Source organism: Rhinoraja longicauda, chromosome 3, assembly GCF_053455715.1.
Source record: "Rhinoraja longicauda isolate Sanriku21f chromosome 3, sRhiLon1.1, whole genome shotgun sequence".
NCBI classification, from domain to species: Eukaryota; Metazoa; Chordata; class Chondrichthyes; order Rajiformes; family Arhynchobatidae; genus Rhinoraja; species Rhinoraja longicauda.
In genome coordinates, this window is record NC_135955.1 from 7,031,902 (window position 1) to 7,320,259 (window position 288,358).

Genomic DNA, 288,358 nt, shown 5'->3' on the forward strand with positions numbered 1-288,358 from the left:
CCCACCGGGCGATGGAAAGTGCTGCGGCCGAGCCACGCAGGGCGATGAAAGTCCTGAGCCCCCACCGGGCGATGGAAAGTGCTGTGGCCGGGCCACGCAGGGCGATGAAGGGCCTGCGGGCGGGTTGATCCTACCTCGCGCTTCGGGGCGGTCGAAGCTGTTACGGCTGGAGCTCCCAAAAGCCGGTCGCCAGCCAGGGACCTGCGAACTCCCGATGTTGTGGTCTGCAGGGCCACTGCAGGGCCTCTGCAGTTTAGTCTCGGAGGATGGAAAGAATACAGCTCTTTACCACACTCACGTCTGCCACACTCACAACTGCCACACTCACGTCTGCCACACTCACGACTCGCGCCAGCTACACTCACAAGGACCACACGGTAATGACTACATGATTTTTACTGTATTGTTTGAAGAAGAAACGGTTGATAAGAACGAAAGGCGACGAATTACTCTTTGATTTGTGCTACTTTAATATAGACCAATTAATCAAGAAAAGGCGTCTGGAAGAATGGTCTTTGTTATCTCAGGGTGCGTTGTGTGCGTGAGCTCTACTCCATTCCATCACCGAGCAGTAATGGCTATCGAAGTTGGACTTTGAGAAGGTATAGAAACTGCCATTACACTATTCATGTAGTTACAGTCGGTACTTGACTTCTATAAACCAAGCTGCTGAATTAAGTCATTGAAAACATCCATTGAATACTTGCACCTCATTGACCTGTGAGGGATGTGGTCCTGACAAAGCAAGCTGCAAAGAATTATTCGGAGTGATTTTTCTTGATTTTTCCTCTGTGCCGGCTGTAGGTTGCTGCCCTCTGCATTAGGGCAGGGACATGTCCTGGGTTCCCTTCATCAACTACACGGCCGCTCAGACACAACTTTTCACAAGGATCATTGCACTGTGAAAAGTGACCAGAGATTGGTGTCAAGCAGTGTTGGGCCACCGTGATGCTGCTTGTGAATGTCACATAAAGAACAATGGGATAGCGCGTCGAAAAGCCCGAAATAAAGGCGAGGAGCCAGGTATTTCAGGAGGGATTTATTTCGTGGTGTCTCTAGGCCACAGGTGTCGTCTGCCGTAATGCCCCGCAGCTGGAACTGAGCCTCCGCCTGCTGAAACCAAACGCGAGGCCGGGTGGTCCAGAACGTCAGCAGTTTGATGGAGACTGTGTCGATAGACTGGGCCTGGTTGGCCTGTGAGCCGGACGAACGGTCGGTTCTAAATTTCGAGTCCATTATGACAGCAATGGACCGTCGGGGTCACCAATGTGGCGCGTCAGGTATTTCGGGAGGGATTTATTTCATGGTGTCTCTAGACCAGTCGAGTCTGCCAGAGAGAGATCACGCCTAAAATCCCACCCTTTATTCCCGTAGCTAAGGGCTGCCCCCCTGGACTGGTCCATTCCTGTGCCGAGGGGTTAGGTAGTGGTATGGCCCGATCCTAGGGAGCCGCCACATAACGTAGATTTAGTGTGAATGAGTGATCAATGGTTGGCGTTTTCCTGCTGGGGCCGAAGGACCTGTTTCCATGCCTTATCTTTCAATAATTCAATTCAATAAGAAATTTGATTGCAAATGTCACTGATCCGTGTTGTTGGAGTAAAACCAGAAAAATGCTGGAAATATCAGCAGGTCAGGCAGCATCTGTGGAAAGAAAACCAGTTAAGGGCCTGCCCCACTTAGGTGATTTTTTAGGCGACTGCCGGCGACTGTCATAGTCGTAGCAGGTCGCCGGAAAAAACAGCGACTGGACTCACCCCCCCTACGACAATGTGTACAACAAGCTACAACAACCTACCACCTAGTCGACGTCAAGCTACAGCAAGCTACCGACAGCCGGCGACCCGGTCGTCGCGACTTAGGACGTCCACCTACGACCGCGCCTACGACAAGCTACGACAACTGAAGTCAACCGACGTCTACCCGCGACAAGCTACGACCCTGTCGGCGACAACTGAAGACAATTCACGTCATTTTGGCCTCCGGTTTTGACCAACGTCAACCTGTCGCCGGTTGACAGCGCCTACGTCAGGAGACGTCAAGCTACGCTCATTGGCGTCAAACCAACAGCCGCCGAAATTTTTTAAACATCTCAAAATCCAGCGGCGACCAGAAAGACGCTACGACTCTTTGGAGACGACTCACGACCGCACAGGCAACACCCCGGCAACCGTGTGGCAACAGCCTAGTCGCCTATTGTCGCCTAAACAATCGCCTGAGTGGGACAAGGGTTTTAACCTTTCCGTCTGGACCCGACATCAAAATTGTCCTTTGTAAGTTCTGCTGCAGAGACAAAATGTTTGGGGAAGGGAAGAAGAAGGCAGGAACGGGGTACTGATTGAGAATGATCAGCCATGATCGCATTGAATGGTGGTGCTGGCTCGAAGGGCCGAATGGCCTCCTCCTGCACCTATTGTCTATTGTCTATTGTCTATTTCTACATTTGCTGATGCTGCCTAATCTGCTGAGTGTTTCTGTTTTGTTTCAGATTTTTAGCATCTGCAGTTTTAAAATGAGATTGATCCAGTGCTTTTGGAACTCCCTGCATTGAAGCAATGATAATCAATATTACAGATAGCTCTGCGAAGGCTACATCACAGTATAGGCAAAACCCTTCCAGTTCTGGGTGAATGACCGCACAACTGCAGTACAATACAATACAATACAATATATCTTTATTGTCATTGTACAGGGGTACAACGAGATTGGGAATGCGCCTCCCATACGATGCAATAAATTAATTAATTTAAACAACAACAACCCAACGAAACAAATTGTATCAGTTTTAAGACAGAATAAAGTGCAAGTAGATCTGTGCCGGATCACTGTGCGATGTGACCATCCGGCTCAGCAGGACCGGTTCATAGCAGCTATGGCCCTGGGGATGAAGCTGTTCCTGAGTCTGGAGGTGCGGGCGTAGAAGGCCTTGTATCGTCTGCCCGATGGTAGAAGTTCGAACAGACTGTTGCAGGGGTGTGAAGAGTCTTTGTGGATGCTGGTGGCTTTTCTGAGGCATCGTGTGTTGTAGATGCCCTCCAAGTCTGGTAGCTGTGTTCCGATGGTCCTCTGAGCTCTATGGACTACCCGCTGAAGAGCTCTCCTCTCTGCCTCCGTGCAGCTGAGGTACCACACAGGGATGCCATGTGTTAGGATGCTCTCTATGGTGCAGCGGTAGAAGGTCGTCAGCAGCTGTTGGGGTAGACCAGACTTTTTTGGTTGGTTGGAAGAGTAATGGATCTGAATGAAAGGAAGCATTCTGATGGAAATCGTGTGGGAGACTTTTCCCAGGCTTCACAGCCACCTGGTCAGACCAGGGAAGAACAGTACCGATGGGAGGAACGACACAAAATGCTGGAGTAACTCAACGGTTCAGCCGACATCCCTGGACAACATGGATAGGTGACGTTTCAAGTCGGGACACTTCTTCCCAGAGGAGGAGAACACATTCAAGGCTAGACATACATTGAGGAGATTTTGCAGTGAAGCAGACAAACTTGTTACTTACCCTGAAAGTAATTTTTCAAACCAATGAGGTTAGAAAATCACATTGTAAAACATTTTTTCAGGTTGCATCACAATCTAAATACTAAAACTCTCGTTTGTTTGTTTGTTCCTGAACTACAGTCAAAACGGTACACGATAGCATGACAATTTTAGGCCCACCTTACTCACCGTCGTCCCTTTGGTGCTAATGGAAGAAGTTTCATTGAAATCGGTCTTATATTTTTTAAGTTATTCACATTTTAAAGTTTAAATCTATCTCCAAGGGAGGGAGGGGGAGGGAGGGAGGGAGGGAGGGAGGGAGGGAGGGAGGGAGGGAGGGAGGGAGGGAGGGGGATGGAGGGAGGGTGGAGGGAGGGTGGGAGGAGGTTGGGGAGGATGGAGTGGGGGGGAGGGGAAGGGGGAGGGGCAAGGGGGGAAGGAGGGTAGGGGGGAGGAGGGTAGGGGGAGGGGGGAGGAGGGGAAGGAGAGGGTGCTGCACCAATGCAGGAGAGGTTTGGGCCCAACAGGTCCACTTTGTCTAGTTTTTTCTTATATCCAATGTTTACTATCGGAAGAATTCAGAAACATTCCATCTCATCGACAGATTCAGGAACCGATGCACTTGGGGAGGGGACTTCATTAGTTCTCAGTGCAATTCCGGAAATGGGGCCTTTCAGTTCCGTTTGGATACATCTCGTGTCAGTGAGCTCGGTGTCAGCTTTCCATTGGAGCGGGCACCTGGATAGTGCTGCACAGTTCAATGTCTTTTTCAGTCAGAGAGTTGTGAATCTGTGGAACTCTCTGCCTCAGAAGGCAGTGGAGGCCAATTCTCTGAATGCATTCAAGAGAGAGCTAGATAGAGCTCTTAGGGATAGCAGAGTCAGGGGATATGGGGAGAAGGCAGGAACAGGGTACTGATTGAGAATGATCAGCCATGATCATATTGAATGGCGGTGCTGGCTCGAAGGGCCGAATGGCCTCCTCCTGCACCTATTGTCTATTGTCCATTGTCTAATGACCTGTCAGTATCTTGGAGTGGGGCATGTTCTGCATGGTATGTTGGAACTATCTTGCACATAGGCATTGACATTAGCCATTTCTCTTCTTAATGTCGGAGGATGGAAAATGGAGTTAAGTTCACTGATGAAGATGTCGTCGGCTTGTAGGTAAATGAGACACTGTAGGAAGCAAAAAAATAAGCACAAATTGTCCGATCACCTTTAAGTCGGTGCATTTTCCTCTCGAAAAATTGGGTTCACGAATGAGGAAGCTACGAGGAGGATGTACGATTCCACTGGAGAGAATGCTCTAAATATTCCACGAACTCTGAGCGACACTGAGTCACGTTTGTTCCTTCCTCCTGAATAAACAGTTGCAGCTAAAATTTAAGAAACTAAATTCGAGTGTCGTAACTAAATTTAGTTACGTGAGATGCCGGGAAATGGGATGATAGAGAATGGAGGGATATGGATCACATGCAGGCAGACGAGATGAGGTTGTCTTGGCGTCATGTTCGAGTGGACAATGTGGACTGAAAGGCCTGTTCCTGCACTGTACTGTTCTATGATCTACGTATTTGACCACTGGGGAGAGGGGGGGGGGGGGGGGAAACGTTCAATAATTGGAGGAGAATTTAGTTTAATTAAGCGTGATATTCATTGCACGAACGAACACCTGGTATTATAGACACGGAATGCTGAAGTAACTCAGCGGGATAGGCAGCATCTCTGGAGAGAAGGAATGGATGACTGAAGAAGGGTCTCGACCCGAAGCGTCACCCATTCCTTCTCTCCAGAGTTGCTGCTTGGCCCGATGAGATACTCCAGCATTTTGTGTCTATCTTCGATCTAAACCAGCATCTGCGGTTCCTTCCTACACCTGAAGTATTACATCGATCAGCCAAAGTATTATGACCCACCCGCCTAATATGCTGTTGGTCCTCCGTGTGCCGCCAAAACAGCACCAAACCGCCGAGGCATGGAGTCCACCAGACCCCTGAAGGTGTCCTGTGGTGTCTGGCACCAAAACATCAGCAGCAGATCCTTCAAGTCCTGTAAGTTGCGAGGTGGAGCTGCCGTGGATCGGACTTGACGATCCAGCACATCCCACAGATGCTCAATCGGATTGAGATCTGGAGAATTTGGAGGCCAGGGCAACACGGTGAACACTTCATCATGTTCCTCAAACCATTCCCGAACAATGTGTGCAGTGTGGCAGGGCGCATTATCCCGCTGAAAGAGGCCACTGCCATCAGGGAATACCATTGCCATGAAGGGGTGTACCTGGTCTGCAACGATGTTTAGGTAGGTGACACGTGTCAAATTGACGTTCACATGAATGGCCGGACCCAGGGTTTCCCAGCAGAACATTGCCCAGAGCATCACACTCCCTCTACCGGCTTGTCGTCTTCCCACAGTGCATCCTGGTGCCATCACTTCCCCAGGTAAACGGCGCACACGTACACGGCCATCCACGTGATCTAAAAGAAAACGGGACTCATCGGACCAGGCGACCTTCTTCCACTGCTCCAAGGTCCAGTTCCGACGCTCGCGTGCCCAATGTAGGCACTTTCGACGGTGGACAGCGGTCATCATGGGCACTCTGACCGGTCTGCGGCTATGCAGCCCCATACGCAGCAGGGTGCGATGCACTGTGTATTGTGACACATTCCTCCCGTGACCACCATTAACATTTTCTGTGACTTGTGCCACAGTCGACCTTCTGTCGGTTCGGACCAGACGGGATAGCCTTCGTTGCCCTCGCGCATCGATGAGCCTTGGGCGCCCAACACCCTTACTGTCGCCGGTTTGTGGTTTGTCCCTCCTCGGACCACTGTCGGTCGGTACTCACCGCTGCTGACCGGGAGCACCCCACAAGCCTTGCCGTTTCAGAGATGCTCCGACCCAGTCTTCTGGCCAGAACAATTTGGCCCTTGTCAAAGTCTCTCAGGTCTTTACTCCTGCCCATTTCTCCCGCATCCAACACATCAACTTCAAGAACTGACTGTTCACTTGCTGCCCAATATATCCCACCCCTTGACAGCTGCCATTGTAACAAGATAATCAATGTTATTCACTTCGCCTGTCGGTGGTCATAATGTTTTGGCTGATCGGTGTATATCTACCCGTCATTATCTTTGCTTTTATGCTGACAATCCTTGAGATAATTCCGTCACGTTTTCAACCCGAGGCGCGGGTTTAAGAACTGTGATTCTGCATGCTATATCCCTTGGTTTCGTTACAGTGGCAAGCCTAAACAAATTCTGATTTTCGCCACAGGCTTATATTTTCACAGACAAATGATTCTTCTCACATTTACTGGCACTTTGTGTCTGTTCACCCACAATCTCAATATCTTTTTGCAGTTGCCTGACACTTTCTTAAGCCTTTGTAATCCTGAGGTAGACAGGGAGCTGCTTTTTGTTCCATCCAGTTATTCTGACAATGCACCTGGACTTCTTAAAGAGACAGTAAGAGAGCAAGAGCCAGAATCTCACTCTTGTCAGCTCGTTAGGTGAACCATCCTCGTCTGCATGACAAAATGCCCTTCCAGTTCTTCTGGTGCTGCTGGATAAATCCCCACACCCTCGTTTCTTTCAAAATATTCTTCCTAAGTATTGCTGGCATAATTATCAAGATCGCAGAAAATATTTCTAAGGTCATAAGTGATAAGAGCAGAATTAGGCCGTCAAGTCCACACCGCCATTCAATCAAGGGTGATCCATCTCTCCCTCCTAACCCCATTCTCCTGCCTTCTCCCCGTAACCCCTGGCACCCGACTAATTCAGAACAAGAATGACTTAAGTTCATTCTTCCAATGGAAAATGCAACTGTCAACGTTTAACCTGAACATTTCTACCCTGTTTTTCATCATGAATGCAGCAGCAGTCATTGACAGACTCGCACTGTGATTTCATTACATTTTACTATGTTGGCCACAGATTGAGAATTGGGAGCGATGTTTAATTTGGAGACAAACTATAAAGCAAAAAGGCCCTTTTCACAAAGTCCCTCAGAGGGAAGGCTCACAATTACAGCATCCAAACGATGCCATAATTCGCTGCAAGCATTTGCAGAAATATGAAATGAAACCTGCACTGCTTTTATATATACACTAGTACTAACTGAACTGCAAGTTTGCAGAAGGAGCTGACAATCTCAATGTAAACTCTACTTTCACTACTTGTAACTTGTAACATCTCCAGGTTTGCTGATGACACAAAGCTGGGTGGCAGTGTGAGCTGCGAGGGGGATGCTATGAGGCTGCAAGGTGACTTGGATGGATTGGGCGAGTGGGCAGAGGCATGGCAGATGCAGTATAATGTGGATAAATGTGAGGTTAATAACTTTGGTGGCAAGAACATATTGAATGGTGGTGCTGGCTCAAAGGGCCGAATGGCCTCCTCCTGCACCTATTGTCTATTGTCTATTGTCTATAACAAGAAGGCAGATTATCATTTGAATGGTGTCAGATTAGGGGAAGGGGGGGTGCAATGAGACCTGGGTGACCTTGTACATCAGTCACTGAAAGTAAGCATGCAGGTACAGCAGGCAGTGAAGAAAGCTAATGGCATGTTGGCCTTCATAACGAGAGGACTTGAGTTTAGGAGCAAGGAAGTCCTACTGCAGTTGTACAGGGCCCTGGTGAGACCGCACCTGGAGTATTATGTGCAGTTTTGTTCTCCTAATTTGAGGAAGGACATTCTTGCTATTGAGGGAGTGCAGCGTAGGTTCACTAGGTTAATTCCCAGGTTGCGGGGCTGACACATGATGATAGAATGGATCAACTGGGCTTGCATTCACTGGAATTTAGAAGGATGAGAGGGGATCTTTTAGAAACATATAAAATTCTTAAGGGATTGGACAGGCTAGATGCAGGAAAAATGTTCCCAATGTTGGGGGAGTCCAGAACCAGGGGTCACAGTTTAAGAATAAGGGGTAAGGCATTTAGGACTGAGATGAGGAAAACGTTTTCACCCAGAGAGTTGTGAATCTGTGGAATTCTCTGCCACAGAAGGCAGTGGAGGCCGATTCACTGGATGCTTTCAAGGTTTATCTCTGCTGGCTAATGGAATCAGGGGATATGGGGAAAAAGCAGGAATGGGGTACTGATTTTGGATGAATAGCCATGATCACAGTGAATGGCGGTGCTGGCTCGAAGGGCTGAATGTCCTACTCCTGCACCTATTTTTTTTAATGCTTCTATGTTTCTATTCCCATCAACTCTTCCCAATCTCCACCACTCACCCACACACTTGCGGCAATTCACAGCGACCAATTAACCTACCAATCTGTGCATCTTTGGGACGTAAAAGGAAACCTGCATGGTCACAGGGAGTGCGTCCAAACCCGTGCAGACAGCACCCGAGGTCAGTGTTGAACTAGGGTCACTGGTGATGCATGGCAGTGGTGCTCCTAGCTGCCTCGTCGTGCAATCATTTCATGATAGGTGGGGTCAATGAGTATCTCCCCTTTAAGAGTTGCAGACGTGACCTCCATTCACGTTTCTGCTGGTGCTCTGATCCTCTAAGCCCATAAACAACATCGATGGCACTGTGGGAATGCCACAGTGGTGTTATTGAGGTACATGCATGAATCTCAGGAGCACCCTGCACAGGTTCAGATGAATACAATCCCTTGTGCATCACGATTCAGGGGTACATTTTCCAGCATGATAAGTTAGTTCTTTAGTGTAATAGACACAAAATAGCCTGGAGTAACTCAGCGGGATCTCTGGAGAGAAGGAATGGGTGACGTTTCGGGTGAAGACCCTTCTTCAGACTGCATTACTTTAGAGTAATACGTTCCTGTCGTGTAAGAAAATAACTGCAGATGCTGGTACAAATCGAAAGTATTTATTTCACAAAATGCTGGAGTAACTCAGCGGGTCAGGCAGCATCTCAGGAGATAAGGAATGGGTGACGTTTCGGGTCGAGACCCTTCTTCAGACTGATGTCAGGTGGGCGGGACAAAGGAAGGATATAGGTGGAGACAGGAAGACAGTGGGAGAACTGGGAAGGGGGAGGGGAAGAGAGGGACAGAGGAACTCCCTAAAGTTGGAGAAGTCGATGTTCATACCGCTGGACTGCATGCTGCCCAGGTGAAATATGAGGTGCTGTTCCTCCAATTTCCGGTGGGCCTCACTATGGCACTGGAGGAGGCCCATGACAGAAAGGTCAGACTGGGAGTGGGAGGGGGAGTTCTGTCATTGTGAAGTCTGGGCACTGCTGTATAGCTTGGTTCTCTGGAATGTGCTGAGCAGACTAGGACGTACAGATGGAAAAAAAGAAGAGAGGGGAACGGCAAGTACAAATGGCCAGTCCGGATGCAACAGAAAGAAAGAGCAAGTTATCTGAAGTCAGAGAATCCAACATTCTGCCCTATGGGCTGTAATAGTCAATAGTCAATAGTCAATTTATTTGTCACGTACACATAAATGTGCAATGAAATGAAAAATTACCCGCAGTTCAACAATAAGACCAATAAGAATAATCAATAAAAATGCAATAACACATACAATCATAACCAACACCAAACAAAAGAAACATCCCTCACAGTGAGTCTCCTCCAGTCCCTCCTCACTGTGATGGAAGGCCAGAATGTATTTTTCTCTTCCCTGCCGTCTTCTCCCGCAGTCAGGCTGTTGAAGTTGCCACATGGCACTGGAGCCCAGTATCTGGGTAATGTGCCCAGATAAAAAGGTTTATGTTTAGGTTTATTACTGTCACCCTGTACTGAGTACAGTGAAAAGCACTGCTTTGCATGCTATCCAATTAGATCAGAAAACACTGTACAATCAAGTCAGACTCGAGCACAAAAGGTAGAGCAATGGCAAAGCGAAAGATTGCGGTGCTGAACTACAATCTACCTCTTTGCTGACCTTTTGATTGGACTTTGCTGGCTTTACCTTGCACTAAACGTTCATCCCTTATCATGTATCATCTGCACTCTGTCAATGGCTCGAATGTAATCAAGTACTGCCTTTCTGTTGACCGGATGGCACGCGACGAAAGCTTTTCACTGTACCTCGGTACACGTGACGATAATAAACTAAACTATAAACTCAAACAGGCAGCATCAGTGGAGGCGATGCTTTGGGTAGGAACTGCATCAGGACTCGAGCAGGATTGTTACCTAAAATGTCGATCATCCCCTCCGTCTCCCCAGAAGCTGCCTGACGCACTGAGGTCCTCCAGTTGTTTAAGAAGTGTTAGAAAATAACTGCAGATGCTGGTACAAATGGTAGGTATTTATTTCACAAAATGCTGGAGTAACTCAGCAGGTCAGGCGGCATCTCAGGAGAGAAGTCCTCCAGTTGTTTATAGAAACATAGAAAACATAGAAACATAGAAAATAGGTGCAGGAGTAGGCCATTCGGCCCTTTGAGCATGCACCGCCATTCAATATGATCCCCTGATCCCTTTAGCCACAAGGGCCACATCTAACTCCCTCTTAAATAAGCTAAGGTGCTGTCCAATTCACCTCTGACCCAAATTGGACATTGGATTTTGTCCATGGAATTGGACAAATGAACTGGCCTCAACTTCCTTCTGTGGCAGAGAATTCCACAGATTCACCACTCTCTGTGTGAAAAAAAACTTTCTCATCTCGGTCCTAAAAGACTTCCCCCTTATCCTTAAACTGTGACCCCTTATGTTCTTACAGGTTTTTTTTAAACAGTTCCCAGCTTTGTAGCACATCAATTCCATGGATAAAATCCAATGTCCAATTTGGGTCAGAGGTGAATTGGACAGCACCTTAGCTTATGGAAGGACCCTTCGGAAGCCTGAGGACAGAAATGAAGAAGCTTTTCCTGAGTCTGGTGGTGGGCACTTTCCAGCTTCTGTATCTTTTGCCTCTTTATAGGAGGTAAGAGACGAAGGAATGACTGGGGTGGGATGTCTTTGATTAGGTTGGCAGCTTTTCCGAGGCGGCATGGAATGTCGATGGAGTCAACATTGGGGGGTGTGGACTGTGTGATAGACTGGGCAACATCTAGAACCCTGTAATTTCTAGTGGTGCGGCTAGAGCTGTTCCCAAACCAAGCTGTGAAGCAACCCAACAGTATGCTCGCTATGGTGCATCTGCGGAAGTCAGGAAGAGTCATTGAAGACATGTAGAATTTTCTCAGTCTCCTAAGGAAGTAGAGGGGTCGGTGTGTGATATTGGCTGTCGCCTCAATATGGTTGGTCCATGACAGAGTAAGGTCTTGTTCCTCGAGCCTTACGGTGGGTCTTGTTGTAACAGTGCCAGGCAGAGAGCTCAGAGTGGGAGTAGGGTGGTGAACTAAAGTGGCAGACATCAGCAGCACATTCAGGTAGACCGAGCACAGGTGCTCCACAAAGTGATCATGCAAGTTACATTTGGTTTGTCCAGCACAATGCTGGAGCATTGCGAACATTGAAATCAGTGCATTAAGGGAAGACCCCCAGGCTTTTTCTTTATCATTGCAAGCTCGCTGCTGGCCACACCAGTGTTCACCTCTCTTCCAAAAGCTTCTTGCTGTCTTTAAGTGATGTCCAAAGCATGCAAACCCCTGACCTACAAGCGCGCCCAACTTACACCGATCAGCCAAAACATTACGACCTGATGAGCCAAAACGTTGTGACCACCTGCCTAATATGCTGTTGGTCCTCCATGTGCAGCCCCATACGCAGCAGGGTGCGATGCACTGCGTATTGTGACACATTCCTCCAATGACCACCATTTAAATGTTCTGTGACTTGTGCCACAGTAGACCCTCTGTCGGTTCGGACCAGACAGGATAGCCTTCGTTGCCCTCGCGCATCGATGAGCCTTGGGCGCCCAACACCCTGTCACCGGTTTGTGGTTTGTCCCTCCTCGGACCACTGTCGGTAGGTTCTCACCACTGCTGACCGGGAGCACCCCACAAGCCTTGCCGTTTCAGTGATGACCCAGTCGTCTGGCCATAACAATTTGGCTCTTGTGCAGCGTAGGTTCACTAGGTTAATTCCCGGAATGGCGGGACTGTCATCTGTTGAAAGACTGGAGCGACGAGGCTTGTATACACTAGAATTTAGGAGGATGAGAGGAGATCTTATCGAAACGTACAAGATTATTAAGGGGTTGGACACGTTAGAGGCAGGAAACATGTTCCCAATGTTGGGGGAGTCCAGAACAAGGGGCCACAGTTTAAGAATAAGGGGTAGGCCATTTAGAACTGAGATGAGGAAAAACCTTTTCAGTCAGAGAGTTGTAAATCTGTGGAATTCCCTTCCTCAGAAAGCAGTGGAGGCCAATTCTCTGAATGCATTCAAGAGAGAGCTAGATAGAGCTCTTAAGGATAGCGGAGTCAGGGGGCATGGGGAGAAGGCAGGAATGGGGTACTGATTGAGAATAATCAGCCATGATCACATTGAATGGTGGTGCTTGCTCGAAGGGCCGAATGGTCTCCTCCTTACCTATTGTCTATTGTCTATTGTCAAAGTCGCTCAGGTCTTTACTCCTGCCCATTTTTCCTGCATCCAACACAACAACTTCAAGAACTGACTGTTCACTTGCTGCCTAATGCATCCCACCCCTTGACAGGAGCCACTGTAACAAGACAATCAATGTTATTCACTTCGCCTGTCATAATGTTTTGGCTGATCGGTGTATAATAATACTGATTGCTTGTCAGAATCACGAAGATAGTTCATCTTAGCCTCTACTTCATTCAAAGAGTGAGCAAAAAGAGTGAAGAGGAATAATCCATTGTACTTCTACCTTAGGGATCATATCATATCATATCATATACATACAGCCGGAAACAGGCCTTTTCGGCCCTCCAAGTCCGTGCCGCCCAGTGATCCCCGCACATTAACACCATCCTACACCCACTAGGGACAATTTTTACATTTACCCAGCCAATTAACCTACATACCTGTACGTCTTTGGAGTGTGGGAGGAAACCGAAGATCTCGGAGTAAACCCACGCAGGTCACGGGGAGAACGTACAAACTCCTTACAGTGCAGCACCCGTAGTCAGGATCGAACCTGAGTCTCCGGCACTGCATTCGCTGTAAAGCAGCAACTCTACCGCTGCGCTACCGTGCCGCCCTATTAGACCTATTGACCTATTAGAGGATATCACGGCAACTCGAACATCCATCAACTAAGGAGATTACTGAGAGTGGCAGACACTGTCACAGATACTGGCCTCCCCACATTCGAAGGGATGTATAGGAAGAGCTTCTTCAAATAGGCAGGCAGTGTCATCAAAGACCCATACCACACTGGTCATGCTCCCCTTATGCTCCGACCATCAGGAAAAAGGTATATGAGTCTGAAAACGGTGACCGCCAAGTTCGAGATTAGCTTCTTCCCAACAACCGTGAGGCTCTTTCACAATATGGCACAGTGGTAGAGTTACTGCCTTAACAGTGACAGAGGGTCCCGGGTTCGATCATGACCGTGGGCGCTGCCTGTACGGAGGTTGTACATTCTCCATGTGACCGCATGGGTTTTCTGTGGGTGTTCTGGTTTCCTCCCACATTTCAAAAGGCGTGCAGGTTTGTAGGTTGATTGGCTTCTGTAAATTGCCCCTCTCGTGTGTAGGGATGAGAAACTGGGATAACATAGAACCAGTGTACGGGTAGGAACAAAAAACTGCAGATGCTGGTGTAAATGGAAGGTGGACGCAAAATGCTGGAGTTACTCAGCGGGTCAGGCAGCACCTCGGGAGAGAAGGAATGGGTGACGTTTCGGGTCGAGACCCTTCCTCAGACCAGTGTACGGGTGATCAATAGACAATAGACAATAGACAATAGGTGCAGGAGTAGGCCATTCAGCCCTTCGAGCCAGCACCGCCATTCAATGCGATCATGGCTGATCACTCTCAATCAGTACCCCGTTCCTGCCTTCTCCCCATACCCCCTCACTCCGCTATCCTTAAGAGCTCTATCCAGCTCTCTCTTGAAAGCATCCAACGAACTGGCCTCCACTGCCTTCTGAGGCAGAGAATTCCACACCTTCACCACTCTCTGACTAAAAAAGTTCTTCCTCATCTCCGTTCTAAATGTCCTACCCCTTATTCTTAAACTGTGGCCCCTTGTTCTGGACTCCCCCAACATTGGGAACATGTTTCCAGCCTCTAATGTGTCCAATCCCCTAATTATCTTAAATGTTTCAATAAGATCCCCCCTCATCCTTCTAAATTCCAGTGTATACAAGCCCAATCGCTCCAGCCTTTCAACATACGACAGTCCCGCCATTCCGGGAATTAACCTAGTGAACCTATGCTGCACGCCCTCCATAGCAAGAATATCCTTCCTCAAATTTGGAGACCAAAACTGCTCACAGTACTCCAGGTGCGGTCTCACCAGGGCCCGGTACAACTGTAGAAGGACCTCTTTGCTCCTATACTCAACTCCTCTTGTTATGAAGGCCAACATTCCATTGATCATTAGTTGATCATTAGTTGGCACGGACTCAGTGGGCCATGCTGTATCTTTGAACCAAACTAAACTAAATTAAACTACGCTACACTAACCTCAGCACCTGTGAACATCTGTGGATTGTCTTTAGCTGCACTCAAGACGAGCTTTCATCACTAAGGTTATTAATTTATTGATTCTTTGAATTATTACATATTATCTCTGCGTAATCGCATTGATGGGGCTGTTAGGCTGTTGCATGTAAGACGTTCATTGTTCCGTTGTCTGTGCATAGAGCAGTTAAACAATCATCTCTTGCTTCCAGATCAATAAAGAGGGAACTAATTCCACGCATAGTCCGCGATTAGTGATTTTGTAACCGAATCGTTGCTGCTGTGAAAGTCTTGTGAATCAACTTCAAGCTCCTCCTATTCACATACAAAGTCCTAAACGGGCTCCCCCATATCAAAAATCTACTAACCCACCACTCTATCTCCAGGTCCCTCAGGTCGGCCGACTTGGGGCTACTCACTATCCCGCGGTCTAGGCTTAAGCTCAGGGGTGACCGCGCTTTTGCGGTTGCAGCTCCTAGACTGTGGAACAGCATCCCTCTCCCCATCAAAACTTCTCCCTCCATCGACTCCTTTAAGTCCAGGCTCAAAACCTATTTCTACTCCCTAGAGTTTGAGGCCCTCTGAGGGGGCGCTGTGAACTGTTTATGTATGTGCTGTTATGTTTGTGTGCCATTGTATGTTCGTTTTCTTAGTACCTGAACTGATGTACAGCACTTTGGTCAACGTGGGTTGTTTTTAAATGTGCTACGCAAATAAAATTGACTTGACTTGAATTGACTTGCAAATGAATGTATTAATTTAACTTAAAACATAATCGCTCAACAGTATGTTATCAATTACTTTATATAGGCGCGGGGAAATTTAGTTGGTGCCCCATATGGTTTGCAGGCCAACGTATCATGTTTAGCAGTGATTGTCAGTCTCAATTTCTGGTTCAGGTGCACATTTCAATTCATTAACAATAACGTGATTAGGAAAATCTCATTCATGAAGAGACCACTGTTAAACTTCTGTAGGAAAATAACTGCAGCAGGTATGTAGGTTAATTGGCTGGGTAAATGTAAAAAATTGTCCCTAGTGGGTGTAGGATAGTGTTAATGTACGGGGATCGCTGGGTGGCACGGACTTGGAGGGCCGAAAAGGCCTGTTTCCGGCTGTATATATATGATATGATATGATATGATGCTGGTACAAATCGAAGGTATCACAAAATGCTGGAGTAACTCAGCAGGTCAGGCAGCATCTAGGAGAGAGGGAATGGGTGACCGTTTCGGGTCGAGACCCTTCTTCAGTCTGAAACCCGAAACGTCACCCATTTCCTCTCTCCTAGATGCTGCCTGACCTGCTGAGTTACTCCACCATTTTGTGATACAGTTAAACTTCTGGAGGGCTGCAGAAAAGAGAACAAAGCTTGGCGACTTTCTTCATAATGCTGGACTTGTTCCGGCTGCACCCAAAGTCAGCCCTCCTTCATTTATGATTCCCTTTAAAGCAAACCAAAAGTGAATTTAAGAGTTCGCTGGTACACCTTGCTACTTCAGAATGGCCTTTGAAGCAATGATGCGGAACACCACAGAGGAACATGATGTTTATTTCATGATACATCAGAAGATAGAATAAAGTTGGAACATTAGAGTTGGCTACACTCCTTGCTCCCTGCCCCTCTTGCACAGAGCGTTAACATGATCCATGAACCGTGCAACTGTTAGCAAAAATAAGATTAAAGGGAACGGTGGCGCTGCAATGAGAAACTTACCAGAGAAACAGAAAACAGAGAATAATATTTGTCTTCCAGACTGGAAGGAACTATATATTACCATGGTTATAACAGCAGAGCACCCCCTCCTCCCTCCCTCCCCTCCATCCCCCCTCCCCTCCCCTCCCCTTCCCCTCCCCTCACTCCGTCCCCCTCAACCCCCCTTATCCTCCCCCCCCCCCTTCCTCCCTCCAAAAACAGATAATCCACAGATATCCCTCCCTCCCTAGGAGATAGATTTAAAATTTAAAATGTGAATAACTTTAAAAATATAACACCGATTTCAATGAAACTTCTTCCATTAGCACCAAAGGGGACGACGGTGAGTAAGGTGGGCCTAAAATTGTCGTGATATCGTGTACCGTTTTGACTGTGGTTCAGGAACAAACAAACAAACAAACAAACGAGAGTTTTAGTATACAGATGGTATTGGTTTATTACTGTCATGGATGCTGAGAAACAGTGTAAAACTTTGTTAACCAGATTTAAAAAAAACATCCGTACATGAGTACAATCAGGTAGTGAAAAGCGAAATGGAAACAGAGTGTAACATAGTTAGTAGTTATAATAAACATAGACTTGGAGTGGAGTGGAGATGTAAAATGGTGGAACAATCGTAATGGATGACATTGGATTCCTCTTTTACCACAGCAGGTGAAGAGTTGCCTTGCTCTAACGGCACGGTGGCGCAACGGTAGAGTTGCTGCCTTACAGCGAATGCAGCGCCGGAGACTCAGGTTCGATCCTGACTATGGGCGCCGTCTGTACGGAGTTTGTACGTTCTCCCGTGACCTGCGTGGGTTTTCTCCGAGATCATCGGTTTCCTCCCACACTCCAAAGACGTACAGGTATGTAGGTTAATTGACTGGGTAAATGTAAAACTTGTCCCTAGTGTGTGTAGGATAGTGTTAGTGTGCGGGGATCGCTGGGCGGCGCGGACTCGGTGGGCCGAAGGGCCTGTTTCCGCGCTGTATTCTAAATCTAAAATCTAAAATGCTATCTTGAAAGGTGCATGTGGCCTTGTACCTCTACTCTGGCTTAGCCCTTCCTTTGAATACCAAGCTGATATTAGGTAAATACAGTGCATTCAGAAAGTATTCAGACCCCTTCACTTTTTCCACATTTTGTTACGTTACAGCCTTATTTTAAAATGGATTCAATCCATTTTTTTGTAATCATCAATCCACACACAATACCCCACAGTATAAAAGCAAAAACAGGTGTTTAGACATTTTAATCCATTTAAAAATAAGGCTGTAATGTAATAAAATGTGGAACATTGTTATATTAACCACAGCTACCAGCTGTTTGTATTGAACACAGCTACCAACCTTGGAGGGCATCTACAACACACGATGCCTCAGAAAAGCCACCAGCATCCACAAAGACTCTTCACACCCCTGCAACAGTCTGTTCGAACTCCTTCCATCGGGCAGACGCTACAAGGCCTTCTACGCCCGCACCTCCAGACTCAGGAACAGCTTCATCCCCAGGGCCATAGCTCCTATGAACCGGTCCTGCTGAGCCAGATGGTCACATCGCACAGTGATCCGGCACAGATCTACTTGCACTTTATTCTGTCTTAAAACTGTTACAATTTGTTTCGTTGGGTTGTTGTTGTTTAAATTAATTAAATTATTGCATCGTATGGGAGGCGCATTCCCAATCTCGTTGTACCCCTGTACAATGACAATAAAGATATATTGTATTGTATTGTATTGTAAACTAAGATATGTTCATCTACACCAGTGTGCATTAGTTCACACAAAGTTTATTAACCTGATACGCACACATGTCATGTTTGCTCAGCAAGACAATGACATCCTTGGTGCTAAGGAAGTGGTGATCTGCAGTCTAATACCGCTTGACGGGATGATGTTACACTGCCACCTGATGAGCGCCATGGTAATAAAACAACTCTGTTGAGGAATTATTGAACTGCACCAGTTTTTGTCTTGTTTTTGCCTTCCGGAGGCTGACATCAGAAGTCACCAGTGAATGATCGAGAGGACAGATAGAATTTACATTCAAGCAGAATGGTTGAGAGTTAACAACCTCCTAAATCATTGGAAGGTATTTATTCACAAAATGCTGGAGTAACTCAGCAGGTCAGGCAGCATCTCGGGAGAGAAGGAATGGGCGACGTTTCGGGTCGAGACCCTTCTTCAGACTGATGTCAGGGGGGCGGGACAAAGGAAGGATATAGGTGGGATATATAGAAGGATATAGTGGGAGTCATTATCATTAATCATTAGAATCATTAGAGTCATAGAGCCACATAGCACGGAAACAGGCTCTTCGACCCATCCTGACCAAGATGCCCCACCTAAACTAGTTCTATTTGCCCGCGTTTGGCCCATATCCCTCTAAACATTTCAAAGTTTAGTATCTATTTAGTGTTTAGTGTCCAAGTATCTATTAAATGCTTTTATAGTACCTGCCTCAACTACCTCCTCTGGCAGCTCATTCCATATACCCACCACCCTCTGAGTAAAAATGCTGTCCCTCAGGGTCACATCAAACCTTTCTCCTCTCACCTTAAACCCATGTCCTCTGGTTCTTGATTCCCCTACTCTGGGTAAAAGACTGCATTAACCCTATCCATTCCCTTCATAAATTTATACACAGATGTAAGATCCCCCTTCAGCCTTCTGAGCTCCAGGGAATTAGGTTCTAACCTACCCAATCTCCTTCAGTAGCTCAGGCCATCGAGTCCCTCTGGCCCACCGAGTCCATGCCGGCCAGCGATCACGCTGTAAGCTAGCACCATCCTACAAACCAGGGACAATTTAAAGTTTTACTGAAGCCATTTAACCGACAAACCTGCAGCACTTTGGAGCGTGGTGGGAAACGGGGAGCACCCGGAGAAAACCCACGTAGTCACAGGAATAGCGCAAAACTCCGTCCAAAACGACTGCACCCGTGGTCAGGATTGAACCCGGATATCTGGTGCAGTAAGGCAGCAACTATACCGCTGCACCACCGTGCTGCACCCCATCCCTGGCAACATGGTGCTGTGCTGAGCTGTTCCAACAGAGTTGTGAATCTGTGGAATTCTCTGCCTCAGAAGGCAGTGGAGCCCAATTCTCTGAATGCATTCAAGAGACAGCTAGATAGAGCTCTTAAGGATAGCGGAGGTACTGATTGAGGGTACTGATTGAGAATGATCAGCCATGATCACATTGAATGGCGGTGCTGGCTCGAAGGGCCGAATGGCCTCCTCCTGAACCTATTGTCTATTGTCTATTCAAACATCCTCGTAAGTCTTCTTGGCACTCTTTCCGCATTGTTTTTCCATGCGGATCGTGCGGGGCAGGGCAAGTAATTAGGCGGCTAATGGAATGTTGACTTTTACGGCAAAGGAGATGAGGTGTAAATGTAAGGAACGTTACACGGGTGCTGCACGAGATCAGACCCGGAGCGCCGCATTCAGATTTACTCTCCAGATATAATGAAGCATGTAGTTGCATTTTAGACAATGCAGAGAAGGTTCAGTGGATTGATTCCAGTAAAAAGACTGAGCCTGGACTCACGGATGACGATAAACGAGGGGTGTACTCATGGATGCCGATAAATGAGGCTTGAAAAACATACGACATTGATGGGAATTTTCAGCACAAAAGCTTTAGCGTAAGGTGGGGATTTCTGAAACTGCAGGAAAAGTTTCAGAATAAGGTGTAAGTTATGAAGAACCATTTCTTCACACGAATGGTGGTTTTTACTCTGAGAGTGGTGGGTATAGACAATAGACAATAGACAATAAGTGCAGGAGTAGGCCATTCGGCCCTTCGAGCCAGCACCGCCATTCAATGTGATCATGGCTGATCATTCTCAATCAGTACCCCGTTCCTGCCTTCTCCCCATACCCCCTGACTCCGCTATCCTTAAGAGCTCTATCTAGCTCTCTCTTGAATGCATTCAGAAACTAGGCCTCCACTGCCTTCTGAGGCAGTGAATTCCACAGATTTGCAACTCTCAGACTGAAAAAGTTTTTCCTCATCTCCGTTCTAAATGGCCTACCCCTTATTCTTAAACTGTGGCACCTTGTTCTGGACTCCCCCAACATTGGGAACATGTTTCCTACCTCTAACCTGTCCAACCCCTTAATAATCTTATATGTTTCGATAAGATCCCCTCTCATCCTTCTAAATTCCAGTGTATACAAGCCTAGCCGCTCCAATCTTTCAACATACGACAGTCCCGCCATTCCGGGAATTAACCTAGTAAACCTACGCTGCACGCCCTCAATAGCAAGAATATCCTTCCTCAAATTTGGAGACCAAAACTGCACACAGTACTCCAGGTGCGGTCTCACTGGGGCCCTGTACAACTGCAGAAGGACCTCTTTGCTCCTATACTCAACTCCTCTTGTTATGAAGGCCAACATTCCATTGGCTTTCTTCACTGCCTGCTGTACCTGCATGCTACCTTTCAGTGACTGATGCACTAGGACACCCAGATCTCGTTGTACGTCCCCTTTTCCTAACTTGACACCATTCAGATAATACTCTGCCTTCTTATTCTTACCACCAAAGTGGATAACCTCACACTTATCCACATTAAACTGCATCTGCCATGCATCCGCCCACTCACACAACCTGTCCAAGTCACCCTGCAACCTCATAGCATCTTCCTCACAGCTCACACTACCACCCAGCTTTGTATCATCTGTATCATTTATAATCTCCACTGGCTGCATGGGATCCATTAACCCTGCATTCCCTGCATATCCATGTCCCTATCTAAAAGTCTCTTTAAGTGCCACCATCGTACCTGCCTCTATCACATCTCCTCTCAACATTGCTGCTCTCACCTTAAAGCTATGCCCTCTAGTTCTTGACATTTTCAACCCGGGAAGAAGGTTTCTCAGTGCCGACCCTATCTTTGCCACTCGTGGTTTCAGATATTTCACCAACGTTCCAGAGAAAACAATCTTTGACATTCCAGGGAAAACTATCCAAACATTCGTGCGACCTGCCTTGATATTCTGCCTCCCTTTAAATAACTCAATCAACAAATGTGAGCCTACCTCACCAGGGAAGCTTGCCCTGAACTGATTGGGTTGCAAGTTAAGAACTAACCTCATTGCTATGGGTCTACAGTTTCATTTGAACCAGTTGTCCTCTATCCCTGAAGAGTATGAGTCAGCAAGGTTTGTACAAGTGAGTTCTAATGAAAGAATATCAACTTGAAATGTTAACGCCGTTTTTCTGTTTACTGTTTCTCCCTGACCTACCGAGCATTTTCAATAATCTACTTCTATTTCCAGATCTTACAACAATCCAACAGCTTCACTATCTATATACTAAAACTCTGTTTGTTTGTTTGTTTGTTTGTTCCTGACCTACAGCCAAAACGGTACACGATAGCGCGACAATTTTAGGCCCACCTTACTCACCGTCGTTCCTTTGGTGCTAATGGAAGATGTTTCATTGAAATCGGTCTTATGTTTTTTAAGTTATTCACATTTTGAAGTTTAAATCTATCTCCTGGGGAGGGAGGGGGGAGGATAAGGTGGGTTGAGTGGGGATGGAGTGGGTGGATGGGAAGAGGAGGAGGGGGAGGGGAGGGAGGGAGGGGGAGGGGAGGAGGGGAGAGGGGGAGGGAGGAGGGGAGGGGGGTGGGAGGGGGAGGGGAGGGGGGAGGAGAGGATGCACCAATACAGGAGAGGTTTGGGCCCAACGGGTCCACTTGGTCTAGTAATCTTTTTTAATTCCAGATTTATTGAATTGTTGGAATTTAAATTCCTCATCTGCTTCAAATTCTAGCCTCAAGGTCAATAGTCCAGGTCTCTGTTTGCAAGCCCAGTAACCACAATACTGGACATTGTTCACTGTCTAAAGGCAAAAATACAAATTCAAGTAGGCACAACTTAATTTTCGATCGTATCACATAGTTCTCCACACCCACAACTGTCTGTCTGCAAACCTACAACAGCTGCCAATGTTGCAAAAAGAAAGGCCCACTTTGCAGTGGAGTTAGCTTGGTAATCTTGTTTCAGATTCCTTACATGTCCAAACAGCTACTTGATCTGCAGGGTGTTCAAAATTCCCAGCTGTTCACAAAGGGGACCTTGCATCAATTCGTTACTTCTTACCTTTTTCCCTCCGAGGGCTAATTTGCTGCAGCGCGTACAAAATTCCCAGAAGCGCATTTTTTTCCTCTTCTCCTGCACATTCTCATAATTTCCCCTAGATTCTATCACTCGGGCCAATTGACCCACCGGCTCATCCGGGGGATTTGAGAGGAAAAGGGAGCATCCGGAAGAAACATGCCGACAACAGGGAGAATGTACAAACTTGATGCAGGCAGAGGTCAGGATTGAACCTGTGTCGCTGGAGCTGTGAGACAGCCACTCTACCAGCTGCTGCCCTGTTGCAGGAAATTATCCCAATAATCCTCACTGGACGGTGAGGATTAAACCCCAAATTAAACCAGCAAATACCGCGAATACTCGGCAGATCAAGTAGCATCTGGGGAGAGAGAAAAACAGGGTTAATGTTTCAGGTATGTAACGTGTGTCTCGATCCACAGTTGCTGCCTGCCCACTTGCAGTCTGAAGATCACTTTGTGTTTTTATTTCAGAGTTTTGAGCTTTCATAGTATATATCAGCCTTTGCATTAATGAAAACATGAGGGTTTTAGAAGAAACGTTTATTTCCCCGTCATTAATAACAATTTAGCTTAATTTCGTCTGGAGATACAGCATGGGAACAGGCCCTTCGGCCCACTGAGGCCACACCGACCATTGATAGCCCGTTCACACGCTAGTTCGATGTTACTTCTGAGTCCTTCTGCAGTTGTATAGTTTTTTTTTTAGAGATACAGCGCGGAAACAGGCCCTTCGGCCCACCGAGTCCACGCCGCCGAGCGATCCCCGCACACTAACACTATCCTACACACATTAGGAACAATTTTTTTTTTTTTTACATTTACCCAGTCAATTAACCTACATACCTGTAGGTCTTTGGAGTGTGGGAGGAAACCGAAGATCTCGGAGAAAACCCACGCAGGTCACGGGGAGAACGTACAAACTCCGTACAAACGTCGCCCGTAGTCAGGATCGAACCTGAGTCTCCGGTGCAGCCTTTGCTGTAAGGCGGCAACTCTACCGCTGCGCCACCGTGCAGGCTCATAGGGCCCTAGTGAGACCGCACCTGGAGAACTGTGCGCAGTTTTGGTCTCCAAATTTGAGGAAGGATATTCTTGCTATTGAGGGCGTGCAGCATAGGTTTACTAGGTTAATTCCCGGAATGGCGGGACTGTCATATGTTGAAAGACTGGAGCGGCTAGGCTTGTATACACTGGAATTTAGAAGGATGAGAGGGGATCTTATCGAAACATATAAGATTATTAAGGGGTTGGACACGTTAGAGGCAGGAAACATGTTCCCAATGTTGGGGGAGTCCAGAACCAGGGGCCACAGTTTAAGAATAAGGGGTAGGCCATTTAGAACGGAGATGAGGAAAAACATTTTTCAGTCAGAGAGTTGTGAATCTGTGGAATTCTCTGCCTCAGAAGGCAGTGGACGCCAATTCTCTGAATGCATTCAAGAGAGAGCTAGATAGAGCTCTTAAGGATACCGGAGTCAGGGGGTATGGGGAGAAGGCAGGAACGGGGTACTGATTGAGAATGATCAGCCATGATCAATAGACAATAGACAATAGACAATAGGTGCAGGAGGAGGTCATTCGGCCCTTCGAGCCAGCACCTCCATTCAATGTGATCATGACTGATCATTCTCAATCAGTACCCCGTTCCTGCCTCATTGAATGGTGGTGCTGGTCGAAGGGCCGAATGGCTTACTCCTGTGCCTATTGTCTATTGTCTATTGTCTACTCCACTTTCCCACCCACTCCCTGCACTAAGGGCAATTTTACAGAGGCCAACTAACCTCCAAAATGTCTTTGGGATGTGGGAAGAAATCGGAGCACCTGGAGTCAACCCATGTGGTCACAGGGAGAAGGTGCAGACTCCACTGAGATCGGTGTCAATCCGGGTCTCCGACATCGTGAGGCAGCAGCATGACCAGCTGAGCTGCTTGACGTTCAGGCCAAGGGAAAGATAGATCACAAAACCAAAGGTACAAACGAATAGATACTTTGCATCTGTCTGAAGAAGGGGTCCCAAACCTGGAAACATCACCCTATCCATGTTCAGCAAAGATGTCTGCCTGACTTTGCATAGTTACTCCAGCACTTGGTGTTTTTTTATTGCAAACCAGCATCTGCAGTTCCTTGTTTCTCCTTTATACGTTTTGCGGCTCAGTCCGTACCGATAGGTTGCGCTAAACCTAAAATTAATCGTGGACTCGTCTCCTTATAGAAATAAAATCTTGACCTCCCTGACCTCGACATTAACCCTCAACCTCTGCATGCCATCCTCAAGAATGCAGCTGCTGTATTGCACTCGGAACATTTTTGTGCCCAAATCTTGCAACTCGGTGTTTCTTTAAATAGATAGCACTAGATAGAGCTCTTAAGGATAGCGGAGTCAGGGGGTGTATGGGGAGAAGGCAGGAACGGGGTACTGATTGAGAATGATCAGCCATGATCACATTGAATGGCGGTGCTGGCTCGAAGGGCCGAATAGCCTCCTCCTGCACCTATTGTCTATTGTCTATTGTCTATTGACAAAATGCTTTAAATAATTATCGAGTGCAAATCGGCATGGCACCCTGTAGCTGAAAGCACTCCGCTCTGATGTTGTTTGAAGCGTTTTGTGGTTATATATTTAACCTACGTTTAAATCTGACTCTAGATTTTCATGAAAACCTCAGTGAGAAATTGAACCCACCAATCACTCAGCTGAATCTGCATGAACAATCAGTATGATTCGTAAACCAGTTGTAGCATTAGGAGGCTTCAGGGAGAGCCGGTGGGTAACATTTGCTGTACTCGGAAGCAAATGCAGGTGCTGGCTTAAACCGAAGATGGACCACAAAATGCTGGAGTGACTCAGCCGGACAGGCAGCGTCTCTGGAGAGAAGGAACGGGTGACGTTTCGGACCGAAGAAGGGTCGCGACCCGAAACGTCACCCATTCCTTCTCTCTCGGTGATGCCGCCTGCCTGTCCCGCTGAGTTACTCCAGCTTTTTGGAGCGACTAGGCTTGTATACACTGGAATTTAGAAGGATGAGAGGAGATCTTATCGAAATGTATAAGATTATTAAGGGGTTGGACACGTTAGAGGCAGGAAACATGTTCCCAATGTTGGGGGAGTCCAGAACAAGGGGCCACAGTTTAAGAATAAGGGGTAGGCCATTTAGAACTGAGATGAGGAAAAACTTTTTCAGTCAGAGAGTTGTGAATCTGTGGAATTCTCTGCCTCAGAAGGCAGTGGAGGCCAATTCTCTGAATGCATTCAAGGGAGAGCTAGATAGAGCTCTTAAGGATAGCGGGGTCAGGGGGTATGGGGAGAAGGCAGGAACGGGGTACTGATTGAGAATGATCAGCCATGATCACATTGAATGGCGGTGCTGGCTCGAAGGGCCGAATGGCCTCCTCCTGCACCTACTGTCTATTTTCTATTTGTGGTCTATCTTCGCAGTGAAAGCATGGTCTGCTCCACTGGCTCTCATGTACAAGGCGAGTGCTGCCCCTCTCAATCCATTGTCCTCTCACACAGAATGTTGGGGCCCACACAACATCCAGCCCCCTACATGAACTGATGTCCACACGGAGGGGATTGTTGTCTGGGCCTGTCGCTTTGCACAAATCCTGAAGCATAGCAGGCACAGTGGCACAGCACTAAAGTTGCTGCTCACAGAGCCAGAGGCCCGGGTTTGGTTCACGAAATTGATCCCTGGGATGGCGGGACTGTCGCATGAGGAAAGATTGGGAAAGACTGGGCTTGTATTCACTGGAGTTTAGAAGGATGAGAGGGGGGATCTTATAGAAACATATTAAATTACAAAAGGACTGGACAAGCTAGATGCAGGAAAAATGTTCCCAATGTTGGGCGAGTCCAGAACCAGGGGCCACACAGTCTTAGAATAAAGAGGAGGCCATTTAAAACCGAGGTGAGAAGGAACTTTTTCACCCAGAGGGTTGTGAATTTGTGGAATTCTCTGCCACAGAGGGCAGTGGAGGCCAATTCACTGGATGGATTTAAGAGAGAGTTAGATAGAGCTCTGGGGGGCTAGTGGAATCAAGGGATACGGGGAGAAGGCAGGCACGGGCTACTGATTGTGGACGATCAGCCATGATCACAATGAATGGCGGTGCTGGCTCGAAGGGCCGAATGGCCTCCTCCTGCACCTATTTTCTACGTTTCTATGTTTGATCCTGATTATGGGGACTGTCTGTGCGGAGGTTGTACGTTCTCCCTGTGACCACGTGGGCTTTCTCCGGGTGCTCCAGTTGCCTCCCACACTCCAAAGATGTACAAGTTTCTAGGTTAATAGGCTTTGTCCAAATTGTAAATGATCCCGAGTGCGTAGGTTAGTGCTAGTGTTAGGGGTGATCGCTGGTCGGCACGGACTCGGTGGGCCGAAGGGCCTGTTTCCGCGCTGTATCTCAAAAGTCTAAAGATGACCGTAGAGTAAACCTTTCTCACCAGCTGGCAAACAGGGCAGCTTATTATCTCCTATGGGGGGGGGGGGGGGTTTCTGATCCCTCTATTTTGTCCCCTGTGGACTATCGGTTAATTAACACTGCTGGGGGGGGGGGGGGGATCTGAGTGCCTTGATGCCTACAGAGCCCGCCACCATCATTTCCACAGGACCAGTACACATAATTTCCTCCTTTCTGCTCCAAATCCTGATTTCATTGATGTTCTTCCATGTTCTGCTCAGTAGGACGAGTATGGATTTTACTCATGGGGCAGACAGAATTATCTCCTCACCCCCTGCCATGGAACAAGAGAAAATTCTCAGGACTAATCAGCAGGAAACCCGATACAAATTTGCAAAGACGTTTAAACATTTGCTGAGCTTCAAAAAAAACTTTTATTAAAAAGGGGCCACATTTTATGGTGAGGTGAGGTGTGGTGTGGGGGGGGGGTGGGGGGGGGGTCACACACACTGTTTCTTAAGGGAGTGAATTCCTTTTCAATTGTTGGAAGGACAGAGAAGAAATGACTTGCTAAACTGAATGGAAGTTGGTGGAAGTTCACGTGCACAGTGCTCCCCCTGCTGGTCAGCACTGGAAAGATAAAAGAGTGCTGGAGTAACTCAGCGGGTCAGGCAGCATCTCTGGAGAACATGGATAGGTGACGTTTCACAGAGTGCTGGAGTAACTCAGCGGGTCAGGCAGCATCTCCGGAGAACATGGATAGGTGACGTTTCACAGAGTGTCGGAGTAACTCAGCGGGTCAGGCAGCATCTCTGGAGAACATGGATAGGTGACGTTTCACAGAGTGTCGGAGTAACTCAGCGGGTCAGGCAGCATCTCTGGAGAACCGCTGAGTTACTCCGACACTCTGTGAAACGTCACCTATCCATGTTCTCCAGAGATGCTGCCTGACCCGCTGAGTTACTCCAGCACTCTGTGAAACGTCATCTATCCATGTTCTCCAGAGATGCTGCCTGACCCGCTGAGTTACTCCAGCACTCTGTGAAACGTCACCTATCCATGTTCTCCAAAGATGTTGCCTGACATGCTGAGTTGCTCCAGCACCATAAGTCTTTTTTTTGTAAACCAGCATCTGCAGTTCCTAGTTTCTTTAGAAAAGCCATCATATCTTCTGAAATCACCTTAACAGTGCTCTCCAAGGATCGAGAGTGCTTATTTGTCATTTGCACTGGATATGAATTGGAGCAATAACATTTTTACTTGCTCAGGCTTTGCAGGCAAATTAAATGTGACCACAACAACAAGTAACTATAAATTGAGGCAGGTACAATGACAACGTTTAAAAGACACTTGGACCCTGGAATATGGATAGGAAAGGTTCTGGTTCTGGTTCTGGTTCTGGTTGATTAAGGGGTTCTTAAGGGGTTGGACAGGCTAGATGCAGGAAGATTGTTCCCGATGTTGGGGAAGTCTAGAACAAGGGGTCACAGTTTAAGGATAAGGGGGAAGTCTTTTAGGACTGAGATGAGAAAGTTTTTTTTCACACGCAAAAGTTTTTTTAGGTACGTGAAGAGGAAAAAAATAGTCAAGGCAAATGTGGGTCCCTTGAAGGCAGAAGCAGGGGAATTTATTATGGGGAACAAAGAAATGGCAGACGAGTTAAACCGTTACTTTGGATCTGTCTTCACTGAGGAAGATATACACAATCTCCCAAATGTTCTAGGGGCCGGAGAACCTAGGGTGATGGAGGAACTGAAGGAAATCCACATTAGGCAGGAAATGGTTTTGGGTAGACTGATGGGACTGAAGGCTGATAAATCCCCAGGGCCTGATGGTCTGCATCCCAGGGTACTTAAGGAGGTGGCTCTAGAAATAGTGGAAGCATTGGAGATCATTTTTCAATGTTCTATAGATTCAGGATCAGTTCCTGTGGATTGGAGGATAGCAAATGTTATCCCACTTTTTAAGAAAGGAGGGAGAGAGAAAACGGGTAATTATAGACCAGTTAGTCTGACATCAGTGGTGGGGAAGATGCTGGAGTCAATTATAAAAGACAAAATTGCTGAGCATTTGGATAGCAGTAACAGGATCATTCCGAGTCAGCATGGATTTACGAAGGGGAAATCATGCTTGACAAATCTACTGGAATTTTTTGAGGATGTAACTAGGAAAATTGACAAGGGAGAGTCAGTGGATGTGGTGTACCTTGACTTTCAGAAAGCCTTCGACAAGGTCCCACATAGGAGATTAGTGGGCAAAATTAGAGCACATGGTATTGGGGGTAGGGTACTGACATGGATAGAAAGTTGGTTGACAGACAGAAAGCAAAGAGTGGGGATAAATGGGTCCCTTTCGGAATGGCAGGCAGTGACCAGTGGGGTACCGCAAGGTTCGGTGCTGGGACCCCAGCTATTTACGATATACATTAATGACTTAGACGAAGGGATTAAAAGTACCATTAGCAAATTTGCAGATGATACTAAGCTGGGGGGTAGTGTGAATTGTGAGGAAGATGCAATAAGGCTGCAGGGTGACTTGGACAGGTTGTGTGAGTGGGCGGATACATGGCAGATGCAGTTTAATGTAGATATGTGTGAGGTTATTCACTTTGGAAGTAAGAATAGAAAGGCAGATTATTATCTGAATGGTGTCAAGTTAGGAAGAGGGGATGTTCAACGAGATCTGGGTGTCCTAGTGCATCAGTCACTGAAAGGAAGCATGCAAGTACAGCAGGCAGTGAAGAAAGCCAATGGAATGTTGGCCTTCATAACAAGAGGAGTTGAGTATAGGAGCAAAGATGTCCTTCTACAGTTGTACCGGGCCCTGGTGAGACCGCACCTGGAGTATTGTGTGCAGTTTTGGTCTCCAAATTTGAGGAAGGATATTCTTGCTATTGAGAGCGTGCAGCGTAGGTTCACTAGGTTAATTCCCGGAATGGCGGGACTGTCGTATGTTGAAAGGCTGGAGCAATTAGGCTTGTATACACTGGAATTTAGAAGGATGAGGGGGATCTTATTGAAACATATAAGATAATTAGGGGATTGGACACATTAGAGGCAGGAAACATGTTCCCAATGTTGGGGGAGTCCAGAACAAGGGGCCACAGTTTAAGAATAAGGGGTAGGCCATTTAGAACGGAGATGAGGAAGAACATTTTCAGTCAGAGAGTGGTGAAGGTGTGGAATTCTCTGCCTCAGAAGGCAGTGGAGGCCAGTTCGTTGGATGCTTTCAAGAGAGAGCTGGATAGAGCTCTTAAGGATAGCAAAGTGAGGGGGTATGGGGAGAAGGCAGGAACGGGGTACTGATTGAGAGTGATCAGCCATGATCGCATTGAATGGCGGTGCTGGCTCGAAGGGCTGAATGGCCTACTCCTGCACCTATTGTCTATTGTCTATTGTCTATTGTCACAGAGTGGTGAATCTGTGGAATTCTCTGCCACAGAAGGTAGTTGAGGCCAGTTCATTGGCTATATTTAAGAGGGAGTTAGATGTGGCCCTTGTGGCTAAAGGGATCAGGGGGTATGGGGAGAAGGCAGGTACGGGATACTGAGTTGGATGATCAGCCATGATCAAATTGAATGGCGGTGCAGGCTCGAAGGGCCGAATGGCCTGCTCCTGCACCTATTTTCTATGTTTCTATTACTGTGCAAACACCTCATAAGTGGTTATCTCACCGCAGGTCGGAGTGAGTAGAGTAGTGATTCAATTTTGAAGTAGGCCTTTTTGACCAAGTTGAGGAGATCCTGCTGCTCAATCCCCTTTTCAAATGACTTAACATGGGGAGTAGCGCATGTGTTGGCTGGTAACATATTCCATTGCCTTATCATCCTTGGGTAAAGGGAATATTGGTAGCAAAGTTTATTGAAATTTAGCGAGTTGATGATGCCTTGTGATGTATTGTGCCTTCTTTCATGGCAGTTGGTGCTCTGGGATGACGGAAGATTTCGATTTTTTTAGATTTAGAGATACAGCGCAGAAACATGCCCTTCGGCCCACCGGGTCTGCGCCGCCCAGCGACCCCCGCACATTAACACTATCCTACACCCACTAGGGACAATTTTTACATTTGCCCAGCCAATTAACCTGCATACCTGTACGTCTTTGGAGTGTGGGAGGAAACCGAAGATCTCCGAGAAAACCCACGCAGGTCACGGGGAGAACGTACAAACTCCGTACAGACGGCGCCCTTAGTCAGGATCGAACCTGACTCTCCGGCGCTGCATTCGCTGTAAGGCAGCAACTCTACCGCTGCGCCACCGTGCCGCCGTGCTGAGTTTGCTGGCATGATTTTGTGAATCTCTTTGTAAATTGCAATAAGTCTTAGCCTGATTCTGCGGAGCTCCAGGGTATCCCATCCGAGAGAAGTCAGCACATTATTCACGCTTGATTCACGCTTGTGGTCATTACATACAATGCGGGCTGCTCGGTGTTGTACTTTCTCCAGGGTGGTCTTGTTGTTGTTGAAAGGATCCCATACGACTCCACAGTAGTCAGAGGAATATGGACCAAATGCAGACAAATTGGACCAGCTTAGATGGGACATCTTGGTTGCTTGGATGAGTTAGACAATAGACAATAGACAATAGGTGCAGGAGGAGGCCATTCGGCCCTTCTAGCCAGCACCGCCATTCAATGTGATCATGGCTGATCATTCTCAATCAGTACCCCGTTCCTGCCTTCTCCCCATACCCCCTGACTCCGCTATCCTTAAGAGCCCTATCTAGCTCTTTCTTGAATGCATTCAGAGAATTGGCCTCCACTGTCTTCTGAGGCAGAGAATTCCACAGATTCACAACTCTCTGACTGAAAATGTTTTTCCTCATCTCAGTTCTAAATGGCCTACCCCTTATTCTTAAACTGTGGCCCCTGGTTCTGGACTCCCCCAACATTGGGAACATGTTTCCTGCCTCTAACGTGTCCAACCCCTTAATAATCTTATACGTTTCGTTAAGATCCCCTCTCATCCTTCAAAATCCAGTGTATACAAGCCTAGTCGCTCCAGTCTTTCAACAAATGAGTTGGGCCGAAGGGCCTGTTTCCATGCTGTTTGACTCTGACTCTGTGACTCCTATAGATTATTTTTATTATTCAACCATAGTTAACTAGGCCAGTACAAAACCCAAAGTACAGAGAGCAGCCATAGTCGTGCAAAGTCCGTCAGGGTTCGGTGCTGAGATCGGTTTGTCGTTCGGGTTAAAGAACCTAATTTTCTAATTGTGTTTTGCACTAATGGCTTGTTCTCTTGCTCAGTCTTGTTTCACCATCTTGCAGAATTAACGTGTAATGGATGCAGGTCTGCTTCTTTTTGTTTGCAACCGGAGTCTTCGTGCCTGCGATGTTGGTGCAAGCAAGATTCTCATTGTCCCTGTGCCTCCCTGTGCTTGTGCATATGACAATAAACTCAACTTGACTTCCCTATGTTATCACAGTGACTGGACTTCATCGGTTAAGTCCACTGAAACTCAAGTCCAGTCTCTCAACAGTTAAAGCATTATTATGGTTTTCTTTTTTCCCCTACCAAAATGGATTTGCATTTGTCCAAGTTATTTCCCATTTATTACATTCTTCGCCACCTGTAACCTTTACAACTATGCTGCATCCTCTTCACAGCTCACGTTCAAGGTTTCAAGTTTTCAAGGTTTCAAGGTTTGTTTATTGTCACATGGGCCAATTAAGGTACAGTGAAATTCAGATTGCCATGCAGTCATACCAGTAAAGAGCAACAAGACACCCAAATGAGTTTTTAACATGAACATCCACCACAGCCACTCGCCCACATTCCTCACTGTGATGGAAGGCATAAAAGGTTCAAGCTTCTTCCCTTCTTTGTTTTCCCGCGGTCGGGGCACTCAAACCTTCCGTTGTCGGGGTGATCTTGGCTCCCGCAACTGGCGGTCGAGCCCTCCGCGTCGGGGCGATCAAGGTCCCGCATCGGGGGGGAATCTCAGCTCCCCCGCCCCGGGCGATCGAACCCGGGCGAGGGATAGCAGGCTTCGATGGTAAGTCCACAGCCTCGCACTGGGGCTCAATGTCAGTCTCGAGCAAGGCCGCCAGCTCCACGATGTTAGGCCGCAGAGCGACCGGAGATACGATCCGCAAAACAATCGCATCTCCGGCAAGGTAAGAGATTTGAAAAAAAAATTCCCCGACCCCCCACACAAAACAAACCAGAAAACATTAACACATACTTTTGAAAACACATTAAAAATAACAAAAAAGACGAAAAGGCGGACAGACTGCAGGTGAGGCTGCCATCGCTGAAGGTTCCCACCTAACTCTGCGTTGTCTTCAAGTTTGGAATCCATTCACTCCATTCCTCCTTGATATTGGCAAGGGAGAGTGTAAACACAGCCAACAGCATCAGTCATGAGTCCAGATAAATGGTCTCAATTCCAATTCTGCCGATTTCTTCAGAGTCTGAACAAGAGCCTGACCGAACTTATCTGGATGGAACCCGGGTCTCTGGCGCTATAAGGTAGCAACTCTACCGCTGTGCCACCCTGCACCACATTCTCACTCATTTTACTCAAAGAGTAGGGGATATTGATTAGAACCAATAATGTTTCAAGGTTTCACCAGACAGCTCTTGGGCTTGAATTGTGGAGTATTATACAGCTGGGCAGTTGAATTGTGTTGACACAAGAGACTGCAGGTGCTGTAAACCTGAGGGGGAAAAAAAACCGAGGAGGAGTTTTGGAGGAAGTTGGTGGAAGTTCTCTTGCTGAGTGCTCCCCCTGCTGGTCAGCACGGAAAAGTAACTCGGCGGGTCAGGCAGCATCCCAGGAGATCATGGATAGGTGACGTTTCAAGTCAGCCAATCTGCTAACCAAGTTGCCCAAGGAAGCTAGTCCTGTTTGCCTGCCCCTGGCCCGTTGTCCATCCAGATCTTTTCCTTTTCATGTACCTGTCCGAGCGGCTTTTAAATGTGATAACTCTACCCACCTCTACAACTTTCTCTGGCAGCTTGCACCAGATACCCACATTCCTTTAGTGAAAACTAGACCAAGTGGACCCGTTGGGCCCAAACCTCTCCTGCATTGGTGCAGCACCCTCCCCTCCTCTCCCCTTCCTCCTCCCCTCTCCCCCCAACTACCCCCTCCCCTCTCTCCCCCCTTCCTCCTCCCCTCCCCCTCCCCCCACTCCATCCCCCTTAACCCCCCTCCCACCCTAGGAGATAGATATAAACTTAAAAATGTGAATAACTTAAAAAATATAACGCCGATTTCAATGAAACTTCTTCCATTAGTACCAAAAATCTCTAGAGAGAAGGAATCGGTGACATTTTAGGCCAAGAAGGGTGACGAAGGGTCTCGTCCCGAAACGTCACCCATTACTTCTATCCAGAGACGCTGCCTGTCCCTCTGAGTTACTCCAGCATTTTGAGTCTATCTATAGTTGTAACACTGGTGGTTAGTGGATCAAAGGCAATGCACACTCTTCTCCGATGACAAAATGGTTTGAATTTCACTGTAAGAAGATTCGGAGCTTTCACTGACAAAAGTGACGAAGAAGAATTAATGATCAGGTTTGCGAAAAGAAAAGAAAAAAATTCTGGACGAGATTGAGAAATGCAACAGCTGGTTCCACTATCAGTAATGGATGTCCCATGTTCCTACAGATCGAGGCTTGATCATGGATAACTAAAGCTGCATGGAGGCAGAAAGGAAAGCTCTTCAGCGGGTAGTCCATAGAGCTCAGAGGACCATCGGAACACAGCTACCAGCCTTGGAGGGCATCTACAACACACGATGCCTCAGAAAAGCCACCAGCATTCACAAAGACTCTTCACACCCCTGCAACAGTCTGTTCGAACTTCTACCATCGGGCGGACGATACAAGGCCTTCTACGCCCGCACCTCCAGACTCAGGAACAGCTTCATCCCCAGGGCCATAGCTGCTATGAACCGGTCCTGCTGAGCCGGATGGTCACATCGCACAGTGATCCGGCACAGATCTACTTGCTCTTTATTCTGTCTTAAAACTGTTACAATTTGTTTCGTTGGGTTGTTGTTGTTTAAATTAATACTAACTAGCTATGGGAGGCGCATTCCCAATCTCGTTGTACCCCTGTACAGTGCCAATAAAGATATATTGTAAGTAGGTGGTATCGTATATGGTGAAGATGGTTTTCAAAACTCATAGCAGGATGTTAATCAGCTGGGCAAGTGGGTTGAGGTATGGCTGATGGAGTTTAATGCAGATAAGTGCAAGGTGTTACTTTTAGGGAAGTCATACCAAGGCAGGGCTATCACAGTGAATGGTGGGGACCTGGGGATTGCTGTAGAGGAGAGCCATCGAGGTCTACAGGTACCATAGTTTCCTAGAAGTGGTACAATGGGTAGATAGGGTGATCAACATAGAAACATAGAAAATAGGTGCAGGAGGAGGCCATTCGGCCCTTCGAGCCTGTACGCACCGCCATTCAATATGATCATGGCTGATCATCCAACTTAGTATCCCGTACCTGCCTTCTCTCCATACCCTCTGATCCCTTTAGCCACAAGGGCCACATCTAACTCCCTCTTAAATATAGCCAATGAACTGGCCTCAACTACCTTCTGTGGCAGAGAATTCCACAGATTCACCACTCTCTGTGTGAAAAAAAAACTTTCTCATCTCGGTCCTAAAAGACTTCCCCCTTATCCTTAAACTGTGACCCCTTGTTCTGGACTTCCCCAACATCGGGAACAATCTTCCTGCATCTAGCCTGTCCAACCCCTTAAGAATTTTGTAAGTTTCTATATGATCCCCCCTCAATCTTCTAAATTCCAGCGAGTACAAGCCGAGTCTATCCAGTCTTTCTTCATATGAAAGTCCTGCCATCCCAGGAATCAATCTGGTGAACCTTCTCTGTACTCCCTCTATGGCAAGAATGTCTTTCCTCAGATTTGGAGACCAAAACTGTACGCAATACTCCAGGTGTGGTCTCACCAGTGCCCTGTACAACTGCAGCAGAAGGCTTTCGATTAAATTGGCCTTCATCTGTGTGGGGACTGAGAACAAAACATGGGAAGTTATGTTACAGTTGTACATCATGCTGGTCAGGCTGCATCAAGAGAGTAATAGGAAGAAAAAAAACTGCAGATGCTGGTTTAAATCGAAGGTAGACACAAAATGCTGGAGTAACTCAGCGGGTCAGGCAGCATCTCGGGTGAGAAGGAATGGGTGATGTTTCGGGTCGAGACCCTTCTTCAGATCTGAAGAAGGGTCTCGACCTGAAACGTCACCCATTTCTTCTCTCCCAAGATGCTGCCTGACCCGCTGAGTTACTCCAGCATTTTGTGTCTATCTTCATGAGAGTAATAGATGGGGTGAAATACACAGTGTCTTTTACCCAGACTAGGGGGTACCGAGAACCATAGGTCGTAGGCTTAAGGTGAGAGAGTAAAGATATAATAAGAAGCTTACTTTCCGGCACAGAGGGTGGTGGGTGTATGAAACAAGCTTCCAAAGGAGGTAGTTGGGGCGGATATGGTACCACATTGAGATTTTAGATTTTAGATATAGAGATACAGCACGGAAACAGGCCCTTCGGCAGTGGAGGCCAATTCTCTGAATGCATTCACGAGAGAGCTAGATAGAGCTCTTAAGGATAGCGGAGTCAGGGGGTATGGGGAGAAAGCAGGAACGGGGTACTGATTGAGAATGATCAGCCATGATCACATTGAATGGCGGTGCTGGCACGAAGGGCCGAATGGCCTCCTCCTGCACCTATTGTCTATTGTCTAATGTGCCTTGGTGAGGATCATTATGTTTAGCTAAACAAATGCCAGACTGAATAAATTATGTCGTCCCTCCTCCTGAGCACTGATTTGGTGGTTTAATTAAACCCTGTTACTATTGCAGTGCAGAATTGATCGATTATTCCACGAGTGATTGATTACCCCCTTGGGTTCGATGCTCCTTGAGTACAGAGCCACCAAAATACCTTGAGACACCAATGTCTGAGGACTCAGAACACCATGGAGTACATTGAGGCAAAGGATGTTTTGAGAGTCCAGAACATTTGTCAAAGATGTCACTGAAAGTACGCGTGCCTGTACAGCAGGCAGTGATAAAATCTAATGGTGTGTTGGCCATCATAACGAGAGGATTTGAGTATAGGAGCAAAGAGGTCCTTCTGCAGTTGTACCGGGCCCTAGTGAGACCGCATCTGGAGTATTGTGCGCATTTTTGGTCTCCTATTTTGAGGAAGGACGTCCTTGCTATTGAGGCAGTGCAGCGAAGGCTCACGAGGTTAATCCCTGGGATGGAGGGACTGTCATATGAGGAAAGATTGGAAAGTCTGGGCTTGTATTCACTGGAGTTTAGAAGGATGAGAAGGCATCTTGTAGAGACGTATAAAATTATAAAAGGACTGGACAAGCTAGATGCAGGAAAAATGTTCCCAATGTTGGGCGAGTCCAGAACCAGGGGCCACACAGTCTAAGAATAAAGGGGAGGCCATTTAAACCTGAGATGAGAAGAAAAAAAATTCACCCAGAGTTGTGAATTTGTGGAATTCTCTGCCACAGAGGGCAGTGGAGGCTAATTCACTGGATGAATTTAAAAGAGAGTTAGATAGAGCTCTAGGGGCTAGCGGAATCAAGAGATATGGGGAGAAGGCAGACATGGGTTACTGATTGTGGATGACCAGCCATGATCACAATGAATGGCGGTGCTGGCTCGAAGGGCCTAATGGCCTCCTCCTGCACTTATTTTCTGTGTTTCTACGTTTCTAAAAGAGGAGAGTTGGTGACAACTTCAAGAGAGAGGGAAAATAAAATGACTATCAATTAAAAAGCAATGATTACAGATGCAACTCATTTCTATTCTCATGAAAACAACATCAAGCTGATGAACAACATGAAGAAGCTTTAGAAATTAAAATTAAAATTAAAATTAAAAATAAGAAAGCAACAGAACAGGCAGCATCCGAGGAGTGATAAATAGAGTGATTTTTTTTGCTTGATGACCTACCTTTGATTAAAAAGTCATCAATCTGATGGGTGTATTAGTAATAGTAATCACTAGACCAAGTGGACCCGTTGGGTCCAAACCACTCCCTGCATTGGTGCAGCACCCTCTCCTCCTCCCCTCCCACTCCCCTTTCCACCATCCCCCTTCCCCCTCCCCCCTCCTCCCCCTCCCTCCTCCCCGCCCCCCCTCCACCACCCCTCCCCTCCTCCTCTTCCCCTCCCCCCCCACTCCATCCCCTTCAACCCCCCCCTATACTCCCTCCTCCTCCCCCCCTCCCTCCCTCCCTCCCTCCCCCTCCTTCCTTCCCTACCCCCTCCCTCCATAGGAGATAGATTTAAACTTTAAAATGTGATTATTTTAAAAATGTAACACCGATTTCAATGAAACTTCTTCCATTAGCACCAAAGAGACGACGGTGAGTAAGGTGGGCTTAAAATTGTCACGCTATCATGTACCGTTTTGGCTGTAGTTCAGGAACAAACAAACAAACAAACAAAGAGTTTTAGCATATGGATGAGGGAATAGAAAGTGCGGCACGGTGGCGCAGCGGTAGAGTTGCTGCCTTACAGCGAATGCAGCGCCGGAGACTCAGGTTCGATCCTGACTACGGGCGCCGTCTGTACGGAGTTTGTACGTTCTCCCCGTGACCTGCGTGGGTTTTCGGCGAGATCTTCGGTTTCCTCCCACACTCCAAAGACGTACAGGTTTGTAGGTTAATTGGCTGGACAAATGTAAAAATTGTCCCTAGTGGGTGTAGGGCAGTGTTAATATGCGGGGATCGCTGGGCGGCGCGGACCCGGTGGGCCGAAGGGCCTGTTTCCGCGCTGTATCTCTAAATCTAAATCTAAAATCTAAAGTGTGAATGCACAGAGTCCCCAGCATGGGGGAACCAAGAACCATGGGTTTAAGGTGAGAAGGAAGAATAAATAAGTACCTGAGATATAACTGTGTTTCTCTCTGCTTAGATGCTGCTGGCTGCTGAGAATTTCCTGCAATTTTTGACTTTTTTCAGATTTCCAATATGGTTATGATATTGGTTTATTGTCACGTGTACCGAGATACAATGAAAAACGTTGTTTGGTAGGCTAGCCAGGTAAAACAAATATCCACGCATGATCGCAACCAAGGTCTGCAGTGTTCTGCTTTCGGGAACCTCAGACAATGTTTGGCAAACACAGAAATCAGGAACTTTGAGTGAGCATTTACAATCCAGTAGCAAGGCCAGAAAATATATGATTTCAATGAATACCTCAGGCAGATTGAAAGAGGTGCCATTTAACGTTCTGCAGAATGACATTAGCTACCCTTCAATGGATTGTTTCGACAGGCTAGTACTTCAAAAAATTCTGCATTATCATTTGCAATATGAAAAATTAGTATTACATCTGTTATAAACAATTCTCTACAGACAAGTGTACCAGACACCTGTCCTCAATTGACAATAGACAATAGACAATAGACAATAGGTGCAGGAAGAGGCCATTCGGCCCTTCGAGCCAGCACCGCCATTCAATGTGATCATGGCTGATCATTCTCAATCAGTACCCCGTTCCTGCCCTCTCCCCATACCCCCTGACTCCGCTATCCTTAAGAGCTCTATCTAGCTCTCTCTTGAATGCATTCAGAGAACTGGCCTCCACTGCCTTCTGAGAATTCCACAGATTCACAACTCTCTGACTGAAAAAGCAAAAAGTTACTTCGAAGCAAAGATGTCCTTGAAATTGATATTTTAAAAAGGAAATTCTTTAGTCAGAGAGTGGTGAATCTGAGCAATTCTTTGCCAAGTCAATTGGTTTTCCTTAAGGCAGAAATAGATAGATTCTTAATTAGGTCGGGTGTCAGGGGTTATGGAGAAAGACAGGAGAATGGGGTTATGAGGGAGAGATAGATTAGCCATGATTGAATGGCGGAGTAGACTTGATGGGCCAAATGGCCTAATTCTGCTCCTATCACTTATGACATGATGAATTAGGTGGTGAACCTCTGGAATCCTTTACACCGAGGATTTGTGAAGGCCAGATCATGGGGGTGGGGGGGTATTTAAAGTACATTTTTGAAAGTACTCCAAAGACGTACAGGTATGTAGGTTAATTGGCTGGGTAAATGTAAAAATTGTCCCTAGTGGGTGTAGGATAGTGTTAATGTGCGGGGATCGCTGGGCGGCACGGACTTGGAGGGCCGAAAAGGCCTGTTTCCGGCTGTATATATATGATATGATATGATATGATATGATGATATGATAAAGTCTAGGGAGCTGGCACAGAAGAGCGGAGGACTAAGGCAGGCCAGCCATGGTCATATTGAAGGGTGAGGCCAGCCGGGGGGGGGGGGGGGTGGGAGGGGGTGGGAGTGGTCTACCCCATCTCCCATTTTCTCATGTCCTTGAGTAGCCTGAGTGTAAAACTCTATAAATAAATAAATTTCTTCATGCATTGATCAGAATAAAAGCAGAATACTTTCCCAGTTACCTCTTCTGCGGTTGAAATTTCCTTGAGGGTATCTCTTTCTGGAGGACTGGCCCTCTTTCAGGTGGGGAGTTTTAGAGATGGGAGGATTTCTCACGTTTGAAGTGAAAGTGTTTAAATATTGTTAAAAATTAGAACACTTTACAATTAAAGCAAAAACACTGTGCATATCGGAAATCTAAAATGAAAACATTTTGAGATGAACTGAGAAACTGGGGCAGTGAGGGACATTGGTCCAGAGATTAAATTGCATTTAGAGATACAGCGCGGAAACAGGCCCTTCGGCCCACCGGGTCCGCGCCGCCCAGCGATCCTCGCACATTAACACTATCCTACACCCACTAGGGACAATTTTTACATTTTACCCAGCCAATTAACCTACGTACCTGTACGTCTTTGGAGTGTGGGAGGAAACCGAAGATCTCGGAGAAAACCCACGCAGGTCACGGGGAGAACGTGCAAACTCCGTACAGACGGCGCCCGTAGTCAGGATCGAACCCGAGTCTCCGGCGCTGCATTCGCTGTAAGGCAGCAACTCTACCGCTGCGCCACCGTGCCGCAGAATTATATCAGGGCTAAGCAAATGAAAGTTGCCTCTTCACGGAGTTATAAGGCCATAAGGTCATAAAGAATAGGCGTAGAATTAGGCCATTCAATCTTCCTAACCCCATTCTCCTGCCTTCTCCCCATAACCTCTGACACCTGTACTAATCACAAATCTATCTATCTATCTCTGCCTCAAAAATATCCAATCACTTGGCCTCCACAGCCTTCTGTGGCAGGGAATTCCACAGATTCACCACCCCCTGATAAAAAAAAATGGCTCCCCATCTCCTTCCTAAAAGAACGTCCTTTAATTCTGAGGCTGTAGTCCTAGACTCTCCCACTGGTGGAAACATCCTCTCCACATCCACTCTGTCCAAGCCTTTCACTATTCTGTACGTCCTCCCCTCATTCTACTAAATGTCCAGCAAGAACAGGCCCAGTGCCGACAAACGCTCATCCTAGGTTAACCTGCTCATTCCTACTCAATCCTGAGTATATTCACGTTAAGTTTGAAGGAAACAGCATTAGCTGATAATAGAAAAAGCTTCATCTCAGCATAAGAAGTTGCTTTGACAAGCCAATCAGAAATTAACATTAAGTTTTAGAATCAGTCCTTTTGAAGTAGTAATCCATGAAAGGAAAAGCCTTATGTCAATGTTGTTTTGATGAAGTCAATCAGAATTGATATGCTGAATTATAAAAAAAATTAGCTTTGAAGAAAAGGTGGCGTTGAAAGATGGAAAATGTTTATCCTTCAGCACAAAAGGTTGATCAAGTGAATTATTCAGTAAAGGATTTTGAGTTAGTGGGCTTGAAGTAGGAACTATTGATTGACGGAAGAAAAATCTTTATGCAGTAGAAGATTTTGTTTTGACCAAGTCAGTCAGAAATTGACAGGAAGATTTGTTTGCTCATGCCAATCGAAAGGTTACTTTGGATAAAAACAGACGATCTTTGAAGCAAAAAGCTTCACTGCCATGTCTGTTTTTGATCAAGCCAATTGAAAGTTGATTTAAAAGCAGAATAATGTGATTCACTCAGTCAAAAATAACTTGTGCACTGACATGAAAGCCCACTTTCATGAATTACACATGTTTACGCGAAACCAAGTGACTTACAATGCACAGTGCCACTCTTTTGATTCACTCCCCCTGTGCTAACTTTCAGGATGACTTTTCTAATTAAAAAGGAAGTGATTGCCAATGTACCATCATGATCTTCTTAATCAAAGCAGCTTTTTTTTTTCCATTGAACCCCAGTGCTATCATTTACACAAATGACAATCCTTCCCAATCAATCAAATGGCTTTCAATGTTACAGTGCACCGATTCACTTAATCTAAACAACCTCTCACTGCAGTTGGGATTTTTCGACCATGGTTTGCAGCTCTTCTCTTCAAATCACGTTGATCCACCTTGTCAAGGATAGATTCACTCGATGAAAGCAGAGCCACTCAATGAGATAAACCTCTCGTTGAAGAGAACATGCAAATACAGCGCGTGCATGTGAAGTAATAACATAATCTCACTTGTTGCCGGTTGTCAGTCTCGAAGAGATTATTGTTGTTAATACCCACCATCGTATCAGGTCTGGCTCACACGCCATCTCTAACAGCACAAGATGAGTTGTGAATCTGTGGAATTCTCTGCCTCAGAAGGCAGTGGAGGCCAATTCACTGAATGCATTCAAGAGAGAGCTGGATAGAGCTCTTAAGGATAGCGGAGTCAGGGGGTATGGGGAGAAGGCAGGAACGGGGTACTGATTGAGAATGATCAGCCATGATCACATTGAATGGTGGTGCTGGCTCGAAGGGCCGAATGGCCTCCTCCTGCACCTATTGTCTAGTGTCTATTGTCTATGATTCGAGCATATCAGCTTTGGAGAAAAGCAGAGATTTAACAAAAGGGGCTTGATGGGTAAGGCAGATGAGCTTGGGCCATGGATAGGTACGAGCGATTGGGACGTTGTAGCCATGACTGAAACCTGGTTAAGGGAGGGGAGGACTGGCTGCTCAATGTCCCAGGGTACAGGAGCTTCAGGAGAGACAGAGGTGAGGGAAAAAGAGGAGGGGGGGTTGCATTGTTGGTTAAGGAGGATGTCACGACTGTGTTCAGACGTGACATTACGGACGGTTCGTCTAGTGAGGCTATTTGGGTGGAGCTGAGGAACAAGAAAAGGGATGATCACCTTGTTGGGGGTGTACTACAGAACCCCGAATAGTCAACGGGAATTAGGAGAAATGTGCTAAGAGATTGCAGACAGCCGCAGGTCAAATAAGGTTGTTGTGGTAGAGGATATTAGCTTTCCCAATATAGACTGGGAAAATCATAGCGTGAAGAGTTCAGATGGGATGCAATTCCTCAAAGGTGTTCAGGAGAGTTTTCTTAAGCAGTATGTGGAGGCCCACGCATGTGAGAAGGCAATGCTGGATCTAGTATTGGGAAATTGGGAAGGGCAAGTTAATGAAGTGTGTGTGGAGGGGCCTTTTGGGACCAGTGGCCACAGTTCGATTAGGTTTAAGATAGTTACGGATAGGGACGGAGAGGGTCCATTTGTTAAAATGGTCAACTCGGGTAAGGCCAACTTTGAGGGTATGAGAGAAGGTCTCGCTCAAGTTGACTGGAGCAGGTTATTAGAGGGGAAAGGAACATCGGCCAAGTGGGATGTTTTTAAAAGCGTACTGAAGAAAGCTCAGGATGTGGACGTCCCCGTTAGAGTGAAGGGCAAAGCAGGCAAATGTAAGGAAGCTTGGCTGACGAGGGAAATTGAGACGTTAGTCAAAAACAAAGAAGGATGCATGGCACAGGTATAGGCTGCTGGGATCAAGTGCATCCTTGGAGGAGTTTCGGGAACTAAGGAGTAAACTAAGAAAGGAAATCAGAAGGGCAAAAAGGGGCCAGGAGATAGCTCTGGCAGGTAGCATTAAGGACAAATCCCAAAAGATTTTAGAAATACATAAGGGGGAAAAGGGTAACTAGAGAGAGAGAGTGGGACCTCTCAGGAATCAAAGCGGTCACCTCTGTGTGGAGCCACAGGAGATGGGCAAGGTCCTCAATGAGTATTTCTCCTCTGTATTTACCGAGGAGAAAGACAGGAGGACGGAGGAAATTGAATCAGTCACTGGAAGTGTCCTGAGAGCGGTTGGGGTTACTGTCGAAGAAGTACTGAAGGTACTGTCGTGTTTGAAGGTAGACAAATCTCCAGGGCCTGATAAGATATATCTGAGGACATTGTGGCAAACTAGAGAGGAAATTGCGGGAGCCCCGGTTGAAATTTAGGAGTCGTCCTTAAATACAGGAGGGGTGCCGGAAGACTGGAGGGTGGCAAATGTTGTGCCTCTTTTCAAGAAGGGCTGCAGGGAAAATGTGGGGAACTGTAGGCCAGTGAGTTTAACATCTGTAGTTGGCAAGTTACTGGAGAGTATTCCGAGGGATAGGATATGCAGGCATTTGGATGGGCAAGGGCTGATTATGGATAGCCAGCATGGTTTTGTACGTGGGAGGTCGTGTCTCATAAATCTGATTGATTTTTTTGAAGACGTGGCCAAAAAGGCTGACAAGGGCAGAGCTGTAAATTTTGTGCAGATGATCTTCAGGAAGGCGTTCGACAAGGTTCCGCATGGTAGGCTGCTCTGGAAGGTTAGATAGGTGAATGGATAGCAAATTGGCTCCATGGAAGGAAGCAGAGGGTAATGGTGGAAAGTTGGTTCTCAGACTGGGGACTAGTGGTGTGCCTCAGGGTTCGGTGCTTGGCCCATTACTGTTAGTCATCTACATCAATGATTTAGATGAGTACATTCAATACAATACAATACAATACAATACAATATATCTATATTGTCATTGTACAGGGGTACAACGAGATTGGGAATGCGCCTCCCATACGATGCAATAATTTAATTAGCTAGTCAGTATTAATTTAAACAACCCAATGAAACAAATTGTAACAGTTTTAAAACAGAATAAAGTGCAAGTAGATCTGTGCCGGTTCACTGTGCGATGTGACCATCCGGCTCAGCAGGACCGGTTCATAGCAGCTATGGCCCTGGGGATGAAGCTGTTCCCGAGTCTGGAGGTGCGGGCGTAGAAGGCCTTGTATCGTCTGCCCGATGGTAGAAGTTCGAACAGACTGTTGCAGGGGTGTGAAGAGTCTTTGTGGATGCTGGTGGCTTTTCTGAGGCATCGTGTGTTGTAGATTCCCTTGCATCTTGCATCTTGCAAGAAACTTGCAAGATTAGCAAGTTTGCTGATGATACAAAAGTTAGTGGTTTTGCAGATAGTGAAGATGGTTGTGAACGATTGCAGCAGGATCTGGGTCGATTGGCCAGGTGGAGGAATGGTTGACTGAATTTAATAAAGAGAAGTGTGAGGTGTTGCATTTTGGGACGTCAAACAAGGGCAGGACCTACACAGTAAATGGTAGGCCTCTGGGGAGTGTGGTAGAGCAGAGGGATCTAGGAGTACGGGTGCATGGTTCCTTGAAGGTCGAGTCGCAGGTAGATAAGGTGGTCAAAAAGGCTTTTGGCACTTTGGCCTTCATCAGTCAGATTATGGAGTATAGAAGTTGGGAGGTCATGTTGCAGTTGTATAAGACATTGGTGAGACCGCATTTAGAATATTGGATTCAGTTCTGGGCATCATGTTATAGGAAAGATATTGTCAAGCTTGAAAGGGTTCAGAAAAGATTTACGAGGATGTTGCCAGGACTAGAGGGTGTGAGCTATAGGGAGAGGTTGGGTAGGCTGGGTCTCTATTCCATGGAACGCAGGAGGATGAGGGGTGATCTTATAGATGTGTACAAAATCATGAGAGGAATAGATCGGATAGATGCACAGAGTCTCTTGCCCAGAGTGTGGGAATCGAGGATCAGAGGACACAGGTTCAAGGTGAAGGGAAAAGATTTAATAGGAATCTGAGGGATACGTTTTTCACACAACGGGTGGAACAAGCTGCCAGAGGAGGTAGTTGAGGCTGGGACTATCCCATCATTTAAGAAACAGTTAGACAGGTACATGGATAGGACAGGTTTGGAGGGATATGGACCAAGTGCAGGCAAATGGGACTAGGCTAGCTGGGATATTGCTGGCTGGTGTGGGCGAGTTGGGCCGAAGGTCCGGTTTCCACACTGTATCACTCTGTGACTCTATGTGACAATAAAGTATTCATTCATTCATTCATTCATTCATTTATTCAGATGGAAAGCTGCTTTATGTATCAGAAGGATACACATTGGTAATGACATGCAGTTGCAAATGTAGAAACAAGGAGCGGCAGATGCTGGCATTCCTGTTGTAGAGAGGAGGAGAACCTCTTCAAAATTGGCATACCTTGAGGAGATTTTTCAAAGTAAACATACCTGGGAAGGATCCCAAGCCAAAATGTTACCTATCTGTGTTCTCCAGAGATGCTAGCCTGGTCCATTGAATCACCCCAGTACTTGGTGTCTTTACATGCAAGTCCAAGCCTGGTCCTCTTCTTCTTTCATGTCCATCATCCATGTTTCAAATGTTCCATCACTGTCATCGTCCGTCCTGAAAAGGGTGCAGGCTGGTGCTTCAAATGCAATCCCTGCACAGAGGTGAAATTAATCCCAATAGGAAAAAGTAGAGAGTGAATCTGCACAACATCAAAGTCCATTCTGATGGATCAAAATTGGACATATCACATAAATCCACCAAGAAGAGATGTGAAAGGGCAGGTAACAACAAGCATTCAAGGCAAATGTACAAATAAATGTATGGTTTGCAGCGGGGATAAGACACAAAAAGCTGGAGTAACTCAGCGGGACAGGCAGCATCTCTGGAGAGAAGGAATGGGTGACGTTTCGGGTCGAGACCCTTCTTCAGACTGGTTAGGGATAAGGGAAATGAGAGATTAAGGACGATGCTGTGGAAAGATAATAGTCAATAGTCAAGTTTATTTGTCACATACACATAAATGTGCAGTGAAATGAAAGATTACCCACAGTCCAACAATAAGAGCAATAAAAATAAGCAATAACACACACAGTCATAAACCAACACCAAACAAAAAGAAACATCCATCACAGTGAGTCTCCTCCAGTCACCTCCTTGCTGTGATGGAAGGCCAGAATGTATTTTTTCTTCCCCTGCCGTCCTCTCCCGCAGTCAGGCTGTTGAAGTTGCCACGTTCCAGGCCGCGCCGGACGGTGAAAGGTCCGCAGCGGGCCGACCCAAGCCCCGCGATCCGGGGCGGGCGAAGACGCTGCCGCCGCCGCTGCACGTCGAATGAAAGATACGCAAAAAAGTCACCATGATAACGGAAGCAGGCCATTGTTAGCTGTTAGTATGGTGAGAATGAGAAGCTGGCGCGACTTGGGTGGGGGAAGGATAGAGATAGAAAGGGAATGGCGGGGCTACCTGGAGTGAGATAAATCAATATTCACACCACTGGGCTGTAAGCATTGTTGACAGCAATGATTTAAAAATCAACAGTGGATTGTTCCATCATTTCATGGTCCTGGGTGCAGGAGGTTTATCATATCATATCATATATATACAGCCGGAAACAGGCCTTTTCGGCCCACCAAGTCCGTGCCGCCCAGTGATCCCCGCACATTAACACTATCCTACACCCACTAGGGACAATTTTTTTAATTTTTTTTTACCTTTACCCAGCCAATTAACCTACATACCTGTACGTCTTTGGAGGGTGGGAGGAAACCGAAGATCTCGGAGAAAACCCACGCAGGTCACGGGGAGAATTGTCAAGTCATAGTGGGATGAGGTACATCAGGCACCAGATCAAGAGAGTCAATTCAAGAGAGTCAAGAGAGTTTAATTGTCCTACACTGATGAGCCAAAACATCATGACCACCTGCCTAAAATGCTGTTGGTCCTCCATGTGCAGCCCCATACGCAGCAGGGTGCGATGCACTGTGTATTGTGACACATTCCTCCCGTGACCACCATTAACATTTTCTGTGACTTGTGCACAGTAGACCTTCTGTCGGTTCGGACCAGACGGGATAGCCTTCGTTGCCCTCGCGCATCGATGAGCCTTGGGCGCCCAACACCCTGTCGTCGGTTTGTGGTTTGTCCCTCCTCGGACCACTGTCGGTAGGTACTCACCACTGCTGACCGGGAGCACCCCACAAGCCTTGCCATTTCAGAGATGCTCTGACCCAGTCGTCTGGCCATAACAATTTGGCCCTTGTCAAAGTCGCTCAGGTCTTTACTCCTGCCCATTTCTCCTGCATCCTACACATCAACTTCAAGAACTGACTGTTCACTTGCTGCCTAATATATCCCACCCCTTGACAGGTGCCACTGTAACAAGATCATCAATGTTATTCACTTCACCTGTCAGTGGTCATAATGTTTTGGCTGATCGGTGTATGTACTGAATCAGAACAATGGTATTCTTACTTGCAGCAGCCTAACAGGATTGTTAACACAGTACGCAATAGATAGCACAATAAACAAACAAAAACAAATTCAATAAATAAAAAAAACAATATATTGCATAAGTCCAAAAAACATAGAGCAACCATAACTGTTCTTATCGAAGGTATCACAAAGTGCTGGAGTAACTCAGCAGGTCAGGCAGCATCTCAGGAGAGAAGGAATGGGTGACGTTTCGGGTCGAGACCCTTCTTCAGACTGATCATTAACTGTTCCTAGCTCAGTGTTTGTCGTGTTCAATAGGCTGATTGCTCCGGTTTCAACATACTAGGAGCATGGAGAACCAGCTGGGAACAGACATCGCGACGCACCGAACACCACAGCCCCACCCGGCTCGGACACGCCCCGCAAAGAGTGGGTCACCCTGAACCGGCTCCGCACAGGGGTCGGCCTGTTCAACGCCAACATACATCATTGGGGGGTGCGTCCATCAGCAGCCTGCGTGTGTGGAGCAGACCAGCAAACAGCGCAGCATGGCATTTTCGACTGCCGTCCCCCTGGTGGAGGGGTAGACCTCACGGCCCTCGACAACAGCACATTGCACTGGCTACAGCGCCTGGAGGGCCTCACATAACCTCTGCTGCCTCAAACGCAAGAAGAAGACTAATAGGCTGATGGTTGTTGGGAAGAAGCGAAGCTGTTCCTGAACCTGGAGGTCACGGTTTTCAGATTTCTGTACCTTCTCCCCGATAGCAGGAGTGAAATGAGAGCATGGCCTTGATGTGGCTCCTTGATGCTGGCTGCCTTTGTGAGGCAGCACCTCCTATACATGCCGTCAGTGGTGGGAAGTCCAGTATCAATGATGGACCTGGCAGTGTTCATCACCTTTTTAGATTTAGATTTAGATTTAGAGATACAGCGCGGAAACAGGCCCTTCGGCCCACCGAGTCATGCGCCGCCCAGCGATCCCCGCACATTAACACTATCCTACACACACTAGGAACAATTTTTACATTTACCCAGTCAATTAACCTACATACCTGTACGTCTTTGGAGTGTGGGAGGAAACCGAAGATCTCGGAGAAAACCCACGCAGGTCACGGGGAGAACGTATAAACTCCGTACAGACGGTGCCCGTAGTCAGGATCGATCCTGAGTCTCCGGCGTTGCATTCGCTGTAAGGCAGCAACTCTACCGCTGCGCCACCGTGCCGCCCGTCATCTCCTTTGTCATCTCCTTTTATCTTGGGCGTGCAAGGGCGGCACGGTAGCGCAGCGGTAGAGTTGCTGCTTTACAGCGAATGCAGCGCCGGAGACTCAGGTTCGATCCTGACTACGGATGCTGCACTGTAAGGAGTTTGTACGTTCTCCCCGCGACCTGCGTGGGTTTTCTCCGAGATCTTCAGTTTCCTCCCACACTCCAAAGACGTACAGGTATGTAGGTTAATTGGCTGGGTAAATGTAAAAAAAAAAAATTGTCCCTAGTGGGTGTAGGATAGTGTTAATGTGCGGGGATCACTGGGCGGCACGGACTTGGAGGGCCGAAAAGGCCTGTTTCCGGCTGTATGTATATGATATGATATGATAAGTTGCTGAACCAGCTCCTGGTGCAACCATTCAATATGCTCTCCATTAACATAGAAACATAGAAAATAGGTGCAGGAGGAGGTCAGTTGGCCCTTCGAGCCAGCACCGCCATTCATTGTGATCATGGCTGATTATCCACAATCAGTAACCTGTGCCTGCCTTCTCCCCATATCCCATGATTCCACTAGCACACCTGTTGTACACCTGTAGAAGTTCAAGAGGGTATTTGGCAACATACTGAATCTCCTCAATCTTCAATGGAAGTAGAGGCATTGGTGAGCTTGCTTTATAATTGCATCAAATACAATTCACCAGTGTATTAATAGCCACTGATTAGAATTTCCAATAGATACAGTTGACCATATAAAGTAGCTGACATTTCCTGACAAGAATTGGTTAAGATCAGGGATCCATTGGACTGATGTGCATACAGGTCAGGCTAATGCACCATCCAGATCATCGCATGAAGACTCTCATGTATATCATGAGGATATTCACCTTGTAGATCATGGATATTTATTCACAAAATGCTGGAGTAACTCAGCAGGTCAGGCAGCATCTCAGGAGAGAAGGAATGGGCGACGTTTCGGGTCGAGACCCTTCTTCAGATCATGGATGGTGATCACTCATTCACCGCAACCTCTCTGGATCATCAGAGAAGGGGGCTCATCGGAATCGATCAGCGGATTTGCAAAGATTGAACCAATTGAGTTTTAGGCCCGTAATAGACAATAGACAATAGACAATAGGTGCAGGAGTAGGCCATTCAGCCCTTCGAGCCAGCACCGCCATTCAATGCGATCATGGCTGATCACTCTCAATCAGTACCCCGTTCCTGCCTTCTCCCCATACCCCCTCACTCCGCTATCCTTAAGAGCTCTATCCAGCTCTCTCTTGAAAGCATCCAACGAACTGGCCTCCACTGCCTTCTGAGGCAGAGAATTCCACACCTTCACCACCCTCCGACTGAAAAAGTTCTTCCTCATCTCCGTTCTAAATGGCCTACCCCTTATTCTTAAACTGTGGCCCCTTGTTCTGGACTCCCCCAACATTGGGAACATGTTATCTGCCTCTAATGTGTCCAATCCCCTAATTATCTTATATGTTTCAATAAGATCCCCCCTCATCCTTCTAATGTTGATATGTTGTCATCAGATCAACCCAACCACGATCTTGAATGAGTTAATCTCAGAACACACTGATATTGTAAATCTGAGAGCTGTTGTTGAAAGTTTTATCAGGCATTGACAACAAAATGGAAGATTTATTATCAAATGTACAGTCTTACAAGAGTACAGATCAAAATCATCAAAGACCTGATATGGCAGACACAACCACTTCAGAAAGTTAACATTGTTTTTATTGAGACAATAAACAATTTCCTAATCCTTGGCAACATTCTTCTACAGTCACACATGGGGCCATGCACAACAGCGTAATGAACACTGAGCTGAGAAAGATGTTTACAACCCATGGTATACAAGAAAGGGGTGCTAGGTCATGGACCTCAATTGGCATCACATCAATTGGCATCACGAATTTTATTTAATTTAAAACAAAATGACTTTCAATCTGACTACGTCAGTCTTTTATTCTCTGTTCAAAACAACAACTTCTTCCACTGCACCAGGGCTTTGCTGATGTGAATTACGATGTCAATTCATTTTTTTATTAACCAAATGACTTTCAATCTAAATTGCTGCATTCTAATTCTCCTGTTCAATGTAATACATTTTAATAAAGCTATTTCTGTCAATGGAGAACCTCTGTTTAGTTCAAAATCTAGTTTCTTTCAATGGAACTTGTCAGCCGTGTCCATTTCCAAATGCTTTTCCTTGACAGTAATATTTTTTTTAGAGATACAGCGTGGAAACAGGCCCTTCGGCCCACCGAGTCCGCGCCGCCCAGCGATCCCCGCACATTAACACTATCCTACACCCACTAGGGACAATTTTTACATTTACCTAGTCAATTAACTTACATACCTGCACGTCTTTGGAGTGTGGGAGGAAACCGAAGATCTCGGAGAAAACCCACGCAGGTCACGGGGAGAACGCGCAAACTCCGTACAGACGGCGCCCGTAGTCAGGATCGAACCTGAGTCTCCGGCGCTGCATTCGCTGTAAGGCAGCAACTCTACCGCTGCGCCACCGTGCCGCCCCCAGATATTCCGATGGAATATCTGAAAGATCTGCATGGCTTCCTCAGGGACCCTCGAACAGCACAACTCCTCCCCTTTCATGGAGTAGACTGAGACTGAGACTGACTCCTTCCCCCCCCAATCTTTCCACATCCCCCAATCCTTTCCACTCGTCACTTTAAGTTCATGTTTCATGGATTTTGCGTTTTTATGATTGTTGGCAGATCATTTTCACCTCCTGACATACAGCTACAACTTTTGGCTAGAAACTTAAGTTATGACATTTGCCACGTATGATTCACGATGGATGAAATTCACCTCCATCTTCATTTGCTTCCACAATGGTCAATGGAGAAAAATGATATTTGAAGACCTCAGACCTGACATAAAACTCAGCGTTTACTAGAAGGTAATAATCACTTCCCTGCTTTTATGTTTTTTTAGAGCTGGCTTACCTCCAGATTCAGGGACAGTTTCTTCCCAGCTGTTATCAAGCAACTGAACCATCCTGTATTAACTAGAGAGTGGTCGTGACCTACCACCTCCCTCACTGGAGACCCTCAGGCTACCTTTAATTGGACTTTACTGGACTTCATCTTGCACTAAATGTTATTCCACATCCTGTATCTGTACACTGTGGATAGTATGTAATGATTGTAATCATGTATAGACCTTTCTGCTGGCTAGATAGCTCACAACAAAAAAAACATTTCACTGTATCTCTGTACATGTAACAATGAACTAAACTGTAATACCTACTAGACCAAGTGGATCTGTTGGGCCCAAACCTCTCCTGCATTAGTGCAGCACCCTCCTCCCCCTCCCCCTCCCTCCTCCCTCTCCCTCTCCCCTCCCCCTCTCCCCTCCCCCTCCCTCCTCCCTCTCCCTCTCCCCTCCACTCTCCCCCTCTCCCTCTCCTCTCCCCCTCCCTCTCCTCCCCCTGCCTCTCTCCCTCCCCCTCTCCCCTCTCCCCTCCCCCCTCCCCCTCCCCCCTCCCCCTCCCCCTCCCCCTCCCCCTCCCCCTCCCCCTCCCCCTCCCCCTCCCCCTCCCCCTCCCCCTCCCCTCCCCCTCCCCCTCCCCCTCCCCCTCCCCCTCCCCCTCCCCCTCCCCTTCCTCTCCCCCTCCCCCTCCCCCTCCCCCTCCCTCTCCCCCTCACCCTCCCCTACCCTTACCCTCCCCCTCCCCCCTCCCTCCCTAGGAGATAGATTTCAACTTTAAAATGTGAATAACTTTAAAAATATAACATCGATTTCAATGAAACTTCTTCCGTTAGCACCAAAGGGACAACGGTGAGTAGTTGGGCCTAAAATTGTTGCGCTATCGTGTACCGTTTTGGCTGTAGTTCAGGAACAAACAAACAAACAAACAAGAGTTTTAGTAATAGAGATGGAAGTTGTTTCAAGATACCATTAATACTCTCTGCAAATTCATTCAACTTCTCGGGAACAATCAGCAAACCAGTGTCTTCTCCCAGTGCAGTGGCCCCAGTAATGAGGGCCCTTAGGCCCAATGAAGAAGGGTCTCAACACAAAACATCAACTGTTCCTTTTCTCCAGAGATGCTGCCTCCACAGAGAGTGGAGGGGAGAGGGGGAGGGGAGAGGGGAGAGGGAGGAGGGAGGGGGAGGGGGAGAGGGGAGGGGGAGGAGGGTGCTGCACTATTTTGTATCTATCTCCAGCTACACTCAGTCAACTATGTAAGGCATGTTCACATTGTTTACATGCCTGACATTAAACTTCCAAAATAGACTGTCTATTATGGCGAGCAGTGTCTGGGTAGGTAAAGAGAAAAGGACTGAAGGATGTGTCCAAGCTTCCTTGAAGAAATACAGTGTGCCACAGACTCCGAAGAATCTCTGGCCTAGAACCATTCAAAGTGGTAGACCATTCGGTATCGGATGCGAATCTTAAGGCTGTGCATTGAGGTTAATTGTCGGCCAATTGTACGTTTTTGTTTCCAATCAAATCATGAAAGTCATGAATTTTATCTCAACCAATGAAGGCATTTTTATCAGGTGAATCAAACCTTGACGAGGTGGTTTCATGCAAAGTTGGGTTTGATGAGAGAAACAGTCACCAGGATAAGAAGGGGTTTAATCACAGTGAGATCAGTTGTTCTGACTGCATGAAAGAAACAGTGGGAAGGCTCATTGTAAGCCCTCACTTTAAGTAAATAAAGTAATAATCTATGAAAGGTTACACTGGCACTATGGATAGGTGGTAGAAAGGGCGCACGACCTTTTACCTGCTTCATGAGCCACATCCTTTCCGCTGGTGGAGGAGCATGAAGTTCCCACTTTGAACTCAATAGCCACTTCACGACCCACAAAACCAGAGTAGAAGAAAGACATAAAAGCTGGAGTAACTCAGCAGGACAGGCAGCATCTCTGGAGAGAAGGAATGGGTGACGTTTCGGGCTGAGACACTTCTTCAGACTGAATCAGGGGAGAGGGAATAACAGAGATAAGGAGATGTTAGATGTGAAAACGAACGAGACAAAGGGGATGGAGATAGACAATAGACAATAGGTGCAGGAGGAGGCCATTCGGCCCTTTGAGCCAGCACCGCCATTCAATGTGATCATGGCTGGTCATTCTCAATCAGTACCCCGTACCTGCCTTCTCCCCATACCCCCTGACTCCGCTATCCTTAAGAGCTCTATCTAGCTCTCTCTTGAATGCATTCAGAGAATTGGCCTCCACTGCCTTCTGAGGCAGAGAATTCCACAGAATCACAATTCTCTGACTGAAAAAGTTTTTCCTCATCTCAGTTCTAAATGGCCTACCCCTTATTCTTATGTAAGAAAATGTGGACTAGATCATTGTTAGCTAGGAAAAGGTAACAACAAAGCAAACAGAGATAAAATGTAAACGAGGACAGTCAGACTAGTCGGAGAACTGGGAAAGGGAGGAGGAATGGGGAGAGAGGGAAGGCAAAGGTTACTTTAAGTTAGAGAAGTCAATGTTCATACCGCTGGGGTGTAAGCTGACCAAGCGAAATATGAGGTGCTGTTCCTCCGATTTGCACTGGGACTCACTCTGACAATGGAGGAGGCCCAGCTCAGAAAGGTCAGTGTGAGGGGGAGTTAATGTGCTGAGCCACCGGGAGATCAGGTAGGTTCAGGCAGACTGAGCGGAGGTGTTCAGCGAAACGATCGCCGAGCCTGCACTTAGTCGCGCCGATATACATAAGTCCACACATGGAACAGCGGATGAAGTTGGAGGAGGTACAAGTGAACCTAGAAGAAAGACATGCTCAATCCCAAGGGAGTGCCCAAGAAGAGATCAAAACTACAATCACTCCGATAACTTTCATAAATCTTTGCCCTAAATGTTGTACCCTTTATCTTTGCACTGAGAACAGCGTGATTGTAATCATGCATAGTCTTTTCTTTAACTGCTTAGTTTCTTTAACCTCATCTATTGCATCTGCTGCTCTAGATGTCAACTTCTTTACATTGGCAAATTTTCTTTTTAGCAACACCTGTCCCTTTACATCCCCCCTCAACTCCACCCAAGGACCCAAACAGTCTTTCCAGGTGAGACAGAGGTTCACCGGCATCTCCTCCAACCTCATCTATTGCATCCGCTGCTCTAGATGTCAACTTCTTTACATTGGCGAATTTTCTTTTTACCGTCACCTACAACGGGACCCCACCACTGGCCACATCTTCCCATCCCCTCCCCTTTCTGCATTCTGCAGAGACCGTTCCCTCCGTAACTCCCTGGTCCACTCGTCCCTTCCCACCCAAACCACCCCATCCCCGGGCACTTTCCCCTGCAACCGCAGGAGATGCAACACCTGTCCCTTTACCTCCCCCCTCAACTCCATCCAAGGACCCAAACAGTCTTTCCAGGTGAGACAGAGGTTCACCTGCACCTCCTCCAACCTCATCTATTGTATCCGCTGCTCTAGATGTCAACTTCTTTTACATCGGCAAATTTTCTTTTTAACCAAACGCAGGCTCGGCGATCGCTTCGCTGAACACCTGCGCTCAGTCCGCCTTAACCAACCTGATCTCCCGGTAGCTGAGCACTTCAACTCCCCCTCCCACTCCCAGTCTGACCTTTCTGTCATGGGCCTCCTCCAGTGCCATAGTGAGGCCCACCGGAAATTGGTGGAACAGCACCTCATATTTCGCCTGGGCAGCTTGCAGCTCAGCGGTATGAACATTGACTTCTCCAACTTTAGATAGTTCCTCTGTCCCTCTCTTCCCCTCCCCCTTCCCAGATCTCCCACTGTCTTCCTGTCTCCACCTATATCCTTCCTTTGTCCCGCCCCCCTGAGATCAGTCTGAAGAAGGGTCATCTACACTGAACTAAACTAATCAGTAAAAAAAAAAAAAAGAACTTTCTTCATTTTAACAGATAAAACAAGTTTCATTCATTGGGTTGGGCTTCGGCTAACATGGATTAATGTTCTTTCATTCCAACCAAATGATGATCTTGAGTCATTTGCAAAAAACTTCTTGTCCTGTGATAAAGCTCTTCCCATTATGCTCAACTGCATTCTATCATTAAACAAAGTCACTTTCAATGTCACTTGTCATAAATGAATCATAACACTGTGAAGCCGGAATGTACGTCAGTGATGATAAGTTGCACTGAGAGAATAACACTTTACTCATGAAAAATACGTCATTGACCAAAATAAAACTATTTTAAAAAGAATTCTGTGTTACGTAATTTTTATTTCAAATTAAATGACTTTTGATCGCTTTGCCTAAAGTTAATCCATATGCTAAAAAAAAATGCTTTCACTAAGCTAATGTTTTTATTTCCATGAATTGCTCCATTTTACTTCAAATCCAATGACATATATTGCTGCCATTCGCTGTTATGAATCAGTTAATCAAAATGGCTGAAGATCTGAAGAAGGATCTCGACCCAAAACGTCACCTATTCCTTTTCTCCGGAGATGCTGTCTGACCTGCTAAGTTACTCCAACTTTTTGTGTCTATCTTCGGTTCAAACCAGCATCTGTTCCTCCTTACACGACTTGAAATACTGGTTTATTATCAAAGATTGTTATTTTATTTAGTTGCAGTGAAGACTTACAATGGGCCTTTCCACTATTTTAATCATGTAGTCAAAACAACCTATCTCACTGAGATAGACATTTTCCTATCATGGTCATTGACGATTTCATCAAACCGTTCCCACTTCATCATGGTTTAATTCACCTGACAAAAGTTAATTCACCTGACACTTCTTGCAAAAAAATTCAGTTTCAATTTAATCCATGAAATTTAAGTCATTTACAATTCACCTTAACATTGTTCGATTCACCTGGTTAAAATTACCTCACCAACTACAACAATGCTTGTATTTTCACGAATTTTATTTAATTTAAAACAAAATGACTTTCAATCTGACTACGTCAGTCTTTTATTCTCTGTTCAAAACAACAACTTCTTCCACTGCACCAGGGCTTTGCTGATGTGAATTACGATGTCAATTCATTTTTTTATTAACCAAATGACTTTCAATCTAAATTGCTGCATTCTAATTCTCCTGTTCAATGTAACTCATTATAATAAAGCTATTTCTGTCAATGGAGAACCTCTGTTTAGTTCAAAATCTAGTTTCTTTCAATGGAACTTGTCAGCCGTGTCCATTTCCAAATGCTTTTCCTTGACAGTAATATTTTTTTTAGAGATACAGCGTGGAAACAGGCCCTTCGGCCCACCGAGTCCGCGCCGCCCAGCGATCCCCGCACATTAACACTATCCTACACCCACTAGGGACAATTTTTACATTTACCTAGTCAATTAACTTACATACCTGCACGTCTTTGGAGTGTGGGAGGAAACCGAAGATCTCGGAGAAAACCCACGCAGGTCACGGGGAGAACGTACAAACTCCGTACAGATGGCGCCCGTAGTCAGGATCGAACCTGAGTCTCCAGCATTGCATTCGCTGTAAGGCAGCAACTCTACCGTTGCGCCACCGTGCCGCCACTGTGCCACCGTAAAGCAGTCTCCACTCTCATCATCTCACATTTGTTTATTTCTCACAGCTCCCTAAAGAACTATGTATTTCGTTGAAATACAGCCTTTATGAAAGTTGATCGCTGTTGCCAATTTTTTTGATTGATTTTAACCAAGTCAAGTCAAGTCAATGTTATTTGTATAGCACATTTAAAAACAACCCACGTTGACCAAAGTGCTGTACATCAGTTCAGGTACTAAGAAACGAACATACAATGGCACACAAACATAACAGCACATACATAAACAGTTCACAGCGCCCCCTCAGAGGGCCTCAAACGCTAGGGAGTAGAAATGGGTTTTGAGCCTGGACTTAAAGGAGTCGATGGAGGGGGCAGTTCTGATGGGGAGAGGGATGCTGTTCCACAGTCTCGGAACTGCAACCGCAAAAGCGCGGTCACCCCTGAGCTTAAGCCTCGACCAAGTATTCGTACTTTACATCTAAATTGCTTCCTGTTTTTAATCTTCAAACTTTTCATTTTCAGCTATTCTTATTTTAGACAGATGGACATTTCAATAATTTGTCTTATGTGTCCTGCTTGTCTTTCTTTGCACATAATCACTTTGAACAGCTCTGGGTATTTTATAATTATGCCAAGAAAAGTAATTTCTTTCCCCGTGGAAAAATATATCTTTTTTGTTCTGTCATGGATTTATAACTTTATCTTTACGCCCAGACATCTGTATGTTCTTATTTTCTTCAAAGTTGTCATCTAATATGGGTCTTGATATTTTTTGGAAAAAATCCCACCGGACTATTTCATTGTGATGAAGTTTTAGATTTTAGATTTTTTAGATTTAGAGATACAGCGCGGAAACAGGCCCTTCGGCCCACCGGGTCCGCGCCGCCCAGCGATCCCCGCACATTAACACTATCCTACACACACTAGGGTCAATTTTTACATTTACCCAGTCAATTAACCTACAAACCTGTACGTCTTTGGAGTGTGGGAGGAAACCGAAGATCTCGGAGAAAACCCACGCAGGTCACGGGGAGAACGTACAAACTCCGTACAGACGGCGCCCGTAATCAGGATCGAACCTGAGTCTCCGGCGCTGCATTCGCTGTAAGGCAGCAACTCTACCGCTGCGCCACCGTGCCGCAAAATAAGTTTTGCCTATTATAGAATATATTTTTCTTCAAACCTACTCAGTTCATCATTGAAAATTTTAAAAAAATTGCCCCCCCACTGTTGATTGTTAAGGTAGATCAACCCTGATCTAATAGAATGGCAAGGACCTGAGCCATCAAATTATCCCCGACTGTACTATTTCTGGTTAGGCATCCACATTATGTGATTTCTCATTTCGCAATTACTGCCCGATCTGCCGAATATTTATAAATATTGCTGGGAAATATATTGCAGGTCAGGCAGCATCTGTGGAGAGAGAAACTGAATTTAAGTTTCTGGTCAATAACCTTTTGGCAGCATGAGGAAAAATTAGACATCAAATATGTTTTTGGTTGCAGTAAAGTCAAGTCAAGTCAAGTTTATTTGTCACATACACACACACGATGTGCAGTGAAATGAAAGTGGCAATGCCTGCAGATTGTGCAAAAAAAATGAATTACAGTTACAGCATGTAAATTAAAGTTATTACAGAGAAGACAAAATTTAGTCCCTGGAGTTATAAAAGTTAACAGTCCTGATGGCCTGTGGGAAGAAACCGTCTCATCCTCTCTGTTTTCACAGCGTGACAGCGGAGGCGTTTGCCTGACCGTAGCAGCTGGAACAGTCCGTTGCTGGGGTGGCAGGGGTCCCTCATAATCTTGTTTGCTCTGGATCTGCACCTCCTGATGTATAGGTCCTGCAGGGGGGCGAGTGTAGTTCCCATGGTGCGTTCTGCAGGGCCTTCCTGTCCTGGGCAGAGCTGTTCCCAAACAAGACTGTAATGTTGCTGGACAGGATGCTCTCTACAGCCCCAGAGTAGAAGCAATGAAGGATCCTCAGAGACACTCTGAATTTCCTCAGCTGTCTAAGGTGGTAGAGACGCTGCCTTGCCTTACCCACCAGTGCGGCAATGTGCGTTGTCCATGTCAGATCCTCTTTGATGTGGACTCCCAGGTAATTAAAAGTGCTCACCCTATCCACAGTAGACCCATTTATTTCCAGTGGCATGTATGTCCTTGGATGTTGAGCCCTTCTAAAGTCCACAATCAGCTCCTTAGTTTTTTTGACCTGACACCAGAGTGCCAGATCAGCTCGGTAGGCCTTCTCATCGTTGTCGGAGATCCGGCCCACCACCACAGTGTCGTCAGCAAACTTGATGATGGAGTTTGAGCGGAACCTGGCCACACAGTCATGTGTGTACAGGGAGTACAGTAGGGGGCTAAGGACACAACCCTGGGGGGGATCCTATGTTCAGGGTGAGGGAGCTAGATGTGATGGGTTGGAGACCAAAGGAGACTATGGAAGGTTTGAGATAGAATTGCAGCTGGTGGAATCTTGTGGAGGACACAGAGATCTGGAGTAACTCAACGGGTCAGGCAGCATATCTGGAGGACATGAACGGGCAACATTTCATTAGATCTGATGAAGGGTCCTGACCCGAAACATCGATTGTCCAGAGATGCTGCCTGGCCCGCTGAGTGAATCACCTTTGTGTTCTAGACATAGAAGGGGATGATGCTGGCTGAGAGAGGATGGTGAAGATGTATAGTTAACCTGGAGGAGATGCATGTAGAAACAAATGAACGAGTACAGAGGAGAGTTGCACCAAACATTGCTGGGACAGTGGTGACGGTGCTGGCTTAGAGATGTGTGAAGGCCTGTTAATGACAGCTGAGGAACTGAATGCAGAGTGCTTTGTAAAGCAGCTCCATCATGCCTGCAAGGATTGCCCTGAACTTTGAGTTGGCTGTCTTCTTCATCCATCCTGGCTTCTCCATCTTTGTTTTTTTGCACCATTCCAATGGAACCCTACACAAACTCAAGGAACAGCACCACATCTTTTCCGCACGAAAACCTCATGTCCCTCAGGACTCATCACAGAATTTTAGATAACCAGTCCTTCCTAGTTTAGGTAAGAACTGCCTAGTTTTGAACAAAGGTCTCAACACAATTACATTTTCTGCAATTGTATTTTCTTACCAAGTTGGTGAAACCACATCTGGAATATTATTTGGAAGTTTCCTCACCTTAAATGGAAAAAACAAACAAAAAATTGGTATTGAGGGTGTGCAGACAAGCTTCTAGAATGGCAAATATGTCATATCATAAACATAATCATAATCACAATCATACTTTATTAGCCAAGTATGTTTTGCAACATATGAGGAATTTCATCTGCCATACAGTCATAACAGTAAAAAGCAGCAGAACACACAAAATACATTTTAACATGAACGTCCACCACAGTGGCTCCGCCACATTCCTCACTGATGATGGAAGGCGAAAAAAAGTTCAATCTCTTCCTTTCTTTGTCCTCCCGCGGTCGTGGGCTTCTGTTGATGGGACGATCTTGACTCCCGTAGCCGGCGGCGTTTGGGCACTCCGTATCGGGGCGATCAAACTCCTGCATTTGGGGGGGGGAATCTCAGCTCCCCCGTGCCGAGCGATCAGACCAGGTCAGGGCTGGTCGAGACTTTCTGCATTGTTTGGAGCTCCCGACATCGGTCTCTACCCGAGACTGCGAGCTCCTCGATGTTGAAGTCCGCAGGCCGCGGTTGGTGCGTCAATCCCAGGCAAGGGATCGCGGGCTTGGATGGTAAGTCCACGCCCCAGCAGTGGGCCTCAAAGTCAGTTTTGAGCAAGGCCGCAGTGTCAACTCCACGATGTTAGGCCGCAGAGCGACCGGAGATACGATCCGGAAAACAATCGCATCTCCGGCAAGGTGAGATAACTGCAGATGCTGGTACAAATCGAAGGTATTTATTCATAAAATGCTGGAATAACTCAGCAGGTCGGGCAGCATCTCGAGAGAGAAGGAATGGGCGACGTTTCGGGTCGAGACCCTTCTTCAGACTGATGTCAGGGGGGCGGGATAAAGGAAGGATATAGGTGGAGACAGGAAGATAGAGGGAGATCTGGGAAGGAGGAGGGGAAGGGAGGGACAGAGGAACTATCTAAAGTTGGAGAAGTCGATGTTCATACCACTGGGCTGCAAGCTGCCCAAGCGAAATATGAGGTGCTGTTCCTCCAATTTCCGGTGGGCCTCACTATGGCAGTGGAGGAGGCCCATGACAGAAAGGTCAGACTGGGAGTGGGAGGGGGGAGTTGAAGTGCTCGGCCACCGGGAGATCAGATTGGTTAATGCGGACCGAGCGCAGGTGTTCAGCGAAGCGATCGCCGAGCCTGCGCTTGGTTTCGCCGATGTAAATAAGTTGACATCTAGAGCAGCGGATGCAATAGATGAGGTTGGAGGAGGTGCAGGTGAACCTTTGTCTCACCTGGCAAGGTAAGAGATTGAAAAACAGTTTCCCCCGACCCACCCCCACATAATACCAACCAGAGAACATTAACATACACTTTTAAAACACACTAAAAATAACAACAAAAGAAAACAAAAAAGACAGACTCTAGGCGAGGCTTCCATCCGGTGGATATGTTGCATACAAGGAGAGATTGAAAAGAACTGAGAAAAATGAAGGGAATCCTCACTGACGCACATAGAATTCTAGAGAGCTTGACAGAATGGATTTGGGGAGGATGTTTATCCTGGTTCAATAATCTTGAAAAAGTGGTAAAAATAAATGGTAGACCATTCAGAAGTGAAATGAGCAAAAAAAAGTCCACGTCAAAGGTGGGCTAATCCTTGGAATACTTTACCCTTGAATGTTCTGATGACAATCATTAAGTCAAAGCTGAGATTGATGGATTTCTGGATTAACATAGAACAGGCCAGCACAGGAACAGGCCCATCAACCCATAATTTCTGTGCTGAACATAATGCCAAGATAAACTAATCTCATCTGCCTACACATGATCCATACTCTTCCTGGCCCAGCATATCCATTTGCCAATCCAAAAGGAACTTAAACAATGTTGCAGGAGTCAAGGGATATGTGGATGGAGAAGGAAAATGGTGTTGAGGTAGATTGGTCGTGATCTGTGCAAGAAAGAACTGCAGATGCTGGTTTAAATCGAAGGTAGACGCAAGATGCTGGAGTAACTCAGCAGGCCAGGCAGCATCTCTGGAGAGAAGGAATGGGTGACGTTTCGGGTCGAGACCCTTCTTCAGACTGATGTCAGGCACGCAAAATGCTGGAGTAACTCAGCGGGACAGGCAGAGAAGTGGAGAGAAGGAATGGGTGACGTTTCAGGTTGAGACCCTTCTTCAGACTCGAAACATCACCCATTCCTTCTCTCCAGAGATGCTGCCCGTCCTGCTGAGTTACTCCAGCATTTTGCGTCTACCTTTGGTCGTGATCTTGTCGAATGACAGAGCAGATTTGAAGGGTCAGATGGCCACCATCTCCGGTAATTTCCTGTTACATCATCAACATAGGACGTTAGCTCAGTTGTCCTCATTTCCTGTTACATCATCAACATAGGACGTTAGCTCAGTTGTCCTCATTCCACAAATGCTGCTTGACCTGCTCAGTATTTTCAGCATTCGCTTCCATTTGGGATTCCCAGCAATAGCAGTGCTTTGTGCCCCCCACCCCCCCCAGTCTCCCAGCACCATTCCCTCCTCTCATAGAAAATAGAAACATGGCAAATAGGTGCAGGAGGAGGCCATTCGGCTCTTCGAGCCAGCACCGCCATTCATTGTGATCATGGTTGATCGTCCCCAATCAATAACCCATGCCTGCCTTCTCCCAATATCCCTTGATTCCACTAGCCCCTAGAGCTCGATCTAACTCTCTCTTAAATCCATCCAGTAATTTGGCCTCCAGGGCCCTCTGTGGCAGAGAATTCCACAAATTCACAAAAGGTTCCTTCTCACCTCAGTTTTAAATGGCCTCCCCTTTATTCTTAGACTGTGTGGCCCCTGGTTCTGGACTCGCCCAACATTGGGAACATTTTTCCTGCATCTAGCTTGTCCAGTCCTTTAATAATTTTATATGTCTCTATAAGATCCCCTCTCATCCTTCTAAACTCCAGTGAATACAAGCCTAGTCTTTTCGATCTTTCCCCGTACGACAGTCCCGCCATCCCAGGAATCAATCTCGTGAACCTACGCTGCACTGCCTCATCACTCCTCTGTTCTCCTTCATTTCAGTCTTCTTTCTTTTCCTCCCGACAGATCAGATGCCATTAATACCAACAGTGTGCGCTCTCATATCATATCATATATCATATATATACAGCCGGAAACAGGCCTTTTCGGCCCTCCAAGTCCGTGCCGCCCAGTGATCCCCGTACATTAACACTATCCTACACCCACTAGGGACAATTTTTTAAAACATTTTACCCGCCAATTAACCTACATACCTGTACGTCTTTGGAGTGTGGGAGGAAACCGAAGATCTCGGAGAAAACCCACGCAGGTCACGGGGAGAACGTACAAACTCCTTACAGTGCAGCACCCGTAGTCAGGATCGAACCTGAGTCTCCGGCGCTGCATTCGCTGTAAAGCAGCAACTCTACCAGCAACCCTCCACCTGCTGTGTCTCTTATTCTCGTGCTCTTCCATCTCAGACCTTTGTGATCTCTCCGCCTCTCCTCTTTCTCTGCATGTTTGATCTCTATCTTTTCCTGATTCTTTTGAAACATTAACTCTCCACAGATGATGCGTGAACTGTCGATAATTTCTAGCATTTCCGGTTCTTAAGTCAGTTTCAGATATTTACAATAAAAGTATTTTATTGTGCTCAAAATGCTTCATGTTATTATTTCTCTTTCAACATTTCGTGTCCTTTTCTTATTTCCTGTTTACTCAATTGATTTAGTGATCCCCTCTCACCAGTTAATTACTATTAGTCTCTATCACATACGTTGCTCGACTGTTTTATGTCATAAAGTCATAAGTGACAGGAGCAGAATTTGGCCATTTGGCCCATCAAGCCTGCTCCGCCGTTCAATCATGGCTGATCAATCTCTCCCTCCTAACCCCATTCTCCTGCCTTCTCCCCATAACCTCTGAGACCCGTGCAAATCAAGAATCTAACTATCTCTGCCTCAAAATCTGCCTTTTCTCAAAATCTGTTACCTTGACTACTGTTGTCTTTCTTTATATACTGAATATTGAATTGATAATATTATGGTAATTCTTATTTACTAACCTGAGGATTTTATTACATGAATGACTCATTACACATTCTAGTATAGGAAAATAACTGCAGATGCTGGTACAAATCGAAGGTATCACAAAATGCTAGAGTAATCCCGGTGGCTGAGCACTTCAACTCCCCCTCCCACTCCCAGTCTGACCTTTCTGTCATGGGCCTCCTCCAGTGCCATAGTGAGGCCCACCGGAAATTGGAGGAATAGCACCTCATATTTCGCTTGGGCAGCTTGCAGCCCAGTGGTATGAACATTGACTTCTCTAACTTTAGATAGCTCCTCTGTCCCTCTCTTCCCCTCCTCCTTCCCAGTTCTCCCACTGTCTTCCTGTCTCCACCTATATCCTTTCTTTGTCCCGCCCCCTGACATCAGTCTGAAGAAGGGTCTCGACCCGAAACGTCACCCATTCCCTCTCTCCTAGATGCTGCCTGACCTGCTGAGTTACTCCAGCATTTTGTGATTACACATTCTAGTATGGTTTGTTCCCTCTGATGGGTTGTAAAATTAGTTTAGATTGAGAATTATTTCTTTGAAATGGATTGAATTAAGCAGACATTAATTGCAGGATGGAATTCTTTTGCGTTGCAGTTATTTTGCTTTTTGCTGCAAATCATGTTTTTTTTCCCCCAACCTGCTGTGATAAGGTTGGCTAACTAGCCTTGCCTTGCAGAGGTTGATGGGATGCTTGACTAAAGAAACTGTGGCTAGAAAAAATGCGTGTACCGCAGAAGTCAAGCCCAGACAGCTAATTTGGTTGCAGAGATACTTAACTATTGTGTATATGGTCAGTTGCATGGAAGATGTTAATGGCCGAAACGGCCTTCATGTCTGGTTACACCAATGTGATAATTGCCTCTATTGTGTACATGGTCGGATGTCCGAATGTAACGAGGACCTAAACTGCCTTTGTGTCTGGTTACACCAATGTGATAATTGCCTCTATTGCGTACCTCTATTATGTAACTTGAGCACTGGAACTTGTGCAGAAAGTTTAGCCCAGATGGCTAACTTGGAGCAGGTTTATTCCATATATGGTAAAGCCATCTGTTTGTGGATTTTGCATGTCACCTCCATAATAAAAAGAAGCTGTATCCTGCTATTGCTGAAGTGCGTGCTCAGATCTGGCAATACAATACAATACAATACAATACAACATACCTTTATTGTCATTGTACAGGGGCACGAGATTGGGAATGCGCCTCCCATACGATGCAATAAATTAATTAGCTAGTCAGTATTAATTTAAACAACCCAATGAAACAAATTAGAACAGTTTTAAAACAGAATAAAGTACAAGTAGATCTGTGCCGGTTCACTGTGCAATGTGACCATCCGGCTCAGCAGGACCGGTTCATGGCAGCTATAGCCCTGGGGATGAAGATGTTCCTGAGTCTGGAGGTGCGGGCGTAGAAGGCCTTGTATCGTCTGCCCGATGGTAGAAGTTCGAACAGACTGTTGCAGGGGGTGTGAAGAGTCTTTGTGGATGCTGGTGGCTTTTCTGAGGCATCGTGTGTTGTAGAGGCCCTCCAAGGCTGGTAGCTGTGTTCCGACAATTATAGCAATGCCACTTCCCGCCTGGGCGTTAGTGGGTAAGCGTTTTGTGTTTTAAATTGTCATTTTGTTACAAGGCCAAGAACTTTAACAGCTGCACTAATGAAATCTGTTTCAACAATTAGGAAAACCTCATATTTAAAATGCAAAACAGGAACTGGGAAAGTTGTTTCAATAACACCAGCAAAAGTAATCTGCCCAGAGTTTGTGGTTAGTGGTGAACCACTGGAACTTATAGTGACATATGAGAAAGGCTTGTTTTTAATTTATGTGAGAGTTTGCTGCCAAGTTGCGGCCTCAAACTCACTAATCCACTTTGAAGTTGTCAAAATACAATGATGATAGGCACAAAATGCTGGAGTAACTCAGAGTATCTCTCAACAGAAGGAATGGGTGACGTTTCAGGTTGAGACCCTTCTTCTAACATTCAGCAATATTCAAAAAAATATCCCTGAGTTGTGACAATTTAATTGAACTCTTTAACACATTGAACAAAAAATAAAACACTTAAACTTAAATCTAACTTACAACTTACGTCTAATACTTAATGCCTCAAAATGATTGAATTCAATGAAGGAGAATAACCCAGCACCTGTTTTTAAAGTGGATTTACCAACAGTAAAGGTGGGGATGTGTGGTAAAATCCACTGCTGGACTTCATGGATCACATCAGTGCACAGTTGAAAAATATGCAACTCTCTTGCCTGGAGTAGGCAAATCAAGGACAAGAGGACATAGGTTCAAGGTGAAGGGGAAAAGATTTTAATAGGAATCTGAGGGGTAACTTTTTCACACCGAGGGTGGTGGGTGTATGGAACAAGCTGCCAGAGGAGGTAGTTGAGGCAGGGACTATCCCAACGTTTAAGAAACAGGTAGACAAGTACATGGATAGAACAGGTTTAGAGGGATATTAGTAGACCAAGTGGACCTGTTGGACCCAAACCTCTCCTGCATTGGTGCAGCACTCTCTCCTCCCCCACTCCCCTCCCCCCCCCCTCCCTTCCCTCCCTCCACCCCCCCTCCCCTCGCCCTCCTTCCCTCCCCCCCTCTCTCCCCTCCATCCCCCCTTATCCTCCCTCCCTCCCCCCTCCCTCCCTAGGAGATAGATTTAAACTTTAAAATGTGAATAACTTCAAAAATATAACTGATTTCAATGAAACCTCTTCCATTAGCACCAAAGGGACAACGGTGAGTAAGGTGGGCCAGAAATTGTCGCGCTATCGTGTACCGTTTTGGCTGTAGTTCAGGAACAAACAAACAAACAAACAAATGAGAGATTTACTATATAGATATATGAGCAGGTGGGACTAGTGTAGCTGGGTCATGTTGGCCGGTGTGGGCAAATTGGGCTGATGTGCCTGTTTCCACGCTGTATCACTCTATGACTATGTTGTTAAGTTTAGGCGTTCCACAGTTGTGCGCACATGCATTTGAATCCAGATCCTTTGGTACACCCAGGTGGTTCTGCGTGGAAGTAGCAACATTCGCCTTTACTCAAGATCTTACTTATGATTGGGATCTCTACAAAAACCTTATGATGAATTTGGACTTGTTTTCTTTCTGGACATCACTTCTCATTCCATCACACCTGACATGATGAGAGTGTCTTTCAGGGAGAGATGTTTCTGTTGAAATAGGAATAAGACACACATCGTATGTGTCATCGGGTAGTGTAAGAAAATACCTGCAGATGCTGGTACAAATCAAAGGTATTTATTCACAAAATGCTGGAGTAACTCAGCAGGTCAGGCAGCATCTCAGGAGAGAAGGAATGGGTGACGTTTCGGGTCGAGACCCTTCTTCAGACTGACCTGCTGAATTACTCCAGCATTTTGTGAATAAATACCTTCGATTTGTACCAGCATCTGCAGTTATTTTCTTATACACAAATATACAGATGATCTTCTGCACAGGTTTATATTTTTGTTCTCCAACACTTCTCTATTCTCATCATGTACACTTTACGTAAAGCATAACCTCAGCAACTACACAATTCTATAGACTATTTTCAGTTGCACATAGGACTTTAGATTTTCCATTGGTATTTAGGTTGTTCATTTATTATTATTTATTATTTGTGTATATTGCATTTGTCAACAATTGTCATATTGTGTATTAAGCTACTGCAAGAATTTTAATGTTCCGTTGTCATTAAACATGACAATAAAAAAACTGGGCAGCACGGTGGCACAGCGGTAGAGATGCTGCCTTCAGCTTCAGAGATCCGGGTTCGATCCTGAATACGGGTGCTGTCTGTGAGGAGTTTGTACGTTCTCCCCATGACCCGAGTAGGTTTTCTCCAAGATTTTCGGTTTCCTCCCACATTCCAAAGATGTTCAGGTTTGTAGGTTAATTGGTTTGCGAGAAATGTAAATTGTCCCAAGTGTGCGTAAGATAGTGTTAATGTCAATGTGCAGGGATCGCTGGTCGGTGCGGACTTGGTGGCTCGAAGGTCCCTTTTCCACGCTGTATTCTCTAAACTAAACTCTTTTGACTTGATTCTTTTGGCATTGTAGTCTTCAGAAGTATATGTCGTATTGGATGAGTACACATGGCGGGATAAAAATAAGTTTAACATTTTTAAGAGTTGATACATAACCAAGGCTAAATAGTTACCTGAAAACTTACTGCATCACCACCGAGTTTGGAATGAGACAAACTTATCTAAGTCGGACACAAAAGATCTCATAGCTTTATTCAAATATTCCTTGGCATGTAACAAGATCACCAATAAAAAGTATCCGGTTCTTTAGCCTTATTATTATTTATGAAAATTATTTCCTAGGTTGATTTACAATGTGAATGACTGCATGCTGGAAAGCATTAATTGAGTTAAAAACATGCTGGTGCATCTAGGTCACAAGATGCAAAATAAATGCAAGTCTCTCCAATTATGATTGTATTTTGCATCTTTTGTAAATCATCATAAATTCTAATGAAAATATCATTCTCATACAAAGTTAAACTTATTTTTATCTCGCATTAAAATGCATTAAGTGACATTTCACAGGCATCAATACATTGTGCCACAAGATAAAAATATATTTTATATATATATATATTAGGACCAAGTATTTACATATAAATAATCAAAGTCAAATCTCTCTGTATCACTGAAGCAGGTTAGGGAGTACAATGCATCATATTATATCATTTTGACATTCACAGGGAAATATTTAAATATTTCAATGGTTGAACAAAATATTGCTAATAATTTTGAATTATATTAGGTGGGTCTTTGAACAAAATCATATCCATGCAATAGGTCAGTAGTACCACAAAATAAATGGTTTGTTTTCACTCAGGGTCTCAATTTGCGTCTGCATTATTCCATCCGTACAGTTCAAAGTGATTGAGCAATCTCCTATCCATAGGAAGGACACTAAACTGGGGCAACGACTTAAAGTGTTCGAACCGTTACTGGGTAGAGGAGGGACAAGTGTTCTGCTCCTTTAATGGGTAACTTTCTGGTTGTATAGTAGTGTATGACCTCGGGAACACTATCAAATGGAAGGCTGTTCTGTCCCAAGATGTATTTATCCTTGTGTCTGGTTAGCTTCATATGCATGAAACCTTGACTGCTCCTGCAAACAAGCAGAAATTACAATTAAAAAATGATCACAATTTATTGAATTAAATGTCAATATATACTGTTCTTCTGAGTCGGGTTTATAATGAGAATGGCTTTTGACTCAAATTAAATTTCAATGTCACAGCAGTAATGAATAGACAATAGATTTACTAATTTCCAAGTGTGAAAGGTACAATCTTCTTTAGGTGATTGAGCTATACATGTTACCTGTTAAAGAAAAATGTCAAGATTTCACTGTACATCATAATATTTGCACGTCTACTTGCAAGGGAAAATACCATAAATTATCTCCATGACAAAAAACATCAGAATTTCAGGTCATGAACTTCCCCAAATCACCATATGTAATCCACAAAACAATATTTGGAACACCTTGGGGCTGCAGCAGTCTTTACTACATTTATTTTTAGCTTCAATGAAATCCACATTTGATCCGATGAACACACATCTTACTAATTAAAATATTTCAGAAATACTTGCAAAATAGTATATTTTGCAGAAACTAAAGTATTGGGATAAAGCTACAAGTTTTCTTTCAATTTACTTTGGGTTCACAATAATAATATTTTCTGACAAAATTTTGAAGGGATCTGCACTGCAGGACATATCCCGATGCTTGTTGACAGGAATAATTTTATTTTAATCTTCAAAGGAAATAGGACCTAAGAAATAAAAAAATAAAAAATAAGAAAGAAAATTAGAGATAAATAGGGCATAAGACATAAAAAATAAAAAATAAGAAATAAAATAAGAAATATCCCCATGCTTATTGACAGAAATAAAATAAGAAATAAATAGGACCTAAGACATAAAAAATAAGAAATAAAATAAGAAATATCTCCATGCTTATTGACAGAAATAAAATAAGAAATAAATAGGACCCAAGACATAAAAAATGAAAAATAAGAAATAAAATAAGAAATATCCCCATGCTTATTGACAGAAATAAAATAAGAAATAAATAGGACCTAAGACATAAAAAATAAGAAATAAAATAAGAAATATCTCCATGCTTATTGACAGAAATAAAATAAGAAATAAATAGGACCTAAGACATAAAAAATGAAAAATAAGAAATAAAATAAGAAATATCCCCATTACTGACAGAAATAAAATAAGAAATAAATAGAACCCAAGAAAAAAAAAGAAATAAGAAATAAAATAAGAAATAAATAGGACCCAAGTCATAAAAAACAGACTTATGTGTCGCCTATAACTGTTGACCAACTGATCTACAGTGATGATTGGAACATTGGCTGAGTTAAGATCCCTTGGCTCTCCAAAGAAAAACCACAGCAATTATCTCCAGAATTGTCCGAGACAAAATCTGTTTCAGATGACCCCAATGCCTGGTCAGCGGATTTCCAGGAATTGGCAACTAGAGGTGATAGTGAAAACTTGGAGAAGTTGTACTTGAAGTAGATAGACACAAAAAGCTGGAGTAACTCAGCGGGTCAGGCAGCATCTCCGGAAAGAAGGAATGGGTGACGTCTCGGGTCGAGACCCTTCGTCAGACTGGAAGTAGCTGGAATGTGTATTCTGCTAGGTCAATACTGACGTTAGTGCTGGGCAGCAGAGCAAATAACAACTGGCAGACAAACCTCCATGAGGTTCGTCTACAGACAAGGCTGCAAAGAAAAAACACAAATAAATTTAGCGTGTGCATGTGGCGTGCTGTACACGTGTGGGCACGTGCAATCAATAGGTAACTGGGACTGGAAACATAAGCCCACGCTGAAATTTCAATTGAATCCCATGATAGCTCTCAACCATTTGAGATCACCGCTGAGCCCAGAAATTCCTTCATGATTCCAGACATACAACATGACCTGACTCTGAGGTCCATGAACTTGCAACTGAGTTGAACTTTTGCAAGGTTTCATGGTGTCAAATGACAACATCGCGCAAATGCAGAATAAAAAGAGCCTCTTTGGAGCATTGCACTTTGCAGGATCTTTGAAAGAAACGTCCAGTGCTCACATTCCTCTGCTCAACATACATAGCTTGGAAATGCTCCCTTGCAATATTTCTCCAATTCCCTTTTTAATGTTGACCACCTGGATTTTGCAACTAATAACTCTGAAAAACCTGTCAAAGTATTACTACCCCCACCTAACCAAAGTAACTTTGGGATCTGTGCACATGCAGGTGCAAACATGGAGAAAGGCCCGATTTTGAGTTACCAATTGTGGCCACAGAGCAGCTTGTGCTTCAAAGCTGCATTCCTGATAGAACTCAGCATGGGATAGGCGCCTGGTTAAATGGGCCAAGCGTACGTTTCACACTCACCACAGAATTCTGTTTGAGTTCATAGCAAGAAAGGGTTGAGAAAAGATTTACGAGGATGCTGCCAGGACTAGAGGGTGTGAGCTTTCGGGAGAGGTTGAGTAGGCTGAGACTCTATTCCATGGAGCGCAGGCGGATGAGGGGAGATCTTATAGATCTTATAGAGGTGTACAAAATCATGAGAGGAATAGATCAGGAAAATCATGAGAGGAATAGATGCACAGCGTATCTTACCCAGAGTGGGGGAATCGAGGACCAGAGGACATAGGTTCAAGGTGAAGGGGAAAAGATTTATTTGGAATCCGAGAGGTAACTTCTTCCACACAGAGGGTGGTGGGTGTATGGAACGAGCTGCCAGAGGAGGTAGCTGAGGCTGGGACTACCTCATCGTTTAAGAAACAGTTGGACAGGTACATGGATAGGACAGTTTTGGAGGGTTATGGACCAAGCTCAGGCAAGTGGGAATAAGGTAGCTGGGACATTGTTGGCCGGTGTGGGCGAGTTGGGCTGAAGGGCCTGTTTCCACACTGAATCAATCTATGACTCCCCTTGACTTGCATGGACACGAGGATGAGAAGAGTTGGTGAATCTGTGGAGTTTTTTTGCCACAGAAAGCTGTGGAAGTCAAGTCAATGGGATATTTTTAAGGCAGAGATAGACAGATTCTTGATTATTACGGGTGTCAGGGGGTATGGGGAGATGGCCGGAGAATGGGGTTGAGAGGGAAAGATAGATCAGACAATGGGCCAAATGGCCTGGGTCTGCTCCCATCACATGAAAAAGATATTGGTTTAATTTTTTTTAAAAACCCTTCTATATCTTTAATTGGCAATCTCAATGTTTAAAGATGCTATGATGATTTTATAGTTTTTAAAAAAAATTGCAAAATGTTTTACATTTAAGTTTTGAGCTTTTGATTTTTAATGTTTAGATTAAAAAATATATATTTCCCTTAAGTTCTGAAATGTTTCTGAATCTCTCAGGATCTTTCGTGGTTGTTGAAGTTGCTTTGCGTAAAATATTACAAAGTGCAATCAGGGAGACTGGAACACCTGCGCTCGGTCCGCATTAACGTAACTGATCTCCCGGTGGCCCAGCACTTCAACTCCCCCTCCCATTCCCAGTCTGACCTCTCTGTCATGGGCCTCCTCCAGTGCCATAGTGAGGCCCGCCGGAAATTGGAGGAGCAGCACCTCATATTTCGCCTGGGCAGTTTGCGGCCCGGTGGTATGAACGTCGACTTCTCCAACTTCAGATAGCTCCTCTGTCCCTCCCTTCCCCTCCTCCTTCCCAGATCTCCCTCTATCTTCCTGTCTCCACCTATATCCTTCCTTTGTCCCACCCCCGACATCAGTCTGAAGAAGGGTCTCGACCCGAAACGTCACCCATTCCTCCTCTCCCGAGATGCTGCCTGACCTGCTGAGTTACTCCAGCATTTTGTGAATAAATCAATTTGTACCAGCATCTGCAGTTATTTTCTTATAAGACTGGAGACTCCAGTTGCTAGATAGAGGTCAGTTCATCTTCTTTGACGAAAGGAGCGGACAATGTGAATCACGCAAATGTCATGAGCCTACTAACATCATGATTTATAGATTGCTTCCATAAAACTCTGTGCACACAATTAGAATTTTGACATCTTCTATTGGGAGGGTTTCCACTTGATTAATATCCAGCTGTTTGTGACCACTGGGGTCAACTCCAGGTAACTGGGGGGGGGGGGGGACAGCTGCTATTCTTTTCCCTTACCCTCAGGCGAAATGCTGAACCTTGTTCAGCAGATTGACGGAATCTTTACGAAGATGGAGAATATCATTTTCTCCTGCCCGACCCGCTGAGGTACTCCAGCATTTTGTTCTCCATCTTGTTCAGAGTGTTGATTCGTGTTTTACTACCTTTCTCCAAATACCCTGAAAAATTCAACTTATGAAAATAAAATCTAAAAGGGAGCTGAGAAACTACATGTTGATGGAAGATGGAAGGGTTGAGATAGTGGTGGTTTTGCCCAATATGTTACGCGCAGAAGCGCTGCCAGAGGACTAAAGAATTGCAAAGGTTACATAGAAAATAGGTGCAGGAGGAGGCCATTCGGCCCTTCGAGCCTGCACTGCCATTCAATATGATCATGGCTGATCATCCAGCTCAGTAACCTTTACCTGCTTTCTCTCCATACCCCCTGATCCCTTTAGCCACAAGGGCCACATCTAACTCCCTCTTAAATATAGCCAATGAACTGGCCTCAACTACCTTCTGTGGCAGAGAATTCCACAGACTCGCCACTCTCTGTGTGAAGAAATGTTTTCTCATCTCGGTCCTAAAAGACTTCCCCCTTATCCTTAAGCTGTGACCCCTGGTTCTGGACATCCCCAACATCGGGAACAATCTTCCCGCATCTAGCCCCTCCAACCCCTTAAGAATTTTATATGTTTCTATAAGATCCCCCCTCAGTCTTCTAAATTCCAGCGAGAACAAGCCTATACTAGATTCCAACTCAAGCGTGGCCAGGCAATTTCATCAGAATCAGAATCAGAATTACCTTTATTGTCATTAAAAAACCCCAAGTCTTTTGGACCATGTCGGTGCTGGGAACACCTTAAGACAATAATCCTTGACAAAATTAATTGTCAGTTTGAAAAATATACATCACTGAAAAGTTTGTATGATTTGTTTTAAAGAGACAAAAACACGCTTGAATCGTTTGATTTTCTGCCTGTAATAACAGAAAGGTTAGTTGAAAAAGTGCAGCTGATGTGCATATCAATATTCAAAAGACATTTTATTAAAGTATCAATTAATAAACTTGTTAGGAAAATGGAAATCTATTCAATTAAAAGGGCCTGTCACAGTGTTGATAAAGAATTGTTCGCAAAGACTGTGTCAAGAGTAATGGTGTTGCTTTATTTTTTAAAGATTGGCCAAATGTGTACATGTATAATGACTATAAAACCAATGGTCTTTGGTTGATGAATATAATTAATCTGCACTAGAAAATACCGAGCATAATTACAAAGTATGGAGATGATCCCATAAGGTGCAATGTGGAGAAAAGCAAATTTGAGAATATAAGCAGATTGGTTACATTGGTACTAAAGTGGCAGTTGTCATTTAAAATGAAAATGCGGGAAGTGGTACACTTCAGTTGGTAGAATAAGGGGAAGGTCATACTTAACCCTGCCTATCTCTCTCATTTGGCTTCTGTGAGATCCCCATACCAGCATTAATAGTGTGTGAGAATCTGCCCCATTGTTTCCTCATTCTACCTATCAAAGTGCTTTACCTCTTGTATTTCGACGTTAAGGAACTTCTGTCACATCTAATTATATTCATTAACAAAAGCCACGTCTTAATACTTAGTTTAGTGATACAGGCCGTTTTGCCCACCGAGTTTACGTCCACCATCAATTGCCCGTTCACACTCGTTCTACGTTTTCCCACTAATATTTATACATGTTTGTGTGATGTTTGGTGGGCCGTGTGGGGTGGGAGGACCCGTTGCTCCTCCCGTGCAGCAGGTGGCGCTGCACAGGACAAAGGGAGATGTTTTGTACATGGTTATCTGTCTGTACACAGTGAGTGTACAGTCAGATCGTGTGGTTGCAGCCATTTTTAGTTGTCTTGCTGCCAGCATTGAGTTAATGTAATAAAGACTTTCTGTTGTACCTTGAAGACCCTCAAGTTTCATACAGACATAGAACAAGAACACGAAAGTTTGTCCGATCTAAAAATGCAACTACTATTTTCTCTCTGAGCAGATTCTTTATATATCAACGCTGTCAATCATGCTGTCAGAAAGAATTTCACCGACCTTATAAAGGACATTGAAGCCTAGAAGAAGTGTGCAGAAGATTTATCAGAATGTTGGCAGTATTTAGGTCATCAGATACGACAAAGGATTACAAAAAAAAATTGGATTATTTTCTTTACAGCAGAGAAAATTAAATCTCAGATTTAATGCAATAGAACTTAGGATGGAGGTTTAAAAAAAGCCATCTGAAATGTATGTTTCAACAAACATAATTGCGAATTGTGAAGGAAGAAAAATAACAGAGCAAAGCTGTCAAGTTGATTATGTAGTGGCTGAAGGAGAATAGTTGGCAAGTGGTCATCAACCAGAAGCAAAGTAACGTCTTGCAGTCTGAAGAAAGTCTTGCTTTCTTTGGTTTCAATAGAGATTAACAACAACATGTCTATCAGTTTGAAGTCATATGTAAGCTGTCAGTTTTTGTTAGTTTAAGAGGAAAAATGATGACAGCTTACTTTACTCATTGTCCCACCTAAAAAGAGCACTTTAAACTTCTTTGAGGCTCTTAGGTTGTTAAGGTCTATGGAATTTAAGGATGAGCAGTTACAGTGCCCTCCATAATGTTTGGGACAAAGACCCATCATTTATTTATTTGCCTCTATACTCCACAATTTGAGATTTATAATAGAGAAAAAATCACATGCGGTTTAAGTGCACATTGTCAGATTTTATTAAAGGATATTTTTATACATTTTGGTTTCACCATGTAGAAATTACAGCTGCATTGATACATAGTCCCCCCCATTTCAGGGCACCATAATGTTTGGGACACATGGCTTCACGGGTGTTTGTAATTGCTTAGGTGTGTTTAATTGCCTCCTTAATGCAGATCTCAGCACCTAGTCTTTCCTCCAGTCTTTCCATCATCTTTGGAAACTTTTATTGCTGTTTATCAACATGAGGACCAAAGTTGCGCCAATGGAAGTCAAAGAAGCCATTGTGAGACTGACAAACAAGAATAAAACTGTTAGACATCAGCCAAACCTCACGCTTACCAAAATCAACTGTTTGGAACATCATTAAGAAGAAAGAGAGCACTGGTGAGCTTACTAATCGCAAAGGGACTGGCAGGCCAAGGACGACCTCCACAGCTGATGATAGAAGAATTCTCTCTATCACAAAGAAAAATCCCCAAACATCTGTCCAACAGATCAGAAACACTCTTCAGGAGTCAGGTGTGGATTTGTCAATGACCACTGTCTGCAGAAGACTTCATGAACTGAAATACAGAGGCTACACAGCAAGATGCAAACCACTGGCTAGCTGCAAAATTAGGATGGCCAGGTTACAGTTTGCCAAGAAGTACTTAAAAGAACAACCACAGTTCTGGAAAAAAGGGTCTTGTGGAGATGAAGATTAACTTATATCAGAGTAATGGCAAGAGCAAAGTATAGAGGAGAGAAGGAACTGCCCAAGATCTAAAGCATACCACCTCATCTGTGAAACACGGTGGTGGGGGTGTCATGGCCTGGGCAAGTATGGCTGCTGAAGGTACTGGCTCACTTATCTTCATTGATGATACAACTGCTGATGGTAGTAGCATAATGAATTCTGAAGTGTATAGACACATCCTATCTGTTCAAGTTCAAACAAATGCCTCAAAACTCATTGGCCGGCGGTTCGTTCTACAGCAAGACAATGATCCCAAACATACTGCTAAAGCAACAAAGTTTTTCAAAGCTAAGAAATGGTCAGTTCTTGTGTGGCGCAGCGGTAGAGTTGCTGCCTTACAGCGAATGCAGCGCCGGAGACTCAGGTTCGATCCTGACTACGGGCGCCGTCTGCACGGAGTTTGTACGTTCTCCCCGTGACCTGCGTGGGTTTTCTCCGAGATCTTCGGTTTCCTCCCACACTCCAAAGACGTACAGGTGAGTAGGTTAATTGACTGGGTAAATGTAAAAATTGTCCTGAGTGTGTAGGATAGTGTTAATGTGCGGGGATCGTTGGGCGGCGCGGCCTCGGTGGGCCAAAGAGCCTGTTTCCGCGCTGTATCTCTAAAGTGGGCGGCACAGTGGCGCAGCGGTAGAGTTGCTGCCTTACAGCGAATGCAGTGCTGGAGACTCAGGTTCGATCCTGACTAAGGGGGCTGTACTGTACAGAGTTTGTACGTTCTCCCCATGACCTGCGTAGGTTTTCTCCGAGATCTTCGGTTTCCTCCCACACTCCAAAGACGTACAGGTTTGTAGGTTAATTGGCTGGGCAAATGTAAAAAATAAAATTGTTCCTAGTGGGTGTAGGATAGTGTTAATGTGCAGGGATCGCTGGGCGGCGCGGACCCGGAGGGCCGAAGGGCCTGTTTCTGCGCTGTATCTCTAAATCTAAATCTAAATCTAAAAGAGAGAAAGTACTTGCCTGCCTTTTGCATATGTGGGTTAGTAATCACTTTGCATGTCTTGTCAGATTTCTGCTTGCTTTTGTTCCTAAACGTCACAAATGGCTTACTGTGAATCACGTAGAAACCAACATGCATTAGAAGATGTTATAAATAAATAGCCTGAAGTTTAACGAGAAAATGAATCAGACTTGAGACTTTTTTCCAGGGAAAAGAAACTTATAGATTCCCCTGGTAAGACAATTGCCAGAGGTCACAGATTTAATGTAGTTTGCAAAATAGATAGAAAGTAAATAATTATTTTTGGAATGGGGATATACTTAAAGGAGCAATGTTTGTAAAAATATCAATGAAAGGTAGCATGGATAAAGGGAAATGGCAGGAGTGAGATTAACTGCATGACTCCTTAAAAGAACAGAGGTAGTCACGATGGATTGAATCCATAGCCTCAGAATAAAAGGACGTTCATAGCCTCAGAATTAAAGGACGTTCTTTTAGGAAGGAGACGAGGAGAAATTTCTTAAGTCAGAGGGTGGTGAATCTGTGGAATTATTTGCCACCGAAGGCTGTGGAGGCCAAGTCAGTGGATATTTTTTATGTCAGAGATAGATTCTTGATTAGGTGCAGGTGTCAGAGGTTATGGGCAGATAGCAGGAAAATTGGGTTAAGAGGGAGAGATAGATCAGCTATGAATGAATGGCAGTGTTGACTTGATGGGCCGAATGGCCTAATTCTACTCCCATTCCCTATGACCTTATGACTGTCCTTCAGTGCTTTGGAATGTATAAGAACTCTCAGTAAGATTATATTTATTATCTTAGAAAAAGAAATAACTTTTACATTTAAAAATGTCACTTCGTACCAGTAGCTATATTAATGCAATGGATGAAGATATTATTAAGCTGAATTGCAGGAAACTGAATGGTTTCAAAGAATGGGCGGCACGGTGGCGCAGCGGTAGAGTTGCTGCCTTACAGCGAATGCAGCGCCCGAGACTCAGGTTCGATCCTGACTACGGGCGCCGTCTGTACGGAGTTTGTACGCTCTCCCCGTGACCTGCGTGGGTTTTCTCCGGAATCTTCGGTTTCCTCCCACACTCCAAAAGACGTACAGGTTTGTAGGTTAATTGACTGGGTAAAATGTTTTTAAAAAATGTCCCTAGTGTGTGTAGGATAGTGTTAATGTGCGGGGATCGCTGAGCGGCGCGAACTCGGTGGGCCGAAGGGCCTGTTTCCGCGCTGTATCTCTAAATCTCTAAAATAGGAAACTTCACAATATTGCAATTAAATTTTGAAAACAAATTGTAATCACGAGAATGCTGAATAAGAATTTTACTCAGAGTTCATTAAAACTGGCAACTGAACTTCAAGACAAGTTCCCAAGGTTAAACCTGTTATGAGGTTAAACATCAGTCACACTGAAATTGGGCGAGTCGCAAACCATCCGCAGTAATTGATGTTGAGCCTGAAGTCATAACCTACAGAGGCACAAAGCGAATGAGTTGCTAATTTCTAATCAGAGTGAAGGTGATGTCAGCTATCAATTCATCGTTGTTTGTCGATAACCCACAAGTTAATTTTATAATGAATATGATGCCATGGCATTTACTAAAGAAACTGGCTTCAAACAGATTAATTATTTGAAAGTCAGACCAGTCTATCCTTCTAACTTGCCCAGGTATGTGCTGGACAGAGAGCAAGCCCCAACAAGTATTGGAATATTCAGTGGAACTCAACTCTAAAAACATACTATTATAAAACAGAAATACTCAGCACATTAGGTGGCATCCATAAATAATACAGATGCCAAATCTAGATTTCCTCTCAAAGATCTTCGAACCAGTGTATAAAAATAATTCTGTCCTTTTAAAAAGCTCCTTAGTAGGCCGAGCTTACTATTCATAGTAGGATTTCTTTACTTGCCTTCCAAAATGATTCTGGGGATTTACAAAGCATTCATGGATATTAATAAATATGGCTGGAAATATGACATTATTTATTTGGTCCAGACATTGAAACATCAGCTGCAAAAACTAGATGCAGCTTTTTTTGGACAACACAATTCCTAATCTGGTCACAATTTCAATTACATTGCACAAGCATGCCAAAAATGTGAAAATTTGGCTGATGGCAATGTTGATACTCGTGCAATGTTAGAAACATAGAAAATAGGTGCAGGAGGAGGCCATTTGGCCCTTCAAGCCAGCACCGCCATTCATTGTGATCAAGGCTGATCGTCCACAATCAATAACCCGTGCCTGCCTTCTCCCCATATCCCTTGATTCCATTAGCCTCGAGAGGTCTATCTAACTCCCTCTTAAATTGATTTATTGCTTGGCAAACAGCATGTAAACATACTTGATGTAGCGGCGAAGACCATGTAAAACAAGTTTGCATATCTGGAAGACTGTCCACTAACGCTGTTAAAAAGGAAATTCAAATACTTGCAGGTTTATAGGGCTCAGGACTACAGAGAAGGACTGAGAACGAGTATTCTGAGTTCTGAACGAGACCCCAGAGGTGGGCTGAACCTATTTTCAAGGTTTGAAGTGAAAGCAGAGTTGCAGTGTGGCATGCTCACCAACTTTGGAGGCTTTAGTCATGTTATTTCTGAGCTGCCTGCACAACTATGAACAGGACCCGCTCTTTGTGGCGCTCAGACGCAGTGGACCTGTCCAACCCCTGCTCTCCACACCTGGCAAATCTAGCAGCGAAGTGATGCCCCTTCTGTCTCACGAGGGAATTCACCTCCATCATCATGAACGTCTTCTACAAACAGCCCCAGGCAGACATGTATCTAGCACTGGAAGAGCTGCACACCATGGTCAACAAACACTAGATGTAATACCTGACACATTTTTCCCACAATAACTGGGAACTTCAACAAGAAGTCACGTACTAACTACCACCAGCACGTGTTCTGCCGCACCAGATTATCAAACATCTCAACCGCTGATATTCCATCAAAGACGCCCATCACTGATATTCCACCAAAGATGCCCACCGCTGATATTCCACCAAAGATGCCCATCGCTCCATCTCTCACTCTCACTTTGGGGACCACCTGGTTGTGCTTCTACCTCCAGGATACAGGTAGCGATTGAAAAGCATAGGTCTAGTGGCAAGGACCATACAGAGCTGGCCAGGAGAGGCAGAGGAACGACTCCACGACTGCTTAGAGTCGTGGACTAGGCAATCTTCAAGGACTTGGCAACAGATTTGAACAAATCTGCCATGTTTGTTTACCGACTTCATAACTGAAATGTGTGGAGCAGCGTGCTTCCACCAAAATTCATCCCAGTGCTTCCATCTGGACACCTTGGATGAACCAGGAGGTCCACCATCTATTGAGTACCAGAGTTTGGGCATTCAAGTCTGAAGACACAGGTTTTTTAGATTTAGATTTTTTAGATTTAGAGATACAGTGCAGAAACAGGCCCTTCGGCCCACCGGGTCTGCGCCGCCCAGCGATCCCCGCACACTAACACTATCCTACACCCACTAGGGACAACTTTTACATTTGCCCAGCCAATTAACCTACATACCTGTACGTCTTTGAAGTGTGGGAGGAAACCGAAGATCTCGGAGAAAACCCACGCAGGTCACGGAAAGAACGTACAAACTCCGTACAGACGGCACCCGTAGTCAGGATCGAACCCGCGTCTCCGGCGCTGCATTCGCTGTAAGGCAGCAACTCTACCGCTGCGCCACCGTTCACATAGGAAATCCAGGTACGATCTCAAAAAGGCCTTCAGAGAGACAAGGAGAAACTTTTGCTTGAAATTGGAGGGCGAGACACTTCGAAAGGAAGAACATCGATGTGCCTTCTCCAGACCTCATATCTGAATAGCATGGTAATCTCTCACTGTGGCTGATATCAGAAGATCTTTTATGAGGATGAACCCTCAGAGTGCGTGTGGACCTAATGGTGCACCTGGCTGCATTGTTAAAACTCTTTGCCCGACTGAAATAGCCAGAGGCAGTTCCGGCGCCATCTATAAATTCGCCGATGAGACCACCGGAGTTTGACTGAATGGTGCCAGAACAACCACCTTACTCACAATGTCAGCAAGACCGTTGACTCAGGAAGGGCAAAGCTGAGGATCTACAAAGCCATCTTGATCGACAGGTTAGCCGTGGAAAGGGGCAACGATTTCATGTCCCCGGGCACGCAAATCACTGAAGATCTGTCCTGGACCCAACACATTGATACAACCATAAAGAAAGCCCATCATGACTCTACTGCCTGAGAGAGATTACATAAAGGGCCGCACGGTGGGGCAGCGGTAGAGTTACTGCCTTACAGCACTTGCAGCGCCGGAGACCCGGGTTTGATGCCAACGACGGGTGCCGTCTGTACGAAGTTTATACGTTCTCCCCATGACTGCGTGAGGGGGAAGGGTGCAGAGGGGGAGGGGTGCAGGGGTGTTGGGGGGGAGGGGTGCACGGGGGAAGGGGTGCAGGGGGGGAGGGGTGCAGGGGGGAGGGGTGCAGGGGGGGAGGGGTGCAGGGGGGGAGGGGTGCAGGGGGGGAGGGGTGCAGGGGGGGAGGGGTGCAGGGGGGGAGGGGTGCAGGGGGAGGGGTGCAGGGGGGGAGGGGTGCAGGGGGGGGAGGGGTGCAGGGGGGGGAGGGGTGCGGGGGGGGGAGGGGTGCGGGGGGGAGGGGTGCAGGGGGGAGGGGTGCAGGGGGAGGGGTGCAGGGGGAGGGGTGCAGGGGGGGAGGGGTGCAGGGGGGGAGGGGTGCAGGGGGGGAGGGGTGCAGGGGGGAAGGGGTGCAGGGGGGAAGGGGTGCAGTGGGGGAGGGAGGAGAGGGTGCTGGACCAATGCAGGAGAGGTTTGGGCCCAAGGGTCTACTTGGTCTAGTAAGTCAATAAACCCCGAATTTCCATTTGAAACCGAGATTAGTCCAAAAACGCACACATACAAATAATTCAGCTGCATGCCTCTTTGCCAGGCTTCGGCCTGCCTTTGCTCGATATTCAGTACAGGAGGCCAATGGATGTAAAAATTCAAAAGGCAGCAGGCCTGGATGAAGCATTTCCCCGAGTTCATAAAGACATCAGGACTGTGGGGCTCAAAAGACTGGCAGAAGCCTTTGTCAGCATACAAGCTACTGGCAAAGAACCAAAACACAGAACAGAATTCCAGGCCGCAGTCAATGTCACAGTTAAGCGGTAAGTAGGCAGATAACTCAGAAGGTTGCTGGCCAATATCATTCCTCAGCTCCCATTCCAAGCTCCTCCTGCAAAGCATCATACTTCAGCTCGACCCCAAAGGGGAGAGTTGGCTTTAGAACTGTTGTGAACAGATGCTGACAAGTCTTGCTGATGCCAGATTCTCTACACAAATTTTAAACAGCTGCAGCATCCATTGACCTTTCCTCTGGCTTTGATACTGTTTGATTAGAAAGGATGTAAACTATCCGAGTCTCTTGGCCGTCAAGCTTTCATCAAACTCATTACCAACCTGCTGAATGACCAAAGAGTTCTGGCAGGCAAAACAAGTTGCAGAATGCAATTTGAAAAACAGACTGCCATGGGATACTGTCCTGGCACTTCACTTTTAATCTTCACAACAGTCATGTTCCAGTAATCAGAAGATACAAATTTAACTTTGATAATAAAACACTTAGTGCTGAAGCACTCAGTGGGTCAGGCAAAATCTCTGGAAGGAATGGGTAGGTGACATTTTAAGGTCATAAGGCTATAACGGATAAGAGTAGAATTAGGCCATTCGGCCCATCAAGTCTACGCCGCCATTCAACCATGGCTGATCCATCACTCCCTCCTAACCCCATTCTCCTGTCCAGAACAAGGAGTCACAGTTTAAGGATTCCAGAACAAGGGGTCACAGTTTAAGGATAAGGGGGAAGTCTTTTAGGACCGAGATGAGAAGGGTTTTTTTTCACACAGAGAGTGGTGAATCTGTGGAATACTCTGCCACAGAAGGTAGTTGAGGCCAGTTCATTGGCTATATTTAAGAGGGAGTTAGATGTGGCCCTTGTGGCTAAAGGGATCAGGGGGTATGGAGAGAAGGCAGGTACGGGATACTGAGTTGGATGATCAGCCATGATCATATTGAATGGCGGTGCAGGCTCGAAGGGCCGAATGGCCTACTCCTGCACCTATTTTCTATGTTTCTATCCATAACCTCTAACACCCGTACTAATCAAGAATCTATCTATCTCTGCCTTAAAAATATCCACTGACTTGGCCTCCACAACCTTCTGTGGCAAAGAATTCCACCGATTCACCAGCCTCTGACTAAAGAAATTTCTCATCTCCTTCCTAAAAGAACATCCTTTAATTCTGAGGCTGTGACCTCTAGTCCTAGACTCTCCCACTAGTGGAAACATCCTCTCCACATCCGCTCTATCCAAGCTTTTCACTATTCTGTATGTTTCAATGACCTCCTAAACTCTAGCGAGTACAGGCCAAGTGCCGACAAACAGCCATCATAGGTTAAACTACTCATTCCTGGGATCATTCTTGTAAACCTCCTCTGGATCCTCTCCAGAGCCAGCACATCCTTCCTCAGATATGGTGCCCAAAATTGCTCACAATATTCCAAATACGGCCTTACCAGCGCCTTCTCGAGCCTCAAGATTACATCCCTGGTTTTGTATACAAGCTCTCTTGAAATAAATGCTAGCATCGAGTTTGCTTTCTTTGCTACTGATTCGAGGAGGCAGATACTATGGCAAATTCAAAAATCATTTGGACAGGTACATGGACAGGTAAAGTTTAGAAGGATAAGTGCCAGTTATGGGCAGGTGTAGATGGGGCTGCTTGGTCGGCATGGGCAAGTTGGGCCATTGGGCCTGTTTCTATGCTGTATGATAGTAGATCTCCCTCTGGGATGAGCAGGGAAAGAGCCACCTTGTCTGGCGCCATCTTGCTTTGCTCCTCTGCCTACACATAATCCATATCCCTCTATTCTGTGCCTATCCATGTGCAAGTATTCAGTTTATAATCATCTTGCTATAAAAAGGATGTTGTTAAATTGGAAGAATTTAGAGGGATATGGGCCAAAGATGGACTGGTGCGGATTGGGTATACTGGGAGGATGGGAAGGCATACTGCGATGAGGAAATTTGGACACCGCAACAGGATCAAGTTAGGTTGCGCGACTGGGCGAAGACTTAGCAAAAGGGAGTTGATTGTGGCAAAAAATGAAGCAATGCATTTCAGTAGGAGGAATGCAAATCAAGATAATTATGAAATTGTAAACCTATTATCTAAAAGGAGAGAGATTGCAAATGTTAAATGAGGAGCTATTTACCAGACGAAATGGTGGCAATTTAAAAATGAGATAGATGGGAATTTCTTTCTGTGGTGGAAAATGAATTTCTGGAATTCTCTACCTCGAGTGTTGTGGTTAGTTTACTGGAAGTACTTAAGGCAGATACATTTTTGAATTTGAGGTCTTTGGTAAGTCGGAAGAGGCACGAAGGCTTGGGGCATAACAGCCATGATCATATTAAATGACAGGGCTGGTTTTAGTGGGGCCAAGTGACCTCTTGATAACCCTCCTTGATTAGTACAGGTGTCAGAGGTTATGGGGAGGAGGCAGGAGAATGGGGTTAGGAAGGGGAGATAGATCAGCCATGATTGAATGGCGGGGTAGACTTGATGAGCCAGATGGCCTAATTCGATGCCTATCCCTTTTGACCTACTTCATGTGACCTACTCCAGTTCCTGGTTTCTTGCGTTCTACTATATTACATATCTGTATGAAAAGGTTTCAGTGCTGAACATCAAATGATTTCTGATGTTATTGGACATTCATAGGTGGCGTCACTGGGCAAGGAAATGGACTATTCGGCTCATCACATCTATGCCGACTAGTGGCACCCACTTTATTCATTCCGTTTAACTTTCATCTGGACATATCTTAAAATATTGTCAACATCTCTGCTTACACCACTCTCTGGGTCATTACAGGTCATTACTTCTCTCTGGGGGGGGGGGGGGGGGGGGGGAAGATACTCGTCAGATTCCCCTTAAATCTTTTACCCTTACCTTAAATCTATGTCCTTTACTTGTATCTACCTCTGATAAGGGCAGAACGCCACAGGAGATCCTTCTTCCCTGAGGCTATCAAACTGTACAACTCCTCCCCCTTCTGTCGTGAGACTGACTAACTCCCCTTCCCTTCACACTCTCCCAAATCTTTGCACATCCCCTATCCTGGTCTTTCCACTAATTTCATGTATCTTGTGTTTTATGACTGTTGGCAGACCAATTTCCCTCCTGGGATTCTATCGTATCTCACTGCGTCCCTCGAGAATGTGGATAGGTGACCTTTCGGGTCGAGACCCTTCTTCAGGTCTTTAAATCTTTATTAGAGCAGCAGCAACAACTTGCATGTCTAATGTCTGAAGATGGGTCCCGACCACAACGAGTGTTGGTTAATATGTGTTGCTTGATTGGACTTTAGTCGATTGCTTTGCTCTCAGTTGAAAATAGATGATCATTCAAATTGTGTAGGAAGGAACTGCAAATGCTGGTTTAAAGCGAAGATAGACGGCACGGTAGCGCAGCGGTAGAGTTGCTGCTTTACAGCGAATGCAGCGCTGGAGACTCAGGTTCGATCCTGACTACGGGTGCTGCACTGTAAGGAGTTTGTACGTTCTCCCTGTGACCTGCGTGGGTTTTCTCCGAGATCTTCGGTTTCCTCCCACACTCCAAAGACGTACAGGTATGTAGGTTAATTGGCTGGGTAAATGTAAAAATTGTCCCTAGTGGGTGTAGGAAAGTGTTAATGTACGGGGATCACTGGGCGGCACGGACTTGGTGGGCTGAAAAGGCCTGTTTCCGGCTGTATATATATGATATGATATGATAGACACAAAACCTGGAGGAACCCAGCAGGCTGTTGGATCCACTGAGTTACTCCCGCTCTTTGTGTCTATCATTCAAATTGTGTTTGTCTCACTATGTGGGCTTGTCCCACATTCTGGTACATTTTGTAAACTGTCCAATGTAGCTTCTTCTACAATCTTGGAATACAGCCTGCCAGGGTGAAGGGATTTCACAGATTTGTGTCACCTTAATTATCCAGTACTTTCCCTTTCCTAGTCTAATTTATGGTATGTTTCTCACTTGCATTGAAGCCTTGATTCTCCGCTGTGACTGGACTGTGTTGTTCATAAGGTCATAAGTGATAGGAGCAGAATTAGGCCATTTGGCCCATCAAGTCTACTCCGCCATTCTATCATGGCTGATCTATCCCTCCCTCCAAACCCCATTCTCCTGCCTTCTCCGCATAACCCCTGACACCTGTACTAATCAAGAATCTATCTGTCTTTGCCTTAAAAATATGCATTGTCCAGTGAGCATTCTACGGTGAAGAGATATATAACATATCTCGGAGACACAGGAGTCCATAGATGCTGGAGTCTGGACAAAACAAATGCTGCAGGAAGAACTCAGCGGGTTGAGCAGCATCGGTGGAGGAAAATGGATAGAAATATTTACTCAATATCTCGGCCATTTGTTTATTCCCCATAGTAGTTTTTTCCCCCTGAGATTTACCTGCAAGGAATAGGCGTTTACTGCACCTGCTCACTTCCTTTTTACCTTTTAATATCAGCAGGGCCAACCTCACTAATGTTTAGACATCCACTGGTTTCTAATCCTTGGGATTACTACTAATCCTGGCAACTTTACTCACCTCCTTTGGTTAACTACCACAGATCGCTTTTTCCATGAAGCTTGCCTTTCTTTGTGGAACCTATTTGTTGTGAATTGTTAAGTGTTTCTTCAAATTGCCTCCTATTATTTCCCCGAAGGTAAAACCTTTAATTGTGTTTCCCAATCTGCCATGGCCAATTCTCCCTTCATAACTGCAGAGCAAGTTCAAGGCACCCACTTCCATCAAATTATGCAGTGACTGCACAGTGGCACAGCAGTCGAGTTGCTGCCTTACAGCGCCAGACACCCGGGTCCGCTGAGTTACTCCAGCACTTTGTGTCCTTTTGTGTAGTAACCAGCGTCTGCAGTTCTTTGCTTCTACTTGTTGTGGCTTTTACGGTACAATATAAAATATCCCGGGTGTGGTGATGATACAAAGCTAGGTGGAAAATTGAGCTGGAAAGATGGTGCGGGTTCTGGGTAAGAAAGTGGCAGGTGGAGTGTAATGTGAGAAAGTAGAATTCTGCATTTTGGCAGGAAAAACACAAACATTTCAAATGTTATTAATCTAGATAATAATAGGCGTTGTCCTACACTATCAAAGTGAACAGACTTCAACAGTCCTGCAGGGGGACGAGCGTAGTTCCCATGGTGCGTTCTGCCGAACGCACTACTCTCTGCAGGGCCTTCCTGTCCTGGGCAGAGCTGTTCCCAAACCAGACTGTAATGTTGCCGGACAGGATGCTCTCTACAGCCTCAGAGTAGAAGCAATGAAGGATCCCCAGAGACACTCTGAATTTCCCCAGCTGTCTAAGGTGGTAAAGGCGCTGCTTTGCCTTACCCACCAGTGCGGTCTGGATGCACATCAACTCCGGCCTCTGAGGCAGCTTAGATCCATTGAAATTTGCGTACTGCTGCAACAGGCAATCTGCCTGGCCCGGCATTCAAGTCTGGAACATCTACTTAACAAGCACATTCATGTAAGTCTCCTATTTATTGACCACAGTTCCACCTTAAACATCCTAATTCCGACCAAACTCTTCTCCAAACTGCTGGACCTATGTCTTAGCAATTCCCTCTGCAAAAAGATCCTCGATTGCCCGAACCACAAAACACAATCTGCAAGAGGCACCAAAACATCTTCCGTGACATTTCTGAACACCAGTGCTTGTCAAAGGTATTTATTCACAAAATGCTGGAGTAACTCAGCAGGTCAGGCAGCATCTCAGGAGAGAAGGAATGGGTGACGTTTCGGGTCGAGACCCTTGTTCAGACTGATGTCAGGGGGGCGGAACAAAGGAAGGATATAGGTGGAGACAGGAAGATAGAGGGAGATCTGGGAAGGGGGAGGGGAAGAGAGGGACAGAGGAACTATCTAAAGTTGGAGAAGTCAATGTTCAAGCTGCCCAGGCGAAATATGAGTTGCTGTTCCTCGAATTTCCGGTGGGACTCACTAATGGCACTGGAGGATTTTTCCCCCCCTTCCTACCCAAACCACCCCATCCCCGGGCACTTTCCCCTGCAACCACATGAGATGCAACACCTGTCCCTTTACCTCCTCCCTCAACTCCATCCAAGGACCCAAACAGTCTTTCCAGGTGAGACAAAGGTTCACCTGCACCTCCTCCAACCTCATCTATTGCATCCGCTGCTCCAGATGTCAACTTATTTACATCGACGAAACCAACGCAGGCTCGGCGATCGCTTCGCTCAACGCCTGCGCTCGGTCCGCGTTAACCAATCTGATCTCCCGGTGCCATTCCCAGTCTGACACGTTTCCAGACCAGTGCTTGTCAAGACTGCGTTCTCAGTCCCATGCTATATATTCTCTATAAACTCACGACCGTGTTGTTAAATTCTGCTCTTACGCAAATTTACAAGTATTCAAACTGGCAACATTTAGAACAAAAAACAGTCGTGGAAAAATAAAATACTGGAACACACTTGAATACAAAGACAATTGAAAATGTCATCGTGAGCAAAATTAAAAATGTAATTGAAATAAAACATACTCTTTGCACAATACACTTACTCCTCTCCAATCTAAATAATGGAAATTGATCCATTTCCAGTTGGGCAATTACACCAACTTTGCATTCTATCATCGTACCCCGATCCAAAGTTTGACACTATTCCTGAAAATTTGTGCTAGTGGTTGACAGCAATTTGTGGACTTTTGTGGTCGTATGAATTCCTCATATTACTGTCAGTTACACAAGGAAGTGTTAATAATTACGCTGATATCCCTCTGCAGAATCTGAGGTCATTAATTCAGAAGATACCATTTTAATTGTGAATTGCCTCTGGCAATCCATTGTCGATGAGCCATGTCTTCACTTTGTCCTTAACCACTGACATATTCACCATGTACTGCTGCTCAACTGCCTGCTGTGAATACATTAAAATAATAGGCAGTCTACTATGAAATAAAACCCCTGACAAGTGAACTCTTCAAAACACTGGAGATCGCAAAGATATCATTAAATCTCTATAACAAGACAATACACTTCAATCACTTCTGATGAGCACTGTGCCTGATGGAAAATTCTTCAAGTTGCATATGGTCAGAATGCACTGATGTGGTTGAAATCTTTTTACTAACATTTGCAAAGGTATCCTGACAGTCAGGCAACTAAAATATATATATATTTTTTAAATGATTAAAATTGGTATTTTTATTAAAAGCCACACGAAAGATTTCTTAAATTAAATATTGTTATCGTGAAAGAAAATAACTGCAGATGCTGGTACAAATCAAAGGTATTTATTCACAAAATGCAGGAGTAACTCAGCGGGTCAGGCAGCATCTCAGGAGAGAAGGAATGGGTGACGTTTCGGGTCGAGACCCTTCTTCAGACTGATAAGCAGCGGATGCAATAGATGAGGATGGAGGAGGTGCAGGTGAACCTCTGTCTCACCTTGGATGGAGTTGAGAGGGGAGGTAAAGGGACAGGTGTTGCATCTCCTGCGGTTGCAGGGGAAAGTGCACGGGGATGGGGTGGTTTGGGCCGGAAGGGACGAATGGACCAGGGAGTTACGGAGGGAACGGTCTCTGCGGAACGCAGAAAGGGGAGGGGATGGGAAGATGTGGCCAGTGGTGGGGTCCCGTTGTAGGTGACGGAAATGTTGGCGGATGATTTGTTGGATATGCTGGCTGGTGGGGTGGAAGGTGAGAACGAGGGGGATTCTGTCCTTGGTATGAATGGGGGGGGGGGGGGGGGAGGGGGAGCAAGAGCGGAGCTGCGGGATGTAGAAGAGACCCTAGTGAGAGCCTCAACTATAATGGAAGAGGGGAAGCCCCGTTTCCTAAAGAATGAGGACATCTCATGAGAATGAGGAATGTTATTGTGAAGACATATATACACAATAAAAATATTACGGATAAAAATAACAGGTCCACCTAGTTCTTTCTATGATGGATGTCCACGTTATTCTAATCAGTTTTGGCTGAATTGGTCCAGCACCCTGAAATTTCCTTTTGTTGTGGCAAAGAGAACCAGGAAGAGGGGGAGAGAATCAAAATCTGGGGCTCATTTTCATGCCGGGTCTTCAGTCAAGAGATCAGGGTCAAGTATCAGGTCTTTGGCAATTCACCCAACACCAGAATGGTCAAACTGGTTTAGTGACAAACTCCAAGGATTGATGGAGAACAAAATGTAGACCAGTAATCTACTCACTGTTCATTTTTTCTCCACTCTCCTCTTTCTGTACAGTATTTCGCCAGATACAATTAATGCGCAGAGGAGTCACCAATAGTATTGACTGCCTTAATGTAAATGTTTAAAAGTTTCAGATAAATAATACAAGGAGAATCCAGCGATGGGGGGGGGGGGGGGGGGAGAACAATGGAGGGAATTGCCAGGAGGGGGAGGGGAATAAAGGAGGACCTGGCATGGGAGGGGAGAACAGAGGACTTGGCGCAGGACACTTTGGAACTTTGTCAATGCCCTTTATGTGACGACTAGGTAGACTGGGAAAATCAGGTTGGTAATGGACCCCAGGAAAGAGAGTTTGTGGAGTGTCTCCGAGATGGATTCTTAGAACAGCTTGTACTGGAGCCTACCAGGGAGAAGGCAATTCTGGATTTAGTGTTATGTAATGAACCCGACCTGATAAGGGGACTCGAGGTAAATGAACCATTAGGAGGCAGTGACCACAATATGATAAGTTTTACTCTACAAATGGAGTGGGAGAAGGGAAAATCGGAAGTGTCAGTATTACAGTATAGCAAAGGGGATTACAGAGGCATGAGGCAGGAGTTGGCCAAAATTGACTGGAAGGAGGCCCTAGCAGGGAAGACTGTGGAACAGCAATGGCAGGTATTCCTGGGAATAATGCAGAAGTTGCAGGATCAATTTATCCCAAAGAGGAGGAAAGATTCTAAGGGGAGTAAGAGGCACCTGTGGCTGACAAGGGAAGTTAAGGACAACATAAAAATAAAAGGGAAGAAGTATAACATAGCAAAGAAGAGTGGGAAGCCAGAGGATTGGGACTCTTTTAAAGAGCAACAGAAGATAACTAAAAAGGCAATACGGGGAGAAAAGATGAGGTACGAGGGTAAACTAGCCAATAGTATAAAGGAGGATAGTAAAAGCTTTTTTAGGTATGTGAAGAGGAAAAAAATAGTCAAGGCAAATGTGGGTCCCTTGAAGACAGAAGCAGGGGAATTTATTATGGGGAACAAGGAAATGGCGGAAGAGTTGAACCGGTACTTTGGATCTGTCTTCACTGAGGAGGATACAAACAATCTCCCAGATGTTCTAGTGGCCAGAGATCCTAGGGTGACAGAGGAACTGGAGGAAATCCACATTAGGCAGGAAAAAGTTTTGGGTAGACTAATGGGACTCAAGGCTGATAAATCCCCAGGGCCTGATGGTCTGCATCCCAGGGTGCTTAAGGAGGTGGCTCTAGAAATTGAGGACGCATTAGTAATTATTTTCCAATGTTCTATAGATTCCGGGTCAGTTCCTGTGGATTGGAGGGTAGCTAATGTTATCCCACTTTTCAAGAAAGGAGGGAGAGAGAAAACGGGAAATTATAGACCAGTTAGTCTGACATCAGTGGTGGGGAAGATGCTGGAGTCAATTATAAAAGACGAAATTGCAGAGCATTTGGATCGCAGTAACAGGATCGTTCCGAGTCAGCATGGATTTACGAAGGGGAAATCGTGCTTGACTAATCTACTGGAATTTTTTGAGGATGTAACTAGGAAAATTGACTGGGGAGAGCCGGTGGATATGGTGTACCTCGACTTTCAGAAAGCCTTCAACAAGGTCCCACATAGGAGATTGGTGGGCAAAATTAGAGCACATGGTATTGGAGGTAGGGTACTGACATGGATAGAAAGTTGGTTGACAGACAGAAAGCAAAGAGTGGGGATAAATGGGTCCCTTTCAGAATGGCAGGCAGTGACTAGTGGGGTACCGCAAGGCTCGGTGTTGGGACCGCAGCTATTTACAATATACATCAATGACTTGGATGAAGGGATTAAAAGTACCATTAGCAAATTTGCCGATGATACAAAGCTAGGTGGCAGTGTGAACTGTGAGGAAGATGCTATGAGGTTGCAGGGTGACTTGGACAGGTTGTGTGAGTGGGCGGATGCATGGCAGATGCAGTTTAATGTGGATAAGTGTGAGGTTATCCACTTTGGTGGTAAGAATAGGAAGGCAGATTATTATTTGAATGGTGTCAAGTTAGGAAAAGGGGACGTACAACGTGATCTGGGTGTCTTAGTGCATCAGTCACTGAAAGGAAGCATGCAGGTACAGCAGGCAGTGAAGAAAGCCAATGGAATGTTGGCATTCATAACAAGAGGAGTTGAGTATAGGAGCAAAGAGGTCCTTCTGCAGTTGTACAGGGCCCCAGTGAGACCGTACCTGGAGTACTGTGTGCAGCTTTGGTCTCCAGATTTGAGGAAGGATATTCTTGCTATTGAGGGCGTGCAGCGTAGGTTTACTAGGTTAATTCCCGGAATGGCGGGCTGTCATATGTTGAAAGACTGGAGCGACTAGGTTTGTATACACTGGAATTTAGAAGGATGAGAGGGGATGTGCCAATAAAATATTCATTCATTCACATTTCAATTGTTGAGAAATTCTGTTTTCATTAAAACCACAGTCTGCCAACAATCAACAGCAGGCAAAAAAAAAAAGGACAAAGTGCTGGAGTAACTCAGCAGGTCAGGCAGTAGTTGGAATAACTCAGGCAGTTGTTTATAAATGGTAATTTTAACAATGACGGCTACCAGATGTTGACAAACTGTTGCAACCGAATGCGAGTGTATAGCAGGCACACATTTGGTAATGTATGAATGCTATACAGATGCCTACAAATCAAAAGCAAGCTTGTACACCAAGTCTGAAGAAGGGTCTCGACCCAAAACGTCACCCATTCCTTCTCTCCTGAGATGCTGCCTGACCTGCTGAGTTACTCCAGCATTTTGAGTCTACCTTCGATTTGAACCAGCATCTGGAGTTATTTTCCTACACACCAAGTAAGTTGTTGCAGAGTTATATGTGCAATAAGAAAGACCCGTGCAAAGTATTTGAACTATTCACAATGCTCAGATGTCTTGGCTCAGTAAATCATGAACCAACGGCTGCATGTATTTGCACCAGTGTTTAACTTCAATAGTAAATTATAGCCAATTATTAATGGAGAAGTCACTTACTTCAGCGAAAGCGAATAATCATTTCTGCTGCTTTGACTATTTCGGATGAGATAACTGCACTCTTTACACAATCGTAAAAGGTTTTCTGCATCTGTTCGGCTAATGGCTCCGTGATACCAACTGCAAATGAAAAGGGATGAGAAACAAAGACATCGAATTCAGACAAACCTTTCAGAATAGATCTCAGTGAATGTCCAAAATTATAGTTCATTATAGATTAAGAAAAGTTTAGCATTCCCCACCCCCCATTTCAGAGAATAATTCAGGTGAACATTAATATCACTTTCTGATTATTATTTTTTTTTAAAGTTAGAGCAGACAGTCTGCACCTTGGGTGGTGAAATATCATATTAAGCACATTCTCAATGTGTGCACATAATCATAGACAAAACTGATCTGTAATATCTGTTCTTTATTTTTTCCCCAATAAAGTCCATTGCTTAAGAGCAGTTTCACATTCGCCTTATTATTAATAACTTGTTTATTTAGCATTATAACAAAAACATTTCAAAGTACTTTACTTGGATAGAAAATATAGAGCTATCTGGAGACATTAGGACCAAAAAAAAAACTAGATCGGAGGCAGGCTTTAACGATCGACAAAGTGGAGCACTGTGCAGACCTATATGGCGAAGATTTCAGCGTTTAGGGCGGAGGAAGACTAGCCAAATAAGAAATGGACAGGAGTGCAGTGCCACAAAAATGCTGGGCCGAATCCCTGCCCTACAATGTCATTTGTCCACTCCCACCGCAGATGTTGGCTGACTCGCCAAGTTTCCCAGCTCTTTATTCTTTGCTGAAGATTTCAGCATCTGCAGTGCCTTGCCTGTCAGGTTTAACGACGAACCGTGCCAACTTCCATTGTTTTCATATCATATCATATCATATCATATCATATATATACAGCCGGAAACAGGCCTTTTCGGCCCACCAAGTCCATGCCGCCCAGCGATCCCCGCACATTAACACTATCCTACACCCACTAGGGACAATTTTTACATTTACCCAGCCAATTAACCTACATACCTGTACGTCTTTGGAGTGTGGGAGGAAACCGAAGATCTCGGAGAAAACCCACGCAGGTCATGGGGAGAACGTACAAACTCCTTACAGTGCAGCACCCGTAGTCAGGATCGAACCTGAGTCTCCGGCGCTGCATTCGCTGTAAAGCAGCAACTCTACCGCTGCGCTACCGTGCCGCCCTTTCATCCATTCATGAAATGGGTGTCACTGGCAAGGCAACATTTAATTCCTGTCTTTACCTGTTTATGAATGGCTTGTAAATACTATTTTAGAGACGAGTCAAATATTTCAATCACAACAATATGGGCCTAATCAAATGCCCAGAAAAGGGTAGAGGAGACAGATTTTCTTCCCTGAAGAACAGTGGTAAAATGGGTAGAATTCCACTGGCAGCATTACAAATAATTATCCAATCTGAAATAAATTAAGAATTTACATTCCTCATTGATTCAGTATTCCAGGTCTCTTGATTACTAATTTGGCAATTTAGCTACTATGGAATTGAACAAAGCATTGAAGGGCGTACAGCGTAGGTTTACTAGGTTAATTCCCGGAATGGCGGGACTATCATATGTTGAAAGACTGGAGCGACTAGGCTTGTATACACTGGAATTTAGAAGGATGAGAGGAGATCTTATCGAAACGTATAAGATTATTAAGGGGTTGGACACGTTAGAGACAGGAAACATGTTCCCAATGTTGGGGGAGTCCAGAACAAGGGGCCACAGTTTAAAAATAAGGGGTAGGCCATTTAGAACTGAGATGAGGAAAAACTTTTTCAGCCAGAGAGTTGTAAATCTGTGGAATTCTCTGCCTCAGAAGGCAGTGGAGGCCAATTCTCTGAATGCATTCAAGAGAGAGCTGGATAGAGCTCTTAAGGATAGCGGAGTCAGGGGGTACGGGGAGAAGGCAGGAACGGGGTACTGATTGAGAATGATCAGCCATGATCACATTGAATGGCGGTGCTGGCTCGAAGGGCCGAATGACCTCCTCCTGCACTGATTGTCTATTGTCTATTCGAGAGAGAGAGAAGAGGGAGCATTGCAAAGGTTCGAAACATGCTGACAAGCTAAGTTTGGAGCGATGAGGCAAACAATACTTACAATTGACTAGGTAGAAGTACAGAGAGCTAAATGGTGACACAAGAGACTGCAGGTGTGAGAATCTTGAGCAAGAAATAAAGTGCCAGAGAAACTCAGCAGGTACAAATAGCTAAAGGAATGGGCAAAGTGATGATCAAGCAACTGGCAAGTTAGCACAGGTCTTGTCTTCTGCCAAATATTTGATCTTGGCAAAAAAAAGGCTTTACTTGCGTAATCAAAGCCAGAGAGAAATATATATATTTTTTTTTAAAGAAAGGCTTCATGTCAAAAAAGGGATGAATAGAGGGATAAGGAACTGCAGATGCAGGAATCTTGTACAAAACACGGTGCTGGAGGAACCCAGCCTGTCAGGCAGCATCTGTGGAGGGTTAGTTTAGTATATTGTCATGTGTACTGAGGTACAGTGAAAACCTTTTGTTGTGTTCTATCCAGTCAGCAGAAAGGCGATCAATACATGATTAATGAATCATGAGGGAATCAATAGGCAATGTTTCAGGTTGGGAAACTTCTTCAGACTGGCCTGTGAAATGAGATGTGAAAGGTTTAGGACTACAAAGTGATAGGAGCAGGATATTCAAGGGGTGCTTCTCCTCACTCATCCTGGTTCACCTCAGGTTGAGTGCAATCAAAATGTCCTCCAGGCACTGCTCGTACTTTCTCCCATTACGCGTCCAAATCTTTTCCCTAATCATTACTCTTCATGGCCTTCTTCCCACCCTTTGATCATCTTCCTAACACAATGATTACACGCGGTGAATGTCTTCTACTCACCACTCTAATCTCCTTATTATTATATCTTCTCTACTTTGGTGGGAGATTGCTGATCCAGAATATGCATCAAAAAGGTTTGTGCCCAAACGTTTGCACATGGCTCAGACTGGCTAGTGCTATCTATATACTAAAACTTTGTTCCCGAACTACAGCCGAAACGGTACACGATAGCGCGACAATTTTAGGCCCGCCTTACTCATCGTCGCCCCTTTGGTGCTAATGGAGGAAGTATCATTGAAATGGGTGTTATATTTTAAAAATTATTCACATTTTAAAGTTTAAATCTATCTCTTAGGGAGGGAGGAAGGGGGGTGGAGGGAGGGGTTGAGGGGGAAGGATGGGGGAAGGATGGGGGAAGAGGGGGAAGGATGGGGAAGAGGGGGAAGGATGGGGGAAGAGGGGATAAGAGGGGAAAGAGGGGGAAGAGGGGGTTGAGGGGGATGGAGTGGGGGGAGGGGGAGGAGGGAAGGGAAGGAGGGGGAAGGATGGGGGAAAGAGGGGGAAGGATGGGGGAAAGAGGGGGAAGGAGGGGAGGGGGAAGGAGGGGAGGGGGAAGGAGGGGAGGGGGAAGGAAGGGAGGGGGAAGGAGGGGAGGGGGAAGGAGAGGAGGGGGAAGGAGGTGGTGCTGCACTAATGCAGGAGAGGTTTGGGCCCAACGGGTCCACTTGGTCTAGTTGCAAATAATACTTTTAGAATTGCTTGCATTAAGTAACGAATCCTTGTGACTTTACACCAAACTGACACACCACTTACAGAAATTAGATCAGGCTCTGATGAGATTGCACTTGGGAGTTTTTGTAGCGGTCTGCTGCTGTAATCAAACGAAGGATGTACCTTGGTACAGGGAGTGAAACAAAGGTTTGCCACTGAAGGGAAGATTGTTGTGCAAGAAGAGATTAAGCAAAGTTGGCCTTAATTCTCTGAATTTAGCAGCATGATACATTTCTTCCTAAAATAAATAATATTCTTTCAGGGTTTGGTACGGTAGATGCAATGAGGTTTCCTCTGGCTGCACCATGAGGAACCAAGGTTCAGTCTCAAAAGGGGTCAGCTATTTGGACTGAGAATATTTTTTTCACACCGAAAGGATAGTAATCTTTGAAATCCTCTACTCATGTGGGCTGTGGAGGCAGAGTTACATTCAAAACACAGATTGATAGGATTTTGGATATTAAGGGAATTAAAGGATACTAGACCAAGTGGACCTGTTGGGCCCAAACCTCTCCTGCATTGGTGCAGCACCCTCTCCTCCCCCCCCCTCTCCTCTCCTCTCCTCTCCTCCCCTCCCCCCTCCCTCCCCCCTCCCTCCCTCCTCTCCCCATCCCTCGCCCCTCCCCCCTCGCTCCTCCACCTCCCTTCCCCTCCTCCCCTCTTCCCCTTGCCCCCATTCCTTCCCCCTCAACCCCCCGTTATCCTCACTCCTCCCCCCGAAGAGATAGATTGAAACTTTAAAATGTGAATACATTAAAAAATATAATACCGATTTCAATGAAACTTCTTCAATTAGCACCAAAGGGACGACGGTGAGCAAGGTGGGCCTAAAATTGGCGCGCTATCGTGTACCGTTTTGGCTGTAGCTCAGGAACAATCAAACAAACAAGAGTTTTAGTATATAGAAGATGGGGCTGGTCGAAAATAATGTCAGAGACGAATGGGCTGCTTTTGTTTCTTAAGCTTTTATTTGCTTAATGGTAAACGACTAGGGAGTGTTGATGTTCAAAGGAACCTGGATGTGCTTGTACACGCAGGCAAAGCAAGCAGTCACCTCTTCTGATCGTTCACCGAGTCGTGGCGAAGAGGCTTGCATACCCCCATGATTCCGAGAGCGATGCCGTCGGTAGCACTGGCTTCTGGCCGGGCCACCCATGGCGGTAAGGTCAAGGATGAGGGTCTATACTAAGAACGATCCAACGTACAAGACCTCAATGGCGGACCAGGCAGACAAAGTTATCTTGAACTCACGGGCGGCACGGTGGTGCAGCGGTAGAGTTGCTGCCTTACAGCGAATGCAGCGCCGGAGACTCAGGTTCGATCCTGACTACGGGCTCCGTCTGTACGGAGTTTGTACGTTCTCCCCGTGACCTGCGTGGGTTTTCTCCAAGATCTTCGGTTTCCTCCCACACTCCAAAGACGTACAGGTATGTAGGTTAATTGGCTGGGCAAATGTAAAAATTGTCTCTAGTGGGTGTAGGATAGTGTTAGTGTGCGAGGATTGCTGGGCGGCGCGGACTCGGTGGGCCGAAGGGCCTGTTTCTGCACTGTATCTCTAAATCTAAAATAAACTCAACGGCTGTGAAGGCGGATGAAGGCCGCAACAGATCTATCAGCTCCAATCGTCTTGGTTCCCTTGCCATTGGAATGAGTTGATTGATTTGTGAAGGACCGCGTGCTTCTTGGAGTGCAACATCAAGTGCACGTTACACAAACACACGCACAGGCGGCTTCGTTCTGTGAAGGAACGTCGACCATCATCCTCGACCTCGAGGGCTAGCCACGACGATGATGACAGTAAGCAATCAGGAGGGCAAATGGTATGTTATCCTTTATTGGATGAGGATTTGATGAGCCTATACCTGGTGCATGGCATACATGGCTTTGATGAGCCTATACCTGGTGCATGGCATACAATGTTGTCGTCCTTACTGGAGAAAGGACGTACTTGGCAGGTGGGAGTGCAGTGAAGATTCATCCGATGGGTTCCAGGAATTTGTAGGAAGGAACTGCAGATCCTGGTTTACAGCAAAGGTAAACACAGAATGCTGGAGTAACAGCAGAACAGGCAGCATCTCCGGAGAGAAGGAACAGGTGACGTTTCGTGTCGTGAGCCTCCTTCAGACTGAGACTCGGGGGAGAGGGAGACACAGAGATAAGGAGGTGTAAGTTGTGTAAACAAGACATCAAAGGGGATGGAGGAACGTGGTTGTAGAGCTGGAGAGCAGGAGGAGTCTCAGAGGGGGAGCAGCGAGAGAGGACGTTGCAGAACTCTCGTTGGATAGAGGAGGAGAACTTCTTCAAAGTGGGCATACCCCTGAGGAGATTTCTAGGAATGGCAGGTTTGCTGCATGAAAAGAGATTGTGTATGCTGGGACTGTATTTTTTTTTAGTTTAGAAAGACTAGGGGAAATCTCATCAGAATTTACAAAATTCTTAAGGGATTGACAGACGGCACGGTGGCGCAGCGGTAGAGTTGCTGCTTTACAGCGAATGCAGCGCCGGAGAATCAGGTTCGATCCTGACTACGGGTGCTGCACTGTAAGGAGTTTGTACGTTCTCCCCGTGACCTGCGTGGGTTTTCTCCGAGATCTTCGGTTTCCTCCCACACTCCAAAGACGTACAGGTATGTAGGTTAATTGGCTGGGTAAATGTTAAAAAAAAATTGTCCCTAGTGGGTGTAGGATAGTGTTAATGTACGGGGATCGCTGGGCGGCACGGACTTGTTGGGCCGAAAAGGCCTGTTTCCGGCTGTATATATATGATATGATATGATATGTACGTTAATTGGCTGAGCAAATGTAAAAAAAAAAAATTGTCCCTAGTGTGTGTAGGATAGTGTTAATGTGTGGGGATCGCTGGGCGGCGCGGACCCGGTGGGCCGAAGGGCCTATTTCCGCATTGTATCTCTAAATCTAAAACTCGATGAAGGGATGATGTTCCTCTCGAAGAAAATAGTACCAGGGATCACAGTTTGCAAATAAGAAGCAGTTTGTTCAACACGAGGAGAAAGTCCTTCACCGAGTAGGTGGTGAAAACTTGAGTTCTGTACCCAGGAAAGCTTTGAAAGCTTAGTCATATTAATTCAAAACAGAGATTGATAGATGTCTGGGTGTTAGAGGAAATCAAGGAATTTGGCAATAGTACTGGAAAATGGCAATGAGTTGGATGATAAGCCACCGCCTTGATTGATGGCAGCTGGCTCAAGTGTCACATTCTTATCAAAACACCCGTTGATCTATTTTTAGTTTGTTGAGTATAAATTAATATTGACAGGTTTTTATAAGCAGAGACTCTAATGATTACAGGATGCGTAGAAGGGGCTGAGAGACTTAAAATAGACTTGAAAGCAGAAAATATCCTTGTTAATTTATACAACTATGCTTACTTACAGATATGGATATATGAAAATCAGAACAACACTGATAGTATTAAATGTACTTCGAAATAATTTGTAATTGTTAATAACAATAATATTGTTGATTCAAATATCAGTACGATTTCTAACATCCTTCCAAAGTCAATGAATAGATTAATCCTCGGCAACATAATACAGAAGAGTATGGAAGGGAGCATTGGACTGTTCAGAACACGAAAGAACAAAACAAAGACTTACAATTGCTTCTCCAGTGGAGTGTGTGGGTCTATTCTCTCTCCTACAATCTCACTGAACTCTGGAACGCCATGTTTGAGTAGATCTGGGGGTCTCAGCTGCCTGCGTCTGTTGTTCATGGGAGAGGGCAGTCTCTTCTCAATGCCATTGAGCTGGACTACAAGGAGACAAGAAGATAGAATGATAATACTTTTTAAAAAAAATCTTCTCAAAGAAAACATTTCAAGAAAAGGAAAGCATTGGATCGGCCCAGTCTTCGCATTTTACTTGACTTAACTGCATTACTTTCTCAGCCAATTTATTCACAAAATGCTGGAGTAACTCAGCAGGTCGGGCAGCATCTCGGGAGAGAAGGAATGGGTGACGTTTCGGGTCGAGACCCTTCTTCAGTCTGAAGAAGGGTCTCGACCCGAAACGTCACCCATTCCTTCTCTCCCGAGATGCTGCCTGACCTGCTGAGTTACTCCAGCATTTTGTGAATAAATCGATTTGTACCAGCATCTGCAGTTATTTTCTTATACTTTCTCAGCCAAGTTGGTATTCTCTTCACAAAACATTGTGCAATAATTACAGAAATGACAAAAGTTCTAAATGAGTGATTAATGCAAAAGCAAGGTGCCAAGGACACTAAACATCTTGGGTAAAATGGTGTTAAAATGACATCAACCTAAAGCATTAACTGTATTTTCATGTAAAATATTACGGGCAAAACTAAAACCACAGAAGTTAATTAATGACGAAAATCTCCATAATCTTGCTATGCTTTATCTCAGCTCACAGATCGGTGGCAGTGTCACAACTATTCAAGCTTTAGATTTCCCAATTCCTCAAGTCACACAGCATAGAGACAGGGCCTTTGAGCCTGCATCATGTTGACCAAGATGCCTCATCTAAGTTCGCCCCATTTCCAGTTTTTGGCCCATATATCCCTTTAAATCTCTCCCATCCATGCATCTGTTCAAATGTTACTAGACAAAGTGGGGCCCAAAGCTCTCCTGCATTGGTGCAGCACCCTGTCCTCCCCCCGTCCTCCCCTCTCTCCTCAACCCCCCCCCCTCCCCCCTCCCACACCTCCCCCCTCCCACACCTCCCCCCTCCCACACCTCCCCCCTCCCTCCTCCCCCTCCCCTCCTTTTACTTTAAAATGTGAATAACTGAAAGAATATAACACCGATTTCAATAAAACTACTTGCATTATCACTAAAGTGACAATGGTGAGTAAGGTGGGGCTGAAATTGTCGCCCTGTCGTGTACCGTTTTGGCTGAAGTTCAGTCACAAACAAGATAACAAACTAGAGTTTTAGTATATAGATTGTACCTTCCTGAACTCCTGAAATGTGGAGCACAAACACACCACGTAACTGAAAACATGGAATGAAAATGTTCAACACAAAATAAATTCCTTCACTGATAATTTATTGTGTATCTACAACCCACAGTCCCAATCTGATTGCAAACCCGACCCTTCCCACAGAACTCCCTTCAGCTAATTCAAACCTCTGACACTGTTCCAAATAACATCACAAATGTTCTTCCACCCAACCCACTCTAGATTTCATTCTTCTAACCCACAAACTGTAACATGGAGTTCCAGAGTTCAGTGAGATTGTAGGAGAGAGAATAGACCCACACACTCCACTGGAGAAGTAACATTTAACCTATTTTCTCCGAAGGTATTTATTTCACAAAATGCTGGAGTAACTCAGCAGGTCAGGCAGCATCCCAGAAGAGAAGAAATGGGCGACGTTTCGGGTCGAGATCCTTCTTCAGACTGATGTCAGGGAGATCTGGGAAGGAGGAGGGGAAGAGAGGTCCTCTGAGGAACAACTTTAGACAGTTCCTCTGCCCCTCTCTTCCCCTCCTCCTTCCCAGATCTCCCTCTATCTTCCTGTCTCCACCTATATCCTTCCCTTGTCCCGCTCCCCTGACATCAGTCTGAAGAAGGATCTCGACCCGAAACATCACCCATTCCTTCTCTCCTGTGATGCTGCCTGACCCGCTGCGTTACTCCAGCATTTTGTGAATAAATACCTTTGATTTTTACCAGCATCTGCAGTTATTTTCTTATACAACCTATTTTCTTCAATTATCTATCACAGGTGTGAGGCTTATGCCAACGTACATGAAGCTTTAGGTTTCATACAGCAGTATCCCCCCTCCCCCGGTGAATGTATTGGTGGCGTGAGCCACAGGGTGTTGCATGTGTCCAGTGCCCTGGTATAAATCCAGATGCCGCCGGCTAGCAATTTCTGCGAAAAAGGTGAGCCGAGTGCGTGAGCCTCCCCCTGCCAGTACATCACCTCTGCATCATCAAGACTCTCGCAGTGCCTCCTCGTGGCAACGCATGGTAACTGCGGCCACCTTCAGTCCCAAGCTAAACTGCGCGGGATCTCGGAGGAACTCTGGCCCCCAGAGATGCGACGTGCAGGCCCACCGGCGTGTGGACACGTCCTGACGTCCATCAACCAGGGGCGGCACGGTGGCGCAGCGGTAGAGTTGCTGCCTTACAGCGAATGCAGCGCCGGAGACTCAGGTTCGATCCTGACTACGGGCGCCGACTGTATGGAGTTTGTACGTTCTCCCCGTGACCTGCGTGGGTTTTCTCCGAGATCTTCGGTTTCCTCCCACACTCCAAAGACGTACAGGTTTGTAGGTTAATTGGCTGGGCAAATGTAAAAAACAATTGTCCCTGGTGTGTGTAGGATAGTGTTAATGTGCGGGGATCGCTGGGCTGCACGGACCCAGTGGGCCGAAGGGCCTGTTTCCGCACTGTATCTCTAAAAAAAAATCTAAACCAGGTCCCAACTATGGGTTAAATAGCACCCCGCTGCCTTGTGGGCAAGGCTCAGGACAGCCAAAGGCACTGGAGCTGGAGTCCCTAGAGACGGTCAGCTGATCCCCTTGTGTCCGCCTTCCGGCAACTCCTGCAACCGAGTAGGCCCCAGACGTAGCAGCCACACCGCTCCTCTGGAATCAGCCTGTCAGGTCGAGAGGGGAATGCAGATGCTGGGCAAGTTTGTATTCCCATTTACCTGCCCAGGCCCAGTGGCCAAATCAAATGGAGAGGGCACTTCATCCTTGCTGGGCACAGTGAGATGTAAGCACAGATGAAAAATCCCCCTCTCCAAGCAGGACAGCGCCAAGCCGCACCATCGTCTCACGCAGATGGACGGATGCCAGAACAAGCCCCTGGTGAGGGCAAGAGGCATGCTGGGAATGTCAGCCCACCACACACACAACCCATTCAATGCAACTTTCCACATAGAGTTTCTATTGCACCTGCACATCCCAGTCCTAGTATCCCTCAGCCCCGCCATTACTATCTCCTCCATAATCTACACTTGGCACTGACCTGCAATCATATGTGAAAATAAACATTTATGTCAACCCTGACTGAATTCCTTTGGGTTAAGTGCACCTTAAAAGCTGCTAGCTACACACAGTAACATAATCAACATGTTTTGACAAGTTTAATTTCCAAGTTACTCACTTCATACTTGGAACTTGGCTCTGTTCTACTCCAGTGGTAATGCGCATTGCTGTAAAAATGTGCACTTACAAAAATTGACTCCTGACTACGTTATTATGTTTCCTACCAGTTACTGAAAGAAAGTGCGCTTTTAGGACACAGTGTGGAGGGTTCCCACAGCGTAGACCATTTTATGAAACGTACTATGTTAGTAGAATGTCTAAACCTGCTTCGCGAAAAATCATAGCAGAAGGTGCAAAAGATAAGTCTCCTGAACCACAGAACCATCAGACAGGGCATAAACAGTCTGAAAATAAAACCATCTATCAGGCTAAGCTACCATGCCTTGCATAGACATTGACATCTGTTTAAGTGGTTTGCAGGCAACACAAGAAGCATCATGTCCATGAATACACACAACTTGCACTAATGTGGTTGGCTTTCGTCCAAGCTCATAAGAGGGTTGAACAAACCCGCACCGTACCACAAGCGTCCCTTCCACTCGCAGTTCCCCAAGTCCCTTTCAGAAGAGAGCCATGCATAATGAAGACATATGGCTTGCTGAAACCACAAGGAGTGTTTGTGAACATGATTTTATGCAACAATACAGATGAATGGGATTTCAATCCTTTGTGGTGTTGCTTAGAAAGAAGAGCATGAATATTCAAACATTCAGATGTCACACTTAAACTGCCTTACAATTGGCAATCAGAAACGACAGAAAGAGCTGGGAAAAAAGCAAAAGCACGCAATTTTCAAAAAGAAAACTCGTTCTGCACTTAAACAACACTGTTTATTTTTATCCTTTCGAACATTCACATTTATCCGTACTCGAGAGATTTCTCCATGTAACCTGCTTAAAAAAATGCAACGGGTCAGGTATGTAATTTGTGAACTCATTAGAACATCTGCCACACCGAGATGTGTTCATGATGCTGCAAATTGGAAGTGGCAGCTAATTAGGATGGAATAATTTGGCCTTGCGGGATATTAACTTCCAGGTTAAAGAGAATTCATGCCAACTTTAAAAGGAATATTCAAAGGCCTAAAAATATTATATTAGAAACGTCACATAGGTGGAATGGCTACAAGGAAAAGAGACCCTCATTAGGTCCAGTTCCACCTACGTTGGTGACAGCTCTCCAAACTGAAATTCAATGAGCTACAATTGGATATTTGAACTCTTGCAAGGAGTCTTTTAATGAAATTTGCTAGCCGCTGCAGCAGCACGTGCAAATTCATAACTGGTGCTGACCATGATGAACTTTCAATGGTTGTGAAACATAGAAACATGGAAAATAGGTGCAGGAGTAGGCCATTCGGCCCTTCGAGCCAGCATCGCCATTCAATATGATCATGCCTGATCATCCAACTCATTATCCCGTACCTGCCTTCTCTCCATACCCACTGATCCCTTTAGCCACAAGGGCCACATCTAACTCTCTCTTAAATATAGCCAATGAACTGACCTCAACTACCTTCTGTGGCAGAGAATTCCACAGATTCACCACTCTCTGTGTGAATAAAAACTTTCTCATCTCGGTCCTAAAAGACTTCTCCCTTATCCTTAAACTGTGACCTTGTTCTGGACTTCTCCAACATCGGGAACAATCTTCCTGCATCTAGCCTGTCCAACCCCTTAAGAATTTTGTAAGTTTCTATAAGATCCCCCCTCAATCTTCTAAATTCCAGCGAGTACAAGCCGAGACTATCCAGTCTTTCTTCATACGAAAGTCCTGCCATCCCAGGAATCAATCTGGTGAACCTTCTCTGTGCTCCCTCTATGGCAAGAATGTCTTTCCTCAGATTAGGAGACCAAAACTGTACGCAATACTCCGGGTGTGGTCTCACCAATGCCCTGTACAACTGCAGGAATGAAACTGGATTCCTTCCAGACTGGGGCTTGAGATATTTGCATTCTTGCAGCATGCACAAGAAACGTACAAAGACGCGAGTTTGGCATTTCATCCTGTTGTTGGACAGCAGCAGACCGACAGGCTTTCCTGTGGACAGAAAACCTCCCCGCAGCATATGAATGTTGCTTTGTTGTCAAAAGCAGATTTATCCCGACTGGAAAGGGATTACACTCTCTGGCCATCCAGCTGTACGTCAGCAAATGCAACATCACTACACCAGTCATAGTCTCTATAGCTTGTGGCAGTCCACTTATTCCACCCCTCTATTTGCCGACGTCTTCTGCTTGGCCCCAGTGTCAGTCTGCAGGTTGATCAGCATCTGCAATCAGCTGGAGTTATCATCAGCTGCCATAGTAAGCTGTAAGAGGAGCGAGACGATGCCTTTCGGCAACTGGCCCAACTGGTCCTCCATCCAGGGCTGTTTTTACAGCATTATGGGCCCCCGGGCAAAGCAGTGTACTGGGGACCCCTACCGTTATTCTCCCCCACCCCCCTTTCCCTACCAGCCACCCCCTGTCGTGCCGGCGAAAAGCACTTACCGAAAAGCACTTAGCGATGGACTTAGGCTGCTACATTGTTGCGAAAAGCACTTACAGATCGCTGTGAGAAGCACTTAGGGTTGGAAAATGTTGCGAAAAAAGCACTTATTGAACCTACATTTTTAAAGTAGTATTTATTTATTGCAAATCACTTAACATACACAGATCAGCATGGGGCCCCTATGCTCTTGGGGTCCCGGGCAAGTGCCCATCAGGCCCATGCGTTAAGACGGCCCTGCCTCCATCCCCTTCACCATCAGATCTCACTACATGGTGCGGGAATCTTGTCTGGAGATGTCAAAGCATGCAACAAAAAAATTAGCTGGAGTGGGATGACAAAATTAAACAACAATTGGGACTGTTCCCTCAATGATTTGGTCACAGATGCAAAGTTCGCTCGTTGCTGTTGTATTTGACGGGAGGTGACCTATTCTTGCACCTTTGTCCCTGCAGTCCCCGAGAGTCATCTTCTGGTTCATCTAGAAATCCAAGATGAAACTGATCCGATCCTCATTCTTCAGGAAACGGGGCTTTCCCTCTTCCATTATAGATGAGGCTCTCACTAGGGTCTCTTCTACATCCCGCAGCTCCACTCTTGCTCCCCCTCCCCCCACTCGTAATAGGGACAGAATCCCCTTCGTTCTCACCTTCCACCCCACCAGCCAGCGGATCCAACAAATCATCCGCCAACATTTCCGTCACCTACAAAGGGACCCCACCACTGGCCATATCTTCCCATCCCCTCCCCTTTCTGTGTTCCGCAGAGACCGTTCCCTCCGTAACTCCTTGGTCCACTCGTCCCGTCCTACCCAAACCACCCCATCCCCGGGCATTTTCCCCTGCAACCGCACGAGATGCAACACCTGTCCCTTTACCCCACCCCCCTCAACTCCATCCAAGGACCCAAACAGTCTTTCCAGGTGAGACAAAGGTTGACCTGCACCTCCTCCAACCTCATCTATTGCATCCGCTGCTCCAGATGTCAACTTATTTACATCGGCGAAACCAAACGCAGGCTCGGCGATCGCTTTGCTCAACACCTGCGCTCAGCCCGCATTAACCAATCTGATCTCCCGGTGGCCGAGCACTTCAACTCCCCCTCCCATTCCCAGTCTGACCTTTCTGTCATGGGCCTTCTCCAGTGCCATAGTGAGTCCCACCGGAAATTGGAGTAACAGCACCTCATTCTTCGCTTGGGCAGCTTGCAGCCCAGCGGTATAAACATTGACTTCTCCAACTTTAGATAGTTCCTCTGTCCCTCTCTTCCCCTCCCTCTTCCCAGATCTCCCACTGTCTTCCTGTCTCTAACTATATCCTTCCTTTGTCCCGCCCCCCTGACATCAGTCTGAAGAAGGGTCTCGACCCGAAACGTCGCCCATTCCTTCTCTCCTGGGATGATGCCTGACCTGCTGAGATACTCCAGCATTTTGTGAATAAATACCTTTGATTTGTACCAGCATCTGCAGTTATTTTCTTACACCAAGTCCCAAGACAATCAGGACAGAAATGTACCCATCGTCACCTTCATCCCAATGACCAACTTCGCGCGTGGCTACATCAGGCTTTATTGGGAACTAAAGTACGGGGCAGCAGTTGCTGAGGTGCTACCCGCTCCCTGTTTTGCAAAGCATGGGCCTGGCCAAGTTATGCACAACGACCCATTCAGCTGGATTTTGCTGTCCTACTTTATCACTGTGCAGATAGGTTCTTCTTGAAAAATCACCATGGGTGATTTGCACTTTTTTTTTACGATGAGTAAAAACGATTTTATGAAATATAGAGGCGAGGCAAGTTCCACTGAAGACAAAAGAGATTGCAGATGCTGGAATCTGCAGCAAAATGAAGAGCTGCTGGAGGAACTCTGCAGGTCAGGAGAGCATCTTCCGAGGGGAACGAAGGAGGAAGGAACTGCAGATGCTGGTTTACATCGAAGATAGACACAAAAAGCTGGAGTAACTCAGCGGGACAGGCAGCATCTCTGGAGAGAAGGAATGGGTGACGTTTCGGGTCGGGACCCTTCTTCAGACTGGTTAAAGATAAGGGAAGCGAGAGATTATAGATGACGATGTAGAGAGATAAAGAACAACGAATGAAAGATATGCAAAAAAGTGACGATGATAAAGGAAACAGGCCATTGTAAACTGTTTGTTGGGTGAAAATGAGAAGCTAATGCGACTTGGGTGGGGGAGGGATAGAGAGAGAGAGAGAGAGAGAGAGAGAGAGAGAGAGAGAGAGAAGGAATGCTGGGGCTACCTGAAGTGAGAGAAATCAATATTCATACCATTGGGCTGTAAGCTGCCCAAGCGAAATACGAGATCTGAAACATTTAACCTTACTTTCTGAGGCCCTTCATTTGCACTGATAGAGGGGGAAAAGCCAGATGGGGGGAAGGACTTGGGCAAGAGCAAGCTAGTGATAGGTGGAGACAGGCAAGGAGAAGTTGATTGGCTGATCGTAGTGAGCTGGGGGAGGGAAGGGCGAACCTAAAATATAGCTGGGGAAATAAGTGGAAAATAAAAGGGTGTAGATAATCCGATAGGAAAAGAATGTGAAGAATGGAACTGAATCAGGAGGGATCGTGGCAGATGGGAGCAACAGGGGGAGAGGGTGGGAAACATGTGGGGGGGGGGGGGAGAAGGGCTAAAGAAACAGTATGATAGGGCATTGGGGGGTAAGGCAGGCAGAGAAGTGGTAAAAATAATTCGATCTAGAGAAGCGCAATTCAGGCAACAAGGCAAAATATATACAATTAACAGGAAGATATGACAAGGTGTGGAAGGGCAGAGGAATGTTGGAACGTATGCCAACAGATGGTTGCAATAGAGTGCTTAAAAGGGATGGTGTATTCTTTAACCCTGATTAGCCAAGGCACAGTGCACCGCAGCATTAAAGGTACATGCTAGAGTTGTGGACAGTTCTAGTCAGCCCACAGTTTGACAACTGCCCACAGTTCCAGTTGCCACATTACAGGAAATAAGCTACTGCATTACAAGCGATGCAGCGATTTGTGTACGTTGCCAGGGCTGACATTTTTTTAAACTACAGTGGAAGGTTGGAGGCCAAGGGTTATATTCTCTGGAAGGGGTTGAGGAGAGAAGCAAACGAGGTATACAAGGAGCGAGTAGATACAGTAAATTAGGCAGATCCATTTCCTTCAGCAGAGGGGTGCAAAAAGCAGGGACCCTAGATTTAGAATTATTGGTGGAAGAACTAGAAGGGAGATGAGAGAAACAATTTCACCCAGAATGAAGAAGGGGTCTTGCACTCAATTCACAAAAGAACATTAGAAGGAGATACTTACTCCATTTTAAAAGTACTGGTGTGTGTGTGTATATATATATATATATATATATATACATCGTGTGTGTGTGTGTGTGTGTGTGTGTGTGTGTGTGTGTGTGTGTGTGTGTGTGTGTGTGTGTGTGTGTATGTGTGTATGTCAAGTCAATTTTATTTGTATAGCACATTTAAAAACAACCCACGTTGACCAAAGTGCTGCACATCTGATTAGGAAAAAAAAAAGAACATACATGTGTGTATGTGTGTATGTGTGTGTGTGTGTATGTGTGTATGTGTGTGTGTATGTGTGTGTGTATGTGTGTGTGTATGTACATATGTGTGTGTGCGTGTGTACGTACACATACACACCAGGGGGCCCAAGGAAATGGAAATAGGCTGAATAGTTCTTGCATAGTCACCATGGGATGAATGGCCTCCATTTCCATCACAAATTATTTACCTCAAAACGTAGAATAGTACAGCACAGGAATGGGCCCTTCGGCCAACAATGTTTGTACCGAATGTAATGCTGAGCTTAACTGATCCCATCATGCCTGCAAATTATCCATATCTCTCCATCCCTGCAAATTCCATATGCCTATCATATCTATCACTATCATATCTGCCTCCACCACCATCACCAATGCGTACTGTGTTTTGTCCAACATGGATAGGACAGGTTGGGAGGGATATGGACCAAATGCTGACTGACAGGTGAGACTAATGTAGCTGGGACAAGTTGGCCGGTGTGGGCAAGTTGGGCTGAAGTGCCTGTTTCAACACTGTATCACTATGACTCTATTCCAACATTGGTAGTTCCTGTGTCTCTCCAAGCTTATACCATGTGCAGCTTGGAAATCCAGAAAGATTGCGGAAAGAGGAAGATTTGAACATAAAGATTATATATACACAGCGTGCCTTTTTGTTTTTAGCATTTCTGCCCGGCTATTATTTAGGTACCTTGTCTTGCGAAACGGAAGGAAGTGTCTCAGTTAGTGTTGAGAAAGATTCGACACGATGTACTTGTTACGGTGAATTAAATGCAGTGCAAAAGCTGCAAAATGTTTGTGTGAACGGAGATGAGGAAGAACTTTTTCAGTCAGAGGGTGGTGAAGGTGTGGAATTCTCTGCCTCAGAAGGCAGTGGAGGCCAGTTCGTTGGATGCTTTCAAGAGAGAGCTGGATAGAGCTCTTAAGGATAGCGGAGTTAGGGGGTATGGGGAGAAGGCAGGAACGGGGTACTGATTGAGAGTGATCAGCCATGATCGCATTGAATGGCGGTGCTGGCTCGAAGGGCTGAATGGCCTACTCCTGCACCTATTGTCTATTGTCTATTGTCTAAAGCAAACTTAAGAATGTTAAGCATTAATCCCGACAGAGAGGTTGCTGGTGGGTACATGCCTGAAGGTAGCAAAGTATTTGGTGGTATACCGCACATTGAGAAAATCTTGGAAAATGCTCGTCCCTAAGTTCTGTCATTATCGTTGAAGCCAGAATAACTTCTACAAACTTCCACCAGCTGCTGCAGAAAGAATGCATGTGTGTTATCTTCCAGCGGTGGTTGCTGCTCGTGATCAGTCCCATTGAGAGGATTTGAGTATAGGAGCAGGGAGGTTCTGCTGCAGTTGTACAGGGCCTTGGTGAGACCGCATCTGGAGTATTGTGTACAGTTTTGGTCTCCTAATCTGAGGAAAGACATTCTAGCCTTAGAGGGAGTACAGAGAAGGTTCACCAGATTGATCCCTGGGATGGCAGGACTTTCATATGAAGAAAGACTGGATAGACTCGGCTTATACTCGCTGGAATTTAGAAGACTGAGGGGGGATCTTATTGAAACATATAAAATTCTTAAGGGGTTGGAGAGGCTAGATGCGGGAAGATTGTTCCCGATGTTGGGGAAGTCCAGAACCAGGGGTCACAGCTTAAGGATAAGGGGAAAGTCTTTTAGGACCGAGATGAGAAAACATTTCTTCACACAGAGAGTGGTGAGTCTGTGGAATTCTCTGCCACAGAAGGTAGTTGAGGCCAGTTCATTGGCTATATTTAGATGTGGCCCTTGTGGCTAAAGGGATCAGGGGGTATGGAGAGAAGGCAGGTACAGGTTACTGAGCTGGATGATCAGCCATGATCATATTGAATGGCGGTGCAGGCTCGAAGGGCCGAATGGCCTACTCCTGCACCTATTTTCTATGTTTCTATTCTGAGTAACGCAAGCACATAACAACCAAATTAACGATGGCCGCAAATGTGTGAATTAGCGGCCTGCTCAAAGTTGGCTTGCTGCCTGCGTGAGAAACAGCAAACACCAGTTAATCGCATTGCAGAACTTTCGGAAACTCTCAAATTTAACTTGCATTCTCTCGGCTTTTTAATTCTGTTCCTCTGGAATTTAAGCCAAATCCCTCCATTCGGCTCGAAGGGCTGAATGGCCTGCTTCTGCACCTATTGTCTATTGTCTGAGACAAAGTTTGAATGTTTAGCAAACTGTGCGGAGGATCGGAACAAAATTCAACGAGGCAGGTTGGTGGAACGGTGAGATAAAACTTAATGAAAATTTAAAGTAGATACATAGAAAATATGTGCAGGAGTAGGCGATTCGGCCCTTCCTGCCAGCACCGCCATTCAATATGATCATGGCCGATCATCCGGAGTCAGTACCCCCGTTCCTGCTTTCTCCCTTATCTCTGATTCGGTTAGCCCTAAGAGCGGTTTCTCTCTTTAATACATCCACTGCCTTCTGGGGCAGAGAATTGCACAGATTCACAACTCTCTGGGTGAAAAAGTTTTTCTTTATCTCAGTTTTAAAAGGCCGACCCCATATTCTTAAACTGTGACCCCTGGTTCTGGACTCCCCCAACATTGGGAACATTGCTCCTGCACCTAGCCTGTTCAATCCATTAATAATTTGTATGCGTTTCTATAAGATCATCCTCTCGTCTTTCTACTTCTCTTTGGCAGGAAATATGAGAAGAGGCATTCTCAACTAGAAAGGACAATTCTCCAAAAAAAGATAAAGGAAAAGATCTCAGAGAGCATGTACATAATTTGTCAAAAGTAGCGGGACAAGTTGTGAAACTGGTTAGAAGCAGACTGAATCATGGGTTCTATAAATAGAGGAACAAGGCACAAGAGAAAATAATTCATGATAAGCTTTTCTTATACACTGGATTGCCACTGATTGAAATATTGTTTTAGTTTAGAGATACAGTATGGAAACAGGCCCTTCGGCCCACCGAATCCACGTCGACCAACAACCACCCATACACAACACACTAGGGGCAATTTTACAGTGGCCAATTCATTTAGAAACCTGCACGTCTTCGGATTGTGGGAGGAAACAAGAGCACCCAGAGAAAACCCAGCCAGTCGCAGGGAGAACGTGCAAACTCCATACAGATAGCATAGTCAGGATGAAACTCGGGTCCCCGGTGCTGTAAGGCAGCAACTCTACCGCTGGGCATCAGATTATGGCAAAGATGGATAGGTATTAGGTAATACTTAAGAAATTATCCAAATTGACTTCATGGGTTAGACACATGGTCAGACCGGGGAAGCCTAGAAAAGAGGTGCTGTTAGATGTGATGAAATCTTGAAGGATGTAGACAGGAGTTGAGAGAGAACTTGTTTCAATTGGCAGGGATAATCAAGAAATGGGGAACATGGAAATAAGGCGAAGGGAACTAAACTGAAGATGATTACAAAAAAGAATCAAAAGTAACAAAATGATTTTTTTTTTTTTAAAAGACAGTTAGTTGGTTAGAGTCTGGAATGTACTGTCAAGGGTTGTAATTGTCAGGAGCTGATCAAGTACCTGCAAGGCACAGGAAGGAACTGTAGACCTGGTTTATACCGAAGATAGACACAAAAAGCTGGAGTAACTCAGTGGGTCAGGCAGCATCTCTGGAGGGAAGGAATGGGTGACGTTTCGGGTCGAGACCCTTCTTCAGACAGGGTCAAGTCTGAAGAAACGTCACCCAAGTAAGTACCTGCAAGGATTTGAAAGAGCACGATGAGCATCTGTGGAATTCTCTGCCTCAGAAGGCAGTGGAGGCCAATTCTCTGAATGCATTCAAGAGAGAGCTAGATAGAGCTCTTAAGGATAGCGGAGTCAGGGGGTATGGGGAGAAGGCAGGAAAGGGGTACTGATTGAGAATGATCAGCCATGATCACATTGAATGGCGGTGCTGGCTCGAAGGACTGAATGGCCTCCTCCTGCACCTATTGTCTATTGTCTACGACAAGGTGCCAGGGGAGTGGAAGGAACTGGATTGCTGTTACATGAGCCAGAATAGACACAAATAGTAAATCCCTCTCCTTCAATACTAACGTTCGTAGCTTATTTTTAGGTCTTGTTAACCTACTTTAACAATATGCAAATTTGTCCCTTGAAAGCTTTATTTCTCCAAGGAGGGAAATGTAGCCTCTTTATTCTTTTGATCTCCATTGAAATTGATCTTTCATGATTCCCATTCTGCAAGTGTGTCAATGTCTTCAATTACAATCAAAATATTCTTTGTACATCCGATAAAAGGTCACCTATAAAAATATGTTCACATTTTAATTACGAAACTGGGGGCTTTTATCTTAGCGCCCTAAATTCTGCTCCAGAGCTATGCATGTTTCGAATCACCACTGACGATCACTTTCTCCCGAAGTTCATTAAAAAGGTTAATATTTATATAAATGAATCGTTGCTCTTCTCATTTCAGTCAATCCACTGTGCACCGTTTGTCTCCAATTTCCTTTATGGAACCTAATAACCCTGCACAAATAGAGTCGTGATCTAAATACAAGAAACTGCTACACTTGCTGAAATGGGATTTTGAACTAAACCAACAAAGGCCCCAGTCTAGTTAATAACATTTGTATGCAGGATAAATGGTGGCTAACAAAATAAAACATCGTATTATCTTTATAGGGTTTGACCCATACTCAATCGCGTGGGCTAAAACAAAGAAGAGGAATTTTATTCTGAAGCCATGTTATCGCATCTGTCTCGCTTTTTAAGACCTACTATGAACTGTTATGCCACCGTTAAATACGAGTGCTACAAAATTGCTTTAGTTCAAAAGGTCATTTGTGTCTCATTTTTACTTGGAAAATAATTCAATGCAATTACTAACTGAGTGCACTATGAAAATCAGATTACGTGGTAAATGAAGTCAGCATTATCCAGCAATTTACTATCTATGAAACTGTAAGCTCAAGGTTGGCCATGGATTACTGGTAATGTTGCCAAATATTGTGCATTTCTTTCTTGAGATGCCTGGCAAATTCCGTTTGCCATGAAATAGATGCATTTGATGCCTCATGCTGGCAGGTTGCAAATTTGAGTTTGGAGACACCAGGGTCTTGAACAATAAAAGTTAAAAGTGGGTCAGATCGTGGGTTTGAATGGGCAACCCAGACGCAGGATTCAGGGAGGACAGAAACAAAAAGCTGGAGTAACTCAGCGGGTCAGGCAGCATCTCTGGAGAACATGGATAGGTGACGTTTCACAGAGTGCTGGAGTAACTCAGCGGTCAGGCAGCATCTCTGGAAAACATGGATAGATGATGTTTCACAGAGTGCTGGAGTAACTTAGCGGGTCAGGCAGCATCTCTGGAGAACGTGGATAGGTGACGTTTCACAGAGTGCTGGAGTAACTTAGCGGGTCAGGCAGCATCTCTGGAGAACATGGATAGGTGACGTTTCACAGAGTGCTGGAGTAACTCAGCGGTCAGGCACATCTCTGGAGAACATGGATAGGTGACGTTTCACAGAGCACTGGGTAACTCAGCGGGTCAGGCAGCATCTCTGGAGAAAAGGAGTGACGTTTTGGTCGAGACCCTTCTTCAGACTGAGAGTCAGGGGAAAGGGAAACAACAGATAAAGGACAAATGAATGGAAGATATGCAAAAAGCAACAATAATCAAGGAAAGGTGGAGCCCACAATGGTCCATTGTTGGCCGTGGGAGAGGTAATAGTGAGTTATAGGACACTGAAATTCAACAGGACGACAGTGAAACTAATATGAAGACTGGGGGGGGGGGGGGAGGGACAGAGAGAGGGGATGCAAGGGTTATTTGGAGTTAGAGAATTCAATATTCATACCACTGGGTTGTAAAGCTGCCCAGGCAAAATATGAGGTGCTGTTCCTCCCATTTACGTTTGGCCTCACGATGACAATGGAGAAGGCCCAGGACGGAAAGATCAGTATGGGAATGGGAAGTTAAAGTGTTTGGCAACAGGAAGATCACGTAGGGCGAGGCGGACTGAACAACCAGCGAATCTGTGCTTGGACTCGCCGATATATAGCAGTGGGAGCAAGGAGGAATGACTGTGCTGGGACAAGTCTTTGAAAGGTACGATGTTTTGACAATGTCATAAAGCCAGCCCTCGTGAATCTGGGGTTTCTAGCCCTTTATCTTCAGTGTTTTTTCAAACCCGAGAAATGTTATCTTCAAGATGAAAAAAATATATTGCATTCAATAAAAGCTAAGAAGCCTCCTTAAAAGGAGAGTTGAAGGGGTAAAGATAATATATTGTATGGTGAGATTGGGATTGCTATGGTGATACGTCACTGATGAAGCCATTTGACCAACATATTAATAAAGGCAGAGAGAAAGAGAGAATAAAGGCAGAGAGAAAGAGAGAAAAAAAGAGAGAGAAAAGAGAGAGAGAGAGAGAGAGGGAGAGAGAGAAAGAGAGAGAAAAAGAGAGAGAGAGAGAAAAAGAGAGAGAGAGAAAAAGAGAGAGAGAGAGAAAAAGAGAGAGAAAAAGAGAGAGAGAGAAAAAGAGAGAGAGAGAGAGAGAGAGAGAGAGAGAGAGAGAGAGAGAGAAAGAGAGAGAGAAAAAAAAGAGAGAGAGAGAGAGAGAGAGAGAGAGAGAGAGAGAGAGAGAGAGAGAGAGAGAGAGAGAGAGAGAGAGAGAGAGAGAGAGAGAGAGAGAGTGTGAGAGAGAAATAAAGAGGCATTTAAAAACTGCGAAATATAGATCAGAAGGTAGACACAAAATGCTGGAGTAACTCAGCGGGACAGGCAGCATCTCGGGAGAGATGGAATGGGTGACGTTTCGGGTCGAGATCCTTCTTCAGTCTGAAGAAGGGTCTAGACCCGAAATGTCACCCAATCATACTCTCCCGAGATGCTGCCTGTCCCGCTGAGTTACTCCAGCATTTTGTGTCTACCTTTGAATTAAACCAGCATCTGCAGTTTTTTTTCCTACAAAAATATCGATCAAAATTATTGGAAAGGTTCAGCAGATTGGACTGTGTCAGTAGGGAAAAATATCCAAAATTATTGAATTTGACATGGGGGCGAATGAGGTTGTTTCTCAAAATTGTGATGGAACAGTGCTGGAAGCCACAGACAATAGGTGCAGGAGGAGGCCATTCGGCTCTTCGAGCCAGCACCGCCATTCAATGTGATCATGGCTGATCATTCTCAATCAGTACCCCGTTCCTGCCTTCTCCCACAGACAAAGATTAGACTAGGAGCAGGATGAAGAATTGATAGGAACTTGGAAACTCAGGTATTCCGTAAAACAGTTACCTAATCTGCATTTAGTTTCCTTAAAAAAAAAGGAAACCACATTGGGAGCCTCCTTAAAAGGATTGAGTAGTTTTTCTTATCGAGTCAACGTCGCAAGATTAGACATTGTTCAGCCAGAAGTGAACACACTTCTCAGCATCTTCAAGCAAGTAGTCGACTTGCCTTGTAAGTCATTGCCACTCTGCTCTGGATTTATCTTCAAAAGGTAAAGCCGTAGAGTTGCTGCCTTACAGCGAATGCAGCGCCGGTGACTCAGGTTTGATCCTGACTCCGTCTGTACGGAGTTTGTACGTTCTCCCCGTGACCTGCGTGGGTTTTCTCCGAGATCTTCGGTTTCCTCCCACACTCCAAAGACGTGCAGGTATGTAGGTTAATTGGCTGGGTAAATGTAAAAATTGTCCCTAGTGTGTGTAGGATAGTGTTAGTGTGCGGAGATCGCTGGGCGGCGCAGACCCGGTGGGCCGATGGGCCTGTTTCTGCGCTGTATCTCTAAATCTAAAAATCTAAAAGGAGCAGAGATTGGATTTGAATTATTTAAAATATTCTGTTAAAGTTTCACCCATGCCATCTACAAAGTAGAAGGGATACCTTGTGACACATTCAGCTGAATTTTGCCACAGAGTTATACACCACTGAAACAGGCCCTTTGGTCCAACTTGTCCATACCTTATCTAAGCTGGTCACATTTGTCTCTAAACCTGTCCAATGTACCTGTCCAAACATCCTTTATATATTGTGAATGTAAAATGAAGTCACTGAACATGACTGGTCTGAAAGTGCATCCCCCATCGACTTAGCTGAAACCTGGAAATATCTAAATCCAGTGAGTTATTTTATCAGAGGGGATATAACCAAAGCAGTCATCGGTGCACGACAAAAGGAAAATCAATCATGAAGTCACTGAACATGACTGATCTGAAAATGCATTCCTGATTAAATCCCACTGTGTCTCAACTACTTCCTCTGGCATTCTGAATACCCACCACCCTGTGTGAAAAAGTTGCCACAGTCTTCTATTAAACTCTTCTCACCTCAAACCTCAAACCTCCATTTGTTGATTCCCCTTCCCAGGGATAATTTATGGCATTTTTTGTTGTTGTTGCATTCACCCTGGGAAAAATACTTTGTGCATTTACCGTATTGATTCGCGATTTTACACACTACTACAAGATCACCTCAACTTCCCGCATCCCAAGGAATAAAGTTCTAGCCTGTGAAACTCTCCCTCTAGCTCAGGCCCTCGAATCGTTGTAACATCTTCCAGCTTAATGGCACCTTTCCTGTAGTAGGGTAGCCAAATTCTAAAATATCAAAGTGCGGTCCCATAAACTCTTTGTACAACTGTCGCACAACACCCCAACTTCTACACTCAGTTCCCTGACTGATAGACAGCCAGCATGCCAAAAGCCTGCATTGAACCCTCGAAAATACAGACATCTTGCATTAGATACTGACTGGTGTCAAACTGTAGGTAGGCACAAAAAGCTGGAGTAACTCAGCGGGACAGGCAGCATCCCTGGAGAGAAGGAATGGGTGACGTTTCAGGTCAAGACCCTTCTTCTGACCCGAAACGTCACCCATTCCTTCTCTCCAGACATGCTGCCTGTCCCGCCGAGTTACTCCAGCTTTTTGCGTCTATCTTCAGTCTAAACCAGCATCTGCAGTTCCTTCCTACACATGGTGTCAAACTGTAATTCTGTGTGACTTAGAAAGTGGCGATGCCACTGACTAGTTACGGTTGAAAAAGGCTGTGGGTGAGGCCAAAGCTTTGTAGTGCAGTGTAGAGTTTTGGATCCCTTTATTAAAAAGTAACTTAAACAATTAGCTTTATATTCAAAAGTAAAAGGGATGCTCAGAGTAAGCATCACGAAAGGCATTACACTTCAGAACGACATACGACTGGGTTTAGCTTTTCATCTTTAGTCTTAACAATCTGCCTTTGTCATTGATGGGGATTGCGAGCACATGCACCATGTGTCGTGAAGCATTATACGTGTGTGGTGTACTTAACATAATAGACATTCTCAGGAGCATCATCAAACAAGATTGATTATCAACTCGCATCAGGAGTCATTACTACAAATGGCATTCCAGGTGAGACAAAGGTTCACCTGCACCTCCTCCAACCTCATCTATTGCATCCGCTGCTCTAGATGTCAACTTATTTACATCGGCGAAACCAAGGGCAGGCTCGGCGATCGCTTCGCTGAACACCTGCGCTCGGTCCGCATTAACCAAACTGATCTCCCGGTGGCCGAGCACTTCAACTCCCCCTCCCATTCCCAGTCTGACCTTTCTGTCATGGGCCTCCTCCAGTGCCATAGTGAGGCCCACCGGAAATTGGAGGAACAGCACCTCATATTTCGCCTGGGCAGTTTGCAGCCCAGTGGTATGAACGTCGACTTCTCCAACTTTAGATATTTCCTCTGTCCCTCCCTTCCCCTCCTCCTTCCCAGATCTCCCTCTATCTTCCTGTCTCCACCTATATCCTTCCTTTGTCCCGCCCCCCCTGACATCAGTCTGAAGAAGGGTCTCGACCCGAAACGTCACCCATTAATTCTCTCTCGAGATGCTGCCTGACCTGCTGAGTTACTCCAGCATTTTGTGAATAAATCGATTTGTACCAGCATCTGCAGTTATTTTCTTATACTACAAATGGCCAAGTGGTTGGTCAAAGTTTTTTTTTTAAACATCTTCACAAACGAGGAGGAGGGAGAACTGAAAACGCAGAGCAGAACCTGGCCAGGTGATTTTCTTACGTGCAGATTCAACCAAGATACGAGGAACAGCAGAAATCACAATAATGAAATACCAATTCAAAAGGAGCAATTAAAATGATCACAAATCTTTCAACATTTATTCATGATACATCAGCAAGAAAAGGCACTAAATGCTTGATGTACTGTAAAGGTTGAGAGATCGCTTTAATGCAGATTAATGAGCCGTGCCTACAAAGAAAGGCAATAAAAGCAATACCTTGAAGCTGTATTTTAGGTGATGCTTGACAACTCTAATCAAACAATCCCTACTGGTCAACCTCCAAAGGTTAACCCTCACCTAAACTATTCATAATTGGTCTCCTTCTGCAACCTCCATCCCTCCACCATCATGCCCTGGGTGGAGGCCCCAGACTTACCCAATTTCCCTTGTGTGTTCCATACAGGTAGAATGCACAAAACAAACGCTTCACCTTGCACAAAGCATGCATTACTGAATTACCAACTGAAGAAGGAACTCGACCCAATTCTCTGAAGGTATTCAAGAGAGAGCTAGATAGAGCTCTTAAGGATAGCGGAGTCAGTGGGTATGGGGAGAAGGCAGGAACGGGGTACTGATTGAGAATGATCAGCCATGATCACATACATCTCTCGGTGGCCGAGCACTTCAACTCCCCCTCCCATTCCCAGTCTGACCTTTCTGTCATGGGCCTCCTCCAGTGCCAGTGAGGCCCACCGGAAATTGGAGGAACAGCACCTCATATTTCACTTGGGCAGCTTGCAGCCCAGTGGTATGAACATTGACTTCTCCAACTTTAAATAGTTCCTCTGTCCCTCTCTTCCCCTCCCCTTCCCAGATCTCCCTCTATCTTCCTGTCTCCACCTATATCCTTCCCTTGTCCCGCCCCCCCTGACATCAGTCTGAAGAAGAGACTCGACCCGAAACGTCGCCCATTCCTTCTCTCCCGAGATGCTGCCCGACCTGCTGAGTTACTCCAGCATTTTGTGAATAAATACCTTCGATATTGTACCAGCATCTGTAGTTATTTTCTTATATAAGCCATGATCACATTGAATGGTGGTGCTGGCTCGAAGGGCCGAATGACTTACTCCTGCACCTATTGTCTGTTGTCTATTGACCCGTAATCTCACCCATTCCTTCTCTCCAGAGATGCTGCCTGTCCCGCTGAGTTACTCCAGCATTTTGTATCCAGCTTCGATTTAAACCAGCATCTGCAGTTCTTTCCTACACAGAATTACCAACAGCAGGCCAATTTGAATGCTAAACTCTGGCAGTTTAGGGTCTTTTGTGGGGCCCCAACAAAATTCTAAAATCACGCACATTGAATAGATTACCAAGTACAGGGTGACTTTATTTCACTTTGCAGCTGGCATTCTGTTATGATTTGCAGCTTGTGCAAAATATCATCAGTGCTCAGAATGTTATAATAAGCAAGTGTCTTTCAACAGCTGAAGAATAAGACTCCTGGCCAAGTGTGATTGCAGTGCTTCCCACTCTGTGATCCATTTTCATCTACAAAAGCAGAATGTCTTCAGAACTAGAGGTGACATTGTTTCTCTATGCATTCTAGACACATAGAAAACACCAGAACTGTTTAAAACCCAAAAAACTAAACTCAGTGGGGTCAGGCAAAATCAATGGGTAGAGTTAATGAACGATCATTGACCTTCGTAGTTAGAAATATATATAGTATAGGAAAATAACTGCAGATGCTGGTACAAATCGAAGGTATTTATTCACAAAATGCTGGAGTAACTCAGCAGGTCAGGCAGCATCTCGGGAGAGAAGGAATGGGTGACGTTTCCGGTCGAGACCCTTCTTCAGACTGATTCATAGAAATATTTGTCTGAAGAAGGGTCTCGACCCGAAACGTCACCCATTCCTTCTCTCCCGAGATGCTGCCTGACCCGCTGAGTTACCCCAGCATTTTGTGAATAAATACCTTCGTAGTTAGAAAGGTAGACACAAAATGCTGGAGTAACTCAGCGGGACAGGCAGCATCTCTGGAGAGTAGGAATGGGTGACGCTTCGGGTCGAGACCCTTCTTCGGACTGATTCATAGAAATATTTGTCGAACAACAGAACACACCAACTTTTTTCGAAAAGGCTTCCTCTGCCATGTACCCAACAAGATTGGATATCTTTTAAATAAACGAGGAATGCATTTGGCAGAAATTTGATCCAGGTCCCTTGTGTATTTGATGGTTCCAGGCACAAAGGCAGGCGGACGTGTGCATAACAGCAGTTGGCATGCACCACACAATCAAAATCATTTGTATGAAATTCATACTCCATTCACAAAAGACATGGGCTTTAAAACTGAAGGCAGTTCCTGCTGGGGTATTATTCCTCAGTTAACGTGCTACTGCTGGGGTATTGATATTTCCTTGAGACAGCCCCCTGTTTAAGTTTATCGTCTTTGAGTGTGGACCCCAGCCCATCTGTGATCATCTTCCATTGCCAATGCCTTCCGTGGCCAATTGGACCTCTCACCTCGCTGGAGATCTTGCACAAAACTGGCTGGCAGAATCTTTTCAATGTGCGAAAACAGGAATATTTTGCACTCCCAAAATGTTTAACATTTTTGCTTAATAACTTCATCAACCAGTTTTCTAATTAATCTCACCATCTTACTTTTGTCTCCCACCCCTAATGTACGAGTTAAAGTTGAGAACAAGTTTAATAAAAAGCATTTACTACTTACTGCATGGATATATAAAATAAGCTCAAGGCAGCTCCCTTATTAAAAAGTAACTTAAATAATTGGCTTTATATTCAAAAATAAAAGGGATGCTCAGAGTAAGGTCACGTGTGGCTGCGCCTAACGGCTGCGGCTCGCTGGCAGTCTGTTTGTCTTTTTTCCTTTTTTGTTTGTGCGTCGGTGTTGGGATGGTTTTTGTTTTTGGCTGTGTATGTGTGGGGGGGGTGGGGTGGGGGGTGGTGGGGTGGGGTGGGGGAAACCTTTCTTTTTTTAGGTCTCTTCCCCGGGGCGCAGCTCGGCCGCGGGGTCTTCCATCGCCCGGTACAGCCGCGGGACGTTTCAGCGCTCGGTGCGACTCGGCCGCGGGGCCTTCCATCGCCCGGCGCGGCTCGGCCGCGGAACGGTTTAGCGCCCGGCGCGGCCGCGGGGCCTTCCATCGCTTGGTGCGGCTCGGCCGCGGGACGGTTCAGCGCTCGGTGCGGCTCAGCCGCGGGGCCTTCCATCGCCCACGGGGCCTTACATCGCCCGGCGTGGCTCGGCCGCTGGACTTAACATCACCGGCGCGGCTCGGCCGCTGACCTAACAGTGCCCGGTGCGGCGCGGCCGCGGGGCCTTCCATCGCTCGGTGCGGCTCGGCCGCTGGACTTAACATCGCCTGCGCGGCTCGGCCGCGGGACTTAGCAGCGCCCGGTGCGGCTCGGCCGCGGGGCCTTCCATCGCCCGGCACGGCTCGGCCGCTGGACTTAACATCGCCCGGTATGGCAAGGCCGCGGGACGTTTCAGTGCCCGGTGCGGCTCGGCCGCGGGGCCTTTCATCGCCCGGCGCGGCTTGGCCGCAGGACTTAACATCGCCGGCGCAGCTCGGCCGCGGGACTTTTCAGTGCCCAGAGCGGCTCGGCCGTGGGGCCTTCCATCCCCTTGCGGGGGCTGTGCGTGTCGGTCGCCTCGGTAAGGGTCGAGCTGCCTGTCCGTGGGCGTGGGGGGAAGAGAGTGGAAGTTTTGTTGCCTTCCATCACAGTGAGGGGGTGTTTATCATATCATCATATCATATATATACAGCCGGAAACAGGCCTTTTCGGCCCTCCAAGTCCGTGCCGCCCAGCGATCCCCGTACATTAACACTATCCTACACCCACTAGGGACAATTTTTACATTTACCCAGCCAATTAACCTACATACCTGTACGTCTTTGGAGTGTGGGAGGAAACCGAAGATCTCGGAGAAAACCCACGCAGGTCACGGGGAGAACGTACAAACTCCTTACAGTGCAGCACCCGTAGTCAGGATCGAACCTGAGTCTCCGGCGCTGCATTCGCTGTAAAGCAGCAACTCTACCGCTGCGCCACCGTGCCGCCCCTATGTTGGAGTCACTGTGATGGATGTTTGTGTTGGGGTCGTGTGTCTTGTGTTCTTTTGTTGTGTTCTGTGACTGCTGTAATTTTGTTCGGTACCTCGGTACCGAATGACAATAAAGTTCTGAATCTATGTATCTGAAAAGGACTCTGTTGCTATCGCACCAACTGAAGTAGGGACAGTAACATTATAGTCTATTTTTTCAATTCTCTAGCCCACAACTGTGATGGTCGGTGTCAGTAGAAAGCAGACCCAAATCACCCTTTACATAATCCCACTCACTCACACGTGTGCACAATCTAAATCCCTGTTATGTCCATGTTCAGGTTATGTGCACTGGCATGTTCATCTCCTAACACTGGCTTAGTCAATGTCAGGAATCTATGCCTAAGGAAAGATGCTCACTGCTATGAGTTACAAAGGTCTGCAATGAAAAAAAAAAAATGCCGCTCAGTTTGAACTGTGTGACTCAAGCCCCAAAGTGTCAATAAAGCAGGGTCTGATGATAGTTCTGCTGCTCAAAAGGTGGTAAGCGAGAGGAGCAGAATTAGGCCATTCGGCCCATCAATTCTACTTCCCCCATTCAATCGTGGCAGATTTATCTCTCCCTCCTAATTCCATTCTCCTGCCTTCTCCCTATAACCCCTATCACCGTTACTAATCAAGAATCTATCTATCTCTGCCGTAAAAATATCCATTAACTTGGCCTTCACAGCCTTCAGTGGCAAAGAATTCCACAGGTTCACCACTCTGACAAAATAAATTCCTCCTCATCTCCTTCCTAAAGGGACATCCTTTAATTCTGAGGCTGTGACCTCTAGTCCTAGACTCTCCCACTAGTGGAAACATTCTCTCCATATCCACTCTATCCAAGCCTTTAATTATTCTGTATGTTTCAATGATAATCCCCTCTTATTCTTCTAAACTCCAGCGAGTACAGGCCCAGTGCTGTCAAACGCTCATCACAGGTTAATCGCTCATTTCTGGGATCATTCTTGTAAACCTCCTCTGGACCCACGGTGGCGCAGCGGTAGAGTTGCTGCCTTACAACGAATGCAGTGCCGGAGACACAGGTTCAATCCTGACTATGGGTGCTGTCTGTACGGAGTTTGTACGTTCTCCCCGTGACCTGCGTGGGTTTTCTCCGAGATCTTCGGTTTCCTCCCATACTCCAAAGACGTACAGATATGTAGGTTAATTGGCTGGGCAAATGTAAAAAAAATTGTCCCTAGTGTGTGTAGGATAGTGTTAATGTGCGGGGATCGCTGGGCGGTGCGGACCCGGTGGGCCGAAGGGCCTGTTTCTGCGCTGTATCTCTAAATCTAAATCTCTCCAGAGCCAGCACATCCTTCCTCAGATACGGTGCCCAAAATTGCTCACAATACTCCAAATGCGGCTTGACCAGCGTCTTATAGAGCCTCAGCATTCCATCCCTGTTTTTGCATTCTAGCCCTCTTGAAATACATTGTGTTTGCTTTCTTTACTACCGATTCTCATTAAAATTGAACTTGCTGTATGCTCCCGATATTAGGGCCCACAATGCATTGTGCAATAATGCCGCATTGTGCAATAATGCCACATTATTTGCCATTATCAGAGAATTAAAACTCTACACTTTCCCACAGCTGATATGCATAAATAAAATTAAACTCGAACACTGACCTGTAAAGGCTGGCACTGTAATCTTATTCCATTCCCATGGTTGGTCGTATTCATCTGCAGGCCTGGCGTCATCCTGTGGCAACCTGCTTTCTCTCAGGCAGCTATCAACACTCTCCGTGTCTGAAGCTACACCATTCTCTTCAGGTTCGTAGGGCGTGTCGTACAATTGAATTCCTTTCTTCTGACTCTCTTGCCTGTGAATCTCTGGAACATAAACGTGTCTCATGAGTGTAAGGGAAGAAGCATAGCAAAGAAGAAAAAAAAAATCTGGATCAATCACACAGTTGAAAGTCAATGGATTTTTTTTTTTTTTAATGCAAGCACCTGTAAACACACATCATCATAACGGGAAGTAAAAGCAGAATACTTTCTATGGTCTTCCCCTGTATGATATTTCAATTAAAGGCTGTACAAATTTCCTCAGCCGTGAGATGATTTCCTCACTTGCCTCAGCCGTGAGATGATTTCCAAGATAAAATAAGCGGTTCACGTTTTCTGGATTCTGATTGTTCAACATATATAGGGCAGAGGTAGAGCTACTGCCTGACAGCGCCAGAGGCCCGGGGAAACACGTTGGGGGTAATGACTGACTTGTTTAACTCTAGTTTTCACCTGGCTATATTGGAAAAACACTGGTCAGTATCATGTACATGAGCTGCAGACGATGCTCACGTGCACACATTCAGAGACTGAGCTCTGAGGCTGAGGCTGCCCAGGCAAAATATGGGATGCTGGGCCGCAGTATGAATTATGGCAGTATGAATACTGATTTCTCCAACTTCGAGTAACCCTTGGTTTCCCCGCTCTCCCTTCCCCATCCTAGTTTTCCGACTAGTTCAACTCCCCTGCTGATTAAATAGTGTGCCTCGTTGTAGGTTCACTAGGTTGATTCCCGGAATGGCGGGACTGTCGTATGTTGAAAGGCTGGAGCAATTAGGCTTGTATACACTGGAATTTAGAAGGATGAGGGGGGATCTTATTGAAACATACAAGATAATTAGGGGATTGGACACATTAGAGGCAGGAAACATGTTCCCAATGTTGGGGGAGTCCAGAACAAGGGGCCACAGTTTAAGAATAAGGGGTAGGCCATTTAGAACGGAGATGAGGAAGAACTTTTTCAGTCAGAGAGTGGTGAAGGTGTGGAATTCTCTGCCTCAGAAGGCAGTGGAGGCCAGTTCGTTGGATGCTTTCAAGAGAGAGCTGGATAGAGCTCTTAAGGATAGCGGAGTGAGGGGGTATGGGGAGAAGGCAGGAACGGGGTACTGATTGAGAGTGATCAGCCATGATCGTATTGAGTGGCGGTGCTGGCTCGAAGGGCTGAATGGCCTCCTCCTGCACCTATTGTCACCTTCCCCTCAGCTAACACTGACCCATTCTACATTTCCTTATCACCTGCTTTGATCTGTCATTTTCACACCTTACCCTTCCATATATCCAGACTCCATCTCCCCTGATTCTCAGTCTGAAGAAGGGTCTCCACCTGAAATTTCACCCATTCCTTCACTCCAGGGATGCTGCCTGTCCCACTGAGTTACTCCAGCATTTTGTGTCAAACCTCCACTGTGTCAGGTTTGGGAAGGGGCGGTACTCCCAAACACAAAAACAACATTTATAAAAGAATAACTATCTGTGCAATCGATCAGATTCCAGTCAAAAGCTAAATATATGTAACTAAACAACTACTGAGAGAACACTTAGCTACTTTTTGTTTCCCCCCCCCCCACAACTTTGTGTTCTCAGGAACAAGAGTCTAAGTGAGTCAGTGCTGAAATGAGTCATAATATGCCATTGACATTATCATTGTGCCAGGAACCAATTGCAAATCCATACCAGGTGCTCAGCAAAGCATGTAATTGTAGCACAGAAAAATAAATTATTGATCATTTGAGAACATCTTTCTCAAACTCGACACCTCCACTTCCTTGAAGAATAGCAGGAATTGCAAAACACAACAGTCCAATTTGCTCTCATGTCATATACTATCCTGACTTGGGCAATATTTGCAGTGTTTCAAGGCTCCTGCAGCAATTAAATCGTCCCACGGTTCCTGCCTGAAAGGGATGGTATTTATTCACAAAATGCTGGAGTAACTCAGCAGGTCAGGCAGCATCTCAGGAGAGAAGGAATGGGTGACGTTTCGGGTCGAGACCCTTCTTCAGACTGATGTCATGTTTGCTGGGCACACTAGGGCAAGCAATATGGCTGCTTGCAGCCGGAATATGAGGCTCAGTCCTATCCATGTACCAAACCCGTTATCTCCACGGATGGCCAAAATGATGGCCAACTAGTTGGTCGTTTTTTTTCAGAACCATCTTAAAAAGCAAAAATGAGAGGTAGAATCTAGAGCTTTGGACCAAGACTTTCAAACTATTTACAGCCAACTGTGGGAATAATAAAATTCCGAGACAATCCCGTGTCTGCACAGTAAATGAAGAACTAACTTTCGTGCACAAAATGCTGGAGTAACCCTTTTTCAGACTGATGTCAGGGGGGCTGGACTATCTAAAGTTTAGATAGTTCCTATGAGGAACAACTTTAGATAGTTCCTCTGTCCCTCTCTTCCCCTCCCCCTTCCCAGATCTCCCTCTATCTTCCTGTCTCCACCTATATCCTTCCTTTGTCCCGCCCCCCTGACATCAGTCTGAAGAAGGGTCTCGACCCGAAACGTCACCCATTCCTTCTCTCCTGAGATGCTGCCTGACCTGCTGAGTTACTCCAGCATTTTGTGAATAAATACCTTTGATTTGTACCAGCATCTGCAGTTATTTTCTTAAACTAACTTTCCTGCTGTCGTCTAGTGTCACGTCAGAAGCTTCACCTTGAAAATCTATCCTTATCATATTTAATCTTTTCATTCTGTCATGGAAGTAGCAGCTATGGCTAAATACTATCCAGTGAATTTGCTGTTTGGGGACAGATGGGGGAGAAGGAAGTTGCCAAAATTATCATCTGAGTGGTATCACAATATACAATTAGCAGTGCTAAAGCTCATGGGGATATGAGTGGCACGGTAAGTTATTGCCCAACGATAGTTGTGCTTTGGAAGGTAGTGTTTAGTTATAGTTTGGTTGAGAGATACAGTGTGGAAGTAGGCCCTTCCACCACACCAACCATCAATCACCTGTACACTACTTCTATGTCCTACTCGGGGCAATTTACAAAAGCCAATTAAACCTACCAACCTGCACGTCTTGTGAATGTAGTAGTAAAACAAAGCGCCTGGATGAAACCGATGTGATCACAGGGAGAACGGACAAATTCAATACCGATGGCACCCATAATCAGGATCGAACATAGAAACATAGAAAATAGGTGCAGGAGTAGGCCATTTGGCCCTTCGAGCCTGCACCGCCATTCAATATGATCATGGCTGATCATCCAGCTCAGTAGCCTGTACCTGCCTTCTCTCCATACCCCCTGATCCCTTTAGCAAAAAGGGCCACATCTAACTCCCTCTTAAATATAGCCAATGAACTGGCCTCAACTACCTTCTGTGGCAGAGAATTCCACAGACTCGCCACTCTCTGTGTGAAGAAATGTTTTCTCATCTCGGTCCTAAAAGACTTCCCCCTTATCCTTAAGCTGTGACCCCTGGTTCTGGACTCCCCCAACATCGGGAACAATCTTCCCGCATCTAGCCTCTCCAACCCCTTAAGAATTTTATATGTTTCTATAAGATCCCCCCTCAGTCTTCTAAATTCCAGCGAGTACAAGCCCAGTCTATCCAGTCTTTCCTCATATGAAAGTGCCGCCATCCCAGGGATCAATCTGGTGAACCTTCTCTGTACTCCCTCTAAGGCAAGAACGTCTTTCCTCAGGTTAGGAACATGGGTCTCTGGCAATGTTAGGCAGCAGCTCCACTGCTGTGTCACTCCACCACCCTTCGCTGCTGCCTTGAGCTAAGTCAGTTCATGTAAGAAAGATGCACCAGAAGGGGTGATTGATGGACAGTTCCAAAAACTGGTAGCCCTAAATCTCTGCGAATATGTCCAAATCAGTATAGTAAGCGACGGGAGAGGGACTTCCAGGTGACGTCTCTTGCAGTTCCTGCGATTCCTCAAGGAAGTGGAGATTGAGTTTGAGAAAAAACATTCTCAAATGATCAAGAGTTTATTTTTCTCTGCTGTAACCACGTGAGTTACTGTATTGTTAACTTGCACATTGCTCTTTAAAAATCTGTAACCATAATACAACAAATCCGAAATGCTACTATTCTTCGAAATCTAAAAGGGTAGCAATGGTAGAACATTTTGATGAAGAAATGTCATTATTTTTTTTAACCGCAGCCACCTGCATAGGTGACGTGCTTAACATGCAGAGCTGGTTCTAACATGAATGAGATAAGTTGCACTTTTCTGAAGGGAACCTGTTTTGCAATTCTGTCTGCAGGTTAAAAAATTGGGCTATGCGTTGATATGCTGAATGGCATTTGCATATATCAATCTTGCTAATATCCAAAAGATCAAAAACACGAGTGACATTGAATGGCCAATTTGCTGTGAACAACAAAATATACCAGCAGATAACACAGAAATTCATCTGTGCTGTGGGAAGTGGACTATCGGGTGGCTGTGCTGTGCTATAACCACTCTCTTCCATGAGCCCCTTGCAGCTTACACACTTAGCTGTACTACTGTGGAGCATGAAAGCTGTCAAGTCAACCCACTGCAAGAAAAAAAAGCAGAATGTACAAAGCAGCAGAGGTTGCAGAAAAAGCTATACAAGAGAGTGTCCCCAGCACTAGCCTAATAGTGGTTCAGGATAACGGGCAACTTCTTGGTTCACTCATCCCTTCCCACATAAACTGCCCCCTCTCTATGAGATTTAACACTGCAGGTAATGTAATACCTGTCCCTACACTCTTCCCCCCCCCCCCCCCCCCCACCTGCCCCTCTCCCTCCCTCATCTCCATCTAGCGAATCCCACGTGAGAGAGATTAGCACGCACCTCTTCAAATCTCCTATAATAATAATAAGCATTTATTTTATATAGCGCCTTTCCAGAAGCTCAAAGCGCTTTACAAAAACAATCATAACATAAAAACAAACAGACAAACTATCCTAACGGAGAAGCGGCGTATAAACAGCGCCAGCGTCCTCTCACGTCAGGGTCCGGCAGTAGACAACAAAAAGCACAGGACACACAGATACAATTTTTACACAAACAGCCATCACAGTGATTGCTCTAGGCACACCCTCACTGTGATGGAAGGCAAAGAAAAGTCTTATCTCTATACTGGACTCAGTGCTCCCTTTACATCGGCGACACCAAGCGCAGACTAAGCGATCGTATTGCCGAACACTTGCACTTAGTCTGCCACGGTCTGCTGGATCTCCCAATTGCAAACCATTTTAATTCCCCTTGACATTCCCATATCTATGCAGCCCATTCTGTCCCGGGCCTCCTCCATTGCCAGTGATGCCCCATGCAGACTGGGCGAACAATCACATTCCGCTCGAGTAGCTGACAACCCACAAGGCATGAACCCTGAATTTTCCAATTTAAAGCAATGCCTCCCGACCCAACCTCTCTTCCCTGTACCCCTCACATTTCTCCCATCATCTCGTCACTCCTTGCACCTCGCTCCACCATCCACTTCCACCTACATCCTTCCCTCTGGCTTTATGGTTCATTCCATTTCTCTCCTTATCTGACACCATTTTGTCTCCATTTCATCTTTAGCCTTTGACACTTACTCCACCCATCTGCCTCCACTGTATCCACCCATCACTCAGCAAGCAGGCTTTTCCTCCACGGAAGTCCACGATTTTGATTTGATTTAGAGATACAGCGCGGAAACAGGCCCTTCGGCCCACTGAGTCCGCGCCGCCCAGCGATCCCCGCACACTAACACTATCCCACACACACTAGGGACAATTTTTTTTACATTTACCCAGTCAATTAAACTACAAACCTGTACGTCTTTGGAGTGTGGGAGGAAACCGAAGATCTCGGAGAAAACCCACGCAGGTCACGGGGAGAACGTACAAACTCCGTACAGGCGGCGCCCGTAGTCAGGATCGAACCCGAGTCTCCGGCGCTGCATTCGCTGTAAGGCAGCAACTCTACCGCTGCGCCACCATGCCACCGAGAGCACAGCTGCACTCTCACACCATCCCCTCCCCTCCCCCCCCCCCCAACCCCCACACCTCTTTTCCAGCTTTATCCCTCCTACTACAGTCAGTTTCAAGGGACCGAGCCCAAAACGTCACCTAACCATTCGCTTCACAGACATTGCCTGACCGTGAGTTCTTGGTTCTCCAAAATATTCCAAATGGAATTTAAACTGGAGGTGGCAGAGTATGGACTTAAGCAAGAAGGGCTTCTTGGAAAAGAAGAGCTGCCTTAAATTTAGTTGCGTCTGATTGAGTAACTACAGTAGGGTGGAGACCATTCCATGCTTTAATTGAGCGAGGGACGAATGAATTGCTAAACACATCTGTCTTGGTAGCTGGTATCTCAAATTGAATCGAATGTCCTCGTCTACTCCTGATAGGTTTGGGTTTGGTGTAGATGTGGTAATCTATGTCGAGCTGACCATTTAACATTTTGTAAAAACAGGTCAAACGGTGGGGCTTACGTCTGTCTTGGAGAGTGTTCCGCCCCAATGAATTTAGAAGTTCGGTAACACTCGCTTCTCTCTCATAGGTATTTGTAACAAAACGAGCTGCCTGTCTTTGGACACGATCGATGGAAGAAATATTTTTATTTGTGTATGGATCCCATGCTGTAACTGCGTAGTCCAAGTGCGGTCTAACAAGGGTGAAGTGTAACTTCTATAAGTTACTCCCACGAAGTGCTTTGCTCAAGATCCCAGCATCTGCAGTCTACTATTGTAAACCCTTTCGTTAAACAATAAACTTAATTCAGGTACATCAGGCATAATGTCTTTATAAATGAACGCATACTCTCATTGATCAATTGCAAATTCTTAAAGTACTTTGTGATTTTATCCTGTTCGATTCTGAAAATTTCCATAAAGAATATTTAAACTGCATTGTAAACAATTTCCAGATTTCCTCCTCTCACCTAAACAGCAGAAGGCATTTGCATGCAATTTCAAATCTGCCATAGAGGTTGAATATAGATTGATCTATCAATGTATCAACAAACAAGACCACTCAGGCCTTCTACTCAATGCTGATTATTGGAGAATTCCCCACGAGTCCCATTCCATTGCCCTTAATTTAATGTCATCTATTCACTCTCACTTGCCTATTAGCTCCTCCTGATATTTCTGCTGCTGAGCTGCAGGAGAGGCAATTTACAGGAAGGAGTCAACTGACCAGTCAAGTCTTTGAGATGCAGAATTGCAGCAGAAACAAAATCGGATCCCACACCACCTCTGTGGTTGGATTAGCCCCAGTACCCCTGATCAACAGGAGTAAAATATACAAGTCGACAAGGTTTCTACTTAAGGGCCTGTCCCACTTAGGCGATTTTAAGGTGACTAGGCTGTCGCCGACAGTTCGCCGGGTGTCGTGGGTATGATCGTGAGGAGTCTTCAAAGAATCGCTGAGAAATCAACCGGTATGAAATTTCTCGGCGACAGCTGGCTTGTCGCCAGGTATCGTTGCTTATTGCGGGCGCTGTCGCATGCTGTCCCCAGGTTTGCTAGGTTCTCTTAGATGCATTTAGAAGCACGTAATATTAAAATAAGTAAGGTCATTTGAAGATACCATAAAATACTTGTGTTTAACCAATTTATTTACCGTCAGGACATTTGACAGGTAGATTGGAGGCGACAGTTTGACGGTCAGGTAAGCGTGGGAATTTTTGCGACCTTTATGGCCATCAGCCATTACATTTAAAGTAGGCTCCCAACCCAGATATGCAACCCAGAAACCAGATATGCATCTCCCGTACATTTTCAAAGAATGCCCACACTCTGCACAAAAATCCATTTAACCACTTTTAAAATTAAATTTCTTAATACTGCTATTAGTAAACTGGAAGTCAATCCAGTTTATGCCTTGTTACCGTGAAGCTTGGTTTTCAAGTAACCCGGGCATGATGTTATTTTTCAAAACTCTCAAGTACTTACCGACTTGTCCGTGATTTCAGCGAAAATGAGGACGCCGGAGAAGCATTGACAGCGTGGGAATTTCGCGATGTTTCCGAAGACGGTGTAACCTCGACCTGACTCGGCATTGTCGTGGTCATTGTCGTCTGGGCAAAAGAAAATTTCGGCGACCTGCTACGACTTTGACAGTCGCCGGCAGTCGCCTAAGTGAGACAGGCCCTTTACTATATTTATATGAAGTCTGAGGTAAGAGCCCACCTGCAATCCTTTCCCATACAGAGGTGTCTAATAAAATGTTATTAATGTTTATACAAGATAATTCAGTAGGAGTGCAAGCAAAGAGAACGTTAAAGAAACAAATAAAGTCTTTAAAAAATGTCTGCTCAAATATGTACCAGGGGTAAAACAAAATCCAATCTCATCAAAGTTACATGTTCATTTGCATACGCATTGCACAATTTCTATGCAGCTAGTTATTTTGCAACAAAGTTCCTTCCATTTAAATAATTCTGGTATTTTAGCCTCTGCAGTTGGTGACAATAGTTTTTGGATGCAACACTGAACTCATGGGAAGCACAATTATTTAGCTGAACTTCTGTTCGAGGAACTACGGCCAAAAAACACTGGCAACTGATTTTGTTTCCTCGCCATCCTGCATTTCATTAACGTCCTCACCCTAACCCACATTAAAGGTCATTCTTTAATCATGACTGTGTGTGCTTTCCTTTCTGCAGAACAACATTGTGCAATATCTCAGCGTGATCTTTCAATCCTGATTAAAAAAAAGCCACCAAACTTGTTTAAGCATTTGTATTGAATTCTATGATCTGCACAAGCAATTCATCTCCAATGCAATTTAGAATAAGCGTATCTTCGTGTCTAATCAGATATTTTATTTTCCAATCTTACCCACTGCGTCACCAGCTAAACTCTGAAATCCATGTGAATTGGATGACACTCAAATTGAGAGCCAATTGTCTGCCGAAGGGCTATAAAATGTGAAACTGGATTAAAACTGTGCAAAAACAGCCAGGAGAGATCGGAGTCAAACCCAGTAGCGAAAGAACAGTGCATTACAAAAAATTGATAATGACAAGCAGCTTCTGTTGTGACAGTAACATGTCAGGCCATTAGAAGTGGTTTTGATGAACCTGCCCTGAGCATTTAAAGCAGTTTTTGTTTTACAGAGAACATGGAACATAGCGCAGTACTGCAACAGAAACAGGCACCTTTGGCCCAGCATGTCTGAGCTGACCATGATGCCAATCCAACTCATCCCATCTGACTGCTCATTGTCTACATCCATCTACTCTCTGCCTGTCCATGTGTCCAAACACCTCTTAAATATTACTGTTGTATCTGCTTCTAACGCCTCCCCCAGCAGCATGTTCCGGGCACCCATCACTCTCTATAAGAAAAAAAATCTCCTTTAAGCATTCTCCCTCTCGCCTTGAAGTTATGACCGCTAATATTTGACATTTCCAGCCTAGAAAAAGATATCATCAACTCTATCCGTCCCTCTCATAATTTTATTACACTTCTATCAGATTGCACCTCACCCACTAAACGGTCTAATCCAAGCAATATCCTGATGAACTATTTCTGTACCCTCTCTAAAGCCTCCACATCCTCCCGGGTATATCCATCCAGCGGAAGGACCCCATGCCTTCACATGTTTGAGGGAAACAACTGGAAAGTTGTTTCAGCTGCTTAAAACGTTGGTTAGCCCACATTTGGAATATTGTGTGCAACACTGATTACCATATAACCATATAACAACTACAGCACGGAAACAGGCACGTTCGGCCCTACCAGTCCACGCCGACCACTCTCTCTCACCTAGTCTCATCTACCTGCTCTCAGACCATAACCCTCTAATCCCCTCTTATCCATATACCTATCCAATTTACTCTTAAATAATAAAATCGAGCCTGCCTCCACCACTTCCACCGGAAGCCCATTCCATACAGCCACCACCCTCTGAGTAAAGAAGTTACCCCTCATGTTACCCCTAAACTTTTGTCCCTCAATTCTGAAGCTATGTCCCCTTGTTGGAATCTTCCCCACTCTCAAAGGGAAAAGCCTACCCACGTCAACTCTGTCTGTCCCTCTTAAAATTTAAAAAACCTCTATCAAGTCCCCCCTCAACCTTCTACGCTCCAAAGAATAAAGACCCAACCTGTTCAACCCCTCTCTGTAGCTTAAGTGCTGAAACCCAGGCAACATTCTAGTAAATCTCCTCTGTACCCTCTCCATTTTGTCGACATCCTTCCTATAATTTGGCGACCAGAACTGCACACCATACTCCAGATTCGGCCTCACCAATGCCCTGTACAATTTTAACATTACATCCCAACTTCTATATTCGATGCTCTGATTTATAAAGGCAAGCATACCAAACGCCTTCTTCACCACCCTATCCACATGAGATTCCACCTTCAGGGAACAATGCACAGTTATTCCCAGATCCCTCTGTTCCACTACATTCCTCAATTCCCTACCATTTACCCTGTACGTCCTATTTTGATTTGTCCTACCAAAATGCAGCACCTCACACTTATCAGCATTAAACTCCATCTGCCATCTTTCAGCCCACCCTTCCAAAAGGCCCAAGTCTCTCTGTAGACTTTGAAACTCTACTTCATTATTAACTACACCACCTATCTTAGTATCATCTGGCATATTTACTAATCCAATTTGCCACACCATCACCCAGATCATTAATGTAAATGACAAACAACAGTGTCTATTGTCTATTGTAATCAGTATTGCACACAATATTCCAAATGTGGGCTAACCAACGTTTTAAGCAGCTGAAACAACTTTCCAGTTGTTTCCCTCAGAAACATGTGAAGGCATGGGGTCCTTCCGCTGCTGGACATGGGGGGGGGGGGGGGGGGGGGGGGGGGGGCAGGGTGTGGTGGAGACGCCCCTCAAAATAAGGGAAGGGATTCCACGCCAGTGGGCCACATGAGTGGCAAGGGTGGGGGGGGGGGCAATTTAGATATTTTTTTAGATTTAGAGATACAGCGCGGAAACAGGCCCTTCGGCCCACCGGGTCCGCGCCGCCCAGCGATCCCCGCACATTAACACTATCCTACACACACTAGGGACAACTTTTACATTTAATTAACTCAGCCAATTAACCTACATACCTGTACGTCTTTGGAGCGTGGGAGGAAACCGAAGATCTCGGAGAAAACCCACGCAGGTCACGGGGAGAACGTACAAACTCTGTACAGACGGTAGTCAGGATCGATCCTGAGTCTCCGGCGCTGCATTCGCTGTAAGGCAGCAACTCTACTACTGCGCCACCGGGGTCCAGAGGAGGAATTTTATATAATTGGTGTATTGAACGCATGTGTATGTATTGAATGCATGTATAGCCTCCGAGAATGTCGGCTGGAGTTTAGGAAGGAACATGTTTTGTATATATTTATTTCTCGAATTAAGTATTTTTTATTTTTTAAGAAATGTCTTCATGCTTTTCTCTTGTGTTGCCACTTTCAGCGAGCTACCGACCATCACCCGAAGATGCCAATGTACAATGTTCCCAAGGTTCCTACCATTTACTGTACACTTTTCTCGTGTATTTTACATCCCAAAATGCAGTATCTCACATTTCTCTGGATTAATTGCCATTTCTCTGCCCACATTTCTAATTTTTTTTCTTCACTCCACTTCTAAGTGCTCGACAGTGTGAACAAATTTGCACGGGGACATTGCAACCTTCCAAATTGATCAAATCTTCATTATGATTTTTTTTCTTTTGGCCTCTCATTATCTGTGATTTTGGTTCGGTTTTGCTCACTGTTCTCGCCTGGCTTGCTTCACAATACAATTGTTAGCAATGCCTATACAGTCTCTAACCGTCACAATTACTCAATCGATTTACCCTGCCAAGTATATTCTCTTTCTTCCACCTATCACTAACACACCATTTTTGCTACTTATAGCTGCCTTGGTTTTTTTTTTTTTCCTTTCCAGTTCTGATGGATTTTTGAACTTGAAACACTAATTTGGTGCATCTTTCCACATATGCTTTGGTACCCGATTGTTTCCAGCATTTAGACACAAAATGCTGGAGGAACTCAGCGGGACAGGCAATTTCTCCGGAGAGAAGGAATGGGTCGAGACCCTTTTTCAGACTAGTCTGACTCGACCCGAAATGTCACCCACACCTTCTCTCCAGAGATGCTGCCTGTCCTGCTGAGTTACTCCAGCATTTTGAGCCAATCTTCGGTTTAAACCAGCATTTGCAGTTCCTTCCTGCTTGTTTCCAGCATTTTTCTGTTTTTGCATCACATTTCTAGCACGGACAGTTTTTTTTCCTCCAACATTCGATGATGTGGCTGGTCCTGTTACATTTTTGGGTTATTGATGTCGCTCAGGACATTTTCCATGAATGGTCCAGCATAAAGAATTTACAATTGACTGAGTTCTGCAAAAATGAGAGTCTTGAGGATCAATAGACAATAGGTGCAGGAGTAGGCCATTCAGCCCTTCGAGCCAGCACTGCCATTCAATGCGATCATGGCTGATCACTCTCAATCAGTACCCCGTTCCTGCCTTCTCCCCACCTGCCAGTTTGGGTGCACTATGACTGCATGCATTTCAGCCGTGTTTCTTACATTCTTATGTTAGCTTTGTTAATCAGAGGAGGAATCTGTTCTTAAAACCTGATCGTCCTTTTACCCAATTAATTGTTCATCATTATTCATGGCTGAATGTGTCACTGCTGCAGTACTTAAATCTGATTTATTGGTTGTGTCAAGGCCTCAGGCAGCACAATGACGCAGCTACCTCACAGCGTCAGAGACTCAGGTTCCATCTTGACTACAGGTACTGTCTGCACAGAATTTGCACATTCTCCCTGTGACCAAGTGGGTTTTCGCCAGGTGCTCCGGTTTCCTCCCACATGCGGCACGGTAGCGCAGCGGTAGAGTTGCTGCTTTACAGCGAATGCAGCGCCGGAGACTCAGGTTCGATCCTGACTACGGGTGCTGCACTGTAAGGAGTTTGTACGTTCTCCCCGTGACCTGCGTGGGTTTTCTCCGAGATCTTCGGTTTCCTCCCACACTCCAAAGACGTACAGGTATGTAGGTTAATTGGCTGGGTAAATGTAAAAATTGTCCCTAGTGGGTGTAGGATAGTGTTAATGTACGGGGATCACTGGGCGGCACGGACTTGGAGGGCCGAAAAGGCCTGTTTCCGGCTGTATATATATATGATATATGATATATATGATGCCAAAGAAGTGCAGGTTTATCGGTTAAATGGCTTCTGCAAATGTTCCCTCACATGTAGGATAGAACTAATGTATGGGTGATCGATGATTGGTGTGGACTCAGTGGGCCGAATGGCATGTTTCCATGCTGTATCTCCAAAACTAGAAACTAAAACTAAAACCATTACTAAAATTAAAAGCCTGCTCTTTCAGAGAGAAAAAATAATAATCCCAGTTCTTTTATTACAATAGACAATAGGTGCAGGAGGTGGCCATTTGGCCCTTCGAGCCAGCACCGCCATTCAATATGATCATGGCTGATCATTCTCAATCAGTACCCCGTTCCTGCCTTCTCCCCATACCCCCCGACTCCGCTATCCTTAAGAGCTCTATCTAGCTCTCTCTTGAATGCATTCAGAGAATTGGCCCCCACTGCCTTCTGAGGCAGAGAATTCCACAGATTCACAATTCTGACTGAAAAAGTTTTTCCTCATCTCAGTTCTAAATGGCCTACCCCTTATTCTTAAAGTGTGGCCCCTTGTTCTGGACTCCCCCAACATTGGGAACATGTTTCCTGCCTCTAACGTGTCCAACCCCTTAATAATCTTATACGTTTTGATAAGATCTCCTCTCATCCTTCTAAATTCCAGTGTATACAAGCCTGGTCGCTCCAATCTTTCAACATGTGATAGTCCTGCCATTCCGGGAATTAACCTAGTAAACCTACGCTGCACGCCCTCAATAGCAAGAATATCCTTCCTCAAATTTGGAGACCAAAACAGCACACAGTACTCCAGGTGCGGTCTAACTAGGGCCCTGTACAACTGCAGAAGGACCTCTTTGCTCCTATATTCAACTCCTCTTGCTATGAAGGCCAACATTCCATTGGCTTTCTTCACTGCCTGCTGTACCTGCATGCTTCCTTTCAGTGACTGATGCACTAGGACACCCAGATATCATTGTACGTCCCCTGTTCCTAACTTGACACCATTCAGACAATAGTCTGCCTTCCTATTCTTACCACCAAAGTGGATAACCTCACACTTATCCACATTAAACTGCATCTGCCATGCATCCGCCCACTCACACAACCTGTCCAAGTCACCCTGCAACCTCATAGCATCTTCCTCACAGTTCACACTATCACCCAGCTTTGTATCATCTGCAAATTTGCTAATGGTACTATTAATCTCTTCATCGAAGTGCTTTTGTCATCTGCAGTATTGTTTATTGTTTCAGATAAAGGTTCTGCTTTACCTCAAACACCTCATCTAAACCCATTTTAAGGTAGTCTTTAAAATTAACCCCATTGCCACCTTCATTTTCCTTTGTAGAATCATTCTTTTGTTTAGTTTTGCCTGAGATCTTTCCTTCATTTCCAATCTCTCAGATCTATCCCTTTCTCATGACCCTCCCTCCCTCCCTCCCACTTTTCCAGTGCCAATGCAAGTCAATGCACTGAAATTGTAACCTTGGCTTAATCTCCACACATGCTATCTGGTCTGGTAAGCATTATCAGGATTATGCAGCAAAAATGTACACAATTCGAAATATTTTGCTTTTGTACCATTGTAGTTCGACATCTGCCATTATCCACGCAATCATCTGGCTCGTGGTGGTGTTCGCTTGAGAGCATGGAGTTGTTTGTCCAGCAATTTAATTGATCCTATAACACGCTTCAATGACATCAATCTGGACAATGTGGCCTTCAGGCAAAGCTCAATCATGGGTAAATACAAAAATTACCTTCCTCTAACTTGAAATAAATTGAAACTGGCAATAAGCTTTCACCATTAACTTGAAATTCTCCTATTATTAAACGCGCACTAAAATTTAAATAGTAATGTCACAGAAAAACTAATTAGGTGGTTTTAAAAAAATGTTTGTTGCTCGTGCTTCAATTTTCAGTATCAGAACAACACCAGCAATAAATTTACTGTTGGTTAAAAATAAATGCTTTGCTCATAGAAAATATCAATGAGCAGACCTTCCAGGTTCTCTACTGATCTGTAAACAAAGCAAGCTGACTGTGAGCTAATATCATAATGCTTTGTGACTGCACTCTGCATCAGGTAATTTGCATTGACATGTATTACAGACAGAATTTAAACAGAGGCTACTCCACCTGTAATGACATCTGACATTTCTGAAGTTTTATCTTAGGTTCATAGAGTTATACTAGACCAAGTGGACCCGTTGGGCCCAAACCTCTCCTGCATTGGTGCAGCACCCTCTCCTCCCCGACCCAAAATATCACCATTTTGTATTCTTTAGAGATGCTGCCTGACCTGCTGCCTCAGAAAAGCCACCAGCATCCACAAAGACTCTTCACACCCCTGCAACAGTCTGTTCGAACTTGTACCATCGGGCAGATGATACAAGGTCTTCTATGCCCGCACCTCCAGACTCAGGAACAGCTTCATCCCCAGGGCCATAGCTGCAATGAACCAGTCCTGCTGAGCCGGATGGTCACATCGCACAGTGAACCGGCACAGATCTACTTGCACTTTATTCTGTTTTAAAACTGTTCCAATTTGTTTCATTGGGTTGTTTAAATTAATACTGACTAGCTAATTAATTTATTGCATCGTATGGGAGGCGCATTCCCAATCTCGTTGTACCCCTGTACAATGACAATAAAGATATATTGTATTGTATTGTATTGAGTTACTCCAGCACTTTTGTTTTTAAATCAGCACCCGCATATTTAATAACTGATGCTGGGCTCTTCAATCAGCAGTTCATCAGATTTTTCCTTGCAGCTTTTCTTAAATAAAGGCACATCTTTAGCTATCCTCCAGTCTTCCGGCACCTCGCCCATGGTAATAGACAATAGACCATAGGTGCAGGAGTAGGCCATTCGGCCCTTCACGCCAGCACTGCCATTCAATGTGATCATGGCTGATCATTCACAATCAGTACAATACAATACAATATATCTTTATTGTCATTGTACAGGGGTACAACGAGATTGGGAATGCACCTCCCATATGATGCAATAATTTAATTAGCTAGTCAGTATTCATTTAAACAACCCAATGAAACAAATTAGAACAGTTTTAAAACAGAATAAAGTGCAAGTAGATCTGTGCCAGATCACTGTACGATGTGACCATCCGGCTCAGCAGGACCGGTTCATAGCAGCTATGGCCCTGGGGACGAAGCTGTTCCTGAGTCTGGAGGTGCAGACGTAGAAGGCCTTCTCCCCATATCCCTTGGCTCAGCTATCTTTAAAAGCTATCTAACCCTCTCTTGAAAGCATTCAGAGAATTGGCCTCCACTGCCTTCTGAGGCAGAGAATTCCACAGATTCACAACTCTCTGGGTGAAAAAGTTCTTCCTCATCTCCATTCTAAATGGCCTATCTCTTATTCTTAAAATGTGGCCCATGGTTCATGATTTATATCCATGATATAAATATCTCCAAGATACACACAAAATGCTGGAGTAACTCAGCGGGACAGGCAGCGTTTCTGGAGAGAAGGAATGGGTGACGTTTTGGATAGAGACCATTCTTCAGACTCCGAAGCATCCAAACAGCACCATTCTTTTTCTCCAGAGATGCTGCCTGTTCCTCTGAAGACAGACACACATGCAGGAATAACTCAGTGTAAACCAGTATCTGCAGTTCCTTCCATCATACAAATATATCTGCCAGGAGCTCCACAATTCCTACCCAATCTTCCCACAACATCTTAGAATACACTCACAGGTCCAGGCATACATCTATCTTTATGCATGTTAAATCAGCAGCTCCAATTTTGTAATCTCTTTAGATTCTCATTTACCATATCCACTAAAAACTCTCTTGACCCATTTCTGTTCTCATGACTTCCATCCGAAATATACTTGAGAATATTTAATGTGGTATTCAAACCAGAATTATTGGAGACCTGCAAAGAAACCTCAATAAATGGGTGGCTAAGTGCTCCACACTGCCTTATACAAGTGATACAAATGTATATAAAAGAACCTCGCCTAAGTCTGAAGAAGGGTCTCGACCCGAAACGTCGCCCATTCCTTCTCTCCTGAGATGCTGCCTGACCTGCTGAGTTACTCCAGCATTTTGTGAATAAATACCTTCGATACTCTTTATCACCTCGTTAAAACAAACTCAAATCAAATTTGTAAGACACAATTTCCCATGCACAAAAGCATGCCCCAATGAGCCATTGGCTTTCCCAATGCAAGTGGATTGGATCATGATTCTCAGAATCTCCTCCAGTAAAGTTCTGACCATTGATGTTGACTTCACAGACCCGCAGTTTCCTGGCTTCTCCTTATTGAATGCGCAATATTAGACACTCTTCAATCTTCTGACACCTCAATTAAGCCACAGTATTTATCTACCTTAATGTGTATTAAGATTGCCGGCACCGGTTCTTTTGTAATGTAGATCTATTCGAATACATTATTTATCTTCCTTGATTCCAGTTGTGTCATTCCGATGTTAAGCCCGTAACTAGCGATGGGGGGGGGGGGGGGGGGGGGGGAGAATCAGTGCTAAATCCACTTGTGTATGCCACCTATATTGACAATCTGGATGATGTTGTGAACGTCATTAATCAGTTTGCAGATGCTACAAAATGACTTCTGCAGTGGAGAGTGGACAGTGTTTACCCAAGATTACAGGAAGATCTTGAACTAGGCAAGTGGGCCAAGAAATGGTAGATGGAACTTCACTTGGACAAGTGTGAAGTATTATATTTTAGTAAATTGAACCAGGGCAGGATTTATAACGTATATAGCAGGGCCCTAGAGAGTGTGGTAGGATAGAGATACACAATGTACAAGTACATTGTTCCTTTAAAGTGGCAAAAAAAAGGTAGACAGGGTAGTGAAGGCAGTGCTTGCAAACTTGCCTTTGTTGGTTACGGCATCCAGTACAGGAGTTGGGATGCAATGTTGTTGTTGGTTTAATTGCATGGAAATCTGGTCACCCTGCTGCAGGAAAGATGTCATTATGTTAGAAAGAGTGCAGAAAAAAATCATTAGGATGTTACCAGGACTGGAGGGCTTGGGTTATACAGAGCAACATTGTCCACACAGAAGCTGGTGGGTATATAGGAGCTGTACAGGCAGATCATATTACAATGTTTAAAATATATTTTGATAATAGACAATAGACAATAGGTGCAGGAGGAGGCCATTCGGCCCTTCGAGCCAGCACCACCATTCAATGTGATCATGGCTGATCATTCTCAATCAGTACCCCGTTCCTGCCTTCTCCTCATACCCCCTGACTCCGCTATCCTTAAGAGCTCTATCTAGCTCTCCCATGAATGCAGCCAAAGAATTGGCCTCCACTGCCTTCTGAGGCGAGAATTCCACAGATTTACAACTCTCTGACTGAAAAAGTTTTTCCTCATCTCCGTTTTAAATGGCCTACCCCTTATTCTTAAACTGTGGCCCCTGGTTCTGGACTCCCCCAACATTGGGAACATGTTTCCTGCCACTAACGTGTCCAACCCCTTAATAAGTACATGGATAGAAAAGCTGAGGGATATGGGACAAATGCAGGCAGATGGGACTAGATCAGATAGACATCTTGGTTGGCATGGATGAGTTTGGTTGAAAGATCAATTTCGATGTGATGTAACTTAATAACAGCAACTAGTTTTAAAGAGATTACTATTTGGTATGTTCCACCATTTGGTTTGCACAACATGTTTTAAACAACAGGTTTTGATATTTTGGTTGATTTTTAGAGTAAAGGAGTTGTGACAACATTTATATCAAGGTCTCTGGTAATAAAATATGAATGGCCGTTGGCTCCTTGGTTTTTCAAGTGTAAGATCCAAGGTACTATGGCATTTGTGACATTTCTATTTAGTGACATCCATCAGTTCTGATATTGTTCTGTTCACATTGATCAAAATCCTGTTAGTGACAGGCCAGTCACGAAGCCCACTTTCAATATCAGTTATATTTAACCAAACAAGAACTGTAACAAAGGAGGAATAAAGAGCTATATATTCAAGGCTGTTTATTCACCAGGTTTGATGAGATTGCATACAGTGAAGGAAAGAACTGCAGATGCTGGTTTAAAACGAAGATAGACACAAAATGCTGGGGTAACTCAGCGGGACAGGCAGCATCTTTGGAGAGAAGGAATGGGCGACGTTTTGGGGTTGTGACCCTTCTTCAGTCTCGACTCAAAACATCACCCATTCCTTCTCTCCAGAGATGTTGCCTGTCCCGCTGAGTTACTCAAGCAATTCGTGCATACAGTGAAGATGGGGAGTAAAGTTCAAAAGGGATAATTAAAGATAGTGAACAAAATTGTGGCACATAGTGTTAAATATAAAGAGGTCAACAGTTATCCACTCTGAACCCAAGGACAATGGATCAGAATTTAAAAAGTCATAAAGTCTTACAGCATGCAAACGGGCCCTTCGGCCCAACTTGCCCACATCGGCCAACATGTCCCAGCTGCACTGCTCCCACCTGCCTGCATTTGGCCCATATATCCCTCGAAACCTGTCTCAACATGTACATGTCTAAATGTTTTTTAAACGTTGCGACAGTCCCCGCCTCAACTACCGCCTCCAGAAGCTCGCTCCATTCATCCACCACCCTTTGCGTGAAAAAGTTACCCCTCAGGCTCCTCCCAAATCTTTCCCTCCTCACCTTAAACCCATGTCCTCTGGTTCTCGTTTCCCCTACTCTGGGCAAGAAACTCTGTGTGTCTACTCAACCTATTCCTCTCATGATTTTGTACACTTCTAAGATCACCCCTCATCCTCCTGTGCTCCAAGGAATAGAGTCCTAGCCTGCACAACCTCTTCCTGTAGTTCAGGCCCGCATCCTGCCAACATCCTTGTAAATCTTTCCTATAACATGGTGCCCAAAACTGAACACAATATTCCAAATGCGGCTAAACGTCTTATACAACTGCACCATGACCTCCCAATTTCTATACTCTAACTGATGAAGACCAATGTGCTAAAAGCCTTTTTGACCACCCTTTCTACCCGTGATGCCACTTTCAACGAACTATGTCACTGAAGGAGCTACTCAGTGCCATCATCCTCCTCACTCCCACCACCTGCACTGAGTCGGGGGGGGGGGGGGGCAACCCAGGACAGAGCTGGCCTTCCTGACCAGCTTGTAGAGTCTCTTCCCTTCAGCCGGGATTATTCTTAATGCTAAAAGCCCGAGCCACCTCTTATCCCCTTTCTGCCCTTCTGATTTCCTTTTTTAGCTTGCCGCTTAGTTCCCGAAACTAGCCCAGGGATATACCTTATCCCTGCTGGCTATACCTGTCCCATGCCTCCTCCTTACTCTTGGCCAAAGCCACAATTTCCCTCGTCAGCATGGCTACCGTACGTTTGTCTGCTTTGCCCTTCACTCTAACATGGACTTGCATGTCCCGAACTCTTGACAGCACGCTTTTAAAAACATCCCACTTTCCTGACGTTCCCTTTCCTTCAAACAACCAACTCTAATCAACTTGAGCGAGTCCTTCTCTCTTACCCTCAAAGTCGGCCTTGCCCCAATTCAGCATTTTAACTCTCTTGGGCCAACTCTGTCCCGTTCATAATGATTTTAGACCTAATAGAACAGTGGTCGCTGGTCCCAAAAGGCTCGTCCAATGAACACTTCATCCACTTGCCCTTTCCAGTTTCCCAAGACTAGACCAACCATTGCCCACTGCCATGTAGGACATGCCCTGCAATATCTACATGCATTAATAGATACAATTTCTTTTTTTTAAAATTTGCTTTTACCTGTATCAAAAGCTCAAACTCTTCAATGCTCCTCATAAATTAGATGGTTCAAAATCATTTTGTTGACACTGAAAAATAATACAGCCTAGAAATTCTACTGCAGGACACGACACTTAAATACACTCTGCAATTCTGTTTAATCTGATAACCAAAATGCATCACATACTCCTAAGGCCTGGGAAATGCTCTACTTCTTTGCACCTTATGTGCAAGTGTGTAGATATTGCGGGGCATGTACAGTGCTGTTAGTATGCAATACATGATTCACAAAGGTGGCATATACCTTAACCACGACAGGGACCTTAATCAGAGGAGTTAATCCTGCCCCCCTTCTTTCAATAGGCCTAGCCTTCCTAGGCCACAGCTGAGGAATATAACGATCCATCGGTTGTCAAAAATCACCAGTCTTACTTTTTCTAAATCCTGTTTTCTAAATCTATGCCTTTAACCTCATTCGTCACAAATCCCCCCCCCCCCCCCCCCCCCACACCCACTCCAACCACTTTACATGAATTTGACTCCACAAGCATCCAAACCCTTGATGACCATTTAATTGGCCTTCCACCATGAACCCACCATAAATAATCTTCAACTAAATCTATCTTACGTCGGAGTCAAAGTACAGAAACAGGCCCTTTGGCCCGTGAAGGTTACGCTAACCATCAAGTATCTACCCAAGTTCATCCCACTTTGAAGCATTTTATCCACAGCTTACTAAGTCTTGGTGATCCAAGGGTGCTTCCAGATTTTTGAACATTGAGTACCTGCCTTCAGAACCATTTCAAGCAGTGGAAAAATTCCTCAGATCCCCTCTCGTCCTTTTGCTTTTCACCTTAAACATGACCTCTTAAGGCAACTCCGTCATGAGGAAAACCTCGTACTATCTTTGCCTTGTTTTGATAATATTTCTCAGGCCAGCTCTCAGCCTCTGTCTCTTCAATCCCTCCCTTTGCCCAGTATCTCTAATCTCCTTCTCCCCCTTCCTATTTATTGTCCCACCCAAATCCTTTCCAAAGTACGGGCGGCACGGTGGCACAGCGGTAGAGTTGCTGCCTTACAGCGAATGCAGCGCCGGAGACTCAGGTTCGATCCTGACTACGGGCGCCGTTTGTATGGAGTTTGTACGTTCTCCCCGTGACCTGCGTGGGTTTTCTCTGAGATCTTCGGTTTCCTCCCACACTCCAAAGACGTACAGGTATGTAGGTTAATTGACTGGGTAAATGTAAAAATTGTCCCTAGTGGGTGTAGGATAGTGTTAATGTGCGGGGATCGCTGGGCGGCGCGGACTCAGTGGGCCGAAGGGCCTGTTTCCACGCTGTATCTCTAAAAATAAATCTACAATGGTTTTTTTTCCCAGCAATCTTCCCAATCTCGCCTTTTCACTCTCAACACCAACCTAACCCCAATCCAATCTTTATCCCTGCACCACCCCACCTAACTCCAACCAAAACCGTCTCTGAAGTAAGTAAGCCAAACTAATTACATGAAAATCACATTGTAAAAGAACCATGCCCACTTGTAAATCCGGTCTTGTATCTTCCTCACAATGACTTAATCAAATGTGACATCGAAACAATCTTTATCTAAACAATCTCCCCAATTGGTTATGCTCCAACTAAAACAGCAAAATGACAAGTGTAGAATAAAAGCTTGTATTAAAATCTGACATGTTACTGGAAAAACCCATCGGTTTTTAATCCATCGGTTGATAAAAAGAGATGCGCTGTTCAATAAAAACAATGTCTTACAGCTGAAAGGCGAGACAGGTTGCTCACGTGGAAGCCTTCATCAACATTTTAGACAGGATAGACGTCTGAATTTAGATGCCATGTCACAACAAATTACAGAACACCATTTCAGTCCGGTCCAGGCAGATAATCTGGCACTGAATTGTAATCTTTGTGGATGTGGGAACTGTTTTGTGATAGAGGTCTATTTGCCTTTAAGAGTCAAGGAAGATTATTGCAATTGAATATTACACAGATTATTCTGTTCCACATATTTAATACAAGTAGAATAGAACAAGGAACCATTTCTTAGCACTAAAAAGTACAAAACTTGTAAAAATATATATTCCAAGAAATGAGTCCACGTTTCACCATTTCCTGAAACTACTGCGACAATAGCAAATAATTGATTCACAAAGATTTATTTACATTCTTAAACTCAACTCTTTTTTTTCCCCGAAGAGTCAGCTGGATTGTGCAATGACCCAGTTGGGCAGGCAGCCTTGCAAGTTAAATGTTCCTGTGTCCACACGCACTGATTGCATTGCCTTCATGTTTACACAAGCCTAAATATTGAACCTGTCTGCCCTGACTGCAGAGTGCAACTTCTACAAAGTGCCCGAGCTGCAGATACTTAACCAGGCTTCTTCCACAGCACCACTCAATACCGCAATCCCTGCCACCACGAAAGACAAGGGCTTCAAACATATGGGAAGACCACCTCCATTTGTCACTTTCCTTTCAAATTACCCCCAATTTGGAAATATATGGTCAGTCCTTTTTTTTGTATTGCTAGGTCTAAAACCCAAAACTCTTTAATCAACGGCACCAGAACAAATGCAGTCATTCAAGGTCATTGTTCACCTCCACCTTTGCAAAGGCAATCAATGATGGCCTTTCCAGCAACAGAAATATCCGAAACATAGAGGAAAATTGTATTAGACTGTGAATAATGATGCCAATCATGACTACCTTTAAACAGTTCTGTACTCCAAATTAAAATCCACAGATGGAAACATCCCAGAGCATCACCCACCTAACCGAGTCCGTAACAACCGTTTTATTTGTTGTAGTTTCTCAATCCACAACTAGCATTACATTTTTATTTGTTTACTAGACCAAGTGGACCCGTTGGGCCCAAACCTCTCCTGCATTGGTGCAGCACCCTCTCCTCCTCCCTCCCCTCCCTCATCCCCCCTCCCTCATCCCCCCTCCCCCTCCCCTTTCTGTCACCCCTTCCCCGCTCCCTCCCCCCCTCTCCTCTCCCCTCCCCCACCTCCCCCCTCCATCTTTTCTCCCCACTCCCTCCCTTCCCCCTGACCTACGTAGAGTTTGCACCTTCTCCCTGTGATCATATGGGTTTCTTCTGTGTGCTCCAATTTCATTAGTGATAAGAGCAGAATTAGACCATTCGGCCCATCAAGTCTACCCTGACATTCAATCATGCCTGATCTTTCTCTCTCTCCTAACCCCATTCTCCTCTTCATAACCCCTGACTCCCGTACCAATTAAGAATCTTACAGCAGAGTGTTATTGGAAGATTCAGTAAGTATTTAAAATCATGGATAACAATTTAACTAACTGTTAAAACGAAATTGAGACAAAACTCGTCCGAAAAAATATATACTCAAAATTATTGTGATCTGGAATGCACTGATTGAAAGTTGGAGGAACTAGAATATTCAGTAAAGATAAAAAAAATTGCTGGATAACTACTTGTAAGGGGGTTTGGAGCAAAATTGTGGGTATATTTATTTGTAGAAAACTTGTACCATGGCTCAATTGATCTGTAATACAATTCAAGAGGGTTCATATAGATCAAGTCATTTAATTGAAGTCATTTATCCAATTATTTATCTTACCCGCCATCATCTTTTGTGCCTCATAAGGTTCCATGTATCCATTTTCCATTTCCCGCTTTTTGAAAACTTTATTCCTCAATTCGTTTTTGGCATCAAATGGATCGGAGTAGTCATCCTGAATAGAAACCTGAAACGGTCAAAAAGCAATTTGATTAGCAACATCCCCTGCAAATTCAACAAGGCAATAGCATTGACAGGGACAGGCGTGACCACTTTCTTCGGGCCAGCACAGCAGATACCAACATTCTTAAAACTCCCATCAACAGAGAGAGAACTAAGAAAAGGGGCATTGATGATGGAGATATCCAAGAATAATATAAGAAACTTACAAGGAAATGACAAATGCTTTGGCCATAAATTTTCGGAAGGTCCCACAACAGAATAATTTAAATTGAAAAATTACAAATCACTTTGCTCTTTAAGAAAATGAAGATAAGACGGGAAATTATAGACCTGTACATCTAACATGTTATGTGAAAATTAATAAAATATGTGAACGGTGACATAATTACTTACATTTTTTGACGTGTTAGAGAACCAAGAAGAATTTGTAAAAGGTCAATCTTGTCCAATTAAAAATAAACAAATTTGACAGGGCAAAACCAATAACAGATAAGAAAACAGTTTTTGTGATATGGCAGAAGCTATTCACCAAGATGTAAAGCCCACCGTTTGACCTGTTTTTACAAAATGCTAAATGGTCAGCTCGACATAGATGACCACATCTACACCAAACCCAAACCTATCAGGGGTAGACGAGGGCATGCGATTCAATTTGAGATACCACCTATCAAGACAGATGTCTACAGCAATTCATTCTACCCTCGCACAATTAACGCATGGAATAGTCTTCACCCTACTATAGTTACTCAACCAGACGCAACTACATTTAAGGCAGCTCTTCTTCTCCAAGAAGCCCTTCTTGCTTAAGTCCATACACCGCCACCTCCAGTTTAAATTCCATTTGGAATATTTTGGAGGACCAAGAACCAAGGTTCCACACAAGAGATCATTAGCTTGTGCAACAGAAAGCAAAGCATTGATCTGTTTGGGAGACTGGCAATGCAAAATCTTACCAACATGTGAATACACTAATTAGAAGGAAATGACTGGTGCTGTCCCACTGGAATCTTTCCTAGCATCTTAATAAGTGAAATGCTTATTAATTGATACAAATGATACATGGCTATTATGCAAAGAAATGCAGATTAAATAAACTCTGCCATTTAACCATTCCAGTTAGATAATTATTCGCAAATTATTCATTTGTAGGCAAAATAATATACAGTTGTGTAGGAAGGAAGTGCAGATGCTGGTTTACACCAAATATAGATACAATGCTGGAGTAACTCAGTGAGACTGGCAGCATCTCTAAAGAGAAGGAATAGGTGACGTTTCGGGTCGAGACCCTTCTTCAGACATAGTTATTAGGGATAAGGGGCCAAAGCACACGCGTTATCATTTAAATCAACCAAGAACATATTAAATTGTGGAACATAAATGTTTGTCTAATTCTTCTCCAAATTTTGGTCTCCAAATTTGAGGAAGGATATTCTTGCTATTGAGGGCGTGCAGCATAGGTTTACTAGGTTAATTCCCGGAATGGCGGAACTGTCATATGTTGAAAGACTGGCGCGACTAGGCTTGTATACACTGGAATTTAGGATGAGAGGGGACCTTATCGAAACGTATAAGATTATTAAGGGGTTGGACACGTTAGAGGCAGGAAACATGTTCCCAATGTTGGGGGAGTCCAGAACAAGGGGCCACAGCTTAAGAATAAGGGGTAGGCCATTTAGAACTGAGATGAGGAAAAACTTTTTCAGTCAGAGTTGTGAATCTGTGGAATTCTCTGCCTCAGAAGGGGGTGGAGGCCAATTCTCTGAATGCATTCAAGAGAGAGTTAGATAGAGCTCTTAAGGATAGCGGAGTCAGGGGGTATGGGGAGAAGGCAGGAACGGGATACTGATTGAGAATGATCAGCCATGATCACATTGAATGGTGGTGCTGGCTCCAAGGGCCGAATGGCCTCCTCCTGCACCTATTGTCTATTGTCCATTGAGGTTCTTAGAAGCAGAGTAGCTGCCAAAGTTCACAAATTTCTTCAGTGCATTGGTGAGTGCTTTCTGGAACAAAAGATTCTTAAAATAACAAAAGCGCAAGGCATGAAAGAACATGTGATGGGCAAAGACCCAACATTAATCAACAGCTAACAGAAGAAGACCAAGCGAATACCAACCATAACATGACATAAGCGAGAAGACAGAATCACAAACTAACACTCCGATTTCAGTAAGGCTGGATTTTAAGGGATGAAGCAGAAAAATAATAAGAGTAGACGGGATACAAGTGCCAACAGAAAACTTCACAAGTGAACAGTGGCAGATAGTTCAAAGCATGATTTAATACATGACCCATGCACACACTTAAAAGGCAATTGCTTCGGTGGTCATGTACGTAAACGCCTTTATTCACAAAATGCTGTAGTAACTCAGCAGGTCAGGCAGCATCTCAGGAGAGAAGGAATGGGTGACATTGGCATGGACATCAGAAGACAAGGAGGTATTTTTGACAAACCTAAGAGGTTCGATGGTATTGTTGGGTTTAGGAAAATAACTGCAGATGCTGGTACAAATCGAAGGTATCACAAAATGCCGGAGTAACTCAGCAGGTCAGGCAGCATCTACAGCACCTCATATTTCACTTGGGCAGCTTGCAGCCCAGCGGTATGAACGTCGACTTCTCCAACTTTAGATAGTTCCTCTGTCCCTCTCTTCCCCTCCCCCTACCCAGTTCTCTCTCTATCTTCCTGTCTCCACCTATATCCTTTCTTTGTCCCGCCCCCCTGACATCAGTCTGAAGAAGGGTCTCGACCCAAAACGTCACCCATTCCTTCTCTCCTGAGATGCTGCCTGACCTGCTGAGTTACTCCAGCATTTTGTGAATAAATACCTTCGATTTGTACCAGCATCTGCAGTTATTTTCTTACACTAAGTAAACGCCTTGGTCAATGTTAGTGAAAGTATAAACCAAAATGGACGTGACAGAAATAAGAGAAAAAAAAATCCTGCAAGAGAGATGAAGGACAAGAATCTTTAATTGACATATGCACCAGGTCCAGAACAATGGACTTGATCCAGCTTTGCAGGTGCATTAAATGCAACAATACAACAAACCAATATACAATAAATAATCAGATATTTGAGGTAAATCTGACCGTGACAGTGCAAACTGAAGCACTGAAGCTTCCTCCCGGTTGTAGCATTGCCATGAGACTATGTCTAGAGTGGGGTGTGGCTCTTTCATATTAGGCACCTTCTTAAGGCAGTGCTTCCTGCAGTTATCTTCAATGGCAGGGAGAACAATAACAACGATTGGGCAATATCCACCAATTTCTGCAGCCTCCTTCATTCGTGGGAATTCTAATTACCGAACCAGACATGCAACTCATCAGTATGCAGCAACATGGGTTGACACGGCGGGGCAGCGATAGTTACTGCCTTACAGTGCCGGCGAACTGGGTTCGATTCTGGCCACGGGTGCTGTCGGTATGGAGTTTGTGTAAGACGCTGGTTTAAACCGAAGATAGACACAAAAAGCTGGAGCAACTCAGCAGGACCGGCAGCATCTCTGGAGAGAAGGAATGGGTGACAGAATCACAAACACTCCAATTTCAGTAAGGCTGGATTTGAAGGGATGAAGCAGGAAAATAATAATAGTAGACTGGATACAAGTGTCATCAGAACTGCCCCAACCTGTGTCATTCCATCAGTACTATCCCACGGTACGTCACTCCATTAATGCGACAGCACATTGTGTCATTCCATCAGTGCTACCCAACAGCGTGACACTCCATTAGTACTACCCCACAGTTTGTCATAACAACAGTACTACCGCACAAAGTGTCACTCCATCAGAACTACCCCAGAATGTGTCACTTCATCAGTACTGCACCACACTATGTCACTCCAACATTGTTCTCCCTCTCAAGTGTTTTTAATGATCACTTAAGAGAAAAATTGGGGTTGGACAATGGATATTTGCGTTACTACAAACAAAAATATAGAAGAGACAAACATAACTAAGTTGCTTTGCATCAGCACAAGAGGTTCGTAAATCAGTTACATGAGGAAATCCAATCTCAAGGACTTATTGAATCTAATGCAAAATTTAAAAATAATAGTGCTGGAGAAAATATACCAATTGGACAAAATCCTGGTGCTTCAAAGTTTCTGCTCCACAAATTAAATGGAGCAAATAAGGGGACAGGAGGTGCTTTAGTCCAGACATTTTCAAGCTGTCTCAAATTTAGAAATTGGAAGTGGAAAATTCACAATGACATTCCATTACTTAAGAAGGGTGTAAGATAGAAACATAGAACATCTGCTATGGTGAGTATAAGACAATAACTGCAGATGCTGGTACAAATCGAAGTCTGAAGAAGGGTCTCGACCCGAAACGTCGACCATTCCATCTCTCCTGAGATGCTGCCTGACCTGCTGAGTTGCTCCAGCATTTTATGAATAAATACCTTCGATCTGCTATGGTGAAGTTACTTGAATCTATTACCAGGGATAAAGTGGTTGCGTGTTTAGAATAATGGATCAGTCAGCTGATGAGACTAGCTAATCTAATTAAGATTGCTCCCCAGTTCTCCTGCTCATTCATCCCATAAATTCCCACGCCCATCTGCTGTCATTATTATTGCTGCTCACTCTCCTCCTCTGCTACTTTCCAGATGCTCAGAATGTCAGTGTGGAGGGCAGTCTGCTTAAAGCAGCACACCAGCTACTAACCGAGGATGTCCCTTTTAGCTTTGAGAGTCAGCAAGAACAGAGAAAAGACAAGGGAACACCAGCAGTTGTCATGAAATTACCAAAGATGTGGTTTAATATGGAGACTTCCCAGGTGGGAGACTTTAAAAAATAGCTGCACAGGCTCCATCATGTGCTTCACATAGTTTTGCATTCACCTGATGGGTCCTGAAGTATTTGCATTGGCTGTATTTCCAGATTTTAATTGATCTTGGGTATGAACATAGCGAGCAGCAGATTAGCTTGGTGAGAAATGACCAAGTTCAGGAGTCGTAACCAAGCAAACAGTATGTATTTCATACATTTCATGCACAAACGACACAAAATAAATACCAATATTTATTCTAAGGGGTCCAAATAAAATCTGGCAAATGTGTTTCATGCCAGCTACCAGTCCAAGAATGCAAGAAGAATGGGTCATTTAGCCCCACAAGTCAGTGTTGTTGTTAAATTAGACCATGACTGCCCCATACCTCTATTCACATCAATGTGTCTTGGTTCTATGTCATTCAATATATTTGTCTAATAAACCTTGGCCAATTGAAATATTCAAAAAATGCACAGCCAAGGTTCAAATGCTCTTTGAAATCAACACTCACATATTCACTATGCTCTCTGTAAAGAAGAACAGAAGGGTTTTAATTTTCGGATTATTCCACCTTCTTCTGAACTTCTTCAAAGAAAACAATTTATCTGCATCACATCCAAGTCCTTTAATTATCTTAAACAATGGAATTAAGCAATTCTTGGTCTTTCATTGGTAAGGGAATGCAAATGTAGCCCTCATCATTCAATTAATTTAGGCTGGTGGACCCTGTGCAGTTGTAACAGTTAATTTTGCCCTATTTAGAAACAATTTTGCCCCATTTAGAAACAGCGGTAGAGTTGCTGCTTTACAGCGAATGCAGCACCGGAGACTCAGGTTCGATCCTGACTACGGGTGCTGCACTGTAAGGAGTTTGTACGTTCTCCCCGTGACCTGCGTGGGTTTTCTCCGAGATCTTCGGTTTCCTCCCACACTCCAAAGACGTACAGGTATGTAGGTTAATTGGCTGGGTAAATGTAAAAAATTGTCCCTAGTGGGTGTAGGATAGTGTTAATGTGTGGGGATCGCTGGGCGGCGCGGACTTGGAGGGCCGAAAAGGCCTGTTTCCGGCTGTATATATATGATATGATATATGATATTAGGAGCCAGCACCGCCATTCAATGTGATCATGGCTGATCATCTAAAAATCAGTACCCCGTTCCTGCTTTCCTCCCCCATATCCCTCGATTCCTTTAGCCCCAAGAGCCAAATCTAACTCTCTCTTGAAAACATCCAGTGAATTGGCCTCCATTGCCTTCTGTGGTAGCGAATTCCAGATTCACAACTCTCTGGGTGAAGAGGATTTTCCTCATTTCAGTCCCAAGGAGTGCAATGCCAAAAGGGGGGAAAAAAATTGTTGACAATGGTTGTATTTCAGCTACATTGTATGTCAAGCAACATCTGTGGGTGGAAAGGAATGATCGGTGTTTTGGGTCAAAACGCTGTATCAGGACTGAGGGGGGGATTGGAGAGAGAAGCAATGGGTAAGCCGAAAGTGGAGAGATGAAAAAGCAGTGAAGGACATATGCAGGCAGGGAGGGGAGGGAGAAGAAGTGGATTTGGGAGGCAGATAGATGGCCGGCAGAAATAAAAAGGAGTGAGACAGAGTCCGGGGAGGGGAGGTTGAAGGCAAATATTAAGTTTAACAGTTTGTTAAAAAAAATTCCCATGCAATGGTTTAAAAAAGAAAGAGCCACTGAAGGCATGTGCGCAAATTTGAACTCAATGAACCACTGATTTCATCTCAGTTTGTGTTTCGGTCCAGGTTTTACATGGGTTGGAACCCAGTCTATTTGTACACACCTTTATTTGCGGGAACATCAGACAGCAATGTTAGACAACCACACAGACAATGTGGCAATATGCATCGTGCATGTCTTGTTTTAAACCAAACAAATTCTGAACAGAGGCACAGAATGATATAAACTGGTTTATTCACAAAATGCTGGAGTAACTCAGCAGGTCAGGCAGCATCTCGGGAGAAAAGGAATGGGTGACGTTTCCCCCACTCAAGCTCAGTGAATTTTTTAAACCACCTTGGATATTGGATAATAACTTCCAAACAGAAAAATGATCCGATCTTAAATTTAATTTCACAAGCGTAATCTCTCACACCAACACACGCGCCATCTCTTTCCTGAATTGCGAAAAATCAAATTTATGTTTTCCAGTTTATATATTTCGGGCACTAAAGTCCTCTGTTTTGGTACTATTGCCGTTGGGGACCAAAATTGTATCTGCTCTGCACACATGCACTTGAAGCATGGTACTGACATTCAAGGGTGACTGGCACTTGTGCAATGTTTTCCAACAATACCACTAGCCTGAAGATTCTTTCCAGGTATGGCCTCCTTTTGAGAACCATTCCTCTCTCCCCCTCCTTATTCCTCCTCCCATTTTGCAGCTTGTCCATTCTTTGCTTTGCTCATTCTTCCAATCAAGTTAAAATCCATGGGGGGGGGGAGATCCAAAAACGGTTATTATTTTTGAAGATATCTAACAAATATGACTGGGTTTTTTCTGCACATGGGGAAAAATGCAATCTGCATACACTTCAGAGTGAAGATGCCAGCAAGAGATTTCCAGCAATATATTTTTTCTCATGTCATATGCAATGCCATTCAATAGAAACTGGATGGAAAGGATTCTTCAGGATGTATCATACATACAAACCCACATTTGCAGAGTTACAGATGAGGAACAAACAAGTACATACTTGCAGAAAAGAATGAGGTGTGGACACCACTTAAACAAGCACAGAGGAGAGGGCAGTTTTCAAAAGGTTAGAAATTGGCTGCTGATAAAAGCTTATGTGCTGCCACACAAACCATTTCTCTTGCAAAAAAAACAAGGATTTCAAAGAAATGACTGTAGTTGCACCTCTTCTTGAAAGAACTATCACATACCTGCCTCTTCAAAAGCCAGTGAAAATTTCAACCTCAAAATCTAACACACCCAAAATATCTAGCCATATAAAAGCAGCCACAAGTGAGTGCATTAAAAACTAGGGATTGCACAAAGTGTGGTGGAATATAATCTCATTATCACTTAAATTGCAACACAATGAATACTCAGTATTTCTGCGTAAGAAAGAACTAGAGATGTTGGATTAAATCGAAGGTAGACACAAAATGCTGGAGTAACTCAGCGGGACAGGCAGCATCTCTGGAGAGAAGGAATGGGTGACGTTTCGGGTCTGAAGAAGGGTCTCGACCCAAAACGTCACCAATTCCTTCTCTCCGGAGATGCTGCCTGCCCCTCCAGCATTTTGTGTCTACCCTCAGTACTTCTGTTTTGACTCGATGATATCATTTACTGGTACACACACCCATGTTCACCTCCAGAATGGACGGGTCTGGTGCATATATCAAGACACACACCAACGCAAAGATTGATGGAATGGTGGAGTTTTGTAAATAACAAAATCTGCAAGATACAGTAATGCAAATTGCAATCAGCATTCTGGCCACAATGCTCCAATATGGTTGCTCTGTGCAAGGAGTTACAAAAGGTGCAGAAATGTCCAAAATTCACCTTGGAATATCCTTGTGAAAGAACATCTTAAAATCCAACTCAACACTTTAATGGCCGAGCTATACTCCAAAAGATCAGTCACAAAAATACACTTGGTTGTAGCAACATGGTCCCTTTGCAGTACATTCTCAAACACATCAAATACTCTTTGAAGTTACTGGACTTAATTTCAACAAACTTCTTTGCTGAAAGCTTCCCCACGAAATGCCACATCTACGACATATTCTGTACCACTGAAGTACTCTCCAACTGATTCATCATCCAGAGGTGGACTATAGATAGGAGTAGTAGATTTCTTCATCGGTGCCTGATCTGAAACATAGAAAATAGGAGCAGGAGTAGGCCATTCGGCCCTTCGAGCCTGCACCGCCATTCAATATGATCATGGTTGATCATCCAACTCAGTATCCCGTACCTGCCTTCTCTCCATACCCCCTGATCCCTTTAGCCACAAGGGCCACATCTAACTCCCTCTTAAATATAGCCAATGGACTGGCCTCAACTACCTTCTGTGGCAGAGAATTCCACAGATTCACCACTCTCTGTGTGAAAAAAACCTTTCTCATCTCGGTCCTAAAAGACTTCCCCCTTATCCTTAAACTGTGACCCCTTGTTCTGGACTTCCCCAACATCGGGAACAATCTTCCTCCATCTAGCCTGTCCAATCCATTAAGAATTTTGCAAGTTTCTGTAAGATCCCCCCTCAATCTTCTAAATTCCAGCGAGTACAAGCCGAGTCTATCCAGTCTTTCTTCATATGAAAGTCCTGCCATCCGAGGAATCAATCTGGTGAACCTTCTCTGTACTCCCTCTATGGCAAGAATGTCTTTCCTCAGATTAGGAGACCAAAACTGTACGCAATACTCCAGGTGTGGTCTCACCAATGCCCTGTACAACTGCAGCAGAACCTCCCTGCTCCTATATTCTTGAAGCTGGGGTTCCCAAGTTAACGTTGAGAATTCAAGTGGTTGCACTCTAGATTTTAATCGGAGTGGAGCATGATATTCCTGGAGGAAACAAAAGACTCTGGATGTTGATGGAACACTAGGCTAACATGTGACTAAGTGGGACAGCTTTATCTTTGACAGCCCATCATCCAGGTAGACTTAACAGCCAGACTTTCAACAGCCAGACTTTCAACAGCCAGACTTTCAACAGCCAGACTTTCAACAGCCAGACTTTCAACAGCCAGACTTTCAACAGCCAGCCTTTGTATGATCAGTGACGATATCAAAAGCACATGGTCTGTGGTGTTTCAATATTCTTATTTACTTCTGAATCCAGCATTCGCACTCCATCCCTCCTCAAGATGGCAAACTGAGCATTCTTCAAGGCCAAGCGTGCAACCTGGAGGCATTTTGTCAGATTAATAGCCACTTTGTTGTATCTTAAAGGGGCAGGCACTAGGGTGGTCCAATTTAAAGCCATACAATCTAATATAAGATATGCAAGAGCTGTGAAGGCAGACACAAAATGCTGGAGTAACTCAGCGGGCCAGACAGCATCTCTAGAGAGAAGGAATGGTGACGTTTCGGGTTGAGACCCTTCTTCAGACAGATGTCAGGGGAGGGGGCGGGACAAAGATAGGATGTAGTTAGAGACAGGAAGACAGTGGGAGAACTGGGAAGGGGAAAGCGAGGGACGGAGGAACTATCTGAAGTTGGAGAAGTCAATGTTCATACCGCTGGGCTGTAAGCTGCCCAAGCGAAATATGAGGTGCTGTTCCTCCAATTTCCGGTGGGCCTCACTATGGCACTGGAGGAGGCCCATGACAGAAAGGTCAGACTGGAAATGGGAGGGGGAGTTGAAGTGCTCGGCCACCGGGAGATCGATCAGGTTGGTTAAGGCGGACTGAGCGAAGTTGTTGAGCGAAACGATCGCTGAGCCTGCGTTTGGTTTCGCCGATGTAGAGAAGTTGACATCTGGAACAGCGGATACAATAGATGAGGTTGGAGAAGGTGCAGGTGAACCTCTGCCTCACCTGGAAAGACTGTTTGGGTCCTTGGATGGAATCGAGGGGGGAGGTAAAGGGCCAGGTGTTGCATCTCCTGCAGTTGCAGTGCTGTGATGTCAATTAGCTTTTTATGTCCTCTGTTGTCTTAGCATTCTTTTTATGAAAAGTGTCTACTATTGATAATGCCTGCATTGACTGCCATTTTACAGCCCATGCCTAGGTTTGCCCAGGGTAGAGCTGCTTGTTGGTGTGCACTACTTCATTCTCGGTGGCACTGTGAATGGAAATGTCATCAATAATCATCTCCACTTTTTGTTTCTTAATGAAAGGAAGGTCATTCTCAAAATATCTGGCACACTAACTGGGTACCTGGGGGGGGCGAGGAGAAAACACTTCTGATGCGTAGGCACTGCCAAAGATAAGAGAGCAGAGCAAGATGGACCACTCGACCCTAAAAACCGTAGGATGTCATGGCGCCATTTTAGTAGGCAGAAACTTGCAAACATTTTAAAAGAAAAATAACAAAAATCTGTGAATTGATAGATGAGATATATTCTGCATTTTAATGGTATCATCACACATACAGTTCCCCCAAAACACTGATTACATTGCGAGAGGCAGAGCGATCGATGGGCTTTGCTTACTAAAATGGCGGACGTCACGCTATTTTGCGTACTACACTTCAGTATTGGTGATTTCGACAGAGTGGTTCATCTTGCTCCTCTAGTATCTTTGGGCACTGCCACAGGGGCACTTATTTCACGCATACCTCCCAGCGGGATAAGATTCAACCAAAAACTCCATGTCTTGGTCCATCCCAAATGAAGCAATCCATTGGTGACATAAAATGTAGGCCAGACGACTGTTTCTCCAAACATTTGCACAATGCTTACAAGGGCCTGGTTTCCGCTTGCTTGCCATTTTAATTCAGTTCCTATTCCAACATCAACCTTTCGGTTGCTCCATCTCATCCACTGCCAGAGTGAGGCCACACTCAAACGCAAATACAATCTAATATTCTGCTGAGATAGCCATTAGTATGAGCCGAAGGTATTTATTCACAAAATGCTGGAGTAACTCAGCAGGTCAGGCAGCATGTCAGGAGAGATGGGATGGGCGACGTTTCGGGTCAAGACCCTTCTTCAGATTGAAGAAGGGTCTCGACCTGAAACGTCGCGACCCTTCTTCAGACTGAAGAAGGGTCTCGACCTGAAACGTCACCCATTCCTTCTCTCCCGAGATGCTGCCTGACCTGCTGAGTTACTCCAGCATTTTGTGAATAAATACCTTCGATTTGTACCAGCATCTGCAGTTATTTTCTTACATTAGTATGAGCCCATCAGTATGAACATTGAATTTTCCAATTTCAGCCTACTTCAATGCTTACTTTGCTTGCCTGTTGAAATGCTGTTCTTTTCTGGAGCGTACAAAGCAGAATTCTACAATCCATATTTTATGGCACTGTCAACTATTATTATCCCCCACGACACAGCACATGAAATTATTTTCTCGCTCCACAAACCCATTCCTCAAACTTTCTTTCTCAGCTATGTAAAAAAAATGATTGAGTTGTATAAATCTTCAAAAGATTTGAGAATGCTAAAATAATTCTTTTAAAAAAACCCACTCCATATTGTCATGTCTCTTCCACACCTTTGATCACCTTGCACAGCACTTTTTAACCAGCAACGTAGTAGACATACAGCACAAAAATAAGAGTTTCAGCCTGCCAAGCCTATGCTGACCATCTGGTGAATGTGCATTTTCATCCTTCACTTTCAAACAACACTGCTGGTGCCAATAGCATTGAGTAGAACAGACTCCTATCAAGAAAACAATAATGGAAGAACTCTGCAGGTGGGGCAGCAACCGTGGGGGCAGGTGGATGGTGGTTCTATTATGTGGATGAATGAATGAATGGATGAATAAGTTTATTGGCCAAGTATGTGCATATACAAGGAATGTATATGCACACATTGCTGCCGAGAACATACAGACCACAGCTGCCGGCAAAATTTAGACAGGAGCAACCAGGAAAAGAGGAGGAAAACTTCTTCACTGTGCGCACACCTTGAAAAGACATCATGGTGGAGCAGTAAAATGGAGAGTAGAGATCGCAGAAGCTGAGAAGGGAGGAGGAAAAGGTCTTCACATTGAGCATATAGACGTCCAGATGCAACCCTTGATACCAACTGAAGATGGACACAAAATGCTGGAGTAACTCAGCGGGACAGGCAGCATCTCTGGAGAGAAGGAATGGGTGACGTTTCGGGTTGAGACCCTTCTTCAGACTGAAGTCAGAGGAAAGGGAGATATATAAGGAAGTGCAAGATGTGAAAATAGGACAAAGGGAATGCAGATCAAGGAAAATGTAGACTAGATCATGGTTAGCTTGGAGAAGGTAACAATAAAGCAATATCAAAAATATAGTCAGAGACAGTAAAACTGGTCGGAGAACTGGATGGAGAGAGAGGGAAAGCATGGGTTACTTGAAGTTAGAGAAGTCAATGTTCATACCGCTGGGGTGTAAGCTACCCAAACGAAATTTGAGGTGCTGTTCCTCCAATTTGCACTGGGCCTCACTCTGACAGTGGAGGAGGCCCAGGACAGTGTGGAAATGGGGGGGGGGGGGGGGAGTTGAAGTGTTTAGCAACCGGTATCCACCTTGACATCAACTGCCCATTTCCCTCCACAGTTGCAGAGATCCTCCAGCAGTTTGCTTTGTTTCGCGGCAGTTCCAAGAGTGCGACCAAACTCCCGCAGCTTCAGTCTGAGGTAGCCCGTTTCTGGGTTAGGAAATGGACCTCTCCAGGCAAAAGTTACGATCTAGAAGACAGCAGGGCTGGGGCACGGCGGGGGTGGGCGACAATCGCCAGCTACAAGATGTCGCTCGCTGTTGACGTGTTTACAGGCCGTCACATCGCTCTCAACCTTGATAGACAATAGGTGCAGGACGAGGCCATTCGGCCCTTCGAGCCAGCACCGCCATTCAATGTGATCATGGCTGATCATTCTCAATCAGTACCCCGTTCCTGCCTTCTCCCCATACCCCCTGACTCCGCTATCCTTAAGAGCTCTATCCAGCTCTCTCTTGAATGCATTCAGAGAATTGGCCTCCACTGCCTTCTGAGGCAGAGAATTCCACAGATTCACAACTCTCTGACTGAAAACGTTTTTCCTCACCTCCGTTCTAAATGGCCTACCCCTTATTCTTAAACTGTGGCACCTTGTTCTGGACTCCCCCAACATTGGGAACATGTTTCCTGCCTCTAACGTGTCCAACCCCTTAATAATCTTATACATTTCGATAAGATCTCCTCTCATCCTTCTAAATTCCAGTGTATACAAGCCTAGCCGCTCCAGTCTTTCAACATATGACAGTCCCGCCATTCTGAGAATTAACCTAGTAAACCTACGCTGCACGCCCTCAATAGCAAGAATATCCTTCCTCAAATTTGGAGACCAAAACTGCACACAGTACTCCAGGTGCGGTCTCACTAGGGCCCTGTACAACTGCAGAAGAACCTCTTTGCATGATGGCGTTGGCTTACGATTGTCACGTACAACAGGACAAGTGGGAAAGACTTGGCTTGTGTACTATTCTGGGAAATCACACATCGCACCATGCACCCAGTCACACATATATATAATGGGGAGCGCAAAGAGGAAAATGAACGTGTGAAGAGAAAAAATACAGAATGCAGAATAGAGTGTTTATAGTATTGTAGCTGCAGGAAAAAAAATCTACAGAAGAAAGTCGAAACAGGAAGGTTGGGATATTGGGCCAACGTGCTTCGTTAATGAGAGATCGGTCTGTTTAAAAGTATGAAGAAGAAACGCCACCCATTCCTTCTCTCCAGAGATGCAGCCCGAGTTACTCCAACATTTTGTGTCCATCTTCGATTTAAACCAGCAACTGCAGTTCCTTCCGACACTGTTGAAAAGTGTCACTGCCCTTTCTGGAGGGTACCTGCTTTCAAGCCAGTGTAGCTTCTGCCCAACAAGAGAGGGGAGAAGGAATAACCAGGCTATGAACGGTCTCGACCCCGAAATGCCACCCATTCCTTCTTTCCAGAGATGCTGCCTGTCCCGCTGAGTTACTCTAGCATCTTGGGTCCATCAACAGTCCTTGATTACACTGGCTTCGTTGCTGGGGCAACGTGAAGTGTAGATGGGGCCAACAGTAGAGGAGGGAGATAAGACACAAAATGCTGGAGTAACTCAACAGAGACGGGCAGCGTCTCTGGAGAGAAGGAATGGGCGAGGATTCGGGTCGTGGCCCTACATCGGACCAGGAGGGAGGCTGGTTCAGTGTATACACTGGAATTTAGTGCTTGTATACACTGGAATTTAGTGCTTGTATACACTGGAATTTAGAAGGATGAGAGGAGATCTTACCGAAGCGTATAAGATTATTAAGGGGTTGGACACGTTAGAGGCAGGAAACATGTTCCCAATGTTGGGGGAGTCCAGAACAAGGGGCCACAGTTTACGAATAAGGGGTAGGCCATTTAGAACTGAGATGAGGAAAAACTTTTTCAGTCAGAGAGTTGTGAATCTGTGGAATTCTCTGCCTCAGAAGGCAGTGGAGGCCAATTCTCTGAATGCATTCAAGAGAGAGCTAGATAGAGCTCTTAAGGATAGCGGAGTCAGGGGGTATGGGGAGAAGGCAGGAACGGGGTACTGATTGAGAATGATCAGCCATGATCACATTGAATGGCGGTGCTGGCTTGAAGGGCCGAATGGCCTCCTCCTGCACCTATTGTCTACAGATGCTGGTTTACACTTGAAGATAGACATTAAAAAATGCTGGAGTACCTCAGCAAGGACAGGCGGCATCTCTGGAGAGAAAGAATGGGTGAAATTTCGGGCAGAGACCATTCTTCAGACCGTTCATGGCCTGGTTATTCCTTCTCCCCTCTCCTGCGGGCAGAAGCTACACAAGTTTGAAAGCAAGTACCCTCCAGAGAATCGGGGGAGAGGGAGTGGAGAGACAAGAGAAGGGCAGGGTGTGAAAACGACAGATCAAAGCGGGTGACAAGGACATGTAGAATGAGCAGGAAAATAACTGCAGACGCTGCTGATCTGAAGAAGGGTCTCGACCCGAAATGTCACCCATTCCTTCTCTCCAGAGATGCTGCCTGACCCGCTGAGTTACTCCAGCACTCTGTGAAACGTTACCTATCCATGTTCTCCAGAGATGCTGCCTGACCCGCTGAGTTACTCTGTGATACCCAGGACATGTAGAAAGGGTAATTGCTAGCATGCAATCAGTATTGGGGGGGGGGGAGGACTCGGGTCTAGACCCCCTTCTTGTGAGCAGAGGGAGGTGAGTTTGTGTGAGACGGGAGGAGATGAAAAAAAAGTTAAGAGAAACATAGAAAATAGGTGCAGGAGTAGGCTATTCGGCCCTTCGAGCCTGCACCGCCATTCAATATGATCATGGCTGATCATCCAACTCAGTATCCTGTACCTGCCTTCTCTCCATACCCCCTGATCCCTTTAGCCACAAGGGCCACATCTAACTCCCTCTTAAATATAGCCAATGAACTGGCCTCAACTACCTTCTGTGGCAGAGAATTCCACAGATTCACCACTCTGTGTGAAAAAAAACGTTCTCATCTCGGTCCTGAAAGACTTCCCCCTTATCCTTAAACTGTGACCCCTTGTTCTGGACTTCCCCAACATCGGGAACAATCTTCCTGCATCTAGCCTGTCCAACCCCTTAAGAATTTTGTAAGTTTCTGTCAGATCCCCCCTCAATCTTCTAAATTCCAGCGAGTACAAGCCGAGTCTATCCAGTCTTTCTTCATATGAAAGTCCTGCCATCCCAGGATGGCCCTTGTGGCTAAAGGGATCAGGGGGGTATGGCGAGAAGGCAGGTACGGGATACTGAGCTGGATGATCAGCCATGATCACATTGAATGGCGGTGCAGGCTCGAAGGGCCGAATGGCCTACTCCTGCACCTATTTTCTATGTTTCTATGTTTTCCATGTTTCTATGAATCAATCTGGTGAACCTTCTCTGTAGTCCCTCTATGGCAAGAATGTCTTTCCTCAGATTATGAGACCAAAACTGTACGCAATACTCCAGGTGTGGTCTCACCAATGCCCTGTACAGCTTGAGAATTTTATAGACAATAGACAATAGGTGCAGGAGGAGGCCATTCGGCCCTTCGAGCCAGCACCGCCATTCAATGTGATCAATGGCTGATCATTCTCAATCAGTACCCCGTTCCTGCCTTCTCCCCATATCCCCTGACTCCTCTATCCTTAAGAACTCTCTCTAGCTCTCTCTTGAATGCATTCAGAGAATTGGCCTCCACTGCCTTCTGAGGCAGAGAATTCCACAGATTCACAACTCTCTGACTGAAAAAGTTTTTCCTCATCTCCGTTCTAAATGGCCAACCCCTTATTCTTAAACTGTGACCCCTTGTTCTGGACTCCCCCAACATCTGGAAACAATCTTCCTGCATCTAGCCTGTCCAACCCCTTAAGAATTTTGTAAGTTTCTATAAGATCCCCCCCCTCAATCTTCTAAATTCCAGCGAGTACAAGCCTAGTCTATCCAATCTTTCTTCATATGAAAGTCCTGCCATCCCAGGGATCAATCTGGTGAACCTTCTCTGTACTCCCTCTGTGGCAAGAATGCCTTTCCTCAGATTAGGAGACCAAAACTGTAGGCAACACTCCAGGTGTGGTCTCACCAGTGCCCTGTACAACTTGAGAATTTTGTAAGTTTCTAATAAGATCAATCTTCTAAACTTCTAAAAAACTATAAATCTTCTAAAATGTAGTAAAAACTGTAGGCAACACTCCAGGCGTGGCCTCACCAGTGCCCCTGTACAACTTGAGAATTTTGTGAGTTTCTAATAAGATTTAATCTTTTAAAAGTCGAGGCGTGGGAACTTACTTTGTCGTCTGGTGGTGGTGGAGGTGGTGGAGGTATCACGGTGGCAGGGGCAGGGGCAGGGGCCGGGTCGTGGATCTTGATCAGCCGGTGTCTGGGTGGGGTGATGTATTTGGGACGGGCGGCCGTGGCTCGCCGCTCACTCTGGCTGCGTTGGAGCAGGAGAGGGGAACCTCCACCGTCCTCCCCCACCACCACCACCTCCTCTTCCTTCTTCTTCTTCTCCTCCTCCTTCTTCTTCTTCTCCTCCTCCCCCTCCCCCTCCTGCTGCTGCCACATAGCCTTGAGCCGGAGTAGCGACGAGCCGGGACCACCACCACTGTAGGGGTCCTCGAAGTCCCGCTCTTTCTGCAGCCGGTAAGCCCTCACCAGGTCACTCTCCCGCAGCGACGACGACGGCGCCCGGCGCTGCTGCTGCTGTAGTTGGACCTGCTGCTGTTGTTGCTGTTGTTGTTGTAGTTGCTGTTGCTGTTGTAGTTGCTGCTGTACCTGCTGCTGCTGTTGTTGTTGTTGCTGCTGTTTCTTCTTCTTGGCCACCGCCTCCACCTTGGCCGGGCCTTTCGCCTTGAAGCTGAAATACTCCCGCAGCCACTTCGCCATCTTCACTGGGGTTGAAATCAGGGGAGAGTGGGGGACAGCAGCAGCAGCCGCTCCGGCCACCCTCCGACCCGACCCGACCTGTCTGACTCTAGCTGCGTCCCTCGTCCCGCCCCACACGCTCGCTCCTTCCCTCTACCTCTCTCTCTCTCTCTTTCTACCCCCTCTCTCCCTCCCTCTCTCTACCCTCACCCCCTCTCCGTGTCTCTCTACTCCTCCTCTCTCTCCCCCTCCCTCAGTGTTTCTCTCTACTCCCTCTCCCCCTCTCTACTCTATCCCCCTCTCTCTACTCCCTCTCCCGACTCTCTCTCCCTCGACTCTACTCTCTCTTCTCCTCCTCCTCTTTCCCTCTACTCTCTCTCCCTCTCTCTACTCTCCCCCTCTCTCCTCACTCTACTCGTCCCCTCCCCCCTCTCTCACTCCCCCTCTCTACCCGTTCCCTCCCCTCTCTCACTCCCTCTCTCACTCCCTCTCTCTCGCTCTCTCTACCCCCTCTCTACTCGCTCTCTACCCCCTCTCTACTCGCTCTCTCTACCCCCTCTCTACTCTCTCTCTCTCGCTCTCTACCCCCTCTCTACTCTCTCTCTCTCTCTCTCTCACACACACTCCCTCCCCCCTCTCTCACTCCCCCTCTCTACCCGTTCCCTCCCCTCTCTCACTCCCTCACTCTCTCTCTCTCTCTCTCTCTCTCTCTCTCTCTCACACACACACACTCTCTCTCTCTCTCTCTCTCTCTCTCACACACACACACACACTCCCTCCCCACCACTCCTGCAACCCTCTCTCCCTGCACGTTACCACTGCATGGTTTCCCCTCACAAACTCCCACAGCACAGGTGCTGGCGTCGGGCTTTCAGGCACGAAATTATTTTCCACTTTCTGAACTTCCTGAACTCGCTGCCTGGGGAACTTCCACCCTCCCTCCTTCCCTGTCGTCGATGCTAAAGGCTGAAGCCAATCGTTCAGCGCTAACCCGCCTTCTCCACTGATAATGTGGCCAATCTCTCAACGCTAACCCGCCTTCGCCGCTCCCCACACTGTGGCCAATTAACACACTGTGGCCACTCATTCCAGCTCACCCGCCTTCGCCGCTCCCCACACTGGGCACAGTCAAGTCTATTTGTCACTTACACATGCAAGATGTGCAGTGGAATGAAAGTGGGAAGGAGGGTGAGGGGAGGGGGAGAGAGTAGAGAGGGGAGGGAAAGAGGGAGAGAGTAGAGAGGGGAGGGAAAGAGAGGAGAGGAGATGAGGGAGGGGAGAAGGGAATGAGAGAGGGGAGGAGAGGGGAGAGTGGAGATAGAGAGGGGAGGGAGAGAGGTACAGAGTGGAGAGAGAGGGGAGAGAATAGAGAGGGAGGGTGGGAGAGGGAGGAGAGATGGAGAGAGTAGAGAGGGGAGAGGGTAGAGAGGGAAGGAGAGGAAAGGGGGAGGGAGAGAGAGGGGAGAGAGGAGAGGAGGAGGGGGGGAGGGAATGAGAGAGGGGAGAGAGTAGAGAGGGGAGGGAGAGAGGAAGAGATCAGAGTGGGAAGGAGGGTGAGAGAGGGAGGGGAGAGAGAGAGAGAAGAGGGTGAGAGAGGGAGGGAGAGAGTGGAGAGAGAGAGAGAGAGAGAGAGAGAGAGAGAGAGAGAGAGAATAGGGAGAGTGGGAAGGAGGGTGAGGGAGGGTGGAGAGAGAGTAGAGAGGGGAGGGAGAGAGTAGAGAAGGAGGGAAGGAGGGTGAGAGAGGGAGGGTGGAGAGAGAGAAGAGAGTAGAGAGGGAGAGAGTAGAGGGGGAGGGAGGGTGGAGAGAGAGTAGAGAGGGGAGGGAGAGGGTAGAGAGGGGAGGGGAGGAGAGGAGGGGGGAGAGAGTGCAGAGAGAGAGAGGGGAGAGAATAGAGAGGGAGAGTGGGAAGGAGGGAGAGGGAGGGTAGAGAGAGAGTAGAGAGGAGAGGGGGAGGGAATGAGAGAGAGGGGAGGAGAGAGAGAGAGTAGAGAGGGGAGAGAATAGAGAGGGAGAGAGACGGAGAAAATCCACAACGCCTGCTGATTGTGCTAAAACTACAAAACAGAATAGAAAAATAATTTTTTTAACACAAAATATAAATTAATACAGTAAATTAAATGAGTCCCTGGTGATTTGAGAGTTAACAGTCCTGATGGCCTGTGGGAAGAAACTCCGTCTCATCCTCTCTGTTTTCACCGCGTGACAGCGGAGGCGTTTGCCTGACCGTGGCAGCTGGAACAGTCCGTTGCTGGGGTGGTAGGGGTCCCCCATAATGTTGCTGGCTCTGGATCTGCACCTCCTGATGTATAGGTCCTGCAGGGGGGGCGAGTGTAGTTCCCATGGGGCGTTCAGCCGAACGCACTACTCTCCGCAGGGCCTTCCTGTCCTGGGCAGAGCTGTTCCCAAACCAGACTGTAAAGTTGCCGGACAGGATGCTCTCTACAGCCCCTTTCTACAGTCGCTCTACACCCCCCCCCCTCCCCCCCCGCACTGTGGCCCGTCACTCTGCACAGCCCCCCCCCCCCGCACTGTGTCCAGTCACTCTGCACAACCCCCCCCCCCGTACTCTGGGCAGTCACTCTACACTAACCACCCCCCCGCATTGTGGCCCGTCACTCTGAAACCCCCCCCCCCCCCTGCACTGTCCAGTCACTCTGCACCCCCCCGCCCCCCGCACTGTGTCCAGTCACTCTGCACAACCCCCCGCTGCACTGTGTCCAGTCACTCTGCACAACCCCCAGCCCCCCCGCACTGTCCAGTCACTCTGCACCCCCCCCCCCCCCGCACTGTGGCCCGTCACTCTGCACTAACCCTCCCCCACACTGCAGCCCAGTCACTCTGCACCGACGCCAGCTACCCGCACTGCGGCCCAGTCACTCTGCACAACCCCCCCCCACTGTGGCCAGTCACTCTGCATCCCCCCCCCCACACTGCGGCCAGTCACTCTGCAACCCCCCCCCCGCACTGTGGCCCGTCACTCTGCACTAACCCCCCGCCACACTGCGGCCAGTCACTCTGCAGCCCCCCCCCCGCACTGTGTCCAGTAACTCTACACCCCCCCCCCCCCCACACTGTGTCCAGTAACTCTACACCCCCCCCCCCCCCGCACCGTGGCCCGTCACTTTGCACTAACCCCCCGTCGCACTGTGTCCAGTCATTCTGCTCAACCCCTCCCCCTTCCCGCACTGTGTCCAGTCACTCTGAACAACCCCCCCCCCCCCCGCACTGTCCAGTCACTCTGCACCCCCCCCCCCCCCGCACTGTGGCCCGTCACTCTGCACTAACCCTCCCCCACACTGCGCCCAATCACTCTGCACCGACGCCAGCTACCCGCACTGCGGCCAGTCACTCTGCAACCCCCCCCCCGCACTGTGGCCCGTCACTCTGCACTAACCCCCCGCCACACTGCGGCCAGTCACTCTGCAGCCCCCCCCCCGCACTGTGTCCAGTAACTCTACACCCCCCCCCCCCCCGCACTGTGTCCAGTCACTCTGCACTAACCCCCCCGCACTGTGTCCAGTCACTCTGCACTAACCCCCCCGCACTGTGTCCAGTCACTCTGCACTAACCCCCCCCCCCCCCCACACTGTGGCCCGTTACTCTGCACAGCCCCCCCCCCCCCCGCACTGTGTCCAGTCACTCTACACTAACCCCCCCGCACTGTGTCCAGTCACTCTGCACTAACCCCCCCCCACACTGTGGCCCGTTACTCTGCACAGCCCCCCCCCCCGCTCTGTGCCCAGTCACTAAGCACCCCCCCCCCCCCGCTCTGTGCCCAGTCACTCTGCACTAACCCCCCCCCCCCCCCCCACACTGTGGCCCATTACTCTGCACAGCCCCCCCCCCGCTCTGTGCCCAGTCACTAAGCACCCCCCCCCCCCCGCACTGTGTCCAGTCAATCTGCACCCTCTCCCGCATTGTGGCCCGTCCCTCTGCACCCCCCCTGCACTGTGTCCAGTCACTCTACACTAATGCCCCCCCCCCCCGCACTGTGTCCAGTCACTCTATACACCCCCCCCTCCGCACTGTGGCCAGTCACTCTACAACCCCCTGCACTGTGTCCAGTCACTCTACACTAATGCCCCCCCCCGCACTGTGTCCAGTCACTCTACACACACCCCCTGCACTGTGTCCAGTCACTCTACACACACCCCCTGCACTGTGTCCAGTCACTCTACAACCCCCTGCACTGTGTCCAGTCACTCTACACTAATGCCCCCCCCCCCCGCACTGTGGCCAGTCACTCTACAACCCCCTGCACTGTGTCCAGTCACTCTACACTAATGCCCCCCCCCCCCCCCGCACTGTGTCCAGTCACTCTGCACAGCCCCCCCCCCCCCCCCCCCCGCACTGTGTCCAGTCACTCTGCACAGCCCCCCCCCCCCCCGCACTGTGGCCAGTCACTCTACAACCCCCTGCACTGTGTCCAGTCACTCTACACTAATGCCCCCCCCGCAATGTGTCCAGTCACTCTGCACAGCCCCCCCCCCCCCCGCACTGTGGCCAGTCACTCTACAACCCCCTGCACTGTGTCCAGTCACTCTGCACAGCCCCCCCCCCCCCCCCCCCGCAATGTGTCCAGTCACTCTACACACCGCTCCCCGCACTCTGGCCAGTCACTCTACACTAACTCCACCCCCCCGCAATGTGTCCAGTCACTCTACACCCCCCCCCCGTACTGTGGCCCGTCACTCTGCACTAACCCCCCCCGCACTGTGGCCCGTCACTCTGCACTAACCCCCCCCGCACTGTGTCCAGTCACTCTACACCCCCCCCCCGTACTGTGGCCCGTCACTCTACACCCCCCCCCCCCGTACTGTGGCCCGTCACTCTGCACTAACCCCCCCGCACTGTGGCCAGTCACTCTGCACCCCCCCCCCCGAACTGTGGCCCGTCACTCTGCACCCCCCCCCCCCCCCCACACTGTGCCCAGTCACTCTGCACTAACCCCCCCTCCACATTGCGGCCCAATCACTCTGCACTTACACACCGCTCCCCGCACTCTGGCCATTTATTCTACACACCCCCTGCTCCCCGCACTCTGGCCATTCACTCTGCACTGACCCGTTGCTCCTCGCTTCCTCACGCCTGCACCTTCAATCACGGACATTGACTGCGTCCCCACCTTCGCTTAGTTACAACTAAACAATTCCACGCTCCCCCCGCCGCTCCCCACAGCTACTGTGGCTGCTATCCATGTACTTCACGGTGGGAACATATTTCAAAGGCACTTTCATTTGCCGCATGTGCAAACACACAGTGGAATTATACCCGATCCCCTGAGTTACACCTGCACTTTGTGTCTTTTTTTCTTGTAAACCAGCACCTGCAGTTCCCTGTGTCAACTCTGCTAACTTTTGTTCCCTCCTTTCGCCACTCCTATTGAAAAGCTCTTCACCAATCAAGCACTGCACTCCCCTTCATTTTGCCTTGGTCTGCACTGGCTCACCATCAGCACATTAGCTGCATCTGGGGAAAAAAAATCACAAATTGCCGGAGTAACTCAGAAGGTCGGACAACATCCTTGGAGAAGGTAGACACAAAAAGCTGGAGTAACCCAGCAGGCCAGGCAGCATCTCTGGAGAGAAGGAATGGGTGACGTTTCAGGTCGAGACCCTTCTTCAGACTGGTTAGGGATGAGGGAAATGAGAGATATAGACGGTGATGAGGAGAGCTATAGAACAATGAATGAAAGATATGCAAAAAGTAACCACAATAAAGGAAGCAGGCCATTGTTAGCTGTCTGTAGAGTGAAAGTGAGAAGCTAATGCGACTTGGGTGGGGGAGGGAAAGAGAGAGAGGGAATGCCGGGGCTACTTGGAGTGAGAGAATTCAATATTCATACCACAGTTACTCCAGCTTTTTGTGTCTATCTTCGGTTCAAACCAGCATCTGTAGTTCCTTCTTACACATCCCTGGAGAAGGTGTTGTTTCTGGCCAGGACCCTTCTTCAGACTGAGGTTTCTCTCACTCTATCTGGAGTACAGCTGAGTGGACTAGTTTCAGGGAATGCGTTGTGTGTTCTACCCATGTACCTTCAAAAGTGTCATTTTGGCTTTTGTCACGTACACTGTCCAAGCAAATCCTACCTCATTTTTATCTTATTTATCCTTGGAATATTACTGCTGAGGTGACCCATTGTCATGTCAAATACATTTCATTGTATCGTTGACCCTGTGCCAATCTACATATGACAAATAAAATTATTATTATTATTATTATAATTAGCGAGAAACCTCCCAGTCACTCCTGCCAAGCAGGAACCACCTCTAACAAGGGAGTTCAACCACCATTTTTTTGACATTCAACTCAGCAGCTTCCCAGGCGTACCTGTGACTAGAGATTTAAGTGATCATTCACTTTAACACTATTGATAAGAGAGCAAGTTACAAGCCGGGAAATCTTCCCTGAAGGCTCATCCCCCTAAATTCAAAGCCATTCTGGAAGAATAAGAATGAATCAATCGTTTATACAGTAAATGAAGAAAGACTGCAGGACTTTAGAAGGGCTAAACATCCAAGGACGTACACGCCACTGGAGATAAATGGGTCTACTGTGGATAGGGTGAGCAGTTTTAAATACTTGGGAGTCCGCATCACAGAGGATCTGACATGGGCTACGCACATTGCCGCACTGGTGGGTAAGGCAAAGCAGCGCCTTTACCACCTTAGACAGCTGAGGAAATTCAGAGTGTGTCTGAGGATCCTTCATTGCTTCTACTCTGGGGCTGTAGAGAGCATCCTGCCCGGCAACATTACAGTCTGGTTTGGGAACAGCTCTGCCCAGGACAGGAAGGCCCTGCAGAGAGTAGTGCGTTTGGCAGAACGCCCCATGGGAACTACACTCGCCCCCCCTGCAGGACCTATACATCAGGAGGTGTAGATCCAGAGCAAGTAAGATCATGAGGGACCCCTGCTACCCCAGTAACGGACTGTTCCAGCTGCTACGGTCAGGCAAACGCCTCCGCTGTCACGCAGTGAAAACGGAGAGGATGAGACGGAGTTTCTTCCCACAGGCCATCAGGACTGTCAACTTTTATAACTCCAGAGACTAAATTTTTTCGTCTACAGTATAGTAACTTATTAACTTTATTTATATGCTGTAACTGTAATTCTTTTTTGTGCACAATCCGCAGGCATTGCCACTTTCATTTCACTGCACATCGTGTATGTGTATGTGACAAATAAACTTGACTTGACTTGACTTGAGATGCTGTAAACCAAACTAAAAAAAAAAGGAAATACTGGAAATCCTAACATATCAGGCAGCACTTGTGTTAGTTTAGTTTATGGCTGCAGCACAGAATCAGGCCCTTCGGCCCGCTGAGTCTGTACCGACCAGCGATCCCCCGCGCGTTAACACCATCCTACACACACTAAGGACAATTTACATTTATACCACGCCAATTAACCTACAAACCTGTACGTCTTTGGAGTGTAGGAGGAAAGCGAAGAGCTCGGAGAAAACCCACGCAGGTCACTGGGAGAATCTACAAACTCCATACAGACAGCCCCCGTAGTCAGGATCGAACCAGGGACCCGGGGCTCTAGCACTGTAATGCAGCAACTCTACCGCTGCGCCACCATGCCACCCTCCTTGACTTGGTGTCAGCACTCATCTCTGCAACTGGATCCTCGACCTCCTGAAAGCTTTTCACTGTACTTTGGTACACATGACAATAGACTAAAACTCGTTCCTGTCTCCACCTATATCCTTCCTGTGACTGACATTTTTTAAAGGTGTGAGAATTGTTAATTACTGCCAGTTAATCTCTTGCTTCGAATAAATGATTCAGGATTTTGAGTTTCACTGCTCTAATGTGAATTGGAGGTTTGAAAAATATAAAACATTATCCTGGTTTCCTTTTCCCTCCAGATTGTACTCTGTTTTTATTCTATTTGTGACATGGTTTGAGACTTTTGAATTAATCTGTCTAATTAGCACTCCTCAATTTTTACCTCTGTTAATTTATCAATCATTTTATCCCACCGGCGAATGAGATAACATGTCTGTCCTGCTGTTCATCAAGGTCCTTGTCGTGCCATTATACATTAATTGCCAGCAAACGTTAATGGAAATGATTGAAAGCCTGCACCTGCAGAAACAAGTTTAAAATAATGAGCATGAAGGTTCTGGTAATTAGGACTTGTAGGTTCTTCAGTCTGTCCTGTCCACTCCACCGTTCAATAAGATGGTGGCCAAGCATTTACCTCAGCACCAGTTTCCTACATTAACCCCATGCATATAGATTCTCTTAATATTTGTTGATCTCGGCCTTGAATTGACCCTCTGTAACTTTCCTGGGGCTGAAATTCCATACATTCATCATCCCTGTGTGAGGAAGTTATACGTCACTGTTATGAATGAATGGCCCCTTATTTAAAGAGACGATGACCACACATCTTAGACAGCATTGGAAATATAAACCCCACATCTACAATGTCAAATCCAATCAAAATCTTTGTGCACCTTATGAGATCACCATTCATTCTTCTAAGCTCGAGGGTATATTTGCTTAATCTTTCCTTGTGTTACAAACTCTGTTTTTTCCTCCTCTCAATCTTCCCCACCTAAATCGCAGGTATAAATATAACATGTCCTTCCTGAACTCTCTCTATCACAAATATATCCTTGAGACCAGACAGGTACACAGTATTCCAAGTGCTGTAGCATAGTGATAAAACTTGTGTCTGCATCATTGATACAGTAAATCGTATTTAAACCAAACTATGGCAACATATGAATTTAACCTCAAGAATGTATGGTCAGTGTGGTCTTACTTCACTCAGTTTAAGCCAACATCTTGTGAATGAATAAAGAAAGGATGGTATCGTTAGTCGAGATGAATGAATGAATGAATGAATGAATGAATGAACGAATGAATGAATAAGTTTATTGGTCAAGTATGTGCATGTACAAGGAATGTGCCTTGGTGCTCCGCTCACAAATGACAACACACACATGCAGTTAACAATTAAGCATAAAGCATATTTCTCGTGCCTCGCAGCACGAGAGCCCTGGGTTCCCTCCTGACATCCGGCACTGCCAGTGTAGAGTTTGCACGTTCTCCCAGTGACCATGTGGGTTTTTCATTGGGCTCACTGGTTTCCTCCTACATCCTAAACTTTTGCAGGCAGGTCGTTTGTTTGGCCCCTGGAGACATTGGGAAGACTTTGTGGAGAGTTAATGAGAAGGTGGGGAGACAAAAATGTGGGACTATTGTAGGATTAGTGTAAATGTGTGGTTGATATGAACTCAATGGCAGAATAGTTTCCGCATTATTTCTCCTTGTGATGAATAGGATCACCTCCTCAATCAAAATTTGGGTCAGAGTAAAATTAGAGAGAAAGAGGCAAGCATTGAAATGGGCCCTTCAGCCCACCGAGTCCACACTGACCATCAACTGCCCATTTCCCCCAAATGCTACACTAATCTAATCCAAATTTTATTTTCTCCACATTGTCATCAATTCCATCCAGATTCTACCACTCAGCAACATACCAGAGGCAATATACCGTGGCCAAACCACATGTCTTTGAGATGTGAGTGGGAAAACCAGAGCTCACCTAAAAACACAAGGAGTACAGGCAAACTCCACACTGACAGCAGCTGAGGTTAGGATTGAACCCAGATCTTTCGCATTGTGAGGTGGTGTAGTTGCATTTGTACAACTGTGCTGTCCATTGATTGTAATCATCTGTAATTTTTTTAATACATAACTCAACCCAATATGTGAACTTGTCATTGTTCCCATGGTGTACGTGACCATTGGCCTGGGCATCAGAAGACAAGGAGGTATTTTTGACAAACCTAAGAGGTTCGATGGTATAGTTGGGTTTAGGAAAATAACTGCAGATGCTGGTACAAATCGAAGGTATCACAAAATGCCGAAGTAACTCAGCAAGTCAGGCAGTATCTACAGCACCTCATATTTCACTTGGGCAGCTTGCAGCCCAGCAGTATGAACATTGACTTCTCCAACTTTAGATAGTTCCTCTGTCCCTCTCTTCCCCTCCCCCTTCCCAGTTCTCCCTCTGTCTTCCTGTCTCCACCTATATCCTTCCTTTGTCCCGCCCCCCCCTGACATCAGTCTGAAGGGTCTCGACCCGAAACGTCGCCCATTCCTTCTCTCCTGAGATGCTGCCTGACCTGCTGAGTTACTCCAGCATTTTGTGATACCTTCGTATTGTTGGGGTTGGTCACTTGTAATGGCAGTGATGCTGGGGAGAATGATACAATTCCAAATTCGGTACTGGAACTTCAGACATAAAGTTATTTTTGAAGACTTAAACCTTGTATGATTGGATGGGAATTAAGTTCATCGTACTTCAGGGTGGTAGTTTATCCCCAAAGTACAGTGCTTGCTTTCATAACAGTCACAATGGAATCTGCCACTCAACAGTACTACTAAATCAGACCTGTGCCATAAACATTCAAAGATTCTATCTGCACAATTCCAGTGAGGATCTATTTACGAATTCTTTGCACTGCCAGAACAGATTTCTATATAAAGGCAGCAAAATAATCAATGTTGTGATTCATTGAACCAAAATGTTAAATAAAAAAGAATGCCTCAGCTTTATCCAGGGAATGTTTTGATTTAAATGAATGTTGACGTTTGATGTCAAAATTACATTAACATTTGAAATTGTCACTGCTCTGTTTACAGAAAATGCTCTTGATCTATATTTGGTTCATATTCAACCTCCAGCAGGTCTTTAAAATAACAAAGCACCAGCATGAATCACATTTTTCTTACATATTCAATAAAACACTTACTAAATGTCTGCTGAAGAATCTTATTAAATTATTTCACAAATTTGAGATTTAATGCTACTAAATCTGAGTACATTCAACAGCGATGCTAATACAACAAAGCGGATCACAATAAACAATGACAAAGCGGATAATTGTGAAGTAATTTATTCACAAAATGCTGGAGTAACTCAGCAGGTCAGGCAGCATCTCGGGAGAGAAGGAATGGGTGACGTTTCGGGTCGAGACCCTTCTTCAGACTGACCTGCTGACCTGCTGAGTTACTCCAGCATTTTGTGAATAAAAACCTTCGATTTGTTCCAGCATCTGCAGTTAGCTTCTTATACTAATTGTGAAGTAATGTGCAGTGTATTAAATAGATGTGATTTCCGACGTTAGGCAGATGGTTTCAAACATTGGATTGTATAAGTGGAGTTTGGGATAATAAGTACTATGGAAAAGGTTTTGGAAAATCTAATTAAATTACAAGAAAACAAACGTTTTTATCCAAGTAAAATTCTTTGCAAGACAAAGATTTGTTCCAACTAAACAAACAATTAAAGTAATAAAAATGAACTGTAGATTTATCTCAAAGATGGTATAAGAAAATAACTGCAGATGCTGGTGCAAATCGAAGGTATTTATCCACAAAATCCTGGAGTAACTCAGCAGGTCAGGCAGCATCTCAGGAGAGAAGGAATGGGTGACGTTTCGGGTCGAGACCCTTAACTCAGCAGGTCAGGCAGCATCTCAGGAGAGAAGGAATGGGTGACGTTTCGGGTCGAGACCCTTCTTCAGTCTGAAGAAGGGTCTCGACCCGAAACGTCACCCATTCCTTCTCTCCTGAGATGCTGCCTGACCTGCTGAGTTACTCCAGCATTTTGTGAATAAATATCTCTAAGATGGAGTCATTTAGCGGGTCAGTAATTGTCTCTGGAGAAATTAGAAAGGTGACGTTTCGGGTCGGGACCCTTCTTCAGACTTCCTCAGTCCGAAGAAGGGTCCCAACCCGAAACGTCAGCTATTCATTTTCTCCAGAGATGCTGCCTGACCCACTGATTTACTCCAGCATTTTATATCTATATTTAAGTGGACCTTTGTCAGAAAGATGTGGGGAAATCCGAGGCACCTGAGAACTCGATACAGATTGTAGAAAACTTCCACCAAAAGATTCACCGGATTCTTCAGCTAACCCATATTCTCTGCTTAATCATAAGTTCATGTGATAGTCGAATAAGACCACGTGGCCCATCAAGTCTACTCCACTATTCAATCATGGCTGATCTATCTCTCCCTCCTAATCCCATTCTCCTGCCTATCTGTTAGTCTTGTGTCATGTTCTGTGTTTAGATTCTCATTTCAGGTCCCTTGACTTCCTGCCATTGTAATTGTCAGCCCCGCCTTGATTGTTTCCACCTGTGTGCCCTTACCTCATGTATATATAGTCCACGCCTCCCTTTGTCCTGTGCCGTTCGTATTGTGATTCATGTGCTCTCGGTCGTAGTATAGCTAGTAAGTAATTTTTGTAACTAATGTTTTTGTAGCTGAGTAAGTTTAGAGTTTTTGGTTCGAATCGCAGTGTTCTTTAATGTGAAAATTAAAGAACGCCTTTATTTTCTCCAAATTGACTCTTGTGTGTGAGTCGTGCGTTTGAGTCCAGTTCCTGTGTGCCCCAGAGCATAACACTGCCTTCTTCCCATAATCTCTGACACCTGTACTAATCAAAAATATATCCATCTCTGCCTTGAAAAATATCCACTGACTTAACCTCCACAACCTTCTGTGGCAAAGAATTCTACAGATTCACCACCCTCTGACTAAAGAAATTTCTCCACATCTCCTTCCTAAAAGAATGTCCTTTAATTCTGAGGCTATGACCTCTAGTCCTAGACTCTCCAACCAGTGGAAACATCCTCTCCACATCCACTCTATCCAAGCCTTTCACTATTCTGTATGTTTCAATGAGGTCCCTCCTCAGTCTTCTAAACTCCAGCGAGTATAGGCCCAGTGCTGACAAACGCTTATCACAGGTTAACCCACTCATTCCTGGGATCATTCTTGTAAACCTCTGGACTCTCTCCAGAGCCAGACTTGGTGAACAAAATTGCTCGCAATATTCCAAATACGGTCTTCCCAGGGCCTTACAGAGCCTTAGCATTCCATCCCTGTTTTTGTATACATGCCCTCACAGATAGATGTTTTGGGAATTCTGCACTAGCACTCCCAAGTCCCTTTGCGCCTCCGATTTCTGGATTCTTCCCCTCTAGAAAACAGTCTATGCCTTTATTCCTATCACCAAAATGCATGACTCCACGCTTTGCTACACTAAATTCCATCTGCCCACTCTCCCAAACTGTCCAAGTCCTTCTGCAGAGTCCCTGCTTTCTCTACATGACCTGCCTGGGTTTGATCCTGACTACAGGTGCTATCTGAATGGAGTTTTTACCTTCTCCCTGTGACTGCATGCGTTTTCACTGTCGGCTCCAGTTTCCTCTCACGTTCCAAAGGCACCCAAGTTTGTAGGTTAATTGGGTTCTGCAAATTGTCCTTCGTGCGTAGGATAGAACTAGTAGTGGGTCAGACAGTTCCTTTGGAGAAAAATAATAGATTCCAAATTTCGGGTCGAGACCCATCTTCAGAGTGAAGAAGTGAAGTCAAGTCAAGTTTATTTGTCACATGCACATACACGATGTGCAGTGAAATGAAAGTGGCAATGCCTGCGGATTGTGCAAAAAAAAAAATTACAGTTACAGCATATAAATTAAAGTTAATATAGAGAAGACAACATTTAGTCCCTGGAGTTATAATAGTTAACAGTCCTATCATATCATATATATACAGCCGGAAACAGGCCTTTTCGGCCCACCAAGTCCGTGCCGCCCAGCGATCCCCGTACATTAACACTATCCTACACCCACTAGGGACAATTTTTACATTTACCCAGCCAATTAACCTACATACCTGTACGTCTTTGGAGTGTGGGAGGAAACCGAAGATCTCGGAGAAAACCCACGCAGGTCACGGGGAGAACGTACAAAGTCCTTGCAGTGCAGCACCCGTAGTCAGGATCGAACCTGAGTCTCCGGCGCTGCATTCGCTGTAAAGCAGCAACTCTACCATTGCGCTACCGTGCCGCCCGCCCGTACCGCTGCGCTACCGTACAGTCCTGATGGCCTGTGGGAAGAAACTCCGTCTCATCCTCTCCATTTTCACAGCGTGACAGTGGAGGCATTTGCCTGACTGTAGCAGCTGGAACAGTCCGTTGCTGGGGTGGCAGGGGTCCCTCAGAATCTTGCTTGCTCTCGATCTACACCTCCTGATGTATAGGTCCTGCAGTGGGGGCGAATGTATTTCCCATGGTGCATTCTACCGAACGCACTACTCTCTGCAGGGCCATCCTGTCCTGGGCAGAGCAGTTCCCAAACCAGACTGTAATGTTGCCGGACAGGATGCTCTCTACAGCCCCAGAGTAGAAGCATTGAAGGACCCTCAGAGACACTCTGAATTTCCTCAGCTGTCTGAGGTGGTAAAGGCGCTGCCTTGCCTTACCCACCAGTGCGGCAATGTGCGTTGTCCATGTCAGATCCTCTTTGATGTGGACTCCCAGGTATTGGTAGATGATTGATGACACTTGGTGTCTGAAGAAGGGTCTCAACCTGAAACGTCACCTAGTCCTTTTCTCCACAGATGCTGCGTGACCCACTGAGTTACTCCAGCTTTTTGTGTCTCTCTTTGTTTTAAACCAGCATCTGCAGTTCCTTCCTGCACATTGGAAACGCCATACCGACCTTGGAAGGATGAACAGCATAAAATTGCCGGAATCGTGCTGTCACATGAAGTTACAAGGAGAAATACGCATATTAGTGTTGCGTTCCTGAAATGCGGAAGATCAAGAGAGACATGTGCTAAAAATTAGATGCAGATCCCTCAGGAGTAACGTGAGGAAAAACTTTTACACTCAGAGGGTGACAGATGTTTTCAAAATGCTTCCGCGAGTTGCTGGGATGCAGTGCTGTCTTGAAGAGTTTATGCTGATACTATTGTGCCAAACATTGTTGCTATTGATAAGACTGGAAAAATGGAGTTGCTCCCCTCAGCAGATAAAGTTGAAGGCAGGGTGGGGAATGGATGGAATGACAGTAAACGCCATGAAAGGCTCGATGGCGCAACATTGGAAAAGCCATTTTCCCTACCAAGTGAGTTCATAACCAAAGATCAAAGTTATAAATAATTAGCAGATGAAGAAGAGGAGATGTGAGAAGCGTTTCGCTCAAAGGATTAGATGTGGCCACGGTGGCGCAGCGGTAGAGTTGCTGCCTTACAGCGCTTGCAGCACCAGAGACCCGGGTTCGATCCCGCCTACGGGTGCTGTCTGTACGGAGTTTGTACGTTCTCCCCGTGACCTGCGTGGGTTTTCTCCGAGATCTTCGGTTTCCTCCCACACTCCAAAGACGTACAGGTATGTAGGTTAATTGGCTTGGTGTATGTGTAAATAGTCCATAGTGTGTGTAGGACAGTATTGATGTGTGGGGACCGCTGGTTGGTGCGGACTCGGGGGGCTAAGGGCCTGTTTCTGCGCTGTATCTCTAAATCTAAACTAAAAGATCTGGAACAACCACAGAAACAATGGTGGAAGCAGAATCCGTAGGGACTTTTAGTAATTCTACATTCACATTGCATTTGATAAGAGTCATTTAATTCCAGCAACATCACTGAGGAATTATATGTGGTTTACATTGTGTAATTAGAGCTAGGAAATTGTATGCACACTTCACTCAGGGAAATGTGTTACCCGCCAAAAAACGTCTGCACTCGTTCTCAAAACAATAGTTAGTTTTAAACTGACAATTTTTTTGCACAAGCCATAAGGTATAAATAATTATGCTTAGTGTAGGAAGGAACTGCAGGCGCTGGTTTAAACTGAAGATAGACAGAAAGGATGGAGTAACTCCGCGGCACAGGCAGCATCTCTGGAGAGAAGGAATGGGTGACGTTTCGGGTTGAGACCCTTCTTCAGACTGAACGTCAGGGGAGAGGGAGTTTCAGAGATGAGGAAGTGTAAGAGATCAAAAGAGATGGAGGTGAAGGATAGTGTAGAATAGACCATTGTTAGCTTGGGGAAGGTGACAATAAAGCAAACAGAGAGATACAATGTGTATAAGAAAATAACTGCAGATGCTGGTACAATTCTTTCTCCTGAGATGCTGCCTGACCTGCTGAGTTACTCCAGCATTTTGTGAATAAATACCATCGAGAGATACAATGTAATCAGGGGGACAGTCAGACTGGTCGTGGAACTGGGAAGGGGGAATGATGGAGAGAGAGGGAAAGAATCAGAATCTGAATCAGAATTACCTTTATTTGTCATCTAAAAAACAAAGAAGTCTTTTGGACGAGATTCCGTCACCCACAGTCCAACAATAAGAGCAATAAAATAAGCAATTACACACACAATCACAAACCAACACAAAACAAAAAAAAGAAACATCCATCACAGTGAGTCTCCTCCAGTCACCTCCTCACTGTGATGGAAGGCTAGAATGTCTTTTCCCTTCCTCTGCCATCTGCCGCCTTCTCCCGCGGTCAGGCTGTTGAAGTTGCCACGTTCCAGGCCGTGCCGGACGGTGAAAGGGTTACTTGAAATTAGCGAAGTCAATATTCATCCTGCTGGGCTGGAAGCTGCCCACACAAAATATGAGGTGCTGTTTCTTCCTTTTCCAACAGATAGAAGCAACTGAGGCATGTGTTGGGACGTGAATTTATTCTGCTGGTTGGATCATTTGTTTCCTTAGGCAATGAATCTCCTGCACCTGGTCTCCCATCCAAACACCAACCAGGCCCAAGATTGCTTAGCAGGGTAGTTACAGGGGGAATTTAAAAAAAGGCTCCTTTGATCCCCATTCTAAACACGATGTTGATTTAATATTTTGCTGCACATCAGCTTCAATAAGGGTAACAGTAAGGGCGTCATAGGTTACGGGGAGAAGGTAGGAGAATGAGGTTGAGAGGGAAAGATAGATCAGCCATGATCAAATGGAAGAGATGACTCGATGGGCCGAACGGCCTAATTCTGTCCTTATGTCTTATGATCTTACCAATCCATACAAATGTGTTCAGGTTTGGTCATCGTTTTATAGGAAAGATGTTGTCAAACTGGAAACGATGCAGAGAAGGTTTACAAGAATGTTGCCGGGGCCTAAGGGCCTGAGGGCTGAGCTATCGGGGGAGGCTGAGCTGGCTAGGACTTTATTCTTTGGAGGATGAGGGGTGATCTTACAGAGGTGGACAAGATGATGAGGGGAATAGATCGGTAAATACACTGAGTCTTTTGCCCAGAGTAGGGGAATTGACCGCCAGAGGACATAGGTTTAAGGTTAGGAGGGAAAGATTTAATGGGAACCTGAGGGGTGACGTTTTTATACAGAGGGTGGTGGGTGTATGGAATGAGCTTCCTGGAGGAAGCAGTTGAGGCAGATACCATCATAACATTTAAGAGACATTTGGACAGGTTCATGGGTAGGATAGGTTTAGAGGGCTATGGCACGTGGGAATAGTCTGGATGGGACATGTTGGTCGGCGTGGACAAGCTGGGCCCCAGGGCCTGGTTCCACGCTGTATGATTAACTGTGAATTGGCAAATCCTGAGGACACACTGAATCGGACGTGCTCTTGGCCTCCGTATTTGCAATGAACCACCAACAATGTCCTCCTTACAGGTCAACTGGTCCCTGATGTCCACCACACAATGGCACTGATGTATGGAAGTCAGGATCAGTCCACAGGATAGGGTTTGGAGTATCTGACTTGGTGCTCCCCCACAGGATGCAATGAGGCCAGGCCAGACCATTAATGCATTGAGTTTTACTAGTCCCGATGGTTCAATAGACAATAGACAATAGACAATAGGTGCAGGAGGAGGCCATTCGACACTTTGAGCCAGCACCACCATTCAATGTGATCATGGCTGATCATTCTCAATCAGTACCCCGTTCCTGCCTTCTCCCCATACCCACTGACACCGCTATCCTTAAGAGCTCTATCTAGCTCTCCCTTGAAAGCATTCAGAGAACTGGCCTCCACTGCCTTCTGAGGCAGAGAATTCCACAGATTTACAACTCTCTGACTGAAAAAGTTTTTCCTCATGTCTCTTCAAAAGTTTGCAACAGAATCTCCTTCCACTGAGATAGTACACCCCGCACCTTTGCATAATTAAATGTTTCCTCTTGCACCATTGTATGCAGAATTTTTCTGACACCAAATTCAGACCTGTGTGCTTTGGCGCTTGACACACCTGAACAGTGTTTCTCCTCTCTAAAACTGACAAGGTTTTGACTGCCTCAATTAAATCTCCCAAATCAACCTTTCCTGGAAAGGGTGCAGACAAGATTACTGAGTGTGTTGCTGGGACTCGAGGGTCTGAACATCAGGGAAACGTTGGGCAGAATCGGACTTTATTCCTGGGAGTGCAGGAGGCTGGAGGAAGATTTTATAGAAGTGTATAAAATCATTTGGGGAATAAATATGGTTAATCCCAAGAGAAGGGGAATCACAATAGACAATAGACAATAGACAATAGGTACAGGAGGAGGCCATTCGGCCCTTCGAGCCAGCACCGCCATTCAATGTGATCATGGCTGATCATTCTCAATCAGTACCCCGTTCCTGCCTTCTCCCCATACCCCCTGACTCCGCTATCCTTAAGAGCTCTATCTAGCTCTCTCTTGAATGCATTCAGAGAATTGGCCTCCACTGCCTTCTGAGGCAGAGAATTCCACAGATTCACAACTCTCTGACTGAAAAAGTTTTTCCTCATCTCAGTTCTAAATGGCCTACCCCTTATTCTTAAACTGTGGCCCCTTGTTCTGGACTCCCCCAATATTAGGAACATGTTTCCTGCCTCTAACTTGTCCAACCCCTTAATAATCTTATACGTTTCGATAAGATCTCCTCTCATCCTTCTAAATTCCAGTGAATACAAGCCTAATCGCTTCAGTCTTTCAACATACGACAGTCCCGCCATTCCGGGAATTAACCTAGTAAACCTACGCTGCACGCCCTCAATAGCAAGAATATCCTTCCTCAAATTTGGAGACCAAAACTGCACACAGTACTCCAGGTGCAGTCTCACTAGGGCCCTGTACAACTGCAGAAGGACCTCTTTGCTTGCTTTAAGTCACGCTTTAACTCAAATGTGAAGCAGGTAATGGTGTATGGATCAGAGACGTGGAAAACAACAAGACACACAACCAACAGGCTGCAAACATTCATTAACACCTGCCTCAGGAGAATACCAAACATCTGGAGGGGAGACAAAGTAAGCAATGCGGACCTGTGGGAAAGAACAAGTCAGGATCCCATTGACTTACAAATTCGAAGGAGAAAATGGAGTTGGATTGGACACACCCTCTGAAAACCTGCCACAAACATCACCCGGCAAGCCCTGAAATGGAACCCCCAAGGAAAAAGGAAAAGAGGTCGCCCCAGGAACAGCTGGAGAAGAGGTGTCCAGGCAGAAATGTCTGGGAGTGGGCTCAACTGGGGAGATCTGGAAAGAACCGCCAACAACCGAGTGAGGTGGAGGACATTTGTCAATTGCCCATGCTCCCTAGAGGAGCCGAGGGCTTCAGAAGAAGAAGGGGAATCACAAACCGAAAGTCATAGGTTTTTTTGGTCAGAAGGGAAAAATGTAATAGGAACCTGAAGAGCAACTTTTTCATTCAGTGCATGGAACGCGTTTCATGTGAAGGGAGTTGAGGTGTGGAAGCTGCCGTATGACAAAGGTTAAGGTAGCTGTACAGCACAATAGCCTTTAGGAATTCATTGACGCACACTGATGATCCTGATAGGTATTCCTTGACGCATACTACAAGGTTCTTGATAGTCACCCTTACTGAAAATTAAATAAAGGATTAAATAGCATGTAGCTTTACTTGCATTAGTGTTATTGCATTTGTATTAGTGTTTTGAGACCGTATCGTTACTGATGATAAGAAATTAGAAATTGTGCACAGCTTCAAGGGTCAAAAATCTGTATAAAAACTGACCAAAAAACTGACCATTCCGAGTGGAACTTTAGAGTGGTACGGTAAGGGGCCTGTTCCACTTAGGCATTTTTTTAGGCGACTGCCGACGACTGGACCTCTCCTACGACAATGCCTACGACAAGCTACAACAACCTACCATCTAGTCGACGTCAAGCTACGGCAAGCTACCGACAACCGGCGACCCAATCGTCGCGACTTAGGACGTCCACCTACGACCGCACCTACGACAACCTACGACCACACAGGCAACAACCTACAACAACCGAGGTCAACCTACGTCCACCCCGACAAAACTACGACAAGCTACGACCCTGTCGGCGACAACTGAAGACAGCTGAAGACAATTCACGTCATTTTGGCCTCCGGTTTTGTCGCCGGTTGACGTAGGTAGTCGCCAATGGAATTCACCGAAGTCAGCACCGGCGACAACCTACGTCACCTGGCGACAACCTACGACAGCGCCCACGTCAGGAGACGTCAAGCTATCATCATTGGCGTCAATCCAACAGTCGCCTGCAGTCGCCTAAAAAAAATCGCCTAAGTGGGACAGGGGTTTAACTGGGACTGCGCTGCTCTTCTTGTGCACAAGTAAGTAACGTGTGTGGGACAAATGAATGCAAGTTGTCAGAGTCCAGTTGATCGGCGACAACAGAGGCAGGTACTATAACAGCATTTTGAAGACATTTGGACAGATACACGGATAGGAAAGAATTAGATGGGATATGAAGGGCAGACAAACGGGGGTGATCTACATGGGATGATTTCAATCGGCATGGACGACTTGGGCCGTGGGGCCTGTTTCCATGCTGTGTTTCCAATTCCAGATTTAAAAATTTCCTCGCATGCAAACTCTTTTATCCCTTAGAAGCAGGACCTGGATAATCTATTCTGCATCTTGCTGGGGATTACTGATCAGAAATGATTGAAATACTCTAATTTGGGATCGAACCAGAATTTTATAAATATTCAACATAATCTCCTTGCTTTTATACTACCTGAGGATGTGTTGTTAATCGGATTTCAAACAGTCCTGCTACATTCCAAGATTTATATATGTGTCAAAACATCCGAATCTTCAATGTGGTTGTTCTATTTTCCCCCGGTTTTTCATCTATTAATGATTATGTTTGCGAAGTAGTAATTTCCCAGTTTCAAAACACCAAATGCAGAATTCTTAGTTAAAGATTGCAGAATCGTGCACTGGGTTAGTGATGAAAAACATATGACTTCAATGAGAATAAAACAAAAACTATTAGTATCTCGAAATCTCACATACAGTTACACTGTGCTTACGGAACGGAAATAAGCCTTTTGGTCTAAGTTGTCCACTGAACATATTTACGCTTCACAGATTCTGTCTGTCATTCCAGTCATTGTCCTGACGTATTGCACTGAGAACTCAGCTGACAATTGAAAGCTTGATGCTAAATTAGTTCCAGCATGGACAATGGAATAAAAAAGCTTAGAAAGACACATTGAAAATATCACACAGTTAAAGGTGGATCACCATAGTAACAAGAACAAGTCTAGACTTGATCTAGGTTATTCTGAATACCTGCCTAAGGAAGAGGCATCGAGAGAGAACAAGTTAAATGTCAATTAATTGTGGGCTGTATTTGTAAAAACCAAGAGTTGACAAGTTACTGCCTCAAAGGCATGGGTCGGTGTTATTAAAGGCAGAATCCAGAATGCAAAGAGGCGCAGCTGTACCACACCAATGGCAGCTTCGCATTTTGCCTTGCTATCGATGGTTTTCATGTCGTGAGTTCTGACTCGATACACTCACTTGTTGCACCCTTATCCAAACCAAAGATGCTAGAGGAACAAGATGGACCACTCCGCTTAAATCGCCCAAACTGAAGTGTAGTACGCAAATGAGCAATTTTAGTAGGCAAAATCCGCCGTTCGTTTTGCCTCTCTCAGTGTAATCAGTGTTTTGGGGGAACAGTATGTGTGATGATACCATTAAAATGCTGAATATATCTCATCTATCATTTCACAGATTTTTGTTATTTTCTTTTTAAATGTCTCTGCAAGTTTCTGCCCACTAAAATGGCGCCGTGACGTACTACGGTTTTTAGGGTCGAGTGGTCTATCTTGTTCCTCTCGTATCTTTTATCCAAACTTACAGAATGCTTGTTGAGGTGAAATGATGACTTCAAGAGAAAGCCATTTTGTGCCCAGTTATATCATCCCAAACACCAAGAATCTTGCCCAACTAGCTTTGCCTCATCATCAAATTTAGAAATGTCAGTTTCTGTCTTTTCAGGTAAAGATCTCCCATCCCTGTCACCCCTGAATCACCTGGAAAGCAAGGACACCAGAGTCAATCTCCTATTTATTGACTACTAGACCAAGTGGACCCGTTGGGCCCAAACCTGCATTGGCACAGCACCCTCCCCTCCCTCCCTCCCTCCCTCCCTCCCTCCCTCCCTCCCTCCCTCCCTCCCTCCCTCCCTCCCTCCCTCCCTCCCTCCCTCCCTCCCTCCCTCCCTCCCTCCCTCCCTCCCTCCCTCCCTCCCTCCCTCCCTCCCTCCCTCCCTCCCTCCCTCCCTCCCTCCCTCCCTCCCTCCCTCCCTCCCTCCCTCCCTCCCTCCCTCCCTCCCTCCCTCCCTCCCTCCCTCCCTCCCTCCCTCCCTCCCTCCCTCCCTCCCTCCCTCCCTCCCTCCCTCCCTCCCTCCCTCCCTCCCTCCCTCCCTCCCTCCCTCCCTCCCTCCCTCCCTCCCTCCCTCCCTCCCTCCCTCCCTCCCTCCCTCCCTCCCTCCCTCCCTCCCTCCCTCCCTCCCTCCCTCCCTCCCTCCCTCCCTCCCTCCCTCCCTCCCTCCCTCCCTCCCTCCCTCCCTCCCTCCCTCCCTCCCTCCCTCCCTCCCTCCCTCCCTCCCTCCCTCCCTCCCTCCCTCCCTCCCTCCCTCCCTCCCTCCCTCCCTCCCTCCCTCCCTCCCTCCCTCCCTCCCTCCCTCCCTCCCTCTCTCCCTCTCTCCCTCTTCCCCTCCCCTTCCCCTCCCCTCCCCCTTCCTTCACTCCCCTCCAACCCTCACCCTCCCCCACTCCATCTCCCTCAACCCTCCTTGCCTGACAAACCTGTTGGAATTCTTTGAGGAAGCAAATAGCAGGATAGACAAGGGAGAGTCAGTGGATGTTAGACACAAAATGCAGGATTAAATCAGCGGGACAGGCAGCATCTCTGGAGAGAAGGGGTGGGTGACGTTTCGGGTCGTCGTCAGTGGATGTTGTTTACCTGGATTTTCAGAAGGCCTTTGATAAGGTGCCACATGTGAAGCTGCTAAAGAAGATGAGAGCCCATGGGATGAGAGGCAATATACTGGCATGGATAGCAGGTTGGCTGGATGGCAGAAGGCAAAGATTGGCAATGAAAGGGGCTTTTTCTGGTTGGCTGTCTGTGAATGGTGGAGTTCCGCAGGGGTCGGTGCTGGGGCCGCTACTCTTCTCGTTGTATATTAATGACTTGGATGAGGGGATTGAAGGCTTTGCGGCAAAGTTTGCAGATGATACAAAGGTAGATGGAGGAGCAGGTAGTGTAGAGAAAGCAGGGAATCTGCAGAAGGACTTGGGCAGGTTGGGAGAGTGGGTCGAGAAGTGGCAGTTGGAATAGAGTGTAGGAAAGTGTGAGGTTATGCATTTTGGTAGTAGGAATAAAGGTGTAAACTATTTTCTAAATAGGGAGAGAATTCAGTAATCGAAGGTGCAAAAGGACTTGGGAGTGCTGGTGCAGGATTCCCATAAAGTAAATTTGCAAGTCAGGAAGGCAAATGCAATGCTGTCAATTTGGGTGGAGCAAAGAGATGGCAAGGGACAGGAAGCATTAATGGTAGTTCATAAGTCATAGGAGCAGAATTGGACCATTGGCTCATTGTTGTACAGTATGTAGATCGGCAAACAGCAGTGGTAGTGCAAGGCACATTTATTAATCAACACATGTACCTAAGAAAATACAAAAATCACGCATCACTTTAAGCTACATTGACTGGGCAAAACCAAATGAAGGGTAATAACATGGAAGACAATTCATGGTGCTTATAAAAGATAGTTTTCATAGTTCTGTTTGTTGATGATTCTCGAGCTAGTATTAATGAAAATGGATAATTGCGGACCTGGGCTCTAAGAATCAGTCATCATGAAGTGATGGAGGCTCTATAAAAATTTGAAAGGGATTAAGTTTTATCTGAAATTTAGGACTTTAAATCTTAATAGAGCAAACTACGAGGGTGTGAATGTTGGCCCTTACTACAAGATTAGAGATGTCTTCCTTGATTTTTAAAGGGACCAGCTGAGTACATCTTAATATTGGGTATTGGTCTCTCTACTAATAAGGAAGGATTAACACAATAGCGGCTGTGCAGCAAAATTTCCTCAGCTTGATTCCTAGTTTAGGAATTTGTTATATCAAATAGACTGGACCTATAATCAAGATAGAGACACAAAACGCTAGATTAACTCAGCGGGACCGGCAGCATCTGTGCAGAGAAGGAATGGGTGACGTTTCAGGTCGAGACCCTTCTTCAAACTCTGTTGAGTTGAGCAAAATGAGAAGTACAGATTCTTAAGAGGCTTAACAGGATGGAGTTGATTTGTTCCCCCAGATAGGACACCCACCTGTTGGGGTTTCAAACTGAGGAGTCGAACACCCAAAATGAGGCGAAATGTTTTCACCCAGAGGAGAGTGAACCCAAGGATCCCATTACCCAAGAGAGCTGTAGAGATTCTGTTGCTGAATATTTTCGAGACTGAGATTAGTAGAGGTTTGGACTGTATGGGAATCAAAGGTTCCAGAGTTAGTACAGGTAAGTGAAGCTGAAATAAAGGATGGCCCTTTATCTCATGGGTGGCAAGTAGGCATGAAAGGCTGAGTGGCCTCCTTCTTTAGCTCCTGTTCGTGACTAGATGTTCTAGTTACATGTGACTGTAATTTAATTTAGTTTAGTTTAGAGACACAGCATGGAAACAGGCCCTTCGGCCCAGCAGGTCTGCGCCGACTATCAGTCACCTGAACACTAGTTCTACACACTGAGGGTAGTATACATAGAAACATAGAAAATAGGTGCAGGAGTAGGCCATTCGGCCCTTCGAGCCTGCACCGCCATTCAATATGATCATGGCTGATCATCCAACTTAGTATCCCGTACCTGCCTTCTCTCCATACCCCCTGATCCCTTTAGCCACAAGGCCCACATCTAACTCCCTCTTAAATATAGCTAATGAACTGGCCTCAACTACCTTCTGTGGCAGAGAATTCCACAGATTCTCCATTGTCTGTGTGAAAAAAAACTTTCTCATCTTGGTCCTAAAAGACTTCCCCCTTATCCTTAAACTGTGACCCCTTGTTCTGGACTTCCCCAACATCGGGAACAATCTTCCTGCATCTAGCCTGTCCAACCCCTTAAGAATTTTGTAAGTTTCTATAAGATCCCCCCTCAATCTTCTAAATTCCAGCGAGTACAAGCCGAGTCTATCCAGTCTTTCTTCATATGAAAGTCCTGCCATCCCAGGAATCAATCTGGTGAACCTTCTCTGTACTCCCTCTATGGCAAGAATGTCTTTCCTCAGATTAGGAGACCAAAACTGTACTCAATACTCCAGGTGTGGTCTCACCAATGCCCTGTACAACTGCAGCAGAACCTCCCTGCTCCTATACTCAAATCCCCTCGCTATGAATGCCAACATACCATTCACTTTCTTCACTGCCTGCTGCACCTGCATGCCTACTTTCAATGACTGGTGTACCACAACACCCAGGTCTCGTTGCATCTCCCCTTCTCCTAATCGGCCACCATTCAGGACTATAAGTTGGGAAGATGTGACCAGCGGTGGGATCCCATTGGAGGTGGCGGAAATGTTGGAGGAGAATTTGTTGTATGCGACGGCTGATGGGGTGGAAGGTGAAGACAAGGGGGATATTATCCTTGTTATGAATAGGGGGAGCAAGAGCAGAGCTGCGGGATATCGAGGAGACCCTAGTGAGAGCCTCATCTATAATGGAAGGGGGGAACCCTCCTAAAGAATGAGGACTTTCTCCGATGCCCTAGTATGGAACACCTCATCCTGGGCACAGATGCGGCATAGACGGAGGAATTGGGAGTAGGGGATAAAGTTTTTACAGGACAAAATGTGGGAAGAAGTGTAGTCTGGATAGCTATGGGAGTCAGTGGGTTTGTAGTAGATGTCGGTCACTAGTCTGTCTCCTGTGATGGAGATGGTGAGATCCAGAAATGGTAGGGAGATGTCGGAGATAGTCCAAGTATATATTAAAGAGCAGGATGGAAATTAGTGGTGAAATTGATGAAGTCAGTGAGTTCTGCATGGGTACAAGAGGTAGCACCAATGCAGTCGTCAATGTAGTGGAGGTAGAGCTCGGGGATGGGGCCAGTGTACGCCCGGAACAGGGATTGTTCGACATACCCCACAAAGGGGCAGGCGTAGCTAGGGCCCAGGCGAGTGCCCATAGCTACGCCTTGGATTTGGAGGAAGTGGGAGGAGTCAAATGAGAAGTTGTTGAGGGTAAGGACCAGCTCTGTAGGCGGAGGAGAGTATTGGTAGATGGGGATTGGCTGGTTCTGCGGTCGAGGAAGAAACGGAGGGCTCTAAGACCCACTAGGTGGGGGATGGAGGTGTAGGGTGACTGGACATCGATATTAAAGATGAGGGAGTGGGGGCCTGGAAAACGGAAGTCATTGAGGAGACGGAGAGCGTGTGAGGCGTCTTGGACGTAGGTGGGGAGGGATCGGACCTGGGGGGATAGGATGGAGTCGAGGTAGGTGGTAATGGGCCTAATTGTGCCATCTCCCGGGAATCAACAAGCTTGAGCCTGTACTCCACGCAGTCACGCATATTACCCATTGAATAAATAGTGAGGAAAACCTTTTGAAATATTTAACACTTTTAACTTTGAATTTGAAGGGCATTGCTGTTGGAGAAGAATGAATTAAAAGAAAATCATTTGCTGTGAATTATCTAATGGAGTTCATTTTAATCCAGATTTAATATAAATTCCAAGAATACAGACAAGGAAGAAAAACTAAATTTAGTAAAGGTGTAAAAAGGCGTTTTGCAAAAATAAGTGGATAATTGAATTGGTTGGGCAGAGGAGAGAAGCATGAAACTGATTGGCTATTCACTAAATTCATATAGTGCCTAAACTGCACAATTTCTGGATGTGAATGAAGTTTCTGAAGAACAGATGCCTGTGTTTATTTTTGTGCTCATGATGCATGTTGTCACAATGAGAAGCCCATTAGTTCCCTTTGCTTATTATAAATTTGTGTTTGTTTAAAATAATTATTCTCCATTTCCCTGGGGGTAATTTGGTTTACATATGTGCAGGGTATTTATCCAAAGACGTCCTTTGCTGGCACTACAATAAAGTTGGAGGAGGGCCAGAAGATTAATCGTCTCATTGTTCTCCTCTCCAGTTAATAATTCGGTTCTTCCATCTGCGATTTCCCATTTGCCTCTATCACAGAGTTTTGTTCCTTTTGTTCTCTTCCCTCTTTCCCCTTTCCCTACCCCGTATCATTGCATTTTTAAACCTCTTTATCTCTGCTAATCTGAAATCAAGAGAAAGGTCACCAATCTTTAACATCGTGGAGCTCGCGGTCCCTGGTTAGGGACCGGCTTCGGGAGCTCCAAGCCGCGGGAGCTTCGACCGCCCCGATCGCGGGAGCTTCGATCGCCCCGATGTGGGAGCTTCGATCGCCGGCTGAGGGAGCTTCAATCGCCCCGAATGCGGATGGTTCGACTCCCGCGACCGCAGGAGAAAAGGAGGAAAGAAGATAAGACTTTCATATCATCATATCATATACATACAGCCGGAAACAGGCCTTTTCGGCCCTCCAAGTCCGTGCCGCCCAGAGATCCCCGTACATTAACACTATCCTACACCCACTAGGGACAATTTTTACATTTACCCAGCCAATTAACCTACATACCTGTACGTCTTTGGAGTGTGGGAGGAAACCGAAGATCTCGGAGAAAACCCACGCAGGTCACGGGGAGAACGTACAAACTCCTTACAGTGCAGCACCCGTAGTCAGGATCGAACCTGAGTCTCCGGCGCTGCATTCGCTGTAAAGCAGCAACTCTACCGCTGTGCTACCGTGCCGCCCAAACTTTATTGCCTTCCGTCACAGTGGGGAATGTGGAGGAGCCGCTGCGGTGGATGTTTATGTCAAATGTTTATGTAGTTGTGTGTCTTGTTGCTTTTTTGGTGTGACTGTATGGCAAACCAAATTCCTTGTATGTTGCAAAACATTCTTGGCTAATAAATTACGATTATGATTATGATGATGATGATTATGAATCTGAAGCATTAACTATATTACACTCTCCACAGATGCAGCCTGACCCCTCAGAATATTATAATAATTTTCTGTTTATTTTGAGGATTTTCTAAATAGGCTGGAAATACATGAGGGGATTTACCATCTGTTTGCCATGATGGTGTGTTTCTTGCAGTTGCACTCTTCTGCCACTGGGGCATTAGCTGAGGCTTCTGTCAAACTCTGTAAGCTCGGCATTGTGAACTAATGAAACATTGTGAACGCAGCTTAAAGGAGGTTGTGCTAGGAGCTTCAATATAATTGTTTAGGTGGCATGTTAAACCATTGATTTGTCCTCACAGGGCAAATCTAGCAAGGGGTTAGTTGTCTATGTACTGTGCATAGACAAGTCGAGCATTATCTTATTCTTTCATTTACAATAATAATTATTGAATAAGTGACAGACAAGAGGCTATGTTCCTTACGATGTAAAAGCAATCATTGCTTGCCCTTAATCACAGACTTAAGTGGAGGTTGCAACTACGTCCACCATGATTGAAGCTTATAGGAGATTTTGCAGCAGGAGTGTGTAAATGAACATTTTAGGAACATTTCTTAAAAAAAATAATAGCCATCACATAATCATTCCTGTCATGGATTTGCAGCAGACGCCAGATTTCTGGGATATATTCTTGTCTGCAATTTTAAATTGATATTCTCAGCATGTTTTACAATCACAATCGGCAGAGAATGGGATAATTGGCTGTTGCTCGGTCTGAACGAGATGTGAAATATGATTTCCAGGCAGAGTCGTGTACGCCCCAAACTCGACAATGATCTGAAGTTTGTATTTGAAATCTGATATTGAGGGTACATTTTCACTTTTGCTTTGTTTCCATCACATTATTGATGATCACGGCAAGTAATGGAAACATTTGTCATTCTGTTGGCAGATAGGACCTACCTGAGTTATTTTCCAAATTGTGTCAGCTAGATAATGGTCTTGCAGCTGTTTTGAAACAGATTGGCTATTTCTGGTTCGTGTGTTTGTTAGCTGATACCCATCAATGTTTATTGATATTCTGGAGCGAGCTATTTGGTTGAAGGCTTATTTCTGTGAAGGTGGTGAACTCTCCACCTTCTCCCCGTGACCTGCGCGGGTTTTCTCCGAGATCTTCGGTTTCCTCCCACACTCCAAAGACGTACAGGTATGTAGGTTAATTGACTGGGTAAATGTAAAAATTGTCCCTAGTGCGTGTAGGATAGTGTTAATGTGCGGGGATTGCTGGGCGGCGCGGACCCGGTGGGCCGAAGGGCCTGTTTCCACGCTGTATCTCTAAATTAATTTTTTTAATTAAATCTGAAAGTATGCGTTTTTGAACTTCTGCACCTCATGTCTGTTGGGAGAGGCAAGAGGAGGGAGTGACTGGGGTGAGACGGGTACTTGATTATTGCTGACAGCCTTGCTGCGCTACTGCACAGAGCTCATGGGGATCTTCAGACTAAATATTCTCAGGTACGTACCCACCTATCGTCAGCTCTGGCTTGCAGGTGCCAGGAAGCTGGTTCAATCTCTGCTCTTCCCACTGCCATGTGCTGGGGATAACATGGTCGCCAGGAACCTGACACTTGTACCTGCCATCCCCCACCTGCCACATTCAGCACAGCTTGCAACGTGGGTGCTGAGTGAGCCTCGGTTGTTCATTGGAAACATGGAACTGCAGATGCTGGTTTACCCAACCGACGCAGAGTGCTGGAATAACTCATGGGCCAGGCAGCATCTCTGGAGAATTGTTCATTGTTGAGCTTGTTACTGTAGAGAGGGGGGGCACAGTGGCGCAGCGGCAGAGTTGCTGCCTTGCAGCTCTGCAGAAAAGGAATAGGTGACGTTTCAGGTCAAGAACCTTCTTCCAGAGATGCTGCCTGTCCCGCTGAGTTACTCCAGCTCTTTGTGTCTATGTTTGGTTTAAACCGGCATCTGCAGTTCCTTCCTACACATGCAGTACATCCCTTATAATTCAATTTGGTTTTGGAAATACATAATTAACGTTCAACCTGCTGAATTAAACTCTTTACCTAACAACACCGCGGGCTCAAAACACCACATAACTGGAGGAGCTCCAGTGTTCTTGTACAAACAGTTGGGGATGGTCTTGCCTGTCATATCCACAATTGTGACTGAGAATAAAACGTTTGCCATGGGCTATAAGCCACAGCAGTGCCTCATTTGCAACCAGAATAAACGAAACTGGAATGAATAGTACAACAATGACAGTAACAGCATGGGTCAATACGGTGTCTTTAATAATACAAAACGTTCCACAGGTTCTGTCAATCAAAATTTTGATACCGAGGAATTATCAGGCCTGGGAATCAAATGCTTGCGTACAAAACTATTTTTAGGGAGCCGTGTAAAGGAGAAGAGAGAATTGGAAGGAGCAGAAGTTTGGGAAAGGGAATCCGGAGATCAGACCATCAGCAAACCAAGACATATCTCAGAAACATACAAACATTGAAAATAGGTGCAGGAGGAGGCCATTCGGCCTTTCGAGCCAGCACCGCCATTCAATATGATCATGGCTGATCTTCCAGAATCAGTACCCCGTTCCGGCGTTCTCCTCATATCCCTTGATTCCGTTAGCCCAAAGAGCTAAATCTAATTCTCTCTTGAGCGACTAGGCTTGTATACACTGGAATTTAGAAGGATGAGAGGAGATCTTATCGAAACGTATAAGATTATTAATGGGGTTGGACACGTTAGAGGCAGGAAACATGTTCCCAATGTTGGGGAAGTCCAGAACAAGGGGCCACAGTTTAAGAATAAGGGGTAAGCCATTTAGAACTGAGATGAGGAAGAACTTTTTCAGTCAGAGAGTTGTGAATCTGTGGAATTCTGTCTCAGAAGGCAGTGGAGGCCAATTCTCTGAATGCATTCAAGAGAGAGCTGGATAGAGCTCTTAAGGATAGCGGAGTCAGGGGGTATGGGGAGAAGGCAGGAATGGGGTACTGATTGAGAATGATCAGCCATGATCACATTGAATGGCGGTGCTGGCTCGAAGGGCCGAATGGCCTCCTCCTGCACCTATTGTCTATTGTCTATTGTCTATTGAACACATCCAATGAATTGCCCTGCACTGCCTTCTGTGGCAGAGACTGGGCCTTTGACAACACTCGGCCTCTACTCACTGAAGTTTAGGTTTACATTCACAAATCTCTGGCTGAAAACGTTTTTCCTCATCACAGTCCTAAATGGCCTACCCCTTATTCGTAAACTGTGACCCCTGGTGGAAGAGCAATTAGACTTGGGATATCCAAGAGGCCAGATTTGAAGAGATGCAAACATTACAAGGGTTGGCGATTTGAAGGAAATGTACCAGAGAATGAGCAGCAAGGCTGCAGAGGGATTTCAAAACACAACAACAGATTTCTAAGTTGAGGTGTTTCTCACGAGTTGAAGGTAAATGAAAGTTAGTGTGAACGAGGATCAGGAACCAGAGGGAGAGAGGAAGTTTGATCTGAAATGCACTGGGATAGTTAGGATTAGATGTAGCAAAGGTAGATGAGCTGGGATGAGCAAAAATGGAACTGTGGTCCACTTCAGGGATGGTGAATCTGATTGCATCTTCACGGGGCTCTACATCGCTGGTGCGGCTCGGCCGCGGGACTTAGCTGCGCAAGGCTCGGCCGCGGGGCTTTACATCGCTGGTGCGGCTCGGCAGCGGGACTTTTCATCGCTGGTGCGGCTTGGCCACGGGACTTAACATCGCCCGGTGCGGCTCGGCCGCGGGACTTAGCTGCGCAAGGCTCGGTCGCGGGGCCTTCCATCGCCCGGCTCGGCCGCGAGACGTTTCAGCGCCCGGTGCGGCTCGGCCAGGGGGACTTCCACCCCCTTGCGGGGACTGTGCGGGTCGGTCGGGGACGAGCTGTCTGTCCGTGGGCGTGGGGAAGAGAGTGGAAGTTTTGTTGCCTCCATCACAGTGAGGGGGTGTTTGGAGTCACTGTGATGGACGTTTGTGTTGGGGTCATGTGTCTTGTGTTCTTTTTTGTGTGTGACTGCTATGTAGTTTCGTTTGGTACCTTGGTACCGAATGACAAATAAAGCTCTGTTGAACTGTTGAACTGTTGAACTTAAGTTCATAAGTGATAGGAGCAGAATTAGGCCATTCGGCCCATCGAGTCTACTCCACCATTCAATGTGTAGGAAGGAATCGCAGAAGGAGGGTCTCGACCCGAAACGTCACCCGTTCCTTCTCTCCACAGATGCTGCCCTTCCCGCTGAGTTACTCCAGCATTTTGTGCCTACCTTCGATTTAAACCAGCACCTGCAGTTCTTTCCTACACAAGGAACCGCAGGTGCTGGTTTAAGCCAAAGATAGACACAAAAAGCTGGAGTAACTCAGGCAGAATCTCATGAGAGAAGGAGGATATTTCACCGTCCGCGCGGCCTGAAATAGGCCGCGGGATTTTTCTCTGCTCGGCGGAGGCTTCAATGTCGGGAGCCACGACCGCCCCGACATGCAGCAGCAGCGACAGCGTCTTCGCCCGCACCGGATCGCGGGGCTGGGGTCGGCCCGCTGCGGACCTTTCATCGTCCGGCGCGGCCTGGAACGTGGCAACTTCAACAGCCTGACCGCGGGAGAAGACGGCAGGGGAAGAGAAAAGACATTCTGGCCTTCCATCACAGTGAGGAGGTGACTCACTGTGATGGATGTTTCTTTTTTTTTGTGTGTTTTGTGTTGGTTGGGGTTGTGTAATTTGCTTATTTTATTGCTCTTATTGTTGGACTGTGGGTGACGAAATCTCGTCCAAAAGACTTGTTTTTTGGATGACAAATAAAGATATCCTATCCTGAATCCTGAGATCGACCAAAAACGTCACCCATTCCTTCTCTCCAGAGATGCTGCCTGTCCCACTGAGTTACACCAGTTTTTTGTCTATCTTCCGCCATTTAATCGTGGCTGATCTATCTTTCCCTCTCAACTCCATTCTCCTACCATCTCCCATAAGGCCCTGTCACCCCTGTATCTTGCCTCATTGGTCAAATATTATCACCAAGAGTGCGAGCGGACTGATTTCCGTTTTGGATAGCTGCGTTGGAGAAGGAGGAAGTGCATACGGTATATTAGTCATATTAACTGACAATCTTTCCACCATGGCAGCTGTCCAGCTCAGTTTGCTGGCCTTCCTGTTTTTGCTTAAAGTTCCCATCTTGCTGCAATCAGGCGGGTGGAATGTTGCTGTTGTTTTGTGGTGACTAGATGGGAATGAGTGGGTAAGCATGCGATGTTTAGAATCAAAGAACACAGAAAAATAGGTGCAGGAGGAGGCCATTCGGCCCTTCGAGCCAACACCGCCATTCAATGTGATCATGGCTGATCATCTAAAATCAGTATTTATTCACAAAATGTTGGAGTAACTCAGCGGGTCGGGCAGCATCTCAGGAGAGAAGGAATGGGCGACGTTTCGGGTCGAGACCCTTCTTCAGACTGATGTCAAGGGGGGCGGGACAAAGGAAGGATATAGGTGGAGACAGGAAGATAGAGGGAGATCTGGGAAGGGGGAGGGGAAGAGAGGGACAGAGGGACTATCTAAAGTTGTTCTTCCTTTGTCCCGCCCCCCTAAATATCCTTCCTTTGTCCCGCCCCCCCTGACAACTTTAGATAGTTAGATAGTCGACCATTTAGAACGGAGATGAGGAAGAACTTTTTCAGTCAGAGAGTGGTGAAGGTGTGGAATTCTCTGCCTCAGAACGCAGTGGAGGCCAGTTCGTTGGATGCTTTCAAGAGAGAGCTGGATAGAGCTCTTAAGGATAGCGGAGTGAGGGTGTATGGGGAGAAGGCAGGAACGGGGTACTGATTGAGAGTGATCAGCCATGATCGCATTGAATGGCGGTGCTGGCTCGAAGGGCTGAATGGCCTACTCCTGCACCTATTGTCTATTGACTATTGACCACAACCCGATTCTTTACGGCAAAGCCCATTGTCCTTCCACTCGTCGAACCCAACCCTTCCCTGCAGGACAGCAGCAGAAGCAGGACGCTGGCCTCGGCACTGTTTGCTTTTCATGTCCCTGCCTGCGGGTCACTGGGTGGACTGTTGTGCTCACAGTTGTCAGCTTCCTGAAAAGCAACCATCTGCTCTCCCATGCCAGCGAGAGATGCTCTAATTGGAGCTGTCTATCGATGCCCTCCCCCCCCTCCTGTGCCACAGTGGAAGCAGAGCATTGCTCCATCTGCCATGGCACAGTTGGGAGCATTGACACCATCTGGCATTCTGTTGCCCTGCACGTCCACAGTGGAAAGGATTCATGTCAGGCTCCACGTAACGTCCAGCGAGAGGTTAAAAAGGGGACCTGCGCGTGTCCCATGGCCTCCCTCGCGCGCCATCAGCTCGGCCCGGCCATGTGTTCTACCCCGGCATCTCCAGCAGTCTTGTTATTTGTGATCCACCATTACAGCCCCTATCTGAGTACGCCAGAGCAGAGCTGGCACCATCGCCCCCCTGTGGTTTGAAAGCAGCCGAGTAATGCCAATATTATTTCCGGGCATCTGTAATCGAGATTTGGTGCCAGTATCTGCGTTGGAGCTTGTGAGCGTTGAGCGTAAAGATGCAACGTCTTTCATTTATGGACAATAGTTAATAGACAATAGACAATAGGTGCAGGAGGAGGCCATTCGGCCCTTCGAGCCAGCACCGCCATTCAATGTGATCATGGCTGATCATCCACAATCAGTACCCCGTTCCTGCCTTCTCCCCATACCCCCTGACTCCGCTATCATTAAGAGCCCTATCTAACTCTCTCTTGAAAGCATCCAGAGAATCGGCCTCCACTGCCTTCTGAGGCAGAGAATTCCACAGATTCACAACTCTCTGACTGAAAAAGTTTTTCCTCATCTCCGTTCTAAATGGCCTACCACCTATTCTTAAACTGTGGCCCCTGGTTCTGGACTCCCCCAACATTGGGAACATGTTTACTCTTCCTCTCCCCTTCCCTGAGGTGATCAAAGTTCAATTGGATTATGAAATGGAGATTTCAGTTCCCACATTAAAAGCATTAAGTCCTGGCCTGATTTTTGCATTGTATCTCAATCGAATTTCATTTAACCGGCAAAACCAGTGGCAATTTCAAAAACAGAGCTTGGAGTAGAAGAATTGTTTTGCGACATAGCCCGAGGATCTGTGAGGTGCCCAGTTAGGACACAAAGGTCTTTCGAGGACAGGAGGGTACATTTATACACATTGACATAAGGTGGTGTTGATGCAAATGTTCTATTTTGTTGGAAATGGGACGATGGCTTCATTGTGCCACCCTGTGGACAGATCTTGTAACTGCAACCAGGGTTAAACTGAATCAGGACAAAACGTAACTCAGTGGGTCGGGCAGCATCACTGGAGAACATGGATGGGTGGTGTTTCAGTTGGGACCCTTCTTCAGACGTTTCGGGATGAGAGGAGATCTTATCGAAACGTATAAGATTATTAAGGGGTTGGACACGTTAGAGGCAGGAAACATGTTCCCAATGTTGGGGGAGTCCAGAACAAGGGGCCACAGATTAAGAATAAGGGGTAGGCCATTTAGAACGTAGATGAGGACAACCTTTTTCAGTCAGAGAGTTGTGAATCTGTGGAATTCTCTGCCTCAGAAGGCAGTGGAGGCCAATTCTCTGAATGCATTCAAGAGAGAGCTGGATAGAGCTCTTAAGGATAGCGGAGTCAGGGGGTATGGGGAGAAGGCAAGAACGGGGTACTGATTGAGAATGATCAGCCATGATCACATTGAATGGCAGTGCTGGCTCGAAGGGCCGAATGGCCTCCTCCTGCACCTATTGTCTATTGTCTATTGTCTATGACGCTGAGTTACTCCAGAACTTTGTGTCCTTTTGTGTAAACCAGCATCTGCAGTTCCTTGTTTCAACATCTTAATGTGAATGGGATTCAGTAAATATTGACAGTCTATCAGAAGTCGTGATGACATGAAATCAAGTTGTGAACCAAGGAAGTGTTTTTCTTCGACAAGTAGTTAAAAAAAATATTGTGGTAATGCTTTTAGTTTAGTTTAGTTTAGAGATACAGCGTGGAAACAGATCCTTTAGCCCATTGGGACCATGGCAACCATCAATCACCCGTTCACACTCGTTCTATGTTATCCCACTTTCCCACTCCTTACAAAAGTAGGGGCAATTTACAGAAGGCCAATTAACCTCAGAAGGCAGTGGAGGCCAATTCTCTGAATGCATTCAAGAGAGAGCTGGATAGAGCTCTTAAGGATAGCGGAGTCAGGGTGTATGGGGAGAAGGCAGGAACGGGGTACTGATTGAGAATGATCAGCCATGATGACATTGAATGGCGGTGCTGGCTCAAAGGGCCGAATGGCCTCCTCCTGCACCTATTGTCTATTGCCTATTGTCTAAACCCGCACATCTTTGGGATATGCGAGGAAACCGGAGCGCCCGGAGGAAACCCACATGGTCACAGGGAGAACGTGCAAACTCCGTACAGACAGCTCCCGAGGTCAGGATTGGACCGGGGTCTCTGGCGCTTTGAAGCAGCGGCTCTACCGGCTGTGCCACTGCGGCTCCCGGTTACCAGATCTGTCCACCATCGGGACAGGACTTATTTGAATCTAATTCTCACGCAGAGCCACAAGCGAAAACAGGTGCAATAATTAACACGACACAATCCTAACTAGTATGTCGATTTATTACGAAAATATCTACATGATAGGTTTTTGAGAGTGGTTACTAGGCTGCCAAATTTTTCTTTCAATATTCATAAAGAGAAATGTTTGTCACAAGTAGAGCATAGAAGGTGGGGTGTTTCCATAAGATGGGGTGATCTTATTGAGGTGAACAAAACGATGAGAGGAATAGATCAGATGGACACACAGAGTCTCTAGGCCGGAGTAAGGGAATCAAGAACCAGAGGACATAGGTTTAAGGTGAGCTGAGAAAGATTTAATGGGAACCTGAGGGGTAACTTCTTCTCACGAAGAGTGGCGGGCATATGAAATGAGCTGCCGGGGGAGGTAGTTGAGTAGGTACTATCACAATGTTTGAGAAACATTCAGACAGGTACATGCATTGGACAGGTTTAGAGGGATATGGGCCAAACACAGGCAGGTGGGACTAGTGTAGATGGGACATGTTGGGTGGTGTGGGCATGTTGGGCCGATGAGCCTGTTTCCACACTATATCACTCTATGCCTCTATAACATGTAACACAGAACAGTGCAGGACAGGACAAGGTGCTTTGGTTCATAATGCCTGTGCCGAATTTGAAGTTAGGTAAAACTAATCTATACTGCCTGCACGTGATCAATATCCCTCCATTCCCTGCATATCCATGTGTCTATCCAAAAGCCTCTTAAATGCCACCAAGGTTTCAGATTCCGCCCTCACCCTTGGCTGCATGTTCCAGGCACCCACCACCTTCTGTGTAACAAACTAGCACATCTCCTCCAAACTTCCCCTCACTGTCGGGGTACTGATTGAGAGTGATCAGCCATGATCGCATTGAATGGCGGTGCTGGCTCGAAGGGCTGAATGGCCTACTCCTGCACCTATTGTCTATTGTCTATTGTCTATTGTCCTTATAACTATGCCCCCCTGGTCTTTGACATTTCCACCCTGGATTAAAGTCTGTCGACTCTATCTATGCCTCATAATTTTATTCACTTCCATCGGGTCACCTCACCTCACCATGCACTTCACCTCAGCCTCCGACGTTCTGGACAAAACAATCCAAGTTTGTCCAATTTCTCCTTATAGCTAATCCTCTCTAATCCAGGGAGCATTCTGTCTCTGCACCCTCTCCAAAGCCTCCTTCCTGTAATGGGATGACCGGAACTGCGCACAATACTCCAAATGGGGCAGAGCCAAGGTTTTGTGAAGCTTCAGCATGAATTCCTAACCCTTATACTCAATGCCTTGACCGATGAAGGCAAGCCCACCAGCATATGCCTAGCAAAGTCGACAAGTATACGTTGAAAGTCGTATGTGGAATGAGTTTAAGTGCTGAACATTATGGTACCAAGGGTAGTTGGCTTAGAACCGTAAATGTGAGGTAATGATGAACAAATTTTATCAAGATTTTTCTAAATGGACCGGAAATTGTTCCTTACAAGTTCTTAGGAAATAACAAAGTACTCATTCAAGGATACGTTTAGGCCAAGATGTTAAAAAGAACTTCATTTCTTTTCTTCGGATGCAGTGCTGGGATTTTTTCATAACTCTCAGATGCAAAGGGGTTGGTGAAGAAAATGGAGTTTATGTGGATGTTCACTGTGATAGTAGCCTGCTGCTATGCCTGATACAGTCACAGATTCACAGAGTCATGGAGTCACACAGTGTGGAAACAGGCCCTTCAGCCCAACTTGCCCACACCGGCCAACATGTCCAATCTACAATAGACCCACTTGCCTGCGTTTGGCCCACATCCCTCCAAACCCGCCCTAGGCATGAACCTTTCTTAATTGCTTCATAAACATTGTGATAGTCCCTGCCTCAACTACCTCCTCTGGCAGTTTGTTCCATGCATCCTCTTTGTGTGAAAAAGTTACCCTTCAGATTCCCATAAAAGCTTTCCCTTCCATTCACTTCACCTTAAACCCTCTGGTGCTGGCAATCCACAGGTGAGCTTATATTTAGTTTACACTTCATTGTTCCATCTCAAAACTCATAGATATAACAAAACAGTCCTGTCCACACATTACCCTGAAACGTAATTGGTAATGTCGCAAAAGGGTTCTGATCTCGAACAGGTATGTGATTGCTGAGGCAGGCAAACCTTGTGACGTGTTCATTTTCAGTCACAAGAAAGCTTCACAGGCTTCACTTACATGATCTGCCAATTGTTCACAGAGGAGTTAGCAGGCGCCAGTTAATTTTAATCATCATTGGCAAGTAATTTCCATGTAATCATGAGACGGAGGTTTCAAACTTAGATCCTTCCTAGCTCAGCTGAAACTATCGCACAGAGACAAATCAAACAAATGTCCCAAATAAATTCCTACACGTGTTGATATAAGTAAATAAATGAAGACAAAGGTACATGTTCAGATCTGAAGAAGGGTCTCGACCTGAAAAGTCACCCATTCCTTCTATCCAGAGATGCTGCCTGTCCCACTGAGTTACTCCAGCATTTTGTGTCTTATCTTCGGCTAAAACCAGCATCTGCAGTTCCTTCCTACACATGTTTAATTAACTTTCAGGTTCGTGCATTCTTCTGAATTTGTGCATGCAGACAATCAATTTCGACTGATGCAGTTGTATTATCAATTGAAGGACAAATATAGCAGGTAAAAATAAGTATTTCCACCCAAATTTCTTTAAAACAAGTCCACATGGATGGTTTTCACCAATTCTGGATGGGCCACATTTTGACATAGTGTGTCTTGAAATGAACCAGATGACCAGTTCCCTTCTAACTCCTTCAATGGAACAAATTTCATCGGGTTAATTGCCATTTACAATACAAATGATTCTTTAATGAGTTTTTAATCATTCCATTTTATTCTAGTTTCAAGCCCAAGTTTTAAAAGTTACAACAGCCAAGCCACTCGAGTGACGCGCAGATGGGGTGAAGAACTCTCGGAGGCATTTTATCTGGTAAACTTGGGAATGGTATAAAGTTTCATCTGATGTGAAGCCATTGTCACTGACCTTAGTTTTATTTTAGAGATACAGTGCAGAAACAGGCCCTTCAACCCACAGGCCCTTCAACTCAATCTGCACTGACTTGTGATCCCGTACGCTAACACTATCCTACACACACAAGAGTCAAATTACAATTTTTGCCAAAGCCAATTAATCTACAAACCTGTAAATCTTTGGAGTGTGGGAGGAAACCGGAGCACTTGGAGAACAGACACTAGACAACAGACAATAGACAATAGTTGTAGGAATAGGCCATTCGGCCCTTCGAGCCTGCACCGCCATTCAATGTGATCGTGGCTGATCATCCACGCGGTCACGCGGTCACGGGGAGAACGTACTAACTCCATCCAGGCAGCACCCACTGTCATGATCGAACCCCAGTCTCTGGTGCTGTAAGGCAGCAACCCTGCCTCTGCTCCACTGTGCCGCACGAAACAACTAAGTGCTGGAGTAACTCAGCGGGTCAGGCAGCATCTCTGGGGAACATGGATAGGTGACGTTTCACAGAGTGCTGGAGTAACTCAGCGGGTCAGGCAGCATCTCTGGAGAACATGGATAGGTGACGTTTCACAGAGTGCTGGAGTAACTCAGCGGGTCAGGCAGCATCTCTGGAGAACATGGATAGGTGACGTTTCACAGAGTGCTGGGGTAACTCAGCGGGTCAGGCGGCCTCTGGAGAACGTGGATAGTGACGTTTCAGGTCGGGGCTCTTCTTCACCTGGATTGTGGTGGATGGGAAAGAAAACTGGAAGTGAGGAGAGGCAGGACAATAGGGCATGTTGGCCTAAGCAGCAGGGCCATTCTCAATGCGCCAACTGCACACCTAATGAAAGGAATAGTGTTAATTTGTATGTTAAATCACAATGAACTAAATTGGCCCTCTGAATATTAAATTATGCATCGAGATTATGGAATCAGACTGAGGGCAAGTGGAGGAAATAGCTGGCTAGACCTTTACATTTATATCAGACATGGAGTACAAAATTTCTCCTTGGAACATCTCCAGTGTGTAGCAGGTGCCTGATGTTGTAACAACATCTACACTGGTAACACTGGGAGATTTCCTGCACACATGTCAGCAGAAGGTAGCCACTGAAGCTGCTTATGCTCTTAGATTGCTTTTTAATGTTTCAGTTTATTTAAAAATGTGGAAACATTTTAATAGAGTCATAGAGTGATACAGTGTGGAAACAGGCCCTTTGGCCCAACTTGCCCACACCGGCCAACATGCCCCATCTGCACCAGTCCCACCTGCTAGCATTTGGCCCATATCCCTCTAAGGCAAGGGGTCCCAACCTGGGGCAAATTTACCCCCAGGAGGTAAATATCGCCTACCCAGGGGGTAAATTTGAACAAAATAATAATGTTAAGAACAGTATTTTAAAATTTCCCCTTTGTCTGTTGCTTTATTATGGTAGAAGTATAAATTCGGATTACGGAACAAAACAGGGTGGGGGTAAATTTACTTTCGAAAAGTTGCCAGGGGCAAACGGGACGATGGGCGGCACCGTGGCGCAGCGGTAGAGTTGCTGCCTTACAGCGAATGCAGCGCCAGAGACTCAGGTTCGATCCTGACTACGGGCGCCGTCTGTACGGAGTTTGTACGTTCTCCCCGTGACCTGCGTGGGTTTTCTCCAAGATCTTCGGTTTCCTCCCACGCTCCAAAGACGTGCAGGTATGTAGGTTAATTGACTGGGTAATATGTAAAAAATTGTCCCTAGTGTGTGTAGAATAGTGTTAATGTGCGGGGATCGCTGGGCGGCGCAGACTCGGTGGGCCGAAGGACCTGTTTCCACGCTGTATCTCTAAATCTAAATCTAAAAAAAAAGGTTGGGACCCTCTGCTCTAAAGTTACCCTATCCAAGTAATAGTTTTATTCCAATTTATTATTGGAAACATTTTTGAGCTTGACTATGTTTTGATAGCTGAGGGCTCATTTTGAATATTGGCCCCAGCGATTCTGAAATAGATGTGGAAGTAGAATAATATAGACCAGTGTGAGCTACTGTGAACAGGTGAGCGATGGTCGGCGTGGACTCGAGGGGCCAAACGGCCGCTTTCCATGCTCTGTCTTTCAATCAGTTGTCTATATACTAAAACTCTCGTTTGTTTGTTTGTTTGTTCCTGAACTACAGCCAAAGCGGTACACGATAGCGTGATAATTTTAGGCCCACCTTAGTCACCATCATCCATTTGGTGCTAATGGAAGAAGTTTCATTGTAATCGGTGTTATATTTTTAAAGTTACTCACATTTTAAAGTTTAAATCTATCTTCTAGGGAGGGAGGGGGTGGAGGGGGAGGAGGGAGGGGGTAGAAGGGGGGTTGAGGGGGATGGAGTGAGGGGGGGGGAGGGGGGGAGAGGGGGAGGGGAGGAATGAGGGGGAGGGAGGGGAGGAGGGAGGGAGGTTGAGGGGATGGAGTTAGTGGGAGGGGAAGGAGGGGATGGGGAAGCGGGAGGGGGAGGGAGGAGGGGAGGAGGGAGGGGGGAGAGAGGGAGGTTGAGGGGGATGGAGTTAGTGGGAGGGGAAGGGGGGGATGGGGAAGCGGGAGGGGGAGGGAGGAGGGGAGGAGGGAGGGGGAGGGAGGGAGGTTGAGGGGGATGGAGTGAGTGGGAGGGGAAGGGGGGATGGGGAAGCGCGAGGGGGAGGGAGGAGGGGAGGAGGGAGGGGGAGGGAGGTTGAGGGGGATGGAGTAAGTGGGAGGGGAAGGGGGGATGGGGAAGCTGGAGGGGAAGGGGAGGGAGGGGGAGGGGGGAGGGAGGGGGGTGGGGGGAGGAGGGGAGGGGGGTATGGGGGAGGGGGTGAGGGGGGGGAGGAGAGGGTGCTGCACCAATGCAGTAGAGGTTTGGGCCCAACGGGACCACTTGGTCTAGTCTGCTTTTAAATTTGTGTATGCCGAAAGTGGGAGCGACTAAATTTGGCAATGATCGGCGGACCACAATTAGTGGAGTGGTGTGTGAAATGGCCACAGATGTCTCAGAAGAATATAGATCAAAAGAGATGACAGAGGTGAGGGGTAGTGCAAGACTCTGCACGCTTGTCAGCGTTTAGACTGGAAAGCCGGCCTGCCGTAACTTGGCTCAAAATACAACATTCCCAATTTAAATGAGTGGGAATATGGTCTGTCAGGAGAAAGGTAAATTGTCCGTTTTGACTGATTATTTGTTGATTTTAATATGATTGGAATGAACTTCAATTGACTCTTCATGTTAGCAATTCCTTCAAATAAGGCCCGAAAGCTGTCAATTGTTAGAGTGATGCGATGAGAAAAAAAAACGGGGTGGAATTTGAGGACCTTGGGAGGAACTGGGTGCAACTAAATCCAGACTGGGGCAAAATAAACTGACAGGCAGTGTCGGAGAGAGGGAGGGAGTAAACACGGGCGTCACGGTGTCGCAGCGGTAGAGTTGCTGTCTTACAGCGAATGCAGCGCCAGAGACTCAGGTTCGATCCCGACTACGGGTGCTGTACTGTACGGAGTTTATACGTTCTCCCCGTGACCTGCGTGGGTTTTCTCCGAGATCTTCGGTTTCCTCCCACACTCCAAAGACGTACAGGTTTGTAGGTTAATTGGCTGGGCAAATGTAAAAGTTGTCCCTAGTGGGTGTAGGATGGTGTTAGTGTGCGGGGATCGCTGGGCGGCGCGGACCCGGTGGGCCGAAGGGCCTGTTTCCGCGCTGTATCTCTAAATCTAAATCTAAATCTAAAAATGTGCGGGAGTGAGAAAGTGAATGGGGAAAATTTAAAAAAGAGGAAGAGTTGCAAACAGGGAGAGGAGTGGACTAAAAATATGAGAGCAAATGAGAGAAACGAGTTAGAGAGGAGTAAAAGAGAGGTAACGAGTAAGAGAACAAATTTTGAACGGGAAAGGAGGAAAATGAAAGGATAGTGGAATACACTGTGAAAGGTGGGGATTGGAAAACTGTTGAGGGATCAGGAAAAATGAAATACGGAGTGGGTAAGAGAGAAAGAAAAAAGTTAGGAGAAAAGAAAGGAAAACTCTTCAGCGGGTAGTCCATAGAGCTCAGAGGACCATCGGAACACAGCTACCAGCCTTGGAGGGCATCTACAACACACGATGCCTCAGAAAAGCCACCAGCATCCACAAAGACTCTTCACACCCCTGCAACAGTCTGTTCGAACTCCTTCCATCGGGCAGACGATACAAGGCCTTCTACGCCCGCATCTCCAGACTCAGGAACAGCTTCATCCCCAGGGCCATAGCTGCTATGAACCGGTCCTGCTGAGCCGGATGGTCACATCGCACAATGATCCGGCACAGATCTACTTGCACTTTATTCTGTCTTAAAACTGTTACAATTTGTTTCGTTGGGTTGTTGTTGTTTAAATTAATTAAATTATTGCATCGTATGGGAGGTGCATTCCCAATCTCGTTGTACCCCTGTACAATGACAATAAAGATATATTGTATTGTATTGTATTGTATTGTATTGAGTTCGGGAGCAAAATAAACTGAGGATGAGGTGGTGAGAATTAAACTGGGGAAATAATGGTTAGATTTTTAATGCAATGTTGTACAATGGGTTATATCATATCATATATCTACAGCCGGAAACAGGCCTTTTCGGCCCTCCAAGTCCGTGCCGCCCAGTGATCCCCATACATTAACACTATCCTACACCCACTAGGGACAATTTTTACATTTACCCAGCCAATTAGCCTACATACCTGTACGTCTTTGGAGTGTGGGAGGAAACCGAAGATCTCGGAGAAAACCCACGCAGGTCACGGGGAGAACGTACAAACTCCTTACAGTGCAGCACCCGTAGTCAGGATCGAACCTGTGTCTCCGGCGCTGCATTCGCTGTAAAGCAGCAACTCTACCGCTGCGCTATCGTGCCTGACCATGGGAGGCAGGCAGATTTGCTTCTTTTATAAAACTAATTCTAACTCTTCTGCAGATATTTCTCAATGGACTTGGAGAGTTAGGGAACTAAATTAAGGTTGGTTTCATTTAGTGTTCTTATAGCTGTGTGCTATAAAACCATTCATATAAGAACAATTAGAAATCCCTCATCCCAAAGACTTGTGGATTTGCAGGTTAATTGACCACTGTAAATTGGCCCCAGCGATACTGGAATAGATGTGGAAATGGGAATAATATAGACCAGTGTGAGCTACTGTGAACAGGTGATCGATGGTCAGCGTGGACTCGACGGGCCAAAAGGCCGCTTTCCATGCTCTGTCTTTCAATCAATTGTCTATATACTAAAACTCTCGTTTGTTTGTTTGTTTGTTTGTTCCTGAACTACAGCCAAAACGGTACACGATAGCGTGATAATTTTAGGCCCACCTTACTCACCGTCGTCCCTTTGGTGCTAATGGAAGACGTTTCATTGAAATCGGAGTTATATTTTTTAAGTTACTCACATTTTAAAGTTTAAATCTATCTTCTAGGGAGGGAGGGAGGGAGGGGGTGGAGGGGGGTGGAGGGAGGAGGAGGGAGGGGGAGAAGGGGGGTTGAGGGGGATGGAGTGAGGGGGAAGGGGGGGAGGGGGTGGGAAGGGGAGGGGAGGAGGGAGGGGAAGGAGGGGAGGAGGGAGGGGGGAGGGAGGTTGAGGGGGATGGAGTGAGTGGGAGGGGAAGGGGGGATGGGGAAGCTGGAGGTGAGGGGGAGGGAGGGGGGAAGGGAGAAGGGGGGGAGAAGGGGGGTTGAGGGGGATGGAGTGAGTGGGAGGGGAAGGGGGGTTGGGAAGGGGGTGAGGGGGGAGGAGAGGGTGCTGCACCACCCTCTGGAGGGAGGGAGGGAGGGGGAGAAGGGGGGGTTGAGGGGGGATGGGGAAGCGGCAGGGGTGGGGAGGGGGTGGGAGGGGGAGGGGAGGAGGGAGGGGGGATGGAGGGGGTGGGAGGGGGAGGAGGAGAGAGGGAGGGGAGGGGGCTGAGGGGGAGGGGGCGGGTGGGAGGGGAGGAGGGGGGAGGGAGGGGGGTGTGAGGGGGGGGAGGAGGGGAGGGGGTGAGGGGGGGAGGAGAGGGTGTTGCACCAATGCAGAAGAGGTTTGGGCCCAACGGGTCCACTTGGTCTAGTCTACTTTTAAATTTGTGTATGCTGAAAGTGGGAGCGACTAAATTTGGCAATGATCGCCGGTCCACAATTAGTGGAGTGGTGTGTGAAATGGCCACAGATGTCTCAGAAGAATATAGATCAAAAGAGATGACAGAGATGAGGGGTAGTGCAAGACTCTGCACGCTTGTCAGCGTTTAGACTGGAAAGCCGGCCTGCCGTAACTTGGCTCAAAAACAACATTCCCAATTTAAATGAGTGGGAAAATGGTCTGTCAGGAGAAAGGTAAATTGTCCGTTCTGACTGATTATTTGTTGATTTTAATACGATTGGAATGAACTTCAATTGACTCTTCATCTTAGCAATTCCTTCAAATAAGGCCCGAAACTAAAAGCCATGCAGCATCCTTAAAGGAATATTCTAACTTTTCTGTGGGTCCAAGTGCAAATTTTGAAATTAAAACCCTGACTTTATTGGCAGGATTCTTTTCTGCACGAGCTCCTTTTATTTGGCATTACATTTCTCCAAATGGACTTCAGCAATTGTGCAGCTGGCAAAATTCAACCCAGCGTGATTTTCAACCTCACTGGACTGAAAAATAGCAATTCCTATTTGCTCACGGAACATCTGTGCTTTACTGTGTTTCTCCTGATGCAGTAATATCATATCATATCATATATATACAGCCGGAAACAGGCCTTTTCGGCCCTCCAAGTCCGTGCCGCCCAGTGATCCCTGTACATTAACACTATCCTACACCCACTAGGGACAATTTTTACATTTTACCCAGCCAATTAACCTACATACCTGTACGTCTTTGGAATATGGGAGGAAACCGAAGATCTCGGAGTAAACCCACGCAGGTCACGGGGAGAACGTACAAACTCCTTACAGTGCAGCACCCGTAGTCAGGATCGTATTACAGAGTGGACCGTTGAGTGCTTGTACGCTCCGAGTACAATAATATCTGCAGTCTCACTTGACTGCTTAGCTCGTGGAGGTCAAGGTTACGATTACATTCAGCTCCTTAACTTCAAAATCTCTCCAGGCTGCTGATTTATGCCGCGGCTCACAGTTTACTATTCACAGTGCTTTAGGAATGCCGCCCAAGCCCTTTGCTCAGGTTAAACCACATCTCAGCCCATTTCACCACATAGGGCGGGCAGCACTGTGGTGCAGCAGTAGAGTTGCCGCCTTACAGCGCCAGAGACCCAGGTTCGATCCTGGCTATTTCTGTCTGTGTGTATGGAGTTTGCACGTTCTCCCTTTGACTGCACGGGTTTTCTCCGGGTGCTCCGGTCTCCTCCCATACTCCAAAGGCGTACATGCCTGTAGGTTAATTGGCTCCTGTAAATTGTAAATTGGCCCTATGGTGCAGGATTTAGGTTTAGATTTAGATTTAGAGATACAGCGCGGAAACAGGCCCTTCGGCCCACCGAGTCCGCGCCGCCCAGCGATCCCCGCACATTAACACTATCCTACACACACTAGGGACAATTTTTACATTTGCCCAGTCAATTAACCTACATACCTGTACGTCTTTGGAGTGTTGGGGGAAACCGAAGATCTCGGAGAAAACCCACGCAGGTCACGGGGAGAACGTACAAACTCCGTACAGACGGCGCCCGTAGTCAGGATCAAACCTGAGTCTCGGGCGCTGCATTCGCTGTAAGGCAGCAAATCTACCGCTGCGCCACCGTGCCGCCCAATCTCATTTTCTGCCACCTAATCCCTTTTTCCCACCGTGCAGGATAGTGCGGGGATCGCTGGTTGGCAAGGGCTCGATGGGCTGAAGGGCCTGTTTCCACTCTGTATCTCTGAAGTCTAAAGTCTGAACTTGAGCAGACCAATTAAAATGTTGCATGCTGAAACTGGTAAAGCCTGAGCGTGACAGCGAAAACACAATGCTCATCTGTGAACCTTGCACTTGAAGATCAAGGTTAATGGAACCCTCACAAGGTGTTTCTGAGTTAGTAGCGTGTCAAATCTGTTTTTGTTTTTTGTGTAATAAAATGAAGTAAAAAAAAAAACGATTTCATTTTAAATCGTTGCTACTGTACATGATGTTTTGCGAATGTCTTTGACATTCACAAACGTTCAGTACCTTTGATCATTTTCACTACCTTTGGTGGGAGTGGGGCTCATGAGCTGTCTGAAGCATTGAGGGCGGCACGGTGGCGCAGCGGTAGAGTTTCTGCCTTACAGCGAATGCAGCGCCGGAGACCCGGGTTCGATCCCGACTGCGGGTGCTGTCTGTACGGAGTTTGTACGTTCTCCCCGTGACCCCGTGGGTTTTCTCCGAGACCTTCGGCTTCCTTTCACACTCCAAAGACGTGCAGGTCTGTAGGTTAATTGGCTTGGTATAAGTGTAAATTGTCCCCAGTGTGTGTGTAGGATAGTGTTAACATGCGTGGATCGCTGGTCGGTGCGGACTCGGGGGGACGAAGAGCACTGTATCTCTAAAACTGAAACATACAGAGGGGACAGCAGGTTCAAGCGCTGTCACAGCCCCCCACCCACCCTTGTGCACGGAGGCAGCCACTCTCCATGCACTGAGACACCCCCCCTTTGTTTGTAGAGACACTCCCTCCCCCCTTATTCCACTGAGCCAGCCCTCCTCATTGCACTAAAACACCCTCCCTCTTCTTCTTCTGTCGTATGTCTTTTACACCTGCGAGCCAGGCCAACGTGTCATCGTCCAGGTCAATCAGACCTCATTCACCATTCGGTGGTCGGTATTTGGGGCAACCAGTGACAATGTGCTCCACTGTCTGTGTTGGGTGGCCTCCTGCAGTAGAACCATAGTCACCTTGTTGTTGATGGCAATCTGTTCGATGACGTTGAGCTTGGCGGTGGTGAGGCCTTCAACGTTGAGCTGCACTAGCGCTAAGCCTTGACAGTTGGTGGGCATTTAACGGTGCCGCCTGGCCTGGGGAGGCGCGGCGTTTTGCAGTCTGCAGACGTGGCAAAGACATTAGTTTCGCTTTAAGGACTTATGAGCCCGTAAGCTACTCGTGGGGGAGGCCGCGTAGAGGCTGCCTTTGTCTTCCCCACCATCTCTCAATGCTCTGAGATCGTGTCAGGTCAAGAGTGTCTAATTGTCATTTGTACCATAAACAGAACGGTTAAATTCTCACTGACAGCAGACAGAACAGGTCTGTTAAACACAGTACTCATAGATAACACAATAAACCAAAGAGTGTTCATAAGTTATAGGAGCAGAATTAGGCCATTCGGCCCATCAAGTCTACTCCGCCATTCAATCATGGCTGATCTATCTACCCCTCTCAACCCCATTCCCCTGCCTTCTCCCCACAACCCCTGACACCCGCACTAATCATGAATCTATCAAACTCCTCTGTGACAATGAATTCGATAAAGAAAGTTCAGTAAATTTTAAAAAAACAATGTTAGTGTAAAACAAAAGTCTGAACACCCTTGTGCAATCAAGACAAACTGCAGACCCACCCATGCTCCTGATCTCCGGTGTACCTGACTTCAGTTCTGACAGTTCTCCAGACCTTGGTTTTAACTGCACAATCTACAGCGCAGCGGTAGAGTTGCTGCTTTACAGCGAATGCAGCGCCGGAGACTCAGGTTCGATCCTGACTATGGGTGCTGCACTGTAAGGAGTTTGTACGTTCTCCCCGTGACCTGCGTGGGTTTTCTCCGAGATCTTCGGTTTCCTCCCACCTTCCAAAGACGTACAGGTATGTAGGTTAATTGGCTGGGTAAATGTAAAAATTGTCCCTAGTGGGTGTAGGATAGTGTTAATGTACGGGGATCGCTGGGCGGCACGGACTTGGTGGGCCGAAAAGGCCTGTTTCCGGCTGTATATATACGATATGATATGATATGATAACCTACTTGTACTCTGGACAAGAGCCAGATACCAAACTATCCGCATTTCCAAAAAATCAGATGCTGGTTTATCGACGTTTTATTTTAGACCTTAGACTTTAGGGATACAGTACAGAAACGGGCCCTTCGGCCCAACAAGTCCCTGCTGACCAGCGATTACCCTCTACACAAACACTATCCTACACACTGGGGATAAAATTTACAATTTTTATGGATGCCATTTAACCTACAAACCTGTACATCTTTGGAGTGTGGGAGGAAGCCGGAGCACTTGGAGAAATCCAACACGGTCACAGAGAGAATGAACAATCTCCATCCAGACAGCATCTGTAGTCAGGATCGAACCTGGGTCTCTTGCACTGTAAGGCAGTAGCTCTGCCGCTGCGCCACTGTGCCGCCCAATACTTTTCCGTTATCTCTGCGCAAAATGTCACATCCATCAACAGACGCCTGCCGTTACAGTTGTACTGAACAGCCTGGTAGAGAAACAGGTAGATCTTCAGCACTGCAGTTAAAATGTCATTGGGGTCGATGGGGTTTGACCGTATTAACTTTGGAACAAATCTGAATCTCTGTTTAAAGTCTAAAGGGCCTGTCCCACTTAGGCGATTTTTTTGGCAACTGCCGGCGACTGTCATAGTCATAGCAGGTCGCTGAAAAAACGGCGACTGGACTCGCCCCCCCTACGACAATGTCTACGACAAGCTACGACAACCTACCACCTAGTCGACGTCAAGCTACGGCAAGCTACCGACAACCGGTGACCCAATCGTCGCGGGCAGGACGTTCGCCTACGACCGCACCTACGGCAACCTACGACCATGCAGGCGGCAACCTACAACAACCGAAGTCAACCTACGTCCACCCGCGACAAGCTGCGACAAGCAACGACCCTGTCGGCAACAGCTGAAGACAATTCACTTCACTTTCGCATCCGTTTTTGATGCCGGTTGACGTAGGTTGACGTAGGTAGTCGCCAATGGAATTCACCGAATTCAGCACCGGCGACAACCTACGTCACCTGGCGACAACCTACAACAACACCTACATCAGGAGACGTCAAGCTGCGCTCATTGGCGTCAAACCCACTGTCGCTGAAATTGTTTCGACATTCTGAAAATCCAGCGGCGACCAGAAAGATGCTACGACTCTTTGGAGATGACTCACGACCGTACAGGCGACACCCCGGCGACCGTGTGGTGACGGCCTAGTCGTCTGTAGTCGCCTAAAAAATCGCCTAAGTCGCTTAATAAACAATAGACAATAGGTGCGGGAGGAGGCCATTCGGCCCTTCGAGCCAGCACTGCCATTCAATGTGATCATGGCTGATCATTCTCAATCAGTACCCCGTTCTTGCCTTCTCCCCATACTCCCTGACTCCGCTATCCTTAAGAGCTCTATCCAGCTCTCTCTTGAATGCATTCAGAGAATTGGCCTCCACTGCCTTCTGAGGCAGAGAATTCCACAGATTCACAACTCTCTGACTGAAAAAGTTTTTCCTCATCTCCGTTCTAAATGGCCTACCCCTTATTCTTAAACTGTGGCCCCTTGTTCTGGACTCCCCCAACATTGGGAACATGTTTCCTGCCTCTAACATGTCCAACCCCTTAATAATCTTATACGTTTCGATAAGATCTCCTCTCATCCTTCTAAATTCCAGTGTATACAAGCCTAGTCGCTCCAGTGCTTAAGAAATGCACATTACCAGTAGAAAGAAACTCTTGCCAAAGCGTGCATGATTAAAATAGCTAAACCATCAAAAGTGCAATTAATTGAACAGGGATGCAACATAAATCATTAGAGCTCTGATAAAGAATCGTGATGGCGTTTTTAATTGCCCGTGAAGACCAGTGAGGTTAAATGCCTGTTAATTTAAGGTGGTAGAACTGTGCAGCGTAGATATTGGCCCTTTGGCCGAACAATCCTCGCCAACCATTTTGCCCACCAAATTAACTTTAAATTTGATAGTTCAATTAGTCTGCTGAAGAGCAAAGGCTGCTCAAGGATACACAGAGCATGGAACAATGTCACCAATTTACTGATGGCAGTAATTTCCACCTTGGAAATGGCTTGTCAGTGCTTGCGTGCAGTAACCTTGCAACAATAAATTAACATGACTGCAGGTATTATTCATTGACTGGCACTCGGCTTAGGCAGCCTACCGACCAGCCAGCCCTGTCACATATCATCTAAAGCATATAATGAAAACACGTTTCTCTGTTCCAACATTTTAATCTAATCATTTCCATGTGCCTGGGTGAATGCAGCTAGAACGACTCACAAGCAAGCCAATTCCTCCCAAAAACAGAGTGGTGCACTGGATTTGCCCCCCATTCCCCACCCTGTATTTGCCCATCATTAACACACGGTATTTAGCCTCTGCAAAATGCATTGGAATAAATACAACACACCACTCCAAAAGCATCTCCCGAGTGCAGGACTCCTAGTACCAAGGAAGGCAAAGGCAGCATTTGAACGAGGGTGTCATGTTTGCTACTTTCCAGACAATAGACAATAGACAATAGGTGCAGGAGGAGGCCATTCGGCCCTTCGAGCCAGCACCGCCACTCAATGTGATCATGGCTGATCATTCTCAATCAGTACCCCGTTCCTGCCTTCTCCCCATACCCCCTGACTCCGCTATCCTTAAGAGCTCTATCTAGCTCTCTCTCGAATGCATTCAGAGAATTGGCCTCCACTGCCCTCTGAGACCCCATCTCCTTCTGGAGAACATTTAAAGATAATGCCAAACCCTTCTTTGATAACCAGTGAATCAAGTTTCCCACCCAGAGAGTTGTGAATTTGTGGAATTCTCTGCCACAGAGGGCAGTGGAGGCCAAATCACCGGATGAATTTAAGAGAGAGTTAGATAGAGCTCTGGGGGCTAGTGGAATCCCATTGCTCTGGTTTATTTTCACCCACACGTTTAGACCGTAATGTTGTATGCTTATTGTTTTGATGTGGTTATGCTTTATTCTTAATTGTTAACTGTAGGTTTGTGTTGTCATTTGTGAGCGGAGCACCAAGGCACATTCCTTGTATATGCACATACTTGGCCAATAAACTTATTCATTCATTCATTCATTCATTCATTCATTCACAGGTTACTGATTGAGAATGATCAGCCATGATCACAATGAATGGCGGTGCTGGCTCGAAGGGCTGAATGGCCTCCTCCTGCACCTATTTTCTATGTTTCTATGTTAATTCTTCCTCTGATCTGGACTGGGTGACCTGTTTACTTTGGGCTATCTAGCACCAAGCCATCCCACTGTTTTCTCCCATTCGTTATTCTGTCTGCGTTATCATCCAGCAAGGTTTTCATGGATTCTCTTCCATGTAGTTTCCCAGACATGCTCTCAGTCTCTACACCAAGAGGTCCCTCATAGGATCCACCCTTCCTATTTGTGACTGCTTACCATTAACTGGGCTGATCCCTTGCCAAGGGTCATCAAGAAAAAGGAGAGGGTAGAGGGAGAGTAAGAGGAAGAGGAAAAGTACAAGGAAGAAGGAAAAGAATAGGAAGAGGAAGAGAAGGAAGAAAAGGAGGAAGAAAAGAATAAAGGACGGAGAAGATTGTTCCCTGACACAGTAGGATGACAGGAGGCCCTTTCTGAACATGGTGCCGAATAATATCTAATTGCCCAAAGATAATCTTGAACACATTCCTTTGGGAGTGTTATGGCTACTGATTTATACTCAGCCATTTGAGAAAAAGGGGTAGCATATCCCACACCATTTATCACCAGTTGACATTGGGGTTTAGCATAGGTCCAGTTTGTACGGGCACTCTTGACTTCATCGGTGGCGCAGTGGTAGAGTTGCTGCCTTAAGGCGCTTGCAGCGCCGGACATCCGGTTCAATCCCAACCACGGGCGCTGTCTGTACGGAGTTTGTACGTTCTCCCCGTGACCGCGTGGGTTTTCTCCGAGATCTTTGGTTTCCTCCCACACTCCAAAGACGCACAGGTATGTAGGTTAATTGGCTTGGTGTATGTGCAAATTGTCCCTAGTGTGTGTGGGATAGCGTTAATGTGCAGGGATCGCTGGTGGGTGCGGACTCGGTGGGCCGAAGAGCCTGTTTCCGCGCTGTATCACCAAACTAAACTAAACTCTAATCGATTTACGTGCAGAAGTTATTGGAAAGTTACGTTTCTTCCCTGCAGAAAAGTGTTCAGGAAGTGGCTACAAGATTGGATATGACAAGCGGACAGCTTCTACTCATGGACTGAGCAAAGCGGACCCAGAAATGTGGAACATTATTTATTGCTTCAAAGGCTTAATCTGTGAGGTTTCATCATTCCGATTGAGTACTCTGTGGCCTTCAGCAAAGAGGGACCATCACCTCATTATTCCGTTAGCTCCACGAGGGATTTCTTAATACTTTGATCAATTGCATGTATTAAATATCTGTGAGGACACTGCCCTTGATAGATGTGCTTTAACATGCAGTTTCCAGAACAATGTGATGGCCAATAAGTCAGATCATTGAATTTCTTTTATAGCTGCTTGAATCCCACATAACTTTTATCACAATGATTAACTGTTTGGTTAATTGGCAAACATCTGCTGTGACAACAGTTGATGTACCAACCGATCAGATAAATTGTGAGCTGGGAAAAGGGCAAACATCTTGCATATCTGAAATAGTTTTTGCATTGCTGGAACCAATTTTGAGAACTGTATGGAACTACTGAAATCAGTACCAAACAACAACAAAAAACCAACAAAAAAATGAACTTTGTTATTCATCGGAGTTCAAAAACAACCATCTCTGCCAGTCCGGTTCCATCACATTAATTGGAGCCAATCTGCATAATCACATAACAAAGCTGGAAGACTAGACAGCGTTGGAAGAAAAGCAATTACAGTGGACCATCGGGCATTGAACTTATGGTATCATTATCATTCCGCGATGGCATGTTGTAAAATGGATGTGACCGACAGAGAGCCAGAGAAACTGTGTGATTAAGGGATTTCCTGTTGAGTGCATCAACAGTTTATCATCCAAGATATAGTCTGCGTTGCTACTTGGGATGACTATGGAGTCTGCATTGACTGTTGCTTCACCTCTCAATATCTGTTATGTTCAGCACGGCATAAAGATAAAGTACACTCACACGTTCGTTGCCTGAATCGCGCCAACCTTTATTTACCCAGTGTTCTCGGCTAATAAGGAACACCCACTCATTAACATGGCACATGAATATGCATGAACACATTACACTATCCACACTGTGATTGACCACCATTGACTTTGATGATTACTCAGCAACGCTTCAGGACCTGGGCTGGGACCTATGTCTCTTGAGTGCAGTTAGAAATAAGTGTACATCTTCCTATCACCAAGCACATTGGAGACATCTCCGACATTATTCTCTTCAAAGCCACACCTATTCTTTATTCTTGGAGCTCAGGAGGATGAAGGGTGATCTTATAGTGGTGTATAAAATCATGAGATGAATAGTATACGAAAATAACTGCAGATGCTGGTACAAATCGATTTATTCACAAAATGCTGGAGTAACTCAGCAGGTCAGGCAGCATCTCGGGAGAGAAGGAATGGGTGACGTTTCGGGTCGAGACCCTTCTTCAGACTGATGTCAGGGGGGCGGGACAAGGGAAGGATATAGGTGGAGACAGGAAGATAGAGGGAGATCTGGGAAGGAGATGAGGAAGGGAGGGACAGAGGAGCTATCTAAAGTTGGATAAGTCGACATTCATACCACCGGGCTGCAAACTGCCCAGGCGAAATATGAGGTGCTGTTCCTCCAATTTCCGGTGGGCCTCACTATGGCACTGGAGGAGGCCCATGACAGAAAGGTCAGACTGGGAATGGGAGAGGGAGTTAAAGTGCTCAGCCACCGGGAGATCAGTTTTGTTAATGCGGACCGAGCGCAGGTGTTCAGCGAAGCGATCGGCGAGCCTGCGCTTGGTTTCGCCGATGTAAATAAGTTGGCATCTAGAGCAGCGGATGCAATAGATGAGGTTGGAGGAGGTGCAGGTGAACCTTTGTCTCACCTGGAAAGACTGTTTGGGACCTTGCATGGATTTGAGGGGGGAGGTAAAGGGACAGGTGTTGCATGAGATGAATAGATTGGATAAGCTAAGGCCCCCCTCGGTCATGGCTGACCATGGGTGATGCATCCTGGTTGTTGGCTGCTTGCTCCAAACCTCGGCCAGAGCAGCGTGGATGTGTGGGTCGGATGCAAGCCTGGGCGATGTCATATGAAGGACGGGCTGTTGCCCATGCAGCACGTCCCCCTCCTCTCCACGTTGCTGATCGATCCAAAGAAACAGCAGAGCCGTTACAGTTTGGCACCAGCGCCGTCGCAGGAGCTGCCAGGACGAGGTTGTGGACAACGACGAACTGCCTTAGGGACTCCGACTCCGGATTTTTCTTGAGGTTTACTCCTGGAGCCTTTTCCATGACTGGAGATGGCCACAAGGCAGTGGAGGTTTTAGATCAGAGTTTTCCCTCTCCTAGATGGACTGCCTTCCCAGGCTAACGAGCCTCATCTGCCCGAGACTCGTGGGGGCGGGAGCGTCGACCTTCCCGTCTATAGCACCCGCCCACTGCAGCCTTCATCCATCCGCCTTCCCAGCCGTTGTGACGCTCCACTAAAGTCAGCCATCGTCCTCCGCCTGTTCCACCGATGAGGTCTTGGTTGGATTGGTCTTTGTCAGGGACCTCCTCCTCGACCTTAGATTGGACCTTAGATGCACAGAATCTCTTGCCCAGAGTAGGTGAAAGGAGGATCAGAGGACACGGGTTTAAGGTGAGAGAGAGGTAAGGTGAGAGAGAGGTAAAAAGGGATAATTGATTTAAACTAAGGACCATGAGAAATAGCTGACCCGACTGTGCTCGGCTAGATAAGAACCGCAAGAACAAATGGTGACATTCCAAGGATAAGGGCAAGATATCCAAAGAACTAGCAGAGAGAGCACAAGATAACCAGAGAACTAGGAGAGAGGGCATGAACTACTCTGTACTGCGCCTGCCTAATAAGATAAATGAATATTGCAAAAACGCCCCGCATGACAAGATGCCTCATTTAAATGCACATGCGATGTATGATGTGGGAGGCAACAGGGGCGGTGTCGTTAGATTGTGCACCTCAGTGCTCCGATTGGAAGGAGTCCAGAGGGGAGGAATTAAAGGTGTGACAATTGTAAATTGAAGGGATTTTCCCGACCTCGGTGTGTCTCGAGAGGGGAGGCACCCAACTCTGCAGACTTGCAAATAAACTATACTTGTTTCTCTAGATTGTCTCGAGCATCGTGATTGTGAGCACTCACATTTGCATCTCACACCTTCATTCGTCTTCCCAGCCGTTGTGACGCTCCACTAAAGTCAGCCATCATCCTCCGCCTGTTCCACCGATGAGGTCTTGGTTGGATTGGTCTTTGTCAGGGACCTCCTCCTCGACCTTAGATTGGACCTTAGATGCACAGAATCTCTTGCCCAGAGTAGGTGAAAGGAGGATCAGAGGACACGGGTTTAAGGTGAAGGCAAAAAGATTTAATAGGAATCTGAAGGGTAACTTTTTCCACAAAAAAGGGTGGTGGGTGTATAGAACAAGTTGCCAGAGGAGGTAGTTGAGGCTGGGACTATCGCAACATTTAAGAAACAGTTAGACAGGTACATGGATAGGACAGGTTTGGAGGAATATGGACCAAGCGCAGGCAGGTGGGACAAGTGTTGCTGGGACATGTTGGCTGGTGTGGGTAAGTAGTGGTCAAAGGGCCTGTTTCCACGCTGTATCACACTCTATGAAAAATCAGTTTATGTTTTATGAAGGAGAAAGGAAAGTGCCTTGGCAACGATCTTTCAGTGATTTCTGATGTTCCTCGAGGATGTGTGTGCTTTTATTGACTGAAGGAAGGATAAAAGCTCCATATTTGCCAGTTCTATACAATGCAGTCATCCATTGACACCTGATACACCAAATATTGTCTTTTTTAATGTTAAGGGGAAAAAAAACCTCACTTCATAATCAATACTTTTACGGATGTTGAGTTTATTGTCAGTTTACCAAGGTACAGTGAAAAGCTTTTGTTGCATGCTAACTTGTCAGCAGAAAGACAACACGTGATTACAATTGAACCATCCAAAGTGTACAAATAAATGTGGTCATGTGGTCATAAGGAATTGGATTAGGCCATTCGGCCCATCAAGTCTACTCCGCCATTCAATCATGGCTCATCTACCTCCTAACCCCATTCTCCTGCCTTCTCCCCATAACCTCGGACACCCGTACTAATCAAGAACCTGTCTGCCTTAAAAATATCCACTGACTTGGCCTCCACAGCCTTCTGTGAAAAATGATTCCACAGATTCACCACCCTCTGACTAAAGAAATTTCTCCTCATCTCCTTCCTAAAAGAATGTCCTTTAATTCTGAGGCTATGACCTCTAGTCCTAGACTCTCCCACTAGTAGAAACATTCTCTCCACATCCACTCTATCCAAGCCTTTCACTATTCCAGATGATAATTCCCTCTGATAAAGGGAATGACGTGAATAACGTTTGCTGTAAGGTTAAGTCCAATAAAGTCCGATTAAAGATAGTCCGAGGGTCTCCAATGAGGTAGACAGTAGCTCAGGACTATGTAGTTGTCGGTAGGATTGTTCTGTTGCTGGTTGATGCATCCTAATAGTTAAATTAAATGAGAAAAAGTCAATAGACAATAGACAATAGGTGCAGGAGGAGGCCATTCGGCCCTTCGAGCCAGCACTGCCATTCAATATGATCATGGCTGATCACTCTCAATCAGTACCCCGTTCCTGCCTTCTCCCCATACCCCCTGACTCCGCTATCCTTAAGAGCCCTATCTAGCTCTTTCTTGAATGCATTCAGAGAATTGGCCTCCACTGCCTTCTGAGGCAGAGAATTCCACAGATTCACAACTCTCTGACTGAAAATGTTTTTCTTCATCTCAGTTCTAAACGGCCTACCCCTTATTCTTAAACTGTGGCCCCTTGTTCTGGACTCCCCCAACATTGGGAACATGTTTCCTGCCTCTAACGTGTCCAACCCCTTAATAATCTTATACGTTTCGATAAGATCTCCTCTCATCCTTCTAAATTCCAGTGTATACAAGCCTAGTCGCTCCAGTCTTTCAACAAACGATAGTCCCGCCATTCCGAGAATTAACCTAATAAACCTACGCTGCACGCCCTCAATAGCAAGAATATCCTTCCTCAAATTTGGAGACCAAAACTGCACACAGTACTCCAGGTGCGGTCTCACTAGGGCCCTGTACAACTGCAGAAGGACCTCTTTGCTCCTATACTCAACTCCTCTTGATTCTGATTCTCACATTCTGATTTCCGCCTGGCTACTAACCAATTTTCATGATGTCTCTTTACTTCTCTCTTTCTGTCTTAAGGGCCAGTCCCACTTTGGCGATTTGTACAGCTGGCGACTAGGCTGTTTCCGCATGGTCGCCGGTGTGTCGCGGGGTGTCACGGGCATGGTCGTGAGAAGTCTCCAATGAGACGTAGCTTTTCACGGGTCACCGCCGAAACTCCTCCCTGCTCGAAAATTTTCGGCGACAGCTGGCTTGACGCCAATGATCGTAGCTTGTCGTATCCTGTCGTAGGCGCTGTCGTAGGTGGTCGCCAGGTGACTTTGGTTGTCGCCGGTGCTGATCCACTTATTATATGATAATTCTTATTCCAATAAGAATTTCGTTTGCTTGAATAAAGTAAATTCTGGACGTTTTGACCACAGATTGACGTTTGAAGTTATTGTATTTCAGAGTGGTTTCTCATGGCATCTCTTTCAAATATTTTAATTTCATTTATTTTGGCCAATAAAACAAACACAAACACAAGCATTGCACTGCATTGAAAAGCGAACTCTTTTCATTAATTTTGACATTGCACTGCGTTGGGTCTCTTCAGGGACAAGGGCTTCAACCACACAGACCTCTTCTTGGGCTTCTTCTTCCCCATTCTTCTTGTCCTTCCGTCTTGCAGAATTTTAAGCACGAGGGCCGCTGCAAGCAGCAGGGCTTGCATTTGAGGTAAGAGCAAGGCCATCATATGCTGCTTCCTGGCAGTCATGACACTGAATGATCAGAGACCCTACCCAAACCCATTTTTGCACCACAATTACGTGAAATGGCTACCCCCGTTGTCATCAGTTGTGACCTGACAGGGTCGTAGCTTGTCGAGGGTGGAGGTAGGTTGGACTTCGGTTGCCGTCGCTCGTCGTAGTCGCTGTCGTAGGTGGACGTCCTAGGTCGACTGGGTCGCCGGTTGTCGGCAGCTCGCCTAGGAGGTGGGTTGTCGTAGGCATTGTCGTAGGGTTAAAAAAATCGAAGGTTTTTCGGCAATCTGCTACGACTTTGACAGTCGCCGGCAGTCGCCTTAAAAATCGCCGGAGACGGACAGGCCCTTAACATTGACGGAGACATGTTTGTTCAACACCTTTAATCTCGAAGCACAATGGGCAACAATGGACGAGGAGGCAAAGCAGTGACTGAAAGCTTCATCAGGGGTGGGTTATAAGAAATGTTCTAGAACTGGAGAGGAAGGAGGTGAGATTTGGGAAGGAAATTCCGGGAGAGACGGGTGTGGACAGCATGTGCTGGAGTCAGAGTTGGAGGAAAATGCAACATATTTTAACGATATGAATCGGGGGGGAGAAAAAAAATCCGAAATTGAGTGAATGAGACCATAACAAATTTGATCAAAAGAAGAAGAAAAATTAAATTTGTAGCACCAGGGAACCAGGGACAAGTAGGTCATCAAATGGAGTGGGGTGATGGATGTGGTAATTGATAGCTTTTAGTCAAACTCATTACCCGACAACCGAAGAATAGGAACTAAGCACAAGGAATCCCGCTGAGTTCAAATGAATCGACTTGACATTGTAACAATGAGCATGAATAATCACTGGATTATTAAACCATATTTCACTGATCTCCAGTGCGATGGGCCTCCTCCATCTCTCATCCCTCGTGCTCCGTGAATTTAATTTCTTGAGAACTATGCTCAGCTCAATGATGGTTTTTTAATGCCAGCCGCAAAGTTCATCGTATCATATCATATATATACAGCTGGAAACAGGCCTTTTCGGCCCACCAAGTCCGTGCCGCCCAGCGATCCCCGCACATTAACACTATCCTACACCCACTAGGGACAATTTTTACATTTACCCAGCCAATTAACCTACATACCGGTACGTCTTTGGAGTGTGGGAGGAAACCGAAGATCTCGGAGAAAACCCACGCAGGTCACGGGGAGAACGTACAAACTCCTTACAGTGCAGCACCCATAGTCAGGATCGAACCTGAGTCTCCGGCGCTGCATTCGCTGTAAAGCAGCAACTCTACCGCTGCGCCACCGTGCCGCCCCATCATGTGACAGCGTGGCCTGAAATTCTGAAATGCCGCCTAATGCAGTCTCCCGGCGCACACAAGCCAGGGGAAAATGATAGTACCTCACTGCAGGATTAGAATGGCCTGCCAATACTGGCACAGTCCAGAAGCTCATGGCTTGCAGAGGCACTTGCCTGTCACAGTGACAAACGAATAATCCACTGTCTGACTTATTCAGAAATCGTGATAGTTTGGCCCCAGGTAATGTTTCCTGCGCTTCCCCAGGACTCACTGCGGCCCCAGCTCCCCTTGCACCCATTACACTGAGTTCAACTGAAGAATTTATTACAACGCTGTTTGACATCTAAAACAACACAATTAAATGCGTGCATCGGGTTATTAACTGGAATAACAAGCCCTTTGCTCCATTATGTCTTGGCGAACATGAGGCCAAGTTAAATTAATCTCCTGTGCAGGAAAGAACTGCAGATGCTGGTTTAAATCGAAGATAGGCACAAAATGCTGGAGTAACTCAGCGGGACAGGCAGCATCTCTGGAGGGAAGGAATGGGTGACGTTTTCGGTCGAACACTGAGTTCAACTGAAGAATTTATTACAATGCTGTTTGACATCTAAAACAACACAATTAAATGCGTGCATCGGGTTATTAACTGGAATAACAGGGCCTTTGCTCCATTATGTCGTGGCGAACATGAGGTCAAGTTAAATTAATCTCCTGTGCAGGAAAGAACTGCAGATGCTGGTTTAAATCGAAGATAGACACAAAATGCTGGAGTAACTCAGCGGGGCACGCAGCATCTCTGGAGGGAAGGAATGGGTGGCATTTCGGGTTGAGACCCTTCTTCGGACTGAACGTCAGGGGAGAGGGAGTTTCAGAGATAAGGAAGTTTCGGTCGACCCATTCCTTCTCTCCTTAAATTAATCTCCTCTTTTTGCTTGTGATCCATATCCCTCCATTCTGTGCCTATCCATGTAACTTTCTAAAAGCCTATTAAATGCTTCCACCACCACCCCCTGGCAGTGCCTTCCAGGCACCCACTACTTTCTGCGAAAGAAACTTGCCTCACACATCCCCTTTATATTTTGCCCCTCTCACCTTAAAGCTACGCCCTCTATTCTTTGACATTTTCACCGGTCGGGAAAAGGTTCTGACTGTCCACCCTCTCTTATGATTTTATTTACTTCTATATATATATATTGAGATCTCCCCTCAATCTCTGGTTGTTCCAGAGTAAACAATTCGAGCTTGTCCAACCTTTCACAAAGGCTGATACCCTCTAATCCAGGCAGCATTCCGGTAAACCTCTTCAGCACCTTCTCCAAAGCCTTCCCATTCTTCCTGCATGGAGATGACCAGAACTGCAAACAGGTTTCCCGATGTAATTCAAAACTTTTTTGTTGCACACGTTGTGAATTTAAATCTTGAGAAGTATGAACTATTTATTTCTCTTTTTATTCACAAAATGCTGGAGTAACTCAGCAGGTCAGGCAGCATCTCCAGCATTTTGTGAATCTCCCGAGATGCTGCCTGACCTGCTGAGTTACTCCAGCATTTTGTGAATAAATACTTTCGATTTGTACCAGCATCTGCAGTTATTTTCTTATACTATTTATTTCCCTGTTCATTTCACACAAAGGGTGGTGGGTGTATGGAACGAGCTGCCAGAGGAGGTAGTTGAGGCTGGGACTATCCTAACGTTTAAGAAACAGTTAGGCAGGTACATTGACAGGACAGGTTTGGAGGGATATGGACCAAACGCGGGCAGGTGGGACAAGTGTAGCTGGGACATGTTGGCCGGTGTGGGCAAGTTGGGCCGAAGGGCCTGTTTCCACGCTGTATCACTCTATGACTCCAAGTTCATTGAAATGAATACAGTAAATTCCCACTGATTTGTTTTGATTTCAAATTCATAACTAAGCAGACAGAAACTTGAATCAACCCCAAAATTACGATGGTGAATATTAATCATACATAAAACTGATCTCTGAACGGCATTTATTCTTATTCATTAACTGTTGATACTTTACTGGAAGTGTTGGCTTGGACAAAGTATCCTTCTCCTTTTTGTTAAAAAAAAGGGCACAATGTATTATATCTGCAAGATTAGATGGACATAAAATGCTGAAATAACTCAGCAGGACAGGCATCATCTCTGGATAAAAGGAATGGATGACGTTTTGGGTGGAGACCAGACTCGACCCGAAACACACCCATTCCTTCTATCCAGAGATGCTTCCTATCCCGCTGAGTTACTCCAGCATTTTGTGTCTATCTTCAGTGTAAACAAGTGTCTTCCAACATAGGTTTAGATGTATAGTCTCCTATTTTCTGTGATCCTGCTGTGATTTTGTTGCACAGAAGTGTCATATATACTATAAGAAAATAACTGCAGATGCTGGTACAAATCGATTTATTCACAAAATGCTGGAGTAACTCAGCAGGTCAGGCAGCATCTCGGGAGAGAAGGAATGGGTGACGTTTCGGGTCGAGACCCTTCTTCAGACTGATGTCGGGGGTGGGACAAAGGAAGGATATAGGTGGAGACAGGAAGATAGAGGGAGATCTGGGAAGGAGGAGGGGAAGGGAGGGACAGAGGAGCTATCTGAAGTTGGAGAAGTCGACGTTCATACCACCGGGCCGCAAACTGCCCAGGCGAAATATGAGGTGCTGCGCCTCCAATTTCCGGCGGGCCTCACTATGGCACTGGAGGAGGCCCATGACAGAGAGGTCATACTGGGAATGGGAGGGGGAGTTAAAGTGCTGGGCCACCGGGAGATCAGTTGCGTTAATGCGGACCGAGCGCAGGTGTTCAGCGAAGCGATCGCCGAGCCTGCGCCTGGTTTCGCCGATATAAATAAGTTGACATCTAGAGCAGCGGATGCAATAGATGAGGTTGGAGGGGGTGCAGGTGAACCTCTGTCTCACCTGGAAAGACTGTTTGGGTCCTTTGATGGAGTTGAGGGGGGAGGTAAAGGGCCAGGTGTTGCATCTCGTGCGGTTGCAAGGGAAAGTGCCCGGGGTTAGGGTGGTTTGGGTAGGAAGGGACGAGTGGACCAGGGAGTTGCGGAGGGAACGGTCTCTGCGGAACGCAGAGAGGGGAGGGGATGGGAAGATATGGCCAGTGGTGGGGTCCTGTTGTAGGTGACGGAAATGTTGGTGGATGATATGTAGTGTCATATATACTGTCTGCTTTGGAAACCAGACCACAGACTGAGGCGCACAGACCACAGTGTTAGCTACTGCATGAGGTTCAACATGCAAGTAGGATAAGTGTTCTGCCTTGTAAAAAAATGATTATTCTATGCTATGCCTTTATGCACAAAACATGTTTGTTCAAGTGTCAAGAGTGTTGTATGTCGTATGTACCGAAACGGAACGGAATAAACAAAATTAATTCTCTTTCCTAACAAAGATTTCTGTCTAGAATATCTCAATTGACCTGGCATTCATAACATTTGAGCGAATAAATTCGAGATTTCCGCTAACCTCTGAGTGAAAAATCGTTTTTTTTGTGTGATTTCAATCACAAATGCTCAGCCTGAATTTTAACATAATACCATCTTGATCTACGTTCCCTCTCCAGAGATAGCAGTATTTCATTAGCTAGGCTAGCAAGTCACTTGATCATTTAAAAAAATACCATCACTTTAACACGTGGAAGGTAAAAAATGTCCATGCAGGCAGTCTTCATAATGTTACCCTGTTAGTCCTTGAATGATTCCAGCAAAGTTTCAGTGACCTTCTCCAAGGGATTGACATTCCCAGCAACCTGCAATGTTTCAGTCGATTCAACGTTCCATAGAATTTCAGCATCACCCTCTCACTTCTGTGTTTCACCCTATTTAAGGTGAAGGTCTCAATTTTATAGGCCTTATTTTGATTAATGTCTTGTACTTTATACTTAACTTTTAGTAATCTGCGTACCTGGACACCTGATTCTTTCCACTCCACTATAGCACACCTGGCTCACAGCCAAGATATTTATTTTCTGAATAACTTTCACAGATCCAAAGTGAGTAACCTCACATTCCTCAATATTAAGCAACAACTTTTGCAGTCTTGCCCGCTCACTTCATCCTCCAGTGCCTCATTACAACGGGGTGTAGCGACCATAGAGAATGGTCCAGGTCGTCGAACCCTCGGATTGGCCAGCGAGGTCACGTGGGAACGCGACCATGGGGATTGGTCCAGGGAACGACATCGCTGATTGGCCAGCGATGTCATGTGCGCGTTTGGCGCCCGTTTTAGTCAGTTCGGCGAAGTCTTCAAGGAAGACAGTAAGTTTGTATTGGTTGTCCTGTACCTTGTTGTTTAACTCTGTATTCGTGTATTGCGGCTGCAATAAACTTCGTCTACAACCAACAAGTTTCGGACTCGCCATATTGGTGACCCCGACGTGATCTGGACGATCACCGACTGAGCAGGAACCCGACGCCTCGTTGACGATGGCTGAGCAGGGCACACCGGAGTCAAGCGCGGCAGGCGTTCATCTTCCGTTATTTTGGACGTACGCACCGCAAGCTTGGTTTATCCACGCCGAGGCTCAATTCCATATAAAGAAGGTGTCGGACGAGTCCACGAAGTACTTCTACCTCGTCAGCGCGCTATCGCCGGACACAACCAAGCGCGTGATGCGGTTCATCGTAAATTCACCTGCGGAAGACAAATACGAGGCCATGAAGAAGGTATTACTACGAACCTTCGGGTTGAATAAGCATGGTGGTGCGGCAAAACTTCTGCACCTACCGGATCTTGGAGACCAACTACCTTCCGTCCTCATGGCCGAAATGATGATGCTAGCCGGTGAGCATACGGATTGCCCGATGTTTGAACAGGCATTCCGCGAGAAACTTCCCGAGGATGTCCGACTGCTGCTTACGGATTGTTCTTTTAAGGACCCCGAAGCATATGCAGCGAAAGCGGACGCGCTCATAGCGGCAAAAAACAAGGCAAGTGGTTCAATCAACAAAGTCTCGACATCGGTGGCCACGCCACAGCGACGGCAAGATGGCGCCACGTCTCCCGCCAATTCTCCGAAAGCCCGCCAAAAAGATCCGCACAAGCGCGGCTGGTGCTATTATCACCTATGATGGGGTAACGAATCCCGCAACTGTCGTTTGCCTTGTACCTTCGCGGGAAATGCCTCGGCCGATCGTACATAGGGGCAGTTACGATTGGCCAGAACCGGCGCCTCTATGTCCATGATCGATTCACGGACACAGAATTTTTGGTAGACACGGGAGCCATCGTCAGCATAGTGCCGCCGACCGACCTCGAAACCAGATCGGGTAAGACAGGTCCCACCCTCATCGCGGTTAATGGCAGCCCAATTCGCACTTTCGGTACACGGAAGATGTCCCTTGTGTTAGGCCTCCGCACGTACGAATGGCCATTCATCATAGCCGACGTCAAACAAGCGATCCTGGGCGCAGATTTTCTCTGGGCTTTTTCACTGGTTCCTGATGTCCTCGGTAACGACCTCCGACCCTCTGCCGAAGATGAGCACGTCGCTCCGACAATCGCCTCCTCGCCCAGCCCTACTGTCCAGGCCGTCGTCGCGGCCCCCGACTCGTATGCTGCGATTCTGGCAGAGTTCCCAGAGCTGCTCATCCAACGTTTTGACGCACCTTCGGCTAAGCACGGTGTGGTCCATCACATCCGCACCGAAGGCCCTCCCGTTTTCGCTCGGGCCAGGAGACTACCGCCAGACAAACTGGTGGTGGCAAGGGCGGAGTTCAGGAAGATGGAGGAAATGGGAATTGTCCGTCAGTCTGACAGCCCGTGGGCCTCGCCGTTACACATGGTCTCCAAGGCATCTGGGGGGTGGAGGCCATGTGGCGATTATCGGCGTCTCAATGCTGTCACCACGGCTGATCGCTACCCCATACCGCACCTACAGGACTTTTCATCTGGGCTGGAAGGAGCGGTGGTGTTTTCCAAAATCGATTTGGTGCGAGGATACCATCAGATTCCGGTGCGACCGGAGGACATACAAAAAACTGCAACTATTACTCCGTTCGGGTTGTTTGAATGGTTGCGTATGCCTTTCGGTTTAAAGAACGCGGCACAGGCTTTCCAGCGACTGATGGACCGCGTGGGCCGGGGTTTACCCTTTTTGTTTATTTATTTAGACGACATCCTGGTAGCCAGCCCCTCAGTGCAGGAACACCAGGCCCATTTGCGGACCGTGTTCCAGCGGCTCCAAGACCACGGGCTCATTATCCAACCCTCCAAATGTCAATTCGGCCTGCCTGCCCTCGATTTTCTAGGGCACAGAATTACTCCTGCCGGCGCCGCCCCTTTGCCCGAGAAGGTGGAAGCTATCCGGGCTTTTCCCAGGCCCACCACAGTAAAAGGGCTGCAGGAGTTCGTAGGCATGGTTAATTTCTACCATAGATTCGTTCCGGCAGCGGCGCGAGTCCTGCGCCCACTTTTCCAATGCCTTGCAGGGAATCCGGTAGAGTTGTTGTGGTCCCCGGCCGCATAGTCGGCTTTTACGGCAGCTAAGGCAGCCTTGGCAGACGCCACCATGTTGGTCCATCCGAGCCCCTCCGCCCCCACGGCCCTGACGGTTGACGCCTCTGACGTGGCGGTGGGTGGGGTTCTGGAGCAGCAGGTCGGTGGCCGTTGGCAGCCTTTAGCGTTTTTCAGCCGGCAACTAAATTCGGCCGAGCTGAAATATAGCGCATTTGACCGAGAGCTTCTGGCTCTCTATTTAGCTGTCCGTCATTTCAGGTATTTCCTCGAGGGCCGCCCATTTGTGGCATTTACGGACCACAAGCCATTAACATTTGCTTTTTTGAAATTGTCTGACCCATGGTCGGCCCGCCAGCAGCGGCACCTGACTGCTATCTCAGAATTTACCACAGATGTCCGTCATATCGCGGGTAAGCTTAATGCCGTTGCTGACGCCCTGTCTAGACCTGCTTTTCCCCCTATTTCGGCGGTGGACTGCGAAGTGGATCTCCAGGAGCTCGCGGAGGCACAGCTCCTAGCGGATACCGTTTCGGCTTACCAGTCCACCACTTCGGGATTGAAGTTGGCCCAGGTAGCTTGTGGGTCGGAGGGCACGAAAGTCTGGTGCGATGTTTCTCTTCCTCGTCCCAGGCCGGTAGTACCGCCCTCCCTTCAGCGCCGGGTTTTCGATGCCATTCATGGGCTGGCGCACCCGTCCATCCGCTCCACCTCTGCCTTGGTAGCAGCGAGGTTTGTCTGGCATGGCCTGCAGAAACAGGTAGCGGGGTGGGCACGTTCCTGCGTGCCCTGTCAGACCGCTAAAGTCCAGTGCCACGTCCAGCCCCCCGTACAGGATTTCGGGGTCCCGGCTTTTCGTTTTATCCACATCCACGTGGATTTGGTCGGGCCTTTGCCTTCCTCCCGGGGCTACACCCACCTCCTCACGGTGGTGGATCGGTTCACCCGGTGGCCAGAGGCTTTCCCATTGTTTGATATCTCGTCAGCGTCTTGTGCTAGGACTTTGGCCCTTCATTGGGTAGCTCGTTTTGGGGTCCCGGCAGTTATTACAACTGATAGAGGGCCACAGTTCACTTCGTCCCTCTGGGCCGCGCTGGCGGAACTGTACGGGTCCAAGTTACAACCCACAACTGCATATCACCCCCAGGCAAATGGACTCGTAGAAAGGTTCCACCGCCAACTTAAGGCGTCCCTCAGTGCAAGGCTTGAAGGCCCGGACTGGGTAGACCAACTCCCTTGGGTTCTTTTGGGCATCCGGACTGCTCCTAAGCCAGATCTCGGTGCGTCGTCCGCAGAGCTAGTATATGGCTCGACACTTCGAGTACCCGGAGATCTGTTTCCGGACCCTTCAGCCCTGCTCCCTACAGTCCCATCAGCGTTAGCATCCCTCCGGGAACGGGTGGGCTCCCTGGCTCCAGTGCCGACTTCACGTCATGGGTGTCCCATGGTACATGAACCGTCTTCCCTGAAGGACTGTGAGTTTGTTTTTCTGCGTAAAGATGCCCATCGCGCCCCGTTGCAGAGGGTCTATCAAGGGCCGTTCCTGGTTTTACGTAAGGGAACGGCTACTTTCACCTTAGACATGGGCGGCAAGAGTGAACTCGTCTCGGTGTACCGGCTCAAACCTGCCCATTTGGACCCGGATCAACCAGTCCTGGTCGGTCAAACCCCTAGGAGAGGCTGACCTCCGTTAGTTCCGCCCAGTCCAGGAACCCCCGTTCCGACAGTTCCTCCAGGACCCCCCGTTTCGGCAGTTCCTCCAGGACCCCCCGTGCCGGTAGTTCCTCCAGAACCTCTCGTTCCGGCTGTTCCACCAAGTCCGGAACCTCCGGCTCCTGTGGTTCAGGCTGTCCCTCTCCGTACTCGTTATGGTCGCGAAATCCGGCTCCCAGCTAGGTTCCGCACCTCGGGTTCTGTGGGGGGTCATGTAGCGACCATAGAGAATGGTCCAGGTCGTCGAACCCTCGGATTGGCCAGCGAGGTCACGTGGGAACGCGACCATGGGGATTGGTCCAGGGAACGACATCACTGATTGGCCAGCGATGTCATGTGCGCGTTTGGCGCCCGTTTTAGTCAGTTCGGCGAAGTCTTCAAGGAAGACAGTAAGTTTGTATTGGTTGTCCTGTACCTCTGTCATATGTCCTGCCCCCAGTACCAGCTTAGTTGGGTCCCCTGCTAAGTGCGAAGAATTCGCTAAATTTTTCACCAACAAAGTTGAGAATATTAGAATGAACATTTCCCCTCCCACCCGTGACCTAGCTGTCTCACTAGTCTGTTCATCTAAATTGGACTGCTTCCAACCCGTCACTCTATCCTCCCTTGCAAAGCTTGTCTCCACTATGAAACCTGCAACCTGCCCCCTTGATCCTGCCCCCACTGCCCTTCTGAAGGATGTCATTGCAATAGCTGGTCCCAGCATCCTCTCTATTATCAACAGTTCTCTGGCCACTGGCACTGTTCCAACCAGTTTCAAGCACGCGGTGGTCCAGCCCCTACTGAAAAAACCTAACCTAGACTCCACCTTGCCTAGCAACTACAGACCCATTTCCAAACTGCCATTCCTGTCAAAAGTCCTTGAAAAGGCAATCCTTAACCAATTAGTGCCCTACCTGCACCAAAACACCATCCTGGAAAGTTTCCAGTCAGGTTTCAGAGCCCACCACAGCACAGAGTCTGCCTTGTTGAAGGTACACAACGACCTGCTTCTCGCCATCGACACCGGCGACTATGCAATCCTGCTCCTTCTCGACCTCAGCGCAGCATTCGATACAGTGGACCACACCATCCTTATTGACCGTCTCCGGTACGCGGTTGGCATTGATGGCACTGCCCTGAGCTGGTTCGCTTCGTACCTCAAAGATAGGAGTTTCGCCATCAACATAGGCAGTTATTCCTCTGCTCCAGCTAGCCTCTCCTGCGGAGTTCCACAAGGCTCCATCCTAGGCCCCATTCTCTTCTCTCTATACATGCTCCCCCTTGGCCAAATCATTCAAAGGCACGGCATTTCTTTCCACTGCTATGCCGATGACACTCAGCTTTACCTCCCCCTGAAACCCAACAACCAGTCAAATTTAAACAGCCTCTCACACTGCCTTGAGGACATAAAATGTTGGATGGCACAGAACTTCCTCCAATTAAATGAGAGCAAGTCTGAGGTCATCCTATTCGGCCCCCCCGACTCCATCAAATTGATAACAGGCAGTCTTGGAAGCCTATCCTGCCCAGTCAAACCGCATGTCAAAAACCTCGGCATGATATTTGACTCTGCATTAAAATTTGATAAGCAAGTCAACGCTGTGGTAAAAGCCAGCTTCTTCCAACTTCGAACCATAGCTAAAATCAAACCTTTCCTCAAATTCGACGACACAGAAAAAATCATTCACGCTTTCATTTCCTCCCGCCTAGACTACTGCAACTCCCTATACACTGGGATCAGCCAATCTTCCCTGTCCCGCCTGCAACTGGTCCAAAACGCCGCAGCGAGACTCCTGACGGGTACCCGTAAAAGGGACCACATCACCCCGATTCTGGCCTCTCTCCACTGGCTCCCTTTACGGTACAGAATCAACTTCAAGCTCCTCCTATTCACGTATAAAGCCCTAAATGGACACTCCCCCCCCTACATCAAAAATCTTCTAACCCCCCTCTCTAACTCCAGGTCCCTCAGATCGGCCGACTTGGGGCTATTCACTATCCCGCGGTCTAGGCTTAAACTCAGGGGTGACCGCGCTTTTGCGGTTGCAGCTCCTAGACTGTGGAACAGCATCCCTCTCCCGATCAGAACTGCCCCCTCCATCGACTCCTTTAAGTCCAGGCTCAAAACATATTTCTACTCCCTAGCGTTTGAGGCTCATTGAGGAGGCGCTGTGAACTGTTTGCGTACTACTGTATGTTTTCATTTTTTTTTCTATTGGAACCTAATCAAATGTACAGCACTTTGGTCAACGTGGGTTGTTTTTAAATGTGCTATACAAATAAAATTGACTTGACTTGACTTGACTTGACTTGTTGTTTAACTCTGTATTCGTGTATTGCGGCTGCAATAAACTTCGTCTACAACCAACAAGTTTCGGACTCGCCATAGGGGTACTGATTGAGAATGATCAGCCATGATCACGGTGAATGGCGGTGCTGGCTCGAAGGGCCGAATGGCCTACTCCTGCACCTATTGTCTATTGTCTATTGTAGCGACCATAGGGATTGGTCCTGAGAGTCGAACCCTCGGATTGGCCAGCTAGGTCAGGTGGTGGTTTTGGCGTCCAAAACCAGTCAGTGGGAAGAGAACTTCGAAGCGAACAGTTTGATTTAATGGTTGTCTGTAATTTTGTTTGTTATACTTTGTAATCGAATATTGCTGCCGCAATAAACTTCTTTAACAAAGAACAAGCTTCCAGACTCGCCATACTATTGTCTATAACATCCAGCTCCTGTCTACGCAGTTCCTTGCGTCTTCTACCTCAAAGACATCTGGAAATGAACGTATAAAAGAAAATTCTTAATCCATCACTTTTATATCATTAATAAATACGGTTGGTGAAGGCATTGAATGCTGTCTGCGTGTGGAATGAGTGTACAAGCTTGCTTGTGGCTGTGTGAGAGAAGTGTTTGCTGATGGGAGTAATGGTTGTGGGCGGAACGCAAGATTTTCTGCCGAGTGGCACTCAGATGCAGCTGGTGGAGGTGCAGTCTCACAGCTCCAACGGCCTTGGCTTAACCTTGTCCTCCGGCGCTTAGCTGTGGAGATTGCAATTTTTTCTCTGTGAACCTGGTGGGGTTTTCACCCGGGCGCTCCAATTTCCTCCCACATCTCAAACACGTCGCGGGTTGTTTGGCTAATAGGTTGCTCTAAATGACGGATAGGTGGTGAGGGAATCGGGGTGGAGTTGATGGGAAGGTGAGTGAGAATATAGTGAGAAAATTAAATGGGATGCAGAACTGCTCTGCCTCAGAAGGCAGTGGAGGCCAATTCTCTGAATGCATTCAAGAGAGAGCTAGATAGAGCTCTTAAGGATAGCGGAGTCAGAGGATATGGGGAGAAGGCAGGAACGGGGTACGGATTGAGAATGATCAGCCATGATCACATTGAATGACGGTGCTGGCTCGAAGGGCCGAATGACCTACTCCTGCACCTATTGTCTATTGTCTATTGTCTATTGTCTATTGTGTGCCAATATAGACTCGATTGAATGAATGGCCTCCTTCAAGATGGCAGCGACGGTGGCAGATTGATGAAAAGAATGGGTGCCAGTGAGTGAGCTGGGGGGCTTATTTGCAGCGCCCTCGTGGGCACTCTGGTTCAGCTGCCGGAGGCGCCCCAGGGCATGGAGGATGAGCTGTGGCGTTCAGAGGTGAGAGCACACCAATGCGTTCACAGACCGACGTTGAGGAGGTGTTGGAGCGGCCGAGTCAGTGGAGTGGGCCGCCAGAGGCCTCGAAGAAGCCTGGGCCTCAATTTGATCAGGTACTGCTCCAAGTGGCCGGGCGTACGGAATGGATTGTCATGGAGCGGCGCAGCAGCAGTGGAGGGCATCGACACATCGCCTGGTCAGGACAACCCCTGCAACTCCGACGCAATGCTGGGTGTCTGGACAACAGGCCTTTATGGCCAAGTTAAGACATAGAAAACATAGAAAACATAGAAAATAGGTGCAGCACGTTTGCAATCTCTGGCCCAAGGTATTAGCAATCGTTGCCTGATTGAGATGGGTAATAGCATAGATTCTCAGAGTAGGCCATTCGGCCCTTCGAGCCTGCACCGCCATTCAATATGATCATGGCTGATCATCCAGCTCAGTATCCTGTACCTGCCTTCTCCCCATACCCCCTGATCCCTTTAGCCACAAGGGCCACATCTAACTCCCTCTTAAATATAGCCAATGAACTGGCCTCAACTACTTTCTGTGACAGAGAATTCCACAGATTCTCCACTCTCTGTGTGAAAAAAAACGTTCTCATCTCGGTCCTAAAAGACTTCCCCCTTATCCTTAAACTGTGACCCCTTGTTCTGGACTTCCCCAACATCGGGAACAATCTTCCTGCATCTAGCCTGTCCAACCCCTAAAGAATTTTGTACGTTTCTATAAGATGCCCCCTCAATCTTCTAAATTCCAGCGAGTACAAGCCAAGTCTATCCAGTCTTTCTTCATATGAAAGTCCTGCCATCCCAGGAATCAATCTGGTGAACCTTCTCTGTACTCCCTCTATGGCAAGAATGTCTTTCCTCAGATTAGGAGACCAAAACTGCACACAATATTCCAGGTGTGGTCTCACCAATGCCCTGTACAACTGCAGCAGAACCTCCCTGCTCCTATACTCAAATCCCCTCGCTATGAATGCCAACATACCATTCGCTTTCTTCACTGCCTGCTGCACCTGCATGCCTACTTTCAATGACTGGTGTAACACGACACCCAGGTCTCGTTGCATCTCCCCTTTTCCTAATCGGCCACCATTCAGATAATAGACTTTAACACCTTTACAAATATCAGACTTAAAGGGTACAAGATGGAGCCTAAAACATGGCAGCTCTTGTGTATGAACTCAGTGCAGGCTACACTCTTATACTTAATATGATTGTGCCTAATGTATAGTCGGATTGTCACTGAACTGGCTGGAAATAAAGAATTTCGCTGTACAAAGGGAAACATGACAATAAAGGAGCATTGATCCATTCAGCCATTGGAAAAATACAATATTGAAGACACGATAAAAGGCATGTCTATGCAAGTGGTTATCACAAGCCCTGATATCATATCATATCATATCATATATATACAGCCGGAAACAGGCCTTTTCGGCCCTCCAAGTCCGTGCTGCCCAGCGATCCCCGCACATTAACACTATCCTACACCCACTAGGGACAATTTTTACATTTTACCCAGCCAATTAACCTACATACCTGTACATCTTTGGAGTGTGGGAGGAAACCGAAGATCTCGGAGAAAACCCACGCAGGTCACGGGGAGAACGTACAAACTCCTTACAGTGCAGCACCCGTAGTCAGGATCGAACCTGAGTCTCCGGCGCTGCATTCGCTGTAAAGCAGCAACTCTACCGCTGCGCCACCGTGTCGCCCATATCGACAGAAGGCCGATAGATATCTGATACAATTGGACAAGAACAGATTGCATATGGGCTGTAAGATATTTGCCTCCTTGGGAGATTCATGGATACCTCTGAAGTCCCAGTGGCAGAAGCTCAGAGCACCCCAATGCACCCCCCAAGGTGGACCCCATCTTTCAGAAAATAACTGCAGATGCTGGTACAAATCAAAGGTATTTATTCACAAAATGCTGGAGTAACTCAGCAGGTCAGGCAGCATCTCAGGAGAGAGGGAATGGGTGACGTTTCGGGTCAAGACCCTTCTTCAGACTGATGCCAGGGGGGCGGGACAAAGGAAGGATATAGGTGGAGACAGGAAGACAGTGGGAGATCTGGGAAGGGGGAGGGGAAGAGAGGGACAGAAGAACTATCTAAAGTTGGAGAAGTCAATGTTCATACCTATTCCCTCTCTCCTGAGATGCTGCCTGACCTGTTGAGTTACTCCAGCATTTTGTGAATAAATACCTTTGATTTGTACCAGCATCTGCAGTTATTTTCTTACATTAGACAGCACACTTGGACTCATTCACACAAGCAACGAGTCATAAAGAATTAAGCCAGACATCACATCAGTGCTGCACTTTGAATTTATGTTTGCTCTTTACAAAGAATAGGCGACTGCCTAAGCAGTCCTGAGGAACAGGCTTCTGGATGCAGGGCCTCACTCGGCTGAAGGATGGGGTCCACCTTGGGGGGGGTGCATTGGGGTGCTCTGCTGTCTGACAGGTTCAGGTGTTGCGCCTTAATACGGCACTTGTGTTTTCTTTTTCTCGATTGTGCGCTGCACTCATATCTTTTTTGTGCAATCTTCTTTCTTTTAGAAACGTTGTGAATAATTGGTGTGTATTTTTTGTCCTTCTGGGGTCTGTTTTAAATCTATGTGCCTGGGATGCAGCGGCAAGCAAGATATCCGTGGTATCTGTATCTCACTCTACTTGTGCGTGCGACAAAAACTCAACTCGGCTGGACTTGATTTGAGGTGCAATATTAGGTTTTAGAGCTTTCATTTGGACGCATCTCGTGGGGGTCATTGTATTTTTTAAGGCACTGTGCCATATCATATCATATCATATATCATATATATACAGCCGGAAACAGGCCTTTTCGGCCCACCGAGTCCATGCCGCCCAGCGATCCCCGTACATTAACACTATCCTACACCCACTAGGGACAATTTTTAATTTATTTTTACATTTACCCAGCCAATTAACCTACATACCTGTACGTCTTTGGATTCTGTACGTCATGTACGTCATGGTACCTGTTCGTCATGGTTCGAGGGAAATGTATCTGGGAGTGCAACATTTTATGGCCACCATCTGCCAGCTTCAATGTGGTCCTGGGTGGCATCCTGGTTCTCTGGGACAAGGTGCATCTCTCCTATTCTCCACTAACTTATCAAAAAGGCTGAGATCGTTGTCTACACGATAGGAAGCACACTCCCCTGCCATTCCCTGCCATTTAGATTTAGATTTAGAGATACAGCGCGGAAACAGGCCCTTCAGACAACCGAGTCCGCGCCGCCCAGCGATCCCCGCACATTAACACTATCCTACACACACTAGTGACAATTTTTACATTTACCCAGTCAATTGACCTACATACCTGCAGGTCTTTGGAGCGTGGGAGGAAACCGAAAATCTCGGAGAAAACCCACGCAGGTCACGGGGAGAACGTACAAACTCCGTACTGACGGCGCCCGTAGTCAGGATCGAACCTGAGTCTCCGGCGCTGCATTCGCTGTAAGGCAGCAACTCTACCGCTGCGCCACCGTGCCGCCCATATGATGATGATGATGAAGTGTAATGGAGGTGTCTGGATCTGGGGGGTAACCGGGGCATCCAAAGGAAACCCACGCGGTCACGGGGAGAACATGCAAACCCCACAAAGGCAGCACCCGAGGTCGGGATCGAACCCGGGTCTTAGGGCGCTGTGAGTGGCGCACATTTTACTATTGCTTAGTGCAGAATGATTTACTGGAGTTGGAGTCCCAAGGTATGTTAACACCACAAAGTGCTAGCAGCTGTGTTAGACTCCGGTTGCAACAATTAAGCAATGAATCAGGGAACCACAACGTTAAACGGTGATTCTAAAGTAGGTGAAGCGAGCAGTGTTGGGCTGGTGCTCCACGCTGAAGCACTTTGCACACAAGTCCCCATTGTGTGGGAAGTGTGAGTATCACAAACCCTGGGCGTCAGCTTTTCCAGGTTTCCTGAAGCAAACCGTTGATACTTCATGTGGAAAAGAGTGGCGTCAGCAGTCGGCGTTCCTCAAGGGCGGTCTAATCTCCAGCAACGTTGCTGCCCACTTGCAGTCTCAAGCAAATGACCATATTTTCAGAGTCCAACTGGCTAAGCGGTCCTTTTTTGTTGTTCACAGAAATCAGGACTTCCTTGCCATCATATCAGATTGCCGGACTGTATTACAATAGACAATAGACAATAGACAATAGACAATAGGTGCAGGAGGAGGCCATTCGGCCCTTCGGCCCTTCGAGTCAGCACCGCCATTCAATGTGATCATGGCTGATCATTCTCAATCAGTACCCCGTTCCTGCCTTCTCCGTATACCCCCTGACTCCGCTATCCTTAAGTGCTCTATCCAGCTCTCTCTTGAATGCATTCAGAGAATTGGCCTCCACTGCCTTCTGAGGCAGAGAATTCCACAGATTCACAACTCTCTGACTGAAAAAGTTTTTCCTCATCTCAGTTCTAAATGGCCTACCCCTTATTCTTAAACTGTGGCCCCTGGTTCTGGACTCCCCCAACATTGGGAACATGTTTCCTGCCTCTAACGTGTCCAACCCCTTAATAATCTTATACGTTTCGATAAGATCTCCTCTCATCCTTCTAAATTCCAGTGTATACAAGCCTAGTCGCTCCAGTCTTTCAACATATGATAGTCCCGCCATTCCGGGAATTAACCTAGTAAACCTACGCTGCATGCCCTCATTATATGCCAGCAGTATTATACTGCTGTTAAACCAAACAAGGCATCAGCAGTCACTGATGATTGCAATGATAGGACAGATGGAGTGTCAAAGGAGCTGGTGAAACTATAATCAATGGTCTGGCAGTCAGCTGTTTAATTTCAGTTTATCCTCTCTGTTTCATTACTTTTGCTATTGAGAGAGGCCTTGGGAGGGGGGGGGGAAAGCTCATTAAAAACTGGCGGTTAATGAAAGGCCAAGGTAGAGTGGACGTGGAAAGAATGTTTCCAGTAATAGGAGAATCTAGAACCAGAGGGCACAGCCTCTGAATAAAAGGACGTACATTGAGAATGGAGGTGAGGAGGGATTTCCTTGGCCAGAGGGTGGTGAATCTGTGGAATTCATTGCCACAAATGGCTGTGGATGCCAAGACGTTGCATATTTTTAAAGCAGAGATTGATAGGTTCTTGATTAGGAAGGGCGTCAAAGGTTACATAGAAACATAGAAAACATAGAAAATAGGTGCAGGAATAGGCCATTCGGCCCTTTGAGCCTGCACCGCCATTCAATATGATCATGGCTGATCATCCAACTCAGTATCCCGTACCTGCCTTCTCTCCATACCCCCTGATCCCTTTAGCCACAAGGGCCACATCTAACTCCCTCTTAAGTATAGCCAATGAACTGGCCTCAACTACCTTCTGTGGCAGAGAATTCCACAGATTCACCACTCTCTGTGTGAAAAAAAACATTCTCATCTCGGTCCTAAAAGACTTCCCCCTTATCCTTAAACTGTGACCCCTTGTTCTGGACTTCCCCAACATCGGGAACAATCTTCCCGCATCTAGCCTGTCCAACCCCTTAAGAATTTTGTAAGTTTCTATAAGATCCCCCCTCAATCTTCTAAATTCCAGCGAGTACAAGCCGAGTCTATCCAGTCTTTCTTCATATGAAAGCCCTGCCATTACGAGGAGTATGTGGGAGAATGGGGGTTGAGGGAGAAAAATAGATCAGCCCTGGTTGAATGGCAGAATAGACTCGATAGGCTGAATGGCCTAATTCTACTCCTATGTCGTATGGTCTTCTACACGAGGCCAACTGTTTTGCTAAAGTCTGTTTCCTTCTCTGCCGTAAGGAACTTTGAAGCACGACTAACATGTGCGTTTTTCATGGGGGTACTGGTTGCACTTCTAACAATTCTTCGGCATGGTTTACTGAGAGTTATGAATGCCGTTTCCAAGTCAGACAAACGTAGGAACCAGGATTCTACGTTATTATATATTGTTTCATATTTGTCAAGCTTTAAAATTAATAATAATGTGAAATGAACAGGCTCAAGGTGCAGGAAACACTCAGCTGGGCAGACAACATCCAGGGAACGAGAAGCAGAATTAATGTTCCAGCTCTCAGTTCCTTCATCCCTGCTTCTATTTCAGTTTTTGAACGTCAGCACGGTTTGATTTTCAGACCTAGATTCAAGATGTGCCTGAGGAGTTGAGCACGTGATAGACTGAAGTAGGGTTTTGCCTGAGTTTAACATTGATGAAGATGCTGTCATCGGGCTCGACGTGTTCATTCAGTCCCACGGGTTTTCCAGAGGAATTGATGAGTGCACTTAATGTCCTGGTTAGAAATTATGCCTTAATAAAGTTCACCAAAACTGAATAAATGTTTTTAAAAAAAGTTTTAGAGATACAGCACGTAAACAGGCCCTTCAGCCCACCGGGTCCACACATACCAGCGATTCCCGTACACTAACATTGTCCTACACACACTCAGGACAATTTACAATGTTACCAAGCCAATTAGTCTACAAACCTTTATGTCTTTGGAGTGCGGGAGGAAACTGAGTGTAGGAGCCATTTACGTTTAAATTACTTACTGTTATTATATTATGGCCATGTTTAATATTTCTAGTTTCTATCATGGCGAGGGGATTTGAGTATAGGAGCAGGGAGGTTCTGCTGCAGTTGTACAGGGTATTGGTGAGACCACACCTGGAGTATTTCCGTACAGTTTTAGTCTCGTAATCTGAGGAAAGACATTCTTGCCATAGAGGGAGTACAGAGAAGGTTCACCAGATTGATTCCTGGGATGGCAGGACTTTCATATGAAGAAAGACTGGATAGACTCGGCTTGTACTCGCTGGAATTTAGAAGATTGAGGGGGGATCTTATAGAAACTTGCAAAATTCTTAATGGGTTGGACAGGCTAGATGCAGGAAGATTGTTCCCGATGTTGGGGAAGTCCAGAACAAGGGGTCACAGTTTAAGGATAAGGGGGAAGTCTTTTAGGACTGAGATGAGAACGTTTTTTTTCACACAGGGAGTGGTGAATCTGTGGAATTCTCTGCCACAGAAGGTAGTTGAGGCCAGTTCATTGGCTATATTTAAGAGGGAGTTAGATGTGGCCCTTGTGGCTAAAGGGATCAGGGGGTGTGGAGAGAAGGCAGGTACGGGATACTGAGTTGGATGATCAGCCAAGATCATATTGAATGGCGGTGCAGGCTCGAAGGGCCGAATGGCCTACTCCTGCACCTATTTTCTATGTTTCTATGTTTCTATCTGTCGGTACTTTGGAAGGTGGGATTTGATACGTAGAGGGGCATATCTACATCTGAGGAGGCGAGCGTAGCCACAGAGATTGGTGGTCAGTTTAGTCTCGGAGGATGGAGAGAAAACAGTTTTTCGACCACACGTTAATGACCACGACTGTGTTGTTTGAAGAGGAAACAGCTGATAAGAACGATAAGCTATGAATTATTCTTTTGATTTGCGCTACTTTTAATAAAGACCAATTAATCAAGAAACAGCGTTTGGACGATTCGTTTTTGCTATCTCAGAGTATATCATCCGAACCATGTTCCAGGCTGGCAAGGCTGCCACTGTTGCCAACGAAATGGTGCGCTACAATCTCTCAGTCCTGGGCTTGGCAGAAACAAGATGGACGCAGTCTGGGGAGATCAAATTGGCCAGCGGGCAGTCCATTATCTACTCCGTAAAGGAGGATGAGAGAGCGAAACATACAGAGGGAGTGGTCATCATGATGACGAAGGACACTAGAAAGGCTCTAAAGGCATGGAAACCCATCAGCTCTCGCCTCATCCCCAAAACCTTCAAAACCAACAACAAGAGAGTGAAAGCCCACATAATCCAATGTTATGCACCCACCAACGATGCGGAGGAGGAGATCAAAGACAGGTTCTATGACAGCTTGAACCACCTACTTGGTCGTATTGGAGCCAGGGATCTCATTATCCTGATGGGTGACTTCAACGCCAAGATTGGAGACCAAAACGAGGGATATGAGGCAGCATTGAGAAAACATGGAGTGGGGAAAATGAATGAAAATGGCGAGATGTTTGACAATAGACAATAGACATTAGACAATAGGTGCAGGAGGAGGCCATTCGGCCCTTAGAGCCAGCACCGCCATTCAATGTGATCATGGCTGATCATTCTCAATCAGTACCCCGTTCCTGCCTTCTCGCCATACCCCCTGACTCCGCTATCCTTAAGAGCTCTATCTAGCTCTCTCTTGAATGCATTCAGAGAATTGGCCTCCATTGCCTTCTGAGGCAGAGAATTCCACTGATTCACAACTCTCCGACTGAAAAAGTTTTTCCTCATCTCAGTTCTAAATGGCCTACCCCTTATTCTTAAACTGTGGCCCCTTGTTCTGGACTCCCCCAACATTGGGAACATGTTTCCTGCCTCTAACGTGTCCAACCCCTTAATAATCCTATACGTTTCGATAAGATCTCCTCTCATCCTTCTAAATTCCAGTGTATACAAGCCTGGTCGCTCCAGTCTTTCAACATATGATAGTCCCGCCATTCCGGGAATTAACCTAGTAAACCTACGCTGCACGCCCTTAATAGCAAGAATATCCTTCCTCAAATTTGGAGACCAAAACTGCACTTAGTACTCCAGGTGCAGTCTCACTAGGGCCTTGTACAACTGCAGAAGGACCTCTTTGCTCCTATACTCAACTCCTCTTGTTATGAAGGCCAACATTCCATTGGCTTTCTTCACTGCCTGCTGTACCTGCATGCTTCCTTTCAGTGACTGATGCACTAGGACACCCAGATCTGAGACCTGTGTTAACAATAATCTAGTGATTGGGGGAAGTATATACCCCCATAAAACAATCCACAAAACAACTTGGGTGTCACCAGATCATGTCACAGAAAATCAAATTGACCATATTTGTATCTGTAAAAAGTTCAGAAGGTCCAGGGAAGATGTGAGAACAAGAAGAGGGGCAGATGCAACTTCAGACCACCACTTCCCGGTAGGGAAATTCAAGCTGAGGCTGAGGAGACACCACTGGGCCAAAAGCCAAAGAGCGAAATACAACACTGAATACCTCAGCAGTGCTCAAGTGGAGAAAAAGTTCAAGGATATCCTCTCAAGGGAAAATACAGAGCTACAGCTGAGGAGGAAGGAAGGGTGGACAATAAATGTGGAGTGGGAACACCTAAAAACTGCTTGGAGCTCAACCTGTGAGGAGGCCCTAGGGAGAAGGACCCAAAAGCACAAGGAGTGGATAACATCAGAAACCCTCAACACAATCCAACACAAGAGAAAGTTCAAAGAGAAGGTGAACGGCTCAAGAACAAGAGCTGTAAAGGTTTTGGCCCAAAAGGAGTACAACAGATGCCACAAAGAAAGAACATCAGGAGGGACAAGAGAACACTGGTGGAGGAGAGGCTAGCCAAGGAGGCAGAAATGGCGGCGACTCAAAGGAACATGAGGGAGTTGTGTACCATCACAAGGAAATTGTCCGGGACATACCTGCACAGTAATAAACCAATTACAGACAAGAAGGGCCAACTGCTTTCAACCCAGGAGGCACAGCTCGACAGATGGGTAGAGCATTTCGAAGAAGTCCTAAACAGGCCACCACCAGCAGTGCAGCCACATATTCCCAAAACCAGGATACCACTACATATTAAGTGCGATAGACCAACAAAATCAGAAATAAAGGCTGCAATCAAGCAACTGAAAACTGGCAAGGCAGCTGGCCCTGACAATATTCCACCTGAAGCCCTTAAAGTAGACATGGACTCATCAACAGACATGCTCTACGGCTTCTTTGGGAAAATTTGGGAGGAGGAAGAGACACCCAGAGAATGGGCAGAGGGACACATTGTGAAACTGCCCAAAAAAAGGTGACCTGAGAAAATGTAACAACTATCGAGGGATCACCCTAGTTTCTGCACCCAGTAAAATTCTCAACCCAGTCATCCTCAACCGTCTTTAGGAAGCTGCAGACGAGAGGCTACAGGACCAGCAAGCAGGATTCAGGAAGGATCGCTCATGCACAGACCACATAGCAACACTACGCATCATCATTGAACAGTCTATTGAATGGAACACGTCCCTGTACATCAACGTTATCGACTTTGAGAAAGCGTTTGACAGCTTAGACAGGACAACACTATGGCGCCTAATGGACCACTATGGAATTCCCACCAAGATCTTAAACTTAATCAAGAACTCGTATGACGGAACCTCGTGCAAAGTTATGCATGCAGGCCAGCTCTCCCAGAGCTTTAGTGTCAAGACGGGCGACAAGCAGGGATGTCTACTGTCACCATTCCTGCTCCTCCTGGCAATTGACTGGATCATGATGGAAGCAACCGAATGGAAAATAAATGGAATTCAGTGGACAATGTGGGAGCTGCTAGATGACCTTGACATTGCAGACGACATGGCTCTCCTTTCACACGTACAGGTACAAATGCAGGAGAAGACGGACAGACTCTTACAAGCTGCAACAAAACGTGGTCTTACACCCAATACAGCAAAGACACAGGTGATGAAGATCCACTCCAAAACCAGCAACCCTATCCTCATGCACAGCACTGCCCTGGAGGAGGTGGAAACATTTGCATACCTAGGCAGTGTTGTGGACACGACAGATGCAGACATAAAAAGCAGAATCAATAAGGCTAGGGTGGTGTTTAACATGCTCAGGAAGATCTGGAGCTCAAAACCTGAAGGTCTGGATGAAGATCTGGACATCAGTGGTGGGGAAGATGCTGGAGTCAATTATAAAAGACGAAATTGCTGAGCATTTGGATAGCAGTAACAGGATCATTCCGAGTCAGCATGGATTTACGAAGGGGAAATCATGCTTGACAAATCTACTGGAATTTTTTGAGGATGTAACTAGGAAAATTGACAGGGGAGAGTCAGTGGATGTGGTGTACCTCGACTTTCAGAAAGCCTTCGACAAGGTCCCACATTGGAGATTAGTGGGCAAAATTAGAGCACATGGTATTGGGGGTAGGGTACTGACATGGATAGAAAATTGGTTGACAGACAGAAAGCAAAGAGTGGGGATAAATGGGTCCCTTTCGGAATGGCAGGCAGTGACCAGTGGGGTACCGCAAGGTTCGGTGCTGGGACCCCAGCTATTTACGATATACATTAATGACTTAGATGAAGGGATTAAAAGTACCATTAGCAAATTTGCAGATGATACTAAGCTGGGGGGTAGTGTGAATTGTGAGGAAGATGCAATAAGGCTGCAGGGTGACTTGGACAGGTTGTGTGAGTGAGCGGATACATGGCAGATGCAGTTTAATGTAGATAAGTGTGAGGTTATTCACTTTGGAAGTAAGAATAGAAAGGCAGATTATTATCTGAATGGTGTCAAGTTAGGAAGAGGGGATGTTCAACGAGATCGGGGGTCCTAGTGCATCAGTCACTGAAAGGAAGCATGCAGGTACAGCAGGCAGTGAAGAAAGCCAATGGAATGTTGGCCTTCATAACAAGAAGAGTTGAGTATAGGAGCAAAGAGGTCCTTCTACAGTTGTACCGGGCCCTGGTGAGACCGCACCTGGAGTACTGTGTGCAGTTTTGGTCTCCAAATTTGAGGAAGGATATTCTTGCTATTGAGGGCGTGCAGCATAGGTTCACTAGGTTAATTCCCGGAATGGCGGGACTGTCGTATGTTGAAAGGCTGGAGCAATTAGGCTTGTATACACTGGAATTTAGAAGGATGAGGGGGGATCTTATTGAAACATATAAGATAATTAGGGGATTGGACACATTAGAGGCAGGAAACATGTTCCCAATGTTGGGGGAGTCCAGAACAAGGGGCCACAGTTTAAGAATAAGGGGTAGGCCATTTAGAACGGAGATGAGGAAGAACTTTTTCAGTCAGAGAGTGGTGAAGGTGTGGAATTCTCTGCCTCAGAAGGCAGTGGAGGCCAGTTCGTTGGATGCTTTCAAGAGAGAGCTGGATAGAGCTCTTAAGGATAGCGGAGTGAGGGGGTATGGGGAGAAGGCAGGAATGGGGTACTGATTGAGAGTGATCAGCCATGATCGCATTGAATGGCGGTGCTGGCTCGAAGGGCTGAATGGCCTACTCCTGCACCTATTGTCTATTGTCTATTGTCTAAAATACATCTCAATCAACACCAAAATACGCATCTTTAATTCAAATGTGAAGCAGGTAATGCTGTATGGATCAGAGACATGGAAAACAACAAAACACACAACAAACAGGCTGCAAACATTCATTAACACCTGCCTCAGGAGAACACTAAACATCTGGAGGAGAGACAAAGTAAGCAATGTGGACCTGTGGGAAAGAACAAGCCAGGATCCTATTGACTTACAAATTCGAAAGAGAAAATGGAGTTGGATTGGACACACCCTCAGAAAACCTGCTACAAACGTCACCCGGCAAGCCCTGAAATGGAACCCCCAAGGAAAAATGAAAAGAGGTGGCACCAGGAACAGCTGGAGAAGAGGTGTCCAGGCAGAGGTGTCCGGGAGTGGCTCAACTGGGGAGATTTGGAAAGAACTGCCAACAACCGAGTGAGGTGGAGGACATTTGTCAATGGCCTATGCTCCCTAGAGGAGCCAAGGGCCTAAGATGAAGAAGAGGAAGATCTCAGAGTGCGGTGTGTGCGTAAGCTATACCTCTATTCCATCCCCTAGCAGTAATGGCTATCGAAGTTGGACTTTGAGAAGGTATAGAAACGGCAATTACACTGAGGTTCCTGGAGAAAACCCACGCAGGTCACGGGGAGAACGTACAAACTCCATACGGACAGCACCCGTGGTGAGTATCGAACCTGGGTCTCTGGTGCTGCCAGGCAGCAGCTCTACCCACTGTTCCACCGTGCCCTCCAAATGTTCCTTTGCAACGTTGCTTTTGTCGTGTAGCTTTGCACTTTATTGTTTGTCTGCTGTGTTTATTTACATAGCCACAGACACTGCGCTTTAAAATGTAATAAGTATGGATCGACTGGGCTTGTATTCACTGGAATTTAGAAGGATGAGAGGGGATCTTATAGAAACATGTAAGATTCTTAAAGGACTGGACAGGCTAGATGCAGGAAAAATGTTCCCGTTGTTGGGGGGAGTCCAGAACCTGGGGTCAGAGTTTAAGAATAAGGTGTAGGCCATTTAGGACTGAGATGAGGGAAACGTTTTCATTCAGAGAGTTGTGAATCTGTGGAATTCTCTGCCACAGAAGGAAGTGGAGGCCAATTCACTGGATGTTTTCAAGAGAGAATTAGATTTAGCTCTAAGGGATAACGGAATCAAGGAATATTGGGAAAAAGCATGAACGGGGTACTGATTTTTGATGATCGGCCATGATCATATTAAATGGCGGTGCTGGCACGAAGGGCCGAATGGCCTACTCCTGCACCTATTTTCTATGTCTATGTCTATGTCTAATACTTTGGTAGGAAATAAAATTTGGACATCCTTTCAGCATTTCCTCAATCTCACTGGTAAGTTTGGAGATCGCTTTCTGGGCAGATTTGGAAACCTGGCCGAAAAGTTGGCTCTGAAAAGCTCTTTCCAGTCTTCCTATCTTCCTGTGGGATCTGCAACGAGATTCCCATTGAGTTCTATTGTATCCGCTGCTCTAGATGTCAACTTCTTTACATCGGTGAAACAAAACGCAGGCTCGGCGATCGTTTCGCTCAACACCTTTGCTCAGTCCGCCTTAACCAACCTGATCTCCCGGTGGCTAAGCACTTCAACTCCCCCTCCCACTCCCAGTCCGACCTTTCTGTCATGGGCTTATCAGAAATAGTGAGGCCCACCAGAAATTGGAGGAACAGCACCTCATATTTCGCCTGGGAAGCTTGCAGCCCAGCGGTGTGAACATTGACTTCTCCAACTTTAGATAGTTCCTCTGTCCCTCTCTTCCTCTCCCCCTTCCCAGTTCTTTTATTTATTTATTTATTTATTTAGAGATACAGCGCGGAAACAGGCCCTTCGGCCCACCGAGTCCGCGCCGCCCAGCGATCCCCGCACACTAACACTATCATACACACACTAGGGACAATGTTTACATTTACCCAGTCAATTAACCTACAAACCTGTATGTCTTTGGAGTGTGGGAGGAAACTGGAGATCTCGGAGAAAACCCACGCAGGTCACGGGGAGAACGTACAAACTCCGTACAGACGGTGCCCGTAGTCAGGATCGATCCTGAGTCTCCGGCGCTGCATTCGCTGTAAGGCAGCAACTCTACCGCTGCGCCACTGTGACCGTTCTCCCTCTATCTTCCTGTCTCCACCTATATCCTTCCTTTGTCCCGCCCCCCTTGACATCAGTCTGAAGAAGGGTCTCGACCCAAAACGTCACCCATTCCTTCTCTCCTGAGATGCTGCCTGACCCGCTGAGTTACTCCAGCATTTTGTGAAATAAATACCTTCGATTTGTACCAGCATCTGCAGTTATTTTCTTACACTTCCCATCGAGCTCCTTCAACAAGTGATTTTCTTGGACCCATTCCATTCTTCTGCTGCTTGCTTTGCTCTGTAACTCTTTGTTCTGTGAGCTTCAATCTTCCTCCCTTCACTGAGGAAAACATGCTACGTTCTTTGAAGAGCCCTTCCACGAGGACTGGTGAAACGAGAAAATGCATTCATACCAGGGAACGTAGATTATGAACTCCAACTCAGTGTTGGAATGAAAACATGTTGAAGCAATCTGCCTTCACAGTTCATTCATCTTTCAGCCAGTGGTCTATCAAATCTAACAAGTTTAATTTGGAACTCAAAAGGAAAATACTGTAGATAGTTGATGTCTAAAAATAATGAACAATATTAGACAATAGACAATAGACAATAGGTGCAGGAGGAGGCCATTCAGCCCTTCCAGAGGTTGTCATCAAGTCATCATGTCTGAGTGAACATTTCCAGTCAATTACGTTTCATGAGAATTGTGATAACAAGCAACATTGTTTACGCTCCAAATTTAGACACAAAATGCCGGAGTAACTCAGTGGGTCAGGCAGCATCTCTGGAGGGAAGGAATGGGTGACGTTTCGGGTCGAGACCCTTCTTCAGACCCTGAAGATTCTGTGATTTTGCTCACCTTTCCAATAACTCTCCCTGTTCCACTGAATATTCTTGGTTTTTAACTTAAACCCATATCGCTTTCCGGACGCATGTTAAACAAAAACTCCTCGGGGAAAAAAAAACTAATAGAGGATTCCAGTGTTGTAAATTCCACATGAAATTATGTATTTTTATAGTGTTTGAGTTTATTTGTATTGTTCCGATTAATGTTAACATTAGAAAAGGCTGTTATGTGCAATGTGCTCCTTCATCATAGTTCCGCATGACAGGAAACCGTGCAGGAAACAGTTGTAGAGATTTACGCCGACTAGATTGAGCTCTACTTTAGTACATAACCGTACATTGCTCAATCATTCATGAGAATAAGGACCCCGAGGCAATAAAGTGGAGAAAAGCCAGGGATGAGAATTCAACACCCATCAGGGATAGAAGTAGGAACAACAAGAAATGTGGAAACAAGATCTATTTTTGATGAATTTGTACAACCCACAAACTGATCCTTAATATATTTTGCAAAAGAAATGGAAAATGGATGTTTGAAGATTACAGCCAAAAAGATTTGTTTTCTCTGTTTAACTTCATTTTATCAGCTGAAGTTAAAATTGTCAAATCTAGCTGCAGGAGCTGAATGTGCAATGAACACACACCAGCAAACTAAGAACCTACAACCTCGAGCCACTTAGCATATCTGTTGGAAAGTGCTAATGAAAACATAGAGCACAGCGAGCTGTTTGCCAAGAGGAAACAGACTGTATCCTGGTTTTCTGGTGTTAACTTATGAGTTCCACATGAGCCACCTTTCGAGACTCTGTGCTGCATGCAGACTGCAGGTGACTTTACATACAGCATATTATGCAGTATGTTATATTATTTATGTGGTACATTAAAAAAAAAATGCAGACTTTCCCCAGGTAATCATTTTACAGGAACCCTGCAGGATGCAGCACTGAAACATTGAAAGATTTACTGCATGAAGCTGGCAGAGAGAAAGAGGATTCACTCGATCAGTATCCAGGAGGAAACGTAACTGAGCATGATGCGAGTTTGCTGACACAGAGATAGTGTGTAGGAAGGAACCACAGATGTTGGCTTAAACCGAAGATAGACACAAAAAGCTGGAGTAACTCAGCCGGACAGGCAGCGCCTCTGGAGAGAAGGAATGGGTGACGTTTCGAGTCATAGAGTGATACAGTGTGGAAACGGGCCCTTTGGCCCAACTTGCCCACGCCAACCAAGGTGTCCCATCTACACGAGCCTCAACTTCCAGCAATTGGCCCATATCCTTCCAAACCTCTACCACCATGTACCTGTCCAATGTCTTTTAAATGTGGTTATGGTACCTACCTCAATGACCTCATCTGGCAGCTCATTCCATATACCTACCACCCTCAGGTTCCTATTAAATCTTTTCCCCCCTCACCATCATCATGTCCTCTGGTTCTTGATTCTCCTACTCTGGGTAAAAGACATTGCATTCACCTGATCTATTCCCATTAAGTTGTTGTACACCTCCGTAAAATCACCCCTCAGGCCCTATCCTGGTTTGACTTTCCAAAATGCAACACCTCACACAAATCTGCATTAAACTCCATTAGCCATTGTTCAGCCCACTTGCCCAGCTGATCAAGATTTAGATTTAGATTTAGATTTTTTTAGATTTAGAGATGCAGCGCGGAAACAGGCCCTTCGGCCCACCGAGTCCGCGCCGCCCACCGATCCCCGCACATTAACACTATCCTACACACACTAGGGACAATTTTTACATTTTACCCAGTCAATTAACCTACAAACCTGCACGTCTTTGGAGTGTGGGAGGAAACCGAAGATCTCGGAGAAAACCCACGCAGGTCACGGGGAGAACGTACAAACTCCGTACAGACGGCGCCCGTAGTCAGGATCGAACCTGAGTCTCCGGCGCTGCATTCGCTGTAAGGCAGCAACTCTACCGCTGCGCCACTGTGCCGCCCTGGTATAATTTTTGATAACCATCTTCACTGTCTATGTTACCAACTACCTTAGTGTCATTATGCAAACTTACTAATCATGCCTTGCGCATTCTCATCTAAATCATTGATGTAAACGACAAGCAGCACCGATCCCCGAGGCATTTCACAAGTCACAGGCCTCCAGTCTGGAAAACAACCTTCCACTACCATCCTCTGCATCCTTTCATGAAGCCAATTCCATATCCAATTTCTTAAAACACAGCAAGAATGCAGTGCAAGGGTTTGGTAAGCAAAAAAACCCCAGTGTGCTGGGGAAACTCAGCTGATCCACTGTGAAGACTAATGTAGGGTCCTGACCCGAAACGTTGTCTGTTCATTTCCCTCCACAGGTGCTGCCTGGTCTGCTGAGTTGTTCACGATTCCAGCACCTGCAGTCACTTGTGTCTCCAAAGGTTCGATAAGGTTGGCGGACGTTTTGAAAGAGCAGACGTGCCGATGGGGCTCTGGTTGGCCATGTGGATGAGATGAAGAGGAAGAGGAAGAAAGGGCTCTATTTGCATGGAGCAGAGGAAGTCATCGACTGAAATGACACATCAGATGGACACGTTGCAACGACGAGGCAACTTGCTCTTGTGTGAGAAAAGAAGTAGCAATCAATGATGCTTGCATCGGGAAAGAATATGTCTGTCAAGTGCAATTTTTTTTTAAAGTGCCAGGTCCACAATGGGTAGGCTGGGAGATCATGACTATACCCTAGCTTATGGGAGGTCTGTTTCACAGTTTAAATGTCCATTTACCAAAGTATATATTGCTACAAAATGGAAAGTGATGTCAACCAATTATTTTTATGTGAGTGAGCACGACAAGATCTTGGAATTTAAGCAATGTGTAAAATGTCACTCGGCCACTATGATTATTTCCTCTTTCAATAACTCCTCTGTGTGCAATCCCTGTGGTTTCACAAGAGATCGAGGAAGGAGCTCAAATATAAGCTGACGGCTGTTAGTTGGTATTTTCATCTCACAATCAGCATGTTCTTTGACTGATTTTGAACCAGTGTTTGGTTACAGTTTTCAGGCAAGGGAGAAGTTCAAATATCTACATTAAAAGTAAATGCAATGATTTTGTCTTAGATGCAGAATATCCTGATTAGCAGCAGTATCAGAAAGCACCATGTGACTGATTGAAGCAAAGTGCCAGGGAGAGAGGTGTTGATTTATCTGCATGGTTACATCTATGCATTCATTTTAAAATTGTTACTCAGTTAAGGGCCCTGTCCCACTTAGGCGATTTTAAGGCGACTGCCGGCGACTAGGCTGTCGCCGACAGTTTGCCGGGGTGTCGCGGGCATGATCGTGAGGAGTCTTCCAAAAATCGTAGTCAACCGGAGTGAAATTTCTCGGCGACAGCTGGCTTGTCGCCAGGTATCGTTGCTTATTGCGGGCGCTGTCGCATGCTGTCCCCAGGTTTGCTAGGTTATCTTAGATACATTTAGAAGCACATAATATTAAAATAAGTAAAGTCATTTGAAGATACCATAAAATACTTGTGTTTAACCAATTTATTTACCGTCAGGACATTTGACAGGTAGATTGGAGGCGACAGTTTGACGGTCAGGTAAGCGTGGGAATTTTAGCGATGTTTATGGCCATCAGCGATTACATTTAAAGTAGGCTCCCAACCCAGATATGCAACCCAGAAACCAGATATGCATCTCCCGTACATTTTCAAAGAATGCCCACACACTTTTCACAAAAATCCATTTAACCACTTTAAAAATTAAATTTCTTAATACTGCTATTAGTAAACTGGAAGTCAATCCAGTTTATGCCTTGTTACCGTGAAGCTTGGTTTTCAAGTAACCCGGGCAAGATGTTATATTTCAAAACTCTCAAGTATTTACCGACTTGTCAGTGATATCAGCGAAAATTAGGACGCCGGAGGAGCATTGACAGCGTGGGAATTTTGTGATGTTTCCGAAGACGGTGGAATCTCGACCTGACTCGGCATTGTCGTGGTCATTGTCGTCGGGTAAAAGAAAATTTCGGCGATCTGCTACGACTTTGACAGTCGCCGGCAGTCGCCTAAAAAATCGCCTAAGTGGGACAGGCCCTTTAGGCATGAGCTAAATATTGAATTGGCATATTAGACCACACATTTGCTTGGGTTATATTAGAGTTTTTTTTTTCAAAAGAGCGACTATGCAATAATTTACGGTAATTAACCTTACTGAGGTTGAGCAGACTTTACTGTTGAAGGTTGGAGGTCTGTTCCAAAGTAGACCACCGTGGGGCGTAAGAGATTAATATTGGAATGTAAAATAATAGAATACTGCTTCAACTTAAACCAGCCAAAATCCATCGAATATTCATTTCTTTTAGGGCTGTGGAAACAATCTGTGTGGTCTTTCCGTATTTGAAAATAATTAAAAGAAATCGCATTCTGGTCGGACATATGTAAAGGATTTGTTTGTGAACAGTTCACATGGTCATAGGTGATAGGGGCCATTCGACCCATCGTCTACTCCGCCATTCAATCACGGCAAATCTATCTCTCCCTCCTCACCCCATTCTCCTGCCTTCTCCCCATAACCTCTGGCACCTGTACTAATCAAGAATCTACCTATCTCTTGATGTATATTCACTCTCTCTTGCCGTATCCAGCAGGGGTATCTGAAGGGCTTACTGTAGGAGTGTGATCCATCTCACAAAAGAGAAGGGGATGCAAAAATGTGGGATCAATTTCATGTCGACTCAGGTGGAAATGTGAACATTATTTCTGCTTGCTCCGTGAGGTGCTGAACTTCTTCAGCAGCTCCTGGGGATCGAGGTTGAATTTCCACCTTGGTCTTATGGGATCCTGGGTGGCTGATGAGACCAACGGCGGAACAAGAGATTCTCCGCACGGCAGGGGTGGGGGCTGGGCAGATGAGTGGTTTGTGAGATGGTCTACTTCTTCTGTTGCCTTCTGTGTGCATGTAATCAATGCCCTGGACACCATCCCAAATGCTCCGTCTCCATTTTCTGCGGTCAGAAGGCCACAGCTTTCCAAGAGTCAGTTTGGACATTACAGTCCTTCAAGGAAACATTGTGCGCATCCTTGAATCTTTTCCTCCATCCGCCTGGGACATTTTCTTACATGTATATAGTCAGGTCTCAGAAGCATGCAGGAGGCCAGGAACAATAGACAATAGGTGCAGGAGTAGGCCATTCGGCCCTTCGAGCCAGCACCACCATTCAATGTGATCACGGCTGATCATTCTCAATCAGTACCCCGTTCCTGCCTTCTCGCCATACCCCCTGACTCCACTATCCTTAAGAGGTCTATCTAGCTCTCTCTTGAAAGCATTCAGAGAATTGGCCTCCACTGCCTTCTGAGGCAGAGAATTCCACAGATTTACAACTCTCTGACTGAAAAGGTTTTTCCTCATCTCCGTTCGAAAATGGCCTACCCCTTATTCTTAAACTGTGGCCCCTGGTTCTGGACTCCCCCAACATTGGGAACATGTTTCCTGCCTCTAACGTGTCCAACCCCTTAATAATCTAATACGTTTCGATAAGATGCCCTCTCATCCTTCTAAATTCCAGTGTATACAAGCCTGGTCTCTCCAGTCTTTCAACATACGACAGTCCCGCCATTCCGGGAATTAACCTAGTAAACCTACGCTGCACGCCCTCAATAGCAGGAATATCCTTCCTCAAATTTGGAGACCAAAACTGCACACAGTACTCCAGGTGCGGTCTCACCAGGGCCCTGTACAACTGCAGAAGGACCTCTTTGCTCCTATACTCAACTCCTCTTGTTATGAAGGCCAACATTCCATTGGCTCTGCCATCCAGTAGACCATGAGTTTTGTGTCAGGTCCAGGGGCTTACATTTTTTTTAATTCCTTCGCTGTAATCATCCTTTGCAGGTGCTGGTGGATTTCAGTAATTGATCTGCAGACTTTGCTGAGAAATTGCTGCTGAGATCTATATTTTCCAGGGTCTCACCTGGAACCTTTATTTTCGGGGGGGGGGGGAGGGAGGGGGGGGGGAGGGGGGGGAATGTGATGCTGCAAGAATAGGTTGTTAATGGATCTTTGTTTTGTGGCAAGACAAAAGGAACCGCAGATGCTGCTTAACAGAAAAAGACACAAAGGCCTGGAGTAACTCAGCGGGTCAGGCAGCATCTCTGAAAGACATGGATGGGCAACGTTTTGGGTCGGGACCCTTCTTCAGACTAATTATGATGTGGGTGGGTGGGGGGGGGGGGGTGGAGAAAGCTGCAAGAAGCTTTAACCCATCTTACTTTACCCCTCCTCCCTTCCCCATTTGTCTTTATCTCACATGTTTTTCTCTTTTCATCTCTGGCCTTAGTCCAACCATCTGCCTGTTGAAATCCTTCCTCTGTCGTGTCCACCTATCACTTACCAAACTTTATCCCACCCCTACTTTTCTTCCAGCTTTCTTGCCAAGCCGCCACACTAATAAGTCCGCAGAAGGGTCCCGACCCAAAACATCACTTGTGCCATGTTCTCCAGATATGCTGCCTGACCCGTTGAGTTACTCCAACACTTAGTGCCTTTTTTTTGTAAACCAGCATCTGCAGTTCCTCGTGTCTATATGGTAACTTAGGGAGCAGCCCTGCAGCCACTAGGAGGAGGTGGTTGAGAAGCACGCCAGCATTGATTTTACTTGAGTAAAATCAGTTGAACTTATCTCCTTGCTTGAAGATGGTCATGAATACATCAGGCCACCTGGAATATTGAACTCTTCCCACATACGGACATTTTGGAGCCCCATATCTGAGGAAGGATCAGCTGATATTGGAAAGGATCCAGAGGAGGTTTACGGGAATGATTGGGTTAACAGGCTCTCGGCCTGTATCTGCTGGAGTTTAGAATGGCGAGTGGGGACCTCATTGTAACTTACTGAATAGTGAAAGGGTTGGACAGAGTGGAAGTGGAGAGGATGTTTCCACGAGTGGGAGAGTCTCAGACCAGAGGTCACAGCCTCAGAACAAAAGGACGCTCCTTTAGAAAGCAGATAAGGAGGAATTTCTTTAGCCAGAGGGTGGCGGATCTGTGTGATTCATTGCCATGGATGACTGTGGAGGCCAAGTCACTAGGTATTTTTAAAGCGGAGATTGACAGATTCTTGATTAGTACGGTTGTCAAACGTTGTGTGCAGAAGGCATGAGAATGGAGTTGGGACGGAAAGATAGATCAGCCATGATTGAATGGCGGAGTAGACTCGATGGGCCAAATGGCCTAATTCTGCTCCTATGACTTATGAAATGATGACAAGGAAGATTTTTGACTGGAATTTTTCAAGACCTTATTTGAAGATTTCAGGGGGATATCAAATGGTCTCAAATCTAGAATACGACCCACTCTACATCAATGGGGTCTGTGTGGAAAGGGTACCCGCTTTCAGGTTCCTGGGTACGCACATCGCAGAGGATCTTACCTGGTCTACCAACACCATCACCACAGTGAAGAAGGCACAGCAGAGACTCCACTTCCTGAGGATCCTCAGGAAGACCAACCTGCAGGAGAAGCTCATGATGTCCTTCTATCGCTGCTCCATCGAGAGTGTGCTGGCATACTGTATAACCACATGGTATGTCAGCTGCTCAGAAAAGGACAGGAAGGCCCTTCAGAGGGTCATCACGACGGCCCAGAAGATCATCGGCTGCTCACTGCCCTCCCTGGAGCACCTGTTCAGCCTACGCTGCCTCAGTAGAGCAGGCAAAATAATAAAAGATCCATCCCACCCCGGCCACCGTCTGTTTGTTCATCTGCCCTCTGGTCGACGTTTCAGGTCGATCAAATCCCGAACAAACAGACTTAAGAACAGTTTTTACCCCAGGGCCATACGAGAACTGAACACTACCTTCTGCACTAGGCAACACTGTTAAAAAATCTTTTGTACTTAATATAATTGTACTTATTTGTTTTTGCATTTATTGCATATATGTTTTTACGCACCGTCAGCATTGGCTATTTTTTAATTTCGTTGTACTCGTTGCAATGACAATAAATGAATATTATTATCTTTGGTATTTTAGAGTTGAAACGCGGTTTCTTATTGACCAGATGCCGTGACAAAGCTGGCCCACAAAGTCTGGTGTGGAATGGAGTTAAGTGCACTGAGGTCAAGGACAGAGTTATTGTTGAGGAAGTCTTGACTGAAGTGTTCCCTTCCGTAAGTATTGGCTGTTTGTCCCTGATGAGCACGCAACAACAAAAAGCTTTTCACTGTATCTCTGCACACATGACAATAAACTAAAGTGAACTAAATTCAACAATTACCATCTTGATTTCAAGATTGTAATTTAATATTTGCTGACAATAGACAATAGACAATAGACAATAGGTGCAGGAGGAGGCCATTCGGCCCTTCGAGCCAGCACCGCCATTCAATGTGATCATGGCTGATCATTCTCAATCAGTACCCCGTTCCTGCCTTCTCCCCATACCCCCTGACTCCGCTATCCTTAAGAGCTCTATCCAGCTCTCTCTTGAATGCATTCAGAGAATTGGCCTTCACTGCCTTCTGAGGTAGAGAATTCCACAGATTCACAACTCTCTGACTGATTTTTTTTTTCCTCATCTCAGTTCTAAATGGCCTACCCCTTATTCTTAAACTGTGGCCCCTTGTTTTGGACTCTCCCAACATTGGGAACATGTTTCCTGCTTCTAACGTGTCCAACCCCTTAATAATCTTATACGTTTTGATAAGATCTCCTCTCATCCTTCGAAATTCCAGTGTATACAAGCCTAGTCGCTCCAGTCTTTCAACATATGACAGTCCCGCCATTCCGGGAATTAACCTAGTAAACCTACGCTGCACGCCCTCAATAGCAAGAATATCCTTCCTCAAATTTGGAGACCAAAACTGCACACAGTTCTCCAGGTGAGGTTTCACTAGGGCCCTGTACAACTGCAGAAGGACCTCTTTGCTCCTATACTCATCTCCTCTCGTTATGAAGGCCAACATTCCATTGGCTTTCTTCACTGCCTGCTGTACCTGCATGCTTCCTTTCAGTGACTGATGCACTAGGACACCCAGATTTTGTTATACGTCCCCTTTTCCTAACTTGAGACCATTCAGATAATACTCTGCCTTCCTATTCTTACCACCAAATTCGATAACCTCACACTTATCCACATTAAACTGCATCTGCCATGCATCCGCCCACTCACACAATGCAGCTGTGAACTATGATTTGGATCATTCAGCAGGTCCAAATTCCTGGACATTAAAATCAAGAGTTAACATATGATGAGTGTTTGTCGGCATTGGGCCTGTACTGACAGGAGTTTAGAGGAATGAGACGAGCTCTCATTGAATCTTACCGAATAGTGAAAGGCTTGGATAGAGTGGACGTGAAGAGGATATTTTTACAAGTGGGAGAGTCTAGGACCAGAGGTTAGGCCACAGAATTAAAGGACATTCATTTAGGAAAATGAGGAGGAATTTCTTCAGTCAGTGGGTGGTGAATCTGTGGAATTCTTTGCCACAGAAGTCTGTGGAGGCCAAGTCAGTGGATATTTTTACGGCAGAGACAGATAGATAGATTCTTGATTAGTACAGGTGTCAGGGGTTATGGGGAGAAGGCAGGAGAATGGGGTTGGGAGGGGGAGAGAGATCAGCCATGATTGAATGGAGAAGTAGACTTAATTGGGCGGTTTGGCCTAATTCTGCTCCTATCACTTTGACCGTATGACCTTAAGGAAGACTTGTCCTGGTGCCAGCATAGAGATTTTTTTTAGATTTTAGAGATACAGCGCAGAAACAGGCCCTTTGTCCCACCGGGTCCGCGCTGCCCAGTGATCCCCGCTCATTAACATTATCCTACACCCACTAGGGACAATTTTTACATTTGCCAAGCCAATTAAGCTACATACCTGTACGTCTTTTGGAGTGTGGGAGGAAACCGAAGATCTCGGAGAAAACCCACGCAGGTCACAGGGAGAATGTACAAACTCCGTACAGGCGGCGCCCATAGTCAGGATCGAACCTGAGTCTCCGGCGCTGCATTCGCTGTAAGGCAGCAACCCTACCGCTGCGCCACCGTGCCGCACTCATGATGCAATCATGAAGATGTTGCCTAGTGCCTCTACTTCCTTAGAAGTTTAATGAGATTTGTCAAGTCTCCAGGGACTCAAACCTTTACAGATGTTCTGCAGAAAACATCCTGATTGGTTGCAAAATGGCCTGATATTGCGATTCCAACTGACAGGAATGCTTGACACCACAGTGAGTAGTGGAATCAGCTTGGTCCACCTTGGGTGCAGATCTCCCCACCATCAAAAGCATCCACATGAGGGTGCTGCCAATCATCAAAGATCCCCACCATTCGAGCCGTGCCCTCTTCTCACTGCTACCTTTGGGCAGGAGGTGCAGAAGCCTGATGTCCCACACCAGCATGTTCAGGAACAGTTACTTTCCTCCAACTATCTGATTCTTGAACCAACCTGCACAACACTAATTCTACCTCGACAATGCAACGCTATGACCCACCTCCTTCACCGTGATGAACTTGTTTATTTTTGATAATTACGCTTATGCACTAATATCTTGCTTTCTCAGTACAGTCTTTCTTTTAGATTTTTACGTGTAATTTATACATAGTTTATGTATAATTTCGATAGATACAAAAAGTTGGAGTAACTCAGTGGGACAGGCGAAAAGGAATAGGTGACGTTTCAGGTCGAACCCTTCTTTGTATAATTTGTGTTTGAATGTTTGTCTGAGTGCATGTGCCTGTCATTACAGATGCAAGCAAGATTTTCATTGTACAGTATCTGCATGTCACTGTAATTGTGCATACGCCAACAAACCTGAACTTGACTATGTACGGAATATTCTAGCTTGAAGAATTAAAATCATCTTCTAAAATTTAGAAGACTGAGGGGGGTTCTTATTGAAACATATAAAATTCTTAAAGGGTTGGAGAGGCTAGATGCAGGAAGATTGTTCCCGATGTTGGGGAAGTCCAGAACCAGGGGTCACAGCTTAAGGATAAGGGGGAAGTCTTTTCGGACCGAGATGAGAAAACATTTCTTCACACAGAGAGTGGTGAGTCTGTGGAATTCTCTGCCACAGAAGGTAGTTGAGGCCAGTTCATTGGCTATATTTAAGAGGGAGTTAGATGTGGCCCTTGTGGCTAAAGGGATCAGGGGGTATGGAGAGAAGGCAGGTACAGTTTACTGAGCTGGATGATCAGCCATGATCATATTGAATGGCGGTGCAGGCTCGAAGGGCCGAATGGCCTACTCCTGCACCTATTTTCTATGTCTATGTTTCTATGTTTCTCATAGCTGGTAGCAATTGTTACCGACATTCCAATATCGCAAAGCTCAGCTGTAAAAGGTTGGCCCGTGATGTGGGATTGCTGGCCGCGAAGGTTTTCCATTGAATTTTTCTGCAGTGCTAGGCATGTCAGTGAGCTGAAATCCTGCTTTGAATTTCAGGAGATGGCATATCCGAAACCTTTGCACCATGTACCTACAAGATGTTTAACATTGCTCAGGGTTGTAAATAAACGTCTGAAGATTTGGCCTGAAGTGCATGATTCAACAAGAAGAAAGCTGACTGCAACCTATCTGGTATTTCATGAAATGTTATGAAGGTGGATTATATTTCCGACCAGATTCATAGCTCTACTAAACTGATATTCTCAGTCTGGTGCCTACAGCGATGTTCATGTTTGAAGATGTAAGTGAGATTTTAAAGAATATTGCACCTTGAAATTATAGAATCGAATAATGAAGTCATGGAATTAAACAGCACAGTCACAGGCTTTTTGGCCCAGCATGTCATGGGCGGCACGGTGGCGCAGCGGTAGAGTTGCTGCTTTACAGCGAATGCAGCGCCGGAGACTCAGGTTCAATCCTGACTACGGGTGCTGCACTGAAAGGAGTTTGTACGTTCTCCCCGTGACCTGCGTGGGTTTTCTCCGAGATCTTCGGTTTCCTCCCACACTCCAAAGACGTACAGGTATGTAGGTTAATTGGCTGGGTAAATGTAAAAATTGTCCCTAGTGGGTGTAGGATAGTGTTAATGTACGGGGATCACTGGGCGGCACGGACTTGGAGGGCCGAAAAGGCCTGTTTCCGGCTGTATATATATGATATGATATGATATGGTAGTTTTGTCATTTCTGTCAGCAATCTATTTGTGGAGTGAATATTTAACATCAAGCAAACTCCTTGGAGAGATAAAGTTGAAACAGAAATTTGCGTCAAACTTAACTTCAGTGAGTCTAGAGAGGGATTTTACGACTTCGTATAAATGCCTTGGAAAGCTGCTAAATCAAATGAAAATTGGACGTGTAAAATATATCTTTATATCCGTGTGCAAGAGAGCTTTGCACTTCATTAAAAGTAACGTACTGTACAACGCAATGTAACGTGTAATGTAAAAGGTTTTTCTTTGCTGCACACAAAATCATTTACCTGTTACTGAAATAATTACATGTGCTAGCTGAAATGACAGTATCCATTTTGTCCTTGAAACTGCATAGCTATAAATGTCAACACAATGATTTCATTGATTTGTGCTGAGGTCAGGCATTCGGATATCTAATCTAATCCAGTTTCAAATCATACCTGGGGTTTTAGTCTGTGGATCTGCTGGCAAACCAACAGCCAGCCCGCATTGCTGCAACCCAGATCAAAATTCCAGGTCCATCACAGTTCTTCTACTTCTGAATGGGAGCCAACACCCAAACAGATCTCTATCTTGAAAATATTTAATGATTCCTCTTCCATCATCCTCTCTGGAAGGAACCTCCAAAGATTCACTGTAGTCGGGAAGATAAAAAGATAAGTTTATCTCCATCTTAAATGAATGAACCCATATTTTTAAACAGTGGTCTCTGCTTCTAGATTCTCCCACAAGAATGAGTGGGTTAATCTATGATGAGCGTTTGTTGGAGTTTAGAAGAATGAGGGGGGGACCTCTGAAACACAGAATAGTGAAAGGCTTGGATACAGTGGATGTGGAGAGGATGTTTCCACTAATGGGAGAGTCTAGGACTCGAGGTCATAGCTTCAGAATTAAAGGACATTCTTTTAGGAAGGTGATGAGGAGAAATTTCTTTAGTCAGAGGGTGGTGAATCGGTGTCATTCTTTGTCACAGAAGACTGTGGAGGCCAAGTCTGTGGATATTTTTAAGGCAGAGATAGATAAATTCTTGATTAGTACGGGTGTCAGAGGTTATGGGGAGATGACAAGAAAATGGGGTTAGGAGGGAGAGATAGACCAGCCATGATTGAATGGCAGAGTAGACTTGATAGTCCAAATGGCCTAATTCGACTCCTGTTCCTTATGACATTATGACAAGGGCAAATATGCTGACCACATCCACCTTGTCAAGACCTCCCATTACATTATATGTTTTCATCAAGTCTTCTCACACATTAGTCCAGTAAACCCTTACTGAATCGCTTCCAAAGGATTAAATTCTCCCATAAAGAAAGAGAAGACTATTGCATACGGCACTCCTATTGTGCTCACACCAGCTTCTGATACAACTGAAGCAAAACTTTCTTACACTTGAATTGAATTTCTCTCTCAATAATTGCTAACATTCTGACAGCTTTCCCTGCTTTCCAGCCTTTTGTTATTCATGCACAAGGATATCCCGATTCCTCTGCTCCTCACAACTCTGTGATCTATCATCTTTTAGATATTACTAGAACAAGTGGACCCGTTGGGCCCAAACCTCTCCTGCATTGGTGCAGCACCCTCTCCTCCCCCTCCCCTCCCCCCTCCCCAACCCCCCTCCTTCCTCTTCCACCCCCCGCACTCCATCCCCCTCAACCCCCCTTATCCACCCTCCTCCCCCTCCCTCCCCCCCTCCATCCCCCTCCCTCCCTCCCTCCCTCCCCCTTCCTCCCTAGGAGATAGATTTAAACTTTAAAATGTGAATAACTTTTAAATTATAACCGAGTTCAATGAAACGTCTCCCATTAGCACCAAAGGGATGACGGTGAGTAAGGTGGGCCTAAAATTGTCGCGCTATCGTGTACCGTTTTGGCTGTAGTTCAGGAACAAACAAACAAACAAACGAGAGTTTTAGTATATAGATGGTTGTTTTATTTTCCTTGCCTGAGTGAATAATCTCACATTTTACCCCCATTATTCTTAATTTGTTCGGTATTTCCACAATCGATTAATGTTTACATATTCTGTTGTGCAGCAGCAAGTAAGGATGTCATTGTTCTATCTGAGACTTATGACAACAAGACACTCTTGACTCTTGACTCTATCTGTCTCCCTTTCTGAGCCTCAGTTCAGCTCTTGGGTCTATGTTTAGACCAAGGCAGAGATCAGGTCTGGAGGTGAAAACCAGAATATGCATCATTGAGTAGGTTGTTGGGGAACAAGTTCATAAGTCATAGGTGCAGATTTAAATCATTTGGTCTAATCCACCATTCCATTAAGGCTTATCGATCTTTCCATCTCAATCCCATTCCCCAGCCTTTTCCCCATAACCCTTGACACCCTTACTATGAATTCAATAGATTCACCACCCTCTGACTAAAGATATTTAAACAATAGACAATAGACAATAGACAATAGGTGCAGGAGGAGGCCATTCGGCCCTTCGAGCCAGCACCACCATTCAATGTGATCATGGCTGATCATTCTCAATCACGATATTTCTCCTCACGTATGTCCTTTTATTCTGATGTTGTATCCTGTGGTTCTAGACTCTCCCACTAGCAGAAACTTCCTCTCCACATCCACTCTACCCATTTTACTACTTGGTAAGTTTCAATCCATTTAGAAGGATGAGAGGGGATCTTATCGAAACGTATAAGATTATTAAGGGGTTGGACACGTAAGAGGCAGGAAACATGTTCCCAATGTTGGGGGAGTCCAGAACCAAGGGCCACAGTTTAAGAATAAGGGGTAGGCCATTTAGAACTGAGATGAGGAAAAACTTTTTCAGTCTGAGAGTTGTGAATCTGTGGAATTCTCTGCCTCAGAAGACAGTGGAGACCAATTCTCTGAATGCATTCAAGAGAGAGCTAGATAGAGCTCTTAAGGATAGCGGAGTCAGGGGGTATGGGGAGAAGGCAGGAACGGGGTACTGATTGAGAATGATCAGCCATGATCACATTGAATGGCGGTGCTGGCTCGAAGGGCCGAATGGCCTCCTCCTGCACCTATTGTCTATTGTCAATGAGGTCCCCTCCCCATATTCTTCTAAACTCCAGTGAGTACAGGCCCAGTGCCATCAAACATTCATCATATGTTAACCCAATCATCCCCGGGATCATTCTCATAAACCTCCCCTGGACCCTCTCCAACGCCAACATATACGTCCTCAGATATGAGGCCCGAAACTGCTCACAATACTCCAAATGCGGTCTGACCAGTGTCTTATAAAGCCTCAGCATCCCCATTTTTATATCATACACCTTTAAAAATAAATGCTAACATTGCATTTGGTTTCCTTATTACCAATTCAACTAGCAAATTAACCTTTTGGGAAGTCTGCACCAGAAATCCCAGGTCTCCTTGCACGTCCAGTTTCTGAATAGTCAATAGTCAATAGTCAATTTTATTTGTCACATACACATAAATGTGCAGTGAAATGAAAGATTACCCACAGTCCAACAATAAGAGCAATAAAAATAATCAATAACACACACAATCATAAACCAACACCAAACAAAACGAAACATCCATCACAGTGAGTCTCCTCCAGTCACCTCCTCACTGTGATGAAAGTCCACAATGTCCTTTCTCTTCCCCTGCCGTCTTCTCCCGCGGTCAGGCTGTTGGAGTTGCCACATTCCAGGCTGCGCCGGACGGTGAAAAGTCCGCAGCGGGCCAACCCAAGCCCCGCTATTCGGGGCGGGCGAAGACGCTGCCACTGCACGTTGGGGCTGTCGGGGCTCCCAACATTGATGCCCCCGCCGGGCGGAGAAAATCCCACGGCCGATGAAAGGTCCGCGGCGGGCCGACCCAAGCCCCGCGATCCGGGGCGGGTGAAGACGCTGCCGCTGCCGGAGCTCCCGATGTCGGCCCCCACCCAGGGCAGGGCCTGCGAGCTTCCGATATCCACGCGACCCGCGGCCGAAGCCTCCGGAGAGGAGTCGCAGCTGCTCTCGCAGCGCCACCACAGCCTCCGAAGGCAGCCGGCTCCGCAGGTGGTAAGTCCGGTCCGCGGGCTCTGCGAACCAGAACCCAGGTGGTCCCAGCAGGAGGCCGCCAGCTCCAGGTGTTTGGCCGATGGTAGGCCGCAGCGGGAACGGAGACACCACCCAGAAAACAAAGGTCAGGTCTCCGTAGGGAAGGGACAACTTTACAGCCCCCCCCCCCCCCCCCCCACACACACATAGCACACAACCACAAAAAACACCACATCACATCTAAACACTACAATTAAGACAAAAAACAACAAAAAACACAAAAGACAAATGGACTGCAGGCAAGCCGCAGCTGCTAGGGCAGCGCATTTAGAAAATAGTCTACGCCTCTATTCCTACTATCAAAGTGCATGACCGCACACTTTGCTATGCAGTATTCTATCTGCCACTCCTGTGTCAACTTTTCCAACCTGTCCTTCTGCAGCATCCCTGCTTCCTCTTCATTAACCTCCGCCATCATCTATCTTCATATCATCTGCAAACGTGGCTACAAAGCCTTCAATTCCCTCATCCAAAACATTGATGTACAACACGAAGAGCTGATTGATAATGTTGTCGATGACCTTTGTTGATGATCGAAAATAGGCTGGGCCATTATGAGTTGAAATGATTCTGTCCCTTCTGTAAACAGGGTATACCTGGAATATTTTCCACATGATCAGGTAAATGTCATTGTATGACTCCACTGGAGAAGCTTGGCTGGGGGCTTTGAAGATCAGGTCTTCATTATTACAGCTGTAAGTTAAAAAAATAAACTGCCGGAGGAACTTGTCAGGTCAGATAGCATCTATGAAGGGAAATGGACAGATGATATTTTGTTTTGGAACTCTACTTCAGACCCAACCGTATACAGCTGACGTATTGGCTCTCAGCCGCTTATATCACATTGAGTGATTTGTTGGGGATTTCAGGAGGTGTCTGAGAAGGTTCACTGCTTGGCACTTCAGGCTGAATATGGCTGTGAATCTGGATATACTTGAGGAGGAGATGTAGATGTCGGTCACTAGTCTGTCTCCTGTGATGGAGCTGGTGAGCAGAGTAACCCGCTGAGTTACTCCAGCATTTTGTGATACCTTGGATATACTTGAGGGTCACCTGGGGCTATCCTTGCGGAAATCAGTCTTGATCAATATTTTCAGTGCAAGAGCACTTGAGCCAACACTGAACAGGTAATAAAACATCCATTCAGTGCTGTGAATAATTCAGTTTATGTCAATGTCTAACTTCATGGGGATGAAGTTCACACTGCCTTGAACAACAGGGCTCTACATGCAGTATGGAATTGAATCATTGAACCCCTTGTCATCAACTCCCAATAAAATCTAGAAATAAGTAACTGCAGATACTGGTTTATCAAGGAAAGACACAAAATGCTGGAGTAACTCAGCGGGTCAGGCGTCATCCTTGGAGAACATGGATAGGCAATGTTTCATGCCGGGACCCTTCTTCAGGCTGACAGTCTGAAGAATAATAATAATAATAATAATAATGCATTACATTTATATAGCGCTTTTCAAACACTCAAAGACGCTTTACAGGGATTTCTAGAACATAGAGAATTGAATAAATAGGTAAATAAGTAAACGTACAGAAAAAGGAGACAGAAGGTGAGGTGACGGTCAGTGGTTGAAGGCAGTGCTGAACAGGTGAGACTTCAGTGATGTTTTGAATGTGGTGAGTGAGGATGAGTCTCTGACGGTTTGGGGTAGTGAGTTCCAGAGGGTGGGAGCAGCGATGGAGAAAGCCCTGTCACGGCTCAAAACGTTACTCAATCATGTTCTCCAGAGATGCTGCCTTACCATCTGGGTTACTCCAGCATTTTGTGTCCATCCCAGTAAAATCTGACTTAAAGCTGGGGAAAAAATTGGAAACGGGCGATGATATGAATAATTAATTATAAAAGATTTCTCCCTGATGTAAAGACATGAGAGAGAAATGACCCTTGTCTGAAGAAACAAGATTCAGGACGTATAAGTGAAGGTAATAAGAAGCAAAGGCCAAAATCATTGAACATGCTGATGGGGAGGAGACAACAGAGGCAGCTAATGCAATGGACATGGAAGGATATTGCCTAAGAGGTAACACGCTAGAGTTCTGTGCTCAGAAATGGCTCCAGTCCCCCAAGTGCGATCAAGTTGCCTGAATAAAACTAGATATCGCAAAGACACTCGTGAATAACTACAAAGCTGCCAGGATCACAGCTTTGGTTCACTTCTTCCAACATCAAACTATGATTGCATCTTGTAAATGTGCTCATCAGTTGGTTGAGTTTTATGGACTTTATCTTGCACTAAATGTTATTCCCTTTATCATATATCTGTACAATGTGGATGGCTTGATTGTAATCATGTAGAGGCTTTCCGCTGACTGGTTAGCACGCAACAAAAAAAGCGTTTCACTGTACCTTGGCACTTGCTGTGAGTCGTCTTATTCAGTTTCTGAAATTCACTTATATTGACCATTGTTCAATCGGCCTGAATTTTTATTAGCAGGTAAAAATTGACCAAGATTCTTGTTGAGGGATGAAATAAGTTTGCCGCTTGGATCACTCATTTCATCAGGCAGCAAGACTGCTACACCTGGAGTCCCCAGATGAGAGGGGAAAAGTTTAAAGGTGACCAGACCAAGTGGACCCGTTGGGCTCAAACCTCTCCTGAATTAGTGCAGCACCCTCTCCTCCCCCCCTCTCCCCACCCCTCTGCCCCCCCCCATCCGCCCCTTACCCTCTCCCCTCTCCCCTCTCCCCTCTCCCCTCTCCCCTCTCCCCTCTCCCCTCTCCCCTCTCCCCTCTCCCCTCTCCCCTCTCCCCTCTCCCCTCTCCCCTCTCCCCTCTCCCCTCTCCCCTCTCCCCTCTCCCCTCTCCCCTCTCCCCTCTCCCCTCTCCCCTCTCCCCTCTCCCCTCTCCCCTCCCCTCTCCCCTCTCCCCTCTCCCCTCTCCCCTCTCCCCTCCCCCCTTCTCCCTCCCCCTCCCTCACCCCCTCCCCTCTCTCCACCCCCTTCCCAACTATCCCCCAGAACCCCCTTTACCCTCCCTCCCTCCCTCCCTCCCTCCCTCCCTCCCTCCCTCCCTCCCTCCCTCCCTCCCTCCCTCCCTCCCTCCCTCCCTCCCTCCCTCCCTCCCTCCCTCCCTCCCTCCCTCCCTCCCTCCCTCCCTCCCTCCCTCCCTCCCTCCCTCCCTCCCTCCCTCCCTCCCTCCCTCCCTCCCTCCCTCCCTCCCCCCTCCTCCCCCTCCCTCCCTTCCCCTCCCTCCTCCCCACCCTCCCTCCACCCCCCTTCCCCCTCTCCCCCTTCCCCTCCCCTTCCCTTCCCCCCCACTCTATCCCCCTCAACCCCCCTTATCCTCCCCCCCTCCCCCTCCCTCCACCCCTCCCTCCCTCCCCCTCCCCTCCCCCTCTCCCCTTCCCCTCCCCCTTCCCCTTCACCCCCACTCCATCCCCCTCAACCCCCCTTATCCTCCCCCCCTCCCCCCTCCCCTCCTACCCCCTCCCTCCCTCTCTCCCTAGGAGATAGATTTAAACTTTAAAATGTGAATAACTTTAAAAATATAACACCGATTTCAATGAAACTTCTTCCATTAGCACCAAAGGGATGGCGGTGAGTAAGGTGGGCCTAAAATTGTCGCGCTATCGTGTACCGTTTTGGCTGTAGTTCAGGAACAAACAAACAAACAAACAAACGAGAGTTTTAGTATATAGATGTGCAGGGCAAGATTTTTTGCCCAGAGAATGCTGGGTGCCAGGGACACTTTGCCAGGTGGTAGTGGTGGTGGAAGATGATAAGATAGTGGTCTTTAAGAGGCTTTAGGATAGGCACATGGATGCACAAGGAATGGAGGCATGTGGATTATGTGCAGGCTGGGGAGATTAGTTTAACTCTGCATCATGGTCGGCACAGGCATTGTGGGCTGAAGGGCCTGTTTCTGTGCTGTACTTTCTATGTTCCATAAGACTGAAGAATACATATAGATAAACATAGATGGAGAAATCAATGAATAAGAAGGATGAGGTGAAAACACACATCTGATTGCCTGACAGCAGGTTTTGTTAATAATCCAGTCCTCTGCCAATTATTTGCTCCTAATTTAAGAACCATTTTATGGTCATTAGCATAGCAGACTGCAGTCTGAAGAAGAGTCTCGATCAAAAACGTCACCCATTCCTAATCATATCATATCATATATATACAGCCGGAAACAGGCCTTTTCGGCCCTCCAAGTCCGTGCCGCCCAGCGATCCCCGTACATTAACACTATCCTACACCCACTAGGGACAATTTTTACATTTACCCACCCAATTAACCTACATACCTTCTCTCCAGCGATGCTGCCTGTGAGTTACTCCAGCATTTTGTGTCTATCTTCTGTTTAAACCAGCATCTGCAGTTCCTTCCGACAGATGATGCCAAGTTAAATTTAACGATGTTTCCAGATTTCTGACACCTTTGTTTAAAAGCTTTTGATAACTTTAATGCCATCATCTTTCAGATTGTTAAAGTGACAGTTCTCGTAAGGGAAGGACATGAAATGCAGGGCCTGCCAATCAAGAGGTAAAATCAAGATGACTATTTGAGAACATTTATTTACCATGTGTATTACCCTAAACAAATGCTAATAAACATGAAGAAGGGTCTCAACCCGAAACGTCACCCATTCCTTCTCTCCGGAGATGCTGCCTGTCCCGCTGAGTTACTCCAGCATTTTGTGTCTAACTTGGCATCATGCTCAACACAGACGTTGTGGGCCGAAGGGCCTGTTGCTGTGCTGTACTGTTCTATGTTCTGTTCACAAAGTGCTGGAGTAACTCAGCAGGTCAGGAAGCATCTCAGGAAAGAAGGAATGGGTGACGTTTCGGGTCGAGACCCTTCTTCAGACTGATGTCAGGGGGGCAAGACAAAGGAAGGATATAGGTGGAGACAGGAAGACAGTGGGAGAAGTGGGAAGGGGGTGGGGAAAAGAGAGGGACAGAGAAACTATCTAAAGTTGGAGAAGTCAATGTTCATACCGCTGGGCTGCAAGCTGCCCAAGCGAAATATGAGGTGCTGTTCCTCCAATTTCCGGTGGGCCTCACTATGGCGTTGGAGGAGGACCATGACAGAAAGGTCAGACTGGGAGCGAGAGGGGGAGTTGAAGTGCTCGGCCACCGGGAGATCAGGTTGGTCAAGGCGGACCGAGCGAAAGTGTGGAGCGAAACGATCGCCGAGCCTCCTCCCCATGAAGGAGAATCCAGTGTTCTAATCATCAGCAAGTGTGCTATCTGATACAAAATGTTGCCGGCTGACAGAGCTGTGGCCTTACCCGCTGCCAGAGATGCGGCTTCAATCCTGACCTCAGTGCTGGCCGTGTGGAGTTTGCATATCATTCCTGCATAGGCTTCCCGTGGCTGCTCCTGTCTCCGCTCATATCCAAAAGCCATGCAAGTTGTCAGGTTAACTGGTCACAGTGTATTGCCCCGTAACATCTTCTTCTTCTTGCGTTTGAGGCAGCAGACGTTATGAAGCTGCTTCTGCCTCTGCCGTCTCTGTTTGTTGTCGTTCGCCTGACTGAGGTCAGTTGACAACGGCTCACCAAGGGGAGGTCGACAACGTGACCACCCCCCCCCCCATAACATGATGGTGAGGGGTAGAATCTAGCGAGAGTTAATAAGAATGGGCCAAGCCAGCACGAATAAAGAATGGGATTAATGTGGAACTAGTACGAATGTTAACGGCGTGAATGCAATGGGCCGAAGGGCCTGTTTCGGTCCTGTACCTCACTCAATGACTATTAAAAAGGTACATAGAATAAAGGATTTCAGAAATGTTGTGAGATTGGGGAACCTGAGGAGATTCTCCACTGGGCAGAGAAGATTAAGGGAAGATTTAAGAGATATGTTCAGAGTTCTGAAAGATTTTGATCTCATTGGTAACCAGATGGTAAAGATTTACAAAAAGATTTGGGATGTGGGAAGACGATGATTCTTTTCATGCATTGAATTATTATGATGTGGACTGCCTTTCTGAATTGGCTGGGGGATGCAGGTTCAAAAGGGAATTGGATAGATAGTTGAAACAAAAAGTATTATATTTGTATGGAGAAAGATCAGAAGTGTGAGATTAATGGGAGCACTCTTTCAAACGGCTGGCATGAGCTCATTTTGTGTTTTATGATTCTACGGTCACAGGAAGTAAATCTAAAAGAAAATCTAATTAATTATTTGGAACAGAAACCGACTTCATTTATTTTCCAGAGACAACGTCCAAAAATAATTTTAAGAAGTCCATCGAAAAGTTCATAAAAAAACAGATCAACTTGTTTACCCAATGGTTAAAACACGTGGATATCTTTCACCTATTGTCCATTAATGTCAAAGACTAGAGGACATAGCTTTAAGTTGAGAGGGGCACAATCTAAAGGAAACGTGCGGACACATTTTTTTACACAGAGAGTGGTGGGTGCCTGGAATCTGCTGCCAGGGGTGATGGTGGAGGCAGATAGGATTGTGACATTTAAGAGGCTTTTAGATGGGTACATGGATATGGAGGGAATGGAGGGGATGTGGGTCACTTGCAGGTAGAGGAGATTAGTTTAACCTGGCATCATATTCAACAAAGGGTTTGTAGGCCCTTTGTTCCTATGCTGTGCTGTTCTATGTTCTCATTTGATATTTGGAGCCAAAGAAACTCCAGGAGATGGTGTAAGCTTGAAGATGGATATCTCATTTGGAGTGCACTTTAACTCTGACTAGTTTGCCTGGGTGTTGCCTTATTCTGACTTGTATAGACATTGTTCATCGGCCCACTGATGATCGTAATTATGTTCTGGACATTTGAATGTGGAGATGGGCAGAATACTGACTGTGGGTGAAGTTTGAATTTTATGGCATCAGTTGCATTTTTGATGGTTGAGATCACTTTCTGTTCACTTCACTTTTGACCATCCCGTTCAGTGCCTTTTGGTCCAGGAATTAATGTCCTGGACCATGATTCCAAGAGTGGGATGAGTGAATTCAGTCTCAAAATATATCTCACTGATCCCTTCTTTACTTTTTCACAAAATGCTGGAGTAACTCAGCAGGTCAGGCAGCATCTCAGGAGAGAAGGAATGGGTGACGTTTCGGGTCGAGACCCTTCTTCAGACTGATGTCAGGGGGGCGGGACAAAGGAAGGATATAGGTGGAGACAGGAAGATAGAGGGAGATCTGGGAAGGAGGAGGGGAAGAGAGGGACAGAGGAACTATCTAAAGTTGGAGAAGTCGATGTTCATACCACTGGGCTGCAAGCTGCCCAGGCGAAATATGAGGTGCTGTTCCTCCAATTTCAGGTGGGTCTCACTATGGCACTGGAGGAGGCCCATGACAGAAAGGTCAGACTGGGAATGGGAGGGGGAGTTGAAGTGCTTTACTTCTTTATTTTTAGTTGCTAAGTTAGGCTTTGTTCACAGGGAGGACTCGTTAATTGTGTAGATGTACCTCTTCTTTTGGGATGCAAATCATTCATTTAGGGAGATAATACACTTTTATCACATGTGGGCTATTAAAATTTGGTTGCTGAACTGGTTGTACGTACAAGAGCATAATTATACCAATGGATTTTTTTCCCTTTCTGCTGTTATATTTTTATTTATTTTTTCAGAATCAGAATCAATTTATTGGCTGAATATGTACACAGACCAGGAATTTGATTTGGTGCTTTAGGTTGACCTATGATGAGCATTTGTCAGCACTGGGCCTGTACTCGCTGGAGTTTAGAAGAATGAGAGGGGACCTCATTGAAACGTACAGAATAGTGAAAGACTCGGATAGAGTGGATGTGGAGAGGATGTTTCCACTAGTGGGAGAGTCTAGGACTGGAGGTCATAGCCTCAGAATTAAAGGACGTTCTTTTAGGAAGGAGATGAGGAGAAATGTCTTCAGTCAGAGGGTGGTGAATCTGTGGAATTCTGCCACAGAAAGCTGTGGAGGCCAAGTCAGTGGATATTTTTAAGGCAGAGATAGATGGATTCTTGATTAGCACGGATGTCAGAGGTTATGGGGAGAAGGCAGGAGAATGAGGTTGGGAGGGAGAGATAGATCAGCCATGACTGAATGGCGGAGTGGACTTGATGGGCTGAATGGCCTTATTCTACTTCTATTCCTCATCACCTTTGCTCGCACATGGTAAAAACACAATATACAGCAGACAGTTTAAAAAAAACATTATAATTTAAAAATGTAAAAATATAGTGCAAGAGTAAAAAGGGGCAGCTTTGCTATATATTGCACATGTCGATATCTAAAGTGCACTTGGAGAGTTCATAAGTGTTTGGCTTACAGACCAGAATGTAGGGCGGCACGGTGGCGCAGCGGTAGAGTTGCTGCCTTACAGCGAATGCAACGCCGGAGACCCGGGTTCGATCCCGACTACGGGCGTTGTCTGTACGGAGTTTGTACGTTCTACCCGTGACCTGCGTGGGTTTTCTCCGAGATCTTCGGTTTCCTCCCACACTCCAAAGACGTGCAGGTTTGTAGGTGAATTGACTTGGTAAATGTAAAAAATTGTGCCTAGTGGGTGTAGGATAGTGTTAATGTGCGGGGATCGCTGGTTGGCGCGGACCCGGTGGGCCGAAGGGCCTGTTTCTGCGCTGTATCTCTAAATCTAACGGTGTAGCGCGGCTGTTAAGTGGAGCTACCGCTGTTTTTGTGACTGGGTGTGGTGGGTTTTTTTTCTATTTTAAATGAATGCCTCTGTTTATTCATTGGAAGTGATAATCATGATAATTAATTGGCCACGGGAATTTTATGATCGGCATGGTTTCACTCTGCAACATAGTACCCACACCAGTTTTCAGAGGCCACCCGATTTAGCCCTCCTCATACTTAATGACTGATGTGTCAATAAGTGAGTCGAGAGCTGTTATATTTCATCATTAGCCCAACCATGAAACAGAAGAATGACATGTGCATTAAAGTGAGCGATTGTCATGTTTGGAAATGGAGCATGGTTGTACCGTGCCATACTGACAGTATCTAGTCATTTCAGGTCAGGTACGCTTTGAATCAAATATAAATCAAACTTCTCTGACATTGCACTGTCAATATGTCTCAATGTCACTCCACAAAGGCCTTTTCTCCAACCCAGGATGACATTTTAATTTCCGACACCCTCTTCTGCCACACTCTTCCTGCAACTCGGAGCCAGCAGGTCTCAGATTCAAGAACCATGCCAAAGACTCGAGCAAAATCTAGCATGCCACTCCAAAGATTTCACAAGCTTTAACCTTCTGGATCAGTCTACCATTAAGGGACCTTGCCGAAAGGTTTTATTCAAGTCCACTCATACAATACCACTGCCCCTCCCTCAACAATCATCTTTGTCACATCCTCGAAAAAGTCAATCATATCAGTGAGACGTGACTTCCCCTGCACAAAGCTACGGTGCCTAAAAATGGAAACAGCTCCTTTCTGCTCCCTCAGATGTACGTAGAACTGTGGTGTACAATGTTATTGCGGTGAGCGCCCAGTGAAAAATCTGCAGCACTTCGAGAGCAACTCAAGTGAACACACAAATGATAGAATTGTACATTCAGTAGGTAAGAGTAACATAGAAATAATTTATTTCGCAAAATGCTGGAGTAACTCAGCAGGTCAGGCAGCATCTCAGGAGAGAAGGAATGGGTGACGTTTCGGGTCGAGACCCTTCTTCAGACCTGCTGAGTTACTCCAGCATTTTGTGAAATAAATACCTTCGATTTGCACCAGCATCTGCAGTTATTTTCTTACGTAACATAGAAAGAGGTCATTTGACCTACCATCTCCATGTCGGCCATAGTACTTATCTATACCAAAAGAAACATAGAAACATAGAAAATAGGTGCAGGAGTAGGCCATTCGGCCCTTCGAGCCTGCACCGCCATTCAATATGATCATGGCTAATCATCCAACTCAGTATCCCGTACCTGCCTTCTCTCCATACCCCCTGATCCCTTTAGCCACAAGGGTCACATCTAACTCCCTCTTAAATATAGCCAATGAACTGGCCTCAACTACCTTCTGTGGCAGAGAATTCCACAGACTCACCGCTCTCTGTGTGAAAAAAAACTTTCTCATCTCGGTCCTAAAAGACTTCCTTCCCCTTTATCCTTAAACTGTGACCCTTTGTTCTGGACTTCCCCAACATCGGGAACAATCTTCCTGCATCTAGCCTGTCCAACCCCTTAAGAATTTTATAAGTTTCTATAAGATCCCCCCTCAATCTTCTAAATTCCGGCGAGTATAAGCCGAGTCTACCCAGTCTTTCTTCATATGAAAGTCCTGCCATCCCAGGAATCAATCTGGTGAACCTTCACTGTACTCCCTCTATGGCAAGAATGCCTTTCCTCAGATTAGGAGACCAAAACTGTACGCAAGAGGAACAGCATCACATAGTTCACTTAGGCAGCTTACAGCCGAGCAGTATGAATATTGATTTCTCTCACTTCAGGTTGCCCCGGTATTCCCTCTCTCTCTCTCTCTATCCCTCCCCCACCCAAGTCACACTAGCTTCTCATTTTCACCCTACAAACAGCTTGAGTTACTCCAGCATTTTGTGTCTACCGTTGATTTGTACCAGCATCTGCAGTTTTCTTTCCTACACATTTTGCCGCTCCACTGCGAATTCTCCTCAAGGTTGAAGAAGTTCCCCTCCTCTCTTCGACGTGAGTTTAGCTCCCACTAGTCTTACTGTCCCCTAACAACAACCTATCTTTGTCCCGCCCCTACCCCTGACATCAGTCTGAAGAAGGGTGTCGACTCGAAACGTCACCCATTCCTTCTCTCCAGAGATGCCGCCTGACCTGCTGAGTTACTCCAGCACTTTGTGTCTACCTACAAATGGCCCGTTTCCTTCATCATCGATTATTTTTTTACATATCTTTCATTCATTGTTCTTTATCTCTCCACATCACCATCTATATCTCTCGTTTCCCTTATCCCTAACCAGTCTGAAAAAGGGTCTCTCTTTTTTTTTATAGAGACGTCACCCATTCCTTTTTTTATAGAGACGTCACCCATTCCTTTTCTCCAGAGATGCTGCCTGTCCCGCTGATTTACTCCAGCTTTTTGTGTCTGTCTTCGGTTTAAACCAGCATCCTCAGTTTCTTCTTACACTTATCTATACCAGCCCCATTTACCCACAATTTGCGCCAGAGCCTTTTATGCCTTCGTGATTAATACATGTGCGGATGCTTCATAACATGTGACAGTAGCTGTTTCCATCACCTCCTTTGGCTGCATGTTCCAGATTCTAACCTCTTCCTGTGTGAAAGTATCCCCCCCTCAGGTCCGCTCTAAATCTTCTACCTCTCAAAGGGTCGCGACGCACTCCAGATGCCCAGCTCTGGATGCAAACCCCACTGGAACTCTGGAGCCCCTGGGTCACATTCTGGGCTAATGAGTGAACCAGATGCCTGGCCATCTGTGTTGAGGATACTTAGTGTCGTAGTCATAGTGTCATTCAGCGTAGAAACAGGCCCCATCGGCCCAACTTGCCCACACCGATCAACATGTCCCATCTACACTAGTCCTACCTGCCTGTGTTTGTCCCAGCTTGTTCAACCTCTCCCTACAGCTCAGACCTTCGAGTCCTGGCAACATCCTTGTAAATTATCTCTGTACCCCTTTCAACTTGACAACATCTTTCCAATAACATGGTGCCCAGAACTGAACTCAATACTCTAAATTTCGGCATCACCAACAACTTATATACAGTAAGTGCAGCAATACCTCCCAACTTTTACACTCAATACTCTTTTTGACCAAGCCATCTTTTTGACCACACCAAAGTCTTTTTGACCACGCAATACAATACAATACAATACAATACAATATATCTTTATTGTCATTGTACAGGGGTACAACGAGATTGGGAATGCGCCTCCCATACGATGCAATAATTTAATTAGCTAGTCAGTATTAATTTAAACAACCCAATGAAACAAATTGTAACAGTTTTAAGACAGAATAAAGTACAAGTAGATCTGTGCCGGATCACTGTGCGATGTGACCATCCGGCTCAGCAGGACCGGTTCATAGCAGCTATGGCCCTGGGGATGAAGCTGTTCCTGAGTCTGGAGGTGCGGGCGTAGAAGGCCTTGTATCGTCTGCCCGATGGAAGGAGTTCAAACAGACTGTTGCAGGGGTGTGAAGAGTCTTTGTGGATGCTGGTGGCTTTTCTGAGGCATCGTGTGTTGTAGATGCCCTCCAAGTCTGGTAGCTGTGTTCCGATGGCCCTCTGAGCTCTATGGACTACCCGCTGAAGAACTTTCCTCTCTGCCTCCGTGCAGCTGAGGTACCACACAGGGATGCCATGTGTTAGGATGCTCTCTATGGTGCAGCGGTAGAAGGTCGTCAGCAGCTGTTGGGGTAGACCAGACTTCTTCAGTGTTCTTTTTTAATTTTTTTTAATCAAAAATATTTATTCAAATATTAAAATAATATATACAATACAATAAAACCAAAACAGAACCCACCACCAGAATATTATACAAATAAATATACCTATTGAAACTATCATACAATTATATTACAATCCCCATCCAGGATACATCCAATCCCCCGCGGTGCCCAGCGGTCCCGGAAATCCTCCAGGGTGCCCGTGGACAGCGCGTAGTCCCTCTCCAACACCACCCGGGCACGGACGTAACCCCGGAAAAGGGGCAGGCAGCTGGCTCGGGCAGAGCCCTCTTCCGCCTGGCGCCGTGAGTCGCGGATGGCCAGCTTGGCCTGGCCCAGGAGCAACCCAACAAGGACATCTTTGGCCCTACCCTCTCCCCTACGCACAGGGTGTCCAAAGATGAGGATGGTGGGTGAAAAATGCAGCCAAAAAGCAAGGAGCAGCCCCTTTAGATATTGGAACAGGGGCTGCAACCTCACACACTCCATGTACACGTGGTACACAGACTCTTCCAACCCGCAAAAGTGGCAGGCGGCTGGCGAGTCTGTGAACCGTGCGAGGAACAGGTTTCAGGGGACTCCTCGGTGCAATATCTTCCACCCCAGGTCCCCGATGGAGAGGGGCAGATTCCTGCGTAGAGGGACCCCCACCGCGGGGTCACCTCGCGACCGGAAGGCAACACCGACCGCCACTTAGTGTCCGGACGGTGGACCAGGGCGAGGAAGTGCAGGGTGTGGAGGAGGAGCCCGTACAGGACACGCCTCCCAGCGTCTCGGAGGGAGATGAAGGGTGTCGAGGAAATGCGGCTCATGTTGTGTGGGACCGGCTCCCGGGAAGGATTACGGCGCCTCGGTCCGACGAGTACTTCCGGCTGAGCGGGGGTTTGCTCAGCCGCAGGTGCTCCACACATTTGAGCCTCTCCGACACCCAGCGGGGCAGGACAAGGGCCGGCTGCTCTCACGCCTGGGCCGCCGCCCTCCGTCAGCGGAGGGGGGGGCCCGGTCGACAGCATCCAGGTTCCAGACTCTCAGCAAGTCCCGGTAGAAGCCGGGCATTCCCAGCAGGATAGCATGGCTGACGCCCACCATCGGGATCCGCGTACCTGCTTGAAGGCAGCGGCCCCGTTGGAAAAAGTGCGTCGCCAGCACGTGCCACCTGGGAGGACGCTCCGAGTACAGGTATCTCTGCAGAGTCCTGAGGCGGAGAGCCGCCAACTGGGTGCGAATGCACACCACCAACTGACCACCCTCCTCAATCGGGAGACTCAGGACCGCTGCAGAGACCCAGTGCTTTCCGTTGCCCCAGAAGAAGTCCACCAACTTCTTCTGGATGATCCCAGCAAAAGTGGCTGATGGGACCAATGTGGTCAATCTGTACCAGAGCAGGGAAGCCACGAGTTGGTTAATGACCAACACCCTGCCCCGGTAGGAAAGCACGCTGAGGAGACCTGACCAGCGCCCCAGCCGGGCAACGACTTTCAACTCCAGCTCCTGCCAGTTCGCCAGCCAGTTCTCCGCGACGGGACTCAGGTAGACTCCCAAGTAAAGGAGGCGCGTGGTGCTCCACGTGAAAAACCGCATCTCCTCAGGGAGGGAGTCCACCTGCCATGGACCCACCAAGAGTCCAGAACATTTCCCCCAATTGATCCTTGCAGAGGAGGCGGCCGAGAAGACTCGTTGGCACTCGCGCATCCTCTGCAGATCAGCGGGGTCAGTGACCATGAGGAGAACGTCATCGGCATAGACCGAGAGGACCACCTCCATATCTGGCTCGCGTAGAACCAAGCCCGTCAACCTCCTCCGAAGCAGACTAAGGAATGGCTCCACGCAGATGGCGTACAGTTGGCCTGACATGGGGCAGCCCTGACGTACTCCTCTGCGGAAGGGAATGGGGGCCGTCAAGGATCCGTTGACCTTG

General features: G+C 46.2%; 1 protein-coding gene and 1 pseudogene across 2 annotated transcripts; one reads left to right on the plus strand and one right to left on the minus strand.

Moving 5' to 3' along the window:
- Positions 1 to 69,626: 69,626 nt before the first annotated feature.
- On the minus strand, positions 69,627 to 171,400 carry LOC144592317 (SH2 domain-containing adapter protein B-like). Of its 2 annotated transcripts, XM_078396846.1 has the most exons (7): positions 171,242 to 171,400; positions 169,569 to 170,170; positions 152,268 to 152,394; positions 127,697 to 127,900; positions 102,511 to 102,664; positions 95,287 to 95,406; positions 69,627 to 70,552 (listed from the first exon to the last, which is right to left on the minus strand). In XM_078396846.1, the coding sequence occupies exons 2-7, from the start codon at positions 170,163 to 170,165 to the stop codon at positions 70,369 to 70,371; spliced, it is 1,386 nt and encodes a 461-aa protein (XP_078252972.1). In that variant the 5' UTR covers positions 170,166 to 170,170; positions 171,242 to 171,400; the 3' UTR covers positions 69,627 to 70,368. The 2 variants fall into 2 exon arrangements, with proteins under 2 accessions (XP_078252972.1, XP_078252971.1); XM_078396845.1 differs by lacking the exon at positions 171,242 to 171,400 and having other exon boundaries at positions 169,569 to 170,300.
- Positions 171,401 to 242,899: 71,499 nt separating this feature from the next.
- LOC144611535 (uncharacterized) lies at positions 242,900 to 255,500 on the plus strand (annotated as a pseudogene).
- The last annotated feature ends 32,858 nt before the right edge of the window (positions 255,501 to 288,358 follow it).

What these genes read in the sequence shown, in the direction of transcription:
- LOC144592317 (XM_078396846.1), bottom strand. Translation starts at nt 170,165, where the DNA reads ATGGCGAAGTGGCTGCGGGAGTATTTCAGCTTCAAGGCGAAAGGCCCG. An exon ending in TACAGTGCCAGCCTTTACAG is followed by an intron (nt 102,665 to 127,696) that starts GTCAGTGTTCGA and finishes GTCTCCTTGTAG; the next exon opens with TCCAGCTCAATGGCATTGAG. An exon ending in GATTATTCGCTTTCGCTGAA is followed by an intron (nt 70,553 to 95,286) that starts GTAAGTGACTTC and finishes GCTTGTTTGCAG; the next exon opens with GAGCAGTCAAGGTTTCATGC.